Source organism: Monodelphis domestica, chromosome 1 (assembly GCF_027887165.1).
Source record: "Monodelphis domestica isolate mMonDom1 chromosome 1, mMonDom1.pri, whole genome shotgun sequence".
Lineage (NCBI taxonomy): Eukaryota > Metazoa > Chordata > Mammalia > Didelphimorphia > Didelphidae > Monodelphis > Monodelphis domestica.
This window is the reverse complement of record NC_077227.1, coordinates 169,928,712-170,200,052: the sequence shown is the minus strand read 5'-3', so window position 1 is coordinate 170,200,052 and position 271,341 is coordinate 169,928,712. Positions and strand designations below refer to the sequence as shown.

At 36.4% G+C, this 271,341-nt stretch overlaps 2 protein-coding genes and 1 long non-coding RNA gene across 4 annotated transcripts; 1 reads left to right on the top strand and 2 right to left on the bottom strand.

The window, feature by feature from the left end:
• Nucleotides 1-23,890: 23,890 nt before the first annotated feature.
• LOC103100605 (uncharacterized) lies at nucleotides 23,891-26,001 on the bottom strand. The gene is made up of 2 exons (XR_460695.2): nucleotides 25,726-26,001; nucleotides 23,891-24,061 (listed from the first exon to the last, which is right to left on the bottom strand). It is a non-coding gene; the product is annotated as an uncharacterized LOC103100605 (long non-coding RNA).
• Nucleotides 26,002-68,301: 42,300 nt separating this feature from the next.
• On the top strand, nucleotides 68,302-76,931 carry LOC107649413 (endogenous retrovirus group K member 6 Env polyprotein-like). Its single transcript, XM_056809815.1, has 2 exons — nucleotides 68,302-68,404; nucleotides 73,225-76,931. The coding sequence occupies exon 2, from the start codon at nucleotides 73,228-73,230 to the stop codon at nucleotides 75,223-75,225; it is 1,998 nt and encodes a 665-aa protein (XP_056665793.1). The 5' UTR covers nucleotides 68,302-68,404; nucleotides 73,225-73,227; the 3' UTR covers nucleotides 75,226-76,931.
• A 638-nt stretch (nucleotides 76,932-77,569) lies between these two features.
• On the bottom strand, nucleotides 77,570-257,409 carry RFX7 (regulatory factor X7). 2 transcript variants are annotated; one of them, XM_001368308.4, is made up of 9 exons: nucleotides 257,076-257,409; nucleotides 175,519-175,552; nucleotides 110,696-110,778; nucleotides 104,836-104,958; nucleotides 96,192-96,308; nucleotides 94,547-94,631; nucleotides 93,850-94,057; nucleotides 89,285-89,580; nucleotides 77,570-83,641 (listed from the first exon to the last, which is right to left on the bottom strand). In XM_001368308.4, the coding sequence occupies exons 1-9, from the start codon at nucleotides 257,234-257,236 to the stop codon at nucleotides 80,381-80,383; spliced, it is 4,368 nt and encodes a 1,455-aa protein (XP_001368345.1). In that variant the 5' UTR covers nucleotides 257,237-257,409; the 3' UTR covers nucleotides 77,570-80,380. The 2 variants fall into 2 exon arrangements, with proteins under 2 accessions (XP_001368345.1, XP_056665786.1); XM_056809808.1 differs by lacking the exons at nucleotides 93,850-94,057; nucleotides 94,547-94,631; nucleotides 96,192-96,308 and having other exon boundaries at nucleotides 257,076-257,180.
• Between the last annotated feature and the right edge of the window lie 13,932 nt (nucleotides 257,410-271,341).

Here is a 271,341-nt window from a genome sequence, read left to right as displayed (position 1 = left end):
AATCCCCAAAGTGTAAGCATGGTACTTAAAGTTGAGTATGGAGATCTGCCCATTTTGGATTTAATCAAAAAAGTAGGAAGATCCATTTCACACACTGAGTGGGAGGTCTGTGACCCACATGTGAAAGAGAAGGTAACGAATCAGAATTGACTGACTGCCTTCTGGGCAGTCCTAGAGAAGAGCGATGGCTGTGACTGGTAGAAATAAATATTAAGGATAGTGATGCAAGAAAAACACATCTTTAAAAGAAAATGACAAGGCCTAAAGGCACTCCATTCTTCCGGAAGTTCAACTTGGATTTCCACTTCTTCCGGAGTTCTACTGGCAGTTCTACTGGAGTGGTGAATAATTCTTCATTCAGAAGAGTGCTGACTGGATCTGTTTTCCTGGTGACCCTGATCCTTTTTTAAAAAATGTATTTATTTAGTCAATTTAGAACATTATTCCTGGGTTACAAGAATCATATTCCTTCCCTCCCTTCCCTCCACCCACCCTTCCTGTAGCTGATGTGCAATTCCACTGGGTATTACATGTGTCCTTGATCAAAACCTATTTCCATGTTGTTGATGTTTGCACAGGATGTTCATTTAGAGTCTACATCCCCAATCATATCCCCTCGACCCATGTAGTCAAGCAGTTGTTTTCCTTCAGTGATTCTACTCCCACAGTTTTTCCTCTGCATGTGGTTAGTGTTCTTTCTCGTAGATCCCTCCAGGTTGTTCAGGATCACAGCATTGCCACTAATGGAGAAGTCCATTGCATTCGATTGTACCACAGTATATCAGTCTCTGTGTACAATGTTTTCCTGGTTCTGCTCCTTTCACTCTGAATCAATTCCTGGAGGTCATTCCAGTTCCCATGGAATTCCTCCACTTTATTATTCCTTTTAGCACAATAGTATTCCATCACCAACATATGTAAACCTTGAAATTTCTCAGACTTGTGAATGTTAAAAATTTCCACATTGAGGAATCCTCCATTGGAACAAATTCCCTACTGGGAAACATTCCCCATTTTGATGTGAGAACTCGCCAGGATCAGAAATGGGAGGACCTCTACTCCACCCATACTTAAGACTGCTTTAGGGGAGAAAACTCCTTGCTAAACAATGAAAGTACTTGGACCCATGCTTATAATAAGGCAAGGAGTTCTTTGAGCCATGCCTGTTTTTTAGAATTGATACAATGAGATGCTAAGTACCTAAAAGAGTCGGGCAAGTTTTCTCTTAATGAGATTAGTTGACTCAGCTGTGTTTTCACTGGTTCAGACATACTGAGGAGATTAGTCGACTTAGCAGGAATTCAGATGGGCAGTCCTTTGGAAAACGTCTACAGTGATTGGTAGATGTAAGGACTTAGGGGAGGTGACATAGGAGAAAAACCCCTATATAAGAAAAAGCAGAATCTCTTGGAAAAAAATCCTTTTGGAGGATCTCGAGGAGGATCGCTTGGGAAGAATCTCTTGAGAGAGGCTCTGGAGAAGGGAAGCTCTTGGAGGACAATCTCTAAGGAGGTCTCACTGGAGCTCCTCTGAGGGGACTCTGTCCCTCTGGAGGCTCTGGAGAAAGGCCCTTTGGAACAGTCTCTGGCTGGAAGACTCTTTAAGGAGGACTCTGGCTGGAACTCTCTCTGGTGAAGTCAGCTGAGATGGAGCTGGCCTGGTGTCACTAGAATCCTTGCTTAGACAGACCTTGTGGTGAGAGTTAAAAGACTGACTGACTGATCTCTCTCTCTTAAGACTCAGGTCTAGGCCATGTTGGCTTAAGGCCCTTCATACTTATTTCCTTTTTCTCTCTTTCTCTCTTTTCTTTAATTCCACATTTGTATTAATTAAAATCTCTATAAAACCCAGTTGATTTGTGTATTTGAATAATTGGGAATATTTCCCTGGCGACCACCTTATATTTGATTTAAAAACCAAGACACTGTAGTAGTGAAACATATTTTCTGTGGTCAAATTTACTCACCCTCTCTTATATCTATCACAATTTATATCTTCCACCATTTTAACTCACTACAGTTTACAACATCACTCTTTTAACTTTTACAGTTTAAGGCCTTCAACCATTTAAAATCTAACACATATACCCCAATTTCTTCAGCCATTCCCCAACTGAAGGGCATCCCCTCATTTTCCAATTTGTTGTCACCATAAAGAGCGAAGCTTTTGGGGTACAAATACAGCAGTGCTATGGCTGGATCAAACTGCAGGAAGTCATTTAGTGCCTTTTGGACATAGTTCCAAATGGCCTTCCAGAATGGTTAGATCAATTCACAACTCCACCAGCAATGCATTAATGTCCCTACTTTGCCACATCCCCTCCAACATTTATTATTCTCCTTTGCTGTCATGTTAGCCAATCTGCTAGGTGTGAGGTGATACCTTAGAGTTATTTTGATTTGCATCTCTCTGATTATTAGAAATTTAGGACACTTTTTCATGTGCATATTAATAGTTTTGATTTCTTTATCTGAAAATTGCCTATTCATGTCCCTTGCCCATTTATAAAATGGAGAATGGCTTGATTTTTTTGTACAATTGATTTATCTCTTTATAAATTTGAATAATTAGACCTTTGCCAGAGATTTTTTGTTATGAAGATTGTTTCCCAATTTGTTGCTTCCCTTCTAATTTTGGTTGCATTGGTTTTGTTTGCACAAAAACTTTTTAATTTGATGTAATCAAAATTTTTTATTTTACATTTTGTGATTTTTTTCTAGCTCTTGCTTGGTTTTAAAGTCGTTCCTTTACCAAAAATCTGACATGTACACTATTCTGTGCTCACCTAATTTACTTATAGTTTCCTTCTTTATATTCAAGCCATTCACCCATTGGTGTAGGGTGTGAGATGTTGATCCAAACCTAATCTCTCCCATACGGTCTTCCAACTTTCCTAGAAGTTTTTATCAAATAGTAAATTTTGTTCCAAAAAGCTGGGATCTTTGGGCTTATATTAGACTGTCTTACTGAGGTCACTTATCCCAAGTCTATACCACTGATCCTCCTTTCTGTCTCTTAGTACCATATTGTTTTGATAACCACTGCTTTATAGTATACTTTGAGTTCTGGGGCTGTAAGGTCATCTATTTTCGCATTTTTTTTCATGATTTCCCTGGATATCCTTGATCTTTTGTTCTTCTAAATAAACTTTGTTATGGTTTTTGCTAATTAAGTAAAAAAAGGTTTTTGGAAGTTCGATGGGTATGGCACTAAATAAGTAAATTAATTTGGGTACAATTGTCATTTTTATTATGTTAGCTTGTCCCACCCATGAGCAATCAACGTTTTTCTAATTGTTTAGATCTAGTTTTAATTGTGTGGAGAGTGTTTTGTAGTTGTGTTCACATAGTTCTTGTGTTTGTCTTGACAGATAGATTCCTAAGTATTTTATATTGTCTAGGGTGATTTTAAATGGAATTTCTCTTTCTAATTCTTGCTGCAGAAATGGGTTGGAAATATATAGAAATGCTGATGACTTATGCGGGTTTATTTTGTATCCTGAAACTTTGCTAAAGTTGTTGATTATTTATACTAGCTTTTTGGTTGATTCTCTAGGATTCATTAAGTAGACCATCATACCATCTACAAAGAGTGATAGCTTGGTCTCCTCATTGCCTATTTTAATGCCTTCACTTTAATACACTTCACTAATGTTTCTAGTACAATGTTAAATAATAAAGGTGATAATGGGCATCCTTGTTTCACACCTGATCTTACAGGGAAGGCTTCTACTTTATTCCCATTGCAGATGAAGTTTCCTGATGGTTTTAGATATATACAGCTTATTATTTTTACTTATTATTATTATTTAATTATCATTAATTATTTATTATTTTAATTATTTATTAGTTGATTATTATTATTTAATATTATTATTTTTAGAAAAGGCTATTCTATTCCTGTGCTTTCTAATGTTTTCAATAGGAATGAGTGTTGTATTTTGTCAAAGGTTTTTCTGCATTTATTGAGATAATCATGTGGTTTTTGTCAGTTTGCTAGTTGATATGGCCAATTATGTGGATGGTTTTCCTAATATTGATCCATCCTTGCATTCCTGGTATAAATCCCACCTGGTCACAATGAGTAACTCTCGTGATCATTTGTTGGAGTCTTTTTGCTAGCATCCTATTTAATATTTTTGCATCTATATTCATTAAGGAGATTGGTCTATAGTTTTCTTTCTCTGTTTTTGACCTGCCTGGCTTTGGGATCAGTGCCATATTTGTGTCATGAAAGGAATTTGGCAGAATTCCTTCTTTGCTTATTCTTTCAAATAGTTTGTATAATATTGGAATTAGTTGTTCCTTGAATGTTTGATTGAATTTATTTGGAATTCATCTGGTCCTGGGGATTTTTTCTTAGGGAGTTCTTTGATGGTTTATTCGATTTCTTTTTCTGATATGGGGCTGTTTAGTTAGTCTACTTCATCCTCTGTTAGTCTAGGCAATTTATATTTTTGTAGGTATTCATCCATATCACCTAGATTGCCATATTTATTGCCATATAATTGGGCATAATAGTTTTTAATGATTGCCTTAATTTCCTCTTCATTAGAGGTGAGGCCTCCCTTTTCATCTTGGATACTGTCAATTTGGTTTTATTCTTTCCTTTTTTTAATTAGACTTACCAGTACTCTGTCTATTTTATTTGTTTTGTCAAAGTACCAGCTTCTAGTCTTATTAAATCAATAGGTTTTTTACTTTCAATTTTATTAATTTCTCCTTTGATTTTAGGATCTCTAACTTACTCTTCATCTGAGGATTTTTAATTTGTTAACTTTCTAGTTTTTTTTTTATTTGCATGCCCAATTCATTGACGTCTGCCCTACCTAATTTGTTAATATATGAACTCAAGAATATAAATTTCCCCCTGAGTACATGCTTTGGCTGCATCCCATAGATTTTGAAAGGATGTCTCATCATTGTTATTTTCATCGATGAAATTATTGTTTCTATGATATTTTCTCTAACTGATTTTGGAGAATCATATTGTTTAATTTCCAATTGATTTTTTATTTACCTCTCCATGTGTCCTCACTAATTATTATTTTTATTGCATTGTGATCTGAGAAGCTTGCATTTATTATTTCTGCTCTTTTGCACTTGTTTGCAATGTTTTTCTGCCCTAATACATGGTCAACTTTTGGGAATGTACCATGTGCTCCTGAAAAGAAGGTATATTTATTTTTGTCCCTATTTATTTTTCTCCACATGTCTACTAACTCTAATTTTTCTAAGATTTCACTTACTTCTCTTACCTCTTTCTTATTTATTTTTTGGTTTGATTTATCTAGTTTGGATAGAGGAAGGTTCAGGTCTCCCACTAGTATAGTTTTTCTATATTTTTCATCCTTGAGCTCCACTAGTTTCTCCTTTAGACATTTGGATGCTATGCCATTTTGTGTGTACATGTTGAGTACTGATATTTCCTCATTGTCTATACTGCCTTTTATCAGGATGTAATTACCATCCCTATCTCTTTTGACTAGAACTATTTTTACTTTGGCTTTGTCAAATATCATGATTTAGACTCTTCCTTCTTTTTATCAGTTGATGCCCAATTGATTTGGCTCTATCCTCTTACTTTTGCCCTATGTGTGTCTACCTTTCTCCTGTGTGTTTCTTGTAGACAGAAAATGATAGGGTTGTGCTTTCTAATCCACTCTGCTATTCACTTGCATTTTATGGGTGAGTTCATTCCATTCACATTCAGAGTTATGATTACCAGCTGTGTATTTCCTAGCATTTTGATTTCTACTCCTAGTCCTGCTTTTTCTTTTTTCACTATTTCTTTCTATACCAATATTTTGTTTTTAATAGTCCCCCTAATTTCCACCCTTATTTTACTTCCCTTTCTAACCCCCTCCCTTCTTATTCCCCTCTAATATTCTTTAAAGTCTTTTTAAACTACCCCCTCCCTCTTCCTCCCTCGTATTGCTTCCCTCTCCACCAGTCTGTTTGTTACCCTTTCTTTTTCCCTTTAGGGTGTAAATCAATTCTCTGCCTCTATGTATTTGATTGTTCTTCCCTCTTTGAGTCAATTTCAATGCACATAAGAATTGAGTATTCCCTATCTCCAACCTCTTTACCCTTCCAGTGTATTGATGTTCTCCCCACACACACACCATGTGCTTCTCTGTGACATATAAATTGACTCCATTTTGTTTCTTTTCCTATTTCTCTTAGTATTAACCTCTTTTTTAGCTCTAGTTATAGTACATATACATATTTATGTTGACATTTCATCCTATACAGTTTGTCACTGTTCCCTCTAAATAGAATTCTTCTAGCTATCCAGATGAAAATAACAATTTTTAAGAGTTACCAAAGACCTCTTTTCTTATAGGGATACATATCATTTAAACTTATTGGGTCTCTTAAAAAAGTTGTTTTTGTTTTGTTTTTCATTTTTTCCCTCCTTTCTTAATTACCTTTTGATGATTCTCTTGAGTTCTGTGTTTGGGCATCAAATTTTCTATTCAGGTCTGGTCTTTTCATTATAAATGCTTGGAATTCTTCTATTTTGTTAAATGACTATACTTTCCCCTGAAAGAATATAGTCAGTTTTGGTGGGTAGTTGATTCTTGGTTGTAGACCTAGTTCCCTTGCTTTCCTGGAATATCATATTCCATGCCTTTCGGTCCTTCAGTGTAGATGCAGCCAGATCCTGTGTTATCCTCACTTTTCCCTCTTGTTCTAGAATGCTGGGGCAGTTTTCTTGGATAATTTCCTGTAGTATGATGTCCAGGCTATTCCTTTTGTCATGGTGTTCTGGTAGATCAATGATTCTTAAGTTGTCTCTCCTGGAAAGATATTTCTAAATCTTCGGTTTTGTGAATATGATGCTTTATATTTATCTCAATTTTTTCATTCTTTTGAGTTTGTTTTATAGTTTCCTGCTGCCTTGTGAAGTCGTTTGCTTCTAATTGTTGTATTCTGAATTTTAAAGACTGGATTTCATCCCTGGCTATTTGGTCATCCTTCTCCTTCTGGTGTGATTTTCTTTGGAGGTCATCTTTTATTCTCTTTGCCTCATCTTTAATTTTCTTTTCCTCATCTTTCATTTCCTTTGTCTCATTTTCATGTTGATTAATTTTGGCTTTCAAGACAGTATTTTTTTGTTTTAGTTTAAGTGCCTCTGTTTCCAGATGACTTATCTTGCTTTTTAAGTTCTTTTTCCCATTTGTCTTCAGCCTCTCTTAATTGTGTTTTGAATTGTATTTTGAGTTCTTCCAAAGCCTGTGTCCAATTCGCTGGAGTTTCTGTGTTTTTGCTTGGTGTTCATTCATCTTTCTTTGTTACATTTGCTCTTTGTTCATTGCCTGGATAGAAGTTGTCAACTGTAATTTTTTTTTCTTTTTCTGTTGTTTGCTCATATTTGCCCCCATTCTCCTCCCCTCCCCGTAGTTTCCTGCACTCTTGCTCCTCTCATTATGTGTTGGATCTGTGGTTTGGGGCTTTTCTGTCAGTCTTCCCCCTTGGAGCTTAGTCAGCAAATCTGGTGTTGGAGTTTGAGCTTCCCTGCCCTCCGAATGCTTTGATGAGATTAAGCTCAGCTGAGTTGAACTTGCAGAGCTGGATGTGCCCTGAGGCCTTGGGAAAAGTTGAGGGGGGAACAATATGGAATGTTTCCATTGTGACTAGGCTGCCTGCTCTGCAGTTCTTCTCCTACTGCTTCCCCACCATCTGTGTTTGATGCTCTGAGCCTGGCACAGCTTCACCTGCAAGGTACTGCCTCCAGACCAGCACCCTTGCCAGTCCAGAGGTTCCAGCTACCGCTAGATCCTCAGAGCTCTAGGTGGGGGAAGGGGCCTGGGGCCTTCCTTCTTCCTTCCCTTTAAACCCAAGTGTTCTCAAATTCAGGCTTTTGGGGGGCGTACCTTTTAAATTGAGTCCAGCAAGAAGGTTCCCTGGCTCTGTCCTGTTGTTAGGTTTGGTTTTCAGTCCCCTAGGAGCATTTAGTTTGTAATCCGTAAGGAAGGGTTTACAGAGGTCTAAACTTTAGCTGCCTCTGGGTCACCATCTTAAATCCCATGACCCTTTCCCTTGTCCTTTCTGGACGCACCAGCCTCTGGAGAGGCCCATCACTGTAAGACTCCTTTCCCTTAGCTGGGGCCTCTGAACTCCTGCCTGACTTGGAGGAGGCCAGAGCAGCTATCTCTCTCTTTTTTCTTCTCTTTCTCTCTTCCTTAATATCTTCCCTCTTTATTGTAAAATAAACTACCATAAATTCTATTCAGACTTTTTTATTCATTTGGGATTTAGTAATTAAATCCCTGGTACCCAACTAAAATATTATTCAGTCTAACCATACATTTAACACTTTATAATCCCTTATCATAACTGATCAATTAAAATACACATTTTATTCATAAAGAGAGGCAGCACAAAATAGTGTGTTGAGAGCCAGGCTCAAAATCATGAAGATTTGGTTTCAATTCAACCTCAGACATAAAGGCTATGTAAACATAAGCAAGCAAGTCATTTACTCTCTGTGTTGTAGATTAATAACTGTCTAAAACTAAAAATTGTAGAGAAGGTGCCGAACTGCTCTAGTAAATAAAGTTTCCTTACCATGCCATTCCTTATACTAGTAAGATTACAGACTTCAGTCACCATCTCTCTCCCAAAAGCAAACAACAACAAAAAGGCCACTGAACAGAATTAGACAAGCAAGGATATGTTCAATTATATAAAAAACAACCAGTTACCACGTTTGAACCCAAATAGAATAAATTTCTATAGAATGAAATCAGATTTGTCTCTTATATTAGTATTATTTACCAGAGACACCTAAATTTCATCTTCTTGCCTTTCCCAAAATCTCCTTTCCACTGGCCCCACTAACCCCTTTTGTTCATTGGACTCTAACTCATTTCCTTAGTTTCTCTTTTCCTCCCCTCTCTCTTCTCAGCCCAGATAGAATTTTTATCATCAAAGATAACAAAAAAAAAGCAGAAATCACAGAAGTAAAGTTAAATTACAATTAACATCTTACCAAAAAGGAGGTGGCGGGGGGCACCAATATTCGTAAAGGCATTCTAACATTACAAATAGGTTTTAAGTGAGCACATGTTTTAGTTTGGTATTTAGGATATATACAAGTTATATCAATTAATTACAAATCCAATGTGATTATTGCCTTTGTTCATTCAAAATCATAGTTCTCCAGATTTTCAGAATATTCTGTTTTTGGTAGATGGCTAAACTATTTTCCAGACCTTTGTTGTTTTAAGGTTTGTTTTTTTTTCATTTGTTTGTGGGGCTGGCTGGGACCTAGAAAAAAATTAATATTCATTACCTCTATTCAACTGCTTCCATAGCTGTTTCTTCAAATCCAGCCCCTCTTACAAACCTGTTTTCTTTCCACTTTTTTCAACTGGGCTATACTGATATGAAAAGATTTCTGGTAACAGCCAAAGACAAGATAAGGGCACAAAACCACTTCTAAATCTTATAAGAATGTTTCTTGGTCCTTCAAGACAAAAGACACTTAAAACACCAATCTAAAATTTAAAAAGATATCAAAGGACTAAGCTGGATGGCACAGTAGAAATAGAGTGCACCGCATGGAATCAGGAAGACTTAAATTCAAATCTGGCCTCAGACACTAGTCATTTACCTCTGCTTCCCTCAGTTTCCTCATCTGTAAAATAAGATAGAGAAGGAAATGGCCAACCACTCTATTATTTTTGCCAAGAAAACACCAAATATGAGTCAGATTTGTTGGAAAAAGAATACTACCAGAACCACTATTTTATATATTTTAGGGTCCGAGAAATTCCCCCATGAATGGAGACACAGAAACAATGCAAGTAGGCAAAGGAACAACTTTATTACTAGCGTGCTAGGGCTGCTCCAAAAGAGGAACTGTGCCTAGCTCAGCTAGGGGGTCACTTTATATAGCATAGGGGTTAGCATGAAATGTTGAATAACAGGATTTCATGGGTTGATATCACAGTTTGGCAGTTAAAGCAGGCTGAGAGTTTCACAATGCAAGGTGTGCCTGACTAGTGGTCATACTGACTTGGGCAAGAGGTTTGCCCCTGGCCCTCCAGTGGGAGGCCATCTTGACTTCCTTCACTCCTTCATTCCCCACTTCTTTTTATGAAACATGAGGACTCGTGCTCCTGGAGATGGCCTCATCATAAGGGGTTGGGCAAGCTGCGAGGGGTTGGTAACGCTGCCTGAGGACCAAGAGCTGGACTGAGTTAATGTGACTTTTCACAACCTGTACAAGCTGGTTTATAATGCAAGGGCCCAGGGTTAGGAGTAGCAGGAGAATGAGGAGTGGGCTGACCAAGGTGGAGATCAAGGTGGTGAGCCAGGGCGAGGGGCTAAATATCTGCTGGTACCAAGGTTCCCCTTTTTCTAAGACCTTTTGCCTCTCATCAAGGCTTTAACACCTTAACAACTCTGGTGTGGTCAGCATAAAAGCAACATTCCTCCTTTAGGGCTACACAGAGGCCCCCTTTTCGAAGGTAGAGGAGGTCTGGGCCCCTCCTGTAAGACTACCTCTGAGAGGGGGGTACATGATTTTTCCAAGGCCTCCAAGGACCTCTCTATCCTTCGGAGATCATTATTGACCTCCAGGTGTAATTCATCAAGTCTAGCTTGGAACGTGACGAAAGAGGTGATCCCAATTCCCAGTCCAGCTAACCCGAAAATAGTTGCCATGGTTATAGCTAAGATGGCCCCTCTTTCAAAGCGGGATCGTGGGGTTGGGGTAAAGGAAGCAAGGAATGGCTCATATTGGTAGTATAGGACTTAGGGAAACACAAAGACCAGCTGGCAGTATTCCCTGTTTTGTTGGAGGGTTGTTGCAGAGACTATGGCGTGAATCCGGTCAGGGAGAAAGCCCACTGGGCTCCCTGGGGGGGAAGTAGGTATGTGGCGTTGGTGTCATAAGTAGTGGGAATGCAGGTCAAGGGAGGAATTCCCAACACAAGTACCTATACCCAGGACATTTTGGAGGGTTAGGCCCACCCTACAGTCTCCCCAATCACAGGCAGGTGGTGCTTCCGCCCAAGAGATATTAAAGGAAGAATTGAGGGCCACAGCATCAAAATAAGGGGGATAGGGACTTAAGCAGAGCCAACAGTGAGGGATTCGGTTCGGGAATGAAGCATTTAGAAAGTGGTATGAAACCTGTGTCAGGACCCAAAGGGGGTCCCCCTCCGAGGTAGGAGGTGGCAAGGGCTCCAGGTGGGGGGCTGTGGTATGGGGCACTGGGGCAGGACTACTAACAGAAGAGTGATGGGAATGACTAGAGGGTTTTGCAGGTTCTGGGGGAACAGGTTTTGGGAGAGGTTTGCAGAGGTTAGGCCAAGTCTTGCAAACCGGGTCTGTCCAGGGGAAAGCACCATTGGGGCCTATATGTGAAGGACGGGGGCCTGGGATAAACACCTTCCTGATCATAAACCAGTTACCTGGATCAGGGCCAGAGACGTACTGTCTGACTCCCCAAGTCAATCCAGTTAACCATCCCAGGTCTGTGTGCAGTTGGACACTGAGCTCAAGAGGATCATTGTCATGGGGCCAGTGGACAAGGATAAGGAAGGTGTCCTCCAGGGTCGTCCACCCAGCATTAGTGATGGTCTCGCATCCCCAATGTGGGCAATAAAAGTCATCTGGGTCCAGACAACCGGCCCAGCCCTGAGGTGGTGGCCAGGCAAAAATAAAGGGGCGAGTCCACTGTCTCAAAGAGATGGATCCAGCAATAGTACTGGGGCGGGGGCGGGTCTCCCACCTGAAAAAGAGGGAGAGAGGCCACCATTCGGCAAGGGGTGTGGGAAGACCCAAAAAAGTCACAAACACATAGGCGAAAGCTAGGGACGCCGGTAGTGGTGTTAGTGGCAACTGCTCTGTCCTCCCATCTCAATATGGTCCATAACCAGGGTTGGTGCAGGTTTCGGAGCATTTCCCTGTGAAGTTGGTAGAAAAGGCTGGTCTGAAGCACGCTCCACAGGACAGCTAGGGTGCATAGCAGCATTATTCGAGGCAGGGCGGGAAGCCAGAAGATTATTGGCGTTTATGCAGGCGAAGCTTCCTAGGATTGGAAGGATATTTGTGTACCGCCCAAGTCGCTGCTTGCTCGGACTCGGGAGGTGGTGCCACTCGGAAGTGGGTGTGGTGGATTCACAGACCTATCCCAACCACCCTGAGTGCTGAGGGGGTGACAAAGAGAGTTACAAAAGGCCCTTTCTCCCTGGGTTGCAAGGACCCCTTCTGGTGTCTTTTAACATAAACCCAATCCCCAGGTTTAAAAGCATGGGGTTCATGAGGCAGAGGTTGAAACCTTGCCTGCAGCTGGGACCAGAGGTCCCTTTGGAATTTGGATAAGGCTATGACCATGGTGTGTAGATCACTGGGGGCTGAGGAAGATGGAAAAGGGGTGGTTGAAGACGGGAGGATTGGGGAAACAGAACCATACAGGACTTCATAGGGGAACAAGGCTAGTGGCCCCAGAGTATTGTGGGCTCTAAAAAGGGCCAGAGGAAGGAGGGTCACCCAGACCCCACCAGACTCAAAGGCTAATTTAGACAAGGTCTCTTTTAAGGTCCAATTCATATGCTCTACCTGCCCCGAACTCTGAGGGTTATATTCACAAGGTAACTTCCAAGTGACTCCTAAGATGGAGGCCAGCCCCTACACGACTTTGCTAACAAAGGCCGGCCCATTATCAGACCCGAGAGATAGGGGTACCCCAAAGCAGGGTATGATTTCTTCCAACAATTTCTTTGCCACTGTGAGGGCAGTCTCTGATTCAGTGGGAAAAGCCCCAGGCCAACCCATGAAGGTGTCGACAAAGACCAGGAGATATCTGTAACCATACCTGCCAGGCTTGATTTCGGTGAAATCGACCTCCCAGTTTTCGCAGGGCCGGGCCCCTCGTGGTCTAACCCCGGAATGGAGGGGGGTTTTGCCTGTGTGCATAAGTTGACAGTTCCGGCAAGCTGAAACCAAATTGTGGAGAAACTTTGTTCAGCCCTTAAAACGAACCCTACCTTTGTCAAGGAGCTGGCCAAGTTTCTTTTCCCCCAGATGGGAGAAGGGGTGTAGTTGGTTAGTGAGCAGTTGCCCCAGAGTTCACGGAACCAAAAGGTTCTCTGCCTAGTCTGAACCAGCCCCCCTCCTGACTGTGGTTCTGCCTCTGTATCCCTTTGAGATCTTCAGGGGAATACTGGGAGTCTTCCTCAGGAGGTGGCAGCAGGATATCGAGCGATGATTCTCCCGATGGGATTCCTTATTGGGCTTCCATTACTAGTGTAAGGCAGGGGGCAGTCAGGGACGCTTCCCTGATCACGGCATCCACAGCCTAGTTCCCAACTGCTTCCAGTGAAGAACCACTCTGATGCCCCGGGGTGTGTACCACTGCCACTGCTTTGGGATCCCACACAGCAGCAAGGAGGTCTCGGATTTCATGAAGATGAGAAACAGGTTTTCCCACGGACGTAAGGAAACCTCACTCACGATAGATTAGAGCGTGGACATGCAGCATAGCGAAGGCATATCTACTATCCGTGAAGGCAGCCAAGCCCTTGCCCTTAGCTACCCAGAGAGCCCGGGTGAGCGCAATCAGTTCAGACTTTTGCGCAGAGACTCCTTCCATGAGGGAGGCATGCCATACGAGATGTCCTTGGGCATCCACTACTGCCGCTCCTGCTTTCCATCCTTCTGGAATAAAGACGCTGCTACCATCTGTGAACCAGATGAAGTCGCCGTTGGGAAGAGGAATGACCCTAAAGTCAGGGCGGGCCGTAATCACCTCGGTCAAAATCTTCTGACAGTCATGGTAGGGAATAGTCTCCTCAGGGGTAGGAAGGAGGATGGCTGGGTTAAGGGCAGCCGTGACGCAGAAGGTTACCCAGGGTCCATTCAAGAGTAGTCTGGTCATGTGTGAGGCGGGCATGTGAGAGCCACCGGGTCAGAAGCTGCTGGAGGACACTCTCAATAGCATGAGAAGTAGTGACAACAATGCTTTGGCATAAGTAATTTTATCAGTGTCCTTAACAAGAGTGGCAACCGCTGCAATAATGAGCAAGCAAGCAGGCCATCTTGCATCTACTGGGTCAAGGCGCTTAGAAAGGTAGGCCACCAGCCGATCCCATGGTCCCAGTTTTTGTGTTAAAACCCCCTTGGCTATACCTCAGTCCTCATTAACGAAGAGCTGGAAAGTCTTGTCAGGGTCCAGGAGAGCTAATGCCGGAGCCCGGAGCATTGCGTCTTTTAGGGCTTGAAAGGCCGAGTTCATCTCTGTGGTCCATGTCCAGTTTGGGTCTTTCCATGAGGCTGCATATAGTGGCTGGGCCATGGCAGCAAACCCAGGGATCCACAGGTGGCAATACCCTACAGACCCCAAGAACTCTCAGACTTGGTGAGGGGTCCTCAGGGTGGGAATGTGAAGGATGTTATCTTTATAGCAGAAGTAAGCCAGCGCAATTCCTCTCTGAGGCAGTACCCTAGGAAGGTAACCTCAGTATGGGCTAATTGGGCCTTTTTAGTACTCACCTTGTATCCCACTGCCTGTAGGTGTTCTAGCAGTGCATGGGTAGCTGCTTTGCAGTCTTCATCCGAAGTGGGGGCTAGGAGGAGGTCATCCACATATTACAGGAGGGTGACATCTGGAAACCCAAGCCTGTGTGGTCTGAGATCAGAGGCCAGTGCTTCGCTGAAGAGGGAGGGGCTATTTTTGAACCATTGGGGTAGTTCAGTCCACATCAGTTTACCAATGGCCTGAGTTTCTTCTGAGAACCATTCAAAGGCAAAGATGGGATGACTGACCAGGGCCAGAGGAAAGGTGAAGAACGCATCTTTTAAGTCCAAACTAGTGTACCAAATGAGACCAGGGTTGAGATTACTCAGCAAGGTGTATGGGTTAGGGATAGTAGGGTGTAGGTCTTCAGTGGGAGTTGACCTCCCTCAGATCTTGGACCTGCCGAAAGTCCACACCCCTGGATTTTTTACTAGAAATAGGGCGTGTTTCAGGCTGAGTGACAAGGGACCAGAATCCCAGCCCAGAGGAGGCAATCAATGTGTGGTGTAATATCCCGCCAGGCTTCCAGGCATATGGGGTATTGCTTAACCCTGATTGACAAGACGCCGGGCTTAAGGCAGACAATAACAGGGGGTTGATTGATAGCCAGGTTGACTCTGGAATTCTCCACCCAAACTGTAGGGATGAGGTCTAACCAGGGACGTAAGTGAGCGGGGATGTCGGGGGGTAGGAGGTTCACAAAAAAGTGGTGATCGTCATGAAGGGCCACAGTCAGTACGTGAAGCAGAGCCCCCTGGTCATCAGTAACAGATATCCAATTGTCTAGAAAATGGATTTGGGCCCCCACCTTATGCAACAGGTATCATCCCAGAAGTGAGGCTGGACTATCGGGAATGACAAGGAAAGAGTGGGTAACTTGCCAGGTACCAAGGTTAATGGTGTGGCAGTTCGTCCAAGAATACCAGTTGGTGCCAGCCACCCCTTGCACCCAGGATGTCTTAGTGGAGGGTTTCCCCAGTGGTTCCTTCAGGACTGAAAATTCTGCTCTGTTATCGACCAGCATTTTGACCAGTTTCCCCTCTACTTTAGCCATTATCCAGGACCCGGGGAGGGGACACGAGTCCCGTTCCCATCAGTTGTCATTGTGAAAGTGGGCAAGAGCTCGAGAAGGGGAATTGCAGGAAAGGTCTTGCCTACGGGGAAACCCCGAGTAGCCAGGGTGGCCAGGGCCATGAGCATTCATGGCGCATGGGCCGTGGAGGTGGGGGCAGTCCTACCTCCAGTGTCCCTCTTCTTTACAATAGAAACAATGCAAGGGGGGTCGTGGCTGAAGGGTCAAAGGGGGTAGGATAGGTGGGTTTCTGGATAGGCTAGCAGCCATAATATGGGCAACATCCTGTTGGCATTTTCGGTCCTGTTTTCGGTCCTGAGTCTATCTCTCAAGGTCCTCTCTATGGAAGTGTTCCGCCCTTTCTTCCAGAGACTCTCTAGAGTTAAACACTTTCTCGGCCACCTTTAGGAGGTCTGAAAGGGGCATGCCAGTGAAGTTATCTAACCTCTGTAGCTTGCGCTTAATGTCAGGGGCAGCCTGATTGACAAAAGCCAAAAGGATGGCAGATGTGCTGGTGTCCTCAAGGGGATCCAGAGGAGTATACAATCAGAAGGCCTCCTGGAGGCGTTCCAGAAAGGCTGCTGGACTTTCATCCGGCCCCTGCCTGACAGTCTCAACTTTGGCCAAACTAGTGGGCTTGCGAGCAGCAGCCCTGAGACCTGTCAAGATAGTCTGGCGGTATACTCAGAGACGCTCCCTATCTTCTTGCTGTGCGAAGTCCCAATCCGGTCATGTGGAGAGAAACACCTTTGCTATCAGGTGAGGCTGGGTGGTGGAGCAGCCATCCTCCCTGGGGACCTGTTTGTGTCCTTCTGGGAGAATGTGTTCCCGCTCCTCCATGGTGAAAAGAATACAAAGGAGTTGCTGACAATCATTGCAAGTAGGGGTATGAGTGAGAAGGACAGACTCAACAAGATCAATGAGTTTCTGGGGGTCATCCGAAAAGGATGGGCTTTGATTTTTTTTTCAATTATAGAGATCACTTGAAGAAAAGGGCCAATATTGGTGAACTAGGGGTCCTACCTGGGACCATCGGCCCGACCGTTCGGATGGGGAGGGCCATCGTGGAAGAAGGGGGCCAGGCTCAGGGTTTGGGGAAGAGGACCGGCCTCGTCCTCTAGTCCGATGCGCAGGAGTGTGGGGGGGGGGATATTGCGGAGGCAGAGGTGGAGGTGCCTCAGGCTGCACTGCTTCAGCTTCCTTGGCATCTGGAAGAAGAGGAGGGGGAAACCTGAGGACATAAGGGGGTGGGGGTAATGGAGGGTCCGAGGGCAGTGATCCCGAGGTGGGGGCATGGGGAAGGGATGGGGTTGGTATCTTGGTCACCAGGATGTTAGAGGGGTTGGCGGCCAACACCAGAGGACTGACCCAAGGAGGGGGGTCTAAGACCAAGTCCTGCCATGTCAAGATATAGGGCATTTGATCAGGGTGACCGTCTGGGCCCGGAGTCAGGACTCAGGCGCAGACAGCACTCACAATCTCCTTATTCCAGGTCCCTCCCCGGGGCCAACCGACACCGAAGGAAGGCCACTCTGACACAAAAGGTTTGAAGTTTATCCCTTTTGACGTCTACAGAGAGATTAAGGGCCCTGACTTTAGTCAGGCCAATGAGTTAAAGTTAGGAACAGGGGAGTAGAGGGAGTCTGGCCCATGTTCAGGACAACAGAGACACAAGGAAAATAAGACAGACAAAGAGACAAATAAATTCCCTGAAGGGACAATAAAAGAACAAATATGATGGCTTTTTTTTTTTCCTGATACCAATTGTATTGGTCTGACCAAAAAGACCCAGTTTGGCAGTTTGGACCAAAGGGTCCAGTACACATACATTCGCGAACCTTACAGATGGGCTCCACGCCTCAGGGGACTCTAACCCCTGTTACCGAGGTCCAACCTTGGTTCCCTAATTCCAAATTAGGCAAGGGGACTCTAACCCCCTGTTACTGAACAAAAATTCCTGGCGGTATTACAAACACAACATTCAGCACCAAATCACTTCCCAGCCTTTCCAGCCTGGCCCCTCACGGGACACAGGAACTGAGTACTAAGCTGGTCCACACTCACACACAGGTGAAACCGGATCACTTAGCAGGATTGAACTTGACAATAGGCCCTCTTCGTATAAACCCTGAAGCCGGTGGGACTAGCCAGGCCACTTAGTCATATGTCCTAATCCCGTAATCGGTTCCCCATTAATCACAAGCACACAACACTACCGCCCACAGTCACACTAACCTGGTGTTCCAGGGGTCCATTTGTGGTGGAATCCCAGACAAGCCCCCAAATGTAGGGTCTGAGAAATCCCCCCAAGAATGGAGACACGGAGACAATGCAAATAGGCAAAGGAACACCTTTATTACTTGTGTGCTAGGGCTGTTCCAAAAGAGGAACCGCGCCTAGCTCGGCTAGGGGGTCACTTTATATAGCATAGGGGTTAGCATGAAATGTTGAATAACAGGATGTCATGGATTGGTATGGAGGTTTGGCAGTTAAAGCAGGCTGAGAGTTTCACAATGCAGGGTATGCCTGACTAGCGGTCATGCTGACTTGGGCAAGAGGTTTACCCCTGGCCCTCCCCTTTCTGTTTTTGTCTATTTCACTAATTCTGACTATAGACACTTATCACCCCCCTACAAAGAGAGCTTAAAGATTTGCATTCTAAAATAAGCATCATCAATAATAGCTCATTTTTTTTTGCATAATTCTTCAGTTCTACTGGTCCATATTTTAAGAGTGAAAACTGGAGATTGACAAAAGGGAGCTAACATTAGTTAATACACTATATAAAATTATGGTATTAAATTTAGTTTCATATTGTCTTCTTTTATATTAGTATTTGCTATTTTGGTGTGCATGTGATTTCAAGATAGTGGCTATTCAAAAGAGATAAAAAGGAAAAAGACTTGTACAAAACTAAATATAGCCTCACTCTTTGTGATAGCAAAAAATTGGAAAATGAGAGGATGCCCTTCAATTATGGTATATGTTCATGATGGAATACTATTTTACTATAAGGAATAATGAATTGGAGGAATTCCAGGTGAACTGGAACGACCTCCAGGAATTGATGCAGAGTGAAAGGAGAAGAATCAGGAGAACCTTATCAGAGACAGATACACTGTGGCACAATTGAATGTAATAAACTTCTCTACTAGCAGCAATGCAATAATCCAGCACAATTCTGAGGGATGTATGAGAAAGAATGCTATCCATATTCAGAGAAAAAACCCTGGAAGTAGAAACACAGAAGAAAAACAACTGCCTGAACCTAGGGCCTCCCATCTCTGGGCCTGGCTCTCAGTTCACTGAGCCACCTAACTGTCCCCTACTGTACCTTTTCAAATGCATTATGGGATTAATTTGATAGGTTAGCCATCAAAGTGTCTTTCATAAATTAGGTATTATTAATAACTTAAAGATCTGGTTTTTTCTATGCAAAATGCCAAGCTGATTTCTATGAAACCATCTATCTCACTAAAGGGGTACTGTAATGGTCCATAGATAAATATTATCACAAAATGTCATCTTTAAATAGGACTATGTAGAGAACTTCACCATGATCAAGAAATTCCTTTCTAATTCTCCTTCTTTGTTGTTTCTTGGTTTTGAATTTTTTTGCTTCCTTAGTTTCTGATCCAGTGTTTTTCATAAGAAAGACAGTCATTTATGCCACACATGCACATTTTACTAAATTAATGCAATTTTTCTATTGCACAATTTATTTGATCTATTTGCTTGATTAAAGTGATTATCATCTGTATTGATTTAGAATCTTGAACCTTAGAGACTACATTTCCCACAATGTGTGTTTTCCACCCTGCTCTCTCTGGATCCATGTAGAGGAGGGAGGAGCGGCTCTTGGTTTTTTGCTAGCCTTACTTCCTTATACTTCAAGATAAAAAATTAATAAATATTATTAAATATAATACTTGAAATATTAATCTTAATTTTTATATTTTCTATTCCATTTTTTTCCAGATATATCTATTAACAATCTAACTTTTCTAATATTTCATTCACTTCCTTTAATTCTTTCTTATTTATTTTTTGGTTAGATTTATCTAGTTCTGATAGGGGAAAGTTGAGATCCCCCACTAGTAAAATCTTACTGTCTATTTCCTGTTTAAGGGTTAAATTGATTATAATGATGTCTTGTGAACAAATCAAGCAATTTATTTTTCATCAATCCCTTCCCACAGTAATCTCCTGTATCTTAGCACAAACATACTTGGTTGTTTAGTGATATTTTTTCTTTTTTTCTATAAGACAATACCATGGCATACATAAGTAGTCAACACTGCTCTCATAAACTAATTCTGAAATTTGAGTAATTTTGACCATTTGGAAGGTAAACAGTCAAAATTTTTTGATAGAATTTCATAGCATAAGCATTTCAATTAAAGTAATTCTATCACTATAGTAATAGGTATTCCATGCATATAATCTGTATTATCTTAAATTGCCTAATACTAGGAAAATTTGTCTTAGCCATTGCTTTATATTACACTTGGATATTTACTTGAAAGTTCTGAAAACTATATTTTAGTCAAAATATTTTCATGAAAATTCTAAATAATACAGAAGAATAACCCAAAACAATGATCAGGGAAAACTGATAATTCTTAAAGAAGAGATAGAAAACAGGAAATTTGCAAGCTATATCCTCCATGTGAAAATGTTCAGTAGCAACCTCTTGTGAAATTAAATTTTTATTTTGTAAAATTTAGACAACTGCTTTCTAAATTCCTTTGTTCTTCTCTCCATAGGTTACCTGTTTTTACTCAGAAAATAGAACTACTTACCCAAAAGAGGTTTAAATCTTCCTTCAGGAGGTCTTTTTTCCCTTATGACATTCTATTACTCCATTAACCTCCAAGGATTTGAGATAATACTCAAAAAATATGTTAAGTATAGGGAATAATCTGCTCAATAACTTTTTTTTACTATTCTACTCCTTTTCCCTCTATATGTATTTCTAGATTATTCTAATCCCAAACAATTCTCTTTTCCCTCTGTACAAAAAAAAATGCACTAAAAGAAACTAGAATTAATAGCATTTATCCCATATTCAGGCACGTCTTTAAGCATTATAGTCATGGACACAAATATACAGCTGAGAAATAAAATTAATCATCTCTTTTATGTAAAATGTGTTATTTTTATCCCTACTGAGCACTGGTACTTATTGTGAAGTAATTTTTTAATTGTTCAAAATCATCTAGAAATTATGAGAGCACCACAAAACGAGGTCCCTAAAAAATTAGTCTATTAGCTTGGAGTGATCTATTTATAAAACTTCTAAATGAATATACAGTTTTCAAGCCTATGTAATTAGAAATCAGACCTATGTCTAATATTGTTACTAGATCTTAAAATTGTTCTACTCTTTAAAGTCTTTAAAATAGTTTCAAAAGTATTTTTCATTTTTCTACCATGCTACTTCATTTTTCTACAATGAATACACAGCTTCTTCCAGATGAACCTAAAGAAACCCTAAATGCATTTCTAGACTGGAGGGAGTCACCTACAGTCTTCCTTGTCCTATTACTGATCAGTAATCCCTTCTACCCCATTACTCCCTAAAGTCCAACTGGTTAATTCTTATAGCAACTTAAGTACAACCTCATAATCAGTATTTTAAACTACAAAGTGATAAGTATTGAGCATTTCAGTTCATTTTAAAAAGAAGTTAATTTTTAAAAATTATTTTTATTTTAGTAACAAATTTCCGCATAAGCTTTCATAAGTTATATGATCCAACTTGTCTATCTCCTTTCTTCCCTCCTCCCTTCTGGAGCCGGCAAGCTATTCAGTCTGGGTTATACATTTGCATGTAAAACATTTCCAAATTATTCATTTTTGTAAGTGAATAATTTTCTTTTAAACCCTTACCTGCCATCTTGGAATCAAAACTGCGTATTGGTTCCAAGGCAGAAGAGTAGTAAGAGCTAAGCAATGGTATTTATGTTAATTGCTGAGGGTTACACAGCTAAGAAATATCTGAGGTCAAATTTGAACCCAGACAAGGAAATCACTTTAAAAGACTGATATATATTAATTTAAGGTCGCCAAGGAATTCAGCTATGTAATTCCTAAATGAAATCTCAAGTCAGCCGTCAACCTTTTATAGAGTTTAATTACAAACAGGAGGAAGAAAGGAATTAGAGAGAGAGAGAGAGAGAGAGAGAGAGAGAGAGAGAGAGAGAGAGAGAGAAAGGGGAGAGAAGGGAATAGGGCTTAAATACCCCTTCTGTTTAGGCTGGGCCAAAAGGCCCAAGCCCTTAGATAGCTGGGCAAAGAAAGGAGATCAGTCCCTATTACTCACGTGACCAAAATGGAGAAACAGTCTCAAGGGCCTCCACCTACAGCTTCCTTCAGAGCAAGCTTCTCAGAGCACCTCTCCAACCACTCAGAGCCAAAACTCTCCAACCATCCCCCCTCAGTCCTCAGACCCCTCTATCTTTAAGGAAACCATCCAAGTTCCCTCCTCTCAGTTCTCACATCTACCAATCACTGTCCATCATTTTCCCTGTGCCAATGGTGGCTCTAGCTTAACCCAGGACCGCCCAGAGGTCTGTGGCTGTGCACATGTCTGTTGAAGGTCATATTCTCAAATAATTAAATCTTGATCTTTTGCTACAGCCCTTCCTAAATCCTGTTACCCTGAGTAGGGAAGAGATTGGAATAATTAAATTTTGATCTATGCTGCAGCCCTTCCTAAATCCTGTTAGGACTGAGTAGGGTGGAGATTGCAATTTCCAAGACCTGGTTCTGTCATTCCAAGTATCTCCATTGTATCAATTCTAAAATCAATCATGACTCAAAGAAATTCCTGTTCTATGCTTAAGCATAGGTCAAAGCCCTTTCCATTGTTCAGCAAAAGGTTTCTGTCCTAAAGTAATCTTAAGAAGGGAGGAGGAGGAACCTCCCATGCCAATGGGGTTCACATTCCAATAGAGTTCCCACTCTCAATAGGAAATTTTTCAAGTATGAAATTTCCCAATGGTGAAATTTCCAACATTTATAAGTCTAAGAATTTTTAAGGTTTACACATCTCTAGGCCTGGCTCTCAACTGAGCCACCCAGTTGCCCCCATAAGTGAATAATTTTGTAAAACCAAAACCCCAAAACATATTACCCCCCCAAAAAAGTGATAAATCATATGCGTTCATCTGCATGCTTACTCCAAAATTTCTTTCTCTGGAGATGGATAGCATTAAAAAGAAATTAATTTTTACAAAGAAGAAAAGAAAAACAAACTACAAAGCCATTTTAAGATAATCACACAAGAGGAAGCCAAAGTGCTGGTGGTAAAGCAAAGAACCACCATGATATGCTGTAGCTATCTATAACACTGGAGAAAAGAAGTTCCTCATATGTGTTCTGATAGTGCAATAGTACTGATAGAAAAGCAAGTAGCTCCCTTCCCAACCTCTTACTCTTATCCTCAATCTGACAAAACTCTCTCTGTATGATATATAAAGGAAATAGAGGCATTTGGAAATTTGGCAGGTAAAAGCCAGACTTCAACCTTCCTAATCAGGGTGATCCCTATATGTAGGTGGATGTCTATTTCATAAAATTTACTGTTTTGACATGTTGTGGAATCTGGAAATCTTTAAATTCAAGAACTGAGACTTATGATCTTGGCTGCCCACTGCCTGTGACAATAGGTTACTCTATCCAACTGTATTACAGAGGTGTCAAGAGGCATGGGAGCAAACCAAATTAGCCTTGGCTAACCCACTAAGGCAGGCAGTAGTAGGCAACTAGAGCATAAGGCCAGATATTCCAAATTTGGGGGGTTTTAATTGTTCTGAGGAAGAAGCAACTAACCTGAAAAGCACAGATATCACTAATGAAGAGTCGGCAGAAAAGGAGAGGAGCTTTGGAAAAAGGACCTTTTTAAACATTTAAACATTGACAATCTGAACATCTAAAATTTGGTTTTGAACAACAAATCTCTGGCTCTCAGAGAGTTCTAGGCCTACCAACATGCAATGCATGTCTACCTCAGAATTACCCAAGATCCATCCTCTAAAGCTAGCAGGACAATTGTTCTCATGATCTTCTGAGTCACACACATACACACAATGGGCTATTTACAGTATCTTATTGTACATTTTGGGTTAAGTGTGCATTCTGAGTTTCTAAATTTTTTGTGTCTTGTCTGCTGGTACAATGTTCAAAAAATTCCCATTTTACTTCTCATGATGACCTGTGATATATCAAAATTGAAACTGCAATGAGAAAGTCAACATATAGAAATGATTACTCTACAACTATGAGAAGAAATCAAATTTTATTATTAATTCATGTCCAACTCTTTGTGACTCCATTGACCTTCTGTCTTCCGCTATCTACCAAAGTCTGTCCAAGCTCATGTCAGCTGCTTCCATAACATTACCCATCTCTTATCCTGTTGTGTCCTTCTCCTTTTTCCTTCAATCTTTCCTGTGGAAAGGAAACAAGACTGACAGTTGGTGGGGGAAGGCTCTCCCCTCGACTCCTCCATATCCTACTATAAACCTCCCTTTATCCCCCATTTTTCCAATCCTCCATTTCCTTTCCCATTAAATATTACATTCCCAAGGAATAATCCACCTTTAATCAAATTATATTTAGAAAGAATTAAAGGCATTGTTCTCTGTTATCAAGACACTGCAAACTAAAATTGTTAGAGATAAAGACTGAACCTGAGATTTTATTGGCAGAGGGAATTTCCAATTACAAAACTCCTGCCAACACAGGCCTTCACCATCTCTCCAATTTAGTCTTAAAGAGTTTTGGGGGGAACTTTGAGTTTAAGTGATTTGTCCAGGGTCACACAACTAGAAAGTGTCAGAAAAATGATTTTAAATGAGTTCTTCCTGGTTCCAAGGCTTACCTTGTAGACATTATGCTAATAAATGTTTATTTATTTTTATTACAATCATTATTTTTTTATTAAACATTACAAAGGACTTACATAGAAGATAGGAGAAACAGCAAACTGAGACAAGAAGGAATGTCTCTTTCTACAAAATATGTCCTCTCAAAAAATTATTGAAAGATATAAAATCTTCACAACTTGTTCCAATCTATGTTGCTAGCATTAACACAGCCAAATAACTATTTGTCTAAATCTGAATCTAAATGGTAGTAAGTGAAAAGTTTCAGGCTATCATTCTTAGCAGTTACACATTATATTTCTAAGATTTAATGCAGAATAAGTCATACTTCACATAACATTTTACAACTTTTTCCCACCAGCTATTTGAAGGAAAGTAAAACCTAACTGACCTTAATCATAAACTAAGAGGTAGCAAGAATATAGAACATCAGCACCCGGGTCAGGTTCAGAATGGACAAAACCTAATTTTCTTTTTAAACACATATAGATGTAGAAAACATAAAGATCTTCTTAACAACATTCTGATTAAAGGGTTTCAGTGAGTTTAAATTTCCGTGAAATCGAAAAAATAAAGGACAAAAACTGTTTTCCACATTAACACTGGTTATTCAATCATCTAAATAGATAATCACTACCATCCTGAAACCAAAACAAGAGGAAAATAAACAGTTCAGATAAAGAAGGAAAAAAACTTGAAGTCGTCTTGAGATAGTAACTCAAAAGTCTTGTTCAGCTTTAAAGTCCAACTCTAACTTGGACGAGAGCCAAGCTCATAAAAATTAATGTCTGCCCGGCCGCAGGCAGCGCCTGGCTATGGACTGGGATGCTCGAAATGATCTGAAATGCACTATAATTCCCGAGTTCATCTTCCGCTTCCCACCCACCCCCCTATCCAACTCCGCCCCAGGCCACATAGGAGAACTTCCCAGGCCCAACAGGGGGCGCGCTCGCTGGCATCCCGCACTCTCCCGGGCCCCTCCTTCCCTGCCCCATCCCCTACCCCAGGTCTCCCATTTGGGGTTAGAAGGGGGTGGGGGGGATTGGGGTTGGAGGAGCAGGGTGCAGAGGCTCAGGGCTAAGCACTTTAACGCTCAAGAACCAGCCCTCCACGGGCCCCGCCCCCCTAACTCCCATTCTCCCCAGAGAAGCAAGAAGTGAGCGATCCACAACCAAGGACCTCAACTTCCCCGGGGGGCAGAGGGTGGGGGCAAAGGGGACCCCTCACCTCATCCTCCGGAAGTTCAAACACCTCCACCGGGGATGGTGCCATGTCCCGGCGGGGCCGAATCGCTTCTAGACTCGTTCAATAACCTCACACCCGGGTTAGGAACCGTAGCGGGAAAGAGAGAGAAGGCGGGAAGGGGGAGGAGGGGTGGAGCCAGAGGAGGAAGAGAGGGAGGGAAGAGGTGGACAAGCCGCAGCAACGCCACCTACCACTAGAGAGAAGAGGAAGAAGGGGCTGGACTGTGGCGAGCACGCGCAAGCTCGTGCTCCTGGGCTTCTCCCTGGCTCCCAGTGCGTGCGCTGGGATGGACCAGAACACAGGCGCTCGCTGGGAGCAGGACTGACTCTGGGTTTGAGGACCAACTGGAAGGGTTTAAAGCTCGGGTAGGGAGTGAAGACCTCGGAGGTTCCTTCTCCCGGACTGACATAAAATTTAATTCTCTTTGAGGCCAGTGACATATTTATATAGTTTAGAGTTCATGCAGAAGCAGTGCCTGGAAAGATGATATAAGAAAAAAAAGGCGATTGGCTTGGTGATGAGAGATTCAAGTCCGCACTCTGTCACTTCCTAACCATGTGACTTTAGGCTAATCTCTTCCTTTTGTCAATCTGAATTTTATCATCTATAAAATGAGAAGGTTGGACTAAATTGTTGCTAATCCTCCATTTTAAATGCCAGGATTCTATTATAGATATTAGAACTAAAAATGCAAATATGAATAGGGAACTAGAGCATAAGAGGCACAGATTTGATTTAAATCATAACTTTCAGAGTGAACCATGGGATATTCCTGGTCACAAAAGCATAAAAATTTAGCAAACAATTATCTTTATTTCTACTCTTAGAGGCCACCTATAAAAAATTTAATTGTACTGACTTTATCCACTGGCTTTGAGAATTACTTTGGGTGATTCATGGAATAGAGGAGAGACATTGGCATTTATTGAGCTAAGTGCTTACAGTATACAGAGTACAAAGAAAGGAATACATATCTGCTTAGAATCACTTACTTGGATGTTAACTATAATAAAAGACCTAGAAGTCTACCAGATAAACCAAAAATAAATGCAATCTGCTCAATTATCCAGTTTAGATCTAATCTAATTGTAGACAAACTCTTTTTTCCCTAGCAGAATTTCTCTCAACCTCGTTTCTGAATGGAGATGTCTCTCCTTTCTTTTGGTTGTTATGTACAGACACACAAGACATGTCTAGTTTCCTAATCAAAACCCAATTAGGATACATATTTTAGCTGCACAATGCATAACCAGTTCTATAAGACACTGAAGTAACTAATATATATCTCAAGAACCCACTCCCTCCCTGTTTTCTACCATTGTCCTTCCATCAGGTCCCAGGGCTCTCATCATCTCTTTTTTCTCCCCATTATCCAAATGGTTTGTATGTGACTGATAGGGAAACACTTAAAATAGATCTGATTTTATTTATTTAGATGCTGCCGCTCTCTGCCTCCAACAGTGTACAATCAATGTACTCTAACAGTAACCCATCCTAAAGTACCATCCCTTTTCCAAGGAGATTGTGAGGTATCAACATCAAGAAACATAAAAGGATGATAAGACATATACACAACTATCACACCAAAACAGGACAGAGCACATGCAGGAGAGAATGACTAACAAATTGTATATTCTGAATATTTATAGAAAGAGATCACTTCTGCCAATGGGTATTTGAGGAGGGCTTCTTGGAAGAAATGATGACCCTTCAGAAGGTCCATCCAGTGTTCTAAGAACATTCCATCCGCATATCTTAACATTGCATGTTTTTCTGGTTTCCTGAAATTATGCCTCTGTCATGTGATGATGCAGTTACACCCTCTTTCACACAATGGCACATGTCATTCCTGTTATGGGCATGTGATCACATGCTATGACATGCTTCCACCATGTGGAAGAACACATCAACCACTCCCATCATGTGATAACACATTTCCATCATGTGACAACAAGAAACAACATTTCTCTGCCTTGGCATGAGGATAATGGACAGTGCTCTCGTGTTTTCCTAGTCATCAGTGGAGTGAAGTGAGGTTGTTTCTTGCTCCCGTGATTCTTAGTATGACGTTTTCAGAGATTTGTCAGATTCCTTCAATGAGGATGAAAATGGCATCAAGGCCAACTATTGCACTGATGGCTACAAACCAAGACTAAAGTGGAGGGGCAGTTGGTGTATGACATTTTGTTCTCAGATTATTGTACATTCAATGCAGCCTCTGAGACTGATATGCAACATAGCATGGAGTGATTCTCTGTTGCTGGTGCTAATGTTGGTCTGATAATTAGCATGAAGAAAACAGAGTTTCTCTACCAGCCAACACTGCACCATCCATATGTGGAACCATTGGCTACAGCAAATGGAAAAATTTTGAATGCTGCAGATGAATTCTTTTACCTTGGCCTTATCCTTTCCAGGAACGTACTTATAGATGATGAGGTTGATGCATTCATTGCCAGAGCTAGCTCAGTGTTTGGAAAGTTTTGAAGGAAGTGTGGAAGAAGAAAGGTATTAGGCTGCCTACCACACTGAAGGTCTGTAGAGCCATTGTGCTAACCTTCTTGATGTATGCCTATGAAATCTTCATAGTATCCCAGCACCACACCAGGAAACTGAATCATCTCCATTTGGATTTTCTTAAGAAGCTTCTGAAAATTATGTAGCAAAATAAGATACTGGACAATGAAGTCCTTTCTCAAGCAGAACTGACAAGCATTCTGTCTTTAAATGCCAGAGAGCACAACTCCCATGGGCTGGCCATTTTGTTCAAATGACAAAATGCCAAATGCATATTTGCCCAAATAACTATTTTATGAAGAACTCACACAAGGCAAGCCTTCACAAAGAGGTCAGAAGAAGCAATACAAGGACTCTCTCAAGGTCAATCTAAAGAACCATGGGACACACTGGTACAAGACCATCAAGCATGGCATACCTGCATTAAAGAAGGCTTTTTTTTCTTTTCATTTTTTCCCTCTATATGCAAAGTAGAGTTGCAGTTGCCCAAAAGAAATACAAGATATACAAATTGAGAGACATCTCCATCTTAAACTTCACACAAGCTATTTGTGTCCAACCTGTGGTAGAGTTTTCTTAGCTCATATTGGTCTGATCAGCCACAGTTGGACACACTTTTCATCAATCCCAACATAGTGATGCCATTTTAATCCACTTCGAGTTCTATATAGAAGGTCATGTTTCAGCTGGATCTTGAAGGAAAAAAAAAGAGATTCTTTGAAGCTGAGGAGAAGAGCCTATACATTTCAGGCAGGAAGGGCCATCCAGGATGAAGGCACAAGCAGAAAATGAAGTGTCTTGTATGAGGAACTGGAAGGCTAATTTGACTGAATTACATACATAATGAGGATGGAAATTTAAGTTGGGTGCTGATTGTAAAGGATTTTAAGAGCCAAAGAAAGGAGTTTATGTTTTATCCTAGAGTTTTACCCTAGGAGTCACAGGAATTTATTGAGCAGAATAGTGATCTAGTCCTATCTGTGCTTAAGGAATATCACTTTGGCAGCAGCGTGGAGGATGGACTGGAGTGGAGAAGGATTTCAGGCAGGAGGTGAACTAGGAGGCCATTACAATAACTAAGGATAGTTATTGAATTAAGATGGTAGTTGTAGGGAAAAAAGAGAAGGGATCCAATGAGAGAGACATCATAGAGGTAGACACAGCAAAATTTCACCATTTTTTTCAACATGGGAAGAGGGACAGTGAAGCATCAATTAAAGAAGCAAGCTCCTGGTAGGGTCAGGATCAAAGGCTGGCTTTATTTGAAAGGACACAATAATACAGACTGTATCAACATATACATTGAAATATGAGGACAGAGGTTGAGGTAGAAGAGAAGACTAAGACCTTACATATTATATGAAGACTATGTAGTAAACTCCATGACAAAGGAGGAAAAATGACCAGGAGACCTATAGAAACTGCCATAAGGATGGCCAAATAGTGGGATAAGAGTCTGTTGATATTGACAAATGGAGTGAACTTCCAAAGAGAGATTGCTGACAACAGGGGAGACTCATCTCCCTGAGTTCAAATCTGAGTTCAGATAATTCCTAACTTTGTTACCCTGGACAAGTCACATAACCCTAAGTTTGCCTCAGTTTCCTCATCTGTAAAATGAGCTGGAAAAAGGAAATGGCAAAATACTCCAAAGTATCTTTGCCAAGAAAACCCCAAATGAGGTCATGAAGAGTCAGATACAACTGAACAAGAAGTACAAAGCTGGGAATATTCCTATTTCTTCCTCCCTGGTCCAGTGTCTATATGTGTGGAGTTGGGGAGCTTCTAATTCTAGAGAAGGTGCATCCATCATTAGAGGAAGAGAGGGACAAATGATCATTTGGGAGTAGGAAAATAGCTTTCTGTGAGAACAAGAAGCAAGAAGTGTGATAGGAAGAGATCCAAGATAAAGGGAAGCTTGTTAAAGACAACAGGTATTATAGAGGATGTAATGGATGGGTCAGGCATAAACCTCATGACTTCGGCAAATCAATCCTTAGACTTCAGTTGCTTCATTGTATATGGAGGACATTGAAATAGTTGACCTCTGGGAATCCTTCCATTTCTTTACCCAAAAGTCTATGACTTAATGGGACATAATAGCTGCTTTCAAATATTTGAAGGGCTATTCTGTGGAAAAGGTATTAGCTTTGATCTATTTGGCATTCAATGGGAGAACTAAAATTAATAAGAGGAACTTTACATGGAAATTTAACCCTATTTACCAAAGAAAAGAATTTACTGTGAAAGCAGATTTAAGAGATGTACACTCTCCATCTAGTGGCAAAACAAAATAATTACGTCAATTTAGTTTTCCATATAGCTTATGCTTTAAAAATTACAAAAATTGAGGGAATTAAAAAAAGACAAGCAATATTTAGAAATAATTATTTGCATTCATATTTTCATATTTGTGCAACTCTTTCTGTACAATAATTCTGTGAGGTAGAAAATGTCAGTCATCTTCTTTGTGGCTAGAGCAGGGGTTGCCTTGGAGCAGAAAGATCTGGGCTCAGATTTTACCTTAGCCACTTAAACGCTACATGATAACATTGTGGTCATCTAATTTCTCTGATCCTCAATTTCTTCCTATTCAGGATACAGATAATAAATAGCACATCTTTTTATCATATTATTGTGGAGAACAAACAAGACAAAATACAAAAATTACTTTGCATATAGTATACAGTCTATATAAATATGATATCCTTATATTTCCATTCATGTCTTTTTATATCCCCAAACTTCCTTTAGTCACCTGAAATCTATAAAATAAATGAGTCTAGAGAGATCACTGATAAAATTTCTTACAGGTTTAAATCTATAATAAGAGATGATGAGGCACAGAGGTCCAATGACTTGCTCAGAGTCAAACACCTAGCACATCGTGAAAGCAGGACTTGAATTCATGTCAAATCTAATGAATTATTAGGCAGTTCCCAATCTGTGGTTTTATGTCAGTAGGAAGCTCTCCAATGAGAAAACTTTTTCCTAAAGCATATCTCCAGCTTCTCTGCAACAATTGGAGTTGCCAGGGGTAGGGGCAGGGGGAAGACACCAAAAGGTTGATTCCAAATGAATGTGGCTAAAATGGATTTGAAAGCTACATGTTTCTATTTCATTTAGTAAATGAACCCTAAATGATATGAGTGAATAGTCATTTTAGGTCACAGGGGAAATTGGGAAAGATGACGATTCTGAGGGAAAGGAGCAAACACAAGCCAAGAAAATTGATAATTTTGTTAGTATTAATTGATACCATGGACTGTATAGTAACCTTGGTGGAGGTACTTAGAGTGATAACATGCATGCTGTGTTGGTAGGTAGCAAATTGCTTAAAAATGAGACCTAAATAGGCAATTCAGCCTTGAATTGTCACCTAGTAGTATGCACAGATATTAATTACCCCGTGAATAATTTCCAGCCACTGTCCCTTGGGATCTCTATAAAGTAAGTGCAACTGTGAACAAGGCATATATTTGCACCTTTTATGGCAATCCTTTTCCAGACCATACACATGGCAGTGGTCATAGGCTGACACCACCGGTCCCTTAATCTGGCTTACCCAATATTTGTGCCAGACTAGAGGTCTTTCCCTACACAATCTCAAATACTCAAATGGATCTGCCATCTTGTCAGTGTGAGATCTCTCTCCAGCCACGAAGCCTGTAAGCCACCCATGGCTGTCCACCCTGTGTCACTCACTGACTTTGGTCTGTGTTCCTCACAGACAAAATGTTATTGCAGGCATTTACCCAATGTGTTAAGAGACTTTTCTTGCTTCATCATCACAAGGTTCCCAATGAAACACTTGATTTCCAACCATCATCTCCTACTCGAGGTATGAAACCAACTCCAGTTTACTTTCTGTCTAACAATTTCTTGATGCTGCCCTTTATTCCAGTCCTTCTTTTCTTGTTAAGTTTTGCAGCTGACAGTCACTATCTGTTTTCCCATTACCCTTTCTGTAATTATTGTTAGTCCTTCAAAAGCAATAGTGTTTCAGATCCTGTTACGTAACCTGAATTTAAGTCCTGCCCCAGATACTACCTTAATTGTGTAATCAGGGGCAAGTCACTTTACTTTTCTCCACCTCAATTTCCTCATTTATAAAATGAGAAAAATAATAATACCCTTCTCACAGGGTTGTTATAAACATTAAATGAGATAACATGTAAAGTGGTTTACAAAACATAAAGTACTATATAAGTGCTTGTTATTATTACAATATCATCTGTAAACATAAGCTTCTAAAGGGACTTCACCATCCACATGGACTTGCTCATAACCTTGGATCTCCTCCTTTACCTTTTGTCTAGCATATGACCTTATGAACTAAGAAATGTATGCCAGAAATTTTTGTGGTTAATTTTAATTAGTATTTACTAAGAACAGTTCCTAGGGAAAATTAAAAAAAAAACCTCTCTATACAATTTAATCCTAAAAATATGTACGTTTTAGGACAGAAGTCAAAGACAGATTGGAATTTCACCTTTCATCTTGAAACTTTATCTAGTATAGAATTCAGTTGGAGGCTACCATCACTCCCTTCCCTGGAGAAGTGAGATAAAATTTAAATGTGGACTAATTGAGATCTAAAAAACATAAGACTATGAATGAAAATAGAGATGTTTTAAGTCTCATTTACAATGACTTATTTAAGTAGGTAATCCAGAGCTTATTCAGATTTTATGTTTTATCTGTAAATAGATCTTTGGGGTGCAGGTCCATTTCTGGAACTTTGCCTACAACACAGTTTTTTTCTAAAGCAAATCATCTTCTCGATGACTTCTATTATAATTTTGGAGGCATATTTCTACATCTCCTGCTGTTCTCCCTTCTGTTGATTACTGTTTAAAGCATGGAGATGGGAAAAGCAGTAGTGCTGATAAGCATTGCCAACTTTTCTTGATCTGGGACTCAAGTCAGGTATCAGAAGCAATAAGAACCTGTTCTTTGATGAAACTGAGTAAAAAGCAAACAGAACAGGAGTTTGCCACAATGGATGCCTATCTCATGCTGACAGTTTCTCTTATCTCCTGCCATTCCAATCTGGCTCAAATGACAATTCTTCAAAGTTGTTCTTCTGCTGACAGATTCTGATAAATATCTGCTTTTCCATTTCTTCTGTGACATACATTTCAAGTAAATGGATCACTATAAGTTAAGGCATACATATATTCTAAATATTATGTGTCTTAATGAGCTATGCATATTCAAGTCACCATGAACCATGCTAGAAAAGAATGAAAAACAACAACAAAACTAGTGCCAGTTGCTATTCTTTTCAACAGAGTGTTTACTGCAGATGGAGAACTTAAGGAATGCTAAGAAAAAGTATGATATATTTCTTGCCATCAAGAAACTCCATGGATAAGTAAAAGAGGCATTATGAAAAACTTTGGCAGATGCCCTAAAAAGAAGAAATGGTAGTATTTGTGTGTTTGATATATGTAGTGTAATATATATTGTTAAAGATAAGATTTTGTGAAACTTCATTTTGTTTTGGATTATTTATTAAAAGAAGTTTCATATTAGGGTCAAATAATTGCACTGTTTTCCATTTTGTATTTATTTTCTTGACATATTGTAAGGGCTTTTGAATCTTAAAAAAAATAGTTCAAACTATAACTCAAATCCATTTGTGTTTTCTTTTTCCTTTCTTCATCATAAAGGGTAGAAGGGTGATACTCCCATTTTGGGAATGGTATGCTTAAAATAGAAAGAGAGCAAGAGGAAGATCTCTAGCAATTAATAATCTCACTGGAGAGATGGATCTGGCACACTTGAAACAATTTATTCAAGAACAAACAACATAAGACAATATATGGATATTACCTTGGCAAGGCATGATCATGTCACCCCATTATGCAACAAACTTTAGTGGTCCCTATTACTTCAAGGATCAAATATAAAATTCTTCATTTAGTATTTAAAGCCCTTTACAGCCTGGCCTCTACGTTCTGGCCATGCTCCCTTCCAGATACACTCCCACCCAGCTACACAGACTGTTCAAGACAATCTTTTTCTCAATTGCATTTGCAATGACAAAGTCTAGAAGGTTTTTTCTTCCTCATCTCTGACTATCAGTTTCCCTGGATTTCTTCATACTTGTTAGGATTTAAATTATCTTGGAAGAATGATTTGGGGGAAGAATGTGTTATTGATTATATCAGATTTATTGGTTAGGTAGCATCATAATTGATAAAGTTATATAAGTCTTCACATGTTTCCTTTTTGGTAGTGTTGTCTTCTTTTGAGTTTATATTTTGGTACTCCCTGTCAGTAAAGCAACTTTCTAAGTTCAGGGTTGTTGTGTTTTTCTTTTGCTCATTTTTTCCAGTTATTCATGCCCCCCCCCCATTAGCTTATCTAATTGTTGAGGTTCTTCTCTGTTGTTCCTGGGGTAGAACTACTGCTCCAAGCCTACAGAGTATTCTTTTCTGGTAATTTGGGTAGGTCTGGCTGTCTCTGTTTCCCACTGTGGGTCTGAGGAGGGGGTGGTCCTGCTGACTTGATCTGAGGAGATTTAACTTTTCTGTAGCAGATTCAACACTCCTTGTTACCAATTCCCCTATTGTTTCATGGGCTGGGCTGGTACCTGCTCTGCTGCTTCTCTGCCCCTACCAAATGGCTTGGGCTGGGCAGATCCTCTGCTCTTGGCCTGGCTGCCTGAGGCACTCTGATGCCATATGCCATAGTTTTCCTGCTATATCTGTTTTTACTATCCCTGTGGAGTACCTTAAACTGTGCTGGTCTGCCTCAGGTGCTCTGTTGACATGTGGAGTGTATAGGTTCTTGCCTTCTGCCTTTACTGTTCCTGTCAAGTGACTTAGGCTGGGCCAAACCCCACTTTTGTTGCTTTGCTACTCTGGGCTCTGCTGCCATGTGGGAGTGTTTAGGTTCCATCAGTTTGTCATTCCCCATACTCTATTCCCTTGCTGCCTCAGGTGATCTGTTATCATCTGAGTTTGTAGGTTTCCTGCCCTCTCTGACTTTTCTGCCCATGTTGAGTGGCTTAAGCTAGACCAGTTCCCTACTTTGTCTTTTCCTCCTATGTTGAGTAGATTGGGCTGGACTTATTCCTATTCTGAAGCATTATTACATCTAGTGGAATCACAGCATGCTGGGCTAGTCTGAGTTCTGTCCTTCCATTTAACTGCAACTTCTTTATATCTTCTGATTCCATTTGTAGTAATGTCAATATGAATGTGGTTCAATTAGTCTAATAGTTTTATCAGCTTATTGACAATTAGAAAACTTGGCATATTAATATGATTACAGTTAAAATAATGCTTAATAGGTAGTCTAAGAGCTGTGTGATCTTAGTAACTCTTTCCACATACTACTTCACTATCATCGCATAAGGAAAATGGCACAGTGTTGAGGGCAATTTCTCATATTCCATGGTGTAACACAGTCAAAATAATTCATCATTTGGTGATCAACCTTCTGTGACTTCATACATAAGCTGTCTGATCACAAGTAGCAAACATTCCATCTGTGGGCTCATATTTGGTATCTTCTCAGAGTGGTTGAACTTGCCAACTTGCACTGACCATGAAATTTTCAAAAATTAAGATCAATTTCTCACCAATGTAAGAGTTATTAAGTGTATGAATTCTGTAGAGGATCTCTTCACAGCCTGAAATTTCATTAGTTAGATTCATTAGTTAGATTTGGTTAATAAGCAGTTATTCTCTTCTCCTCACTCCTAGTCAAGGGGTAACTATAGTTGTGGTTATCATCATTCTCATCTGAGCATGAATTTGTTTATGTCTATATATACATAAACAAATGTTTGTTTATTTGTTACATAGCTGTATTATATATTATGTATAACAAAGTGAAGGGCACTTTAAGGGATGGGAAACTTGAAGACTTTTTGAAGATAAGAAAAAAGTACAAGAACACTGAGATCCTGGGATATAGGGGAGAGGGAGAGGGTTGCAATGCTTGTTGAACTGAATTGAAATGGTGTTCATTTAGTCAATCAATCAAAGAACAAGTATTTGTTAAGTGCCTGCTATGTTTCAGGAACAAACATGGCATCTACTCCTCACCACCAAGTGCTACCTGGGATAGTAAAGGAAGTTGGAGAACACTATAATTTTTTTAGGATACTGTATTGGGAGAGGGAGCCAAGATGACAGAGTAGAGGCATGAAAGCCCCGTATCTCTCTAAAAATCCTCTCCAACCAATCTTAAAGTAAAGCTTCAAAATGGATATTAGAGTGGCATAACCAAACAAAGAGACAGTAATGCAATTTTCCTGCAGAAGACTTACACTGGTAAGAGAGGACAGTGTAGTCCATAGAAAGAACTAGACCTGCATAGTGTATTAGGGAATTAACTTGACGGTTAGGTTGATGGAAAGAGCAGATCAGCCAACCTCCTCTCCCTCCTTCCCCTTTCTCTTTCCTTCCTCCCTCCTCCCTTCCCCCATCAGTTGGTTCTTCAGTTGGTATCACTGGAAATCAGCTCTGTGTATATCTTGATATATCAGACAGATGACTCACTCTTTGATAAGTTTAAATAAGGGGTTTTATTTAGGAGAAGGAGAAAGGTAAGGAAATGAGGGTTTGGGTTCCTCTAATCCTACAATACTCCTAAGTTGAAGGATAGTGGAATAGAGTCTTTTTATTGGGAAGATGACTAACAAGTTTGAGAATTTTAGTTTGAGTTGTGAAGGGAGAAATCAGTGAGAGCAGGATCTTTTCAGTCCTTACTCCTTCTTGTCCCCAGAGCAAGAGACAAACTCTCTGTTTTGCTGTTCCTTGCTTCAATCATCTTTCCCAGTCCCCATTCCATTCAGAACTCTTTCCTTGTTGACAGTTCTACAGACCTTGTTCCTTTAGCTCTGCTGCAGGATTTTTTTCCAATTTTTCTCATCCACAATAGGTCAAAAGCAACTTCCCCTCCCCTGTTCCATTGGTAGAGGTTCTGAATCAGGGCCCAGACCAGCAGTGAGACCGAGACCCTGCTTAAACCAACAGCAGAGCCCACATCTATGGCCATCCCTCAAAGTCCCAAGCTGCAACACAAATCCCCCCAGTTAGGGCCTGAGCTCCAGCACAAGGCAGACCTCAGTGTCCCTGGCAGGTATATGCCTTTGGTGAGGCCTGGTGCATCTGCACAATTCTGTGATAAGCCCCCATTGCTGATGTTAGCCTGCAGTGTGTCCCTGAGCCCTGATGGCGTATCTGGTCGTGTAAGCCAACAGTAGGCCCTAAGGGAAACTGAATCAGCAATGAGAGGTGGTTTTCAGAGTTCTCAGTCCACAACCCATCATGATACCTGGGCATAACTGAACTAGATTTGAGGGTACCAGCAAGAAAATACTGAAGTTTAAGAGAGTGCCCAATCTATCCTGGGAAAAGAGCCCACATTTAAGATAAAAATAAAAGTCAAGAAAAAGACTAAGAAAATGAGCAAATATTTAAAAAAATCTAACCATAGGTATAGACCAATATCTCACACACTATCTAAGATAAGGTCAAAATGGATATATGATTTTGACATAAAGAGTAATGCCATAAGTAAATTAGGAAAAAATACAATAGTTTACCTATCAGAACTATGGAAAAGGGAAGAATTTATGGCCAAACAAGAAATAGAAAACTTTACAAGATATAAAATGAATAATTTTGAACATATTAAATTAAAAAGGGCTTGTACAAACTAAATCTAATTCTAAAGAATGGGTAGTTCAAGGAATAAATTATAGAAACATCAATAATTTCATTGAAGAGAATATAAAAAATGAGACAATATATCAAAATTTATAGAATGTAGCCAAAGCAATACTAAAGGAGAAATTTATATCTCTAAATGCTTTCATCAAAAAGACAGAGAAAAAGCAGATAAATAAATTAGGTATGCAAATTAAAAACCAGATGAAGAATGAATTTTAAAAAACTCAATTAAAGACCAAATTAGAAATCCTGAAAGTCAAAAGCGACAAATTTTAAAACTGAAAGAAAATCATTGAACTAATAGGACTAAGAGATGATTTTATGAACAAATGAATATAGACATCAATTAATTTGAATTTTAAAAAGAAAAAAAAATCAAATTACTAGTATCCACCATGAGAGAGTGAATTTGCCATCAATGAATAAGAAATTAAGTCAATAATTAGGAGCTATTTTGCTCAATTATATGCTAATAAATCTGACAAAGGGAAATGAATGAATATTTACAAAAACAAAAATTACCCAGATTAACAGAAGAGGAAATAGAACTCTTAAATATTCCCATTTCAGAAAGTCAAATTGAACAAGCCATCAATGAACTCCCTAAGAAATAATCCTCAGGAATAAATGTATTCATTTGTGATTCTACCAAACATTTAAAGAGCAATGAATCCCAATACCAAATAAAGTATTTGGGAAAATAGACAAAATAGGATTCTAACAAATTCCTTTTGTGACACAAATAAGGTGCCAAGAGCAGAAACACAGAACAATGACAGACAAATTTCCTTAATTAACATGGATGCAAAATTTTTAAATAAAACATTAGCAAGGAGACTACGGCAATATATCCCAAGAATCATTTGCTATAACCAGGTAGGATTTATAACAGGAATTCTAGGCTGTTTCAATAACAGGAAAACTATCAGTATAATAGACCATAAATAACAATATGCAGAAATAATAAATGTATTCAATAACAAATACTAAAAGAAATCACATGATTATCTCAATAGATCCTGGAAAGGCTTTAGACAAAATACAACATTCATTACTATTAAAAATACTAATGAGCATAAGAATAAATGGAGCTTTCCATAAAATGATAAGGAGTATCTATCTAAAATCCCCAGCAAGTATTATCTCTAATGGGAACAAACTAGAAGTCTTCCCAATAAAATCAGAGGTGAAGCAAGGATGCCTATTATACCCACTATTATTCAATATTGTACTAGTAATGTTAGCTATAGAAATAAGTTAAGAAAAAAAGTAAAATAAATGAAAGTAGGCAATGAGGAAACTAAACAATCACTTTTTTGCATGTAATAAGATGATATACTTGGAGAATATAAGATTTTTTTAAATTTTATTTAGTCAATTTAGAACATTATTTCTTGGTTACAAGAATCATATTCTTTCCCTACCTCTCCTACGCCCACCCTTCCTGTAGCTGATGCGGAACTCCACTGGGTATTACATATGTCCTTAATCAGAACCTATTTCCATGTTGTTGATGTTTGCACTGGGTTGTTCATTTAGAGTCTATATCCCCAATCATATCCCCTCAACCCATGTAGTCAAGCAGTTGTTTTTCTTCAGTGATTCTACTCCCACAGTTTTTCCTCTGGATGTAGATAGTGTTCTTTCTCGTAGATCCCTCCAGGCTGTTCAGGATCACTGCATTGCCACTAAGGGAGAAGTCCATTACATTCGATTGTACCACAGTGTATCAGTCTCTGTGTACAATATTCTCCTGGCTCTGCTCCTTTTGCTCTGCATCACTTCCTGGAGGTCGTTCCAGTTCCCATGGAATTCTTCCACTTTATTATTCCTTTTGGCACAATAGTATTCCATCACCAACATACACCACAATTTGTTCAGCCATTCCCCAATTGAAGGGCATCCCCTCATTTTCCAATTTTTTTTTGCCACCACAAAGAGCTCAGCTATGAATATTCTTGTACATGTATTTATCCATATTATTTCTTTGGGATACAAACCCAACAGTGCTGGATCAAAGGGCAGACAGTCTTTTAGTACCTTTTGGGCATAGTTCCAAATTGCCTTCCAGAATAGTTGGATCAATTCACAACTGCACCAGAATAGTTGGATCAATTCACAACTCCACAATGAATTAATGTTCCAAGTTTGCCACATCCCCTCCAGCATTCATTACTTTCCTTTGCTGTCATGTTAGCCAATCTGCTAGGTGTGAGGTGATACCTCAGAGTTGTTTTGATTTGCATCTCTCTGATCATAAGAGATTTAGAACAATTTTTCATGTGTTTATTAATAGTTTTGATTTTGTTAACTGAAAATTGCCTATTCATGTCCCTTGCCCATTTGTCAATTGGAGAACGGATTGATTTTTTTGTACAATTGATTTCGCTCTTTGTAAATTTCAGTAATTAGACCTTTGTCAGAGGTTTTTGTTATGAAGATTATTTCCCAATTTGTTGCTTTCCTTCTAATTTTGGTTGCTTTGCTTTTGTTTGTACAAAAACTTTTTAATTTGATGTAATCAAAATTATTTTACATTTTGTGACTTTTTCCAAGCTTTGCTTGGTTTTAAAATCTTTCCTTTTCCAAAGGTCTAACATGTATACTATTCTGTGTTAACATAATTTACTTATAGTTTCCTTCTTTATGTTCAAGTCATTCACACATTCTGAGTTTATCTTGCTGTAGGGTGTGAGGTGTTGATCGAAACCAAATCTTTCCCACACTGTTTCAGCAGTTTTTATCAAATAGTAGATTTTGGTCCCCAAAGCTCGGATCTTTGGTCTTGTCATAGACTGTCTTGCTGAGGTTACTGATAACAAGTCTATTCCACTGATCCTCCTTTCTGTCTCTTAGCCAGTACAATATTGTTTTGATGACAACTGCTCTATAGTAGAGTTTGAGATCTGGTAATGCAAGGCCACCTTTCTTCACATTTTTTTTTCATTGCTTCCCTCTATATCCTTGATCTTTTGTTCTACTAAATGAACTTTATTATGTTTTTTTCTAATTCAGTAAAAAAGATTTTTGGTAGTTTGACTGGTATGGCACTAAATAAGTCAATTAATTTGGGTAGGATTGTCATTTTTATTATGTTAGCTCATCCCACCCATGAGCAATCAATGTTTTTCTGATTGTTTAGATCGAATTTTAATTGTATGGAGAGTGTTTTGTAGTTGTGTTCATATAGTTCCTGTGTTTGTCTTGACAGATAGATTCCTAGGTATTTTAAATTGTCTAGGGTGATTTTAAATGGACTTTCTCTTTCTAATTCTTGCTGCTGAAATGGGTTAGAGATATATAGAAATGCTGATGACTTATGCAGGTTTATTTTGTATCCTGCAACTTTGCTAAAGTTGTTGATTATTTTGACTAGCTTTTTGGTTGATTCTCTAGGATTCTTTAAGTAGACCATCATATCATCTGCAAAGAGTGATAGCTTGGTCTCCTCATTGCCAATTTTAATACCTTCAATTTCTTTTTCTTCTCTAATTGCTACTGCTAGTGTTTCTAATACAATATTAAATAATAGAGGTGATAATGGGCATCCTTGTTTCATTCCTGATTTTATTGGGAAGGCTTCTAGTTTATCCCATCATTGCAGATGATTTTTGCTGATGATTTTAGATATATACTGTTTATTATTTTTAGGAAAGACCCTTCTATTCCTATACTTTCTAGTGTTTTCAATAGGAATGGGTGTTGTATTTTATCAAAGGTTTTTCTGCATCTATTGAGATAATCAATATGATTTTTGTCAGTTTGCTTGTTAATATGGTCAATTATGTGGATGGTTTTCCTAGTATTGAACCATCCTTGCATTCCTGGTATGAATTCTACCTGGTCATAGTGAATAACCCTTGTGATGACTTGCTGGAGTCTTTTTGCTAGTATCCTATTTAAGATTTTTGCATCTATATTCATTAAGGAGATTGGTCTATAGTTTTTTTCCTCTGTTTTTGACATGCCTGGCTTTGGGATCAGTATCATATTTGTGTCGTAAAATGAATTTGGTAGAACTCCTTCTTGGCTTATTCTGTCAAATAGTTGTATAATATTGGAAACAGTTGTTCTTTGAATGTTTGAAAGAATTCATTTGTGAATCCATCAGGACTTGGGGATTTTTTCTTAGGGGGTTCTTTGATGGCTTGTTCAATTTCTTTTTCTGATATGGGGTTGCTTAGGTAATTTATTTCTTCCTCTTTTAGTCTAGGCAATTTACATTTTTGTAGGTATTCATCCATATCACCTAGATTTCCATATTTGTTGCCATATAATTGGGCATAATAGTTTTTAATGATTGCCTTAATTTCCTCTTCATTAGAGGTGAGGCCTCCCTTTTCATCTTGGATACTGTCAATTTGGTTTTCTTCTTTCCTTTTTTAAATTAGACTTACCAGTAACTCTGTCTATTTTATTTGTTTTTTCAAAGTACCAGCTTCTAATCTTATATATTAAATCAATAGTTCTTTGACATTCAATTTTATTAATTTCTCCTTTGATTTTAGGATCTCTAACTTACTCTTCATCTGAGGATTTTTAATTTGTTAACTTTCTAGTTTTTTTTTTATTTGCATGCCCAATTCATTGACGTCTGCCCTACCTAATTTGTTAATATATGAACTCAAGAATATAAATTTCCCCCTGAGTACTGCTTTGGCTGCATCCCATAGGTTTTGAAAGGATGTCTTACCATTGTCATTTTCTTCAATGAAGTCATTGTTTCTATGATTTGTTCTTTAACCAGTTTTCGAGAATCATATTGTTAAATTTCCAATTAATTTTTGATTTACCTCTCCATGTGTCCTCGCTAATTATTATTTTTATTGCATTGTGATCTGAGAAGTTTGCATTTATTATTTCTGCTCTTTTGCACTTGTTTGCAATGTTTTTCTGCCCTAATACATGGTCAATTTTTGTGAATGTACCATGTGCTACTGAAAAGAAGGTATATTTATTTTTGTCCCTATTTATTTTTCTCCACATGTCTACTAACTCTAATTTTTCTAAGATTTCATTTACTTCTCTTACCTCTTTCTTATTTATTTTTTGGTTTGATTTATCTAGTTTGGATAGAGGAAGGTTCAGGTCTCCCACTAGTATAGTTTTTCTATATTTTTCATCCTTGAGCTCCACTAGTTTCTCCTTTAGAAATTTGGATTCTATGCCATTTGGTGCATATATTTGAGTGCTGATATTTCCTCATTGTCTATACTGCCTTTTATCAGGATATAATTACCTTCCCTATCTCTTTTAACTAGACTTATTTTTACTTTGGATTTGTCAGATATCATGATTACGACTCCTGCCTTCTTTTTATCAGTTGCTGCCCAATAGATTTGGATCTATCCTCTTACTTTCACCCTATGTGTATCTACCTTCCTCATGTGTGTTTCCTGCAGACAGCATATGGTAGGGTTTGGGATTCTAATCCACTCTGCTAATCACTTGCTTTTTGTGGGTGAGTTCATTCCATTCACATTCAGAGTTATGATTACTAGCTGTGTATTTCCCAGCATTTTGATTTCCTCTCCTAGTCCTGCCTTTTCTTCTTTCACTATTTGCTTCTAATCCAATGGTTTTTTTGGTCAATCCCCCTAATTTCCACCCTTATTTTACTTCCCTTTCTACCCTCCTCCCTTCTTATTTCTCACCTTATTTGCCTTGCAGTCTTTCTAAAACTACCCACCACCCTCTCCCTCCCTTGTACTGCTTCCCTCCCCACCAGTCCATTTGTTACCCTTCTACTCCCCTATAAGGCGTAAATCTATTCTCTGTGCCCAGTGGATTGGATTGTTCTTCCCTCTTTTGGTCAATTTCAATGTATGTAAGAGTTGAATATTTCCCATCTCCAACCTCTTTACCCTTCCAGTGTATTGATGTTCTCACCCCTCCCGCCATGAGCTTCTTTGTGACATACAAATTTTCCCCCCTTTTGTTTCTTTTCCCATTTCTTTTAGTATTAACCTCCTTTTTTAGCTCTAGTTGTGTATATATATATGTATGTATATGTAATATACACACACGTATATGTATTTATGCATATATATATCTATTTATATCATGTCATTTCATTCTATACAGTTTGTTACTGTTCCCTCCAAGTGTAATTCTTCTAGTTGCCCAGTGGAAACTAACAATTTTTAAGGGTTACTAATGACATCTTTTCTTATAGAGATATATATCATTTTAATTTATTGAGTCTTTTTTAAAAAGTGTTGTGTTTTTTTTTGTTTTGTTTTGTTTTTCTCCCACTCCCTCTTCTTTTTATTATCTTTTGATGATTCTCTTGAGTTCTGTGCTTGGGCATCACATTTTCTATTCAGGTCTGGTCTTTTCTTCACACATTCTTGGAATTCTTCTATTTTGTTGAATGACCATACTTTCCCCTGAAAGAATATAGTCAGTTTTGGTGGGTAGTTGATTCTTGGTTGTTGACCTAGTTCCCTTGCTTTCTGGAATATTATATTCCATGCCTTTCAGTCCTTCAGTATGGATGCAGCCAGATCCTGCGTTATCCTCACTGTAGTTCTGTGGTATCTGAATAACTTCTTCTTGACAGCTTGCAATATCTTTTCTTTGGTCTGATAGCTCTTGAATTTGGTTATAACATTCCTGGGTGTTGTCAGTTGGGGATTAAGTACAGGAGGCGATCTGTGGATTCTTTCAATCTCCACTTTTCCCTCTTGTTCTAGACTATCGGGGCAGTTTTCTTGAATAATTTCCTGCAGTATTATGTCCAGGCTTCTTCTTTTGTCATGATATTCTGGTAGACCAATGATTCTTAAATTGTCTCTCCTCAAACAATTTTCTAAATCCTCTTTTTTGTGAATGAGATGCTTCATATTTTCCTCAATTTTTTTCATTCTTTTAGTTTTGTTTTATAGTGTCCTGCTGCCTTGTGAGGTCACTTAATTCTAGTTGTATTCTGGTTCTTATAGACTGGATTTCATCCCTGGCTATTTGGTCATCATTCTCCTTCTAGTTTGATTTTTCTTTGGAGGTCATCTTTCATACTCTTTACCTCATCTCTCATTTCCTTTGCCTCATCTTTAATCTCTTTTGCCTCATTTTCAAGCTGATTGATTTTGATCTGTTTCCAGATGACTTATCTTGCTGTTAAAGTTGTCTTCAGCCTCTCTTCATTGTGTTTTGAATTGCATTTTTAGTTTTTCCAAAGCCTGTATCTAGTTCTCTGTGATTTCTGTTTTATTACTTGCCTCTTCCTGTGTATTGTTTGTTCTTGGTTCATTGCCTGTGCAGAAGCTGTCAATTATAATTTCTTTCTTCTTTTTCTGTTGTTTGCTCATATTTACCTTTTCTTTGCTCCCCGTATTTGTCTGTGCTCTTGCTCCTCCCTTTTTTTTGGTTTTAGGTCTTTCTGTCAATCTCCCCTCTTGGAGCTTTGTCAGATCTCTCAGTTCAGTCTCTGGGGGGCGGGGGGGAGGAGTGTTGGAGTTTGAGCTTCTCTGTCCTCTGGAGGCTTTTGATTAAATTAAATTCCAGCAGTCAGTGACGGAGTGGTGTTGAAACTTGGGATTCCCTGAGCTCTGAAGACTTGATGGGATTAAGTTCAGCTGGTTTGGCCTGGATGTGCCCTGAGGCCAAAACCTCTTGGAAGGCTGGAGTAATCTGGAGGGTGTCAGCTATTCTGACCAGGCTTCCAGCTCTTTGCTTTCTCTCCAGATGCTTCCCTGCCACCTGTGTTTGTCATTCAGAACCTGGCATAGCACTTCCCACAAGATACACCCTCCAGACCAGCGCCTTTGCCTGCCCAGAGGTTCTCGCTGCCACCAGAGGCTTAGCACTCTAGGGGTGGGGGAGGAGGGATCCTGGGAACTTCTCCCTGCCTTCCCCCTAAGCCTGAGTGTTCTTGGATTCTGGCTTTTGGGGGGCATACCTTTTGACTTGAGTCAAGCAGGAAGGTTCTCTGGCTCTGTCATGTTGTTAGGTTTGATTTTCAGTCCCCTAGGAGCATTTAGTTTGGTAAGGAAGGATTTTCAGAGGTCTGAACTATTGCTTCTCCTAAGCTGCCATCTTGACTCCACCTCCTTTCCCCATATATTAATATAAATAATTAGATCTTATTGAACCCCTTAAAGAAGAATGTTTGAATAAAAAACATTTTTCACCTTTCCCTCTCTTTCTTATTTAGCTTTTCATGTTTCTCTTGATCTTTGTATTTGGATATCAAACTTTCCACTTAGTTCTGGTATTTTCTTTACAAATACTAGGAAATCTTCTATTTTGTTGAATGCCCATACTTTCCCCTGGGAGTATAGAGTTAGTTTTGATGGATAGGTGATCCTTGGTTGAAGACCTGATTCTCTTGCCTTTCTGAATATCATATTCCAAACCTTGTGGTCCTTTAGTGTGGAAGCTGTCAGATCTAGTGTTATCCTGATTGGTGCTCCTTGATATCTGAATTGTCTCTTTTTGGCTTCTTGTAAAATTTTCTTCTTAGCTTGGAAGCTCTTGAATTTGGCAATTACATTGCTGGGAGTTGTCTTTGGAGGATTTAGTGTAGAGGGTGTTCTATGAACTCTTTCAATGTATATTTCCCCCCTTTGTTCAAGAACATCAGGGCAGTTTTCTTGGATAATTTCTCATAGTATGATGTCAATATTTCTGTTTATTTCTTGGTTTTTCAGGTAGACCAATGATTCTCAAATTGTCTCTTTGTGCTCTGTTTTCCTGATCTGTCATCTTTTCAGTGAGATATTTTATGTTTTCTTCTATTTTTTCAGTCTTTTGACTTTGCTTTATTAATTCTTGCTGTTTTGCAAGATCATTGGCTTCCAGTTGCCTAATTCTGATCTTTAAGGACTGGTTTTCCTTTTTGGTTTGGTCTTTCCTGCCTTTTGTTGCTTCCAGCTGTTTCTCCAATTGGGAGTTCTTGTCCTTTAAACTGTGATTTTTCTTTTTGAATATTTCCCACTTTTCTTGCTAGACGGCTTCCATCTTTTGAATAAGCAGAAATTTAAATTCTTTAAGAGCTTTTGGGCAATTTCCATTTTGAGGGGGAGGGTTTTGGTGCATTTATTTGGATTGCCTCTTTTATTTCCTCTGTAGCCTGGGTTTTTCCTCCATAAAAATTATCCAGGGTCAATCTCTCCTTCTTGTTTTTCTTCGTGTTGGGAAGTTGTTGTTCCTGGGCATTGTTTACCATTACTGTGGTGGTTTTTCCTTTCCTTTCCAGTTAGAAATCTGTGTGAGATGGGCAGGCTCTCTGTGTATGGAGCTAAAGAGCAAGGATTTAGACTGAGGCCAGCTCTTGAGTGTTTGCAGTTTCTGCTATTTGCTGCCCCCACTCTGTGCTATCTCCCTCCTGGTGCCCACGGTCTGCAGTCCTCAGCTTTCTGGGGCCTCAGGTCTAGCTGTTCTCAGGGGTAGGTCCTTGGTGGTCTCAGTCAGCTGCCCCTCACTTGCTCCAGAGGTGCCCCTCGCTCACTCACTGTGTCTAGTGCATGCTGGCTCTAAATCTGGCTCTGTAGGTGGGGTGGGGGAGGGTGGAATAGCTTGCTTTTAATGGAAACTTTTTCACACCTTTATGATGTGGAAATGCCCAAATCCCACGTACCTTCAATGCTGCACCTTACTGTAGAGTCCCTTCATTCATATGATTTTGTTTTTTATTTATTTTCTTTTTTGAGGTACTCTGTATCAGTAGGTGGTGAGGAGAGGACAAGTCCTCATTTAGACTTCCACCATGTTTATCCAGAAGTTGGACTGTATCATTTAATCCTTAACCTTCGGTATCTTGAAGATTCACAGAAGAATGATGATCACAGGAGAGTTTTAGGGGACTTCAAGAGAAATCTCATCTTTCTTTCATCTGATATGGATACATTGTATGATTACAGTGCAGATGGAGAGCACTTTTCCATTTTCCAAGCAGTCAAATGATGTGAACAGATAATCATTTCATGAACTCCCTGCTTTGGCCACTATAAGCTGATACAGGATTCATGGAAAGAGTCTCCTCCTCCAGTCCAGCTTACCAATGCAGAGAGAATGCTTTGAGAATACTAGAGGATCAACTAAAAAACTAGTTGAAATAATGAATAACTTTTATAAAGTTGCAGGATACAAAATAAACCCATATATATCACCAGCATTTTCATATCTTACCAACAAAGTCCAGTAATGAGATAGAAAGAAAAATTTCATTTGAAATAACTCTAGTCAATATAAAATACTTGGGAGTCTGCTTGCCAAGACATACCCAGGAACTGTATGAATATAATTACAAAACACTTCACACAAAGAAAGTGTTAACTTTTGCTTAATAATTTGAAAAATATCAATTGCTCAAGTAGGCTGAGTTAATATAATAAAAATGGCATTTCTATTTAAATTAATTTCCTTATTCAGGGCCATACCAAACTATCAAAAATGTTTTATAGAACTAGGGAAAATAATAACAAAATTCACCTGGAAAACAAAAGGTCAAGAATATCAAGGGAATTAATGTAAAAAATGTGAAGGAATGTGGTCTAGCCTTAGCAGATCTCAAACTGTACTATAAAATAATAAATATCAAAACAATGTAGTATTGGTCAAGAAACAGAATTATGTATCAATGGAATAGATTAGATATACAATATATACAGTTGTAAATGACCATAACATATTTATGTTTGTTAAATTCAAATATCCTAGCTTTTAGGACAAGGACTCACTATTTTCACAAAACCTGCTGTGAAAACTGGAAAACAGTGTGGCAGGCACTAGGTATATAGGTCATTATCTCCCGTTGTAAACCTAATATAAGGTCAAAATGGATATATGGTTTTGAAACAAAGGGTGATACCATAAGCAAATTAGGGGGGCATGGAATAACCTGTCAGATCTATGGATAAGGTAAGAAGTTATGACCAAACAAAAGGTAGAGAATATTATGAGATGTAAATGAACAATTTTGATTATAATAAATTTAAATGGTATTGTAAAACTTTTTTTTAGAATTAGAAAAAATTATGACAAAGTTCATCTGGAAGAACAAAAGATCCAGAATATTAAGAGAATTAATGAAAAAAAAAGTAAAGGATGGGTGCCTAACAGTACCAGATCTTAAACTATAATATAAAGCAGTGATCATCAAAACAATATGGTACTGACTAAGAGATAGAAGGGTAGATCAATGGAATAGACTTGGTGTAAATGATCTCAGCATGGTAGTGCTTGATAAACCCAAAGATCCCAGCTTTTGGGACAAGAACTCACTATTTGACAAAAACTGCTGAGAAAATTAGAAAACAGTATGGGAAAAATTAGGTTTAGATGGGTAAATGATTGAAATATAAAGGGGGAATTTATAAGTAAATTAGGTGAACATAGAATAGTATATCTGTCAGATCTATGGGAAAGGAAAGAATTTAAGATGAAGCAAGAGATAGAGAAACATTACAAAATGAAAAATGAATAATTTTGATTATATTAAATTAAAAAGGGTTTGTACAAATAAAACCAATGCAACCAAAATTAGAAGGGAAGCAACAAATTGGGGAAAACTTTTTATAACAAAAATCTCTGACAAAGGTCTAATTTCTCAAATTTATAAGGAACTGAGTCAATTGTACAAGAAATCAAGCCAATCCCTGATTGACAAATGGTCAAAGTACATGAATAGACAGTTTTCAGATGAAGAAATCAAAACTATCAATAATCATATGAAAACATATTTTAAATTCCTCCTGATTAGAGAAATGCAAATCAAAAGAACTCTGAGATACCAACTCACACCTAGCAGGTTGGCCAATATGACAGTAAAAGAAAATAACAAATGTTGGAGGGGATGGGGCAAAATTGGGACATTAATACATTGCTGGTGGAGTTGTGAATTGATCCAACTATTCTGAAAGGCAATTTGGAATTATGCCCAAAGGGCTTTAAAAGAATGCATGCCCTTTGATCCAGCTATGCCACTACTAGTTTTGTACCTCAAAGAGATAATAAAAAAGGGTTGTACAAAAATATTCATAGTTGTGCTTTTTGTGCTGGCAAAAATTTGGAAAATGGGGAGGGAGGTCTCTCAATTGGGGAGTGGATGAACAAATTGTGGTATATGATGGTGATAGAATACTACTGTGCTGTAAGGAATGATGAAATTGAGAATTTCTATATGAACTGGAAAGACCTCCATGAACTGATGCAAAGCAAAATGAGGAGAACCAGGAGAACACTGTAAACAGAAAGTGATCCATGCAACACTGAGGGACTTATGAGAAAGAATGCTATCCACATTTAGGGAAAGAATTGTGGAAATAGAAATGCTGAAGAAAAGCATATGATTTACCACTTGTTTATATGGATATATGATTTGAGGTCTGAGTTTTAAAAGACTACTCCATTACAAAATTGAATAGTAGGGAAATAGGTATCAAATAATAACGCATGTATAACCCAGTGCAATTGTTTGTCAGCTCTGGGAGGGGGGAGGGAAGAGGGTGAGAGACAACATGAATAACGTAACCATGGAAATTTAAAAAAAAATATTGTACAAACAAAACAAATGCAACCAAGATTAGAAGGGAAAAAATAAACTTGGGAAAAACTTACAGTAAATTTCTCTGATAAATGCCTCATTTCTCAAATTTATAGAGAACAAAATCAAATTTATAAGAATACAAATCATTCCCCAATTGACAAATGGCTCGAGGATCTGAACAGGCAGTTTTCAGATGAAGAGCTAATTGTAGTTATATGAAAAAATGTTCTAAATCACTGGTAGTTTAATTTAAAATGTAAATTAAAACACATCATAACTATCAGATTAGCTAACAAAACAGTAAAATGATCAATGTTGGAGGAGATGTGGCATAATTTAGACACTGATGCATTGTTAGTGGAGTTATGATCTAATCTTACCATTCTGGAAGGCAATTTGGAACTATGCTCAAAGGACTATAAAACTCTGCATAACCAGTTATAACATTACTATGTCTTTATCCCAAAGAGATTTTTTAAAAAGGAAAAAGGCCCTATTTGTATAAAAATATTTATTACTTCTCTTTTTGTGGTGGCAAAGAATTGGAAATTGGTTATTATCAATTGAAGAAGTAAAAAAACTTGTGGGGCATTGAAAGAAAGAACTATGGGAGTAGCAATTCAAAAGCAAAACGTATGATATCACTTATCACATGTATATATGGGTGTGTGATTTGGGATTTAGATTGTAAAAGATCACTCTATAATAAAAATGAATAATATGGAAATAGGTATCAAGTGATAGCGTTTGTACAACCCATTGGAATCAAGTATGGGAGGAGGGAGGAAAGAGGGAAGGGAAAGAAAATGAATCATGTAAACATGGAAAAATATTAAAACATTTAAAAATAGATAAAATTTTTAAAAAGAGATAACCAAAAAAGTTGTGGGATATGATTGTGATAGAATACAATTGTACTATAAGAAATGATGAGCAGGAGGATTTCATAGAAACTTGGAAAGACGTACATGAACTGATGCAGACTGAAAGAAGAACCAGGAGAAAACTGTACAAAGTAACTGCAATATAGTAGAATGATCAAGTGTGAAAGAATTATTCTCAGTTTAATATGATCTAAGACAATTCTGAAGCCATTTATGACAAAGAATACTACCTACTTCTAGAGAATGAACTGATGGAGTTTGAATATAGATCAAAGTATATGATTTTTCACTTTCTTTTATTTGTGTTTTGATTTTATATGAATATTCTCTTACAACATGACTGATGGAAATGTTTTGCATGCTCAGACATGTCTAATCCAGATCAAATTAATTACTATCTCAAGGAGTTAGGGAGGAAAAGGAGAGAAGGATACAATTTAGATCTAATAATTTTAGAAAACATATTAAAATGGTTATTACATGTAATTGGGAAAATAAAATATAAAAACGTTAGCAAATTATTTGAAGTGGTTTGATAAAAATTTAAACTAGTATTTGAATAGACATATTAGGTAAAATGAAAGGAGTATTTACTTTTATAATATTTAAAATGTTCTTAAAGGGGTTGCATAATCAAACAGTAACAAGTGACAGAAATGGGTAACTATATATTTTAGCATCACATAGTTTGTCTAACGTTAGGGGGAGGAATGAACCTATATTTTATTGGCATAGGTAATTCATAATGAGGGAAACAACTACAAACATGAGTCAAAAACTCTTCTAAAATATATACTTAGAGGGGTTTCTGAGCATACTCAGAGGTTACAAAACTGGCCCACGAAATACAATTCTTCAAATTGAATTCCATTAAAAAACTGATGCAAAGCCTTGCTAAAATAAATTTTATTCCTACCATGTGCCAAGCCCATTATGAGGATGTGGGAATATAGAGTAAGGCAAAAATGAAGCAAAGTCCCATGAATTGTTATTACTTTGACTATTTATGAGATGAGTGAATTTATTGAAATGCAAACAGTGTATTAGGTGCTATCATGGATATTACTATCCTTCAGGAGAGTTTGAAAAAAATACTATTCTTGCACAAAAGGATCTAAAATAATTCACTTTCATTTCAACCTGTCTTGGAGGTAGTAATGTCCAGTATTGTACTTAAACTAATATTCAAATTTAATTAAGAGATTTGTTGATTCAACTCATAAGAAGTCATTTGGACAACAACAATAATTTATTTAAGATTCTTGTAAAAAACTGTCCCTGCCCCGTGCAATGTAGTTAGTCTAAACCATGTCAGAAAGACTGCTACACTGGTGTCAAGTAGTCTGAATATAAAAGCTATTAAATTTATATATTATTTGGATTATGAAGACTATTTCCTCTAGCAGACTGACAAAAGTTTAGTTCAATGCAAATATTTGGCTTTCCACCAAAATGACCATAAGGCTACTGTCAAATCAGTTAAATTTCTGTTCCCAGCAGTAAGGATTGGCCATCTGCTATGGCTGGCAAAGAGATTTACATATTTCAAGATGTTAACAAACTGTAGGGTCATGCTATAAAACTGGTTAAGAAATTTCTAATATAGATTTTCTAGATGTAAAGCAATGATTTGTATCAAGTAGAGTGTGATTTAGGGCTTCTGTTTAGAAATTTGGCTCAGCTAATACCTAGAGCCACAAAAAGGCAATGGCTATTAGCAAATTTGTTAATTAGGTTTTAACAATATTTTTTTATCAAAAAGGATAATAATTTTCAGTGTAAACAAGACCCTGCACCATATGTGAAACCCTCATTTTTATGTAAATAATATATTTGCTTGAGGATGCATCCCAACTAGAGAACAAAATATGTTCAATTAACACCTCTGTTGTAATTCCAAAAGATGAACTTTTTATTTATTTTTTATTTTTTTTTTAATATATTTTATTTGATCATTTCCAAGCATTATTCGTTAAAGACATAGATCATTTTCTTTTCCTCCCCCCCACCCCCCATAGCCGACGCGTAAGTCCACTGGGCATTAGATGTTTTCTTGATTTGAACCCATTGCTTTGTTGATAGTATTTGCATTAGAGTGTTCATTTAAAGTCTATCCTCTGTCATGTCCCCTCAACCTCTGTATTCAGGCAGTTGCTTTTTCTCGGTGTTTCCACTCCCATAGTTTATCCTTCGCTTATGAATGGTGTTTTTTTTCTCCTGGATCCCTGAAAGTTGTTCAGGGACATTACACCGCCCCTAATGGAGAAGTCCATTACGTTCGATTATACCACAGTGTATTAGTCTCTGTGTACAATGTTCTCCTGGTTCTGCTCCTCTCGCTCTGCATCACTTCCTGGAGGTTGTTCCAGTCTCCATGGAACTTCTCCACTTTATTATTCCTTTGAGCACAATAGTATTCCATCACCAACATATACCACAGTTTGTTCAGCCATTCCCCAATTGATGGGCATCCCCTCGTTTTCCAGTTTTGGGCCACCACAAAGAGCGCAGCTATGAATATTTTTGTACAAGTCTTTGTGTCCATTATCTCTTTGGGATACAGACCCAGCAGTGCTATGGCTGGGTCAAAGGGTAGATATTCTTTTGTCGCCCTTTGGGCATAGTTCCAAATTGCCCTCCAGAATGGTTGGATCAGTTCACAACTCCACCAGCAATGAATTAATGTCCCTACTTTGCCACATCCCCTCCAGCATTCATTACTTTCCTCTGCTGTTATGTTAGCCAATCTGCTAGGTGTGAGGTGATACCTCAGAGTTGTTTTGATTTGCATCTCTCTGATTATAAGAGATGTAGAACACTTCTTCATGTGCTTGTTAATAGTTTTGATTTCTTTATCTGAGAACTGCCTATCCATTTCCCTTGCCCATTTATCAATTGGAGAATGGCTTGATTTTTTGTACAATTGATTTAGCTCATTATAAATATGAGTAATTAAACCTTTGTCAGAGGTTTCTATGAAGATTTTTTCCCAATTTGTTGTTTCCCTTCTGATTTTAGTTACATTGGTTTTGTTTGTACAAAAGCTTTTAAGTTTGATGTAGTCAAAATTATTTATTTTACATTTTGTGATTCTTTCTATATCTTGCTTGGTTTTAAAGCCTTTCCCCTCCCAAAGGTCTGACATGTATACTATTCTGTGTTTACCCAATTTACTTATGGTTTCCTTCTTTATGTTTAAGTCACTCACCCATTTTGAATTTATCTTGGTGTAGGGTGTGAGGTGTTGATCTATTCCTAGTCTCTCCCACACTGTCTTCCAATTTTCCCAGCAGTTTTTATCGAATAGTGGATTTTTGTCCCAAAAGCTGGGATCTTTGGGTTTATCGTATACTGTCTTGCTGAGGTCGTTTTCCCCCAGTCTATTCCACTGATCTTCCTTTCTGTTTCTTAGCCAGTACCAAATTGTTTTGATGACTGCTGCTTTGTAATATAGTTTGAGGTCTGGGACTGCAAGGCCCCCATCATATGTGTTTTTTTTCATTATTTCCCTGGATATCCTTGATCTTTTGTTCTTCCAAATGAACTTTGTTATGGTTTTTTCTAAATCAGTGAAGAAGTATTTTGGTAGTTCAATGGGTATGGCACTAAATAGATAAATAAGTTTGGGTAGGATGGTCATTTTTATTATATTGGCTCGTCCTATCCATGAGCAGTTAATGTTTTTCCAATTGTTCAAGTCTAGTTTTAGTTGTGTGGCGAGTGTTTTGTAGTTGTGTTCATATAGTTCCTGTGTTTGTCTTGGGAGATAGATTCCTAGGTATTTTATTTTGTCTAAGGTGATTTTGAATGGGATTTCTCTTTCTAGTTCTTGCTGCTGAGCTGTGTTGGAGATATATAGAAAAGCTGATGATTTATGTGGGTTTATTTTGTATCCTGCAACTTTGCTAAAGTTGTTGATTATTTCACTTAGCTTTTTGGTTGAATCTCTAGGATTCTTTAAGTAGACCATCATGTCATCCGCAAAGAGTGATAACTTGGTCTCCTCCTTGCCTATTCTGATGCCTTCAATTTCTTTATCTTCTCTAATTGCTACTGCTAGTGTTTCTAGTACAATGTCAAATAGTAGAGGTGATAATGGGCATCCTTGTTTCACTCCTGATCTTATTGGGAATGCATCTAGTTTATACCCATTGCAGATGATATTAGCTGTTGGTTTTAGATATATACTGTTTATTATTTTTAGGAATGACCCTTCTATTCCTATGCTTTCTAGTGTTTTTAATAGGAATGGGTGTTGTATTTTATCAAAGGCTTTTTCTGCATCTATTGAGATAATCATGTGGTTCTTGCTAGTTTGCTTGTTGATGTGGTCAATTATGTGGATGGTTTTCCTAATGTTGAACCAGCCCTGCATCCCTGGTATGAATCCTACTTGATCATGGTGAATGATCCTTCTGATCACTTGCTGGAGTCTTTTTGCTAGTATCCTATTTAAAATTTTTGCATCTATATTCATTAGGGAGATTGGTCTATAGTTTTCTTTCTCTGTTTTTGACCTGCCTGGTTTTGGAATCAGTACCATGTTTGTGTCGTAAAAGGAGTTTGGTAGAACTCCCTCTTTGCTTATTATGTCAAATAGTTTGTATAGTATTGGGGTTAATTGTTCTCTGAATGTTTGATAGAATTCACAGGTGAATCCATCAGGCCCTGGGGATTTTTTCTTAGGAAGTTCTTTGATGGCTTGATGGATTTCAATTTCTGATATGGGATTATTTAAGAATTCTATTTCCTCTTCTGTTAGTCTAGGCAGTTTGTATTTTTGTATATATTCATCCATTTCTCCTAAATTGGTGTATTTATTGCCATATAATTGGGCAAAGTAATTTCTAATGATTGCCTTAATTTCCTCCTCATTGGAGGTGCTGTCCCCCTTTTCATCTTTAATGCTGTGAATTTGCTTTTCTTCCTTCCTTTTTTTAATTAGATTGACCAGTACTTTGTCTATTTTGTTTGTTTTTTCAAAGTACCAGCTTCTTGTCTTATTTATTAAATCAATAGTTCTATCACTTTCGATTTTATTAATTTCTCCCTTAATTTTTAGGATTTCTAATTTGGTTTTCTGCTGGGGGTTTTTAATTTGATCGCTTTCGAGTTTTTTCAATTGCATTTCCAATTGATTGATCTCTGCTCTCCCTTGTTTGTTAATATGAGCTTTCAGGGATATGAATTTGCCTCTGATTACCGCTTTGGCTGCATCCCAAAAGGTTTGAAAGGATGTTTCGCCATTGTCATTTTCCTTGATGAAATTATTAATTGTTTCTATGATTTCTTCTTTAGCTAAACGGTTTTGGAGTATCATATTGTTTAATTTCCAATTGGTTTTAGATTTGGTTTTCCATGTACCATTACTAATCATTATTTTTATTGCCTTGTGATCTGAGAAGGCTGCATTCATTATTTCTGCTTTTTTGCATTTGTGTGCTATGTTTCTGTGACCTAATGTATGGTCAATTTTTGTGAATGTGCCATGTGGTGCTGAGAAGAAGGTGTATTCCTTTTTATCCCTATTTATTTTTCTCCATATGTCTATTAATTCTAATTTTTCTAAGATTTCATTCACTTCTTTTACCTCTTTCTTATTTATTTTTTGATTTGATTTATCTAAATTTGATAATGGTTGGTTTAAGTCTCCCACTAGTATGGTTTTATTGTCTATTTCTTCCTTCAATTCTCCTAGTTTCTCCATTAGAAATTTGGGTGCTATATTATTTGGTGCATACATGTTGATTAATGATATTTCCTCATTGTCTAGAGTCCCTTTTAACAAAATATAATTACCTTCCCTATCCCTTTTGATCAGGTCTATTTTTGCATTGGCTTTATCAGATATCATGATTACCACTCCTGCCTTCTTTCTATCAGTTGAGGCCCAGAAGGTCTTACTCCATCCTTTAATTCTGACCTTGTGGGTGTCAACCCGCCTCATGTGTGTTTCTTGAAGACAACATATGGTAGGGTTTTGGATTCTAATCCATTCAGCTATTCGTCTACGTTTTATGGGTGAGTTCATCCCATTCACGTTCAAAGTTATGATTGTCATTTGTGGACTCCCTGGCATTTTGATTGCCTTCCCTAATTCTAACCTTTTCTTCTTCGGCTCTACCTTTTAGTCCAGTGATTTACTTTGAATCAGTCCCCCTTGTCCCCTCCCTTGATGTTTCCCTTTTTAGTCCCTCCCTTTTTGTTCCCTCCCCCTCCCCCCTCTCTTTCCCTCCCTTTTTGTTCTCCCTCTCCCCCTCCCCCCCTTGGTTTTCCCTTCTCCTTACCCTTGTTGGGTAAGATAGAATTCAAGATCCCAATGGATCTGGATGTTTTTCCCTCTCAGAGTTGATTTCCCTGAGATTGAGGTTTAAGTAACCCCCCCCCCCCTCTCTTCCTCTCCTTCTTATAGGAGTTTTCTTCCCCTCCCCTTCCCCTGTGAATCTTTGTGTGAGAACCATTATTCTATTTGGTCTTTCTTTACCCCCTATTTATACATTACATTTTCCCCACATATTAGTATACATAGGTTGATATAAATGTAGTCCTTATAGAAGAGAGTTTGAGTAAAAGAAGATAACATTTTTCCCCTTTCCTTAATATTTACCTTTTCAGGTATTCCTTGCTCTTTGATTTTCGGTATCAAACTTTCCACAGAGCTCTGGTCTTTTCTTTGCAAAAAGTTGGAAGTCTTCTATTTTGTTGAATGCCCATACTCTCCCTTGGAAGTATATAGTCAGTTTTGCTGGGTAGCTGATTCTTGGTTGGAGACCCAGCTCTCTTGCCTTTCTGAAGATCATGTTCCATGCCTTACGATCATTCAGCGTAGAACTTGCAAGGTCTTGTGTGATCCTGATTGGCATTCCTTTATATCTAAATTGTCTTTTTCTGGCTTCCTGTAGGATTTTTTCTTTTGTTTGATAGCTTTGGAATTTGGCAATTACATTCCTGGGAGTTGTCTTTTGGGGGTTTAGTGTAGAAGGTGTTCTGTGAGCTCTGTCAGTGGATGTATTGCCCCCTTGTTCTAGAATCTCTGGGCAATTTTCTTTGATTATATCTTGTATCACCATGTCCAGTTTGGTGTTTATTTCTGGCTTTTCTGGGAGTCCAATTATTCTTAAATTTTCTCTTCTCCCCCTGTTTTCCAGATCTATCACCTTGTCGGTGAGATATTTTATGTTCTCTTCTAATTTCTTGGTGTTTTGGCTTTGCTTTATTAGTTCTTGCTTTAAAGCCTGGTTTTCTTTTACAGTTTGGTCAAACTGGTTTTGTAGATGCGTGAATTTCTTTTGCATCATTTCCCACTTTTCCTCCCAGAGGGCTTCCATCTTTTTGGTCCTTTCTGATTCAAATTCTTCATGGGTTTGTGGGGAGTTTCTATTTCCTTTGGAAGATTTTGGAGAATTTTCTTGTATATCTTCTTCTATCTGCTCTGTATTTTGTATTTTGGCTCCATAGAATGTGTCCAGAGTCGCCCCTTTCTTCTTATTTTTCTTGGTATTTTGGGGCTTCTGTGCTTCTGTGGAATTTGTCATCTCTGAACATGGAGGATTGGCTTTTCTTGTCTTTGTCTGGTGATCAGTGGCTTTAGTCCTGGGCAGATGTTGGTTCTATGAGCGTTCCCTGGGTTAAACTGAATATGCCTCACTGGAACTGGAATGGAAGGGTCGGACCACGAGGCCACACTCTCCCCCTGGCTCGATTTCCGGAAGTTGCCTTCAGAATCCCTGGCCGTGAGGCTGTTTCGTCGGCCTGCGGGGGGATGGGCTGCCGCTTCCCCAAGCTCCGAGAGCACCGACTTTCACTGAGACCTGGATAGCAGGATCCAGCCCGTGAGGCTGTCTTGCCCGCCCTGAGGGTTGCTGTTGTTTTGACCAGCTCTCTGCAGCGGAGGCCCGAGGCAGTAACTTTCACCCGGACCGACCGGCTCTTTGACCAACCGGCTCTTTGCAGCGGAAGCCCCAGGCAGTAACTTTCACCCGGACTGGGACTTGGGTAGAAGACCCTGAGGGTTGTTGTTCCTCAGACCCTGCTCTCTGAGCCCGGCGCGGCTGCCGCTTCCGGGAGCCTTGGACTCTGCGCTCCTACCCCTGAGGTCCGAGGGATCTCGGGTTCTGGCTTTTAAGGGGAGCCGTACCTTTTGAACCGGGTCCAGGTCCAGGAGGAGGGTTCCCAGGGTCTGTGCTGTTGATCGTTTTGAATTTCGGCGCCTTAGGAGCTTCTAGTTTGAGATCGGTCGGGAAGGGTTTTCCGGAGATCTGAACTTCAGCTTTCTCTAAGCCGCCATCTTAACCGGAAGTCCAAGATGAACTTTTTATAAAGAGGCAAAGACTGCAGTAAATTAGAGGACCTTAATTTAAACAGTGAGAGGAGCAGCTGAGGAAACCATAAAGTTCACCTCTATCACATCATTAAACAATCCAGCTATTAAACAATTCATCTCTTAGACAAAAAAGTAAATATGATCCAGGCCTCCTTGGGGGTTTAGGTAACATTTCAGACTTCAATGGAAATAAATCTTCTTTCTAGAGGAAAGTGAAAAAGAAAGTGAAAGACTAAAAGCCTTAACACTATCAGCAGTAGAATATTCAATGAGGGACTTACTTGAAACTGATAGATTTCAGTGCTAAGGAAAAACAAAAACAAAATAACTCAGTATGAAAAAAAGGAAGATTCAGCTCAGGATAACAACTGATTTTTTTTAAAAAATCCACAACTTCTTCCCTAAAGTTAAAAAAAAAAATTCAAAACAAAAGCTATACACTAAAAAAAAAACCCCATCCCCCACTCAGTTTGAAGAAAAAAATACCTCAGCTAAATCTGTCAGTTGATTTGTAAATAAAAATGTTGGAGAAGAGAAGGACCTTTTCCTCAAGGAAAAGAATATCACAGGAGAAGAGAACATCCTTGGATTTAGTTTAGGATTATAAAAAAAAAGTCTCTCCATCTTCTCTCTCCTTATCTAAAGGAAAATGTTTCAATTACAATTAATCAAAGAAGTATTCATGAAGGACAAGGCCTAAAGAAGGCCTCTGACCAGGGTAAAGGAAATGTTCTCAATCTGACTTGGTTCCCAAAGTAGGGAAGACTACTCTTGGGGCCTGGGGGGGTGGGGTGGGAGAATGAACAACAAGGACAAAATTTTTAAGGACTTTTATGATGCCAAAGATGGCCAAGAGATAGAAATGACTAGGAAAGAATGATATAAAAAACCCTATATTAAAACCTCAAAGTAAAATAAGGTTTACCACAGGAATAATACGAATTCTTCAAAGAAATGATGCAAAGGTTCAAAAAAGGTATTATAAAAGAAACGAGATCTATGGGAAAGTGGGAAAAGAGATCAATAGCTGAACAAAAGCAATAAAAAGCCATAACTTAGTAACAACTTCCTAAAAATCAGAATGGAACAAATAGAAATTAATATATACAGGAGACAACAAAGAGAGAGAGAGAGAGAGAGAGAGAGAGAGAGAGAGAGAGAGAGAGAGAGAGAGAGAGAGAGAGAGAGAGAGAGAGAGAGAGAGAGAGAGAGAGAGAGAGAGGAAAATACAAATAAAAATGACAAGTTAAAGAGAACTTGAGAATTCTAGGATTACTTGAGATGTATAATAAAAAGAACCTTGTTATAATATTTCAATAAATTATTAGAGAATACTGCCCAGTCATTACAAATGAGCAATGTAAAAATAGAATATACTGCTCCTAAAAGAAATCCCAAAATGAAAATTTCCAGGCATATCACTGACAAGACTAATTTGTGAAAACTGCTGAAAAATTGGAGTCATATGGAAATGATTACATTTATAACAACACTTCACATCTTAGTCAAAGATAAGCTCCAAATGGGTATGTGCTTCCTTTGATTCAGGGGCCTAATGATATCATGGGGTGGTCTTGACTTTTGCATGAATTGGATATAAATGAGGCAGTTACACCAAGTTTGCTTTACTCTTCCAGAGTCATCAAAGTCAATGGCAAGACAAAAGTCAGGATAACTGCTGATGGCCTGGGATGCAGTGGATGACCATGGCATCTTCCTTCCATGTTTGCCCAAGCTCTAGGTGCTCTATAGCACCTCCTGCCACTTTCAGGGCTGTTGGAACAAATTGTTCACATTTTCCCATTCCATAGGGGAAAGGTCTTTACATCTGCAGGACAGACATCCCTCCAATTCAGTGAAAGACTTGATGCCTGTTGGTTACCCTTAACCACATAGCCTCTCTGCAAATATGGTTTTGACTGAGGTTTGGCTGCTATGAATGCTACAGCTTCTTGGAGCCACAGGTAAGAGTTGAGTGACAGGTAGACACCAAAGGTGGATGAGCAGCCCTGAAAAGGGCTCAGTAAGTCCTAACACCAGAGTGTTACATCATAAACAAATTAGAGAAATATGGCATAATTACCTACCAGATCTATGGCTAGAAGAAAAGTTCAAGACCAAACAAGGAATAGAGTTAAAATCAGTTATTTTGATTATATAAAATTAACAAAATTTGCACAAATCTAATAAAGTTAAGATTTAAAGGAAATAAATCAGGAAAAATCTTTGCAGCAAGTTTTTCTGATAAGTCTCATTTCTAAGATATAATTTATTCACATTAAAAAAAGGATTTAAAAAAATAAAGAAAAGAAAAAGAATTATTTCCCAATTTTTAAGTATATGAAAAAGTCATCAAGGGAAGAAATCCAGGTTATCTATAGAAAGAAAAAAATAAGTATTTATTTAAGTACCTACTAAGTGTCAAGCACTGTACCAAGAACTTTACAAATATTATTTCATTTGAACCTCACAGCAATCCTGGGATTTGGGTGTAGTCATATTAGAAAATGTTCCAAAAAGAAAAGGGCAATGCTCTCAAATTGCTACTAATAAGAGAAATTAAAATAAAAGCAGTTCTGAAATTCTATCTCATACTTATTAGAATGGCAAATGGAATGAAAAAGGAAAATGATAAATATTTGAGGGGTTGTAGAAAAAAGGGGCACATTGATACACTACTGGTATATCTCCAAACGGGAACAAACATTCTAAAAGCAATTTGAAATTAGACCTCAAAAGCCAATAAAGTGTGTGCTCTTTGACCCATTTATACCACTCCTAGGTTTATGCCAAAAATAGATCAAAGAAAGAGGAAAATGTTCTTTATGTACAAAAAATACTTGTAGCAGTTCTTTGTGAGGTGGCAAAATCCTTGAAACTAAAAGCATGTCCATCATGGCCGCAAGGCACTTCCTAGCTGTGTGACCTGGGCAAATCACTTAACTTCAACTGCCTACCCCCTATCACGCTTCTGCCTAGGAACTGATAACTAGTATTGATTCCAATATCCAAGGTAAGGGTTTAAAAAAAAGAGTAAGTTCATCAGTTATGGAATATCTGAATGGGTTGTTTTTTTATGAATGAAGTGGAATAATATATTTTATGTGTTGAATGAAACATATTTTTGTGTACAATCATGGAAGGAATTTGTTTTGCATAACTATGAAAATTTATGTTAATTTTCCTTTTTTCCCCCCTTCAGTGAGTGGGGGAGGTGGAAAAGAAAATAGATCTATTGTATTTTTTTAAAATAGAGGTGAGGAAGTGCATGAGGATATGAAACCTTGCATGCATTTTCTGATCGTTGGGGAATCAAACTATTTTTTACATTTTCAATTAACAAGAATTGATTTTCTCTCCTCTCCTTTAACAAAAAACAAATAAAACCACTTTGAAATAAATATGCAAGGTCAAGCAAAAACAAATTCCCACTTTAACATGTCCAAAAATATGTGTCTCATCTTCACCTTTGATTCCATTCCCTACATTAGGAGTTAGGTAGATTGGAGATTGGAAGTAATCTCATTGCACTGATCAAAGTTGTTCAGTTTCAAAGTTCTTTGTTTTTATACTGAAGTTAAGTGTATAAATTGTTTAGGTTCTGTTCACTGCACCATTTCACACTATTCTTTTTGGAATGGGGAGGGCATCTGAAGACTTACCTTATTTAAATTCTGGTAAGAGTTCTTTTATTATAGTTTGCCTAGGAGATAGGGTTTCAAGACTTGATTACTACCTTATTACCTTAAGCTCTAACTTCCCTGACTTTCACATCTGTAAAATGAAGGGGATTGGTCTTTCTAACTTCAACATTCTTGTTCATTCACTTATCAATACTTGTTTTTCTTTTTTGGTTTTCATATCTCCTTCTTTAATAGAAAAATTGAAAGTGAAGGCCAATAAAGATGTTAAAAAAATAAATTATATCGATTTTTGTAATTTCTTTCTCTTTCTAAGCAACGGTGGGGCCATTTGAAGAATATTACTTGTAAGAGTCTGCTTGTCCTAATTTTTCTTGGGGAAATTATGCTAGGATATAAAGTTGTTAAAGTAAACGTATCTTGGCTTAAAGTCCTTACAGGACTTTTGCATTCATATTATGTGGCACATGAGGGGTTTTGGAGTTTCCTGAAAATTGTTAAAATTTATTGGTTGGTTTGACTGAATATTAAAATTGGTGGTTGCCAGGGATTTAATTTCTAAATCCCAAAATAAATTACTAAAGTAAAATGGAATTTATGGTAGTTTAATTTTACAATAGAGGGAAGATATTAAGGAACGAGAGAGAGAGAGAGAGAGAGAGAGAGAGAGAGAGAGAGAGAGAGAGAGAGAGAGAGAGAGAGAGAGAGAGAGATTAAACTCTGGCTTCCTCTGAGCCAAGAAGAAATTCTAAGGCCCTAATCAGGGAAAATGAGTCTCAAGACTATGGGCTTGTCTTGTAGGTTCATATCTCCAGAAAGGCAAGGAAACTAAGTCAACCTTTCACTCACTATAGTGACTGTCTAAAAGAAAAGAAATCTGAGGTCTCCTACATGAGCTCCTCCAGGGGTCCAGTTTCATAGTCAAATGTCTTCACTACAAGTCTGAGTGTGTCTTCCAATCTCTCCTCAAGTATCTGACTTCCAGTCTCTCCTCCGAGTGACTCTTCTACATTCCAAGCTGAAGTCACTGATCTCCAGTCCAGCTCCTAGTGACTGATCCTTCCATCTATCCTCCGTGTGACTGAATCCTTGATTTATCGATCTCTTAATTGATCCCGTGTCTCTGTTTCCAGTATTTAAAGATCTTTTTCTCTTGTGTCACCTCCCCTAAATTTTACATCTACCAATCACAGCAGACACTCCTCTCCAAGACTGCCCATTCTTTCACATGTGAGTCCCAGACCTCCCACTCAATGTATGAAATGGGTGTTCACACCTTTTTGTAGTTAGTTAACACCTTTTTGTGGTTAGTTAACGCCTTTGTAGTTAGTTAACACCTTTTTGTAGTTAAAATGGGCAGATATACTTCAAATACTGAGTTAACACTTTGGGAATTAAAATCTAAAAATAGATAGGGGATTAAAATTTTATCTTCACTGTCAAGGAAGAGCTAAGTACCTTCATTGTTACAATAAGGAGATAGCTAAATCCAATCTTCACAATCCTCCCAATGATCATTGGGAGACTAGTCTCCCTATTGATCATTTAACAGAATCATCTTGTAGTCCTAAAAACCTTCTAACTACAGATGTATAGAATATTTCAGTTTCTAAGAGGAGATTACAATAGAGAGAAATAGAAAAGAGAGAAAGAAAAACCAATGTTTTGCTAGACACATTGACAAAAAGCCAAATTAGGGGGCAGTCCCCTTTGGCATAAAAGTGTACATTTACAATAAATGTTCAATCCCCTTCTGTTCAATCGATTGCACCCAAAAGTTCATTCTAGATCTTCATGATGCAGTGTAGGTTTCTGCAAGCATCTTTCTTTGAAGAGTTCATTCTCTGGAAAGGAGTTAGCAAACTTCTTTTCCTGAAATTCTTCTCAAACAAAATTTTAAATCTTGGATTTCTTTTTTGTAAAAATACAATACAATCCCCCCGGAAGAGGGTATTTATCAACACCCAGATCACCTCAAAGTGGTTGAGTTATGGGTGTATGTCAATTTATCAAAAGAAAAAATTTTTTTAAAAATAGAGGAAAAAATTAAGCTTTTGGAGAAATAAAAAGTCAAAATTAGCATCAATCAGAATATTCAAAACTATGTATATAAAATTTCTGAATTAAAAAAGAACAAATTCATAACAGGCCCTTGTTATGGTCCAATTAAAGTAAAATTTATCCCACAAGTCTGTAGGGGAAAAATGCAGTAATATTTTATTTACCCATAATAAGCTAGGGCTATAGGAAGTTGCCATAATATAAGAAGGAAAAAAGGACTAGATTTTTTTGTGTAAAAGGGAAGTGTCATTCCCTAGTCTGATCTTTTGTCATTTCTCAGTGATAGGGGATCCAGACCAGCACATACTTTTCATAGAAAGTATTTTACAAGGAGTGTGGTTCAAGGAGTCCTGCATCTTAACATATGTCAAGCACCACATCCTCGAGTCTCAAACTAGGTTCAAGCCTTTCATACTGGCATAGAAGTTCATCAATCCTACATGGATTTGTTTTCTTTTTGACCTGTGTGGTCTATTGGCACTTTTCAGATTAAATCTGTGCTTCTATGGCACTATGTAGATAAAATCTGTGCTCCTTTTTTGATTCCTAGAATCAGACACAATCATTAATCATAGTTCCATAACATTTATCAATAAATGGCAGGTTTCCATAGTCTAAAGCTTTTGGGTATGCATTTATATGCTAAGCAAATGGATATCTTTGCTTATTCGCAAAAATAAAAAATAATTAAAAGAAAATCTTTTCAGTACAATGACATATGCTTCAAATGCAAAAAAATGAGAGAAAGGAAAAAAGAAAAAAAATACTAAATTAACACTTTGGGGATTAAAATCTAAAAATAGATAGGGGATTACAATTTTAGCTTCACTGTCAAGGACGAACTAAGTAAAATCATTGTTATAATCAGGAGATAGTTAAATCCAATCTTCACAAAATCTTTACATAATATAAGTATTACTTTTGTTTCATTATGTAAAGAAGGCACCCAAGAAATATAAATAAAAACCATGCTTCTTTGCTCCTTTAAGAAAGATTTGCTCAATCAAACTGATGGAGTTACAAGGTAATTTGCCATTGGCTTGGCTGGAAGGATAAGCCATGATGGTGGTTACCTTCAAAAAGAAAGCTTGTTAGCTCTGGACTCGGTGAAGATAGGAGCTCTTGGCAGTTAAAAAAACCCATCTAGGGAGAAAAACCCTTCTCCTAAGTGGGTATTTGATTTTTTTCCTTCCAGAGTCTTTTTTCTTTCAGAGTCCAAGAGATAGGTGAGGGACTCTTCCTTACTCCAAAATTAGTAATGAAACATTTTTTCATTTAGTCATTTGCCAGTCATGTCTGACTCTTTGTGAATCCATCTGGGGTTTTCTTGGCAAAGAATACTGCAGTGGTTTGCCATTTCCTTCTCCAGTTCATTTTACAGATGAGGAGACTGAGGCAAACAAAATTAAGTGCACAGAGTCATACACTGCCCAAGGGCACACAGCAAGTGTCTGAGGCCACATTTGAACTGAGGAAGATGAGTCATCTTGACTCCAGGCCTGACATTCTATCCACAGTGCCACCTAGCTATCCCAATAACAAGCAATTCTAGTTAAATATAGTAATCACTGTACAATAGCAGTACTTGTAACTTTCTTAGTACCATGCTTGCCAGAGAACAGACCCACAGAGTGTAGAAGAGAGTTGAGTTGCAGGGCAAAGAACCAGAGTATAGAGAAACTGGGCCAGAGGATGCGGAACCCAGAGGAATCTGCATGAGGACTCCCATGAGAAAAGATTTTAGGATTCTGCTATGCTAGAGCTATGCCTTCCATCTAATGTATTCTACATATGTGATCACTCTTCTTTATTTGTGGCACAGTTTACCCAAGAACTATGAGAAAAATATTTTATAGCTACTATTCTTAATACAGAATTTCAGCAAATGCCTTTTGCTTTGAGTTCAGTTGCACTGAAATGGGCTCAATAACTATATTTTTAGTTCAACCACATAAAAAGTTATCCTGAACCTGAGGTTGTCATACCCAAAGATGCAACTACAAATCTGAGTAGTTGGGGAAGGCTAGCCCAAGAGGGAAAGCTACAATTAAATATGGAATCTTCTTTCTTTAAAAACCTAGGAATCATATACTTAATTAGTAAATAAGACCTGATATTGTTTCTGTGGGGAAATGTGTAGCAGCCCAGCCCTAGACGTTGTGGGGAAGCAAGGAATGTGAGTGAGCACATGGCCATTATGTGCATGGCAATGAACTTTATTGCCAGCATGGCTGAAGTTTAGGCGCGAAACCTTGCTTTCCTGTGTCCCACTCACCTGAGGAGTAAAACCCCACCTTCACCTTGTCATAGGTTGTATTATCCAATAGGGGTACCCCAGATAACTCATCCATATGTATTGAGGTATCATATAACTGTTCAATATGTATTGAGCTGGCATGACTATAAATAAACCAGCTCCTCTAAGCTCCGCCCACTGGTTCAGGATTCCCGGGTCTGGCAAGTAGCAACTTCTCCCCTGTCCCTCTTCTCTATCTTTCTTACTAAGGCCTGGTCCTTAGACCAGGCCTGCCTTACTAAGGCCTGGTCATTAGTCCAGGCCTGCCTTACTTCCTCTCTTTCTCCTAATGCTATCTAGCATTATCTACCTCTTGTAGTTCCTAGTCTCCTTTCCATCTGCACTAGCTTTATCCTCTGACCGGTACGGTGTTAAAAGAGGATCATTGGGTGGTTTCAGCCTGAATATTCACACCCAGTGGTCGGAGCTTAGCTGTGGCTCATACAAATAATATTCGTCTACTGACTCGGTTACTCACATCTCTAAAGTCGGCTCGTTCACGCCCTTCGCGGGTAAAAATCTCTTCTCTATCTCTATCCTCTCAAATTCTTCCCCCCTTCGCAGCCTCTTGCAGGCCGGGAGGTTGCATTCTGGCGCCCAAACGTGCTTAAGGCCCACTCCTAGCACTCTCGTGGCATTCTACCTTTATTTCTCACAGCGGTTTGGGAGGGCGCGCCCCAACACGTGAAGGAATTCTTCAGGCTCGCGTGAACGAAGCCAAAAGACGATTCCCTTCAGGTCTGGAAAAAGGAAGGTGAGTTGGTCTCAGAGATGGGTTTGACTATCTCCTCCCACGCGGGCTATATACGACTCCTCATGTCGTTAGTGGAACAGGGAGGTAGGAAGGTCTCCAAAGCGCAGATCAAAGCCTTGCTACAGGTGATTCAAAAGGCTTTCCCAGCCTTCCCAGCCAAGGGGACGCTAGAAGTTGCGCAATGGGACCTAATCGGACAGTCTTTAAAGGACTATCAAAAGGAAGGTAACAGAGTCAGGAAGACGGTATTTAACACCTGGTCAATTATCAGAACCATCCTAGAGGATTTAGCTACTAGTACCTATACTGCAGGGGAGAAGGAATTTCCACAGACTCAGGAATTAAAAAAGCAGGATTTCAAAGGCACTGCTCCTGAGGAGACTGATGGGGGAAGGGAAGGAGAGTGTTCAGAGTGGTCTAGGGATCCGCCAGAGGCCCCAGGCTATAGCTGGAAGAGGAGTAAAACAAAAGAGTCATTTGCAACTCCAAAGCTGTATCCTTCCTTAGACACTCTGACCCCTCCCCCTCCCACTCCTCCACCAGACTACGGGTTGGCTTCACGAGCCTCTCTCGTGGCCACCCCACCCCCACCTTGCTCACCTGAAGTTTCTAAGCCTTATTCACCCAGGAATGAGCCGATCACGCCTACTCAAAAAGACAAGGAGGGCATTTCTGCTTTCCCAGTCAGGTATATAGAGGACCCTGAGGATGCCAACAGACGCATTGCCCAGCATAAGCCCATAGACTGTAAGGTCTTGAAAATGCTCAGAAGCAGCGTAGTGAAAAACGGGGCAATCGCGCCATTCACACTAGCGCTCCTCAGTAACCTGGCTCAACAGACACTCACGCCGGCTGACTGGTACCTGGCAGCCAAGTCCGCCCTCAGCGGAGGTGACTATTTGACCTGGAAACTGAAATTCCATGATCTATGTTCCCTGCAGGCCTCCGAGAACAGGCAGGCAGGAATCAACGTGCCCTTTGAACAATTGGTAGGGCAAGGAGAATTCGAACCAATTGCTAGGCAAATCGCAGCCACAGAGCAGGTTTTTAACCAGATAGCCAGCGCGGCCACTAGGGCATGGAGAGCCCTACCCGGGAAGGATTCAGAGAGCTTGTATACAGAGATTATCCAAAAGCAGAACGAATCTTTTGCTGACTTTGTGGATAGGCTCAGTACAGAAGTCCGCAGACATATCCCTCACGAAGATGCAGCCAAGGTTCTCATTCGGGACCTTGCTTTTTTAAATGCTAATGAACAGGCCAGGAGAGCTTTAGCTCCCATTAAAGCTACAGGGACCCTGACAGATTTTTTAAGAGCTTGCCAAGACATAGGCATGGGTGAGACACGAACTGTTTTAACAGTGAGTGAGCAGCAGGGAATGCTCACAGGGCATTGCCATGCATGCGGCAGGAAAGGTCACTATCGTAAAGCATGTCCAAATAGAAGACCAGGAAAGACTCCAGGTATCTGCCCCAAATGCAGAAAGGGCAGGCACTGGGCTTCCACGTGCAGAGCTAGCAATAAGCGAAGTCTTCCCAACACAGGATCTAACACCCAGTTAAACTAGACTTCGGGCCAGCCTTGAGCCCAGGAGCAAATCAGGGCAGGACCATGAGGTATTCTTTTCGTTTCCCTATAATTGCAGCCGAAAGCATAGTATTGAAAGAGAACTCAGAACCTACTTGGATTCCAGCTAGCTTTCGTTTCCCAGTACCTCAAGGTGCTAAAGGGTTAATACTAGGCGACCCTGACCTCATTGCAAAGGGTTTAGAAATCTTTCCCACATTGTTTCAGGATAAGGAGACCAATGGGCTCCACATCCTGGCTGCTGCAAAGCCAGCATTTTGCATTTCAAAGGACAAGAATCTAGCCTATCTGACCATATTCCCTGAGGCTGATTTCTCTCTAAAGAGCAAGCTTCAAAAAAGCAGCCTTGACTCCACAGCCCATGGATTGTTTTGGTCTCAAAAAGTGACTCAGGATAGGATGGTAATGTCTTTGTTTGTAGAAGACAGGGTTATCTCTGGCATCCTGGACTCTGGAGCAGACATCTCGGTGATCTCTGCTACGGATTGGCCAGAGTCATGGGAAGTCATTGAACCTCACCAGAAGTTAGTAGGCATAGGCACTCCTGAGCACATTCTCCAATCAGCGAATTCTTTATCGTGGTCTGATAGTGAAGGACATAGAGGTACATTTAAACCTTATGTACTAGATATTGCCCAATCTCTGTGGGGCAGAGAGGTGATGTCCGCAATGAACATAACATTGACTACATCGGACAGACTGCACACGGAATTTGTGGGTGCGGCTAGCGTCGCCCCACTATTTGCTGACCCTATCACATGGTTAAGTTCCAAACCCATTTGGATTAACCAATGGCCTATATCTAAGGAGAAATTAGTACATTTAGAGGCCATAATACAGGAACAATTGAGATTAGGTCACATACGAGAATCAAACAGTCCCTGGAACACCCCGATTTTTCTGGTGCCAAAGAAGGCAGGGAAGTGGAGGCTAGTCCATGATCTTAGGAAGATCAATGAACAGCTAATGGACATGGGGACAAGGCAACCGGGATTACCTTCCCCGGGTCCGATTCCCATAAACTGGAAGCTGATAGTTATAGATTTGAAGGATTGTTTTTTCAATATCCGCCTGTCCCCACAAGATTGTCACAGATTTGCATTTTCTGTACCCTCAATAAATTATGGTACTCCTTTCAAAAGATTCGAATGGCTGTGCCTTCCACAAGGCATGCGTGTAAGCAGCTGTTTATGTCAGAAATATGTAGCTAATGCACTGGAACAGGTTAGACAGAAACACGGGAAATGTCACATAATTCAATATGTAGATGATATTCTGTTAGCAGCGCCATCTAGTGGCGAGGTGGAGATATTGCTCGCAGACGCCACCAGAGCTTTAACGGCGGCGAATCTGGTGATCTCTAAGGAAAAGATTCAAACCACGCCCCCTTACAAGTACCTAGGAACACTAGTGTATGATCAAGAGATCCGTCCACAGAAAATTGAGATTCGTAGAGATTCCCTGAATACGTTGAATGATTTCCAGAAGTTATTAGGTGATATTAATTGGCTCAGACCTTTTCTAAAAATCTCTACAGGACAGTTAGAACACCTGTATGCCACCTTAAAGGGAGATGCTGCTTTAACATCCCCTAGAACACTGTCTCCCAAAGCGGAGGAGGAGTTAAAGGTAGTGGAAGAAGCGGTATCAAAAGCCAGAGTGTATAGAATTGATCCATCATTACCTTTAATAGCGTCTGTTCTACAGACCAGGTATACTCCCACAGGTGCTTTACATCAGGATCAACACATCATAGAATGGATTCACTTAGCCAATCAACAAACTAAATCCCTCACTAGCTATCTAGAACTTATCATTTTGCTGATAACTCAGATCAGAAAAAGGGCAAGACAATTAACTGGCATAGATCCTAGTACAATTCATGTGCCTATAACAAGAGAGCAAGTTCAGAATTTATTTGCACAGTCTTTGCCATGGCAAATTGCTTTTGCAGATTATACAGGACAGATAGATAATCACATTCCTGCTAATAAGATACTACAGTTTGTAAAATTGACTCCTATTATTTTTCCAAGAATGACATCCATGCATCCTCTTGTAGATGCTGTGAACGTTTTTACGGACGCATCAAAACATGGGAGAGCAGGAGCTGTAGTCCAGGATAGTACAATGTTATTAGACACTACTTATGGCTCTCCACAAAAAGCTGAATTAGCTGCAGTTCGCAGGGTGCTAAGGGATGTAGTACAACCTTGTAATATAATCTGTGATTCATTATATGTGGTTAATTTGGTTAATTCGCTGGAAACAGCAAAGATTAAACCTGTACCTGATGAGGAGTTATATCTCTTGTTCCGTACCACCCAGATGGTGATATGGCAGAGGCAGAACAAATTTTTTATAACACATATTCGTTCACATACTAACCTCCCTGGTCCTCTCTCGGAGGGAAACGCTAAGGTGGATACCTTAGTGGCATCTGCTTTTCAAGATGCAGTTAGATCACATTCTTTATTGCACCAAAATGCAAAATCTCTCAAATGCCAATTTGACATTACTAAAAGACAGGCACAGGAGATAATCCAGCAATGCAGCTCGTGTGCCCAGTTCTCCTCTACACCTCTTCCCCCAGGAGCTAATCCACGAGGACTCAAAGCTAACCAGCTTTGGCAGATGGATGTGACTCAATATGCTCCTTTTGGAAGGTGGAAGTATGTGCATGTGATAATTGACACATACTCAAGGGTCATATGGGCCACGGCACAAACGGGAGAAAAAGTTTCTCATGTCATTGCACACTTGCTGGAAGCATTTGCACATTTGGGGATTCCAAGTCAGATAAAAACTGACAATGGTACTGCATATACCAGCAAAAGGTTTGCAGAATTTTGCAAACTGTGGAATATAAACCACAAAACTGGAATTCCAGGTAACTCCACTGGTCAAGCAATAGTGGAGAGAGCTAACAGGACTCTCAAGAACCAGATACAAAAACAAAAAGGAGAGTACCTGACAATTTATGAAGGTGATATCTCTAAACCCAAACCTATTATCCCTAACAAACTGTTAAGGATAGTACTTTTAACTCTCAATCATTTCTCCATCCCAGAAGGGCTGAATGCTACACCTATGCAGACACATTTTGAGTGTCATGATACAATGGACACGGTGCAGCAGCCCTGGGTTTTTTGGAGATTGCCAGGAGACAAGGATTACAGAGGTCCGAACAGGCTAATAACGATGGGTCGAGGATATGCTTGTGTTTCCACAGATAATGGAGAGATCTGGACTCCCAGTAAGCATCTCAAACCGTGGAAGGGACCGCTTCCAGATGCAAGGGGAGCAGAGGAACAGGCTCACCAGTCTAGCACCGCACCGGCTGCCCGAGACCAGGACGAGAAGCAGACGAGCATCGCTGCTGTCTCCAGTCAGCTACCTGATGGTCAAGCGCAGGGCACCGGGATCGAAGGCAACACTGGTGAATGCACGCACTCTGAACACTGACATTACATTTACTCTGATGACATTCACTATTTTGACTTTGCTGAACATCTGTCATGCTGAAGTCTACTGGTCCATCGTGCCCAAACCTCCTATTTTGAGAATGTTAACTTGGATGGACAAGCCCCCTCTGGTATATGTTAACAACACGGACTGGCTACCACACCCTATTCTAGCCAAACGTGTTCCTCTAGAGTCTGAAGGGGCTCTGTACAATTATTCAGGATCTACTGTGTATCCTCCATTTTGTATGTCTTTTAGAAATTCGTTTATTGGTAATTCTTTCTGTGTACCACGCAGACAGCAAGCGTGGATTGTCAAAAATGCCACTGACAACAGTTATGTAGGGGTTGGCATGGGTGTGATAGGAATGGGAGATGAGTTAGCACGTAAGACGTTCCAACCTAAACACCCTGCTAACAAGTACCTATGTCCAAATCAGATAGGTACGGTACAAAAGGAGTTGCCATGGACAGATTGTTCTGTCCGAGTTCCCAGAAAGGTTAAGATGCCGGCAACCACAGACTTTAACATCTACAATTGGGCACCCAGGTTACGTTGTGGTCGCTCTGAACAACTGACACGGTTAGACAAATACACTGACTATGAGAAATGGCACATGCCATGTCAGAATTTTCAGAAAATTGAGGACTTAATAGAAGTAGACATGGCTGGTTCTAGACTTGCTATTGAAGCAGGTCCAATACAGAACACGCAGTGGAAGATAGTGGCTGCCACGCAGCCGATATACAAGTTTAAGGTCAAGGTGAAGAACTCAGGACTTGATCTTGAGTATGACAGTCACATCAATGTCACAGCATGTGTTTTTGCTCCTTATGTAATGCTAGTAGGTAACAACCTTCGAATTTTTAAAAATGACAAAGGTCTATATGAGATCAACTGCACAAAATGCCGACTACATCAATGCCTTAGTCCTAAACACCAAGATTCATATGTTGCTATCATGTATCATCCACCTTTAATGTGGGTACCTGTCAACTTGACAGAGACGTGGGCATCTACGCCTACGGTGCACATTGTTCAAAAGGCATTTAACATGGTTATACATAGGTCCAAGAGAATGGTCTTGGAGATTATAGGAGCCGTAGTCTCAGTAATTGCCATGATCACATCACTAACCACGGCAACATTGGCATTAACTTCCTCTATCCAGAACCATGAGTTCATACAGGAAGTGGTGTCTAACTCTTCCAAATTATGGCACACTCAGCAGAGTATTGACTTAGCTTACAGAGATGAGCTGGACAGTTTAAAAGATGCTGTGTTTTGGTTAGGTAAAGAGGTTGAAGCTTTACACACAAGAATTACTTATCCCTGTCATTACAATCAAACGGGTTATTGTATTACTCCGTTGCCCTATGATAATGTGTCATATGAATGGCAACTGGTCGTTCAGCACATCAAGGGTGCTTGGGGAAGTCATAACAGCACCTTGGACATTATTAAGTTGCAACAGCAGATCAACAAATTAGACCAAATTGTATATGAGAATGAAGCTGCAAATATAGCTGCAAATTGGGAAGCAACTTTATCTTCCCTAGATCCCCAAAATTGGTTTGGTAGAGCTAATTTAACCAGCATTGGTACTATCATTTTATTCATATTATTGGCTATTGGTTTGATTATACTTTGCAGCAGAAGCTGTAAAGACAGAGCCTACATTCGAGGCATACTGCCAGAATTGGCACGGTCTTATCACACTAGGCAATTGGTGCCTGAAAATGTTGAATTGAACACAACCGTTTTATGAAAGACCAGAGTATCATGATACTTTACATTCCAATCTTTGATATATACTGAGAAGGTGAAGGCATGTTTGCTATGTCACACGTCTGTCCCTCCTGAATTGTTCAGAGAGGATGTTTTTTCTTTAAAGGAATCTCTCCCGCCACACAATCAAAAAGAAAAGGGAGAGGAATCTCATAGAGATCAGTATTTCTAAGAAATCTTACAGAGATCAGTATTTTGCTCTAAGATCAGTATTTATATTTTAGAGGAAACTTTTTAAAGTCACTCTTGATTGATCAACCTTGATTTTTTCTTTTGCACTATTAAGGCCAGAACTTTAAGCATAAAGAAGGTACTGTTAATGCTCTGATCCAGAATTATGAAGGTGCCAAGATTTCTAGAATTTCAGTCACCTTACGGTCAGTAAGCATGAGAACATGACAGAAATTGTTAATTTTCAGTTGACCATTCTGGAGAGTGATGTCTGATTGCATGCAACGGGAATCATGATGAATCTTTCATTATGGACCAGACAGCCTAAGCCACGGTGATGCATTTTCCATGTGAAATGGATGCTTGAGGTTGGGGAATGCAGAGACATAGTGCACTGACGCCCTCAGTCACTGGAGGTCCTGGCATCGTCCTTCCAACCAGTTTCTTAGGTGGCAGGCATCTGGCAGTGAGAGCGAATAGATCCCAAAGATGCAGAATCAGTTCGAGAGAAGGAAAGCATTTATCCTTCGGGTCCAGAGGAGGTCAGTTTTGCTAATCATGATGAGATCTGACAACTTCTCATGGTTCTGACTGGTGAAGAGTGACGTAGTTAACTGAAGCACCTATCTTGTCAGACAGAGAACTTCTACCTCATGAAACCAGGATCAGTGTTATGGAAATTATTTTTCTCTTTGACATTCTATATTTTATATAATTATTTTGTTAAGCACATAGATAGAAAAAAGGTTCACACTTGATTTTTATATTTGAGTTTTATAATCGGGTTTGATTTTCTCACTGTGAATTGTTATGATTGTGCACCAGTGTGTTTATATTTAGCGTGTGTTGAGTTACATTTTGATATCACTCTATTCATTTGTGTGTCAAACAAAAAGGGGGAGATGTAGCAGCCCAGCCCTAGACGTTGTGGGGAAGCAAGGAATGTGAGTGAGCACATGGCCATTATGTGCATGGCAATGAACTTTATTGCCAGCATGGCTGAAGTTTAGGCGCGAAACCTTGCTTTCCTGTGTCCCACTCACCTGAGGAGTAAAACCCCACCTTCACCTTGTCATAGGTTGTATTATCCAATAGGGGTACCCCAGATAACTCATCCATATGTATTGAGGTATCATATAACTGTTCAATATGTATTGAGCTGGCATGACTATAAATAAACCAGCTCCTCTAAGCTCCGCCCACTGGTTCAGGATTCCCGGGTCTGGCAAGTAGCAACTTCTCCCCTGTCCCTCTTCTCTATCTTTCTTACTAAGGCCTGGTCCTTAGACCAGGCCTGCCTTACTAAGGCCTGGTCATTAGTCCAGGCCTGCCTTACTTCCTCTCTTTCTCCTAATGCTATCTAGCATTATCTACCTCTTGTAGTTCCTAGTCTCCTTTCCATCTGCACTAGCTTTATCCTCTGACCGGTACGGTGTTAAAAGAGGATCATTGGGTGGTTTCAGCCTGAATATTCACACCCAGTGGTCGGAGCTTAGCTGTGGCTCATACAAATAATATTCGTCTACTGACTCGGTTACTCACATCTCTAAAGTCGGCTCGTTCACGCCCTTCGCGGGTAAAAATCTCTTCTCTATCTCTATCCTCTCAAATTCTTCCCCCCTTCGCAGCCTCTTGCAGGCCGGGAGGTTGCAAAATGATTTGACATAAAGTGTTTTTCCTAGGATTCTGACTTGTACAAAGACAAATATCTATATAGAATTTCATAGTATTAATTAAATTTCTATAGTGGCAACCAATTTGAGGCATAAGGAACATATATCAGTGTTCAACAAAGTTTGAGGGATACAAATATTTCAATGATTGCAAAAAGGAATAGTTGGTCTACGGTTAATACACAATAAAGAAACTATATGTCAGAGGATCATAGATGTGGAACTTGAAGTGACCTCAGAGGTCCTCCAGTCTGATCTTCTTACCTTAGAAACAAGGAAACTGAATTGCAAAGAAGGCATGTGTTTTGGATTAAGTTAAACGTTCACTAAATAGCAAACTTGTGGTTTTACCCCATGTGTTCAACGAGTAAGTTTTTATGCTCTTGTTGAAGAGAAATGTTAAATGCTAGAATGAAAAAAAAAAGATTTACAATCTATACTAATTGACAGCCTTTAAATAATTTTAAAAATCCAGTCATCTTAGTATAAAATGTTTTTATTGTTTTTGAAAACATTTAAAAAACAATTCTTGAGCACTTTCAATAAAAAAAGAGAACTGAAATGCTACTGCAATAATCAACTACTGTAATTTCAGCAGGTACAACAGACAACAAAACACTGGGGGAAATCTGACTTTTTGCACTAAATGAAAATGTGGAACAGGGATTTTTTTTTCCTTATGGTGCAGTAAAGCACAGTATAGTACAAGACTATTATATGAACCTCAGATGCACTGCACAAAAAACACTTTCCTTCTTTTCAGTTCAAAAGTCAGTGCTTATTGCAATTATATGCAAAATTATTTACTTCATGAAGTATTATCATGATAAAATGATGCAAAAATGTTTTAAACACGAGAACAATGAAAATAATCTGATAAAAGAACATATTTAACAGTAACTAAGCAGAATTAGTCAACATAAAAGAGGAAATAACTTGTGAATAACTATGCCTCCCTGGTTAACACTGAACCAGTTTCAATACAGCCAAAAAAAAAAGTGGTTACAGGAATATACCTAGTACTGTACAAGATAAGTCAATAACACTCATGCACGCTTTGTGATCATGTATTAACATGGTGAAGCAAACTAAACTTAATTTTTTTCCTGCTGTAAATTCTCATGTAAGAGAATAAGAAATAGAAATATCTCATTGAGATCAATGCACATTGCTACATAAGACAATTTTATCTGTCACTTTGATGACATTTGTCTTTTCATAATGAAACACATTTAAAAAGTTATCTGTGGACTGTATTGGTTGCATTTATCCTAAGAGATGTGCCTACCACAGGTTCAACAGAAATTTAGTGCAATATATGAACCCCAGAAAAGTTTGCTGGACTAATCAACCAAATTTAAAGTGTTTGCTGCAATACTGTACAGGGGGTAAAAATTCACTAGTCTTAATATTTTATCAAAAAAAGTTTTTCATTATTTTTTTTTGTTAGTAGGAAGCTAATAATGTAAACAAGGGATCAGAATGGCCTCAAATTCTCCTTTTCCGAGTTTCTCACATAGAAAGGCTCCCATCATTTGTTAGAGAAATCACATAGTTTTCCTTTGGGTATCGCATACTTTGGTGTGCAGTAGTGCTGTGTCTCAATGTACAGTAAAGAAATAACTAGCATTAAGAACAGGTATCTAACCAATTTTTAAATCATAACAGCAAACACACACAAATGCCAATAACTAGTACAATATACAAGCTATGAGCCAACCCTAGCACCATTTATTGAAATGTATTGATCCCCCTACTTTGCAGTTTTACTGAACAATGAACTCTTATTAAATTAAACCCTTCATTAAATTTGTTAAATATTCATTGATTGTAATATTCTGACTGGCTTGCTAATTGAGTTAAAGGAAAGCTTAGTTAAATATAGCATTTGCATTTAAAATGGTTTTTAATGTCACTTTAAAAACAATAGTAATGTCTTAATCAATTTTGAAATAAACTCAAAAAGTTCACTTAAAAAACTGAACTCTCAAATGGACAGCAGATTGCATGTGCTGATGTGCAACTTATAAATGTTCATTAAAAGGAAATAGGAAGCATGCAGAAAAAGAAACTTTAAAATAAATCCTGAGTGTTTCTCTTGCAGTTGTGGTTGTTATAATAAATAAGCAAGCAAGTAATAAAAAGTTTCTTTTTTTGTTAAATATTTCATATAGCAATACATTTTTACAAGAGAATTAAGGATTTGTGTAAGTCAGGTTTTGGATGGTAACCATTTTCAGTTCAGTTTTTTTATATTTCTCCTACCTGCTTGTGTTTGTTTTCAAAAGATACTCATGATCAAACTGCATTCTTGTATTTAAGAGGATCAAAAAGTATTGGCTGACTAAATTGGGAGGAGGGAAAAAATTCCTTCCTGATTACCAGAACAATATGGTAAGGGTTTAAAAATAATTCTCAAATAACAATATTTTAATATTTGCATGTAGCCATTCTATTTTAAAAACAAATATTTTTATCTCCACTTCCCTACCCTAAATTATCAATAAAACATGAAACATGTATAACGTGCTTACAAGTTTCAGTGCCCAGAATGGTTTCATGTTTAAAAAAAAAATCAGTATTTTAAAATGATGCTTAAAAGACTAAACATGAGGTCACAAATAAATGGCTAACACTAGGTTTATTTCTTAAATAAAAAATTTAGTGCAGCTTTCTTTCTTCTTAAAGTAGTAGTAAAATTTTCATTATTTTCTCCTATTTAAGCCCTTCATTTTAGGTGTAAATGTTACTGAAGCAAGAGAAAGCTCAACAGAGATTTCTCACTATACCAAAGCTCTATGCTTCAAGACTACACACTTGTTATTACCTGAATGCAATCCTTAGTTCAAGAACAGTCTAGTTCATCATAGCTGTGATTTCTTATCTAAAAGTGCCCCCAAAACCCAACCCTATGTCTAATAGAAACCAATAGGATTCTGTGTAGATCAACTAATGGAATAAAACGGATTTTAAAAATAATGATCTGGACCACTGTTGCGAAAGCTGGTTAACTGCTGACTAGTAAAAAAAAAAATGTGATTAAATGGGGATCATAAAATTTAAATCCTAATACTGGTTTGTGGACAGACCCATTGTCTTCAGAAAATTATTTAGAACAGAAGCAAGTCTTATCTATTCCCTAGTGAAGGATGAACCACTTAAATGCAGCAAACCCTTTTAAAATGTCACAATTAATAGCAAGTGTTTCTGCTGCGGGAGGCACTTCCATTAAGACAAATACAATACATCTGTCATTAGATACAGTGTGCTACATATTATATAAAACACAATTTAACCCAACATTTCAACAGTGGGATGGTCCTTGCTTTCCATCCACTCAAAACCTGATGAAGTTATAGGGTTCATGGATTCATTGCAGATTTGCTGAAATAATGGGTCATTCTTTAATTCCTCCAGTGTAGCATCATCATCTTGTCCCTGCTGGCGACCTGGATCAAACAGTAGATTTGTGTCTAAAGTGTTCAAATCATTGATGCTGCCTGAGAGTTCGGAAGACAACCTAATATCGCTCGAGAAATCAGATGCCACATTACTGAGATCTGATGCTACCTGACCCACCAGTTGCTGGTTGGCTTGCAGGTTGTCCCCACCCAACAGGTCTTTAACAGTGCTACTGAAATCTAATTGCTGCTCTCCAATTTCTGATTGTGCTTGGTTATCTCCAGGTGAAAAATTAATCTGATCCGTGCTGTTGTTTTTTGTGAGGTAAGTTGGTGTTTGGAATTCATAAACTGAAGTGCTGGAATTGATCATATTCTGTGGGTTGGCACTAGGAAAAGCAGTGGAAGTTTCTAATATCTGAGTGAGATTCATCCTTGCTGTGTAATTGGAGGGCAGGTTGTTTATTCCCAAACCTCTTACTGCATCATCATTGTCAGAATCGAGTTTACTCAACAACACGTTGGTTATTTTTTTACTGTTTGCTTGTTTCTGAAGAGTGGGGAAGGCTGTCTGCATCATAACAGTCAATGGGACTGACTGACTTCTTTGAGCTATATTGTTGGCACTGGTGTCTGTGTGTACATTTGTGAAAACATTATGGACTTCTGGAGTTACTGGGCTTCCAAAAGGGGTCAAATTAGATCGTGGTAGATTAGAAACTGGATAGAGGGTGCTTCCACTAAGGTTACGTTGACGATGGACTGCAGGACTCACACTCCGGCATCGCAAGCTGCTGTTGAGGGAAGAATTATTCCCTTTGTTATCAAGAGGAGCAGGAACTGCAAAGCCTTCTTGCTTGTTGGTATTATTTACAGTGGTAACTTGATGTTGCACGGGTGAGACAGGAGTCAATCGACCAAAATGAGTATCATGATGCCTGGATTGAGATTGATATGACTGGCCAGGCACAGCAAAAGCATGAGGTTTCCTGAAACGATCTTCTACTAGTTCCTGATAGCTTGGGAGAATGCCGTGACTTGAAACTGTTGAATTACTGACCCCACTATACCCATTATTCATCCATTCAAGTTTGGTTTTGTCAGGGTGAGTAGCCATAGGTCTCTGCATTGGTTTCACAGGGCTACTTGAGATAATGCTTGCATCATGGTACGCCATGCTGGAGCTTATTGGGGTAAATGCAAACGGATTCCTGCATTCAACAGGACTAGGAGGGACACTGCTACTGCAGTTAGAGTGAGGAGTACCGATCGGTGTATGTCTGCTACTTCCTAAAGCACTATCAACTGGTGTTGTCTGGGCTAGCCTAGAGCAGGGGCTCTCTCTCGATAAACTCTGAGAGCCGGTGATCATCTCAGAGGTTGGAGTTGGTGTTGGAGTAGGTGTTGGGGTGGGGGTTGGAGTTGGTGTAGGTGTATGAATTGGAGTGCCATTGCTATGGATTGAATGGTAGAAGTGTGTATTGTTGGGGTGAGATGACAATGGAGTTCCTGCAGTTACTGCTTGACTCTGAAGTGTCATTCCTAAACAGCTACCATATGAATGTGAATTGTTCATTGACATTTGTTGTTCCATGAGCACTAGCTCTTCCACAATACTATCCTGTGTAAGTTCGTCATCAAATGGAAAATAGTTTTCATTTGTCTGAGAAACAGTGGGCTCAAATTCCTTCAGGTCAGACTGCAGAGGTAACTGATTTGAAGACTGTGCTTGCATTTGACTCAGAGAAGATTCTTGTATCTGGTTGTGTAGCTGCATTCCATCTAAGTGCAATGGCTCCCAAACAGACTTCTCCAAGTCATTAATGTCAGAGTGACCAGTAATATTCATAACACTGACACCTTGCTGTGGTTCGCAGCTGGCAGATGAAAATTCAGAATCCTGAGTGATCTGCTGCTGCCAGTCACTGGAATTAAAGCTGCTATCTGCTTTTGAGTCATTTTCTAAGAGAAACAAATTTCCTTCTAATTTCACTTTAATATCTGGAGATGACGATGTCATTGGCTGTTCTAAAGGCGAATCACTGGCATTTACAACATTAGAACTTAAGGACTGGTTTGCCACAACATGTGAATTTACATTTATCATTGTCTTGCTAGGAATCTGAGCACCTGTTGCTAAGCTCTCTGCTTTTGTTGCAGGGAGAACTTTCTGGTCTTTTTTAGCACTGCTACTTCCTTTCTGAGCTTCAATGTTACCTGCAGAGAGCTGTTCCACCAGGGGTTTCTTTACAGGAGGCACCTGGGAATCTTGCAATGCAGAGGGTCGCTTTCTCGGACTTTTAGTGCCTAACTTTGTGTCTTTATTAGCAGGGTCACCATTAGATGGTGAATTGGTGCTGGTGAAGGGTAAGTTCTGAGCGCCAACTGAGAGAGTGACAGTACTGTGATTATTGCCTGAAGTGACTGGTGGCATTTCATTGTAACGATTTTTACATTTGGTCCTCTGGTCACAGGGCTTAGTTGTTTTTGTTTCAGTTATACCTTCACTTGAGGGTTTCAATCCTGTACCCTCTGAATTACTTCTCTGCCCCAAAGGTGCACGAGGGGTCACTTTAGCAGCTTTAGATACATCAGAGTTCTCTTGGCACTGTACAGAATTTTCATCTAATAAATTCTCTGGTTCCATTTTTACTTCCACAGAAGAAGTTCCCACAGAACTATTTGTCTTAGATCCAGGAGACTGAAGTGAAACGACAGAACCATTTTTGATAGGAGGAACAGCCCTTGATTCTTCTATTCCAGTTGCACTGTTCACAGAGGGAGAATGTTTAAGAGGGGCACTACTGTTGCTGGGGGTGAGTGATATTGCTGTCATTTTTACCACATTTAGAGAACTCATATGTGGAGCTGGCACAACAGTTTTGATGGGGCTGCTTGTAAAGAGGACAGTAGTTGGAGAGCGTATGGTGAGCGCACTGGTGTTGGCTGGCTTGGGTAAGATCTGAGGATACCGGTGCCTAGCAGAACGATCACCACCTGGACTGGCTGGAACATTCTGAGGAGTCTTTGGTGCCTGTTTCACAGACTGCATGTGCTGGGTGACCACTTGTACATTGAGAGGAAGGACCTTGCCATCTGAAGAACCCATTGGACTTGGGGAAGTCACCAACTGCCTGGTGGTTCTTGGTACCTATTGGAAGGAGATAAAACAAATCAGCTTTAAAGTAGTTAGAACAGAAAGAGTAATTCACAAACACAGAGAGATATATGACAATGTTCAGGGATTTACTGTTTCATGTAATTAATAGAACACTGTTCTTGCCAATTAAGAACATTCAGATAAGTTCTAAAATTTTGTGAATTATGAAAATTAAATTTTAGTTATGATTCTCAGTTATTGCCTTGAAGTTCCACTCTCATGCCACATCATGTTGTAAAGATGATGCGCTGGCAGGTTTGACTAAACAGGAATTGTCTCAAAATTACAGGTTCCATAAAGATGGATTCTATAGATCAAAGCCTCTTCATTGGAGGGCTAGCTATAATATCACAAACTCTTTTGGCCAAACCAACATAAAACCATTTACTAAGACATGGAAGGGTTGCATTTTGCTTTTTTTATATGCTGAAATCACAGTCTTTTGAAATACAGAAGAAAGTATATCAGGTAAATGTCATCTGCTCAAGACAGGTTAATGAATCACATGCTACTGTTTCTGCTTAACTAATATAGCATTATTTAGGTGATTTGCAGATCATAGGCATGATCTGTTTTACATTTAACCTGATTTCTGGCTTTTAATCATTTGAAACTGGGGGTTGACTTGGTAACCATATTTTTGCAAGTATTCTATTCTCATTTTGTATAGAACACTATCTTAGCCACTTGGTTGGAGGTGAGAAGATGGAGGAGCTTTATAAAAGAACTATATAATAAGAGTTCTGCATACATAAAGCAAATGTTTGTTAATGATTTGAAGAAGAATTAAAAAAAGAGAAGAGATTATTATATAGGTTCCCAATCAAAATGTGGGTTCAAAAGAAATTGAATTTCTACTTCCATCAGGTTCTTGGGGGAAAGGGGAGTAACTGGCAGGAAACTACAAGTTAAGATGAGCTTGCCTTGCAACCAAGTCATTCTGAAACACACTTATGCTCAGTGCTAATAAAGCACTTTAGTTTTCAAAGTGCATTTATAAAAAATATTTTAAAGTAGGCTTTCATATCATCACTTTCAGAAATAAGAACATTGAAACTCAGAAAGATTAAGAGATTTGTCCAAAATCATATGACTAGAAGTGGCAGAACTAGGACTAGAACCTATGCATTGAGTTTAACTATGTTTTGACAAATAATTCAGTTTGAATACTAAATAAATTATATCTGTGCTAGAATGGAATATCTTCCAGAAACCTCTTGGCTAATATGTATTAGTTGGTGCTACTTCCAACCCACAAAAATCTTAAGTAAGAAACTTAACTTCTCTGAGCCCATCTCATCTATAAAATAAGGGAGTTGAAATAGTTGATCTCTACAATCCCTTCCCATTCTAACCCTTGTAATCTTAAGGTCATCTTACATGTTAATATATTTCTATTGTTTCTGTTCTCTATATAGATACTTATTTGTCTTCTATCCTATTATAAACTTGTAGGATAAGGCCTATATTCTCTGTATTTTTTGGAAGACTACAAAGTATCCTTCTAATAGGGAACATTAGTTTATAGTTGAAAAGTTGAGAAAAGGAATGAAATGTTAAGCCTAGCAAGGATGATACTGGGACAACTGGAATGGGAATGATAACTGTCCAAGTGTATGAAGGGTTGTCATATGGAAGAGGGATTATACTTGTGTTACTTTGCTCTAGATGGTAGAGCTGAGAGCAAAGGCTGGAAGCTATAAAAAAGAGACTAAGACTTTATATAAGGGAAAACAACAATTATAGCTATTGAAAAGTAGAATAGTCTGCCTTGGAAGGTAGTGAAGTTTTCAAGTATAAGTTGAATAGTCTTTTCTAGGGAAGGATGTCTGGAGTTTTTGATCAACTATGCTGAAACTGATACAATACTGTATAATAAACATGGTAAATGTTCAAATGGTTGCTTATTTTAAATGGGTACATATGAAGTCCCTCAAATGTAGATTTTTTTAATAAGCCCTTACCTTCCATCTTAGAATCAATACTTAGAATCAAATAGGGCATTGTTTGTAATGGGCTGCAGCCACAAATTAATATATTCGTGGGTGGACACCTGAGAAGGAGATAGAAACCAAGGGAAAATGGGTGAAGGGGATGGGGGGGGATATAAAAAAAGGAAGAAAGACTCAGAGACAAAGAGTTGAATAACATGGGTTCTAGCGTGCGTGCTCCTCTGATGTTGGAAAGAGAGGGAGCTACAAGTATCCCCAATCTTTTATTGGAGGATCAAGGAATGGGAAATGGGAGGTAGCTAATGATCATGTGGCATGGCATAAGACTTAACACTGGCTCAATTGACAACTACAAAATCGAAGAGGAAGAGTTTAATTAAGCATGTGACCTGGTATGGAATCTGATCTGACAAGGTAAGAACTAGGACCCTGTGGCAGCCAGTGTCCTACCCAGAAATTCTCCTGACCTTTGGACTGTAGGTTTGGAGAGTGGTCAGAATTAATAGAGTATCAATTAAATAAAATGATCAAGAAATATATGACCACACGTCTGGTACATGAGCATATAGGTTACAATATTAATAAATCAATAATACTTTCAAGATTAGAATAGACCTGGGATGCCACAGTTTTAGATTATAAATATAAATTTATCTGCTGTTGTTCTAAATGTGAGATCTTTTTCCAATGACCAAAAAATTAGACATACTAGAGGTATAATGCTTGCCAATATTTAGAGCTAAATGGAAAGCTGACTTATAAATATCCTTTGGAGAGGCAAATAAATAAGGTTAAAAAGACAGTTTTAATAAGTTCAAAGTTCAAAAATATCATTTCATGGGTCATCTGGTCAACCTTTATTTTTCATGATGAGTAACTGCAAAAAGTCCACTGTGAAACTGATATATATAGCTTATGCACCAACATCTGTTGCATAAGATGAGAAGGTAAAGAATTCTAAAAAGTACTCAAAAAGATCTTCCAAATGAAATCAACATATATATTTTGTTAGTCAGAGACCTTACTGCCAAAGTACAAGGAAACCAGGACTTTAAAAATGTGTTGGAAAATGTTAGTTCAAGATTAAGAAATGAGAAAAAGACTTATGCACTACATAGATATCACATGCCTATCAAATACTTTCATTAAGAAATGAATTTGGGAAGGGGTAGATATGGTGGAACACTAAATAACATCTCTGAATTAGAAATTTATTATTTAATTGGTGACCAATGATTCATTATTCACATGATATTTATTCCATAGTTACACAGGTGAACATATGAAATATATATAAGATCTAGCATTTGGACTCTATCATCACAGTCCTAGATGTTTCTAAAGGGTTCTAAAATGGCATTTAGGAAAATAAAGATGAGGAAAGCATATGAACAAGACCAAGCACATTCAAAGAAATCTCTCAAGGTTATCTCAAAATAGAGCAAGAGACCAAAGAATGGAAAAAAAAACCCTTGAACTTTGTTACCCCCCCCAAAAGCAACAAAGTATCAGCAATTAGTAGAGCTCCTGCCTACTTTCCCAACCATACAAAAACACATAAGAATAATCTACACACACACACACTTCAAGGGTATTCTAGATAAGGGGCCTAGGAGAGAATAGGCAGGTTCATGTTCAATATTCCACATGAGATAGTAAATATCTTTACCATTATAAAAATGACCAAAACCCAGAGGAAATAAAAAATCCTACAGAGCTTATGTTTGTGGATGATTAAAGAACATTTGATTCATAAAAGCAAAACACTGCCAAGGCATCTTTTATCTAAATCAAAATTGTACAAAATTTTGGTAGAGATATAACAACAAAGATAACCTTATTTGATTATGATCATTAATATCAAGAGAAATAAAAGAGGGAGAACACAAGCTTGTTAAAAGAGTTTTCCACTGTGATGGAGAAGATTCTGCATATAGTCTAAGCTGAAGAGAGATTCTTTAAGAGATATGGTGAAGTCCACCACATGGTCCTTTACATATTCAACATAGAATTGATGGCATCAAACCATATAATACTGGACTCTCCTAGATAACACCCATTATCACTTAAAAGAGGCTGTCCCAACTATACACAAAGGAAATACCAAGAGTATTCAGAATAATGATCTAACAGCATATTATACTCCAGACAGTAAGAAAATTTAGGGTGTGACCTATCAATGTATATAATTTTGACAGATATTGCCAATGGACAATGAGTCAGGTCCAGAATTGATTAAAAAAATTCAATTGAATGCATATGTTCAAATACCCTGACATTTCTTTTATATCAGAAGATGGTGTTAGTTTTCACTATCAGAAGGACAAGAACTTTGATGAATGGTAATGAATTAATCACAATCACAATAATACAAATAATAATAATTGACATTTGTATAGTATTTTAAGGTATATACAATTTAAATAATTATCCTATTGGATTCTCACAATAAGCCTATTGTACTGTCAAAGTAACCACATTTTACAGATAAAAGATCTGAGATTCAGAGAGATTAAGTGACTTGACTGTGGTCACATCATTTAATAAACATCAATAGCAGAATTTGAATCTAGCTTTTTCTAATTGTAACTCCAGTTCTGTGTCCTCTATAGTGGTGTTGGCAAAGTATTGGCATGTGTGCTGCCCCTTGCATGGGGGAACAGAGAAGTGTCTGAGGACATTTTTTGCATGTCCTGCCCCTCTATCCAGCTGGCCAAAGCATGCACTTCCTTCACTCTCTCCAGTAATACCCGGGCTGACAGACAGCTTGAAGGTGCCCTCTGGGCATGGGAAACCTCTCAAAAATCTTCATCTACTCTGCTCTATACCATATTATATATTGAGATAGTGACATCGTCTCACCTGGCTTCCTTCAAAACTAATAATATACTTTTATTTCTCCTTATAAATAAACATATTCAAGAAATTAAAAGCATAGTCAAGCAAAAAAAATGCACACATTTCAATAATATGCATTTTAAGGGATGGTTTTAACTACGAAAAGGACTTTTTTTTTGTAGTGAAGAATTTTCACCTTCATGATTATCAAAGCGTTGACCTTAGCCACACTAATGAGAAATAACCAATCCAGAAACACTGTTCAAATAATTTACAAGTATAATATGCTAAATGCAACAACTATTTAGTAGAATATCTCCTGGATTAACATTTTTTCTCTTAGAAATCATCTCTTACTTTTATACAAAAGAAGTTGATGATTTTGCATCATATAATGTGGCAAGCATGGCAACAAGAAGCAGCCAGTCAGAGTGAACAGAAAGCAGATCATAGGGTCAGAAAAATTTGAGTTTACACCTGACCTCACACCTACTGACAATGTGATGATGGACAAGTAACTCAGCATAAAGGGTGATGAACTGTAATGGGATAGGAAATTCTTCACAGGGAGGATCCTACACTGAAATCCCATATTTAGTTAAAAAAACAAAACAAAACAGAGGGGATCAAAGATTAATTTTATTACATGGTATTACAATGTATTATTGACAAAATTATTAAAATATCAAATAATTAAAATGAGAAAACTACTTAAGATAATATTATTTATATGATGTGTTAAATTGTCAGTTATAGGAAGAATGATTCTGTATCATTAATTTAGAATTTATAATTTCCTGAAACACTTTACTGAAAGGGTTGAAAAATGGCTTGATAGCATTACCGGAATAGGACTGGGAACAGCTGCCACCACAATACCAATTGGCTGTGGAGAAAGGATTGGAGGATTTCCATTAGAAATACTAGTTACTCCATTGGTAGTAGCTCCTTCTGGTTTCTTTCCTGGAGATTCTCCTGGTAAGGGAGATTGTAGCTTCTGTTCTTGTTGTTTCTTTTGGATTTTCCGTTGTAACTGCTGCTTAGCATCAACAGGAGAGGGCAGGGTCTTCACTTGAGGCTGAAAGGAATTGCTTTCAGCAGTGGGTATAAAAGCAGAGGGCTGGGAGATCCCTTTAATTCCTGAAAATAAAATAAAACAAACAAAAAAAAACACAAAAATTAAATGAAACCTCCTTTACTCCAAATCACACCTACAGCTGGATAAATCTGTAATCGACAACTCTAAATAAAGTAAATAAGGCAATTCAACAAATAAAGTGCCTAATGTGTGCAGAGAATTGTTACTATACAATCAAAGCATCACATCTAGAAATTGTTCCCTTCAGCAACTTTTATACTTTCAACTTAAAGTGCATGTAGGATTTAAAGGTTAATATTGAAATAAAATATTATTTTCCAGTTAAGTGAAACTTTCTCTGAAATGAACAGCAGTTTTTCAAGGAAGAACAATTACATTTAGAATTGTCAGTAGCAGAGAGGAACAAACTCCACCATACATGTTTTACAAACTCATCAGCAGATAATAGTCAATGATCTTTAATAATCATAGTGATAGTTGATCTTTCTATGAGGCTTTAGATTTTTCAAAACAATCAAGTATAGGAAGTGATAAAAAAGCATCTTATAGGAAAGAAAAATAAATCCATTCCTCTAATAGACATAAATTCTAATATAAGAAAATATAAAACAAATTATACTTCACAAAAAAGCTTGCTAAAAATCCTCTAAAAATAAATCAATTTTATGTAAATGTATCTTTGACTCTATGGTGCATATCCTGTCATATGTCTATTAAAAGTATTCTAGGCCTACTACTGCTACTGCTGCAGAGTCTAGAGTCCATACATAAATGGAGAACATCAAAACAAGAGGTGAGGCAGAGGCAGAGAATCTCCACACAATAGATCAGGGATCATCAGGTGCTAAAAGGGGGTTGGAAAAGTGTCAATGGATGAGCAAAGGTCTTTTTTTTCCCCATTCAGCAATAAGAAAAATGCTAGAAAGAAGATAGAATGAGAACACAAGAAAGAAAAGCAATTCATAATAAAATTATATTAATTAAAAAATTTAAAAATATTGTGAAAGTATTAATTTTAAATTTGGAATGTGGCTATGGTACCAGCAAAAAAAAAATTAAAATCACTTGATTTCAAGAAAAAGTAAAGATCTGGGTTGATAGAGTAAAAGGAATAATAAGTAATTTGAATTCAACTAGCATTTTTCGTAGGAAATTTGACTTAATTAAAAAATTTAATTTGAGGAATGAGTTAAAAAGATTATATGTAACTTGGACATATCTGTATACATTTCAACACAAAAAGGAAATTCTTTGATTAAAACAGCACATACAAAAGATACTGACAAGTAGGACTGAGATAGACTAAGAGAAATATGCTTTAGAAACATAAAGCATGACCACAGAACCTCAATGAATTTCTTCTAGAGATATTATACATTTAACAATGATCAAAAAATGTTTGAGACGATCCCTTTGGAAGTGGCTTGAGAACCACATGAGAACCAGTTTCATCTCATATTACTCCACATTTTGAACTAAAATATTATTATTACCATATTCAACAGAAATTAAGGTGACTTTTAGTTAAAGGTTCCTAATTTAGGTATGTCTAAATTATCTAAGTTCTTTACATATACAGGTAGTTTCAGGAATATCCCTTCCACAAACTGTTGTTCATTCTACTTTGTTCCCAGGCCCTAATTCTAATAAGCATTACTCACCATAACCTCTTGAAAGACAACTGGTCTACCTAAAGAAGAAAAGAAAGAAGGAAGCTCCTTTTCTGCTATGTCTCTTGCCCTGCCAGCCCACCCCTTTTATCTCCATTCCTTACTCCTCATATACCCAATCTTTATTTCCTCTCCCTTCTGAGATTCCATTTAACTCCTCATCCTTTTAAAATTTTAAACCTAAAATTAGATTCTATTCTCATTATTTCCTACTTACTTGACATTCCTACCCTGGACTACAGAAAACACCAATAGAGGCCTGCAATTTGGTAAAGCCCTACTCAAAATGACTAGCAGGTGGTAAGGGGATAAGAAGAAAGAAGTAGAAATATAACTCTGGTTTCACAAACGATATCTCTAAATTCATTTTCTCATAAAAACATTGTTACAAATGATGGTTAAGTTTATATCACCATTAACTAGTATCTTATTTCAGATAAAAAAATTAAATAGGCTTTTGTGAGAAGATAGGAGAACTTTGAAAGGGGGAAATGGTGCTTTAAGTTCTAAATGACCAATATAGATTCATATCCTGTAAGAACTAAATGAAGTTTTGCAGATCATCTTGTCAGTTTAAAAATAAGGAAACTGACCTATGGTTTAAGCCAATTGCCCAAGGCAAAGAGAAGGCAGTGAAAATTTCTCCAAATCAAATCCAAACTCAAAAGACTGCTGAGAATATTTATAGGCTCTGAAGACAATAGGTATCAATTATAATCTTCCTGTTTTGTGTATGGGCTACTGGTTGGGGAGGTCTTCTAAAGACACATAGCAACATCTCTGTTCTTACAGTTTAAGAAACACCTAAGGAGATGAGGAAATGAAAGCATTTGCCCTGAGTCCCATGGCCAAGAGGTGTCAGAATGAGATCCAAACTCACATCTTCCTGACTGAAGCTAGCAAGTTTTCTCTCCACTCAATCACACTGTCTCTAAATTATGTTTGTTAGGGAGAAAAAAAAACCCACCCAACAATTATTATTACTGTATTATCACATTTCCTGTGTGTATAAATATGTGTGCATACACACACTCTCTCACACACACACACATATATTTAAGTCTGTGTATATGTATATATGTATATATCTCTCATATACAAATAGTTACTTGACCCCATAAAGACAAAAGACAATTCTAAAAACCAAGTAGCCCAAAATGTTTTCAGTGACTACAACATACAAGTCTCTAAAGTGGAGTCCTTTAAAAGACATGTTTGTTTGTGTGTGTGTGTGTGTGTGTGTGTGTGTGTGTGCGCGCGCGCGCGCGCTTATATATAAGTGAGAATTCAAATTCAGTTTATGCAGTTCAAATTCAAAGAAAGGAGTCAAATTATGAACTCAGGATATCTTGCTAAAATATAGATCCTAACATAACCTTAAAATAAGAGCAATAAACAAAATATAGACATTTAAAATTTTTGGTAGATGTATTTTGACAGAGAAAGTGATTCAGACTTCATAAGAGACTAGCTGAGTATTAAAAATTTATGAGCATTTCTTAAGATGATGTTTCCATTTTAGATATAACTTCACAATAATATTCTATAGCTCAAGGATGGATTTAGGTGGTATGTTGGTTTAAAAACTTTTCATGTAAATAGCATTTCTGTATTTTTTTATTTTCAATAACAAATTGACCAAAAGTTGACCTGCTTTCCATAAGGATGCAAAATATAAACTATAAAGTAATTATGTAAAGTAAAACCCACACATCAGAATTTAGATATGTAAATGGATGTTGTTCCTTTCAAAATAATGATACTTGGAAGCTATATAATCATTCCAATAATGATGTCATTGCTCATGAGCTAGCTAAGAAACTTCCTTTATGCTTAGTACACATTAGTATATATTCTTCTGATTATTCGCAAAAGTGGTAACTCTTCCTCTGTTAAAGCTGCATTTTTAAATGCCTAAAAGGCATTCAGATACAAATCTCATAAAGTCAATGATCAAACTGGCTAATATAGTTCTTGGATACAAAGAAAGTGTGAATATAAAGTTATTGGGCTATTTTTATCATATGGTTTGCAAAATGCTCTGAAGGCAATTCCAAAAGAACTCCAAAAACATTTTGTATTTTTATATTAGTGTATAGCCTCCCAAATGTACTCCTTTAATGGGGAAAAACTAAATTCATAAGTTCTGGTAATAGGGAGTCTAAAAATCAGTCTCAGAATACCTATTAGATCACATATATTTTGAAACTAGAAGACCCTTTTCTCAAGGAAAGTGAAAGCCATCATTACATACAATCCTTTCCTAGGGAGAAATTTATTAAAAAACCCAAACATTCTTTAAAACTTGAGATAGCAGTGCTAGTAAGAATTAATAAATTCTACCAAGTTAATCTTAATTTTCTTTCATAAAGCAGCACAGCAGCACATGTACACAGAGATTGCTTTGTATACTGAGAACTACATTATATCCTATTATCCATTTTTGAGGCTCACCAAACTTCTTGAATACATTGGTTAATCAGGACAAGAGAGCTCTCATTGAATTATCTTACCACTAAGGAGAATGAGCCAGCCCCTTCTGGCTATAATCTTTATAACAACTCTAAACATAATAGCTCTTTTTGAGTAGTCAAGACCCTTGAATTAGTTTTAGCTTTCTAACAGTAGTTAATTTAGTACCTGCTGGTGCTGCTGCCATTACAGTTAGAGCTGCCATCGATTTGGTGCCTATGTAGTGACTTTTTACAAGGAAGCGAGCTAATTCCAAGACTGAATCAAATGGTTGGCTTAATACTTTCTGGGCCCACTCACACACAAGGCGGCAGGCAGCAGAGATAACTTCCTCATCAACAGTTTGGAGTTGCCCGGAAGGTTCGGCTCCTTCCAACTAATCAAAGAAAAAGGAAAAGTTAACTTTCAGAAAGTTCAAGGAAAAATTCTATTCAAGTACATTTAGAGAACATGCATTCTCCATATACAAGCCATAAATTAAAATCTAAGATCACTGTATAAAAAGAATGAAATTAGCTGATTACAATAGCCATGAAAATGCTAAGTGTATGCCCATAGGCACCAGAAATACTACCACTATAGTTATAAACTATGAAAAGGGGTTTGTAAAAACATTTACATACTGTATGCTAACATCTTCTAAAACCATTAAAATTATTATGCTCTATTTCATTTTTTAATTACATATATTTTGTCATAGGCTATAGTACATTGTATCTTTGTGGAGTGTTTAGTTTCTTAAAAGGCACAGTTTTTGGTGCTGGCTTTTGGTTAAATTTGACTAGCCTACATGCTACACTACATGAGTTTCAATGCTGATGTCCATCTAATAAAAAAGAAAAAGAAAACAAAACAGATGTCTTACCCCATCTCCACTTTTATGAAAGTCAAGGTTGGGCAGTGTTGGCATATGAACAAAAGCTTTTTTCCTTAGTCCACTGTAGCAATATGTAATAAAAGAGTTAAGTGCTAAAATACTCTTCAATAAAAATGGATTACTTTCAATATTTTCCAGGTAACCATGTAGAAACCAAAACATTATAAATACAAAGTAATGTCTACCTTAGTAAAATCCTTAATATAAAAATTTCAGGATAATGTGAATCCTCTTAAGTTGAAAGGGGCATGGTAAAATTTTACTCATCTGAAATGAAACTAAACAACTGTCACTAGCTATAAATTAATGGATAAACTGCCCTGTTAAGTTGTGCTAATTCACAGTAACTGGTCAGTAAGGGAGAAATAGCCTAATGGAAACCTGGCACAAAGAAGGGAAAATTTTTGCTGGGGCAGTTGGCCAAAAAATCTCTCAAGAGTGTCACAAGGCCTCTAACATTTCTCTCCCCTAATGCTTCTACTAGAACACATAAAATTCTCCCATTTAAGATGATAAAGACACATGTGGACACACCTGATTATTTTAGGAACTCAGGAGGCAAAATCCTTAATTAGGTCCAGAAAACAGTAAATGGTTAAAAAACAGGACAAGTTTTTTAAAATAGCACATAAGCACTCTCTCTTTTTCCTTTCTTCCCATTCGTCCCATAATAGCAATTATTTGTTATGTCAAAAACTCAGATGTTATTTCTCAACTGATTCAAGATCTCCCTTTTTTGCACTGTCCTTCAAAAGCCTTAGCATATATTTTAGTATTTCCATTTTGTAAATAAAATGTATTTCCCCCCAAACGTATACATTTTTTTAACATTGTTCTTTTTAAATGTCTAGTTCCAATTTTTTTCTCTCCTTCCTTTCCTCCTTTTCCCCTTTCCCTGAGATGGTAGACAATCTGATAAAGATTTTATAAGTGCAATCATGTAGAACATTTTTCCATAATAGTCATTTTGTGAACAAGATCTTAAACAAAAAAAAAAGTGAAATAAAGTATGTTTTGGTCGGCATTCAGATGCTATCATTTTTTCTCTGGCTTTATTTGTTTTTCCTTGTTTCTACATCTTGTTTGCCATTACAAAGTAAGGTTTCCTTTTGTCTAACTTACTTTCTATCAGAACATGTCTGAACTGCCAATCTTTCAATCTTACAATCCCAATCTTTCAGTTTGTACATTTTATAAGTCACATTTTATAATATTTATGTTTTTGTAATGAGGTGCTTTAAGTATCTAATGTTATGAAGGAACAAGAGGATAAGATTATAAAGCAGTATTTCTCTTTAATTTTATTAATATGTAAGATTGTTTATTAAAGTATGAAGTATCTCAAATATTTTTATTTCTAACAATATGAGATCAAACCACTAAGTAACATAAACACAATGTTAAGTAACATAAAGACTATCTTACTATTCTGATACATAGACAAACTAGACTCTTCAAAGCTGTTCTTAAAGTCTGAAGATAGCTAGAAAACAAAATTTACTACTTTTTTAGTTATCTGCATTTGTTGATTTAATTTTATTTCTAAATTTGGTTAGTAGTTGAACTATAACAACAGATGTTCTATAAGTAAGTGTTGAAAAAGATTACTGAAAACTGTTCTAGTAAAGGATATTTTGATTTGCCTCTTGTGCCCAGGCGACGTGCCTTCATGTTTGGAAAGACGTTTTTCATGATCTTTCCAAAGTCAGCAGCACTTAATGGATGGTAACCAAGATTGTCGCAATAGCTTCTGCAAAAGAGGGAGGGGTGGTTTAGATTACACCATCACTTAGTACTACTATATAGCATGGAGTTGCCTTCAATACCATTCCTATCCATTTTTTAAAAGCACTAAACTGATTAGCAAAAGTCAATTATTCCCACTTTTAATTGACTTGGATTTTGTTACTTCTATCTAAAGTAGTGAGTGATCTCAAAGTAAACAGCTGATTATCTCCACAGGGTTCAAAAATGGCACCAAATTTTAAAAAATTGCACCAAACCTAAAGTTTGGTGAAAAATAATGTTCTACAGAACTTCCCATTCTCATTCCAAATGTCTCTTCTTCGATAAATTTGCAGAAAATATAACTGTACAATTGAACACTGTTCATTCAGTGTCCTGACCAAAGCAAATTGTATCAAATCTCTACAAATTCAGTTGCCAATGTCATTGATCTCCTTTATGGTTTAAACAAACCAGAAAGAAAATCTGGATGAATTATCCAAAAAAGGAAAAAGGAATTTAGTGTATAAGGACCATGCCAAAGAAATTCAGAACCAAATGTAAATAAAACTATAAACTAGACTTTAAAGAAACAAATAGATGATAAAAGTTATCTGAGTTGAAGAAAAGAAAACAAGAACAACAAAATAGGGCTTCAAGGAAATCAAGGCAAAAGAAACAATTATCCCAATGAGAAGTTTAATATATAGCTGCTCTCTTTTTATTCTCTATATTTGGTCAGACTCTGTGATAGCACATCAATTATAATTTTCTATAGGCAATACACTTCTAGTTTCTTAGGATAGTTATATGGCAAGTAAAAGGAGGAAAGGTAGATGTGAGTAATGCAAATTTGCTAGTCAGGCATAATTTATGAAATCTGTTGATTTTAGAAACAACTATAGCTGGACATGGTGGCAGATGCCTATAATTCTAGCTACTGGAGGGGCTACTAAATCTCTTGAGCTTACAAGTTAGGAGTTGCAGTGGGTTAATTTGATCAGATATCCGTAAGAGATTTGGCATTAATATGATGAGTCACCAGGAGCAGGAGGTCACTAGATTGCCTGAGGGGATAAATAGTGTTAGGCAGAAAGAGAGCAGGCAAAGTTCTCATGTTGATCAGAAAGAGATGATGCCCAGGAATAGCCCTTGCACTTCCAGTTTATGAAATACAGAGATCCAGTCTCAAAAAAAAAAAAAATTAAAGGCAGGACAGAATTCCATTTTCTACTTTGGCTCCCACTAGAAAATGAAGTCATAAAGCAACAAAATGCACCTTTTGATAAAGATAATATTTCTACATTTTGAAAGCATCTTCTAGGAAGGAGATATTATACAACTTTGTAAGTATTTAAACAGACATTAAATAACTGAAGCTAGGCCAAATAGGAGCAGCTAGGTGGCAAATACATGCCAGGCCTGGAATCAAGGAGAGTCATTTTGCTAACTTCAAATTTGGCCTCAGACACTTACTAGCTGTGTATTCCCCTGGCCAAGTCACTTAACCCTGTTTGGCTCAGATCCTCATCTACAAAATGAGCTGGTGAAAGAAATGGCCAACCACTCAAGTATTTTTGCCAAGAAAATTCCAAATGGGATCACAGAGAGACATGACTGAAAAAAAATGACTGAATAACAAGGTCAAGTAGCAAGCAATGTCAAGAAGAAAACAATAATTGTGACTTAAAATTGTATACTAATACATAAAGTATACATAATTATATATACACATATACAGTATAAACAAACTGAATAAAGAGATAACAGAGTTTTGATTAAAATAAAAGTCACAAAGATTTTCATTGTTTGTGACATTCTCATGACTTTTAAAGAATCTTAAAGAATTGAAAATAGCCTTCAAGATTCACTTAGTTCCCATCCAATAAAAGAAAACTTTATGTAAATCCCACTAAAGTCCCAGGCATCAAGATATTTGAATTCTAATTCTAGTTGTACTACTAGTTAGGTATATAACCACAGGTTAGTATGTTAACATCCATGGATCTTTGTTCATTTGTAAAATGAAGAGTTTGACAGACATGATTGGTGAGTTCCTTTCAGCTCTAACATTCTCTGATTTTATGAGTATGTGAGTTCTGAGGTCTCTTTCAGCTTCAAAACTCTTTGAGTATATGGGATGGTCATTAAGCCTTTGCCTGAATAACTGTGATGACATGGAATATACTGCTTCTTCAGGTCACCAATTTAAGGGACATTCTTCTTTATTACTGAGCTAAAATTTCTTGCCCTGAAACTTTTACTGCTGAAACCTCACTTTGTATTTTGGAACAACTAATCCTAATTCAATTTGATCACTGACTATCATTTTTAAAACAATGCTATAAAGCACAAGGTCAATTTCAGGGTACATGGGGATCTTTTGTTTTCATGCTTTACAATTTAAGATTGCATGTGGACTGAACAAGAAATAGTGTCACCACACCTAACTCAGAGCTAACTTATATTTATGCAGCATATTAGAAGAGTGAGGAACAATATGTTCACAGTGTAACATACTGTTATTCTTAAAATTAGATCATTTGCTTTTTTAAAGGATATTTTTTATGATCTATTTTTTAAAATAAGGCTAAAAATTTCTTAACTTGACTCACTTAACCCTATTAAAAGTAATTCCATTGGGGGCAGCTGGGTGGCTCAGTGGATTGAGAGCCAGGCCTAGAGACGGGAGGTCCTAGGTTCAAAATCTGACCTCAGCCACTTCCTAGCTGTGTGACCCTGGGCAAGTCACTTGACCCCCATTGCCTTACCATTCTTCTGCCTTGGAGCCAATACACAGTATTGACTCCAAGATGGAAGGTAAGGGTTTAAAAAAAAAAAAGTAATTCCATTTCTAAAGCCCATTACATTTATATATAATGCATGTATTTGTAAAAGTTTGAGTAAACAACTTTATTTTACTTTACTTTAAAAATTATTTAAGGCAAAAAAGAAGTGATAAGAAGGAGAAAGGACAGTTTGAAAGTGGGTCCTAATTAGAATGCTTAATAATTATGTTCAAAATATGTTTACATTAAATATTTGTGTTTAACATATATGTTTAACAACTATTCATGACATAACTGATAAAGAAGACTGGTTCCAAAGAGAAAGCATTAAGTCTAACATCTCAGGGTTACTATGATCCCAAGTGATCAACAAGACCAATGTTGCAATGCTGCTCTGGAATAAGTATTAAATTCAGTGAAATGGAGAAGGAACTAGAAGGAGAGGACTGTAAGGTCAATGAGTGGAATGAATCAGCAACAGGGATTTATCAGGGTGTTGGTGGTGGTGGTGAAAAAAAATTAAAAGACAGATGCTAAATTTATCCAAGAACATGTTCCTAGTTGGTATGTTTTTGATGATATAGAAATAGTGGTAAAGTTGGAGATATAAGAGACACATTTACCTTATCTGTGGGTATTTCAGAGGAATGAGCATGGTGCCTAACTAAAACATGGTTCCCTGAGGGACCTTAGAAATATGGTAAGAATGGAAATGGAACTGCACTGGATCAAGGAATATGTGGTAAAGAAGTAAATGCACAATAATCACTAAAGGTTTGACTACGAAAAGTCTAAAGGTAGAATGACATTTGGCAGGGAAGATATGTTATACATGGACATATTTGTGAGTTATATCTTAGGGCAAAATGAAAAAAAAATACTGGTCAAGGAATTTAAAAAATCTGGGTTCTTTTTCCAACTGACTGAGGCCTTGTTTATTAAAGTCACTGGGCCAGTTTCCTCATCTATAAAAGGAAGAGGGGGATTGAACTATATTATAAACTCTAAGGACCCTTCAGTTCTCAATTCCATGAATCTACTCTTTCTTTGCCTCTAAGACAATCAGAAGATGGATACAGGAAGAATAAGTGTAAAGAAAGGAGCCAAAGGAATTATCCTTTCTAGCTCAGACTGCATCTACTATGGGATATGCTGTAGACAATGTTATTATAGTAATTTCTGGAGAGTTACCAGAGTCAAAGTCTTTACATAAAAGAGCTATAAGGAAGTAGATTCACCTTTCTAGTCAAAATTATTTAATCATGTATTTGGCGGGAAAAATAAAGTTACTATAAGAGGAAATTACTTGTACTTTATGGGTAAGGAGAAAACCAGGAGTCATAGACCATCAAGAGAATGTGACTAAAATGTTTCACTAGAGAATTATATCCTAATACACAGGGTAAAATACCACCGAACCTTTTAGCTTTTGAGCAAAAAGGGTGAAAAGAAATACATTATACATCAACACCTAGCATGAAATGCAATATGGGACTAGGCAAAGAATGGTGGCTTTGGAGTCAAAGGACAAGGACTTAAATTCCTGTTCTACCTCTCACTTCCTCTGTGAGGAAGCCTTTTAATCTCTGGGAACTTTATTTTCCTTATCTGAAAATGAAGATTAGACAAGATGATCTCTAGTCCCTTCCCACTCTAAATCTATGATCCTATGGATCTCTCCCATAATGCTGTTAAGAGAATGTACAGCAGTTTTTAGGTAACAAAGCAAAGAATATATTTTTATCATATTATTGTTAATATAAGTGTAAATGTCATATTAAAAGAAAATTTTCAGAGATGCTGGAATTACATTGAAAAAACACATCACACTTGTATTTACCTACTGTTTAGGAATAAAAATTAATTTATTTGTACTGATTATAATGTATATTTCAAATTTTTAAAAGTTAATTATTAAAATTGAGGCAGAATTATGAAAGCATTCTATTTCTAGATATAACAGTTATTGGAATAGATACTACACATCATTTAGATGTTTATACTGTTCAAAGTAATATCTATTAATCACTCATTATAAATTTGATATCTTAATCCTTCTAAGTAAAGAAGAGTATATTAATAGGATTCATTTTTTAATTTTTTAAACTTTAAACTTCTCAGGATTTATTTTACCTTCATTTATATAGATACCTGACTTGGGTAGTAAGTGAGGATAAGGATGTTAATGAAAGTTATACATACACATGAAAAGACTCAGAACTCTTTATAGCTTCAAACAATTAAGAAATTATCAACAAATAAAATGATTACAGAAAAAAGGAGTGTATGAGTGAATGAGTGCCATGTAGTCAAAGTAGAGTTCAACTTCCAATAAGGAAATAGAGCAGTTTTCCACTGAGTAGTTGTAATTTAATGGACTAGCAGTTAAATTTATTTTTTTGGTTGCTAAATCAAGAAATATATTATTTAACAAGAAATTAATTTACCAATCATTTTTACACTTCTTTATGTGTAATTAGAGAAATAAGAGCTGGGGTGTTTGTTTTTTTTTTGGCTGAGCATGTACATACATTAGAGATTTAAGATTGGTTCATTCTACCAGCTTTCCTATTGGCTATATCTGAATATGACACATTTTCTTTAGTTAACTTTAGAAATATAATCACAGATGTTTAAAAATGATTAGATTACAATTTAGCAAGCATTTATTTAGTACTTACTACAATGCAAGGCACTGATGATAGGTAAGACACAAAATTAGAAAAAAGTCTCTACCCTTAAATAGTTTACATTATATTTGAGAAAAACAAGCAACCAAATAAATAAGTACCAGATTATTTGAGGAGGAAAAAGAATAGACAACAAATATAATGACTAGAGAGAGAGTGGTTGGAGGACAGAAGTTTTTTGCAATTAATGTATATAGTTCAGATTTTGAGATCCACAAAATTTAAAACCAAGCATTTTAAATACATATGACATCTAGTGAAATGAGTATACTGATTACAAATAAAATAGTCAAAAACAATATCAAAGGGTTAGCCAAAACAAAAAGTTAGAGAAGGGAAGTTGTTTTGGTTACATTATTTTTCAAAAGGAGATCAGCAATAGCTACTATTTCTTTTGTTTTAGTTCTAAGCTGACAAAATAATTTGAATGCTCTTATCAATCAATCTCCATTAATTAAGTGACTATTAAGTGCCAGGAACCATACCAGGTGATGGGAGATACAAATACAAATAATAAAATAATTTCTACTCTCCAGGTTTGATATTCTAACAATGGGAATAGCTGAAATGAGTAGAAAACGATACTAACATCAAGATTGCTTCTACTCAGTGCCTTGTAGGAATACTGAATTTGAGTTTCAGAAGATTTCATCTTATAATTTTAATAAGAGAATGTCTAGTAAAATTTTAGTTAAAATTTGTATTAATTTAAATGAACAAACTTCAACTTTAAAAATTAATTTTAAAAGTCATTTTATATAAAAACTCAACCATCGTGAAAAAACCTTATTGTAAAGTTTTTCGTATATTTACCTTAACTCCTTCTTGCTGCAATCAAACCTCCTGATATTTTCTAATTGGAGTCTGAAAACTTTGTTGCCATACTATCACACTTATATGCATGAAAACCTTTTATTCATCAGGCAGTTTCTTCAGTCTATTTTCTAACTCCTGAAATTATGTCTTGCTATCTATCCATCTTAATCTTCCAAAACCTTCACATTTGTGAAGTTATATAGGTCCCAAATAGACAGAATATCCATATATCACTTCAATATATCACAAAACTACAATTTCACTAGCATAAGAATTCCTTTCACTTATGCAGATTGCAACTGTGCCTTGGTAGAGTGCTTCCATGAGTTGTGGTGGTGGTAGAAATGCCTTATTTGTAGCAAACCTTGGAGTTGCATACTTCTAAAAGTGCTACGCTGATGAGATATTAAATTGCTCAGAGAAATCAACAGAACTTGAACCCCTCTGACACAGTCTTTAAGAAACTAGGGTGATCTCTGAAATATAATTAAGCTCTGGAGCAGGACTTTCCTGGAGATTATCATGCCACATTCCTATGTCAACAACTCAACATACTTCTCAGCAATAACCATTTAACAAATGTCCTATGACTTACATATTTTAATAACTCATAAGTCATGAGCTATACTGAAGTATTTTTATACTAAATGACTTATTCTTCACCAGTGCATGCTGGACTTCATTTCTAACCATTCCTCTATTTTCTTAGGTTATTACTATGCTATTCAAATTTGATGTCAATCACTTTTAACAAGGATCTATTTTCATTTAATTTACTGATAAAAATATTTATTTTTATAACTACCTTCAAAATGAAGACTTCTTTGTAGAAGTCTTTGAAATCTCTTCCTAGGTAATTTAGGATAAAGTATTTGGTGGTAAATAAGGAATCTAGGTTCTAATTCTATCTCTACCATAGTGATGATGAACAAGCCAATTATTCTCTTTAGGCCTCAGTTTCTTTTTCTCCAATAAGAACAGGTTAAATGAGTTTATCTTTAAAATTTCTTCCAGTCACAAAATTCTATGATTCTGTTACAACCCACACCATTGTGTTCAATAAGTTCTCTTAGGCTCTTTGTTCCTTTAAATGAGGTTAGGAAATCTAGGATATATAGGTTGTATAACTGGGGGAATTTGGCAAGGTTAAAATCATATATATAGCAGCTATTTGTATTAACTAAAGCAACTTGGACACAGCAGGCATTGCAATTAAATTTTTATGACTAATTGTTTATATGGAGCTATAACTATTCTCTTCAAACCATGTCAATATTACTGGTATTAAGGGCAGTGAGATGGCTCAGTGGATAGAGAGTGAAGCTTTGAAATGGGAGTTGCTGGGTTCAAATTTGATCTCAGATACTTCCTAGCTGTATGACCCTAGGCAAGTCACTTAAAGCTAATTGCCTAGCCCTTTCTACTTTCCTCCTTTAGAACCAATATTTTGCATCATTCTAAGACAGAAAATAAGGGTTTAAAAGAAAAAAAAAATACTTGCACTGGCTTCCTCCTTTCCTAGTTCCCCTCATATGCTGCCCATCTCATTTGATATTGTCACAGGTTTCCTTTCCTGATTTGCTTTTTTCTAGAACTCTATCTCTATTTCCTTTCCTATGATCATCTTTGTTAACTTCCTGTTTGTTAATCTTTCCTGCTTTTTTATAAGGTTTATGAAGATTTGTGGGAATCCTAAATAAGTTTGTGAACTTAAAAATCCCAAGTGTCATTACCTTTAGTGCTGATTATAAGGCTGTGTACAAGGAAGAAATTCATACTGAAGTGTTATGATAGGTCAGGTTCAATAGCACAAATGGATGAGATGTAAGGCAGAGTTGTTCCTCTGTGATATTAACTTCAGAACAATAGGGATGTACTTCTTCCCCCCCACCAGAACGTAAAAACAACCCAAAACCCAACCTAGTTTCCCTTCATAATCCATTATAAATCTGTCATTTATTACTTTATCCAAACCTTTTTTTGAAGATTTTTTTTGCCAGTAACTAGGTTCCTCAAGTTTACTACCTGCTGTGTACTTCCATTTATTTGTCCCAAATTTCTCTCTTTAAAGCTTCAAAGGGTGCCCTCAAATTCTGGGAATTGCTGAATAAGTCCATGTTCATCCATACCATTCATGATTTTAAAGACTTCAGCTTGGTATTCACTGATAATGAAGCAAATAACAGTATGTGAGAACTGTATAATACTCAAATCCCTTTATGCATCAGTAGATCTGACACCTCCACAAAGTACTTACTTATATTCATCATAGACTTCCTGCTTAGGTAGTGAAGTCTCAGGATGTTCCTCCAATGTATTTCGGATCCAGGAAAAGGCATGCATTTGCTGGGCACGGCTAGATGACATGGAACTCTGATCACTGGTCACAAAAAAAAAAAATTATATTTTAGTTGAAACATCATATCATTTTGTGACTTTTTTGGACAGACCTAAACTTCTTTATTACAAAACAGCCTGAAAATAAGAAAACTAGTCAATTCCTGAAAACAAATAGCAAGGAAGAGTTTTTCAGTTTCAGTAATAGTTCACTATTTCTACCTCTTTTCTATCTCTAGTTGGCTAGACCTGGCTAAACTTTCTGAAAAGATTATTTTTTCCAATTAACAATTCATACAAGTACCTCCCTAACTAGTCAAGAAATGCAGAATAAATAGTAGTGATATATGATTTAGTAAAAATCATCAAATGGAAGTTTTAGTGACAATTTGCTTTGCCTGAATTTGGTAGACCATTAAATTTTTCATAAAATGACACTAAAAAAAGCCAATTAGTTTTTAGTTTCCTGGTACTTAGGAAAATATTAGAACATAGAATTTAGCTAAACATTAAGTAGATTTATATTAGCTGCATCTCTGCATTATATAATAATTTTATTCAAAAATATTATGAAATGCACAATAGAAATATAAATTTTGTAAGCATTTACTTGATTTGATTCAGGTTCTGACATGATAGCTCATTGAGTTCTTATTACTTATAGAGTTCTACATACAGAAAACTTATTAAATGAATTTTTAAAAGCATCCACCAACTAAACCATAACATCAAATCTTAAATTAATTTTAATTTCATTTTCTTTCTTATATATCCTAAAATAAACTGGCATATTACCAACACTGAAAACTTGGCAAATAAAATGAATTTTGAAGAAATATTAAAAAAAGAAAAAGTAGATTGCTAAAGAATAGGAATGTGAATCAATTAGAGTATGAAGACAGACAAAAAGAGATATGACAGTGAGAAAGAAAATACAAAGAACACATGATTAATGATGGCTACTAGTATTAGTTTTGAAATTTAAGGGTTGTTTAATATTATAGTTGGAAGGGACTTCAGAAATGATTCAGTCCAATTCTATACTGGAAAAATGAATACTCTCTACAACAATCCTAGCAAATTGTCATTTGAGGGATGAGGATTATGTCATCTCTTTTGCATGAAGACTTGCAGAGAGGATGAGCTCACCGCTTTTTTGAGACAGTAGGCAGCTTCTAATTGTCAATTTTGCTCAGAAATTTGCCTTTATTATTTCTACCAATATATAATATTCTGACAAAGTCAGTTTAATCTTTCTTTTATATAACCTTAAAATACTTGAAAATAGTCATCATGTCACATCCCCTTTCAGTCTTTGTTTTTCCAGATTAAAGTCTTTTACTACCATCCACTTCCTCCTCCTCCTCCTTCTCCTCCTCCTCCTCCTCCCCTGTACTCCCCTATATAAATTTCCAACTAATCAATGTTTTAGGACTTCATAATCCTAGTTGAGTCTGTTTAGCCTAAACAATATTAGCTGAGAAAACCATAATGCCTGAAATTAACATTAACAATGTTCTGAAATTTGAGCAGATAACAAAATTAACTATTCAAATATATTACTTCACAAAACAACCTGCTTTACTGCTAGGCAGTTATAACTGTCATAATATATTCTTTATATTAAATTAAAACCTATTTATAATGTTTAATCACTGGTATCAGTTAAACTCTCTGAAATGATATATAACAATTTTTTAATTACAAGAAAGTTACTTAAATATCTGAAAGCAGCTATCATATCTCCTCTGTCTATTCTTTTATAGGCTAAATATTTCTAGTTCTTTAATTTTTTACCCATCTGACATAGTTTTCAGCCTCCACATTTGAATTCTCACACTCTGGACACTCTCTGGGTTGTAGATCTTCTTAAAATGTAGTGTTTGAAATAGAAATCATTATTTCTAACAAGTAGAGTCCCATAATGAAGACATTACTATGCTTTCTATTAATTCAGTTCAAGGTTTTGTTACTTTTAAAAATGGACACATTAAATAACTGATTCACAGAATCCATGTTTTTTTACAAATCAACTTCACAAGGCCAAACAAAACTGGAGAGAGGTGGATGTACAGCAGTTTGTATGGAAAAAAAATCTGAGATCTTTGGTGAACTACAACATATGATATGAAAGCCAGAATCCAGTGAAATAACTCCTATGAAGAAGAAACCTAGAAAATGTTTCTAAGGGCTCTAAAGTCCTTTCTTCCTCTTCAGCACTCAGAAAATAAAGTTCTCAAAACTAATTTACTTGGTGCTATCAAACTGTTCAACATCATAAACTGATATGATCTTATCAGTAGAAAGAACATTAAAGGAAATTAATTACTTGATGCTTTCCTACTGTATCCCACAGATTATAAGACCTTTACATCTGATTTACATGTGCTGTATCCCTCATGAGAATGTGAGCTCGCTGTGAGCCCAGGATTGTTGTACATTTCTACTTGTATTATAAGCACTTAGCACAAAGCTTTGCACAAAGTAAGCAATTAGCAAATGCTTATTCATTCAGGCAAATTTATTTGATACTAGTCTGTACTGAAAGAAACATAGTTCCTAGGAATAAGCACATGACAGTCTTGCTGTTCTCAGCGTTTCTGAGATAATATCAATAGCAATGTGTTCTCTGTTTTGGACACTACATTTTAGAAAGGACATTGATAAATTGGAATGCCCACGGAAAGGTAACCAGAATGATAAAAGGCCTCAAATTTATTCTACATGATGATTGGAGGCAGAAAGCAAGGATGCTTAGCCCGTAAAAGGTTTAGGGGATATGACAGGTATCTTCAAACTTATTTGAAAATCTGTCTTCTAGAAGGAAGATTAGGAGTTTTCTGGTAAACTCCCAATGGGTAGACAGGTTTGATATAAAGAGAAATTCCCTAATAACCAGCACTGTTCAAAAATAGAAGTGCTGCCTAAGAAGTGGAGTGTGGGGTCCTCCTCATTAGAGAGGTTTTCCCACAAGTGTGAGATGTCCACTTATCAGGTATGGTGATTAGGGGTTTCTTCTTCAAGTAAAGCCTGGACTAGATGATCACATTCCAGAGATGGAAGATTCCTTATCAACTCTGAAATTCTGAAATTTTGTAATAAGTGGCAGAAGCCAGAAGGGCAATATATTTAAGGAATATAGGCAGCAAGTCCAGCACCACAACAGAGATTCTGTTTTATTAAGTCAGAAGTAATTTTAAGCAGAGAGAAAAGTCCAAGAATGTTACTTTACTGTGCGCTGAAAGAAAAGCCATGAGGTCATAAAGTTTCTTCATTCTTGACAAGCTTTCTGTTCCTTTTCATCTGACAATTACTGTTGTAAATTGTGCTATGCTGTTTCTTTTATACATGCTGGTCTTCATATTTACATTTATTGTTTTATCTGTGTTTTTCTCCCCACCTCATTCCTCCAAAATTAAGTTTAAAGCCCTATTGCTCTGGCTGGCAAATTTACCAAATGCATCTTTCCCAAGCTACTTTTTAGAATCCTGTGGTTGTGGGATCATAAGACTATAATAGCTCAGGAAATGAAATCTTTCTCTTTGATACCATCGACTTTTTAAATCTTCTCTTTCAAAATAGAAAGAAGATATGATTCTAATTCCTTCAGCATTTTACCCAGAAGTTTCTACAGATGCATTACAGGTATCTTCTAACTATATAACTGGTACCCATAGAATTAAGCATAAATGGATAGTAATTGTTGAATTTATGACTCTCAGAAGGCTCTCTGTCATAAATATATGTTCCTAGAAGATAGCACACCTCCCAATTTACCACAAGTTTGACATACAGCCACCACCTCTATTCCTGTGAAGTAGTCATCATAGAAACTAACGATATCTATGAAATCCTCTAATGATCTATGGAGCATGAAATGATGTTGCTTCTTCAGAATTATTCTTCAAAAGAAAAAGTTTGTATGTTTTATATGCCTCCATTGGTACAGAGGAAGGTTGTTTATTTTCTTTGATTCTAAGTTTTCTCACCAAAGATTCCACTTTGTTGTAAGAATTATCTGGGCAAAGGTTTTTTGAGTACTGAAAGAAGCTAGGGCAGGGCCATGAAGGGGTAAGAGGATGCCAAAAATAAGAATGAAGGCAGTAACAACACTTTATTATGATGAGCCAATAATCAAGGCTGGTGAAAATAATGCAGGAACACGATTTTTCAAAATAAGTAAGACCATAACAAACAAGGGGATTTCAAAAAAGAGGACAGATCTAGAAGTGCTAGTTTTCTATTCTGAATAATATTACGTGATACTTGTATGTATAGAATCATGTTTTTTAATGTATTTTCTTGTTATCATCTTATTTAGTTTCTATAGTCCTTTGATATTGTTTGAGCACATATCAATATTCCTATTTCACAGATGAGGAAATTGAGGAACAGATATTGAAATAAGTCACTTGTCTGAAGTCACATCTGGCACAGGAACCCAGATTTTCCTACTTCTAGTCTTACAACCTCTCCTCTAGATGCCACTTCCTCTAGAATTTTAAATGTGATATAATGTGAATGCTCGAGTCTAGAAGAGTAAAATATGTATCCCTTGAGGAATGTCATAAACCAACTTCCTTTCTTCATTAGGAGTTAGATTTGCAGTGGGATATCATTTTAGAACATTCCTTTACGCCTTAGGATATTTCAATTTAAGATCTGGTTGCCTTCATTTCTCGAGAACTACACATATTACTAAGTCTCTTCACTTATAGTGCATATGATGGTTAGGCATTTTGTTGACATTGTAGAAATTTCAAATTGGAGGAAGCCTTACAATTCTGGAAGCCTTTAATCACAGTTGCTTTATTCTAGAATCACAAGTTGAAGGAAGATTAAGAAAAGGTTAAACATGATCTATAGTTCTGTTGCTGTGGGTATTCCCTTTACCAATACATAAGGAACTTATGACTTCGTGGATAGTTTTAAAAATGTGGCAGCAGCAGAAAACATCCTCTGTCCAAACTACAACTGAGCAATTAGCCTATGACTTGAATTTAATAAATCAAGTCTTTAATTAGATTTGTTATAAAAAACTTTCTTAATCTAAATGTTAGGAGCAGATTGGCTATGGCTGCAATCAAGATTCCTGAGCCCAAACAAAAGGGGTAGAAACAGCTTTTTATTCTGATTTTTAAACATAATTTTTTGGCAAACTATGTAACCACAGCAGTTGCTAACACACTCCTTCCAAAATATTCTGGCCAAACCTTTGAAAGATAAATTAAGACAATAAATTAATATGTTAGGTTGGTAGAGAATGAACAAGAGTTACCCAGCATTTTGAAGACATAGAAGATCTAGCTGGCTGAAGGATGTACTTGCATCAGCAAGACCATAAAACTGGTAAAGTGTGTATCTGGAGTAGGTCCCAAACAGCAAATCAGAAAAGAATTTTGAATTTATCACAAACCTAAGGCAGTATTTGTAATCTGCAACTTCTCATTTCAATAAACAACTTAAAAAAACACTTCCTAATGTTTTATTTCTTATCATGATAATCTGTTTATTTGTGGTTTCTAATTTTCAAAAACTGGTCAAATGTGCAGCATCCTGTTGCTAAAATAAAGCCAAAGTAGGCATTCAGTTTAACCTATTTAAAAACACTGATGGAGAAGACTACAGATTTTTACTTAGGTAAAAACTGTACAAGTACTAAAAATGACTTCTTTTTTCTCCAAGTATTTTCTGAAAGTTTTCAGAAATATAACAAAAACAGAGGATTGTCCATATGGTTTTTCACCAATATCAGAAACTGAGAAAACATATAGATATACCTTTTCTCTCCATTGCTGAGACCAGAAGGCAGCTGAAGGTAGAGGTAGAGTTTCTCTAGGTCTGTAAACTTCTCAACTTCTTGCTAGTTACAAAGGATTAAAGAGGAAAATATTTTTTAAAAAACAATATATTTCTAAACAAACTAACAACTCTCTAAAACAATTAACAAATAAAATTACTCCCAAAAAATGACTTGGAATTTTTAAGTAGAAACTGTTATTATTGCTCATGTTACCAGAATAGATACTATGGTAGATCAAAGGTTTAGACAATACTCTTTCCTACAATTTAGCTTTCAATGATTTAAAAAGAGGTTATGTAGATGGTATAGTAGAAAAAAGCACTAGATTGGGAATTAGGAGTTTTATGTTGTCCTGATTTGCCTACTAAGTGGTTTGTGAAACTGGATATATTTCACAGGTAAAATAAGAGGTATGGGAAGAGGTAAAGTAATTGTTTTATAATAAAGTCCCTTCAAATTTCATGTCATGATTTCTTGTTTGTACAATTGTATAAATTCTGTGATAGCTAAAAAGATGGATGGGAGACCAAGAATTCTTTTGACTCTATGAACATTTAAAGATTGTTCTTCAATTCCTAGCTGTAACTACTATTTATAGGGCCTGCCTGAGACTTGCAGTTGGCTACAGAGCTAGTCTATGAATGGCAATCTGAAAGGTTATTTGCTATTGCTTCTCAACAGTTCAGTCATATTATGTTGCCTGAAAATTAATTTAATAACATTCTTCTTTAATACACTTCTTTTGCCCACATTAATAGGGCTTTTCGAAGTTCATAATATTATCAAACAACATTAACTACATTTCAAATTTAGTTGATAAATGCCAATATAATAAAAATAATCACATATTAAAAATATGGTAATGCAATTCTAGCAATATTACAAAATTTTGTACAATTAATGAATTTGCAAAATTTATCACATCTCATGGTTATTTGATTTTTGTTGTTTTCATTAGTGTGGGAACTTCTAGAGAGAAAACTCTTTTCAATGATGCATATCAGCCACATCTCTGGAGCTTACAGTTTCCTGACTTCTATAGTTATTGTAGCTTAGAAGTCCAAGCTCCTTATTTTACACACAAGGAAACATGCACTGATAAGTAAAACAATTTGTTTATGATTATATAGTATGTCAGAAGTAGAATTTGAACTCAGGTTTTCCTGACAATGGTGAGTCTACCAAAAAACTAGATCATACTACTTCTAACACTTCCATAAAAGAAAGCAACCTAATAATGAGATATTCGTGATAGAAGAACATGTCAAAAACTGAAATAATCCTCTTACAGAATATGTCAACTTAAGTTTTAAACTATTGCTGCTTTTGATTCCCATAACATTTCTGTTTGTTGACCACTCATCTTTTACCAACAGGGCATTAGAAGGAACCATATAGATTTCTTGGTCTTTCCACGTTACATATTTCTCCATTCAACATTCCTGTCAGAAGATCATCTAGCTTCTGCTCAAACACACTGAATGACAGATTAGCCACCTCAGTCTATTCTAGTTTAGATTTGCTTTGAGTATACAAAATAATCATCTATTTTATTTCTTGGTCAAATTCTCTTTCCATCTAACTTTTATCTACTGTCTTGGTTTAGACATATGAGATTAGTCAAAATTTTTTCCACACGAAGCCCTAAAATAAAGATAGCTATATTGTGTTCCCCCTAAATCTCTTCTACAGGCCAAATATTTCTAACTCAATAATTTTTCATGATATAGTTAAAATAAATCCTCTTACAATCCTGATTATCCTCTTCTGGGAATGCTCTGATTTACAAATATTCATCTAAAAATATGGTACATAGAATTGATCTTAATATTCTAGATGTGATCTCATCAGTACATAGGACTACTACTTCCTAGTTCTAGATACTTTAATGTCTTAATTCAATCTAAATTAATTTTGCTTTGGCATTTGCCCCTTATTACTAACTCACATTAAGTTTGTAGTCAACTAGCTCTCCATCCCATATAAAATGCCATTATAACATCAAATATTTGTTTGATAATACTGTAAAAATGGAGATTTAAATCCTAAACTTCCATCCCCTGAAGTCCTTGGTATTTCCCAGAATTCCCTATAATCTCACCTGAGTCTCCACCTGGGTGAGATCACAATTAGGAGTTAAACTGGCAGTAACTGGGGCAGCTGGGTGGCTCAGTGGATTGAGAGTCATGCCTACAGACCGGGGGGGGGGGGGTCCTGGGTTCAAATCTGGCCTCAGACACTTTCTAGCTGTGTGACCCTGGGCAAATCACTTGACCCCCATTGCCTAGCCCTTACCAATCTTCTGCCTTGGAGCCAATACACAGTATTGACTCCAAGACGGAAGGTAAGGGTTAAAAAAATAAAATAAAATAAAATAAAATAAACTGGCAGTAATACCTACTTCTCTGTCTTCTATTCTCTGCTCTCCCATTGCAATGACGTAGTAAGTGTGGACCATAAAAAATTCTCAGACCCTACTTCATAAGGTTAGGATTGTGAACCTTTAAAATTTCCCAGACCCTACTTCATAAGGTTGGGTTAAGACCATTCCCCATTGGGACCATTCTCCATTTGGGCAGTGAAGGTACTTGATCAGGAATGTGAGAACTCTACTTCACCATACTTAAGCATGCCTTAGGGGAAGATAAAGTTGCAAACTCTTTGCTGAACAACGAAAAGTACTTAAACCCATACTTATAGTAAGACAAAAAGTTCTTTAAGCCATGCCTATTTTAGGACTAATACAAAAGGGTGCTAAGTACCTATAAAGGTCAGGCAACTTGTGAACTTAGAAGGAGCAAAGAGGTGAAAACTTACTCAGAGATTCTAGTCTACTCAGGAGTGAATTACTCAAAAGATTGGTCTACTCAGGTGTGAACTAAGAATGGTCTGTCCTTTGAAAAACATCTACTGTGATTGGTAGATGTAAGAATTTAGGGGAGGTGACATAGGAGAAATAAAGTGGAGCTCAGATAGGAGCTCAAGAGCATTCTGATTCATTCAGATTTGGACACAGCTCTGGAGGATAGTCTCTTGAAGACAGTCTGAGGGAGGCTGAGCTGGCTGGAGCTCCCTCTGAGGAGAATCTGTCCCTCTGGGGTCTCTCTCTTGAGTCAGTGAGAGGAATCTCTCCCTGGAGAAGGATGGCTGGCTGAACTGGTGTCTATATTCTTGCTTGGACAGATCTTGTGGTGAGTGATTAAGGACTGACTGATCTCTCTCTTAAACTCAGGTCTAGGCCATGTTGGCTAAGGCCCTTCATACTTATTCCTTTCTTATTCTTTCTCTCTTTTTTAATTCCTCATTTGTATTAATTAATTAAAATTTCTATAAAACCCAGTTGACTTGGGTATATTTAATAATTGGGAATTTTCCCCTGGCGACCACCATATATATTGATTTAAAAACAAGACACTGTAGTGAAAACATATTTTCTGCAGTCACAATTTACTCTCCAACTCTTTTATCTACTACAATTTAAGTCTTCCACTATTTTAATCACTACAGTTTATGGCTCCAACTATTTTAACTATTACATATGGAAGCTAAGTGTGGGTATTCTGAATTGGCGAATCAGCCATGGGTATGTGGTTTCTTATATTTTGTATTTTCTTTATTCCTTGAATTCTAATAATCCTAAATAAACCTCAAAATATAATAATTTTATTACTAGAGACTAATTTAATTTTTTACAGTTAATGATGATCACAAGATTGGATGAGAACTCAATTTTTTAAAAAGATAGCCTAGATAATTATTTTTTTAAGCCACGTTTCTCCAAGGCTTTTCAGAAAAGCCTCTTGATTAAGTTCACTCCTGTTGCCTGCTTCTGTGCTCCATCCACACTTGCTTCCAGCCATCCGATCCTGACCTACTTGATCTAGATCGCTCTCCCGGTCCCAGCACCGGCTCAGCTCTAGCTGATCTCCAGCCTCCGAGCCAGATTTCCCCAGCCCAGGACCCAGGCTGCTGGTAGCTGCCCCTTCTGTCTTCAGAATCAAAAACCACTGGTAAAAACGGGGGTGATTTTTTCTTAGGCGACAATTAGCTTCCATGTGGCAGGGGACCAGGGGGTGGGTAGGTGAGGCAAGGAGAAGGAAGAGACTTTTCCAAACAGGAAGTTACAAATGTGGCAGATTCTATGAGAGAGCAGTGCATTTCCTATTCCAAAGGATGTTTTTTCATGAGTACACTGATTCTTTTATTTATCTCACCTGAGATTCAGGAGATGAATTCATCTCCCTGCAACTCCTTGCCATGTGGACCGACCCAATTTGAAATTAAAACCCACCCTCACTGTGGGAGGGCAGCTGGGTGGCTCAGTGGATTGAGAGCCAGGCCTAGAGATGGGAGGTCCTGGGTTAAAATCTGGCCTCAGACACTTCCTAGCTGTGTGACCCTGGGCAACTCACTTGACCCCCATTGCCTACCCCTTGCCAATCTTCTGCCTTGGAACCAATTCCATAGTTCTGAAAAATGGCAACTCAATGTATAAAAAAAAGAAAATCCAATGAACTTTAAAGAGACTGGAGGTTATATTTTTAAGGCTTTTCAGACTCCAATGTTTTATAAAAATCTGTGTATTTTATTGCATTTTGCTGCTTGTTTTGTTTAAGATTTAATTTTGTTAGTTTTAAGTTCATATATTAATGTATTCAATACTATTCTGTTACACTGAATCATTTTAATGTACTGGGTTTTAACGACTGTTATATTCTGTTACTTTTCCCCTGTAACTATACTGAACAAATATTATTGAACAAGCCCATATATAAAAACAGCTTTTTCTATTTTGGCTTTGTAAATTGTCTCATAGAGGATGGATTGACTTCAAAAAAACTGGTTATAATTGTATAACAACCTTTGAAAAATTTAATGAGCTAAATATCTCAAATTGATTTTAAGGGGTTTTTAGACATGATTTTTTAGACCTTATTCCCGACAACTTTGATCATTTTGGCTGCCTCTAACAGGAGATAAGGTCCATTTTAGTAGCTGAAGTGAAATACAATTATGATCCCCATCTCCCACATTTATAAAAATGTGAATGGATGGGACATCACAGTCTCATACAAAAGGAGCAGGGAAGTTAATCCCAGGGCACTATACCCCTGGATGACTCCCAAAACAGGAGCATCTCTCATTTATAACTCTTCAGTTTACTTTATTTCCACCAGAATGATCTCTAGATTTCTTGATGATGACCTAGACCCAAATAAGTTTTACTTTGTTTAAAATGTATTTGCCACAGTTGAAAGATTTGCTATGTCTTTAAAAACTGTGACAAATATCCATCAATTCATAGGGTTTTTAATGTCATACAATAACTTATGTGAAATATGATAGTGGGTTTGTTTGCTATTGTAATTAATTGGGCTATTGTGAATTTGGGGGATATTGATACCATTATGAATGTGCATTACATGTGGTACTACTGTTCCTTATTAAAAAAATTTGTTACCTTGTGAAAGTCATTTGCTTGTATTCACAGTGGATCATGGCCAGAGATGAAGAGGAAATAGATCTCATTTTTGGTGAGAAGTCTTATACTCTACATTTCCTTAGAGGACACAGTGTGTCAATGATTTTAAATTATATATTTTTTTATTTTTAAAATTCTTTTATTATTGTTTTTGCTTGCATGTGCAATATACTATTTCAGTTTTTATTTTTTCTCCTTTTGTATTTGAAAAACATGTCACCAGTATTAAGATTTTCTTTAACTTTTTTTGATTTTGCAGTAATATAAGTTAAAATGACATTTGCTATAATGTCAATGCATGCCCCAAAAGCTAGAGACTATAAAAATGATGCCATTAATTGATTAAAAAGAAAATTTATGGAACGTTGCTTAATGATTCTATCTGATTACAGGACAAGAAAATACAAAAAAGGGGCACAGACTTAACCTGAATAGTGCCAAAAGAGCACACAGGTAAAAAAAAAAAGAAACCAATCAAGGAAGGATTGATGCACTTTTACGCCAACACAAAGGACTTGAACCTAGTGTGAGACTCGAGGTTGTGACACTTGACATAAGGAAGATGTAGGCCTTCCTTGTATCTACACTCTTTGTGAAAATACTTACAGATTTTATTAATTTCTCCCTTAATTTTCAGGATCTCTAGTTTGATTTTTTTCTGGAGGTTTTTAATTTGTTGGCTTTCAACTTTTTTTATTTGCATTTCCAATTCATTGATCTCTGCCCTCTCTAATTTATTAATATATACACTTAGGGATATGAGTTTTCCTCTGAGTACTGCTTTGGCTGAATCCCATAAGATTTGAAAGGATGTCTCACCCTTGTCATTTTCCTCAATGAAGTTATTAATAAAATCGAAAGTGATAGAACTATTGAACTAATAAATAAGACTAGAAGCTGGTACTCTGAAAAAACAAATAAAATAAACAAAGTACTTGTCAATTTAATTAAGAAAAGGAAAGAAGAAAAGCAAATTAACAGTATCAAGGATGAAAAGGGGGATCCCACTTCCAATGAAGAGGAAATTAAGGCAATCATAAAAAACTACTTTGCCTAACCATATGGCAATAAATATACCAATCTAGGCGATATGGATGAATATTTACAAAAATATAAATTGCCTAGACTAACAGAAGAAGAAATAGATTTCTTAAACAATCCCATATCAGAAAAAGAAATCCAACAGAACATCAAAGAACTGCCTCTGGACTTCCGGGTAAACATGACTGCAATCTAGACACAAATCTCTTCCTCTTCCTGGCACCGAACGAAATAGACTACCTCAAAAGAGCATAAAAATCATCTTTGGAAGAACAGAGGGAACCTCCAGTACCCCACAGAAATGAAGGTACGTGGTGTTTGAATATTGCCACACTATAAGAAGAAGGAAAACCTTGCACAAAAACATGAACTGAGCCACACTCCCCTCCACCTACCCCACTGAACCAGAGTAGGGGATCAGAGTGCTCACCGGGACAGCGAGTGAGTGAGGAACGTCTCTGTCAGGGGAGGGGACACCCCAGGGTCCTTGGGATCTAAAGACTGCTAGGAAATGACCTCTCAGGGCATTTTCATGGGAGAACCCTGCGCACTGCAGAACGTGCAGATTGCAGGGCCCCTGCAAACGGCAAACAGTGAGGAGTCTCGAGAGTGTAAAAACTGCCTAAGGCCAAAGCATTGCCCCTCACTGTAGTGGGAGGTGGGCAAGCCAGGCTCCCTGGAAACTGACAGGGAATACCAGAGATCCACCCCTCATAGCGGTTTTACAGGAGATTCCTGCGCACCAGTGAAAAGAGATCACAGAACATGGGGGCTCGCTGAGCACGGGGGCGGGCACACACACACAAAAAACAACAGGCTGGGAATAACTAATCTCAGGCAACCTAAATCCACAGAAAACCCGCCCATATCACCAAGACCTCAGATCAAAAAGGAAAGGGGAAAATAACCACCAAAGGGATGGTTCACATGGCCCAAAATCAAGCCTCCAAGAAGAAAGGGAAAAAAGTGACTATTGAAAACTTTTATGGCGGGAGTACCCAAGGAAAAGAAGAGAATGAGGATGAAATCCAAACAAAATCAAAACATGCCCCCCAAAATGGAAATAATCCACAAGCTCTGGAAGAACTCAAATTGGAGCTTATCCAAAAGATGGAAACCTTCTGGAAAGAAAAATGGGAAAAAACTCAGAAAGAGGTCAGCAGTCTGATAGAAAAGACTTCACAATTGCAGAAAGAGCTGGAAGTCTCTAACAAAAGGGTAGAACAAGCTGAAAAACAAATCCAGTCCCTAAAGACCAGAAATAAGCAACTGGAAGACAGTAAGCATTAATAAAGCAAAGTCAAAAAATTAATGAATTAGAAGAAAACATAAAATATCTCACTGACAAGGTGCCAGAACAGGAAAACAGAGGAAGGAGAGACAACCTGAGAATCATTGGTCTGACAGAAAAACCAGAGATAAACAAAAACATCGATGCTATACTACAGGAGATTCTAGAAGAACATTGCCAACATGTTCTGGAGCAAGGGGGCAAAATAGAAATAGAAAGGGTTCATAGAACACCCTCTATACTAAATCCCCAAAAGACAACCCCCAGGAATTTAATCATCAAATTCAAGAGCTTCAAAGCTAAGGAGAAAATCCTACAAGAAGCCAAGAAGAAGAGCTTCAGATATAGAGGGGCCCCGATAAGGATCACACATGACTTAGCAGCTAACACGCTAAGACACCACAAAGCATAGAACACAATATTTAGAAAGGCAAGAGAGCTGGGTCTCCAACTAAGAATAAACTACCCAGCAAAACTGGCCAGATTTTAACCCAGGGAACACAAAAGGGAGGGAAGGGAACAAAAATGGAGGGGCTAGAATGGGAAACATATCAAGGGAGGGGACTAGGGGGACTAATCTAAAGTAAATCACTGGTTTAAAAGGTTTTAGCTAAAGAAGAAAGGTCAGAATTTGGGGAGGATATCAAAATGCCAGGGAATCCATAAGTGACAATCATAACTTTGAACGTGAATGGGATGAACTCAACCATAAAACGTAGACAAATAGCAGATTGGATTAGAACCCAAACCCCTACCATATGTTGTCTTCAAGAAACACATATGAGACGGGTTGATACTCACAAGGCTAGAATTAAAGGATGGAGTAAGACGTTTTGGGCATCAACTGATAGAAAGAAGGCAGGAGTTGCAATCATGATATCTGAGAAAGCTAAAGCAAAAATAAACCTGATCAAAAGGGATAGGGAAGGTAAATATATTCTGTTAAAAGGGAGTATAGACAGTGAGGAATTATCACTAATCAACATGTATGCACCAAATGGTATAGCATCCAAATTTCTAATGGAGAAACTAGGAGAACTGAAGGAGGAAATAGACAGTAAAACCATATTAGTGGTAGACTTGAACCAACCACTATCAAATTTAGATGAATAAGAAAGAGGTAAACGAAGTGAATGAAATCTCAGAAAAATTAGAGTTAATAGACATATGGAGAAAAATAAACAGGGACAAAAAGGAATATACCTTCTTCTCAGCACCACATGGTACATTCACAAAAATAGAACAACTTGGTGATATGGATGAATATTTACAAAAATATAAATAAATTGCCTACACTAACAGAAGAAGAAATAGATTTCTTAAATAATCCCATATCAGAAAAAGAAATCCAACAGGCCATCAAAGAAATTCCTAAGAAAAAAATCCCCAAAACCTGATGGATTCACACGTGAATTCTATCAAACATTCAAAGAACAGCTAATCTCAATACTATACAAACTATTTGACATAATAAGCTAAGAGGGAATGCTACCAAATTCCTTTTATGACACAAACATGGTACTGATTCCAAAGCCAGGCAGGCCAAAAACAGAGAAAGAAAATTATAGACCAATCTCCCTAAAGAATATAGATGCAAAAATCTTAAATAGGATACTAGCAAAAAGACTCCAGCAAGTGATCAGAAGAGTCAATCACCATGATCAAGTAGGATTTATATCAGGGATGCAGGGCTGGTTCAATATTAGGAAAACCATCCACATGATTGACCATATCAACAAGCAAACCAACAAAAAATCACATGATTATCTCAATAGATGCAGAAAAAGCCTTTGATAAAGTACAAAACCCATTCCCATTAAAAACACTAGAAAGCAAAGGAATAGAAGGGCCTTTACGAAAAATAATAAACAGTATATATCTAAAACCATCAGCAAACATCATCTGCAATGGGGATAAACTAGATGCATTCCCAATAAGATCAGGAGTGAAACAAAGGTGCCCATTATCACCTCTATTATTTAACATAGTACTAGAAATACTAGCAGTAGCAATTAGAGAAGAAAAAGAAATTGAAGGCATTAAAATAGGCAAGGAGGAGACCAAGTTATTGCTCTTTGTGGATGACATGGCAGTCTACTTAAAGAATCCTAGAGAATCAACCAAAAAGTTAGTCGAAATAATCAACAAGTTTAGCAAAGTTCCAGGGTACAAAATAAACCTGCATAAGTAATCAGCATTTCTATATATTTCCAACATAGCTCAGCAGCAAGAATTAGAAAAAGAAATCCCATTCAAAATCACCTTAGACAAAATAAAAAACTTGGGAATCTATCTCACAAAACAAACACAGGAATTATATGAACACAACTACAGATCACTCTCCACACAACTAAAACTAGACTTGAGCAATTGGAAAAACATTAACTGCTCATGGGTAGGACGAGCCAATATAATAAAAATGACCATCCTACCCAAACTTATTTATCTATTTAGTGCTATACCCATGGAACTTCCAAATTTTTTTTACTGATTCAGAAAAAATCATAACAAAGTTCATTTGGAAGAACAAAGGATCAAGGATATCCCGGGAAATAATGAAAAAAAAAATACAAAGGAAGGTGGCCTTGCAGTCCCAGATCTCAAACTCTATTATAAAGCAGTGGTCATCAAAACAATCTGGTACTGGCTAAGAGACAGAAAAGAGTATCAGTGGAATAGACTTGAGGTAAATGACCTTAGCAAACTAGTGTTCAAAGAACCCAAAGACTCCAGCTTTTGGGACAAGTACTCACTATTTGACAAAAACTATTGGGAAAACTGGAAAACAGTGTAGGGAAAAATAGGCTTAAATCAACATCTTACACCCTATACCAATATAAATTCAAAATGGGTATATGATTTAAATATAAAGTATAAAATTATAGCCTTGGGGTAAGTAACCTCAGTAAGACAGCCTATGACAAACCCAAAGACCCCAGCTTTGGGGACAAAAACCCACTATTTTACAAAAACTGCTGGAAAAAGTGGAAGACAGTATGGGAAAGATTAGGTTTAGATCAATATCTCACACCCTACACCAAGATAAACTCAGAATGAGTGAATGACTTGAACATAAAGAAGGAAACTATAAGTAAATTAGGTGAACATAGAATAGTATACATGTCAGACCTGTGGGAACGGAAAATCTTTAAAGTCAAGCTAGACATAGAATGAGTCACAAAATGTAAAATTTTGATTACATCAAGTTAAAAAGTTTTTTTACAAACAAAACCAATGTAACAAAAATCAGAAGGGAAGCAATAAACTGGGAAACAATCTTCATAACAAAAACCTCTGACAAAGTTCTAATTACTCAAATTTATAAAGAGCTAAATCAATTGTACAAAAAATCAAGCCATTCTCCAATTGATAAATGAGCAAGGGGCACGAACAGGCAGTTTTCAGCCAAAGAAATCAAAACTATTAATAAGCACATGAAAACGTGCTCTAAATCTCTGATAATTAGAGAGATGCAAATCAAAGCAACTGTGAGGTACTACCTCACACCTAGCAGATTGGATAACATGACAGAAAAGGAAAGTAATAAATGCTGGAGGGGATGTGTCAAAGTAGGGACACTAATCCACTGCTGGTGGGGTTGTGAATTGATCCAACCATTCTGGAGGGCAATCTGGAACTATGCCCAAAGGGTGATAAAAGTCTGCGCTTTGATCCTGCCATAGCACTGCTGAGTTTTTACCCCAAAGAGACAATATGTAAAAAGACATGTAAAAGAATATTCATAGCTGCGCTCTTTGTAGTGGCCAAAAATTGGAAAATATGGGGATGCCCTTCATTTGGGAAATGGCTGAAAAAATTGTGGTATATGTTGGTGATTGAATAATATTGTGCTAAAAGGAATAATAAAGTGGAGGAATTCCATGGAGAGTGGAACAACCTCCAGGACGTGATGCAGAGCAAAGGAAGTAGAACCAGGAAAACATTGTACACAGAGATTGATATACTGTGGAGAATCTAATGTAATGGACTTCTCCATTAGTGTCAATGCAATGTCCCTAAACATTCTGCAGGGATCTAGGAGAAAAAGCACTATCCACAAACAGAGGACAAACTGTGGGAGGAAAAACAAGGAGGAAAAGCAATTGCTTGACTACAGGAGTTGAGGGGACATGATTGAGGAGAGACTCTAAATGAAAACCCTGATGCAAATACCAAAAACAAGGAAATGTGTTTGAATCAAGGATACATGTGATACCCAGTGGAATCCGCATCAGCTAGGGGAGGGTTGGTGGGAGGGTTGGAGGAAAAGAAAATGATCTTTGTTTCCAGTGAATAATGTTTGGAAATGACCAAATAAAATTGAAAAAGAAAAGAAAAGAAAATACTTACAGAGGGTAAAGCTGGGTAGCTAAGTGGATTGAGAGCCAGGCTTAGAGATGGAAGGTCCTAGGTTCAAATATGGCCTCAGACACTTCCTAGCTGTGTGACCCTGGGCAAGTCATTTGACCCCCATTGCCTAGCCCTTACCACTCTTCTGCCTTTGAGCCAATACACAGTATTGACTCCAAGACAGAAGGTAAGGGTTTAAAAAAAATACTTACAGACAAGTATTTCAAATTTGACTCCTACCTGGCTCCTATAATCTAGTCCCTTTTCTGTCTTTCATAATGTGGCAACTTTCTGTAGTCCTGGCTACTGACTAGGTAAATGCTTAATTGCTTATGTCATTTTAATTGATCTCTGATTCAAGGACCTGTTATAGATTTATCCTTTTTTTATTTGGATTTTTTTATCCTTTTTCTTTATCTTGCTAATTGATTCATATACCTACCTCATAACTGTGTTTTTCAATTACCCTCTTCAGGGGGGTATGTAAAAATGTAAAAATTATTATTATTTTAAATTGCAAAGTTTAAATTCCTTTTGAGAGTAATTTAGGTTAAGAAACATGCTACCTCTTTGAATCCAGAAAGTGAACTGTTTGGAGAAGACACCATGAAGATACCTCCACAGACAACACCCTGCACCAGAAGATCCAAAGTGAACTTTGGGATGTGGTGATTTGAATTGTGTGGGGTTTGAATGCATTTGTTTTGTATGTATAATCTCATGCCAAAGGAGACTGCCCTCTAACTAGCTTTTTGTCAATGTGCCTAGTAATCATTGGTTTTGGTTTTTTTTCCCCTCTTATCCTCAAATTATTGTAATCTTTAAGTTGATTATGTTTCCATGATCCTTTTGGGGAAACTGGTTTCCCAATACGATCACAGGGGGGTATATAAAAATGAAGATTTGAACCCTAGACTTCAATCCCCAGAAGTCCTTGGTATTTCCCAGAATTCCCTATAATCTCACCCTAGTCTCCACCTGGGTGAGATCATGTAATACATACTTCTCTCTCTTCTATGCTCTCTTCTCCCATTGCAATGATGTAGTAAGGAAGCTAAGCACGGGTATTCTGAATTGGCTAATCAGCCATAGGCACATGATTTCTTATATTTTGTATTTTCTTTATTCTTTGAATTCTAATAATCCTTAATAAACCTCAAAATATAATAATTTTATTACTAGAAACTAATTTAATTTTTACAATACCTGAGTTTAACTTTAAATCTATCCTTATAAATGCTATCATCTTAGCACTGTTCCATTGTTCCATTGTATGGAAACCTTTGGGCATCTCAATTCTGTCAGGATAATTTCTGGTGTTGTGTCATATGCACATCTTATTAAAAATGACTTCTGGAAGGGTCATTCCTCAAAATAATGAACAGTATATATTTAAAACCATCAGTAAGTATCATCTGCAATGGGAACAAGTTAGAAGCCTTCCCATCAGGAGTGAAGCAAGGATGCCCATTATCACTTCTATGATTTAATATTGTATTAGAAGCACCAGCAGTAGCAATTAGAGGGGAAAAAATTGAAGGGATCAAAGTAAGCAATGAGGAAACTATACTATCACTCTGCAAATGATATGATGGTCTACTTAAAGAACCCCAGAAAATAAACTAAAAGACTAGTATAAATAATTAACAACTTCAGCAAATAAGCAGGGTACAAGACAAACCCACCTAAATCATTAGCATTTCTATATATTTCCAAACACATCTCAGCAATAGGAGTTAGAAAGAGAAACCCCATTTAAGATCAGTCTAGACAATATAAAATATTTAGGAATCTATCTGCCAAGAAAAACACAGGAATTATATGAACACAACTACAAAACACTTTTCACACAATTAAAACTAGATCTAAACAACTGGTAAAACATTAATTGCTCTTGGATAGGATGAGCTAATATAATAAAAATGACAATCCTACCCAAATTAATTTGCTTATTTAGTGCCATACCTATCAAATTATCAAAAATCTTTTTTATAGAATTAGAAGATATTATAACAGTTCATCTGGAGGAACAAAAGATTAAGAATATCCAGGGAAATAATGAAAAAAAGTGTGAAGTATGGGAGCCTAGCAGTACCAGATCTTGAACTGTACCATAAAGCAGTGGTCATCAAAACAATCTGGTACTGGCTAAGAGACAGAAGGGTGGATCAGTGGAATAGACTAGGGGTAAATGACCTTTGCAAACTAGTGTTCAAAGAACCCAAAGCCCCCAGCTTTTGGGACAAGAACTTACTATTTGACAAAAACTACTGGGAAAACTGAAAAACAGTATGGGAAAAAATAGGTTTAAATCAACACCGTACACCCTATACCAAGATAAATTCAAAATGGGTATGTAATTTAAATATAAAGAATAAAATCATAAATAAATTAGGTGAACACAGAATAATATACCTGTCATATCTGTGGGAAATGAAGGAATTTAAGGCCAAGCAGCAGATAGAGAACATTACAAAATTTAAAATGAATGACTTTGATTTTATCAAATTATAAGTTTTTGTACCAAAAAAACCCCCACACACACACACACACACACACACACACACACACACACACACACACACACACACACACACACACAAAACAATGCAACCAAAATTAGAAGGAAAGCAACAAACTGGGAGAAAATTTTTATAACAAAACTCTCTGACAAACATTTAACTTCCCAAATATATACGGAACTAAGTCAAATTTACACAAAATCAAGTCATTTCCCAATTGACATTTGGTCAAGGGTCATGAATAGGCAATTTTCAAATGAGGAAATAAAAACTATCAATAATCACATGAAAAAGTGTTCTAAATCACTCCTGATTAGAGAAATGCAAATAAAAACAACTCGGAGGGTACCACCTTACACCCAGCAGATTGGCCAATATGGCAGCAAAGGAAAGTGATAAATGTTAGAGGGGATGTGGCAAAATTAGGATGCAAATACACTGCTGGTGAGTTGTGAATTAATCCAATCATTCTGGAGGGCAATTTGGAATTATGCCCAAAGCACTTCAAAAAATGCATTGGGGAATGGCTGAATAAATTGTGGTATATGTTAGTGATGGAATATTATTGTGTTGAAAGGAATAATGAACTGAAGGAATTCCATGTGAAATGGAAAGACCTCCAGGTATTGATGCAGAGTGCAGAAGCAGAAGGACATTATACACAGAGATAGATACACAGTGGCACAATCAATTGTAATGGACTTCTCTACTAGCAGCAATGCAATGACCCAGGACAATCCAGAGGAACTTATGAGAAAGAACGCTAACCACATCCAGAGAAAGAACTGTGGAAAAGGAAATGCATTAGAAAAATATATGATCAATCATGTAGTGCAATAGGGATGTGATTAGGATTATGATGTTAAAAGATCTCTCTACTGAAAATATGAATAACATGGAAATCAGTTTTGAACAATGATATATGTATAACCTAGTGGAACTGCTTGTCAGTTTTAAGGGGGAGTGGATAAGGAGGGGGTCATAAATCATGTAACCATGTAAAAATATTCTAAATAAAATTAAACAAAAAGAGTTCCAGAGGCAGCTAGGAGACTCAGTGGATAGAGAGCCAGTCCTGCAGATGAAAGGTTCTGGGTTAAAATCTGAGTTCAGATACTTCTTAGCTGTATGATACTGGGTAAGTCACAACACCCAGTGCCTAGCCCTTACCATTCTTCTGCTTTAGAATCAATATAGAGTACTGATTCTAAAATAGAAGGTAAGAGTTGGTATTTTTAAAATGGCTATTATTTAAACCAATGATAAAGCTGTTGTACAGAATAGTTACAATCCTTTCAGGTTGACAAGGAGCTACCAATCAACAATCTTTAATTATAGGATCATACATTTAGAGCTGGAAGCACTTTTAGAGATCATCTAATTCAACTCCCTTCTCTTCCCTCTGCCATTTTAAAGACAGAGAAAGTAAGAGATGATTTACTAAATAGGTAGTAAGTGATACACAGGATTTGAACCCAAGTCTTCTGATTCCAAATCCAGTACTATTTACACTATACAACATTTTTCTTATTATTCAACAAGACATGAGTTTCCCTAATTATACCCTTATCTACAGCTTATATTTCTGTCATTTCTCTATGTAGAGGAAAGACTGACAAGTAACTTTCTGAAACTTAGATAATTATCATATTTCCTCAATCAATCAAACCTTCAACACCTTCTTGATTAGTTTTTGTTCTATCCTTTCCAGTTTGTAGAATTTTTTCTCTGACAAACTATGGAAATAAGAGTAGTTATGTTCTGAATAAATGAAAAAGTAATGATAAAGCATTTATTACATACTAAACATTAGGAATACACATGTAAAATCAAGTGGACCCATCTCTCAAGAAGTTAACATTTTAATGAAGTGAGGGGGTGGAGAAACACATGAAGAGGAAGGGTGGTTGGGGAGGGTTTTTGTGATCCAGAAAATAACAGAGAAAGTGAGTACAATAAAAGAGGATTCCACTCGCACATCTTTTCTTGCTGCAAGGATAGTATTGATTTCATTATAATTACTATAATAGAGAAAATAGGAAGAAAGCTGTAGGCAGGAGGATTGTGGAGTGATTCCTTATCTACTTGTTCCTCCAGGGTTAAAAAGTCCTTTTAAATTGTCTTCAGTATTTTTCAAAAGCCTCAGTTCTCTTTAATGAGTATACAGTTCAATGACATTTTTTACCTTTGTTCTTATGTGACTTTCCTTCCATATTTTAATCTTTTAAAATCTGACCTCAATGGAAAAAAGCTTGGGTAGATACTCTAATTTTCTGATAATCTATCCGTTTCTTCATCACTTGGATGATCTGTAATTATTATTGTCAAATTTTTCTTTTTTTAGAGTCAATCCACTGTCTTTTCTTTTAGAGTTTCTTTTTTTTTAAACCCTTACCTTCCATCTTGAAATCAATACTGGGTATTGGTTCCAAGGCAGAAGAGAGGTAATGGCTAGGCAATAGGCGTTAAGTGACTTGCCCAAGGTCACACAGCTAGGAAGTGTCTGAGGTCAGATTTGAACCCAGGATCTCTTATCTCTGGGTCTGGCTCTCAATCCACTGAGCCACCTAATTGCCCCCTAGAGTTTCCAGTCAAAGGATATATACCAAGAAGATTAAATTTAACTCTCCCCTGATTGTGAAAATTAAATTAACTCTCCCCAGATTATGAAAATTAAGTTAATTTCCTTGCCCATTGTTAGATTTAATCACTAAAAATGTAAACACCCTACTTAAAGTTGAGTGGGGAGATCTGCCCATTTTTAGATCTAATCCCCAAAAGTGTAAACATCCTACTTAATCATTTAGTGGGAAGATCTGTGACCCATGTGTGCAACAGTGGGTGACAAATCAGAACTGACTGACTACCCCTGGGCAGTCCTAAAGCAAAGCTTAAACTGTGATTGGTACACATAAAATTAGGGGAAGGCACAGAAAGTGACACAAAAGAAAGTGTCTTTAAAAGAGAGTTATAACTTCCTAAGTGCAGTTCTACTTGGAGTTGAACTTCCTGTGAGACACAGTTCTTCATTCATTGGAGTTGAGACTGGAGAAGAATCTGCTGACCTGAGACCCTGTTCCTGGTGAGGCTATTCTTAAATCTCTTCCTTTGGACTGACACATGCATGGTGAGTGAAAAGAGCTGACTCATTTCCCAGATATTTTCTGAAGAAACTAGTCTCAGGAGAGAACTAACTCGAGAGAGAGACTTCCCCAGGTCCTCAGCTACAAGGGCTGAGACTTCTCCAGTTAAGGGACTAAACTCCCCTGCCCAGGTTGAGGTAGGGGTCAGAGTAAAAATACTCAGTGCTTAAGCTAGATAGCTCACCCTATCCTCTCTCTGATTTTCTCAACTTCACTCTTTCTATATTTTGTAAATAAATTGTAAGTAAATCTCTTTGGAGTAAATTAAATTAAATTCCTGGCAACCTTATTTTAAATATAACCCAATCCAACCTTTTAAATAAATAACCTCTTTTCCCCCGTACAATACTTTACTAAAGTCTATATAAGTGTGACTGAGCAATTACTCATTTGACTCTAAGATGTCCATTGGAATGTTATACTAATATCTCAAAGTTAACAAACATGTTGAAACTAAACTTATTATATCCCATTTCAAAAATTAAAAAGCAGTCACCCCATCCCAATTTGGGGGGGCTCTACCACAGTATTTTAAAGTGAGTAAGAAGTGTTATAGATTTTTAACCCCCTCATTTTCCAGATGGAGAAACTGAGGCCTAGAGAGGTGAAGTGACTTGCCCATTTTTTCCAGTCCAAAACCACTTAGAATGTTGGTAAGAAAGGTCTGTCCCACCAGGATGACAGTAGAGTAAAGTCCAGAGCAGGCAATATAGCAGCAAGCCAAAAGCAGGCCTTTGCAGTCAATAAATTGGCAGAAGTGGTTTCAAGAGCTCCAAGTAATTCCAAGTCAGGCAAGATATTTCACCATAGTAGATGTATGTTCAGCTTTTTTCTCAATACCAATTCATGAGGATTCTCAAAAGATCTTTGCTTTTACCTGGGAAAAACAGAATGAACGTGGACGCTTCTTCCACAAGGGTTCATGGACTCACTAAGCCAATTTTCATAAATTTTAAATAGAGATCTTAAAACTATAACATTCAAAGAAAGTAAATTAGTGAATTTTGTGAATGATATTTTCCTTGCATCCCCAAATGCTAAAGTGTGTCTCAGAGAGATAGCAAGATTCTTTTGTTAGAATTATAAGAACATGGGCATAAGGTCTCCAAGGCAAAATTACAGTGGGTTTTGCCCCGAGTGTAATATCTTGGACTTGTGTTATCATAGGGTTCCAGAAGTATCACACAGAAAAGAATAGCAGATATCCATAAACTGAGTGCTGCTAAGACCAAAAAGCAACTCAGAGCTATTCTTGGAACAAGTGGTTTCTGTAGGCAATGGATACCTGGATATAGTGAATTAACAAAATGTTTAACAGATTTAACCAGAAATACATAACCAGAACCTCTGAAACAAAGCTAACATCTGTAAGCCTTAAGTAAACTTAAAGAAGTCATTTTATTTGCTCCAGCTTTGAATATCCCAGACTATACAAAACCATTTCAACTGTTTATAAATGAAACTAAAGGTATTGCTTCTGGGGTACTGACACAGACTTCAGGACAAAGTTATAGTCCAATTGGATACTATAGTTGTCAGCTTGATCCAATACCTGCTTGTACAGTTCCTTGTCTAAGGGGTATAGCAGCTGCAGCTGTGTTAGTCTATAAGTCAGCAGACTTAGTTTTGGGATGTCCATATTCATATCAAATAGAAGCACTAATGAGAAAATTTCATACTCAAGCTTATTCAAATCAAAGAATTTGTAAGCATGAAATTATTCTCCTAGGTAGTTAGAACATCCAGTTGAGGAAGTGTAGTGTATTAAATCCAGCTACACATCTTCCTTATTTGCCAAAGAGCGTTGAACCATCATATGAATGTGTACAAGTAGTAGATCTAGTAGGTATGCCTAGGATGGATTTGAAAGACACTCCTATTGAAAATCCAGACTTGGTGTTATTCACTGATGGATCTTCATATTTGTGTAATAAAATTAGATGTACAGGGGCTGCAGTAGGCACAGATTTTGAGACACTGTGGTATGGCTCATTACCTAGTAACCTTAGTGCTCAAGGGGCAGAGTTGGTTGCTTTGATGCAAGGATGTCTTCTAGTTGACGGTAAAAGGGCAAATATTTATACAGACTCTTGTTATACATTTTCTGTATGTCATGCTATAGGAAAGATTTGGAAACAACAATGTTTTATTACTGCATCAGGAAAACCAAATGCTCATGCAGAAATAATAACTGAGTTGTTGTATGCTATCCAAAAACCTAAACAACTAGTGGTGATCCATTGTAGAAATCATACTAGTGGTGGAGATTAAGTCTCTAAAGGAAATCATAGAGCTGATATCACTGCAAAATTTACTGCCAGGAATGCTCCAATGTATGTAATGAATCTGTTAACTATTGAATCTGATGATCTAGAAAAAGCTTGTGTAGACTCAGAAATTCAGAAGTGTAAGGAGAAATTTGGAGCAAGGAAAGAACATGGAATATGGGTTGAAGACACTGGAAACCCACTGTTACCCAAAGATTCACATACCTATTTGTGTCAATCCATCAACACAAAAGGTCATTTTGGTATTCAAGCTGTAGTAGCCTCTATAAAAAGGCAATGGGTAGCTCCGGGAATAAGTACAGTAGCAAATAAGATCTATATGAGTTGTTCTGTTTGCAAAAAATTCAATCAACGTGCATTTAGAAAAAAAGGTTTGGGTGTTAGACCTTTAGCATATTGTCCATTTGAAAGTCTGCAAATTGATTACATCAGCATGCCATAAGCTGGAAGATACAAGTTTTGTCTGGTAACTGTGGACAGGTTAAGAAAAAGGTCTTCAGTTTTTCCATCAAATACAAATACAGCTAGCTTTGTGGTGAAAGTGTGGATTAAGGAAATTATTCCTAGATTTTGTGTACCACTTACCATAGACTCTAACAGAGGATCTCATTTCACCCAAGAAATTCTGAAAAGAGTCTATGAGAATCTAGGAATAACACCTAAATATTATGTTCCTTACCACCCACAAAGTTCAGGTCAAGTGGATCATGTAAATAGGGAATTCAAGACTATCGTGAGGAAAATCTGTGCTGAAACTCATCTAAAATGGCCACATATTCTTCCCATAGCTTTGTTTTACCTACGTACAAGACCAAGAACAGATTTACATATATCATCTTATGAAATGCTCTTTGGACATGCTCCATTACATGCAAAAACTTGTAAGACAGTCTATACATCTCTTTTAGGAAGAGATTGTCAACTTGCTTCATACTTAAGTGCTTTATAACAACAGCTTAGAGAACTACATGATATAGGAGTATTGATCCAATCTAGTCCATTGGATTATTCTCTCCATAATTCCCAACTAGGAGATATGGTATATGTGAAAAATTTTGCTAAAACATCAGCAACACAAGAGAGTTGGGTAGGCCCTAATACAATTGTGTTAGTTTTTCCATATTCAGTAAAAGTATTAGGTAGAGAGCTTCTGGTCAAGATGGTGGCTTAGAGAAAGCTAAAGTTCAGATTTCCTGAAAACCTTCCTTACCGATCTCAAACCGAATGCTCCTAGGACACCGAAATTCAAAATGATCAACAGCATAGACCCCGGGAGTCCTCCTCCTGGACCTGGACCTGGATCAAAAGGTACAACCCCCCCCCCCAAAAGCCAGAACCCGAGACCACTCGGACCTCAGGGGCAGGCAGAAGGAAGGTCCTAGGACCCACCCACCCCCAACCCAGAGCACCGAGTCTGTGGCAGCAGAGGCAACCTCAGAGCCCCACGGCCTACTATTCTGAAGGCCACATCCTGAAAACAACCTAACCCAGTCGAGGGGGTACCCAGACAGCAGGGAAACAGAGAGGGACAGGGGAGCTCATAACCCCCTGGGAGGAGCCTTCGGAGCTCCGGGAAGCTGTGGCCCCTCCCCCTCAGAGAGCAGGGTCGTCTGGAACAACAGCAACCCTCAGGGCTGGCAAAAGGGCCTCGGGAGCCAGCTATTCTGAAGGCCACATCCTAAAAACAACCTGACCCAGTCAAGGGGGCACCCAGACAGCAGGGAAACAGAGAGACGGGGGAGCTCATAACCCCCTGGCTGGATCCTTCCATCAGAATCTCAGTTCAACCCAGGGAAAGCTAATCTTCTTATCAGGAGCCCTTGCCCTGAGCTCAGGGAAGCCGCGGCCCCTCCCCCTCAGAGAGCAGGGTCTTCGGAAACAACAGTAACCCTCAGGGTTCGCAAAAGGACCCCAGGGCCGGCTGTTCAGAAGGCCGCTTCCTGAAAACAACTTGACCCAGTAAAGGGGGCACCCAGATAGCAGGGAAACAGAGAGACGGGGGGAGCTTATAACCCCCTGGCTGGATCCCTCCATCCCAGTCTCAGGTCCCTGCCTCAGGGCACACTCAATTCAACCCAGGGACACACCAGCAATTCCTGGCTTCCCCAGGAAGACAGAACAACAACTTCATAGAAAGGACAATCTACCTGGGGCTAAAACCTCTGAACACCAGACAGAGATAAGAAAAGCTAATCCTCCCCACTCAGATAGAGATGGCAAACTACACCGAAGCACAAAAGCCCCCAAATTCCAAAAGAAGGGGGCAAGTGATGCAGAGCGAAAGGAGCAGAACCAGGAGAACATTGTACACAGAGACTAATACACTGTGGTATAATCGAATGTAATGGACTTCTCCATTAGGGGCGGTGTAATGTCCCTGAACAATCTGCAGGGATCTAGGAGAAAAAACACTATTCATAAGCAGAGGATAAACTGTGAGAGTAGAGAAACACCGAGCGCGGTTGAGGGGATATGACAGAGGAGAGACTCTAAATGAACACTCTAATGCAAATACTAACAACATGGCAATGGGTTCGAATCAAGACATATGTGATACCCAGTGGAATCACGCATCGGCTACTGGGGGTGGGGGTGGGGAAAAGAAAATGATCTTTGTCTTTAATGAATAATGCTTGGAAACGATCAAATAAAATATTATAAAATTTTAAAAAAAGTATTGGGTAGAGATTCCATCATTGCTCACATATAAAATTAGTTCATGGAATTAATAATGAAAATGTACAAATTACTGAGGAAGAAAATGAAGAAGAATAAATCATGGAAAGCGAGAATCATCAGTCAAATTGAATCTGCAGTCAAAAAGATCAGTAAGGAGAGGGCCATTCCAGTGAAAGACAACATTTGGATGGAAGAGGACAATGCAGATGAAGAGGAGAATTCAGGAAATTAATGGACATTGTAAAAAGACTTAAAGAACTTACAAAGACAAAGACTTCAAAGGAAATTTGCAATGAAGAGGATCAAATAATTGATGAACTAATGGATTAAAAATTTGGATAATGTATTATAACACAAAACAACATAACACATATTCACACAAGCGTTCATAAATACATTTACTACCATGGATTTGGAGAAGAAGAATTCTTCAATCAAGATGAGATAAGAAGAGAAGGAAAATCTGAAGGAGTGGTAAGTATATTAAATGCAACAGTAACACAACACTAGTAGTGGTAGTCTCTTGGTGACCGAGAATGACAATTGTCTTTGTGCATTATCATCTATTGATGTACCCTCATGTGTATTTGCAGTCCAAAGACTGAGGAGCAAAGTTTGTGGCATATGGGGCATGGGACGCCAGTTGTTACAGGAGGTGTGGTTGTGGCCTGGTGTCAACGTTCACACGCAGCGGAAAGACGTTGACGTCGTTCATCTTCAAAGGTAGTGGCGGCATGGTGAATGTGGGTTTGCTAGCTGCTTCTGTCAGAGGCAGCAAGTTCTAGTTGCTTTGGTGTAATGCTAGCCCACTTCAAGTTTGACTTTAGCTGATCCTTGAATCTTTTCTTTGGTCGACCTCATTTCCTGAGCCCAGCTGACAGTTCACCATAGAATACCTGCCTTGTTATTCGCTGTGGGTCCATGTGGATGACATGTCCAGACCATCATAGCTGGGTTTTGAGGACCATGACTTCGATGCTGGTGGAGTTCGCTCTGTCGAGGACTTTTCCTGGTTGGTGATTCGGTTCTGCCATTGGATCCTCATGATTGACCGGAGAGAGCATTGGTGGAATTGCTCCAGCTGTTTCATGTGCTTCCGGTACAGTGTCCATATCTCACAACCATACAGAAGCGAGCTAAGGGCCACTGCGTTATACACTTTGAGCTTCGTTGCAGTGCTTACACCTCTGTGTTGGAGGACTTTGGAGCGCAGCCACCACTAACATAACAGTAACACTGATATAACACTAACAGAACAGCAGAATATAAAAATAACAACATAAAAACATAAACATGGCTAGGTTACATTGAATCACTAGTTGAATGAGTGATACAATGTATAGCTAGGGTACTAACAATGTTATAATTAGTTATAAAGTAGTTATTAACAAAAAATAGGTAGCAACTTAGTTCAAGAATACAGGTAGGTGAGATTTAGAAAACTTTATGAAGATAGGGATTTAGTGAGATAAGATAAGAATTTAAAATAGATAAAATAAGGTAAAATACTGAATTAACTACAAAATGCATTAAAACATAAATAACATACATTACATAGCACACATAACACATAACATCACATACCACAAAATTGTAAATACATATGTAAATATATGTAAATAGTGTGAATTATACTTAGGATTGTAAAATTAATTTTATTATAGTGTATGTATTAATGGTAGTCTCTCGGTGACCGAGAATGACAATTGTCTTTGTGAATTATCATCTATTGATGTACTCTCGTGTGGCTTTGAAGTCCAAAAACTGAGGTGCAAAGTTTGTGGCACATGGGGCATGGGACACCAGTTGTTATGGGAGGTGCGGTTGTGGCCTGGTGTCGGCGTTCACACGCAGCGGCAAGACATCGACGTCGTTCATCTTCAAAGGTGGTGGCGGCATGGTTAATGTGGGTTTGCCAGCTGCTTCGTCAGAGGCAGGAAGTTCTAGTTGCTTTGGTGTAATGCCAGCCCACTTCAGGTTTGACTTTAGCTGATCCTTGAATCTTTTCTTTGGTCGGCCTTGTTTCCTGAGTCCAGCTGACCAAGAGAGATCGTTGGTGGAACTGCTCCAGCTGTTTCATGTGCTTCTGGTACAGTGTCCATGTCTCGCAACTGTACAGGAGCGAGCTGAGGACCACTGCTTTATACACTTTGAGCTTCGTTGCAGTGCTTACACCTCTGTGTTGGAGGACTTTGGAGCGCAGCCGCCCAAGTGCCTGGCTGGCCTTTTGGATCCTGGCATTAATCTCGTGGTCTAGGGACCCGTCGTTGGCGATGGTGCTGCCCAGGTACTTGAAAGTGTTGATGTTAGAAAGCTGAATGCTGTCAATTGTAATACACAGGCTGGTTAGTTGGCCTCCCTGGGGCAGGTTGGAACAGCACCTCTTTTTTGCTGAGGCTGATAGTCAGGCCAAACAGTTTTGTTGCTGTAGAGAATCTGTCCACAATGGTTTGGAGATGATTTCCTTGGTGGGCCATGAGAGCACAGTCATCTGCGAAGAGAGCTTCCAGGATGAGTCTTTCTGTTGTCTTTGTTTCTGCAGTCAGGCGGCGCAGGTCGAATAGTGAGCCATCCAGTCAGTATCTGATGTAGACGCCCAGGTCTAGATCCATCACAGCATGTCGTAATACTTGGGTGAAGTATAGGTCGAATAGTACCGGAGCGAGGACATAGCCTTGTTTCACTCAACTGAAGATGTTGAAGCGATCGGAAGTCTCTCCAACAGATAGTGTATGTATATGTATGTACATGTAACATGTATAAATATGAAGTATATATTTATGTATCTATAGCATACATGTATATATTGTATGTATGTGTATATATGTAAAATTCATGTAAATAGAATACTTATGTTTAATTTTATCTATTATTAAATGTATTTTGCAGAAGTGAGTTTGATGTTTGGGTTTCATTTCTTAATAAAACTCATGAAATATTGTGTTTATTGTATTTTTCAAAAATTTTCTCTAAGTTTATTGTTAATCCATTACAATAGTAGAATGTTCTGTATTTGTTGATAAGAGTAGTATTTTGAGTTTAATGTTTGCATGAAAGTTGTGTTTATATTTTGATTTTGATGTTATTTGCTTGTTGTGCTTTTGTATATGCTTGATCTGTATTTTGAAATTTGTAATGGTTTATTTAATTCCTTTTTTCCTTTCCTTAATTAAATCCCAAGAATAAGATATTATTAGATGTTATTTTGGGTAGATATTTTAGTTTAAGTAATATATAAGTAAGTTAGTGCACAAATGCCAAAATCATGTTTTCAACACAATTTTGGCTTTGTGCAAAGGGAGGACTATATAGCAAGGGAAGTTGCAAAGACTGATTGACAACCCTCAAGCCTAGATTCTTAAAACCTAACTGGGTGAAGATTCTAAGTTGTTAGTTAGCTTTTCAACTGTCTGACTCTGAAGCTAGATTCAACACAGAAGCTGTGAATCTGAGAGGCTCCCTGAATTAACCATCTCTTAAACTGCCTGCCTTGTATTATCATCAAGAAAAGGTTTAGGGTTACTTCCCCATTCATTCTGGTGAATAGAGTGATTTGAGTGAGGATTCCTCTACTTCCTGGATCTTTTAAGGACCTTCAACTGGATTCTTCAGTCTGACCCACCAAGGACTCTGGAGAGTGTGAGAATCTGGGCTCCCTGTTTGGACTTTATCCTTAGTTTAGATTAAGATTAGTGTAGAAACTTTATTGGGTTAAGAATCTGGGTGGGAAATAGTCAGATGGTCCATCCTTCCTTACCATTCCCTTCCCTTTGTTAATAAAATTATTTATTTACTTGTGTGTGTTCCCTTTCCTAAACCTTTCCCCTTTCCCTTAAAATCCCCATATAATAGCCCACACATAGTAAAGGGGTCAGACAAATGTTCAAAAGGTGAGTAGAAGGGAATTTTTACTGGATCTAGCTACAGGACTCTTATCCATGTGAAGATCTAAGTCCCAGTCCCAGGGTGGAGAGATGCAATAACACAGCAGAACTCAGGAACACAAGGGAGTAGGGACATCAGGCCAGTTTCAGGCTGGAAAAGAATGATTATGGTACCTCACAGATCAGAGCACAATCCAGGAAAGTAGTGTAAACAGCTTTCTTTAGGTCATACCACCTTGAAAGAAATGAAAACTTATGGACCCCCCGAATTAGCTCTAAAAACAGCAGCACAAAATACCTGAAGCATGGGACAGTGCTCTATCTCATCTTATCTGCTTCTGGGGGCTTGGGATTGTCAGTTGAGTTGGTGATTAGTTGGGGGAGGGGAGGGGAGGGGAGGGGAGGAGAGAGAGAGAGAGAGAGAGAGAGAGAGAGAGAGAGAGAGAGAGAGAGAGAGAGAGAGAGAGAGAGAGAGAGAGAGAGAGAGAGAGAGAGAGAGAGAGATACAGAAAGACATATTCTGCTTAGTAAGCTGAGCTGAAGGGTGATCAGCTGCTTGCTCTAACAGCAGTTATAGGTAGATATAGACAGTTTTAGGTAATAATTATAACTAGTTATAGAATAACTTGCATAGAGACTAAGAAATATTCTTTCTCTACCAATTTCCTATATTTCTCTCTTTTACTATATTCATTTTATTATATTCTTTAAACTATCTCTATTTTAAGCAAATTGTTAATTGTTAAAAACTGCTCAAGTTTTCTTTTCTCTGGCTTAAAGGGATATTAATTTACAATTCTACTATATTCTCATTAAAACAAATTATTAAAAGCTGCTCTCTTATTTTGTCAAACCCTCTATTTTAACCCCCTATTTTAACTCTTGACAACCACAAAGGGAAAAAGCTTTGGGACTTTCAGAGGTGCCTCCGATATACACCTACTACATTTAGAGAGCCAATAAAACTACACTCTGAATCTGGTTTACTCATCAACACTGTACCTAAGAGGCAATCATAAGTGTCCCCAATTTTCAAGTTTACATGAGGTTCATTATTATGTTGGGGAGAATGGACTGGGATAACTGGTGTTAAGATATTAGTGTCGTGGAAAAAAAAAAGGTTTCATTCTCTAATTCCAGAGACCTTTCTCCTCTCTCCACCCTTCATAAAGGTCACTGGCCATTTCTCTGATGTTCCTCTTATTTACAGGGATTTCCACCCTGAGTATTGTGTGGACGAGCTCCATTTTGGATATACTGGTGTAAATTATCATTTGCCTCATTTGGATTAGTACTTCTAAATGCATTTCTATTGTTGTTATTATTTCTATAATTGTAATTATTTCTAAGGTTGTTATTCCTAGAGTTCCCATTATTCCTAAAACTTATGTTACTGAGTACCTACTTCCAGTTTCTACAGTTTAATTTTAAATAACCCCTTTTTCCACAGAAGTAACACACTGATGTTTGATTTGTGTATTCCTGCAAGGAGGCTATGGCCACTGCTCAATTTGCTTTTTCTCTTTTAATTTCCTCCTTTAAACTTTTCATTTCCCTCCTTCATATATCTATTAAGTCATTGTTCTTCTCATCTTTCTTTTCATGGCTGTTAAATACATAAACTGCTAATCTTCTCAATTCTTCAAAGTCCATATTAACCCAATTTGGATAATTGGTCATAAAATTATCTCTGACCACTTTATGATAATTTTTTACAAACTGCCTACTTTTTGGTCTGACATTCCTTTCTGCAAGACCATGGTCTATATATCTATCTCCCAGCTCAATATATCTATCTATAAATTGAGATGGATTTTCACTGGGGGCTTTGCTTAAGATTTTCAAATTTTGTCCGTGCACCAGACCTATCAGAGCAAGCTCTCATTATGGTTAATAATGCCTCTCTAGCCTGGCATGGTCCTGTGTAATCTTACTCACTGTTGGAGTTTCATTTTAGGTCTCATGGAGGCCAATTAACTGCTCTTCTTCTGTGAGTCTGACTGACAAGAGAGATGATTTTATTTTTCTCCCTTTCTGCCAAAAAAGCTTGAAGGAAATTTTCAATATCAATCCATCTGGGATATGTGTGAAAAATGCTCTCTAGCTTTTTAAGAATGAAAATTGGTTCATCCTCAAAAGAAGGGATATTTTGCTTGAATCTCTCAACATCTCGGGAGGCAAATGGTGTATGATGCCTTAGCGAAATTACATCTCCACTCTTATTAAAAGTGGGTACTTCTTTTGAGGGGAATAGGAATTTAACTGAATTATTTTTGGTTTCTGCCTCTTGTTTTTTATTTCAATTGCCATAGAACAGGTAATGGATGTAGGTGGGGAAATAGGTCAAGTGGGAGTAGTTTGGGTAGATTTAGAGATAGAACAGGACGAGGAGTCAAGGTGGTTTTAGTATGAGCAGAATTGCATGGAACATGACTGGATAGACACTGAGTCAGCTCTAATGATGAGGAAGTGTTGAGAGAGAAATCATTCTCCTTATTCTGGGGATTTCTCAATGATTTTTCTATAAGTCTTGAGATCCCCTAAACTCTCCTCTAGCTTCTTAAGGTGACTCAAGTGATTTTCTAGTTTATCTTCAAGGAGAGCTTTTAGTTCAGCAAAACTATTATTCTGTTTCTTCCTGAGAAGGAATAGGCAAGATGCTAAGCCTCCTATCACTATAAGTATGGCTAGGAATCATGCTATATAAAGGCACTGTGTAATATTCTTCTGGGTAATAAGCCATTTTAGATAGACATGAAATAGTTTCACAATTAGAAAGAGACTATTCAGAATCATAGTTAATCTAATTGTTAATTTTGTTTGCAATTCTACTTTATGTCAGTAGATGGTGGTTTTTAACATAAGAATCAACAGCTGTAATGGAATTAACTGCTAGGAACTTGACTTAGGGATAGTTTCAGTAATAAGTAAGGAAAATTATCAGAAGATTGTGGGTTTGAGTCCCTTCGTGGTCACCAATTAAATTTAAGTGTTAAAATAGGGATTTTGACAAAATAAGAGAGCAGCTATTAATAATTTAAGTTTTAATGGGAATATAGAAGAGCTGTGAATTAATATTATCCCTTTAAGCCAGAGAAAAGAAAACTTCTAGCCACTTCTAACAATAAACAATTTACTTTACTTAAAATAGATAGTAAAATAATATAGTAAAATGAATATAGTAAAGAAGAGAAATAAAGGAAAGAGGTAGGGAAAGAAAATTTCTTAATGTCTATACGAGTTATCCTATAACTACCTATAATTACTACCCAAAACTGCCCTTTAACTGATAACTACCACCGCTAAAAACAACCACCCCAAAAAGTTCCAAACCAATCCTGCCCAATCAAAATCAACCCAATCAGTGTTTAATTGGACCCCAATCAGGTCAGTCAACAAGGACCAGCTACCTTCCAAAAAGTTCAAGAAAGAAAGAAAAAAAAACCCTAACAGCCCAAACCAAAAGACAAAACCTCAAAATCCAAAAAGCCCTCTCCATAACCTGAGGTCCTCCTTTATATTCTAGCAACTAAATGCCAAACACCAACTAATCACCAACCCACCTCACAAGCAATTAATCTCCAACCACTAACTAATTCTGGCCCCCATTTATACCCTTTCTTCTACCTCACTTCCTGTCTCTAAGATTTCTACTTCCTGTCACTGTGGGCTGGTCAATCCCTACACATCTCTATGGAAGGAGGACCTCCAGGTCCCCCATTAAATTAAAAAAAGGAATAAAGAATTCCTTTTTTACAGGATCTTGGCCAGGTCCCTGGGAACCTGGAAGCAGTGATATAAATTACAGTTGGCAAAAAGCCTACTTTGAGGTCAATAAAAATTCCCTTCTGGAAAGTAGAGTTTTGAGTTCACCCATAGAGGGGATGTCCTGCCTGGGACTACTTTCCTGAATGGAACCCAGGATGGCTGCAACCTGGACTTCCACAGCTAAGAATATTCAGGTGTTGGGAGTTACCCCATTCAGTGATGTATCTTTCTTTTCTCTCTCTCTTTCTCTCTTTCTCTCTTTCTCTCTTTCTTTCTTTCTTTCTTTCTTTCTTTCTTTCTTTCTTTCTTTCTTTCTTTCTTTCTTTCTTTCTTTCTCTATATTTATGCTTTCTATTATAAGTTAAATTGCTGGAACTTTGCATAATATCTATTTCTTTTTACTTAAAAAATGCTGTAGAGAAACATATCTTAGTGTAGGAGTAAATCTCGAACCACAAATAGTTAAGCAGTTGCATATATAACCCCTTAATGCTACAGCTGTCTCTTGTATTTTTTTTACTCTATTTCATTCTGATAACAAATATACACCTAAGTTTTCCAAAGTTACATGATTCATGTTGCCTCTCTCTCTCTCTCTCTATTCCCAGAGTTGACAAGCAATTCCTCTGGGTTATATATACATATATTATCACTCAAAACATATTTCCATATAATTCATTTTTATATAAGAATAATTTTATAAAATCAAAACCTGAAATCATATACTCAAACAAGTGATAAATCATCTACTTTATTTTGCATTTCTATTCCAACAATTCTTTCTCTAGAGGTGAATAGCATTGCTTTTCATAAGTCCCTCAGAATTGTCGTGGATCATTGTATTGCTTTTAGTAGCAGTCTTTTCACATTTGATCGTTACCACAGTATTTCAATTACTTTGTATAATGTTCTCCTGGTTTTGCATATTTTACTCTGCATCACTTCATGTAGGTCTTTCAAGTTCATTCTCAAATCATCCTGGTCTTTATTCCTTACAACACAATAGTATCCCATGAACACTATATACCACAGTTTGTTCATCCATTACCCAATTAAGGGACATCCCTTTACTTTCCAATTCTTTGCCACCACAAAAAGAGAAGCTATAAATATTTTTGTACAAACAGGTCTTTTCCCATTAAAAAAAAATCTCTTTGGGATACAGACTTAAAAGTGGTATTGCTGGATCAAAAGGCATGCATTCTTTTAAGGCTCTTTGGGCATAATTCCAAATTGCCTTCCAGAATAGTTAGATCAATTCACAACTCCACCAGAAATGCATTAGTGTCCCAATTTTGCCACATCTCCTTCAATATTTATCTTTTTCATTTACTGTTATATTGGCCAATCTGCTAGGTATAAGGTGGTACTCCAAAATTGTTTTGATTTTAATTTCTATAATCAAGAGGATTTTATAAAAGTGTATTTATTTAATTAATTAGTTTAGAATATTTTTCTATGGTTACAAGATCTGTATTCTTCACCTCCTCTCCACATAGCCCCTGCCAATGAGCAATTCCACTGGGTTTTACATGTATCATTGATCAAGACCTATTTCCATACTATTACTATTTGCAATAGAGGGATCATTTAGAGTCTACATCCCCAATCATATCCCCATTGACTCATGTGATCAAGCAGTTAATTTTCTTCTGTGTCTCTAATCCTACAGTTCTTCCTCTGAGTATGGATAGCGCTCTTTCTCAGGAGTCCCTCAGAATTGTCCTGTAATCATTGCACTGCCACTAATGGAGAAGTCCATTACATTCAATTGTACCACAGTGTATCAGTCTCTGTGTACAAGGTTCTCCTGGTTCTGCTCCTTTCATTCTGCATCAATTCTTAGAGGTCATTTCAGTTCACATGGAATTCCTCCAGTTTATTATTCCTTTTAGCACAATAATATTCCATTCTCAACATATACCACAACTTGCTCACCCATTCCATAATCAATGAATACCCCCCCTCATTTTCCAATTTCTTACTACCAAAAAGCGCAGCTATAAATATTTTTGTATACATATTTCCCACTATTATCTCTTTGGGGTACAAACCTAGCAGTGATATGGCTGGATAAAAGGACAAGCAGTCTTTTAAAGCCGTTCAGTTCAAAACTGCCTTCCAGAATGGTTGGATAAATTCACAACTCCACCAGCAATGCATTGTGTCCAAATTCTGCCACATCTCCTCCAACATTTATTATTTTTCTTTGCTGTCATATTAGCCAATCTGCTACCTGTGAGGTGGTACAACAGAGTTGTTTTTATTTGTATTTCTCTAATTATGAGATTTAGAATACATTTTCATGCACTTATTTATAGTTTTGATTTCTTTATCTGAAAATCACCTATTCATGTCCTTTGACCATTCATCAGTTGCAGGATGGATTTATTTTTTGTACAATTTATTTAGCTCCTTGTAAATTTGAGTAATTAGACCTTTGTTAGAGAGTTGTTATAAATATTTTTTCTAATTTGCTGCTTCCCTTCTAATTTTGGTTGTACTGGTTTTATTTGTGCAAAACTTTTTAATTTAATATAATCAAAATTATTCATTTTACATTTTGCAATATTCTCTATCTCTAATTTGTTCTTAAAAGCTTTCCTTTCCCATTGTGAAGATGAGATTAACTCTCCCCTCACTTACTTTTAAATTTAATCACCAGAATTTACACCCTACTTAATGCCTAAGTGGGGGAAGTCTGCAACCCTCTAAAGTGGGTGAAAACTCAGAATCGACTGATTACCCCCTTTGCAGTAATAAGCAAAGTTATAGACAGAAATTTGTCCCCATAAAGTGGAGGAAGGGACAGGAAGTGATGTGGAAAAAGAACTATAAAAACCCTGAACTTCGTCTCCAAACTCACTTTCTTCTTGAACTTGGCCTTGGAGGAGCTCCGTTTTGGGACCTTGGACTGTTTCTGATAAGACTACTTTTGGATCTTCCCTTTGGATTGCCTAAATATATATATATTTATATTTCATCCTATACAGCTGGTCATTTCTCCCTATAAAGTATATTTCTTCTAGCCACCCTGATGATGATAATTTTAAAGTTACCGATATCTTTTCCTATAGGAATATAAATCATTTGAACTTATTGGGTCCCTTAAAAAGTTTTCATTTTTCCCTTTCTTAATTACCTTTTGGTGATTTTCTTGAGTTCTGTGTTTGGGCATGAAATTTTCTGTTCAAAATCAGTCTTTTCTTTGTGAATGCTTGAAAGTCTTCTGTTTTATTAAATGACCATACTTTCCACTGTAAGAATAGAGTCAGTTTTGCTGGGTAGTTGATTCTTGGTTGTAGACCCAGTTCCCTTGCTTTCCAGAATATCATATTCCATGCCTTCTGGTCCTTCTGTATGCAGCCAGGTCTTGTGTTATCCAACTGTGGTTCCATGACTTCATCTCAGCAGTTTGTAATATTTTTTCCTTGGTCTGGTAGTTCTTGAATTTGGCTATAACATTCCTAGCTGTTGTGAATTGTGAATTAAATGCAAGAGGTGATCTGTGAATTCTTTTAATCTCCATTATTCTTTCTTGTTTGAGAATATTGGGGCAGTTTTCTTGGATAATTTCCTGTAGGATGATGTCCAGGCTTTTTCTTTAGTCATGATCTTCCGGCAGTCCAAAAATAATTCTTAAATTGTCTCTCCTGGATCTATTTTCCCAGTCTACAGTTTTGTCAATTAGATGTTTCCTATTTTCCTCAATTTTTTTCATTCTTTTGATTTTGTTTAATAGACTCTTGCTGCCTTGGGAAGTAATTTGCTTCAGTTGTTGGATTCTAATTTTTAAAGACTGAATTTCATCCCTGGATTTTTGGTCATTCTTCTATTTGTGGTCTGATTTTCTTTGTAGATCATCTTTCATCTTCTTTGACTCATTTTCAACCCGGTCAATTCTGGCTTTCAAGACACTATTTTCATGTTTTAGTTCATGTGCCTCTGTTTCCAGATCACTTATTTTGCTTTTTAAGTTTTTTTCCCCAATTTTCTTCAGGTTCTCTTAATTGTTTTTTGAATTTTGTTTTGAGTTATTACAAAGCCTCTGTCCAATTCGCTGGAATTTGTGTTTTTGCTTGGTGTTCCTTGATCCTCCTCTGTTCCATTTGCTCTTTGTTCGTTACCTGGATAGAAGCTGTCAATTGTAATTTCTTTTTCTGTCCTATACTTGTATTTTTCCTCAACCCCCCCCCCCCGTTAATTATAATCTTGCTCCTCTGTTTATTTGCTGGATCTGTGGGTTTGGGCTCTTCTATCCTGATTGGGTTTCTTCCTTGCTCTGCTGATTGACTAGATTAGGCAGATGAAGTATTAGTGAGCCCTGAGGTCAGATCTTCCCCAGCTAAGAGCTCCTTTTATTTTTTATTAGTTTAATAGTTCTATTACTTTCAATTTTATTAATTTCTCCTTTGAATTTTTGGATTTCCAAATTAAGTCTTTCACTGGGGATTTTAAATTTGTTGTTCTTCTAGTTTGTTTCTTTGTTTATTTTTAGTCAAATGTCCAATTCATTGATCTGCTTTTTCTCCATTTTGTTGATATAAGCACTCAAGTATATATATATTTCCAAATATCCCATGAATTTTGATGTGCTGTCTCCTTGTCATTCTCTTGATTGAAACCAGTGATTGTTTCTATGATTTGTTCCTTGACCCACCAATTTTGAAGAATTAGACTATTTGGTTTCCAATAAATTTTTACTTTGCCACTCAATGAACTACTATTGATTATAATTTTATTGCATTATAATATGAAAAAGTTTCATTTATTATTTCTGCTTGTCTGCATTTGGTTGTGATATTTTTATGCCCATCGTCAATTTTGTATATATATCAGGTGCTGCTTGTGAAAATGAATTCTTTACTCTATTGTCCATCCTGAGTTAACACTAAATTAAGTACCTCACTAGATTGTGAAGATAGGATCAACTCTCCTTTGTCTACTTTTTAAATTAAACCAATAAAGATTGAATACCCTACTCAGTGCTAGGTAAGAAGCCAGCAAGATACTATAACAGTTCCATCCTTTCTTTAATTCAATCAGACAGAAACTTGTTAATTCTTTTGTAAGTTCACACAAGAGTTCACACTCTCAGAAACTGTTCAATCAGGAAACTGTGAACCTTTTTGATGAGAAATTGACCTTCAGAAGGTGAGAAGTTGATCCAACAGAAACTGTTCTCTGGGCAGGGCCAGACAGTTTGGAAACTGTGATTGGCCCCTGTAAAGAGGGGAGGAGACAAGAAGTCACCATAAAAACAAGCCTGAACTCTTTCAGAGGATCATAGTCTTTGAGAAGACAGTCTGAAGAGAGATTGTCTTCTAGAAATAGTCTTCTAAATAGGAAGAGTCTTCGAGGGAGCTCTGCTGGAGACTTCGGCTTGGATCGTGGGCTTGCAGCTCAGCTTCAGGAGTCTCTGACTCCTAGACTACTTTGTTGGGTGAGTGAAAGCCTGACTACTTTCCCCTTCACATTTCTTTTTATTGTTTCCTCTCTATTTATAAATACTTGTACATAAATTTCTGACTTGAGAAAAAATAAATATTAGTGACCACATAATTTCATAAAATTATTGTCCAACCATTAATTTTCACCTTTGCATGCTGAACAGAATATGTTCCTTTTTTATTCCAATTCAATTTTTAGATATCGATTAACTCTAATTTTTCCAAGATTTCATTCACTTCCCTTCTTTCTTTATTTTTTTGGTTAGCTTTATCTAATTCTGATAGGGGAGGGTTGAGGTCCCCAACTAGAATAGTTATTACTATTATCTCCTTAAGCTCCTTTAGTTTCTTTTAAAAATCTGGATGCTATACCATTTGGTGCATATATGTTGAGTACTGATATTTCTTCATTATCTATACACTGCCTTTTACCAAGATGTAAATATACGTTCTTCATCTCTTTTAATCAGATCTAGTTTTCCTTCTTTGTCTCAGTTAAGTCCAATCAATTATGTTCCAGCCTCCTAACTTTGCCCTGTGTGTCTGCCTGCCTCAAATATGTTTCTTGTAAACAACATATGATAGGATTCTGTTTTTTAATCCACTCTGCTGTCCACTTTCATTTTATGGGTGAGTTCATCCCATTTACATTCACAGTTATGATGACCATCTGTGTATTCACCTCCTTCTTGATTTCCTCTTTTAATCGTGCGCTTTCTCCTTGTACTCTTCCCCTCCCCTCCAGTGTTTTGTTTTTGTTTCTAATCACTTCCTTCCTCCTACCTTATTTTACTCCCCTTACCACCTTCTCCCTTCTTATTCCCCTACTTTTTTATAGGGTCTTTAAATCTCCCTCCCTTACATTACTCCACGCCCTAGGACCCTTTTCCCTTCTACTTCTATATAGGGTAAGATAGAATTCTATACCCCAATGAATCTGACTGTTCTTCCCTCTCTGAGCAATCTAAGAGAGTAAGGTTTAAGTATCACACAGTCACCACTGTCATCTTCCCCTCCATTGTAATAGTATTACACCCCATACACACACTTCTTTATGTGATATAATTAACTCAATTTTTACAACTCTTTTCCCATTTCTTAGTACAATCCTATAATTTACTCCTAGTTTTTTTAAAACATATCATCCTAAACCGCTTAATTCCTCACCCTCTGTCTATGTATACTTTTTCTAAGTACTATGATAATGATAACAATTTTTAAGAGTTACAGATATCAACTTTCCATATAGGAATATAAACAATTTGACCTTATTGAAGCCCTCAAGTTTTTTTGTTCTCTTTCTTATTTACCTTTTTTTATGCTTCTCTTTAATTTTGGATTTGGACATCAAATGTTGTGTTTAAATCTTGTCTTTTATTCAGGAATCCTTGGCAATCTTCAATTTTATTAAATGCCCACACTTTCCACTGAAAGAATACAATCAGTTTTGATTGGTGAATGATTCTTGGTTGTAAAGTCAGTTCCCACTGCCTTCCAGAATATCATATGTCAAGTTTTGTGATTCTTCAGTGTGGAAGCTATCAGATCCTGTGTAATCCTGACTGGGGCTCCAGGAAATCTGAATTGCTTTTTTCTTGCTGCTTAAAGTATTTTCTCATTGGTACGGGATCTCTTTAAACTTGACTATTAACATTCCTGGGAGTTATCATTTGGGGATTTATGGTAGAAGGTGATCTGTGGATACTTTCAATCTCTATTTTGCCCTCTAGTTCAAGAATATCAGGGGCAATATTCTTGGAAAATTTCTTATAATATGATGTCTAGGATTTTTTTTTGAGGGGGGGGGTTCATGAATTTCAGTTAATCTAATAATTTTCAAATTGTCTCTCCTGGATCTAATTGCCAGGTCAGTTGGTTTTTCAATTAGTCATTTCACATTTTCATCTATTTTTTATTCTTTTGATTTTGCTTTATTATTTCTTCATGTGTTGTGAAATCATTAGTTTCAATTTGCCCAATTCTAATTTTTAAAGACTGAATTTTTCCAATGACCTTTTAAAATCTTTTCACATTTTTTCCATTCTACTTTTCATGGCATTCTTTTCTTCACTGCATTTTTTTTGCCTCTTTTTCTAGTAGGTCAATTCTGTTTTCAATGCACTTTTTTCTTCATAGTTTTTTTGTGCTCCTTTTTCCAGTTGACCAATTTTGCTGTTATTTTCTCTTTGCATCATGATCTTTTCTTTTCCCCATTTTTCTTCAACCTGCTTTAGTTGATTTTTGAATTCCTTTTAGAGCTCTTCTAGAGCTTGTTACCAATACCCTTTTATTTATTTATTTTTTTAATTTTGCATGTCTTTGCTTGGATCTCATCATCTCCTATTGGCTCTGTTCTTTGCTCTTTTTCCCCATAGAAATTTTCAAGGGTTAAATGTTTCTTTTGTTGTTTGCTCATCTTCCCAGCCTGTTTTTGCCTCTGGATTAGAAACTCTTAAAGCTGCTTGCTGATTCTTTCTCTTTTGCTGACTTTTGCCCTGGGGGTAAGTCTTCACTGCTCCTGTGGAGGCTTGAAAGCACCCATCACTATGGACATCCAGACCTCACTGAAGGCTGGTGCCAGGGCCCAGGATCTCAAGGGTTGAATCTGAGATGCTCACTTGCTGGTGCTGCCCACATCCTATTAAAAATTATTATATTTTCCCCAACTACATGGAGATACATTTTTTCTTAAAAGCCCTTTTACCTTCTATCCTAGAATCAACACAAATTTTTGTACAAATAAATCCTTTACCCCTATCTTTGATCTCTTTGAAATACAAACCTAGTAGTGATATTGCTGAGTCAAAGCATATTCACAGTTTTATGGACCTTGGCCATGGTTCCGAATTTTTCTCTAGAATGGTGGTATCAGCTCAGAGCTCTACCAGCCATGTGTGTCCCAATTTTTCCACATCCCCTCAAACATTTATTATTTTCCTTTCTTTTTTTTTGTTATATGAGCCAGTCTAACAAGTGCGAGGTGGTGATACCTCAGAGTTGTTTTAATGTACATTTCTCTAATGATTATTTGAAGCATTTTTTTCATATGACTAAAGATAGTTTCAAATTCTTCCTTTGATAATTGCCTATTTATATTTTGATCCTTAACATTTGGGGAATGACTTGCATTCCTATAAATTTGACTCAGTACTCTACATATTTGAGAAATGAGGCTGCTGTCAGAGACTTAAATTTTTTGAGTTTTTTGTTTCCTTTTTCATGTTGGTTGCCCTGGTTTTGTTTGTGTAAAATCTTTTTTTAATTTAATGTAGTCCAAGTTACCTCTTTTATATCTTATAATGTCCTCTGTGTCTTGTTTGACTATAAATTCTTTCCATACATATATATATGATACACTATTTTGTGCTCCCTTAATGTGTTTATGATACCATTTATTTCTAAATCATATATCCATTTTGACTTCATTTTGCTATTCCTTCCACTTCCTACTCCTTGTTTGCATAGATTTCTACCTGAGCACCTTGATTAGGAGATAATTTTTTCTACTTTTGTATAGTCTTCTCTTCCTCTCTTTCCATTAAAGTCCTTAAAATCATCAAGAGGCAACAGAGCCATTCCCAGACCTTGTCAGACTCCTTCTATGCCTTTTGATGACGCGAGGATTCAGAAAGACACGTGTATTATCTTCCCAAAATTGAATGTAAGCCAGTTATCTTTGGTTTGGCCTTTACAGCTGTTCATACATGTTTACCTTTTTGCTCCTCTTAATTCCAGTGTTTGAAGGGCAAAGTTTCCAGATAGCTCTGGTCTTTTTTTTTTTTATCAGCTTTGGAAGTCTTCTATTTCATTAAAAATTTACTTTTTTCTTGTAATAATAGATTCAGTTTTGCTGATTATGGGGTTTTTTTTGGTTGTAAGCCTCTATCCTTTGTCTTCTTGAGTATCAAATTCTAAGCTTTCTGCTTGAAATTAAGAGTGTTGTCTGCTAAATCTTGTGTGATTGTGACTTCGACTCTTCATTACTTGAATTCATTCTGGTTGCTTACGATAATCTTTTCTATTTTGTGGAAGCTATGGAATGTGACTATAATGTTCCTGGGAATGAGCATTTGGGTATTTTTCTAAGTGGTGATTTGTGGGTTCTTTGTATTTTTATTTTACCCTCTAGGGTTCTAAAATATTTGGGCAGTTCTCTTTTAAGCTTTCTTAAAGTGTGATGTTTTGGCTCTTGTTTGAGTCACAGAATCAGTGTAGTGAATTGAGTGTAAAAGTCTTAATTTTTTTTCTCTTGGATCTGTTTTTCAAAGTCAAGTTATTGCTAAGAGATACCTAACATTTTTTCCTATTTTTTCCATTCTTTTGAATTTGCTTCAATACTTGTCATCGTTTCTCAGAGTCATTCCTTTCTTGATGGTTTATTCCCATTTTAAGGAGTTTGTTTGGACAAGGTTTTATATCTCTTGTGCCTTTCTAATTCTAATTTCTCTTCCATTTTTTCCCCTAAAGCTCTCATTTTATTGATAAAAAAAATTTTTTAACTTAATATCTGCCATGAGAGAGAGGGTTGGGAGGAGAGAGAGAGTTGGTGGGGGGTTGAAGAGCTGGATGAGAGAGAGAGAGAGAGAGAGAGAGAGAGAGAGAGAGAGAGAGAGAGAGAGAGAGAGAGAGAGAGAGAGAGAGAGAGAGAGAGACACTGCTGAATTTGTTCTTCTTTTGGGTTTGTGTCTTGAGTATCTATGTCACCATGATGATTTTTCATGGTAAGATTTTTTTAATTTGTTTATTCTTCCAGCTTTCTTCTTGACTTCTGACAATGTTAAGACCATGCTCTGTATAATTCCAGAGGGAAGGCCTGAGCTGGTCCTCTTGCTGTTTTCTTGAGGTACTGAGTATTGTGTTACTCCAGGATCTCAGGGACAGTTCAAGTGGAGAGCCAACAAACCTTAATATCATTCCTCTATCTTAATAACTGACCGTGAATTTTGACAAAAATTTATCCTGTGGTCAATTTGTAGATAAGCATTTTCTTACTAATTCACTAGGGTCCTCAGACTATGGATATATAGTCCCTCTGTTATGGGGTCCATCCTGTATATGTTTATTTCTATAAATATACTTTGATTTACATAATTATATATTCCTATTAATAGTAAAAATTTACTAAGTACTTATTTTGTAACATATAATTCTAGGCATTGAGAATACAAATACAATGACTAAAATGATTTTTATTCAAAAGGAGTTTACAATCAGACTATGAAATTACAGACTACTATTATATTGACTTTATCTTTGTATTTATATTTTAAGTTTATGTTATTATTCAGTTCAAATTGTGATGTCCCTTCCTAAGGGTCCATACCACTCCCTCATACCAGGGGGAAAAATTCTATCTACTCTCTATTCGTTGATGATTTAAAATATGTTTATTTTATGCAGTTAGAAAATAATGCTGCTAGTCACTTTAAGGAAAAAAGTTATGTTTTTCTTTACAGTGAAATCCTGCCACTCCTAGCCAAAATGAACTATATATACATTTTATTTGGAGAATAGATTGTTGATAAATTTTTTTAAAAATTAAACCCTTACCTTCCATCTTAGAATCAATTCTGTGTATTGGTTCTAAAAACAGAAGAGCAGTTAACGGCTAGGCAAGTGAGGTTAAGTGACTTGCCCAGGTTCACAAAGCTAGGAAGTGTCTGAGGACACATTTGAATCCAGGACCTCCCGTCTCTGGGCCTGGCTCTCAATCCATTGAGTCACCCAGCTGCCCTTGTGTTGATAATTTCTTGATGTGATTGGTGATTCCCTTTTGCTTATATCTTTCTATATTTGTCCTATAAAAGGAGAATGAAACTTATCTTTCATTAGGTCATATTAGTGTTAGATTTAACATCATAACAATGACAAGAATAAAAGATTCCCTACACTGTTCTATTCATCAGCAACTAAAATTATTTTCTTTAAATAAACTGTCAGGTTACATATGTCATTTAACAAACTTGGAGTTGGAGAGATGAACAAGTTTCTGTTTTCTTGATTCTTTTTAGTCTATCAGATAACAATTATCCATTATTTTCTTCTCACATTCTATTTTAAACATCCCTTTAACTATATCCAATTCTTCCCTGTCAGTAGAAAAAAATCTCCCTTGGAACTCTAACATTCCCCAAAACAGCCTTAATAAGTAAATGTTCAGACGGGTGAAAAAATAAAAGAGTATATGGAGAAATAGAAACCGCAGTGAGAAATAAGTTGATAACTTCCTCCTTTTCTTACTGGGAAATCCATATGAATGTGCTATATATAAATAGCAAATAAAGTCTTTTCATTTGCTAATTCCCAACAGACATCCTGGGCATAAGTGGTTTCTGAAATTCCATGGGATGTATGCTAGAAATATGATTTCTAAAAATATATTAACTATAAAATTATATTACAATAAAATAATTTAAATGGTCCTGTGATATTTTAAAAATAAGATTTTACATTATAAGCAAACTTCTTTTTAAACTCAGTTTATAATTAAAATATTAAGAATTTATCTGTCTTGCTCAGATACTCAGTTAAGTTTTCAATATCCTCAGTTATACTCTTTTCTTTTTTTGTAAATGAAGATAACATTTAATTCATTATTAGCAAGGCATGCACTTGGAATATTTTTTTCCTAGTAACAGGGATTGATTTTTATATTATTTATACTTAATCTCCTATGCTACCAATAGTAAGCATTTTCAAGATGATTGACCATGACTTACATAGAATTTAAGTAATTCAATTTTAAAACAGATTAAGCAAGGCAACTCTATGCAAGGCTCCTTTGCAAAGGGAAGCAAAACCAACTTGTTTTAAAAAAGCAACTAAACTGATTACCCAGGACTCGTAAGCTAAGGAAACTATTTGTTTTTGACTTCTCCAATAAGTCTATTTCAGTTCCCAATCTATAAAAACAAAATATTTAATAACAAATAGTATAACTTACTCTTATCAACAATCCAGTCCACTAATGAATTAATAAGCCATTATTAAGCATTTACTATGTGTCAGGCATTGTGGAAGTTATTGAAAGAACACAGAAAATAAGAGAACATTTGAAAATTCAGTAGACCTAAGCAATAAAAATCCCTAGAGGATCAAATTCATATATGATACGGCCTTCACATAAATTAGATATTTTATAACCAATAAACAGGAATAATTATTTATATCTGTTCCTTTTTTGTCAAAGCTTTTTTTTTGAAGTAAATTCTATATACACACTTATCTTTATTCTTGAGATTATTTAGCCTTTCTCCATAATTCCACAAAACTGAACTAAAGAAAAAGAAAAAAGTCAGATTTTATAACATCTACATAGTCTATCATTTGTGTGTCTATTCATCACATAAAAGTTATTTCATTCACAGAGTTAGAAAGGTCCTAAGGAGTTCCTTCATATTATACTCTTCTCACAGTGAGTCTTTTTGAAGACACAACTCATCTTAATTGGCTATCTCCTGGGAAAAAAATTAATAAAAACTGAGTTATTAACAGGATGACCCTCTGCCATCACTTGAGATAGTTAAACACTCAGAATGAATAATCTCAGTTCAATTTCTAGAAAGGAAGGATCCTTACTGCAAATCAAACATATAAATACTTCCTTCTCCTTGACTCAACAATTTCTATAACCTAAGAGCTCATCTTAATAGCAATCACAAGGTTACTGAAACACAGGACCTGTAAGAGGGGGAAGGTACCTCAGAGGACACCTCAGAGTACATAATGTCCAATCCCCATGTGACTAAGAACACTTTTTACAAGGTTCTTAACAAGTTGTTTCCAACATTCCCTTGCCACCTCTAGAGAAAAAAACTCACTACTTTCTGAAACACTTTTGGAACCCAATCTGCTTTTGGACAGTTTTTACTGTAAGGAAGTTTTCTTCTTATGTTAGTTATAAATCTGGCTCACTGTACCATCCACTAAGTGCCCCATGGCCTATGTTTTACATGTGGTAGCCCTTTAAATACTTAAAGGCTACTATTACATTTCCTGGTAAATCCATCTTCAGTTCCTTCAATTAACATGGTCTGCTTTCTAGTGCTTTATCACCTTTTTTTTTTAAGCCCTTACCTTCCGTCTTGGAGATTGGCTCCAAGGCAGAAGAGTCAAAGGGCTAGGCAATGGGGGTTAAATGACTTGCCCAGGGTCACACAGCTGGGAAGTGTCTGAGGCCAGATTTGAACCTAGGACCTCCTATCTCTAGGCCTGGCTCTCAATCCACTGAGATACCCAGCTGTCCCATCTTTACCACCTTCTTTTGGCTGCTATGACTCATTTTTGTTGCTCAAATTTTATCACTAGCTTTTGAAGTCAAACAAAAGTCATGTGCTAGACTAAGAAATTTACAACAAAGTTCAAAAAATAAGAAGTATGGCTAGACCTATAATTTCACTGAGAGTGGGAAGCTTCCTTTACCTATGCAATTTATAATCTTAAAGAGATGTCTAGAACACTAAGTGGTTAAGTGATTTGTCCTCAAGCATATTTATGTACTGCTGCCTCTCACTGGTGTTGATCTAACATAAATGATGTATCTACCAGTTAATTCCATATGGCCTAATTTATTGTTATTGCTAAAATTTACTAACAAGATCTACAAACAAAGCTCATTTTTCTAAGAACAAAATTTTCCTCTGTTAAAAAACATAAATTACTCTCTGCTAATAAAAGACTTTATCATATCGCTTATCCTAAGCTAAGAATTTTCCATCTTGGTTTCAGAGGTGATTCCGTAAGAAAAAACATTATATATAACATCAAAGACTATTGTTAATAGAGTAGCTAATGGACACGTTTCTGATTAGCCTCTCTAAATTTTATATTATAACAAAGAATAATAATAAAGTTGGGGGTGGGTAATATATCCATCCTGATTAAAACGGTAGCTTTTCAATGTCTCCGGGAAGATATGCTAGTATTCGTTATTGTATTAGCATTGAATCCATATGCCACTGAATTGCCATGGTTGTATTTTTAAAGAGACCTCAAACTAAATGGGATCCAAACATTTAATCTTCTTCCACTTACTTACCTAAGATCAGTTCTTGAATAGAATAAAACAGCATGAAGCTTTCTAGTCAATAAGCTAATTTTAGCAAAAAAGAAAACAAACACACAAACATACCCCAAAACACAACTATTAGAATATTGTCATAATTAGATATAGTCCCACAATTTCTAAGCCCCTACTATTATACTATAGAATTCTAGGTCTTGAGTAAGATGCAAAAATAGTATATAGTCCCTATCTTCATGGAATTTAATCAGTAGAGTGCATGTCACATTTTTAGAAGTATTTCCACCTGATCCACAAAATCCTATGAAACAGCAAAGGCATTTTGACCTCCATTTAACAGATGAAGAAACTTAAATTCAGAAAGATTAAGTGATGTGGCCACAGCTGCAGAACCAGAAAGAATTCCATATCCTGTCATTTCACTATGCTGCCTCTCTCAAATTAAACAGTGAAGGTCACATTGCTCAGCCACTTCTTCAGTTAAAAAATCCTGTAAACATCAGCCATTCTCAATAGTTCACTGTATAATTATCTAAAGGACAGGAGCCAGAGTTGTATGAAAGGTGGGAAAAGGATAAAAAGTGACGTAAAATAAGGAGTCCTTACAAATAGAAAACCCTTCTCCAACACACACACACACACACACACACACACACACACACACACACACACACCCTACCTCTCTACACCTCCCCAACCCCTCCCCCCAGCAGATCAGTATAATCTCTTACAAAAACTTTTTCCCCCTCCCACAGGCAACATACCTTATTTTTCTCCCACCTAGGCTGGAAATACAAGGGCTTCTCTTGAGCCTGATTCCATTGATCATTAGTACAAGAACTTTGACCTGGGCACATTCAAACCACTTCCTGCCTCCACTTAGGCCACCTGGGGCCCCTGCTTCTGGGATATCTCCTAACTGATTGCTGAACTTGGTGCTGACACTCAATCCACTGAGCACCCTACAGCTCAGAATTTCCTACCTCAAGAGATCAGGCAGCCTCTTTGGTAGCTGATTTTATAAGTGTGTACCACCACATTCAACAACATATTAATTGCTAAAAGAAAGTAATATATATAAAATTATACATGTAATATATATATATATAAGGTTATTATAGAATATATTATCATTCTAACCTATCTCCAAGGGATAGTATCTCATTTGCATCCTTTATGATAGGGTTCAGAAATGATGTGAAGACAAATTGCTATTTTTATTATTCTTATATATATATTATACGTATATAATATATATAAATATATAATGTATATTATTCTTGCACATTAAATATTCTACCGAATATTATACAGCTGCCTAAAATTGGCTATTTTTAGTAATTGGATAAGAACACTAAAACTGCAGTTACAATGAAAATGTCCTCAGGACAACTCTAACACTATATGGGATGATAGTGGTAACATGTAACTTGTTCTCCTCCCACATGGTTTTAATTGCTTCTCCTAGATTTCTGATTTTGAAAGCTTTTCTTCTAGTAGGTCTCTATATTTTAAAATCTTGATGTTGTTTGGAGGAGTATTTGGTATGGAAATATCTATTTAAAATCCATTAGAAATTTTTATGAATTTCACAAAATGTATGTATTGGTTCCATTGATAGTTCAATCTATGTTAAGCCCTGAAGATAAAAATAAAAGGCAAAAAAAAAAGATAGCCCCAGCCTTCAAGGAGCTCAAGATCTAATGAAGGAGAGACAACAAATACTTACAAACAAGCTATACATAAGATAAATAGGAAATTAACAGAGGGAAGGCACTATAATTAGATGTTGGGAAGGGCTTCCTGGGTAAGATGAGATTTCCACTGAAACTGAGAGGAAGCAAAGAAAATCAGTAGGCAGAGATGAGGAGGACTAGCATTCCAGGAACTGGGGACAGTCGTGGGGAAAGGCCTAGAGCTAAGAGAGAGTGTTTCTTCTTGTCCCATAGAACAGCAAAGAAATGTTCAGAGTATGTGGCAGAGAACAATCTGTAAGAAGTCTTCTCTTGGGGGAATGAAGTCAAAAAGGCATGAGGACTTTTGTGACTCTGAATTTTGCATTTGATCCTGGAGGGAGTTGGGCATCATTGGAATTCAAAGAGTAGATGGGAGGGGAGTGATATGATCAGATTTGAGCTTTAGAAATTTTACTTTGTGGCTAAATGGAGGATGAATTGGAGGAGAGAGATTTGAAGCAGGCAAACCTACCAGCAATCTGATAAGGGTCTGCACCAGAGTGGTGGCACTGTCAGAGGAGAGAAGAAGGTGTTTAAAGAAGATGTTACAAAGGTAAAATTGACAGGACCTGGCAACAGATTAAATAAGTGAGTGATAAATTGAAAATATTGTCTTGGTTGTAAATTTAAGGAATTAGGAAGAAGGTGTGGCCCTAGACCAGCTGTTGGCAAAACTTTTAGAGATTATGTGTCCAAATTGCAATTTCAAGCTGCCTGTGAGCTCCCTGTCTTAACCCAGACAGTGGAAGGAGAAAGAGCTTGCATTGGGCTGCTGGACAGAGGAGCAGGACATTTGTACATTGTCCTCAGGCATGGTGGGGAGGGGGAATGAACAGCTCCTCCTGGCAGGTGGAAGACTTGTCACATCTTTGTCGACATGGCCCTAAACAGTAATAGAAAGGAGTGGAAGAGATCTGGGGAAAAGATAACTAGTTCCCTTTATGACATGTTGAATTTTAAGATGTCTACTGGACATCCAATTCAAGGTTCTAGGATGGCAGTTTAAAATGTGAGATTAGAGGTTAGCAGAGAAGTTGGGTCAGGATAGGCAACTTAAGAATTCTCAAGACTTGTTTGTTGTTCTGTTTCAATTGTGTCTGATTGTGATCCCAAGTAGAAATATGGTAATTAAATCCATTGTTATGTCCAAGAAGTTAAGGGCAATAGTTCTTTATGATTATTGTTAAATTGTTCTCATCATTTATTTATGTATTTATTTTTAAAAGCCCTTATCTTTTGCATTAGAATCAATACTATGTATTGGTACAAAGGCAGAAGAGTGGTATGGACTAGGCAATGTGTGTTAAGTGACTTGCTCAGGGTCACAAAGCTAGGAAGTGTCTGAGATCAAATTTGAACCCAGGACCTCTCCTTTGGGACTGGCTCTTAATCTACTGGGCTACCCAACTGCTCCCTATTCTGTTTTCATCTTTTTAGAAGGTGATTAGAGATGGTCCTGAAACTAGCCATCATCCTACTATGAAGTACTAGCACAGGTATAAAACTGCTTTTTGTAGCTGAATAAAAAGTATTAGAATTAGAATAAGGTTGTTCTCCATAGCTACACTGAAAACATCTTTTAATAGCAGAAAGGACAATCAAGATAACATATACCTTATCCCAGTCCCGAATGATTTTGAACTCCTCAGTTAGCATTCTATACTTTGAAAGTTTTTTTCATTCCATGGAGCTTAAAGATTGTAAGGGCTTTGGATGGGGACATCTATAAAAAATGTTTTAAATAATCTGTGAATTAATATTATTGCTAGGTGGTTATGGGCAAAAGTTTGGTTTGTGATTAATGCTCTAATTCCAGTAGAGTTCATTGTTTGAGTTCTCTAGGATATTTCAAAATCCATTACATATAAGATAGGAATGTCATTTGTTAGTCCAGAAGACAATTTCTGATGTAAATTTTAGCTACTGTATCATATCTTGCTATCTACTTATTAGGTGCTAATGTTCTTAACAGTCCTCAGTAACTGACATTTGCATCACAAAGCCAACGATATCAATAAACTACAAATAGGCAGAAGAGATGAGAAAGTAGAACTAACCAAAAAGGGAAACAGAAAAGGAAGCAGATATTAGATTATGGTAGAATGCCATAACTAGAAAGTAATGAAACTTTTCTTCCCTGGCTACCAAACTACTACCAATGATAACAATTCCAAAAAAGGAATTCTCATTATTCTAGAGTAAAAAGTAGAGGCACTACTAAAATAAAGATAAAAACATAAGAATAAGTATATACCATTCGTATGGAGACTTTTAAAAGGGACAATATTCATTTTTTGTTTGTCATTGATAGAAATTTTGGTATGTATGTTAAATTTACATGTGTTAATAAAAGATAGAAAGTATTTTGGTTAGATTTTAATCCAATACAATAAGAAAAAATACAGCTCTACTGGCTAAAAATGAAAAAAATGATGTCCAACAAGCTAGAAGTCTATGTTTGCTACTTTTTGCTTGGGTAATCTAGGACAAGTCAATTAAACTCCAAGTCTCAGTTTCTTCAACTTTAAAATGAGAGGGATGGACTAGATGACTTCTTGGGTATTTTCCATCTCTAAATCTATGATCTTATGAATCATACTCTATACATTGACTCTGACCCAAGCCAAAACCTTGAGGCTTTTTTTTTACATGGTGAAGTAGTGAAGGGGCTAAGAGATCAAAGGTTAAAACATTTAGTGCAAACATATGTTTGTGTATTTTAAAGGTAGATAAGTTTATATAACTTTAGAGTATAGGGTAAGGGGAAAGGGAAACAACTAGATCTTTAATATTTATTCTTGCTACAGGAAAATACACAATTTAATTCAATTCAACAAATATTTATTAAGAACTTGATGTGTGTACTGCAATGAACTGAATGCTAAGTATATAAAGAGAAAAACAAAACAGTACCTGCTCTCAAAGAGCTTACATTCTACCAGCAAGATAATAACAAATTCAAATAGAAGCAATGCAAAATCATTTCACAAGGTCCCAATTGGGGTTATCAAGAAATCTCCTGTATTTGGGACCTATGCCATGCCTGAGGTAAAAAAAGCAGCAAAACAAATATGTCTAGATAAGTCTTTTCAAAAGTCTTCTCAAAACATTACTTGAAAATTTCCCTAATGAATGTTTTATGAATTTCATGACTGATGAAGATATTCCTTTTTCAGGATTTTTTTTTGTTTTAAATGAAAAGTAAGCAACAACTACAAAGAATTCAATTCAGCAGACATTAATAAAGAACCTATTGTGCATATGTAAAACAGTTTGGAAGTAGAGCTACTTCAAGGGCCTGTAACTTTAATGATGTTAATATTTCTTCTTCCAAAGGAACAGATAGCAACCCCTACATAATTTAGTATCAGTTAGTATGCAAGAGTTGCTGACTTTAAAAAATTAGCCACTCTCTGGTCAATCTGAAGGAGAATATCAAAATTAGGTGTATTGGTCTTCAGACAACAAATATGCAATCTTTCACTAGATCCATAATTTTCAACTTGGTGTATATAGGCTGTGTTCAAGGAAGGCTAACACTTCTGGTGTGAGGTCACACCTGGTAAATCATCTCAGCAAGTGGGCTAACAGGGTGAGGGTAACTGAAATGACAGGCTAAATTAGAGGAATATCTCTCCTCCAGGCATATGAAGGCTTCCCTCAGTAAAAGGAACAGGAGAGGATTTTTTGTTCCAATGATCATGAAGAGTGGAAGTGGGTACTGTGGAGCACTTAGAGCTTGGTTAGACATCAAAGAAGCCACGGTCATAAACTGCATCCTGAGTCATCACCAGTCATCTTGACTTTTGTCTTGCTACTGTATTTCAATGGCTGGAAGAAAGAGTAAGAACTATGACTAAACAACTCCATCTCACTTAAATCCAGTTTGTGCACAATTCAAAAGACATCATCCAGTGATGTTATTTTGGTCCTCATTGAGTACAAACAACAACCAACCTTCCCACATGGTAGAACCTTTTTCCTACTTTGAGTACCCTGGTATCTTTGAAATTGACTTTAGAGGGCAGCTGGGTAGCTCAATGGATTGAGTGCCAGGCCTAGAGACAGGAGGTCCTGGGTTCAAATTTGACCTCAGATACTTCCTAACTATATGACCCTGGGCAAGTCACTTAACCCCCATTGCCTAGCCCTTACTGCTCTTCTGCCTTAGAACCAACACATAGTATTGATTCTAATGGGTGAAGATAAGTTTTTTTGTTTGCTTTTTTTTTTTTAAGGAAGAAAAAGAAAAAGAAAATTGACTTTAGCTTCCATGTCAGAATAAGGCACTAAAGTAAGACTTTAGTAGAGATGTTAGGGATGCAAAGTTGAAAAGCAAAATCATTTCTGACCTCAAAGAGCCTATACACTATTAGAAGGAATATCACACATATATAGTTAAGTAAAATAAGGCTTTGATACCATACACTATGATATTGTTGTCATATTACATGATACAATAATAAAATAATTTTATGTCTCTACTGTTTTTTCCTTGCTTAATCTAAACTTATATATGTGTTAGGCATTGAGAATATAGAGACAGAAACAAAATATATCGTGCCCTTGAGGAGCTTATATTCTAAAGTTAACGTTCCTTAGACCCTACAATTCCTTGAAACTGTCATACTAAATCTCTCATTCTCAGCCAAATTCCTAGAAAAGCTGGATATATATAACTTACTTTCACTTTTTCTATTCTTAGTCATTTCTCTTTCTTTTATAATATAACTTCTGAAATAATAACTCAACAGAAATCATTTTTGACCAAGATAGTAATGACCCTTTAACTGCCAGACCTAAGTGCTTTTTCTCAGTCATCATTTTTCTTGATTTCTGCAGCATATAACACCCACCTACAAACTCTCTTCTCTGGATTTTCATGACACTTTTCTTTGTCCTTACTCTCTTCTTACTTATCTGACCACTCCTCAGTCTCCTTTGCTGGCTTTTCATCCATATTATACCTGCTAACTGTGTGCCTCAGGGCTTAGTCTTAATCAGCTGAAGGTAGTATTTTCTAGTTGAGTATATATGTAGTCATTACATAAAACCATGTCAAATTTAGGAAACAGAATGAACTAACATATCAAAGTCATGAGGAAAGACTTCAATATCAATCCCTTTTCTTCCTCTATCTCTATCACCTAGCAAAGTACTTTGGTTAATAAATGCTTGTTAAGTTGATTATTCATATTTTTGTAGAGCCAACCTACCAAAAACATACATTTTGATTTCTATAACAATGGCCTATGCCAAGACTTCATGGAAGTGGCATTGTCTCATGATGAGTATGATATGTCTCTGGATCATCATATTCCCATCAATCATCAAACTTGTAACCACACACTTCCTCTAAAAATATTTTTTCAAGATTTTCTGAATCATTTTTGCATGTACAATGGCTATGTGGGATTCTCTCTATGAAAACATCATCCCTTTGTTTGCCAGAATAATGATTATGGTCACTAGATCATTCAGTAGCTTTAATTCACAGAAACTGCTTAAACATCTGGAAACATAAACATTTAAATTTTCTCTCTTGTTAGGTCACCAAATAAATAACACTTAAACAAAACATGTTTCAATTGTAAACAATTTATATTCATTATCTCAACCTTCACAATAATTCTGTAAAGTACACGTATTATGATTCCTATTTTAAAGATAAGAAATTTGAAACTCAGAGAGGTTAAACTATTTGTCCATGACCATAAAGTTAGCAAAGTCATATTTAAACCTCTATCTTTCAGATTTCAAATATAGCATTCTATCCATGATGCCATGCTACCACCAAGAAATAAAACTGCAACTTGGAAAAAATGGATCTTTAGTAACAGTGTGTTAAATGACACAAACTAAAAGAAAGATGTTAATTTTCAAAGTTGATAAACCTAGTCTTCAAAATGAGATATAACATTCCCAGCCTTCCAGGGCAAGATGTTAGTTGGGTTTTTTTAGGTGAATATTGAAAAGAGAGAATTTTTTACAATTTCAGAAAGGGAAATAAATGAATTTTTGATTATCTATAAACTTTCTGAATATTTATAAGATTCAACTTTAGAATCCTTTTATAACTGGAAACAGCATGGTTAAAGACTTGCAAAGTGATATAATACCCTATCAATATTCATAGGAATAGTAAGCTACTTTCCTATCCAATAATAATTGTTCTCAATAGGAGCGGGTACTGCTGCTATTCTTACAATCAATCTCTACTGTCCTATATTCTTGCTTTACTGGACAAGCTAAAAGGGATTCTTATCCCAAAAAGATATAAAACGGATCACTTCTAGAGTCCTTTTCGATTCTGAGTGTAGCATGCCAGGCATGTTAGCATCTTGGAAGTATGACTGATGTATTGATATTGTATTTTATGTGTTCATATGCCAGACTCATGGCCACGTTACGTATTGATTATTGCATTTCTAAATCTTCAGTCCAAAGGACAAGAGAGTTCCTAAGCAGGGAGTTACCAGCCACAGGGTCCTGGCTAGTGCCTTGTCGGACCACATTCCTTTCCAAAGTGCATGTTGGATTAATCTCCTCCTCTTTGATTTCGTGATTGTCAATTCAACCAATGTCAAAACCTATATCATATCACGTATTCATTAATTGCCTCCCACTTCACATTCCTAAAATCTCCAATAAAAGTTGGGGAACATGTGCAAGATTCCCTCTTGCCTTGCTCCTCTTGCTCTTGCCTCTTGCACCTCTTGTTCTTACATCTCTTGGTCTTGCCTATATTGCTCCTCATGTCTGCTTGATTCTTGCAACGCTGTTGCACCACATGCTCCCCATTAATCTTTTGGCTCACAGGCCAATGGGAAGAATTACGGAGCTCCCAGCTCCCCACCTATTCTCTTGTTTCTCATACTTCTAATTACTCCTCTTATTATCTTGCTCAAGAGAGCTATTAATGGAGCTCGAGACTCCCCACGTGTTTTAACTTGTCTCTGAGTCTTTATTCCTGCGTCTCTCCCTCTATCACCATTATCTATTCATCCATTTTCCTCTAGTCTCCATTCTCCTTCTCAGGTGAACCACCCACAAGCAGATTATATAGGAACTGCAGGTGGTCCCTATACTGAAATTCTTCTTTTCTGTCTTTCTGTTGGTCTAAGAGAACACAAATGCCCCATAATGTCAGTGTTGAAAACCTTTGTTCTTGATATTCAGATGGCAAAGCAGGAATCTTAGCTAGATAGCAATCCAATTATTAACTAGTATAAAACCTTGCTAGGACAAAGGGTGACTTCATTTTTTAAAAATTCTGTATTTAAACACAAAAAAATGAGGCATTCATATGTATATAACATAGCAGAACATAAAAAGAGTATTATGCATTAAACCATTATTTTCATTTTGTACTGTTTGTTTTATATGTACAAAATCTTTTAAATTTAATGTAATCCATAATTATTCATTTATATCTCACAATGTTCTATATCTCTTGTATATTCAAAAATTCCTCTCCTATCCATAAATCTGATAGATAGTATGCTTTCTGTTCTTTTCATCTACTCATATCTCCCTTTATGTCTAGGTCATATATCTACTCTGATCTTATTTTGGTATGTGGCGTAAAATATTGGTCTTTACTTAGTTTCTGCAAAACTGCCTTCCAGTTTTCCCAATACTTTTTAATAAACAGAAAATTCTTATCCCCAAAACTATGATCTTTTACTACTGTTTGTTGTATGTCTGTTCTGTAATCCTGATCTACTTTTCTGTTTCTTAACCAATACCAGATAGTTTTGATCATTAATGCTTAACAAAAGTGTAAAGTCTGATACTACTAGATATTTTTATATATTTTCATTAATTCTTTTTATTTTCTTGACCTTTTGCTCTTCCAAATGAACTTTGTTATCATTTCCTAGCTCAATAAAATAATTTTTTGACATTTATTTGGGATGGCATCAAATAAGTAGATCAGTTTAGGTAAGATTGTCACTTTAACTATATTGGCCTTGCCTACTCATGAGCAATTAATATTTCTCCAATTATTTTAATTTGACTATGTAAAAAGTGATTTATAATTATGTTCACCTAGTTTCTGGATTTGTTTGGCAAGTATACTCCTAGGCATCTTATTATATCTATGATAATTTTAAATATGATACTTCTTTCTATCTCTTCTTGCAGGGTTTTGCTAGTGATATAAAGAAATGCTGATGATTGTATGGATTTATTTTATGTCTTGCTACTTTGTTAAAATTATGGGTAATTTCAACTAACTAGTTGAATCTCTAGGATTTTCCACATATACCAAAACATCTGCAAAAAAGAGATATTTTTATTACATCTTTGCCTTTTGTTTTTGCTGTTATTAGCATTTCTAATACAATATTAAATAACACTGGTGATAATGGGCATCCTTATTTCACCCTTGATCTTACTGGGAAGGCTTCTAGTTTATCCCTATTACAGATAATACTTGCTGGTGGTTTTATGTAGATATTTATAATTTTAACAAAAAATCCATTTAAACCTATGCTCCCAAGTATTTTTAATAGGAATGAATTTTGAAGCATCTATTGATATAATCATATGGTTTTTGTTATTTGCAATTGATATAATCAATTATATCATTTCCTTTATATTAAACCATCTATGTATTCCTGGTATAAATCCTATTTGGTCACAGTATATAATCTTTGTGAAATATTGTTGTAATCTCCTAACTAGTACTTTATTTAGTATATTTGCATCCATATTTATTCATGAAATTTGTCTATAATCTTCTTTCTCTGTTTCTACTCTTCGTGGTTTTGGTATTAGCACCATAAATGTTTCATAAAAGGAGTTTTGTAGGATTCTTTCTTTATATTTCAAATAAATTATTTAATGTTGTAATTAGTTGATTTTTAAATGTTAGGTAGAATTAACTTGTACTCGTATCCCTTCTATATTTGGGGGGTTAGGGATCCAGACTCTTACAATCTGGGAAATCCATTTAAAATTTTTTGTCTTTCCTTATACTAGAGAAGAAGTTTGAATTTTTTCCTCTTTTTTTAATGTATTTACAATACCTTACATGCATCTATGAATTACTAAACTTTTAATGATATCTCTCTATTTCTAGCCTTTGTATGTAAACTGTCAGCTTTTGCATTCTTTTCAGAAACCTTAACTTTTAAAAACAAATTGTGTATGTTTGTGGTATTAAAAGATAAAATTGGGGATGGGGGGCAGCTAGGTGGCTCAGTGGATTGAGAACCAGGCCTAGAGAGTGTGAACCTTAAAAATTCTCAAACCCTTCTTCATAAGGTTAGGATTGTAAACCTTAAAAAATTTCCAGACCCTACTTCATAAGGTTGGGTTAAGACCATTCCCCGTTGGGACCATTCCCCATTTGGGTAGTGAAGGTACTTAGATCAGGAATGTGAGAACTCTACTTCACCATACTTAAGCATGCCTTAGGGGAAGAAAAAGTTGTAAACTTTTCTGAACAATGAAAAGTACTTAAACCCATACTTATAGTAGGACAAAAATTCTTAAGCTATGCCTATTTTAGGACTAATACAAAGGGGTGCTAAGTACCTATAAAGTTCAGGCAACTTGTGAACTTACAAGGAGCAAAGAGGTGGAAACTTACTCAGAGATTCTAGTCCACTCGGGGGTGAATTACTCAAAAGATTAGTCTACTCAGGTGTGAACTAAGAATGGTCTGTCCTTTGAAAACCGTCTACTGTGATTGGTAGATGTAAGAATTTAGGGGAGGTGACATAGGAGAAAATTCCCTTTAAATAGGAGCTCAGATAGAGCTGAAAGGGGATTCAGATTGAGATTCAGATTCAGGCATTGAGATGGTGGAGTCAGCCGAGATGAAGCTGGCCTGGTGTCTATATTCTTGCTTGGACAGATCTTGTGGTAAGTGATTAAAGAGTGACTGATCTCTCTCTTAAGACTCCAGTCTAGACCTTTCGGCTAAGGCCCTTCATACTTATTCCTCTCTTATTCTCTCTCACTTTCATTAATTTCTTAACTTGCATTAATTAATTAAAATCTCTATAAAACCCAGCTGACTTGGGTATATTGAATAATTGGGAATTTTTCCCTGGCGACCACCTTATATATTGATTTAAAAACAAGACACTGTAGTGAAAACATATTTTCTACAGTCACAATTTACTCATCCACTCTTTTATCTACAACAATTTAAGTCTTCCACTATTTTAACTCTTACAGTTTATGACCTAGCAACTACTTTAATTATTACAAGAGGGGAGGTCCTAGGTTCAAATCTGGCCTCGGATACTTCCTAGTTGTGTGAACCTGAGCAAGTCACTTAATCCCCCTTGCCTAGCCCTTACCCCTCTTCTGCCTTGGAACCACTACACAGTGTTGATTCCAAGATGGAAGGTACGGGTTTTTATTTTTTTTTAATCATATTAACCAGAAGTTTGTCTATTTTATTGATTTTTTAAAATAAAACTAACTCCTAGTTTTAGTTACTAATTCAATGGTTTTCTTGCACTGAATTTTATTAATATTGCCTCTAATTTTTAAGATTTCAAATTTGGTGTTTAGTTGGAGATTTTTAATTTGCTTTTTAGTTTTTTCATTGTATTCCCAATTCACTGACATGTTCTTTTTCTACTGATGTACGTATTTAGAGACATAAATGTTTCTCTAGTTATTGCTTCTATTGTATCCATAGGTTTTGGTATGTTGTTTCATTATCATTCTCTTTAATTAAATTATTTATTGTATCTATGGCTCGTTCTCCACTCATTCTTTAAGATTGTTATTTAATCTCCAGTTAATTCTTATTCTGTTTCCAGTACTGCTTGTTTTAAATATATGTATATATTCATGTAATATATATGTATGTATATATATATATCATATATTTATTCCATATTAGTTTCAAAAGTTTCCTGCTTCTTGTCTGTACTTCCTTCTTAACTTTACCTTTATGCAGTTTAAAGGCCCTCTGTTATCTGGCAACATTTGCTAAGCCTTGGCTGCAAAATCCATTCTCTCAATTAAAACCCAAGGGATAGGGGGAACCAAATCTTGTAATAATTAATAATAGTCAGGCAAAATGAATCCACATAGTGGCTATATTTCAAAAATTTGCTTCTTTCTGCACCTCGAGTCTATCACTATATCAGGAGATGGGTAATATACTTCATAGGTCCTCTACTAATATACTTGTCCTTTGCTTACTTTGAGCAGAACTCTTAAGTCTTTCAAAGTTGTTTTTTTCTTTACAATGTTGTTCTTACATAAATTGAGTTCTTAATTCTAGTTGCTTTACTCTGCATCATTTCATTATATTCAGAATTATCTGAATTCATTTCTTCAGTATTTTTACATGCAAAAATATTCCATTATTAAAAAAAAAGAAGGAAAGAAAATCACAAAAAAAATATTCCATTACATGCACATTTTTGTTTGTTTGTGCATTCTCCATTTGAGGAGGCACTCTTTAGAGTCTGGTTCTTTTCTTTTCCTTTTCCTTTTCCCTTTCCCCTTCAGAAATAGGAAGGCTACTTTGTGTGTGACTTTTCCTTCCCTGGCATTCTTTCCTTTAACCCCTTCTTCTCTAAACCTTGCTTATCTGTTTAATGAGTCTGATTATTTCTACACCAAACTAAGTGTTATGTACATGTATTTTCAACTCTCCTTTGTTTGCTTCAGATAAAAGTGAGGCTCATCTGATGCTCACTCTCCAAATTCCTTCTCCATGTTTGTTGTATATTCTGATTAATTTCAATTATGAAAAATAGAAAGTTCCATTCCCATCTTCCTCTTTTCTACAATAGGGTATTCCTTTCCCCTTCTCTTGTCTTTCTCCTATTCAAAATCTCAGACAAGAAAGAAATTTCTTTCCCACCCCTTTTCTGATCCCTAGTTTACTGTTTTTCTTATTTAGCTCTACCTTTTATCTTTGAAGACATTAAGGTTCTGAAAGAATTCATTTTTTCCCCCAGTTGGAATATTAGCATAAATAGCACCATGCAACTTTTCTGAGCCCAACTGCTCAAATAAAGTTACTTTCCCAGGCTTTTTGAGACTATTACATTTATATTTCAAAATTTCTTATCATTCATCATTGGAAATGCTTGAGAATAATCTTTTCCACTAAACTGCCCGTTTTTTTCCTCCTGTAGGCTTACATTTAGATTTGTAGGGCAAGTTATTTTTGGTTGTAAGCCCATTCTTTTTTTTTTTTTTTGCCTTTTGGAATACTGTATTATACGATTTTCTCTCCTTTATAGCTAAAGTCAGCAAATCTTGTGTGATTCTAATTGTGGTTCCTGATATTTGACCTTCTTGTTTTTGAGGTGTGTACATGGAATATTTTTATTTTGTCGTGGGATCTTTGGATTTTGGCTTTGACATTTTTAGAACTTTCCCTTTCGAAAAGTGATCAGTTATGTTAAAAGATCACTCTATCACAAATATGAATAACATGGAAATAGGCTTTGAACAATGATACATGTATAAAACTCTTGTTATATAACTGCTTGTCAGCTCAAGGGGGGGGGAGGAAAGAAGGGAGAATCATGAATCATGGAACCATAGAAAAATATTCTAAAGAAAAAAAAAGAAACTACAAAAAAAGAAAAAAGAAAAGTGATCAGTGACTTTTTTATCTTCCCTTTTCCTTCTGCTTTTAATATATTGGAAATTTTCATTAATGGTTTTTTGAAACAAGGTGCTCAATTTTGTTTTTAAATCACAATATTTAGGGAGTACAATGATTCTTAAATTATTTCTCTTTGATATATTTTCTAAATCAGCTGTCTTTGTTAGCAGATATCTTACATTTTGGATTTCGTTGTTAATTTTTTTTTGTCTCATACTTACCAATATACTCTAATTTTTAGGTATTTAATTTCTCAGGTAAGAGAAATTTTTATATCCAAGCTGTTCTTACAATTATTTTCTCTAAACTTTTTATTTCATTTTCTAACCTGTTGTTTCATTTCTATTTAGGTATTTCTAGTGGAAAATCTATTTCCCCCAACTGAGTCATTTCTGGCACTAATTATTCGGGGGGATTTTAGGTATACAATAATTTTCTGTTACTAGCTGATATCTTCTTTGTTTTAACTAGAGTCTTATGTCACTGTACCTGATCTCACTTTTGTTTTGGGTAGCTGGTTCTGCTTATTCTTGTCTTTGGTTGCCCTCCATCCCCAGAGGTTAGTCCTCCCTTCCCCTTCTGAATCTTTGATCAGAGATCAGAGAGCTAAAGGACCCAGAGCTCTTGACTTTGTTTTTTGTTTTTTTTTTTTCAGATCTGAGCACTGCAGCATTGCACAAGTCACTGACAATCCTAGAGCTTCTAAGGATGTCATCCTTGAGTTTTCTGACCACCACTGGACTTTCCCCAAGTAGCTTTCTGTTCTTTTTGTTTCACACATGGCCTTGAAGGATATATATGTTGTCCCTTAAGAACAAAATGGGCATGTATGCCCTGCTGGTACTGGTTTTCCTGGTTAACCCCTTTCTTACTGCCTGTGACTGTAAGGCTAGAAACAAAAAGGCAATAAGAAATTTAAAGTAAAATGTGAAGTTTTAGGGAGAATTCATTTACTGTCATTTCTTGATCATTATTCAATGTGGTATGAATTTGTTAGAGTCAGTCTGTGGAATTGGAAGGTATGCATCCTGTTCATTTACAAAGAATTAATAAAAGTATTACTAAAATTGAAATTTTCCTCTTAAATAAGACCATTACAAAACATAAAATAGTAAGCTGAGAAAACCAAAAGAGACATTTTAAAAATCAGTGCATCTGATTTTTCAAAAGTGTTATTAAAAAGAAGAGTTAGTCAAGAGTAAAAAAATTATTTCTTCCTTTTAAAAACACAAAATGTAAGTAATTTTAAAACCAGGTACTCTGGAAAGATATATGTATGCATGTACAAGGCTTCCCAAAAGTCTTAGTGCATTTTAAGTTATTAAATCTTTTCAAGGTTTGGGGGATATTCTCTATCTATTTATCTATCAGAGGTAGGGGTATATATCTATTTCTGAGGGTGTATATATATATATATATATATACATATACATATATATGAATGAAATTTGCATCTCCATATAAATTAAGTCTTTGGGGAACAGGGTTTAAGTCTTTCTAATGACTAAACTGACCATTGCAGATTCAGAAAGCAGCAAAAGTAACAATTTAGTCATATTTTTCTTTTTTTCTGTTAAAACTTAGACTCATGTCTGTCAATCATCTATAATCATCTATTATGTGCTAAACACTGGGAGGACAAAGAAAAACAAACAAGCCTCTAGTCTAATGAAAACAATAACATGAAAATAACTATGTACAAACAAAACATATACAGAATAAATTAGAGACAATCTATGGATGGATGGTTCTAGCATTAAGGAGGTATCAGGGAAGCCTTCTTGTAGAAAATGAGGTTTTAAGTGAGATCTGAAGAAAGCCAGGAAAGTTAGGAAGGAGGGAAAACATTCCAGGCACAACTGACAGCCAGTAAAAATACTTAGAATCTGGTGATAGAGGGTCTTCTGTTAGGAACAATAAGGATGTCTAATTGGCAATTGGAGATAAAAGTCTATAGGTTAGGGCAAGGTAAGTAGATCTTGGAATCATTAGCCCAGTGACAATAATTGAATCCATGGGAGTTGATAAAATCACCAAGCTAAATAGCACAGAGAAGACAGCAAAGGGCATGTTGAGATGGATTCTCTTCTTCAGCTCCCCACACTGGTCCTGTCACCTGAGCTGCTCAAGGCCCTAAAAAGAGAGCACCCTGAGGCCAAATCCCTAGAGGTGTTGAATACCAACATAAGCTCATTACTCAGTGATTAACAAACTCTCACTTGGTAATACCCTCTCAATTCCAGTGAATCTGAACCCCTGGCTGTCATTCCAAATCCATTTTTCTATTCTCTGCTTTTCTATCCCTTATTTCCTTTCCCTCATCCCAGTCTTTCTCTTCAAGGTGTCCTCTGGAATATTTCCAAAAGTAATAAACTTGCTTTCATCTTTAATTTTTTCCTTTCCCACTCCTAACATTTTCTGGCTCTCACTGAGGTTGCCTTTCTACTAATGACACAGCCTCCTCAGGTACCCTCCCTTTCCAACACCAGATGCATTTTCATTCATTCTTGCCCTCTATACTCCTTGCTCCTTAAATGCTACTTCTAGGCTCCTTCTCTATCACCCATTATTTAATAACTTCTGCTCCTTGGAGATTCACTCAATCCAAGTCTACCACCCAAATTATGGTAGCTACTATCCACTGACTTCCCAGATATCTTGTTTCACCAATGAGTTTAGTGCTTGGATCACAGTTTTTTAGTCCTCCTCAATTCTGCTCTCATACTAAGGAATTTCGATAGATAGATAGATAGATAGATAGATAGATAGATAGATAGACAGACAGACATTGTCACTCCAACACCCTAACCTCAAAGTTCCTCAATTTACTTATTTCAACTGATCTACTTCTCACCCCATCTCTTAGCTATATATAAAGATGGCCATACCCTTGATTTTGCTAACACCCCAAAAATGTACCATACGCATGTCCCTGAACTCTGAAATTCCTTATTTACAAACTGTTTTCATATCACTTCTCCCTCCAACTTAAACACTGTTCTTAATCCTCATTACAATTTCTAATTTATGGCACAATGGAATAGCATTTCCCCCTTTATTGGTGGGTGACAATGGATTTAAGATGCCTTCTTCCAAATATCCTTTACACATAAACTGTCAATTTGCTATCGCAGTAATTCCCAAAATTGGAGAAAGACAACTAGATTCTTACTGTTAAAACATTTCATAGATCTCCATATAATAGTAATTGTACTTTTAGCATATATTGAAATAATATAAGAAAAAAGCTAATATAAACTTATTATTGTTGTTTTAAAATGAACTTATCTTATTAACCAAACATCTACCTACACTTTAAAATAGTGACAATGAGTCTATAAGAAATTATGTTTGCTCATTGGATAGATAGATAGATAGATAGATAGATAGATAGATAGATAGATAGATAGATAGATACAGTCATGCTAAGGATATATTTCTGCAACTAAACAAAAATGATAATGCTTTATATACATACAAATTTGATGACCACTTGCAATAACTCTTTTTTTCTCCTATCACCAGGGATCTGAGGACTCACAAGCTGGGAAACATTGTACTAATTAATGATCCATTCCCAGTCACAAAATTTAAGTCAAATTAATTTACTACAGGCAAGTCCTTGGGCAAATTTATTTGAAACTTGAGATATTATACAGAAAGAGAACACCTGAAAGCACTGATAGTCAATACATATTGGAAGAGGAAAACCATTGGGAAATGACTCAATTCTAAGGAAATAAAAAACCTGGCTACTGTTTTTTGCAGATGTTACATCATTTGATTTTATTACTCATAATTTCCTGTTATTTCCTATTATTTACACTTCTATTCATACAAAATCATATGACTTAGATTATCTATATTCATCAATATCATATTCATTTTAGAGTTCTCTTCTGTCTCTAATTGCTAGCACACCCTCTTTCTCAAATTACATTGCATTATACTTATGTAAACATGTATACATATCATACTTTCCCAAAAGAATGTAAACCCATTGCAGGATGGAGAAGGTTTCATTTTTGTCTTATTGTCTTCAGAGCCTGATTCCTTACTACAACATATAGTGGGTGTTTATAAAATGTTTGTTGAATGCAACTGAATGCTTTTGACCATAATAAATGTATATTCAACTGCTTCTAAAATAAAATTACAAATAATATCCTTAAGCTATTTTTGTACTGGTTACTGAAAATTTCAATCTTATTATCACATTTTATGCTACATTTTAAATTATAAAATCTTTAGTTGACAGAGACCTAAGATTTCTAGTTCAACTTTGTCCTTATACAGAATAGGAATGAGATTTAGAAAGGTTAAGTGACTTGCCAAAGGTTATAAAGGTAGTAAAGATCAGTGCCAAGATTTGAACTCACATTCTCTAATTCCAAATCCAGTGCTGAGCAGAAACGATGCTTCATGATGTACTAATTTAAAAGTGCAACGAATATATGCTTCTGAATTGGGAGACCATATATTGATATAGCCTGAAAACTTGTGCCTGAAATAGCATAGCTTTGGACTCTAACAAAGATAAAGAATGAGGGTTATATTTACTTCTCTAATTATTAGGACAAATGGAAAAAGTCAAACAATTTGCTTCTATTTAGATATTTGTAATTAGTATGCACATATCATACCTAATAATTACAAAAGGCTCTATCCTTCATTTTCTCAGTAAATATACAAGCTACATAATCAACTAACATCATCAAAAATAGAATAACGTTCCAAAACTATGTTAGGGAATCAATGTTGAAATGCTGCCATTCTATCTCTACTTATTCCATTGTCACCATGTCTTCTGGTCAATAAAATATATTTAAAGCATCAGTAGTTGGATTAATGTCTTTCTATTAGACCTGGTAGAAGAGATGTTGAATCCACACGTTTAAGAGTGAGGGAAAAGGTTGGCTTACTGATACTGCTGGGAAGCTAAGAGTAGGGCCCTTGATTACTCTAGGCAGACCCAGCAGAGATAGATATGCAAGAAGCCAGTATTATTCCAGTAGCAAGAACAGCTGCATGCTCCTTCCCCCACTGAAGCATCATATTCCATTCAACTATATGAGTAGCAAGAGCTAAGAGCTACAAATACAATCTAAAATTAAACCATTAAATTAATTGTATATTTAACTCTTTAAGATCAAGCCCAAATCTGAAAACCATATACAAGCAGAATAAAACAAAACCAGCATCTTAAAATTTTGTTTTAAAGAAACAAAAAAATCTCAATAACTACCCCTCCAAAACAAATTTAAGTAGTTAACAGAAAGAGAAAATGCTTAATTTAATTAGTATATTTAAGTAGTATTTCCAGTAAAAGTAATAACTGCACAATGTCTTCCAGTGGTGGTTTGTTTTAGGTTTTAGAGAAGTAACGTTATAGAAAATATTTGTGGCCCTATACTCCAGGGCTATATTTAAATGCATAAATGTTGTTATTAAAATCAAATTTATTTTAAAGCAATATTTGCTATTATGTAACAGTAAAGTTAGTACAAACAAAAAACCATTTTAACAATGTTTTTACTTACCAAAATGCAGTCCACTTTAGATTGTACAGTTTTACTAAAAATGGAGAGAGAAAAAGTTACATTAATAACTATAATATACTTGCTAATTTTTAACTATAATATTACAAAGCTAATATACTGATATGTCTGTCTTTTGCTTGCTGCTCATGAGAACAAAGACATATAACTTCTTCCCATTAAAAAATCCTAATATAGAAAAATATCAGGAACCTCTTGAATTTTTTCCACACAAAAAAGGAGGGAAAACAATCATCCATTTACATGTTTTCCAGCTTAAAAAAAATATATTACCTCGATCTATCAGAATTAACTCCATTATTTTCTAAGTATGCCATTATCTCCCTCCCCCTAATTCATTCAGCAAATGAATCCACTGCAGAATATTAATATCAAAGGCTGTTCTGAAGTTATTCATATCTTGTTAAAGGGGAAATAAATAAGGATGAAGTACAATACTTAAAACTAAAGGTATAATATATAATACCAAATTATAATTTTTACTACATGCCTAATATTTCAGATGACTCCTTCCTTTGAATTTACAAACAAAATATTTTAATTTTGAATCTGGAAACTTCTTACAAAATAGATTAGAAAAAAAGAATAATTAAAGAAGCTCAGAAAGAAAAAAAGCTTTTAATATTCAGAAGAGTAAAGAGATGATTTATTAAACTTAAAAGGGGAATAAGGCAATTTATAAAGGTTGTATTACACAAATAATACAGGAAATAGGTAAACATGAAAGAGGTCAATTATATATAAAATCCTGCCTGTTCTGTAACTTAAAAAAAAAACACCTATTGGCCCCAAAATTCGTAATTAAATGGACAACCCATAGAACCTGATTATTAGTACATATAGGATCACAGACCTAGAACTGAAAGTGCCTCAGAGGCCATCTGGCATAACCTAATCTTTTTTAGACAAGTAAACTGAGGTCAATAGATGATAAGTACCTTGCCCAAGGTTACACAAAACACTACGCAGCAGAGGGAAGATTTACACCCAGTTCTGCTGCCTTCATAGTCAGTACTCTTTCCACTAGACAATACTGATACCATAAATATACACCGAGTTTAGAAATAGAACAGGCTCAAAATACTACACAATTCTTTCAATTACTCCAAGTTTTGAGACTCATATTTTAATACCAACAGTAGTCCAATGAAATTAAGAAAGCTAAAATGTCTGAATATAAAATTCAACCAAAAGACTTCAATAAATTATGCCCAAGGAGTGGTGAAAAGGATGTCATTGAAGTAATACTCAACCACAAAAAGAGATGAGTTGTTTACCTAAACGAGATAACCAGTGAACAGTCTGACTTCTCCAATGATATCTATACAATGGCAAGAACAGAGGAAGAAAAATATGGATGGATCCCTCTGGTAGATTTTTAGGTCACGAAGTACTATAGGAGAGGCAGAGATGGTTGGTCACAATTTTAATTACTAGAGACAATATATATAAAATCACAGCTCCATTAACGTATTGGACTAATGATTCAACAGTGCCTTAAAGGTTCTCCTACAATAAGATATCTTCTATTCATGTGTCAAAATCATAAAATATTCCTTACAAGATATAACAGAAATAATTTTGTGATGAATTACTACCAAGAGATTAAAAAAAACAGGCATTTAAAATGTGTTTCTCTTTGTTTTCATATCAGCTTCATTTCTTTTCATTATTAAGTATATAATAAACCCCATTACTTTCAAAACTATCTTATCTATTCTTTTGTTCCTTCAGAGTGATTTTTTAAAATTACCTTCTTTTGTTTGGCATCACTTGTTAACTCCCTTTCGAAATCACCACCCCAGTTAAAAATCAAGAGAAAAGTGGAGGAAAACCTTATCCCAAATTAGTATAGTCAAGCAAAAGAAATGTGCAGTGGTCATATCCAAAAATATATGTCCCTGAAGTATGTGTCCACAACCTTTCTGAAAAGAGGAGGGCAACATTTTATCATGGGTCCCCTATAGACATATTTAGTCATTGCTTTCATCAGAGCTCTTAAATCTTTCAAAGTTGGTTTTTTTTCTTTACAATATTGCTGTCTTTATATAAATGTTTTCCTTGTTCCACTCACTTCACTGCCTTAATTCATACTACCTAGGCTTCTCAGAAATCATGTCATAATATTCCATTACATTCATATGCCACAATTTATTAAACTATTTTCCCACTTGTCTAATCATCAATTTAAGGAACCCTTTCAGATTCTAATACTTTTCACCACCTCTCCCAGCCTTTTTTCCCCTAAATTTTTATTTTTAAATATTTTTCTGTGTTTACATGATTAATTTTCTTTCCCTCTCCTCTTCCCTCCCCACTCCTAGAGCCAACAAGCAATTCCACTGGGTTGTACAAATGTTATCACTTGATACTGATATTTCCATATTATTCATTTTTGCTATAGAGCAATCTTTTAAAGCCTAAGCCCCAAATAACATACCCATAAACACATATGATAAGTAATGTTTCATACTTTGCTTTTGCATTTCTACTCCCACAGTTCTTTCTCTCAATGTGGATAGCATTCTTTCCCTTAAGTCCAGTAGGAATGTCCTGGCTTGTTGCATTGCTACTAGAAACAATGTTTTACTTTCTGTGTACAGCTCATTTCTGAAAGAGAACATCTTGGTTCTGCTCATTTCACTGTGCCTTAGTTCATTGAGGTTCTCCCAGTTCATATAGAAATCCTCCAGGTCATCATTCCTTACAGGACAATATATTTCATCACCATCATATACCAAAATTTGTTCAGCCATTCCCCAATTATGGAACAATCCTTCATTTTCCAATTTTTTGCCATCACAAAGAGTGTGGCCTTGAATATTTTTATTCAAGTATTTTTCTTTATTATCTCTTTGGGGTACAAACCTAGTAGTGGCATTGCTGGATCAAAGGACAGGTATTCTTTTGAAGTCCTTTGCACATAATTCTAAACTGTCATCCAGAATGGCTGGATTAATTCACAATTCCACCAGCAATGCATTAGTGTTCTGATTTTGCCACATCACCTCCAAGATTTATTAATTTCCTTTACTGCCATATTGGCCAATCTGCTAGGTGTGAGGTGGTACCTCAGAGTTGTTTTTATTTGCATTTCTCTAATTATGAGAGATTTAGAATGCTTTTTCATGTGCTTATTGATAGTTTTGATTTCATCATGTGAATACTGCCTATTCATGTCCCTTGACCATTTGTTGATTGGGGAATGGCTTGATTTTTTTTTTTTGCACAATTGACTTAGCTCCTTATAAATTTTAGAAATTAGACCTTTGTCAGAGGTTTATGTTATAAAATCTTTTACCAGTTTGTTGCTTCCCTTCTAATTTTGGTTGCATTGGTTTTGTTTGTACAGAAATTTTTTAATTTAATATAATAAAAATTATTTATTTTACATTTTATAGTGTTCTCTATCTTCTGCTTGGTCTTAAATTCCTTCCTTTCCCATAGATCTGACAGGTATACTATTCTTTGTTCACCCAGTTTGCCCATGATTTCCCTCTTTATATTTAAGTTACTTACCCATTCTGAATTAATCTTGGTATAGGGATAAGATGTTGATCTAAACCTAATTTCTCCCATACTGTTTTCCAATTCTCCCAGAAGTTTCTGTCAAATACTGGGTTCTTGTCCCCAAAGTTGGGATCTTTTGGTTTATCAAACACTAGCTTGCTAATGTCATTTACCTCAAGTCTATTCTGTTGATCTTTAAGCCAGTACCATATTGTTTTGATGATCACTGCTTTATAGTATAGTTTTGAGATCTGGTAAAGTTAGGCCTCCATCCTTCACATTTCTTTTCATTAGTTCCCTTGATGGTCTTGACCTTTTGTTCTTCCAGATGAACTTTGTAACAAATTTTTCTAATTCTATAAGAAAGTTTTTTGGTAGTTTGATAGGTATGCCACTGAATAAGAAAATTAATTTTAGGTAGGAGCTCATCCTATCTATGAGCAATTGATGTTTTTCTAATTGTTTACATATAGTTTTATTTGTGTAAAGAGTGTTTTGTAGTTATGTTCATATAATTCCCGAGTTTTTCTTGGCAAGTAGATTCCTAGGTATTTTATATTGTCTAGAGTGATTTTAAATAGAGTTTCTCTTTATAACTCTTACTGCTGGGTTTTGTTGGAAACAAATAGGAATAATGATGATTAGGTGGGTTTGTACCTTGCAACTTTGCTAGCTACTGATCATATCTACTACTTTTTAGTTGATTTTGACTTTCTCTTAATTCTCTAGGTATACCATCAATGTCATCTACAAAGAGTGAGAGTTTAGTTCATTGCCTACTTGGATCTCTTCAATTTCTTTTTCTTTTCTAATTGCTCCTACTGGCATTTCTAGTACAATTATTAAATAGTAGTGGTAATAATGGGCATTGTCCCTGTTTCACTCTTGGTCTTGTTGGGAAGGCTTCTAACTTATCTCTATTGCAGATGATAATTCCTGATATTTTTAAATAAATACTGTTTATTATTTTAATGGGTGTTGTATTTAGTCAAGGCTTTTCCTGCATCTATTGAGATATCATGATTGCTATTAGTTTGTTGTTGATATGGTCAATTATGTGGATGGTTTTCCTAATATTATACCATCCTTGCATTTCTGGTATAAATCCCACCTGGTCATAGTGAATAATCCTTGTGAGAACTTGCTGGAGTCTTTTTGCTAGTATTCTATTTAATATTTTTGCATCTATGGTCATTAAGGAGATTGATCTGTAGTTTTCTTTTTCTGTTTTTGGTCTTCCTGGATTGGGAATCAGTACCATATTTGTATCATAAAAAGAATTTGGTAAGACTCCTTCTTTGCCTATTTTGTCAAATGGCTTGTAGAGCATTGGGATTAATTAATCTTTAAGTGTTTGATAGAATTCACTTGTGAATCCATCTGGCCATGAAGAATTTTTCTTAGGGAGTTCCTTGATGGCTTATTCAATTTCTTTCTGATATGGGATTATTTAAGTATTCTATTTCCTCTTCAGTTAATCTAGGCAATTTATATTTGTGTAAATATTCATCCATTTAATCTACATTGCCATATTTCTTGTCACATAATTGGGCAAAATAGCTCTTAATATTTGCCTTAATTTCCTCTTCATTAGAGGTAAGATCACCCATTTAATTTTTGATACTGGTAGTTTGAGTCTCTTCTTTCTTTTTTAAATAAAATTTAATCAATACTCTTACCTTTATCCCATGTGTGTCTACCTGCCTTGTATGTGTTTCTTGTAGACAACATATGGTAAGATTTTGGTTTTTAATCCACTCTGCTTTCTGCTTTGTTTTATGGGTGAGTTCATCCCATTCACAGTTAGTTATAATTACCCTTTCTTCTTTCACTATTTTCTTCCACACCAGTGTTTTGCTTTTAATGAATCCCTTTCCCCCATATTTATTTTACTTTCCTTCCAACCCCACCCTCCTTTTTCCCCTCCTATTTCTCTTTAGGATCTTTTGCCCCCCCCCATTTTTCCTTACCCTAAAATACTCCCCCTCCCCACACCCTCTCTTCCTTATTCCTTTTCTACTTCTCTGTAGGGTACAATAGAATGCTAAACCCAAACAGTCTGGCTCTTCTCTTTTAGAACCAATTCCATTGAGAGTAAAGTTTAATTATAACATGTCATCACTCTTTTCCTTGCCTTCTTTAATAGTATTCCCCTGCACCCAATGTACCTCTTTATGTGGTATAATTTTCCCTATTTTACCTCTTCCTTTACATTTTTCTTAGTTCCCCTAATTTTTAACATATCTTAAACAGCTTAATACTACTACCTCTGCCTATGAATAATTCTTCTATCTACTATGATAATGAAAACAATTTTAAAGAGTTACCTATAACATTTCCCCCCATAGGAATATAATCAATTTGACCGTATTAAAGTCCTCAATATTTTTTGCCTCTTTCTTGTTTACCTTTTTATGGTTCTATTCAATTTTGTATTTGGACAACAAATTTTCTTTTTAGTTCTGGTCTTTTCTTTAGGAATGCTTAGAACTCTTCCATTTTATTACATGCCCATACTTTCCTCTGAAAGTATATAGATAGTTTTGATGGGTAGGTGATTCTTGGTAAGATCCAATTTTCTTACCTTCCCAAATATCACATTCCAAGACTTGTGGTCCTTTAATGTGGAAGCTCCCAGATCCTGGGTAATCCTGACTGGGGTTCCTTGATATCTGAAATGTTTCTTTATGGCTACTTGCAGTATTTTCTCCTTAGCCTGGAAGATCTTGAATTTGGTTATAACATTCCTGGGATCTGTCTTTTGAGGATTTAATGTAAGGAGTGATCTGTGGATTCATCTATTTTGCTCTCTTGTTCAAGAATCAGGTCAGTTTTTTTTTAAATAATTTCTTGTAATATGATGTCTAGGCTTTTTTGTTATAGTTGTTGTTCCAGGCTTTCAGGTAGTCCAATAATTCTTAAATTGTCTCTCCTGGATTTGTTTTCCAGGCCAGTTTTCTTTTCAAAATTAGGTTATTTCACATTTCCTTTTATCTTTTCATTCTGCTCTATTATTTCTGTGTCTCATTAGATCATTAGCTTCTAATTGCCCATTTCCTATCTTTAAAGTCTGATTTTCAGCTATGATCTTATGATTTCCCTTTTCAGTTTGGTCCATCCTGCTTTTCATGGCTTCCACCAGGTCAGTTCTGGTCTCCAATTTGCTTATTATTTAATTTGATTTCTGTGTCTCTTTTTCCATTTGGGCAATTTTTCTTAAGCTGTTATTTTCTTTTTATATTACTTTCATTTCTTTTTCCCACTTTTCTTCCCATTTTTCTTACTTGGTTCTTGAACTCCTTTCTGAGCTACTCCAAAGCTTGTGAACAATTTCCATGGGGGAGGGAGGGAGTTTGCATGTGTTTGTTTGTTTCTCACTCTCTTCTGCTGCTTCTGTAATTTGCTCTTTTTCGCCATAGAAATTTTCCAGGCTCAAGAGTTTCTTTTGCTGTTGTTTACTCCTTTTCCTGCCGGAGGACTGAGATTCCTGCATGTTGGTGGCCATTGCTACCTTGGTTTCTGTCTCACAGGGCTATGCCATGGGACTTTCTTCCCTTCCTTGTCAGAGGCCTCAATGAGGGCAGGTAGATCTGTGGGTATTTTGCATAGAGTGCTTCAGAGAGTTTTGTCCTGAGGCTATCTTCCTCAGCTCCTGCTGCTATTGCTACTGTCTACTTCTATTGCTATTACAGCTCTGAGCCCCACCTGACTGGTTTTTTCAAGGGTGGGTCTGTAGTAATCTGTGCAACGTTTTGCCCTGAGGTTATCTGCTGCTACTTTGTGGGAACAAGCTTCCTACTATTCTGCAAGTCTCACTTCCCAAATCTGGTACAGCCCTCAAGGGTGAGTTTGTGCTACTGTCAGTCAGCCCTCAAGAATTTGGAGATTTCCCTAGTCTTGGTTCTAACTGGTGGAGAGAGGGGTGGTCAGCCTGAGCTTTTCCTTGTTGAGCTTCACCCCCTTATATCATGGAAGTCCACTTTCACTGCCTACATTTCACATTGTGATCAGTAGAAGAGTCCCTTTACTTGTCCTGTTTTGACCTCTGTCCTTTTGTAATGATTGGTTTGGAAGAAATTTCTGAGTGGCTCCAAGTTTTTCCTGCTACTAAGTCGCCATCTTGGTTCTGCCTCCAATCTCTCCCAACCTCTTAATCACTTCTATAAGATCAAGAATTTTGTTCTCCTTGTCATTATTCCCTCACTAATATTATCTCCCCTTTGAATGACCCCCTTTTCCTCATTCCCACTTGTTTCCCTGTTTGTTTTATATATTTCTATATCAAACTATTTATATCTGAGCTTTCCCTTAACCATTCTGGATAAGTTCAAAGTTAATCTGATGGCCATACCCCCCTACTACTTTTTCCTACATGTTTCTAAATTCTTCTCAAGTACTCCAATTATGATAAATAACAAGCTTCCTCCTCTTGTCTGCGTTAAAGCTCCTTTGACTCTTCCTTCTACTTCCCTTTTTTAAACTGTCAGAATAGGACCAATCCATCCGAGGACTTCTGTTTTTCCTGTTTAATACTTTCAATATCTTTTGAAAATATTACAATTCTAAAGAGACACGTTTCTTCTCTCATTTTAGAATGTTAATACTACACATCATCAAGCTAAAGTTACCTTTCTAGGTTTTTCTGGACTCTTGTGCTTTAATTTCAAAGTCCAAATCTGACAGTCATACATTACTACTGGAAAAACCACAGATTTGACTATATGGACCTTTGTCAGCAAGGTCACATCTCTGTTTTTTAAAATGCTGTCCAGATTTGCTACAGCTTTCCTTGCAAAAAGCAAGTGCCTTTTAATTTTACAACTGCAGTAACCATCTACTGTGATCTTTGAGCTGAAAAACATAAAACCTTCACTCCTTCCATTTCTTTTCCCTCTATTCACTGGAAGTAATGGGACCAGATACCATGATCTTAGTTTTGTTCATGTTAAGTTTCACGTCGGCCTATTCAGCCTCCTCTTTATTCCTCATTAAGAGGAGTCTGCATATCTGAGATTGTTGATATTTCTCCCAGGAACATTAATTTACACTTTTGATTCATCTAGTCAGGCATTTTTCATGACATACTCTGCATGTAAGGTGAATAAAGATGACAATATTATTATACTCCTTTCCCAATCTTGAATAAATCAGTTGTTCCATATTCAATTCTATCTGCTTCTTCTTTATCTGTAAACAGGTTCCTCGAGAGACAAGTAAGATGATCTGGTACTCCCATCTCTTTGAGGACTTTCCATAATTTGTTGTGATCCACACAGCTGAAGACTTTCATGTTCTCAATGAAGCAAATTTACCTTGCTTTCTCCATAATACACCAAACATTGGCAATTTGGTCTCTAGTTCCATTCCCTTTTTGAAAACTAGCCGGCTCTTCTGGTAACTCTCAATTAATATATTGGTGAAGCCTAGCTTGCAGAATCTTAAAAGCATAAACTTGCTGGCATGTGAAAAGAACACAACTGTTCAACAGTTTGAACATCCTTTGGAATTGCCCTTCTTTAGGATTGAGACATAAATTAACCTTTTCCAATCCAGTAGCCACAACTAAAATTTTTCATATTTGCTCTCATATTAGTACAATACTTTATCAACACCATCTTTTAGGATTTTAAATAGTTCAGCTGGAATCCATTGCATCCACTAGCCTTGTTGTTAGCAATTCTTCCTAAGGCCCAGTTGATTTCACTCTAAGATGTATGGCTCTGGGTCAGGAACCACACTCTCATGGTTAAGATCTTTCTTTTATAGTTCTATATGATCTTGCCAACTCTTCTTAATCTTTTCTATTGCTATTAAGTCTCTACCATTTTGTCTTTATATTATGCCCATTTTAGCATGAAGCATTCTCTTATCTCAAATTTTTCCAAAGATATCACTTCTTTCTCATTCTACTGTTTTCATATCTTTTCCCTTTTTTTTGCCTTGTTCTTTTAAGAAAACCTTATCTCTGATATTCTCTGGAATTCTGCATTCATTTGGGAACCTCTTACCCTTTCTCTTTTCTTCTTTCCTCAGCTATTGAAAGCCATTTTCTTTCTTGTTCTTTTTCTTTGGTTTATTTTTTGTTGCTGTCTCCTATACAATATTTCAAACCTTTGTCTACAGTTTCTTTAGGCACTCTACCTACAAGATCTGATCCCTTATATCTTTTTATGACCTCCCCTTCATACTCTAAAGGGATGGTATTTTTAGGTCATATGTATATATTCTGATAGTTTATGCATATTAGGTGTTATAAAACATATAATGATCTACATGAAAACATCACTTTCTATGTATAAATAAAAAATACTTCAGCTAAAATAACATAATCCCTCTGAATCTAATTGTTACACACAAATTTTAGGGGGAAATCAACTACTTACTTGTCTTATTACATTTTCCCAACATTGGCATTATTACTCTAAGAATCACAGTTTTCAGGGCATTTATTAATATTAATTTAACTGCCAGTATTCAATATTGAGTTCTATGACCAGTGACCATGAACAGACACAATACTGCAGAAATGGAATAGTTCCATTGTTCTAAATGAAATCAGAAGACAAAAAAGAAAGTCACCACTAAATAGAAGGGTGTTTCAAAGTTTTCTTTGGGAAGGCAAGTAAAGAATTTAGTAGTTATTTTTATCTTGCATTCGAATGTAGTCAGAAACATCATTTTATGGGAAATCTGGTCATCTCATATTGTAGAGTTCATGATGACCATTTGCAAAAGAACTATTATGAAGATAAACAGTGTAGATGCTAGCATTTGTTACAGAAAATGAGACATAAAAATTCAATAAAGAAATCTTTAGTAATATATCAATTAAAACAATTATATACTTTAATACTTAGCAAATTCAACAGATTGTCATAAGGGAAGAAGAATATAATAATTCAACAAAGATGGTCATAGGGGAAGAATAATGTGGCATAGTGGATAGAGTTGGCTTCAAAAAGACCTGTGTTCAAGTCTTATCTCTGACATAATGGCTATAAGACCCTGAGTAAATAAGACACTTAACATCCCAGTACTCTAGGCAACTCTCTAGCCACTTGTAGAGACAGTAATGGTAGAATTTTCTCATCAAACAATTCCTTGAACCATTGAAATTATAGATTCAGTTCTTATCTAAGAGGGAATGACAATGAAAATTATCTCAGGATTATGTTTATAAGCTACACAAAAGACTAATATGTATATATCTACATACAGCAAGCATGTAATAACAGAATGAAACTGACCATGTTAAGAGACCAGAAATAATCACTGACCAACATGAGAAGAATTGCTGAATGAGCTGAATAAAAGCCAAAAGAACAAAGATCAAAATAATTCCAAAATAAAAGAAAATGTTTAAAAAGTTAATAAAAAAAACAGTTGCAAATAGATCGGTTTTCAACAATTAGTGGCCATAAAGTGGGAAATGGAAAAAAAAAATTAGATATTGACACAGAGTATCACCATTTTCTAAGGAAGTTTAAGTGTATAAATCTGGCACAATAAAACCACTTCTGTCAGAAAATATGTCTTCTCAGGAACAGAGATATGGTAACCACAAGCAATAAAGTCTAGACTAAAAATTCAGTTTAAAAAATCTTATGGGGAGGAATAGAAGATCATGAGAGGAAAGCTTGGTGCAAAATATGTATTGTTTTTAAATATGTGGGCTTTTAAAAATAAAAATAAACATTTAGCAAATGCCTAACATTTTACTAAGTGATTGACTTAGAAAGTTTAGCTAAGATACAATGCCTTCCTAGGTCTCAGTTTCCTCATCTATAAAACGAAGAAGTGGGAATAAATTATCTCCCTTCCAGCTCTAGAACTATTTTTTTAATCCTTATATTCTGGCTTAGAATCAATATCTTGTATTAATTCCAAGGTAGAAGAGTGGAATGGTCTAGGCAATGGGGATTAAGTGACTTGCCCAGGTGCTACTAAGTATTTATGGGGTCCCATCAGAACTCAGGGCCTCCAGTTATCAGTTGCCCCAGAGCTCTAGACCTATTAACCCAGTTATATCAGATTATCATTGAAACATAAAGAAGAAAAAGGAGGGCAACAAATAGAAGAATAATAGAAGAGACCTGTGAAGATTTCTTTTTCTTTTTTTTTTCCCAGATACTACCTAGATGTGTGGCACTGGGTAAGTCACTTGACCCAGATTGACTAAATTGCCACCAAACTTCTACTTAGTCCTACACATTTTTTTTAAACATTATTTTATTGGGTCATTTCCAAACATTATTCATTGGAAACAAAGATCATTTTCTTTTTCTCCACCCCCCCACCTCTCCCATAGCCGATGCATGATTCCACTGGGTATCACATGTGTTCTTGATTCGAACCCATTTCCGTGTTGTTGGTATTTGCATTAGAGTGTTCATTTAGAGTCTCTCCTCAGTCATATCCCCTCCACCCCTGCAGTCAAGCAGTTGCTTTTCCTCGGTGTTTTTACTCCCACAGTTTATCCTCTGCTTGTGGATAGTGTTTTTTAGATCCCTGCAGATTGTCCTGTGAAGATTTCTATAATTAATTTTTTGTATCAATGAAAATGGAGAAAAGACATCTGGATTGTAACATCACAGTTCCTGGTTTGTTATATAGGTACAAATTGTACTAAGGATAATAGAGTAAAGAAGTTAAGACAATCAAGTAGATACAGGGAAAATCTGTGCTTTACAAAAATAATTTTAAGGGCCCTGGGTGATCAATTCTCAAGGTTTATCTGAAAAAGGAGAAGATAAGTGCTTGGATATTATGTGTCATCAATACTGATAACAGTAATTACTGCCACAGAAACCTATCTCCCCATTAAAAAAAATCTCAGTGAGATACAGTTTACATATAAATTAAAATTCTTGGTGAAGGTATGAGGAAAAAAAGAAGCATCATTCATAATGCTATTAGGTAGTAGATTTGAACTCGGGGCCTTCCGTCTTTGGGCCTAGCTGGCAATCCTCCAAGTCACCTAACTGCCCCCTGCAACACTGTTATTGTTTTTAATAATTGGGGGTATACTACTAAATTGATATTTAATCTCAAATTACATTGCCTTTAACATCCCAAGGCAATTAATATAAATAGATTGTGCAGTGCATAGACCATAAGGCTTTGGACTCAGGAAAACTTGTGGTCAAATTTGGCCTCATACACTTACTACCTGGGCAAATCACTTAAAAGCTGGCTATTTTAGTTTTTTCAAATGTAAAATGGGGATAATAATAGCATCTACTCAGAGAATTGTGGTGAGGCTCAATTGGGAATTTTGTAAGGCACTTAGCACTATTCCAGGCACATAAAAAGTGTTTTATAAATGTTTGATCTCTTCCTTTTCCCTCCTCTTTGTTTTATTCCTTCCTAATTGATTCTCTATTGCATTCCTGCCCCACAATCATCTTCTTTTGATCTAATACTGATTCTTTACTTTGCCTACAAACATGCTCCAGTGCTTACAAAAGAATTCCTTTATCATTCACAAGCTATCACCCTGTATCTTCTTTCTCAGCTGAACTACTAAAATGTTTCTTCTCCTTGTCTCCATTATGTCTTGTTTCTCCCTTTTGATGATGTCTGATCTCATAACTCAACTGAAACCATTTTCTCTCCTTCATTCCCGTCTTGGCTATCCTTCTGACCTAGCGCTTAAACATCATACTTCATGAACAGTCTCCCTCTGAAACAGTCTTCTGCTATGATGGCCCCATTTCACCACCGGCGAGCTCCTCCAGGAGCCTCCACTTTGAAGAGCAGCCCAGACTGGCCAACTTTTCATTTTGCTCCTTGCTTATGCCTCTCTCCAAACTATACCAATCTCACTGCTCCCTCCATTTTCACACACCACAACCCACTGGTTCTTAGTCCTTTACTCTTTAGCCCAGTGCCTACACAGAAGCAAGTGCTTAAAAAGGCCTTATCTCTCCTCCTGTTTCCTGACCACTTTTTAGTTTTCATGACACTGCTCTCTTGGTTCTCCTCCTAAATTGTCTGGCCTTTCCTCAGACTTTTTTGCTGTTCTTTAACTACATTATCCCTTCTAACTGTGAGTGTATGTTAGGCTCTACCCTGGGCCCTCCTCTCTAATTTCTCTACACTCTCTGACTTCATTGATTCCGGTGGGTTTAATTTTCATCTCTCTGTACACAACTCCCAGAACTATATATATACAGTTCTAATCTCTTCTGAGCTCCAGTCCTGCATTACCCACTATCTAGACATTTTAAATCAGATGTTCTATAGGCAACAAAAATCTAAAACAGAACTCACTGTCTTTCCCTTCTCCAATCCCCAAAAACATATCCCTCCTCTCAATTTTCCTTTTTTGTCAAGGGCAAACATTACCCTTCCAAATCATCTTCAGTCATATTCAGTTCTTTAAACAGATACTAAACCTTATTGATTTCACTTCCATAACATTTCTTACATTATTCTCTTCTCTTTATAGTTCAGGCCCTCATCACTCAACTGGATTATTGCAAGAGTTCCTAATTTGTCTACTGCCTCAAGTGTCTCCCTTCTCCAATTCTATTCTTTACATAGCTGCCAAAGTGATTTTCCTACAGCACAACTCTGACCAAGACACTACTCTATTTATTAAACTTTAATAGTTCTCAATTGCCTCTAGAATTAAGACCAAACCCCTCTGTTTGGCATATAGAGCCTTTCCCAAATATGTTCCAACCTACCTTTTCTGCTTTATGTTAAATTACTCCCTTCCATGATCTTCTTGGTACAGTGAAACCAATTTTCTTGCTGTTCCTCACACAGAATTCTCCCTGTCCATGCTGCCTTTGAATGGGCTGTCCTTTCTACCTGAAATGCATTTCTTCCTCACCTCCACCTCCAAGAATCCCCAGTTTCCTTCAAAGCTTCACATCAAGTGTCTACATGAGATTTTTGTATTTGCTCAATAGAAAATGCCTCTTCTTAAATTATCTCCTAAATGATTTTCTTAGTATCTTGTATATGTCTAAAGCCGATTCCCTGAAGGCAGGGAAGGATTATTTCATTTCAGTCCTTTTATCTCTAATACATAAACACAGTACCTGGCAAAAAATTGCCACTCAATAAATGCTTATTGATTCACAAAAAGCAGAAATTCTTTTTTTTTACTCCAAACAAAGTTGCAATGGTAACAATGGAGAACCTATAGGCTCAAAGCCAACTAATCAAAGGATACATTAAACACAATTTTGGTTGAATGTAAAAAATAAAGCTGTATGTTGATTCAGATACCAGTTTGGAATATAAATTTGTTTGTACTATCTTTATAAATAAAGATCGTAGAAAATAGCTTATTTAATGTTTTTAGCATTACATAAATTCAGAGTTGGAAGGGACCTCAGTGAATATTCTGTCCAATTTATACCTGAAAAGAATTGTCACTTCAAATCAAGCATTTAGATAGCCTCCATCTGAAGACTTCTAATAAAAGAGAATCTACTATCTTTTGTGGCAGACCATTTCACCTGTGGATAGCTCTAATTATTGAGAAGTTTGGGTTTTCTTATATATCAAACCTAAATTGGCCTCTTTGTAACTTCTAACCAATTCTCCTAGTTTTGCCCTGTGAGAACAAATAGAACCATTCTAATCTCTCTTCCACATGACAGCCTTCCAAAGATAATCCAAATTTTTTTCTTCTTTCAGGCTAAACATCTCCAGTTCCTTCAATCTAGCCTCATATGATGACATGAACTTGAATCCCTTTGAAATCTGGTTGCCCTTTTCTGAATATTCTCTAGTTCATCAATGTTATCCCTAACCTACAACACCAAAAAGTGAAAATAATACTCTGGACATGATGGTCTGAATAAGGCAAAATACAGCAGCATGGCACTATACCTCTTTACTTCCAGTATCTATGCCTCTCTGTATGTAAGCCAAGATCGCATTAACTTTTTGGTTACCACAGCACACAGATTTAAAAAAAATATGTTTAAACTATTCCTCTCCTTTTATTTGTGAGCTTGATTTTTAGAATCCAAATTAATAATTTTATTTATTCAAATTCAATATAATTTCATTAGATTCAGTCTAATGTCCTACACTAACAGGACATTTTTGGATCCTGACTTTGTCACCCAATATATTAGCTATCTCACTTTTTTCCCCTTTTGTTTCTAAGTTTGATAAGCATGGCATCTATGATTTTTCTCTAAGTCATTAATACAAAATTTTCTTTAAAGCATGGCATGGTGACAAACACAGATTGTCAAACCTGGATATCTCCTGCTAAATTGACATTGAATCATTACTGTCTTTTTGGAGTTCCACCATTCAATCAGTTCTGAATCAATATATTTGTACTTTGATCAAGTCCACATTTCTCCTATGAAAGACTTAAATTTTTCTTTTGCTAAAATATAGCTAACTATATCTATAGCATTCTCCATAGATAATAGTGTAATATATTTGTCAAAAATGAAAATCCTTTAAATCTAGTATGACCTATTCTTGCTGAAAACATGTTGGTTCCCTGTGATGATCATTTTCCTTTTTGGATGTTCACTATTCTACATTTTTGTCAGAAATAAAAATTCACAGAGAATATCATTGGCCTATATAGAGTTTGCAGATGTTATTCCCTTCAGTTTTTCGAAAACTGAGAAATGTATCCTCTCATCTAGTGTCTGTGCCATTCTCTACAATCTGATAGTAGTTAAAAAATCACAACCATTTTTTAGCAACTAAGGATTTATTTCATTTGGGTCAGGTGACTTCAATTTATTAAGGATATTTAGGTGCTCTTTAACTCCTTGTCTGTATTATCAATTTATTAGCCATTTCTAATATATGCCCTTCCACTGTCAATTATAAACAATATGACCCAGAGTTTAGAGTAACTTTACAATTCATTTTAAATACCTGAAATTTAAATCAAATATGTGTTCATATATACATATATATGAACAGACACATATCTCTAATTCTATATCTCTTTAAGCTTATAAAAGGAATCAGCTCAATAATTAGTACATTTATTAGCACATTAATTAGCACATATGCTTTGGGGCTACTTTCCTAATACAAAGTAGTAGACTTAAGAAAACTTATTTCCAAGGAATACAATGTGTGCAAAATGTCTCTAATTTGCTCAAAAATGATTGCACTTTTGGTCTCAGTACAAATAATGTTGAGAGCCAATTTGCATTTGGAGACACACAGAAAAGGATTTGGTTAAGAATAAAATAGAACTGTTATTTTATTGTGTTAACAAATTCATAAAACCAAAAATCCTTTCATTATGACAATATTAATGAGTAAGTAAATACTGAGGTACTCACTAAACCAAAGTTATTATTTCCAGGGCAATATATTATAGTGGAAAGAGTGTTTGATTTGGAATCAAAGAGAGTGATTTTGAATCATTGTTCTGCTACTTCAGGTAAGGATTACTTCATTTTTGGTTTTGTATTTCCAGAGTCAAGCACAGGGCCTAGCACAGAATAAGTGATTCAATTAATGATTACTAATTCACTGACTTATTACTGCTTGTGAGAACTTGGGTAAGTCATCTCCTCCTTCTGAACCTCAATTTCCTCATTTGTAAAATGAAAAATTAGCTTACATGACCTCTGAGGTGCCTTCCAGCTCTAAATCAATTATATTATAATACTTTATACTATGTTAAATTGAATATACCTTAACAGATTTATGATTTTAATGTACACTTCCTCTAAAACCACAAATTACAACTCATTCCTGACTTCTAAACCTATGTAATTCTTGTCCATTTCTTCTTAAAACATGTCCTATCTAACATTTTTTAAGAGATTCCTCTAGATCTTTCAACATTCCATAGAAATTGTTGTGGTACCCATTAAATGAGTACAAAAATTGAGGTAATAACAAATTGTTGTTCATAATTCTTTAACTACTCTTATGAAACATTCCAAGACTCTCAAATCAATGTAACAATCATAGCAGTCCAACATGAAATTGTCTCTGAACAACAGAACTCTAATCAGGGCAGTTATCATATCAAATGGTCCTTAATGAGGCACGGGCCTTACGGTCCCTTCCTAACTAGATCATAAGAATTAAGTAACTTGTCCAGGGTTACATAGGTAGTGTAAGACAACATAAGACAAGATTCAGGGAGAGCCCTTCATGTATAAATCTTGAGATCTTAAGAGCTGAGACAGATGCCTCAATAGATAGAGAATCAAGCCTGGATATGGGAATTCCTGGGTTTAGACATTTCCTATTTGTGTGAACCTGAGCAAGTCACTTAACCCCAATTGTCTAATCCTTATTGCTCTTCTGCCCTGGAACTGATACTATTAATTCTAAGTCAAGAGGTAAGGGTTAAAAAAAAAATCTCAGCTATTTATCAGAGAAGAAAACCATAAAATACTAGAGAGATAATTAATCTTCCAGAGGGAAGTATTAATACAACATTAAATGCAAATAATAAGGTGTATTCATTTACCTTTTACTTACAAATTTCCCTCACAGCCTGCTATACCTCCTTCTCTGCCTTAGTCTCAGGTGTTTCTCTCCCTATTGAATTCCCATAACAGAAAACTGAAACTATTGTGTTTGAGTAATCTAGTCAAATTAAATGAATGAATTAAATGTTTATATTTCTCTTTTTAAACCTCTAACAAGTTATGAGGCAGTATTGTATAGGGGGAATAATGCTGTCGTTTAACTCAGAGAACCTGGGTTTGAGCCTGGCTCTTTTTAAACATCTTGGGCCTCATATCCCTCATCTATAATATTTGATATAATATTGGGGTGTTGGGCTAGATGTTCTTGAAGTTTTTTTCTAATTTCTTTCTGTCTCTTCTTGTGTGTAGTCCTCTATTAAACTTTTATCTAGGGGCAAAAATGGCCTGAATATAAGGAAAAAATATCCCATTCCCAAACTTAAATTATGGTATATATTAAAGAGAAATGTCAATTAAAAGTAAACTCCATAATGGCAAATGTGGCTCAGAGGACTCTTTCTTTTAAAAAGAGGAAAACAATGCAGCTATAAAGTGTCATAACCCTTTTTAGAAAAAGAAAAACAATTATAGATGTATAGGCTTCAAAATTCACATAATAATCCAGGACTGTGTAGCCCCCTGCTGTTGATTTTAAGTAAGAAAGAAAGGGTCATAATCTCTATAACAAGGAAACTCTTGCCATTCATAAAACAAAGGAAAGAAAATTAGTAACAGAAATATAAAATACTAAAAGCTATAGATTCATTCACTATCATCATTTATTCCTTTACCCGACTGCCATTGGTTTAACACACAAAAATATATTATGGTCCTGCTCAAAATTTTATAACACATTGTTTCAATTCTGGTTTTATGATTATTTTTCCTTTCATTCTGCTTCCACAGAAGTTTTTCATTATGCAATACCTCAATAGTCAGAAATGTGCCAAAGAATTACAGATCCATAAGAAAATATTATATCATTGGAATTTATTTTAACAGAATTCTAACCTTTGTAGTTACTTTCTGGGGAATAAAGTATTAAATACCTACTACCCTAAAGCTTGTAGGAAAGGGAAAATTAAAAGACAGGAGAAAAGTTAAGGAATAAGTTTTCAGAGATCACAATAAGGTTCATTTATAGAAAATACTATAGCAATATTGCACCTGTAACAAGATGAATACACACTCTGCTGCTTCCTGTAGGCCTGGAAAGGCTAGGCAACTTATCGACTATGGATAGAGCTCTGGGCCTAGAATCAAAAAGACCGGAGCTCAGGATTTTTCAGACAATTACTAGGAGTGTAACTCTGAGCAAGTCAATCTCTTTACCTCAGTTTCCTCAACTATGTCTGCTGCTAATACAAAGGAAATCTAATGTAGGATCAAAGTCAAAGAGAGATTCTCTAGAAATAGTGAAGTTTTCTAGATGCTCCTGATTGCAGGAGACATTGTGCTGATTGCATCAAGTCCTGCAACACTTGAAAAGATTGCTAAATGAGATTCAGAATTACTTTAAAGAATTTAATATAAATCAACAATTGGGAAAAACCACATAGATAAAGTGTATATATGTATGTGGCTGAGACATGGGGAAATGATGTGTTAGATACAATTGAAAAGAATTAGGAAAGGAGGGTTTGTACTCTTTAATAATATGTAAAGTTCTTTAAATAATCCCAAGCTTCTCTCTGAAGCAAAGATCCATATTTTAATACCAAGAGTGTTCTATTCTAGTGGGGCTGAATAGCTGAAGGTCATGCAACAAACACTCTACTCTCTAAATAACTGAAGTTAAAGATCCTCTCAAGGTCAATAGAGAGAGGGATATGGTTGTCTAGGTCAATAGAGAGAAGGATGTGGTGGATCTGTGCACATTACAAATAAGGAATCATGGAGGGAAAATGGTATAAAGAATGTCACACAAAAACAGATGACTAGAAAAAACATAGGTCAGTTATGTAAGGAAGAATATAAAATATTTAAGGAAAAGCCTCCCTATTGGGGTCTAGAGAAAGTCAAGACTATATGAAGGTCTCCAGTGGTGAATTTGAGTGGACATGCAAAATCATTACACAGAATGGACATCCAAGAATGGGTTGCAATTTGAATCCTTGGAGGAAGTGCCCATGCAGATAAGATCCACTGGAGCATGTAATTCACAATTATATAGGGCTTCACAGAACTCTCTGTGTCTCTGTGTCTGTCTTTTCTGTCTGTCGGTCTGTCTGTCTTATTTATATATATATATATATATATATATATATATATATATATATATATATATATATATATACATATACACACACACACATACACACACACACATATATATATATATGACCCTAATTTTGTGCCTTGAGACAAAGTCATCACAGTATAAGATGATAAAAACAAAAACTAATAACTATCCTATTTTGTATTGTCAACATTAATGTAATTATTGCAATTCTAAATGCAAAATTCTTATCCAATAACTAAAGAAATGATTCATTTCTGAAGGAAATGGATTCGAGGTTGAAAAAAAGGAAAAGATTTCACTTAGTTAAAAAATAGAGAAATGAGGGTTGATACAGACAAAAAGTACATATTACATGGTCACTATATTATTAGTTTTACTTAATTATTTTATTCTGTGACAAGATATGAGGGATAATCTCTAAATATTTGTTTTGCAAAACAAAAATGTCAATAATTTTATAAATACTATACCAATACTTTTGACATTCTTAAAAATTAAATCAGAAGACTTAAAAGTTCTAGCTATGCAGGAAAATTAGTCATGATTCATCAAGGAGAGGCAAATAAAGTCATTCTCAATATTTACCCAAATGTCACAAGAATCATTACTGTATCTTTTTTCTGGTAATGTATTTTTTGTGATAAGATCCTTTATACTACTCTTTCTTTGTGATTCATTGTTTGTAATTTGTTTGTGTGTGTGTGTGTGTGTGTGTGTGTGTGTGTGTGTGTGTGTGTGTGTGTGTGTGTGTGAACATAATCAGCTACTTGGTTATGTTATCTTTTTATGTTTTTCTTAACTTATGTTTATACTTGAAAGTTTCTACTCAGTTCTGTTTTTTTTTAAATCAAGAATGTTTAAAAAGTCCTCTATTTCAATAAAGATCCATTTTTCCCTTCTAAAGGATTATTACTCAGTTTTGCCATTTCTCTAGCTTTCTAGAATACTGAATTTCAAGTTCTTCCTCAGTAATAGTTATGACCTCAAAACTGTATGTGATCCTGACTAGCTCTCAATATTTTAGTTCTTTCTTTATGACTACTTTCAATAATATTCCTTTGGCTTGGAAGTTCTGGATTTTTTTTTTTTGGCTAAAATGTACCTGGGAGCATTCAATTTGGAGTTTCTTTAAGGGATGACTATTAGATTCTATTTCTATATTCCTCTCTGCTTCTAAGAGATCTGGCCAATTACTGATTTTTAAAAATATAATGTCTAGCCTATTTTGTTTGATTATAGATTTCAGATAGTCCAATGATTTTTATATTCTCTCTTTTATGTTTTCCAGGTCTAGCATTATGCCTTTGAGATACCTTATATATTCTTCATTTTTTGAGAGTCTTATGGATTTGTTTGAATGTTTCCTTTTATCTCATTAAGTCATTAGCTTCTATTTGGTTCATTTTAATTTTCAGGAAGTTTGTTACTTCCATATGGTTCTGTAGCACTTGTAGCAAGTTACCATATTAGTTCTAGTTTTTTCTGTGATCTATTCTTTTTCCAAGTCAGTACAGTGTTTAAATAGTGTCTTCTTATCTTTGTCCTTTATTCTAATTCTGTGCTAATTTTCGATGATCTTTACCAATGTTAAAGGCAAGTATCCCTGGCAAAATCCAAATTCAAGAGAGATTTGCTACCTATGAAGTTTTTCAAATGCTTCTATTTTGGGATAACATTGTACTAATTGCAACAAGCCTTGTAACATTATGGGGCCCCTTGTATCATTATAGGGTCCCCAAATGAGATCCATAGCCATTCAAGAGACTGACCTACCAATTCATACACACAAAAAACATTCTGGGTAAAAAAAGTATATTATTATGACTTGCAGTGGGAAAGACAACCCATTGAGTTAACCTATAAGTATATTTATATTCAACTATCTCCTTTGAGAACCAATGAACTGAACTTGGAGTTTAATAGATGGCAAGCCAACTGAAATATTTTGGGTAATGTTTAGTTTTTTCAGGGTTTCAAGTTACTCCCCAACACAAATGCTCTTATTTTTAATTGAACATTCAAAGATGACTCAAAGGGCAATGGAACTATGTATGATAAGTGCTAAGTAAGTATTCTACAAACAATGAAGTTAAATGGCATAAAAGTTATCATTAAGAATATGTATGACCTGAAAATTAAGTGAGCTGATTAATAGCGTTTTCAGTTCAGGGCACCAGTTTAGAAGGGTGCCAGAATTGGAATGTGTAGGAGAATGCCAGTTCAATGAGGGGGAGAAAAGACTCTGAAAATTAAGTATATACTGAACAAACATGGAAATGTTTAGCATGGCTAAGACATGATAAGGAAGCAAGATAGTTGTTAAAGTATTTGAAGAGCTCATATACAAGAATGATTATACTTGTTTATTTTGAACCTAGATAACAGAAGTATCAACTTGGTTTAAAAAAATAGTCATAAGCTCAATATAAGGAAAAAATTCCACCAAATTAAGGCTATCCAAAAATTTGAGTTCTCTTAGCAAAGGCTAGATGAGTAACTGCTAATGATATTGCAAAGATGATTCCTGTTCATATATAAATTAGAACAGACTCTTGAGAATATATGATATGTAGAAACAGCAAGATATAACAGACAATAAGGTCTAAAAGTGTTACAAAGGTATCTGTAATAATAAAATGTCTATAGTAGAGGTAATTTAAGGTCTTATTGAAAAGCAAGGATCATACAAACTACAGTATTTATGAGTTGTGATCCACACAAGTAACCCTGCCCATATTGATGAGAATATATTCTTTGAAATATGAATTAATTTTTAAATTTTAGTGTCCACATACTAAGCTAAGTAAAAAACAAAAATATAGAAAAATCTTGACTGCCCGTACTCTCAGGAGACTCAAATTAAAGGAGATGACATATATGCTTAAGGCAAACAGAAAGTCTAGTAGCAGTAAGGATACAGCAAAGTTTCAGGTAGCAAAACCCAAAAGCTATCATGTTATGGGAATAGGTTTAATACATCATGGGATCTGCATGCCTTAGAGGTAGTGCCAATGGTAAGGCTTAGGGGATTTTAGGAGATCTCATTTTTATACTTTACAAACTATATACAATCTCATAATAATGCTGTGAGGTAAGACAAGTATTTGCCAGATGAAAAAACTAAGTCTTTGAACTTTAAAAAATAGGGTCATAATCACATTATTATTATCAAAGTTAAGACTTGAAATCAGGTCTTAAGACTAAGTTCAACGTTCTGTTCTCTTATCACCTCATTTAACATTATTAATACAGAATCAAGAAGGCAAGAACCAAATGACTAGCTCAGTGGAAAAATTCTGGACAACCCAAATTGCCAATAAATACTAGGACCTAGTAAAGTTTCATAGTCCTACAGCTTTACATCTTTTATCATCACCTTAATTAACAATGTATGGAAACATGATTGAAAATTTACATTTATCTTCACATAAAAGAATCATAGCATCTCAGAAAATACAGTCAAACCCATACCTACACAGTTTCCTTTTACAACACATCTCTGCCTGTTAAATAGTCATTAAATCTTTACTTGGAGATATCTAATGAGATGAGATATCTATAGTAAACCATACCTGGACTATTGTGTTAATTTTTAAGTATTACATTTTGGAAAGGAATTTGAATAGCTAGTGAGCGCCCAGAATGGGGTCAAGCAGAAAAGAGAAGGGCCTTGGATCAAGGATGTTTTTATCTGGGGGAGAAATTCCTTGGGGAGATATTAAAGTATTCAAGTTCTTTAGCTGCAAAAAGGAAAATCTAAAATTGTAACTTTCTTAAAATCAGAGATATCCCACAGTTGAATGCACCGCATCTGGAAACAAAAGTCTACCTTTCACTGAAGGTCTTGAAGTCAGAGCTAGATTATTACTGTTGAGATGCATCATAACAGAGAATCTTTTCTAGGTATGATTGCAGGCAGAAGACCACTTAGGTGTCTTCTAACTAAGTTCTATAAGAGGAAACCCTCTAATTCCTGAGGCACATCATACGGTTTGAGGGAAGCTTTTATTATTTTTTTTTTAATTCTTACCTCATAACATCAATTCTGACAGAAGAGAGACGAGCTAGGCAACTGGGGTTAAACGATTTGTCCAGGGTCATACAGGTAGGAAGTGTCTGAGGCCACATTTTAACTCGGGTCTTCCCAACTCCAGGCCTGACACTGTCCACTGTTTTACCTAGCTGCATTGATAGCTTGGATTATTAAGTTGTTTTTCACTCAAGTCTATAGTTTGTCTCTGAAATTTCCCAGCCATTGATACTAGTTCTAACATCTGGGGTCAAGTAGAAAAAAATCTGATTCCTCTTCAGCATGATAGAGAGACCTTCAAAAACCTAGGAATATTCCTAGCAGTCCTACTCAATCATCCATCCATTTTAAGCAGATGCAAACCTGCTTAGCTTCAAGGGTCAAAAAACATCATGAGTTTTTAAGGCCATGTCAATACAATCACCCATAGTTCCTGGTTCTGGCCTCTGGGCAAAACAAGCATATGCACACTAATCATCACCAATGGACAACAAAACCTATTCAGATACTAAAAGGGCCCTGACACTAGAAAAGAGATTAAAGAAGACAGAGAAGGAAAAAAATGACATTCCATTCTGCAGGGCTGCCTTGGAATAGCCATTTACCATGTGCCAGGCATTGTGAACAATCCTGCAGGGTAGGTGCTATTATTATCTCCATTTTTATTATTGAAGAAGCAGAGGCAAACAGAGTTTGAGTGACTTTCCCAAAATTATACAGCTAGTGAGTGTCAGAAGTAAAATTTGACCTCAGGTCACTTCTAGGACCAGTGCTCTTTTCACTAGATCATAATAAAGTTTTATTAATATTTATTATGTGATTATATTTATTAAACTCCTACTACATACAAGAGACTGAATAATATTCTGAGTAGGAAGATTAAAGTGACAGCCCCTTGCCCTTGAAGGGCTTACAATCTAATAGGGAGGAATAGGTACATCAACATATACAACAGAATATGATAAAAGCAAATGAGTGATCCAAAGTGATATTGGAGAATTTGACAAGAAAGAAACAAATTAGTTGATGTTAAGTTCTAGGAAGGCTTCATAGATCAGTTGGCAGATAAGCTAGGTTTTCAAGAAAAGTCAGATTTCAACAGATGGAGAACAGCATGGGGAAAATACACTGTGGGTATGGAGGACCTGGGGAGAAGGGTAGTGGTTTGGATAGATAGATCACCAGTGCAAAAACATAAAAGCAAGAATATATAGGATAAAATTAAGGAATAGGTTTTGTTTGCTTGGCTTCTAGGCTTAGAAAAAAGGCAGTAGGATTAAAACTTAGAAAGTAGGGTAAAGTCATATTGTAGAAAGCCTCAAATGACTATATAGTTTGAATTTATTCCATAAAAGCAATAGAAAACATTCCTAGTAATAGATCTGTACTCCAAGCAAATTAATTTGGCATGTATATGAAGACTAGATGGATAAGAGAAAGAATGGAAGGCAATAAAACATTTAAAAGGCTACTACAATAATTAGGTAAAAGACAGCTACTGACTAAACTAGAGTAATTGGTAGTATGAGCTAAGAGGACAGATGCTCCAAATTTGGGAATAAAAACAATACGATTTGACAACTGATGGGATTATGGTGCAGAAATGAAACTAAAAAATAAAATAAAATAAAATAAAAAGGGGCTCCAGGATTTTAAGCTTAATTGATTGAAAGGATTGTGTTAACAGCAAAAAAAAAAAGATATTATTATTATTATTATTATTATTATTATTATTATTATTATTATAGGTAAAAGAGAGAAAGGGTAGTCAAATTTTGAGGGAAAGATGGTTGGTTCTGTTTTGGATATTTCAAGGCTGAGGTTCCAGTAGGACCTAACAGAGATATCTAGTAGGCCATTGGAAACTAGGGACAGCCCTTCTGGAAAAGACTGAGACTAGATATAGAGATTTGGAACATTTTTGTCCAAAGATAATAAATAAGGAGAGAGGTCAGAGGAGAGGTACATACAGAAGTCAAGAGAGAAGGTGGGCACACAAAAGGGAGAGTAAAATGAGTAAATTAGACCAAAAAAACAATAGTCAACAGGTAGAAGAACAAGAAAAAAACTAAAGAGAACCAGAAGAAAACAGTAGCTGAGGGAAGTCTGAGTTGGTCAACAATACCAATATAGTAAAAATGTCAGGGACAACTAAAAGGGCATTGGATTTGGCAATTAAGCAACCTATGGCAATAGCAATTTCACTACAATGAAGGATGAGGACAGAAGTCAGAAAGGCAAGTAGCTTAAATGACATCATTTGTTATCTGTTTCCTATAATCATCAATAGATGTGGCCTGTTCTACCTCTGTGAATATGGCTCAATAGAAAATTCATATTCAAAGTTCTCTAAAATTCTACTTGTGCTCATAAGATTGGCAAAACTGACAAAAAAAAAGGAAAATGACAAATGTTGGAAGGGTTTCAAGAAAATATTGACATTAATTCATTCTGGATACAGTTGTGAATTCATCCAGCCATTCTGCAAAGCAATTTGGAACTATGCCTAAAATTTGCTAAATTGTACAAACTCTATCATCTAGTGATACTGCCACTAGGCTTATTAGATAAGAGGTCAGGAGCCATGAGTCATAGTCATTAACTTTTCCATTCACTAGCTATGTGAATTTGAGCAGGTCTTCACATCTCTGGGCCTCAGTTCCTGTCCTTTGAGTCCTAATATTCTCTGCACCTATGACTATACCTCTAAGAATCTATAAAGCAATAGATCTATTATTAGGCCACCACCTGTTTATTTGCTCTTATTGTCATGGCCATGGAAGTGAACTTTATAGGTCAAAAAATTTTGGTTTTAGTCAACTAGATCACAATTTTCCATACCTAAGAGAGATGAAGGAATGCAATGTACAAAATTGGGACCAGGTGTGCCTTAAATGAGCCCAGATTGAACTAATGGAATTGGGTGGGAGGGGATATTATATAGATAGAAAGGTCTAGATTCTCCTTCCTATACCAAAGACAACAATTCTTCCTCTTTAATAGTTTTTGTTTTGTAAGCAAGAAAAATGATCCTGTAACAGAGAACTGTGGACTTATAAATGAAAGGAATATTAAAAACCACAGTCCAAATACCTCAATTTACAGATGAGAAAACAAAGGCAAGGAGAGGTTAACTGCAGCAAATGTGTACATGCGGGGGGGGGGGGGGGGGGGGGGCACAGCTGGGTGGCTCAGTGGATTGAGAGCCAGGCTAGAGACAGGAGTTCCTAGGTTCAAGTCTGGCCTCAGATACTTCCCAGATGTATGACCCTGGGCAAATCACTTAACCCCCATTGCCTAGCCCTTACCACTCTTTTGCCTTTGAACCAATACACAGTATTGATTACAAGATAGAAGGTAAAGACTTTAATTTTTAAAAAAATAAAGAAATGGAAAGAAATGAAAGTAATAAGAGGAAAAGCTGGAAAAGAGAGTGCTGGAGGAAAAATGGAAAGCTAATTAACAACCTAGCATAAGAGATAAAAAACCTTACTCAATTAATAAATCCCTTGAATATGAGAAATGGACTAAACAGAACTTAGAGAGTGGAGGGAGAGAAAAAAAAGAAAGGAAGGAAATAAAGAAATTTCAAAAAGGAAAATATCTAGCTCTTTTAAGAGGAGAAGTGAAAATTAAAAGAATCTCTTCCTGAACAGAACTCAAAAAAATCACCTCTTGAAAATCCAAAATTAAAACTCTCAGAAACATTATAGCCAAATCCCAGTTTCCAAGACAATAAAAAAGAACTGCAAACAGGGGGCAGAACCAAGATGGCTGAGAAGGTATACACACCTGCCTGATCACTACCAAATTACCCTTAAAAAAGTCATATAATACCTCAAAACAAACTGTGGAGTAGTATAATTTAGAAAAGGATGGGGTGGAACAATCATTTAGCCCGAAACAACTTAGAAGATTGGCACAAAATATCTAATACACCAGGTTGGAAGTAGAGCACAGACCAGCGTGCCAAGGCGGGCACTACCTCAACAAGCTAGGAAAGGACTTGGGGACAATTGGATCATCACCAAAGGCTTCTGGAGTCCAAAACACAAAACTCAGAAGATATCAAGGGATTATAAAACAGTATATATATATATATATATATATATATATCCTTTGATCCAGCAATACCCATTACTAGATTTGTATCTTAAAGAAATAAAAAAGAAAGGGGGAAAAGACTTATATGAACAATGATATTTAAAGAAGTTCTTTTTGTGGTGGCAATGAATTGGACAGTGAGAGGATAACTGAGGAATGGCTGAGTAAGTTACAGTATATGATTGTAATAAACACTATTGTTCTATAATAATGAGCAGGAGGAGCACAGAAAAATCTGGAAAGACTTACATGAACTGAAGCAGAGTGAAGTAAGCTGAAGGAGGACAACATTGTATGCAGTGACAGCAATATTGTACAATGAACAACTGTGTCTCAGGATCTGAATGTTGGCTTGGGCTCAGGTTCAGAACCTGGAACAGCAGATGTGGGGTGGGGGGGGGGGGTGGCTTGCTCTGGCTTACTCTTCACTCCTTGCAATAGCCACTTCTTTTTTATAGTCTTACCTTCTGTCTTAGAATCAATATTGTATATTGGTACCAAAGCAGATAAATGGTAAGGGCTAGGCAATGGGGGTTAGGTGACTTGCCCAGGGCCACATATCTAGGAAGTGTCTGAGGCCAAATTTGAACCTAGGACCTCCTGTCTCTAGGCCTGACTCTCAATCCACTGAGCTACCCAGTTTCCCCCTAGCTATAGTTATGCTGACTGTGTTCCCTTCTCACAATATTAAAGATCACGTTATTAAAAAATTAGAAGAGAAGCATATTATATAACTTGGATGGCAATAGGTAGGTGTTTTCTTTTTAATCTTTGTTTCCATTTTTTTAAACCCTTACCTTCCGTCTTGGAGTCAATACTCTGTATTGGCTCCAAGGCAGAAGAGTGGTAAGGGCTAGGCAATAGAGGTCAAGTGACTTGCCCAGGGTCACACATCTGGGAAGTGTCTGAGGTCACATTTGAACCCAGGACCTCCCATCTCTAGGCCTGGCTCTCAATCCACTGAGCCACCCAGATGCCCCCCTTTGTCTCCATTTTTAAAGTTTCTTAATTTCTTATTTAACATTCTTTTTAAATTTTGAGTTCCAAATTCTCTCCCTCCTTTCTTCCTCCTCTGAGAAGCCAAGCCAACTCTGATATTAATTATACATGCAAATTACAAAATAAATTCCCTTACTAGACATATTTTTTAGAAAGCAAAATAAAAAATAAGAAAATAAAAAATAATACTTCAAATTGCATTCAGTTCATTAGTTCTCATCCTGGAGATGGATAGCATTTTTTTTTAACAGGAGTCCTTTGAAATTTTCTTGGATAATTATCATCACAACATTATATTATAGGTCAGTTTTTTTAATGAAATAGTTCACATTTTCTTCCACTCTTTTCACCCTTTGACTTTGTTTTGTTGTTTCTTGATGTTTCATGTAATCATTAACTTCCATTTGCCCAATTATAATTTTTAAAGAATTATTTTCTTCAGTGATATTTGGTATCTTTTTTTCATTTGGTCTACTCTTCTTTTTAAGAAGTTCTTTTCTTTTTCAACTTTTACCTTCTGCCTTAAAATCAATACTAACTATCAATCCCAAGGCAGAATTGCAGTAAGGGTTAGGCAACTGGCTTAAGTGAATTGCTCAAAGTTATACAACTAGAAAGTGTCTACGGCCAAAATTGAACCCAGCACCTCCTGTCTCCAGGCCTAGCCGTCTAGGTGCCCCTAAAAAGTTATTTTCTTCAGTGAATTTTTGTATCTCTTACCATTAGACCAATTCTCTTTTTTTATGATATTATTTTCTTCAGCAATTTTGTTGTGCCTCTTTTACCAAGCCATTAATTTTCTTTTATCACTCTCATTTCTTTTCCCGATTTCCCCCTAACACTCATCTCTTTAACTCTTCCAGGAATTCTTGTTGGCCTTAGGTCCAATTAGCATTTTTTTTGAGGCTTTACTTATAGTTGTTTTCACATTGTTGTCTTTTTTCTTAGTTTGTCTGGGTATTTCCTAGCAATGTGGTAGATTTTTATGGTCAAATTCCTTTTTTGTTGTTTCTTCATTTTTCAAATTGACTTTGAACTTTATATTAAAGTTGGGCTCTGTTCATGGAGTGGAAGGAGGGGTGCCTCCCAAGCTTCAGGCTTTTTCAAGCTGCTTTATTTAGAGGTTGTTCAGGGTGAGGAGGTCTGTAAGTTTTGGGTACTTCTGGTGTTGTGATTCAAGGAGAAATATCATCAGTGCTCTCCAAATCTGTGCTATGATCTTTACTCAGGAAAGGCCCTTGTTCCTCTGTAGCTAAAAGCTCTAAAAGTCTTCTTGGCCCTGGAATGTGACCAGGGCCTCTACTTTCTTACAGTCACAAATGCTAGTGCTCCTTTTTGCACTGAAACTGTGACCAGGAACCCTGCTCTCTTGTGATCAATAAATCTTCCTATCCATTCTGGAACTATGAACCATGTTTAGTTGCTTCCCTTCTTATCCTACATATATTGTTTGTGCAGAGGTCTTTCAGTTTCATATAATCAAGGTGATATGTTTTATCTTTTGTAATTGCCTCTGTTCCTTTTTTTGTTTAAGAATATATCACCTTAGGAACTATAAAAAGAAACTTATAGTTTTTTATAGTTAAGAACTTTTATAGTTAAGAAACTATAAAAGAAGAAACTATAAAAAACTTTAGTTTAAAAATTAAAAAAGAATACATCACCTGAGATTAGCTTTCCTTAAAAGGAGAATAAGAGGATCCAATATGGTAGAACAGAGGCAAAACAGGTGAACTCTCTTAACATTCCCTTTCAAGCAACTTTAAACTAACACTCAAATCAAATTTTGGAGTGGAAGAGCCAACAAAAGTTCAGTTGAGAAATTTTCCTGGCCTAAGAAAACTTAGAATGTTGGCAGAAGAATTTTGGCACCCTATTGACTTCTCTTAGTCTTCTTTTAAGGAAAGCTAATTTGATTATATGAAACTGAAAGGCTTCTGCACAAACAAAATTAACATATATTTAAGATAAGAGGGGAAGCACCTGAATATGAAAAAAACCCTTGCATGAAACTTTTTGTCTGGTATTTTTAGACACATGAATTCTCCTCCCTCTCCCCCCCCTCAAAAAAAATCCCCAATAGATAAGAAAGTCGAAGGATATGAACAGTTCTCAAAAGAATTACAAGGTATCAACAGCCATATAAAAGAATTTTCCTAATCACTAATAAAAAGGAAAATGCAAATCAGAACTACCTTAAGGTTTCACCTCACTCAAAAAATAAGTAAAAATAATAGAAGATTAGAATAGTTCAGAGAGGTTATGGGAAGATAGTTACTCTAGTGTATTGTTGGTGGAGCTATGAATCAATAAAACCATTTTGGAAAGCAATCTGAAGAATGCAAAATAAAATTACTAAAATGTCATTTTACTCTGTGGTCCAGAGATTCCATTACTACTCTTATATATGCCCTAGGGAGGTCACTGATGAGAATAAAGTTCCCATCAGAGGTGAAGCAAGGATACCTATTATCACCACTACTATTCAAAACTGTACTAGAAATGCAAGCTCTAGCAATAAGAGAAGAAAAAGGAATTGAAGGTTTAGACTAGACAACGAAGGAACAAAGCTATTACTCTTTGCAGATAATATGATGATATACTTAGAAAGTCCTAGAGAATCAACCAAAAAAAGTTAAGATATAAAATATATAAATTATTTGGTTTTTTACCTGTCAAGAAAAATCCAGGAATTTTATGAACACAATTACAAAACATTTTTCACATAAATCAAGCTAGGTCTAAACAAGTGGAAAAAAACATTAAACTGCTCATGGGTAGGTGAGCCAATACAATAAATGTGACAATTCTACCTAAATTAATTTACCTATTCAATGCCAGAGCAGTCAAATCAACTAAAAATTATTTTATAGAACCAGAAAAAAATAACAAAATTCTTCTAGAAGAAAAGAATATCAAGAGAATTAATGAGAGAAAAAACAGATCCCAGACTAAAAGCAATAATCATCAAAACAATCTCATGTTAGCCAAGAAACAGAGTAATAGATTAATGGAATAGATTAGGTACACAACACAGAGTAGTAAATAACTATAGTAACCTAGGCTTTTGGTTAGGAAGAAGAACTCACCATCTGGCAAAAATAGCTGGAAAAAGAGTATGGCAGAAAGTAGGCACAGACCAGAATCTCACAACATATACCAAGATGAAGTCAAAATGGATACATGACTTAGAAATAAAGGGTGAGACTATAGGCAGATCCAAGGAGCATGGAATAGTTTACCTGTCAGAACTATGGATAAGGGAAGAATTTATGACCAAACAAGACACAGAGAACATCATGAACTATAAAATGAATAATTTTGATTATGTGAAATTAAAACATTTTTGCACAAACAAAACCAATGCAACCAAGATTGGAAGGAAAACAGAAAAATGGGGGAAAACTTTTATAATAAGCAAGTGTCTCTAACAAAGACCTCATTTTAAAAATATATAGAGCTCTGAGTCAAATTTATAAGACTACAATTCATTCTCCAACAGATAAATGATCAAAGGATATAAACAGGCAGTTCTGAGATGAAGAAATCAAAACTATATATAGTCATATGAAAAAATGCTCCAAATCCCTATTGATTAAAGAAATGCTCATGTCTATCAGACTGGCTAATACGACAGAAAAGGAAAATAATAAATGTTGGGAGGGGATGTGGGAAGATTGAAACTAATATGCTATTGGTAGAGTTAAAATCTGATCCAACCTTTCTGGCGAACAATTTGGAAAACATGTCCAAAGGCCAATAAAACTGCTCACACTCTTTGTGAAAGCAATACTACTTCTGCATCTGTATCCCAAAGAGATAAAATATGAGAGGACCAAAAGCATTTGTATAAAAATATTTATAGTAGTTCTTCATGTGATTGCAAAGTACTGAAAACTGAGAGGATGTCCATCAACTGAACAAGTTGTGGTATATGATAGTTAACAGAACACTATTGTGCCATTAGAAATAACGAACAGGAAATTTTAAGAAAAACTTGGAAATATATGAAATGATGCAAAGTAAAGTGAGCAAAGCCAGAACACTGTAAATGGTAACAGTAACAACTGTACAACAATTGTCTATGAATGACTGAGCTATCATCAGCAATACAATGATCCAAGTCAATTCTAAAGGATTCATGATGAAAAATGCTATCCACTGCCATAAAAAGAACTGATGAAGTCTGAATGTAAACTAAAGCATATCATTTTTCATAAGTTTTTTCTTATGTGTGTGATACATCCTCTTTTACATGATGAATGTGAAAATATGTAATGCATGATAGCATATATATAACCTATATCAAATTGCTTATCATTACAGGGAAGGGGAGGGGAAGGAAACAGAGAATTTAGATTGCAAAATATCAGAAACAAATGTTAAAAATAGTTTCTATATATAATTGAGGAAAATATAATAAAATATTGCTGCAGAAAAAAAGTGCCAAAAAAGATTAAGTTTCCATATATACCAAAATATTTATACTTGTACAGTACCTTTCGTGGTAGCCAAGAACTGGATGAAAAATATAAGCCTATCAATTGAGGAATCATTAAATATGGACCATTAAAGAAATGGAATATTACTGTGCTATAAGAAATGATGAATATGAAGGGAGAAGCATAGAAAAGATTCATATGATCTAGTAGTAGTAGTAGTAGTCTCTCGGTAACCGAGAAAGACGATTGTCTTTGTGCGTTTATTGCTTTGTGCGTTTATTGTTAAGGAAATTTAAGTGGAAAAGTCGATGCACAGAGATAGTCCCACTCTCTCGGCATTGGAAGCCTGGGTCCAGTGGCACGAAAAGTCGTTACACCTGGAGACTTCCTCAGCTGCATTGGATGGTCATGTTGTCTTTTGTGCTCCAACACGCCCTGAGCACTCCACAATGCCTTGCTGTATCGCCATCTCAGCCGTTGAACCTTCTTGTTGGTTTCTTCCGCCTGTTCCACCGAAACAGTCTTCACATGCTGGGTGAGCAAAGCCTAAGTTCACAAGGGGTTGATGACCCGATGGCTACCCTCACAAGGTTTAGCCGGCTGTTGCCCAAGGTATGGCTGCTGCCGCATGCTAGCAGCTACTAGGAGCCACAAGTGAGAGCTGGGTGTCAGATGGGGGTCAGAGGCTGGAGAGCTGCCCTAGGAGGGCACGACAAGCCCTCCATACCAGAGATACTACCCCTCCCCGAACACCCCATAAATGAATGTAAACTCCCCTAGTCAATTGTAGATAGGTGGCCCCAGACCAGACTTTGAACTACATATTATCTGGTCATCTTGTCATCTGTTCTATCGTCATACAACATCTCATTCCACAACCCCTGCCTTGAGCACAGTAATACAATCAATATTACTATTCTAAAAGGACTGGCTGCCCTTATGGATCAAGGATCATATGACTCTCCAGCTCCCAAACCCCCTCCCCATCTAAAGGTAAGCTCTTTGAGGCAGTGTCTGTTTCACTTTTATATTTGCATTCCTAGTGTTCAGCACAGTGCCTGACTAAAAATAAATGTTTTTCATTAAAGAAAAACTATATTTCATTGGGCAGCAAGGTGGCACAATGGAGAGAATGCCAGGCCTGGAGTCAGGAAGACCCAAGTACAAATGCAGTTTCAGACACTAACTAGGTGACTCTGGGCAAGACACTTAACCCTGTTTGCCTCAGTTTCCTCATCTATAAAATGAGTCAGAGAAGGAAATGGCAAATCACAGCGGTATTTTTACCAAGAAAAGCCCAAAGGGGGTCAATTAAAAGTCTATTGTTCATTCATTCCATTAATTAATTCAGTCATTCCTAATATTCCATTTAGGGATGACATAGACAATTAAATACAAAATTTATATCAAGAAGAAAATGTTATTTCTAAGAGGTCACTCACAATCATGACAGCTAAGGGACAGAGAAACAGGTATAACTCAGGAAAAACTTCCTCTAAGAAGCAGCTTTGACTGCCAAACAAAACCTTGGCCCAAGCTAGGAATCAGAGTTGAGAAAATAACCTATATAGTGACAACATAAATGGAAAAAAACACAAAATAATAAAAAAAACGAATATTACAAAATTACAAAGAACAAGAATGGTTCCAAAGACAAGATATGAAAAGATTCCAGCACATCACTCCTTTGCATAAGTAGAAGTGCTGCAGATGTAGTACACTATGTAGCTCTTCAGATTTTTTCAATATATTGATCAATTTTACTGAATTTTTTGTCTTTTCTTCTTTTTCTTAACTGTTCTTTAAAAAATATTGACCCTCTGAGAGGGTCACAAGAAGGGACATACGGAGAAAATCTAATGCTATAAAGAAGAAAAATATTAATAAGGGAGCAGCTAGACAAGAGAACAAAATTTAGATCTACAGAAGATCTCACAGGGTTTCCTGGAAAGAAGTGGACACATATGACCAGAGAGTTCCTGGGCAAGCAGAAGCCCTCATACTCACTGAATGGTACCCTAAATTGAAACAGGGAAGGCAATGGCAAAGAAATCCAAGAAACCTAGAGGCAAGTTTCCATTGCTAACTATACTTAGTAAATGCTACCTAATGCTGGGCACTCTTTTCAAGTTTTCATAATAAAAAAACATGAATGATCAGGGGGGATGTGTATTTCTTTCAATTTGGGGTAAGATTATGTGTGCTATGGCAACTTGGTGCTTCAGATTTGTGAACTTCATGGACAGACACCATGTAATAAGTGAACGTCAGGGACAGATTACATATAATTATTTTAACCAAAGTTTATGAAATATTTTTTCAAAGAGTTCAAGTAAAACATTGTCTTTCACCTAAATTATTTTTAGCAGCAATGGAAGTAGAAAGTTACACACCGATTGTCCAAGTTAGAAATAAAGAGAACAAGCAAATGATACTCTGGTTGTCACAGCTTTCCTCTATATCATCCATGTATGTACTACTGTAAGAATAGCACCTACTTAATAAATGTTTATTGAATAACTCTTATATACATCATTCTGGCAGCTTTTGTTTTCTATGGACTCAACTAGCTCATTTTGCTTTCTCATAGGCTTTCAGCAAATTAAATAATTCTGGAGTTAGAGAAAGACCAGAAACAATTCCTTGCTCAACTCTATTCTAGTAGCTATCATTAAGAGCCAAATGATAGGTAGGCATTTAATATTATCCTAGATTAGAGAGCTAGAAAGGACTTCAGAGGACATCTGATTACAAAGGAAGAAACTGAGACTCAAAAAGATGAAATTAATTGCTCAAGATCACATAGGTAATAAATGGCTGAAAAAGTAAACATTTATGAAACACTATGTGAAAGGCTAAGCAGGATAGAAATACAAACAAGTAAGGCAACCTCTGCCCTCAAGAGTCTTACATTTTAATGGGAAAAGTTGAAACACACAAAGTGAAGAGACAAGAAGTGGTTTGAAAGCCTGATCCCTGGGAAGATAAAGTAAAAGTTATCTTATTAGAGCCAGGAGACCTAAAGTTAGAGTCCAAGGTTCCAACAGGAGGGGTATGAGGATGATGGCCAAAGAGCATGCAACATGGTAGGAAGCCAAGATTCTAAATTAGGTCCTATGACTCAAAGTTAAGCCCTCTTTCCACTGTATCCTGAAAACAGCTTTCATAACTGCACTGATTAAATAAAATCTCATCAATTTTGACTGCTAATTTGAATAAGATCTAAGTAAAATTAATTTTTATAACCATGAAATGTGATTTGCTAAACAAATAGTATAAAACAAAAATATAAAATCTACTTATTTAAGTGAAATCATAAAGAATAAAGCTACAATGTAATAGTTGATATTTATTTAATACGTTAAGGTTTATCAAATAGTTTTTGATCCCATCTCAGATACTTACTAAATGTGTGACCATAGGCAAATCATTAGTTACCTTTTTCAATAACAAGGATCTATGATTTTGTCATTGTGGGTAGCACTCCACTAACTCAGATGACAATCCCACTCCAATGTAGATAATCTTTAAGAATGCCGGGCCTTTTTTTGCTACAACACCATCTTAAAGCTGATGTAGTAATAATCCTCTTCAAATTTACAAAGGCCATACTCAGAATCATCCTTAAAGACAGAAACTGCCATTTTCATCTATACATCCCTAGCATTAGAAAATTAATAAATATTGAATACTTTTCAGAGCTTACATATCAGTGGTAAAACTTTCTAAAAACCAGGGTTTTTTCCATCCTACATTATATTAGTACTTATTTTGTTTTAACTTTGAAAAAATAATTTCACATTTATCAACAGCATCTATTGCACTCTGCTCATTCCATTGACAAATATTAAAGACATCTTTTTAATGATATTTTTGATGATACCTGACTTTTTATTCTTAGAAAAGTCAGACTGCAACTTAGTAGGGATTCTGAAAATGAAACACAACTATTCTTATTTAAAGGAAGCTTTGAGAGAATGTATTTTTGCTTTAATATAGCACTTTGCACCAGTCTGAGAGATATGGCAATCTATGGAACAATTCAATTTAATAAATATAATTTTAAAATAATTAAAATAGCCAGGTACTGTGCTAAGCTTTAGGGTTGGAAATAAAAAAGGGAAGAGAATCTCTATCCATTAGGAACCTACTATCCAATGGGGGAAGATAACACACAAAAGCAAATTGAAAAATGAGGAACAGGGGGAACAGGGGGCACAAGAGAGTATGATATTCTGCACACAAACCAGGTAGAGATGATGACATTTCTGGGCCCCTTATAAAAAAGGAGGCTTTGGGAATAAGACGCAACTGTTAAGGGAGTTATGAAGAATTTGAGTTTCAAAAACTGAGTCAATCAGCCTGGTAATGAGATTTCTGATAATCAACTTATATTGGGGGGAGGGGAAATATTCTCTTTGAAGTCAGAAACCAAGTGCATATGTCCAGGGAAAATGGAGAATAAACTAGTAATAGGAATTGAGGAGCGCTAAGAAGAGTAGAACAGGATAACTTCCTTGGCCTAAGTGTCAGCTTTTTCAATATACTGCTTCATTATTTTGTTGTAAGTAAATTTTCAAAAATGTACAATATACCTGCATTCAAAAAACACATTTTAAATATGTAACATTTTATCTAATAACCATAAGCCTTGCAAAGAAGAAACAAATTCAAGGAACTCAATGACCCAGGAAGACGTTTAATCTGATGCAGAATAATAAATAAGTTTTGGGAAAACAATATACATGACTAAAATAATGTAAAAAGAAAGAACTATAAAAAATGAAACTAAGTATTATAGAATTATAATACACCAAGCTTAACCAGAAAAAAATTTAAAATGTATAACCCTTCTTTTGTTGATGAGACAAAGAACTATGGTTATGAAATATTGCATATACCATCAGGCATGATCTCTGTAGTTGACTGGTTTTACTGGACTATTTGAGTTTTTACAAAAATCTTTGTTACAAGTATAAATTACTGTCCTTTTCTCATATGGACATTTTATTTACTGCAATCTGCGGGGGGCGGGGGGGGGGGCATTTGTATGAGTAACAGAGACAGCTTGAGGAGAAACAAAGACAGCTTTGAGAAGACCTAAGAGAAAGCAGTCTCTCAGAGAAGGGGTACTATATAGTCATTCAATATTGACTATTTCTTTCATATATGTGGATTTGGGATTTCTCAAACTAAAATAAAGCTGCATCAGGACACACAAGGAGGTTCTGATGAGAAGCCAGACTAGAAGCTACAAAATAAGCCAAAATAGGTCAATTTTACAATCATCAGATTGATAAAGATGACAAAAAAAGGGGGATAACAATCATTTGAAGAGCAAAGTGCAAAATAGGGGCATTGATGTACGATTGATAGAGTTGTGAATGAACTGACATCAATCTTTTAGAAAGCAATTTAGAACTATATCCCAAGTCTTTAAGTTGTTCAGCAATTTCTGTAAAAGTAAAGAACTAGAAACTAAAGAGAAAACAATCAACTGGGTAATGACTGAACGTGTTATGGTATATGAATAAGAAATGGAAAAAGAGATGATTTTAGGAGAAACCCTGGGAGAAGTATAAGAAGTAATGCAGAGTTAAGTGAGGAGATCCAGGAAAAATCTTTACATAATAACATTTTTAAAGACAAATAACTTTCAAAGGCAATAACGTTGATAATTTCAACAATCAACCATGATTCAATAGAACTTCTCACTTTAAGTTTTTTCATTCAATTTTATTTTATTTTCAGTTCCAGATTCTTTCCCTCCACTACTCCTTCACTATCCATTGGGAAGGCAAAGAAAAAATGCTTCAATCTGCATATGACTTTTATTAATTCTCTACCAAGTGGTAGATAGTATTTTTCATTATGAGTCCTTTGAAACTGTAGAGTATCACTATGCTGATAAGTTACTAAATCTTTCATAGTTGATTATCTTTACAATATTGATTTTAGGGTGTAAATTTTTCTCCTGGTTCTACACACTTCACTTTGTATTGGTTCATGTAAGTCTTTCCAATTTTTTGAAACCAGCACAATAGTATTCCATTACCAGAAAGAAAAAAGTTCTATAGTTGATGTTTTGGAATTTGTTTGATTTGCGGTGCCATTTGAAAAAGCTGACTAAAAGAAAAACTTCTCTGCACTTTGGTTAGGCTTATCTGTCATTAAAGATAGTACAACCTATACCTACATCTTGAGAGAGGGGTAAACCTTTTAGAAGTTGGCCTGCAAAGCTCTTGTATGGAACACTGTCAATATCCAAAAAGCAGATCTGAATAACTGCAGATCCCATACTTGAGGGAAACTGCTTAAATAGCAGAAGTCAGTTACAACAGCAGGAAGAGAGAGAGAAATTCCATTAAAGTAACTCCAAACAATATAAAATACTTGAGTCTACCTGCCAACCCAGGAACTCTATAAACACAATTACAAAAACACTTTTCACACACAAATAAAGACACATCTAAATAACTGGAGAAATATTTGTTCATGGATGGGGACACCAAGCCAATAAAATGAATTCAACCTTAATTTACTTATTCAGGGTCATATCAACAAACTACCATGGAAATATTTTGTAGACCAGTTAATACAAGCTTTTTTAGTAACATGCCTAATATGGAAATAAGTTTTACATAACTTCACATATGTAACTGATGTCATGCTTGCCTTCTCAAGAGATAACCGAAAGTAGAACTCAAAAAAATTTTAATGCTAAAATAATGAATTTGAAAGCAATCAATAAACAAAATGAACAGATGTTGATGGGGGTGGGGGGGGAGGAGGAGGAGAGAGAAAGTCAGTCAGTCATCTAGCCAAAGAAGCAAGCCTGACAAACTATAGATTTCACAATTAAGATTATCCTTGCTAAAAGAGCTTAAAACAGGTTCATTTATTCAAGAAATAGCAGTGAAGAGAATTCATTCAACAGGAAATCCCAGAAGTGGAGTGGTCCTGACCAGTACATGATATATGGAAAAAGATAAGGATATCAAGGCCTACTTGCAGAATTGTAATTGCCTTAGGTGCATGGGTTTCTCTTATTCATGGACCTTCATTAGTAAGTTTCTTAAAGTTTATTATATTCACTTTCCCCCTTGGATGTTGCTTGCATTTGTGAAGACTAACCCAAGTTATAGGTGGATTATTGTGCTATGTTTATTACTGCTTGTCCTCTGTAAATAAATGTTTCATGTTTTAGAAGTGACAAGTGTTATTTTCACTGATTTATTTAAATAGGAAGAACACCAATGAGGACTGAGGAGCTAGAACTGTTGAGTAATAGGCTAACTCTACAGTTATACAGTCAAAACATAGCAGTATTAGCTCTGGGACCCTAAGAGCACATTATAGCAGTAGGGCCTATTCTGGGGAATTATATCAGGAGTGAATGATAGAAAGCCCCCAATCCAGGAAGAAAGAGATTAGAAATAACACATCCTGAATGCTACACAAGTGAAGACTCACTGAATAAAGAAGGACAAGCTATAGTTGGAAATGAATGAAATAAAAAAAAAGACAATGAAAAAACCTTTGAGAAAAAAAATACTAAAAATATTAAGTATAAATATAATTTCATATTCTACTTATAGCTTCTAAATGATCAGATGATAAATATGATCAGTCTACCTTAATATAAATGAGGTATCAAGAAAAGGGATCAAAGAAGAAACAAGCAAAAAAATGATGGTGATTTTGAGGGATTTGAATTTTTTAAATGTTAGAGATTAAGTCTGGAAGGGGAGAATATGAAGATCAAATGACAGAATACAAGTGCCTAATCTGAAGAAAAGAATGGAAGAATTAGGATCTGATAAGAAAAGCTAAAAGAGAAAATAATTAGCAAGGAAAAGTAGTAAATTTGGTAAATCAATAAGAGATTATAAAAAAGAAAGAAATGTATGGGGTGTGGTTGTCAATTTAAGAGATGAACAGCTTAGGCTGTTTAAAAAAAAGGCTTAAACTCTCAAAGTGGAAATGAAAGTTTTAAAAAATGTTATCTATTTTATTTTATTCTATTCCCAAATACATGTAAAAAAGTCCAACATTTTAAAAAAGAATTTTGAGTCCCTAATTCTTCCCTCTCTTCCTCCCCTCCCCTCAGCCCTCCTGAAATGGTAAATAATCTCATATAGAATTTAAATGTGTAATGATGTAAAACATTTTTCTATATTAATCCTTTTATGGGAAAAAAAACTCTAACAAAAAAACCTTAAGAAAGAAAGTGAAAAAAGTTTGCTTGATCTGGATTCAGACTCAATTAGTTCTTTCTTTGGAACCAGATGGCATTTTTTAACATGAGTCCTTTGGGACTGTTTTGTATCACTGTACTAGGAATAGTTAAGTTATTCACAGCTGCTCGGATTATATAGTATTGCTATCACTGTGCACAATATTCTTCTGGTTCTGCTTACTTCATTCTGCTTCAATTCATCTAAGTCTTTCCAGGTTTTTCTTTCCAAGATGAGCTCTTACTGCTCATTATTTCTTTTAAATCCTTACATTCCATCTTAGAACCAACAGAAGAGCAGAAAGAAAAAAGTTCTGTAGTTGATGTTTTGGAATTTGTTTGATTTGTGTTGCACGGCTATAGATAGCTTTAATTGCTTTGAGAATTGACTACTCATATCTTTTGACTATTTATCAAGTGGGAAATGACTTGTATTCTTACATATTTGACTCATTTCTCTATGTATTTAAGAAATGAGGACTTTATTAGAGAGACTTGAAAAAAATATTATACCACCATGATTCCTGTGTATTACTCTCCATTCTATTTCTCCCTATTTAGTTTCTGACCCCAATTTGTTCCCTTTTCTATTAACCCTATCACCCTTTTCTTATCCCCTTTCTATCCTACTTTTCCTATAAGGCAAAATACATTTATATACCCAACTGTGTGTGTTCTTCCCTCATCAAGCCAATTCTAGTCAGACTAAGATTCAAGAACTTACCTATCCCAACTTTCCCTCCACTGTAAAAGCTCTTTCATGCCTCTTTTATGAGACAATTTACCCATTCTCTTTCTCCTTTCCCCTCCTTCCAATGCATTCCTCTTTATCATAACTTAATGTCATTTTTTAGTTATTCAACTTATGCCTTTGCCCTCTGTCTATGAACACTCCCCTTCTAACTGTCCTAATAATGAGAAAGGTTTTAGGTGTCATAGGAATCATCTTCCCATGTAGGAATGTTAACAGTTTAACATTATTTAATTTCTTTTGATTTCTCTTTTCTGTTAACATTTTTATGCTTCTCTTGAATCTTGTATTTGAGTCAATTTTCCATTCATCTCTAGTCTTTTCATCAGGAATGTCTGAAAGTCCTCTACTTCACTGTATAACTATTATTTCTTCCAAAGGATTATGCTCAGTTTTCCTAGATAAGTAATAAAGTTCTAGCTCCTTTGCCCTCTGGGATATCATATTCCAGGTCCTCTGATTCCTTAGTATCCTTTCTGACCATAGCTCCATGATATTTGAATTGTTTTGGAGTTTTTTAGACTGCTTGCAATATTTTCTTCCTTGACCTGGGAGTTCTAGAATTTGGTAATGAAGTTCCTGGGAATTATCCTTTTGGGATCAATTTCCAGAGGTGATTGATGGATTCTTTCAGTTTCTATTTTATCTTCTGATTCCAGAACATCAGAGCAGTTTTCCTTGATAATTTCTTGAATATAACATGTAAATTCTTTTTTTTTTAATTCTGGTGATTCTCTTAGATTTATTTTCCAGGTCAGTTATTTTTCTAATGATTTTGTTTCTTGATGTCTCATAGAGTTATTAGCTCCCACTTGCCCAATTCTAATTTTTAAGGTTTAATTTTGTCTATGAACTGTTGTACCTCCTTTTCCATTTGACCAATTCTACACTGTAAAGAGTTCTTTTTCTCAGTGAATTTCCGTACCTCTTTTTCCATGTGGTTAATTCTGGCTTTCAAGAAATTCTCTCTTCAATGCATTTTTGTTTCTGTTTTTCCATTTGGACAATTCTTTTTACAGATGACTTCTCTTCATTGGATTGTTGTGCCTCTTTTACCAATTGACTATTTTGTTTTTTCAGATAAGAATTTCTTTAGTGCTTTTTTTTGTGCCTTCTCTACCAACCTGTTGACTCTTTTTTCCATGATTTTCCTGTATCACTCTCATTTCTTTTCCCAATTTTTCTGCTATCTCTCTTATTGATTTTTAAAAATCTTTTTTGAGCTCCTCCATTATTTCTTTTTGGGCTTGAAACCAATTCATACTTTTCTTGGAGGCTTTGGATATAACAGTACTGACTTTGTTGTCTTCTTTATTTGTGTTTTGGTCTTCCCTGTTACCAACAAAACTTTCTCTATTGAGTTTCTTCTTTTGCTATTTGTTTATTTTCCAGCTTTTTTCTTGTCTTTTAATTTAAAAAATTCTTAAAAGTTGGTCTCTATTCTTGTGCTGATGTAATAACTCTTCCAAGCTTCAGGTCCTTTGGGTAGTTGCCTTCAGAGCTGGCTCCAGAGGTTTATCTGTTTTTAGTACTTCCAAGGTGGTATGATGTAAGGACAGGTGTGTTTAAAACTCTCCTGGTCTGTACTATGGTCTGTGAGTAACCATAAGCACTGTTTTCCAACTTAGAACACTGAACTGGGTCCCCTGTTCCCCTACCCTGTAGCCACAAGCTCTTGTGTGCGCTAGTGCTCCTCCTCATCCTGAGACCAAGACCCAGGACTGCTACTTGAATCTCAGTATGGACAATGAGACAGTCTTATAGCCATAACCAGCAAAGGGACTCCTGTAATCTCCTTCTTAGCAGTTGCCCAATGCTCCTTACCATCTGTGACTAAGAGCTCTGAAAGCCTTTGCTGCTGATTCAACTGCCCCCAAATCCTACTGTTTCAGTGGGGCCTGTCCTGGCATGCTGCTTTGTGCTCTGACTCCAAACAGATCTTTTGTGCTGGCCTTCTAAGTTGTTTTGGGCTGAAAAATTATTTCACTCCATATTTTTTGTGGGTTATGCTACTCCAAAATTTGTTTGGGGGCTTTATATCATCATTTTTTGGAGATCAGGTAGGTCTGTGTACATTCTCCATTATCTTAATTCTGCCCCTCCTCCTCCAAACACAAAGTTTTTGCAATCATTTGCACTAAATTTACAAAGTTGGTGTTCCTGTTACAGTCATGTGATTGCTATCTATGTTCCAAACAGAGGCTACCATCTAGAATAAAAATTTAAAGAACTGGAGGAATAATGCTCCACATTCCAAGTTATCAAAGGTAATAAAAAGTTCCTCTAAAAAATTTTTTAAAAGAATGTCAATAATGGAAAAAGAGCAGAAGTGGGAAGCTTTTGACCTTTGTCAAGAGGATGGGGGCTGAGAAAATATTTTAAAACTTGAAATAAAAGGCCTACTATACCCATTGAGCTAAAGAACAAATTTGAGGCTCCTCTGAAAGAAAAAAGAGGCTAGATGATCAATAGAGGAAGCAACTGCTTGCTTTCAAAGGAATGATAAACCAAAAACACAAAAACTATTGGAAAATGTGAGCTTACTCAGAAAGAATCAGAGGAAGAAAAGAATAATGTGGTTGATGACACCCTGCTGAGATGTACTGAGATTTGTCAACCTGGACCTGATAACCACAATAGAGGTCTGTTATCTTCCCTAGGTAGATATCTAAGACATAACAGAGAACTTCCCAAGACTTGTCAAAACATGACCACTACTAACTTAATGTGATTTTTGTAGGATACAAAATAATGCCAAAATAACATAGAAAGTATTGCAAACAATTATGAAATCTTAATCAAGAAAATGAACTCCATAAGGGCAGAGTTTTCTTCATTGGTGCCCACTTAAAGGAAGGAATAATGCAAAAGGGAAAAAACTGACTTAAGAAGGGAACAGTTGACTAATAAGCTAGTGGCTGAAAAAAAGATTTGGATTTCCTGACCAGAACTTCAAATATAGAAATGACAGGTTCCTAGGACTTAATGTAATAATGGTGGCAATTTTCCTAAGGAAGGGGCTTATAAGCTATTGTGTAAACTCCATGAAGTAACAGAGATTGAGGGAGAGGGTAATATCATCTTTGAATTAAAAGTAAGCTAACTATGAGAAGGTGTATTTGAATAAATCTCCAGTGGATGGGGCTGGGAGCAGCCAGGCAAGACCTAGGCAGAAGCTAACTGCATAAAATTCTTCCCTACACAGAAATTCTCATGAGCACTTTACTTATATAAAGGTATAGGCAGAATGATCATCAAATTTCATATGACTCAATGGTCCTGACTCAAAAAGGTCACAGATTAGAGCACTGAACTATATTAAGTAAAATATTAAATTTAATATGGTTAAATATAAAGTCCCTCACATAGGTTCAAAGAATCAGCTTCATAAGTATAACAAAGTTAGACAATCTGGAAAAGAATTGGAGAAATGGTGGACTTCAGGGTCAATATGTGTCAGCAAAGTAATGTGGCAAGCAAAAAAAAAATAATGCAATCTTGGGCAGTTTTAAAACATATATTTCCCACAAATAAAGAGTTATGGTCCTGCTAGGTTTTATCTGGCAAGCCCATATATAGAATACTACATGTGATTCTTCATGCCACAGTTTAGAAAAGACATTAATGGGTTAGTGTGAATCTTAAAAACTGCTCAGGCCGTACCTTAGAAGATTTGGTTAAGCTATTCCCCTATCGTAACAATGGAGGTGCTTGATGAGGAATGTATTGAGAACTTTTAAAATTACTCCATCCTACTCATACAGTGCCTTAGGGGAAGATAAAGTTGCAAACTCCTGATTGAACAATGAAAAATCCCTAACTCATACTTATAGTAAAGCTAGAACCTTAAAGAAGGTCTATTTTTAGATCTAATACAAAAGGGTGCTAAGTACCTATAAAGGTTAAATTAATCACTAAAAGATCAAGCAACTTACAAAAGGCAAATTTAACAAAAGAGGTGTGAAATACTCAATAGATTTAATCTAACCAGAGAACAAAAGATGAGAACTAAAAATAGGCAGTCCTGAGAAAAAGCATCTACTGTGATTGGTAGACATGAAAATTTTAGAGGAGGTGACATAAGAGAAAATTTCTTTAAAAGGAAGGAACTTATTGAGTTGGGGTTAGTTTTTGGATTTAGTTGGAGTTGGAGTTCAGAGGTTTGGAGCTTGCTTGAAGAGGATCTTGTGATGAGTGATAAAGACTGACTCGCTCTCCCTTAGGCTCAGGCCTAGGCCCTTTCTACTATTCTCTCTCTCTCTCTCTCTCTCTCTCTCTCTCTCTCTCTCTCTCTCTCTCTCTCTCTCTCTCTCTCTCTCTCTCTCTCTCTCTCTCTCTCTCTCTCTCTCCTTCCCTTAATTCCTTCATTCATATTAATTAAAATCTCCATAAAACCCAGCTGACTTGGATATTTTCATATTTGGGAATTTTCCCATGACGACCACTTAATTTTAGATTTTAAATCAAGACACTAAAAATTATCTTTACAGTTTGGCCGAAACCGTTACAGTTTTGGCAATTCACAGTCTTGGCAAACCACATTTTCACGGTTACATTAGACAGTGCCTGGTGAAAATTAACTAAGATGGTAAAGGGCCTTTATGACATATGAGGATTGGTTGAAGAAAATGGGCATAATTATCCTGAACATGATAGCTGATTTCAAGTACATGAAGAGTTGTCTCAAGGGATAGGTCATATTAGACTTTCTGTCTGGCTTTCTTACTATAGAAGGCAACATTATCCTCCCAGTTCTTCAGACTTCCAACCTAGGTGTCATCCTCAACTACTCACTATGTATGACTCCCCATATTCAATCTGCTGCCAAGGCCTATTGATTCACCTTAATGATATCTCTCAAATACATCTGTGTCTTTCCTCTAATACTAAGACCTTCCTGATATAGGCCCTATGCTTCATACCTGGACTACTTCAATAGCCTACTACAACCTGTTTCAAGTCATTCTAATTCATGCTCTACTCATCCACCAAGTTATTTCCCTAAAGCATAGTACTGATCAAGTCACACCCTTCCTCCTAACTCTATTGGGTGGCTCCCTATCACCTTCATAATGAAACATAAAATCCTCTATATGTCATTTAAAACATTTCATAACTTTACTCCTTGGTATGTATTCTTTAATTCAGTAACACCAGCTTCCTTGCTATTTCACAAACAAGATACTCCATCTCTCAGCTTTAGGAAATAATTTCTAACATTAATTTTCTAAAATTCTGAGTTCCAAATTCTCTACTTTCCTTCTTCCCTTTCCCTCCTCCTGAGATAGTAAGCATTTTTACTATTTTTCCTGTTTAAAGTTTGCTTGTTAAAGCTCATTAAATATAGGGACTGTCTTTTGCCTCTTTTTGTAGCCCTAGTAAAGCACAGTGCCTGGCACATAGTAGGCACTTAATAAATGTTTAATGATTGATTGACCCCCTTCCCTGCCAAAAGTAAAACTGGGAGCAATGGTATCAAATTGTACAGAGGCAATTTTTTACATATCAAAAAAATTACTAATTAAGAAGGCCTAAAAAAGTGCAATGTGCTGCCTCATGACATAGTCCTCTGTAGAGTTTCAAGTAGAGAATTAATGATCAGTTGATGTGCTAGAATAAGGATTTCTTTCAGGTATAAGTCATACTAGATGGCCTCAAAAGTCATCTTGTACATCTTTTAAGTCAAATTACATGATTTTATGGAAAATTATGCAGACAAATAATACCTACAAAACATAATTTGGTGAATTGCCAAGTATTTTTAATTATCCCAATCTTCTCCACGAAATAGAGATGTCTTTAATACCAAGTGCAATTGTATAACTGTGAGTCGTAGAATATTACAGTCTCAAAAGAAGAGTTATAGGGGCCAGGCAACTGGGGTTAAGTGACTTGATCGGGGTCACACAGCTAAGAAGTGTCTGAAATAGTAGCTTTTTCAAACCTTTTTATCACTCTTCAAATCTCTCATGACTCACCATTTCTCAACCCTTTTATCTGAGAATTTTGCCTCATTTCACTAAAAAAAATTAGGTCATTTCTGAGGGTTCCCTCTTTGCCCCTCACCATCTCACATCAAAGATATTTTTTGCTATTATTTATCTCCTCATTCACCCTTGTTTCACATAAAGAGTGAGCCTTCTCAATCCTGAGGCAAACTTCCCCAACTACATTCACAAGTGAATCCATTCCATTCCCTCCAGTAGATTGTCTCTATATAATTCACACTTCTTTAAATAGATCCATATCTCCTCCTATCCTCAAAATGTCCCTTGACATGTCCATACTACTACCATCTTCTAGGTTTCCTCCCTTTTATAGCTAAACTCCTGAGAAAACGGTCTACAATCATTCCCTACATTTCCCCTGCTCTCCCTCTCTTCTTAACAGTGTAGTTTGACTTCAGATTTCATCTTTATATTAAAACTGCTTTCTCCAAAATAGAAATGCTATATGTCAATCATCCTCTTCTCCTTGATATTCTCTTCTCTCTAGATTTTATGATACTGCTCTCTCATAGTTCTAATACCCATCTTCTTAAATATATTTTTCCAATTACATGTAATAATAATTTTTAACATTAATTTGCTAAAATTTTGAGTTTCAAATTCTCCCCCTTCCTCTCTCCCTTTCCCCTTTCCTGGAATAGTATGCAATTCAATCTTGGTTGTGCATATACAATCACACAAAACATTTCCAAGTTGGTTATGTTATAGAAGAAGGCATAAAACAAAACAAAAAATAAAATGCTTTGATTTGCATTCAGAATCCCATCAGTTCTTTCTCTGGAGATGGAAAGCATTTTTCATCATAAGTCCTTTGGAACTTGGATCATTGTATTGCTAAGAATAGCTAAGCTATCCATAGTTGATCATCATATAATACTGCAGTTACTATGTACAATTCTGCTCACTTTGCATCAGTTCACTCAGATCTTTACAGGTTTTTCTGAAATTTCCCTACTTATCTTTTCCACATATCCACCACTTTATTTCTTAGCCAGTAGTACATTGTTTTGATAATTGCTGTTTTATAGTACAACTTTAGATCTAGTATAGCTAAACCACCTTCCTTCAAACTTTTTTCCATTAATTCCCTAGATATGGACCTGTTTTTCTTCCAGATGAATTTTATTTTTTCTAGCTCTATAAAACAACTTTTGATAGTTTGACAAGTATGGTGCTGAATAAGTAAATTAATTTGGGTTGAACTATCGGCCTACCCGTGAGCAATTAACATTTTTCCAGTCATTTAAATGAATATTTCTTTGTGTGAAGTGTTTTGTAATTGTGTTCATATTTTAAATGTAATTTCCAATACCTGTCTTTAACTGTTCCTTTTTAGTTTCCTTTGCCAGATATTCCTGCAAGTTGTGCCCGTTAACCTTCAACATCTCCTGAGGCTCTGTCCAGAGCCCTCTCCTCTTTCTTTTCTTCCTCTATACTTGTCTGTTAATCACATCAACTCCTATATATACAATCTATGCTGGTGATTCTCAAATTTGCTTATACAGTCATAATTTCCAGTCTTGCATTTCCAACAGCCTATCAGATATCTTGAATTGCAATATCCCATAGATAGCTTAAACTCAACATGTCCAAAAATAAACATAATTTCCCAAAAAAAACCTCCCCTTTTCTTTACTTCATTACAGTCAAGAGCACCACCACCCACCTAGTCTCTGCAACTCACTACCTAAAGTATCATCCTTAGCTCTTTACTCTTGATCATCCTTCCTATCTAATCAGTAGTCAAGAGCTATCAATCCTAACTTCACAACATCTCTAGTATACATCTCTCCTCTGACATTGCTGTTGTCCAGGTGCAAGCCTTATTATCATCTTATGCCTGAACTGTGCAATAGCCTTCTGGCTGGTAATTATTGTTTCAGTTCAAAGCTTCACCAACAGTGTATTCATGTCCCCATTTTCCCATATCCTCTCCAATATGTCATTTTGCTCTTTAATCATAGCTTTGATTTTGTCTGTTCATCTCTTTTCTTACATATTTAATGAGTTCTCTAGATATTTTAGATGAGACCTTTGAGAAACTGTCTATATTTTTTCCCAAATTACTGCTTTTCTTCTAATCTTGGCTATGTTAGTGTTATGTGTACAAAACTTTAAAATTTTAATACATTCAAAATAATCCAACTTACATCTCACAATGATTTCTTTCTCTTGCTTATTCCTAATTTTTTTTTTCCTATCCACAAATCTTATAGGAAATGTTAACTGTTTTTCTAATTTGCTCATGATAACTCCCTTAGTAAGTGATATAGGATATTTGTCTAGATCTAGTTTCTGCTAAACTGCTTTCCAGTTTTCCTAACAATTTTTACCAAATAGTGAATTCTTATTCCAAAAACATTTATAAAACACAAATTACAATTATCTTTTACAATGGTTTGTTGTATATATCTGTTTTGGTTCTACTGTTTTGGTACTACTGAAAAGTTATAGCCTTAAGATTGTATTTATTTTCTTATGCCACAATTTTAAGCTCATTTTATTACCCATACTCTGGGCATTAATACATTTGAGGGGATAGCATAAGGAATGAAACATTCAATTCCCAAGTAGTTTATATTTCAATGTGGGAGACAACTAGTAGGAGGTATCTCAAAAGTTTTAGTGAGTTTTCAATCAGCTTTACAAGATATAAAAATATATATGACATAAAATTCATAATACAGATATCCATTTTGATCTTAGTAAGTGGTATATTTGTCCAGATCTAGTTTCTGTGAAACTGCTTTCCAGTTTTCCCAACAATTTTTACCAAATAGTGAATTCTTATTCCAAAAACATTTATCAAACACAAATTACTATTATTTTTTACAACAATCTGTTGTATATATCTGTTTTGGTTCCACTGATCTACTTTTCCATTTTTTAGTCAGCACAAGACAATTTTGATTATTACTGGTTTATAATATAGTTCAATCTAAACTTCTTTCCTTTACATTTTTTAATTACTTCTTTTTATATTCTTGAATATTTGTTTTTCCAAATGAATTTTGTTAAATTTTTTGGTAAATTAACTGAGATTAAATAAATTGATTCAGGCAGGATTGTCATTTTAATTATGTTAGCTCTGCCCACTCATGAACAATGAATATTTCTCCAATTATTTCTAACTTTATTTGTATAGAATGTGTTTTATAATTATGTTAATATAGTTTCCTGGTTTGTTTCAGCAGACATACTCCTAGGTATTTTATTCTACTTCTGGTTAGGTTAAATGGGTTTTCTCTTACTGTTTCCTATTATAGGATACTGTTGGTGATATATAGAAATGCTGATGATTTATGTAGTTTTATTATATATCCTGCTACTTTGCTAAAATTACTTACAGTTTCAACTAATTTTTAGCTGAATCTTTAGGATTTTCCATATATATCATCATATCATCTGCAAAGAGGGTTTTATTACCTCTTTGCTGATTCCAATTTCTTAAATTTTTTTTCTTATTGCTATTGCTATCATTTCTAAAAGTATTATTGATGGCAATGGGCATCTTTGTTTCACTCCTTAACTTTTATGCTTTTAAAGCCACATTCTACACATTATCTAAAGATAGCAACTTCACCTTCTATTTTTTAAGTCAGGGCCCAGAACTGTAGCTCTAGTTTTACATGGATCAGGTTCAATCTCTTGCCTATTTAAAAATATCAGGATGTTCTGTAGTATTTAGGTTTACAGGCAGTTAGTTATATGATATGACCTTTCAAATATTACTGACAATGGCTCACCAATTAAAATTGCTAGTGCTTTTAATACCTAAGGATGTAGTTTGTTTGAGTCAAGTAACAAGTTAATTAAGGGAAAAAGAACCTTATTGCCTTATTTATCTTGGGTATCAACTCCTCATTAGCTATTTTTTATCCTGTCTTTTCCAATCCTTAGAAAATTCTCCTTAGCAGAGAAAGTATAAGTAAAATAAAAGTTGATTGGATCTCTTCCTTATTATGTCATTAATTATTACTTTCTCATCTTTAATCTTATTTCCTATCCCTTCTTTGATTTAAATTTTTTACCAACCTAGTTTTGTTATTCTTAGCTTTCTTCACAAATCTCAACTCATCCCAAGCTTTAATGTAGCCTAACACTTTCCTTACAGGGCTACATACTACAATTCATTTTGTCATTCCTCAATGAATGTACATTCCTGTTTCTAGCTCTTTACTGTTACAAAAAGTGCTGCTTTATTGGCATACATATGTAACCTTTCTTTCTAACTTTGACCTCCTTACAGTATATGCCTAAGAGAAGGAACTCTGAGTTAAAGAGAAGGGATGTTTTTGTTATTTTCTTAGCATAATTCCAAGTTAATTTCTAAATTACAGTACCAATTTATAGCTACCTAAGTTTCTCACTGTACCTGTCTTTGCACTTCCTCTCCAACAATGACTATTCCATCTTTTGTCATCTTGGCTAACTTGCTAAGAGTTGAAGCTTCAGAGATGTTTTGATTTTATATTTCCCAACTTATTAGTGATTAATGGCAGTCTTTCATATGGTAGTCAAACATTTACATTTATTCTTTTGAGAAATTATTTATACTTTGACTATTATCCATTGGAGATTCTCTCTCAGTGTTAATAATTTTAGTTTCTTTTCGCCTGGACAATAATAAACCCTTATCAGAGGTGTCTGATGCAATGATGTTTTCCCAAACCCTTTCTTTTCTTCTTTGCTATCACTTTTATTTTTTCCTTTTATTCCATATATTCTCCATTGAGTGTCTGTCCTTAATTTTGTGAATTTGCAAATTATTGCCTACCTTTCTTAAGTGTACTTCCTCTTCTGTCTTAACAGATTTGTTTCGTTTAAAGAAAACATCCTTTTTAATTGTTCTACCTTGATTATGTGTTCCATACTACTAAGAAATTATAGCCTTGAGATTGTATTTATTTCCTTATGCCACAATTTTAAGCTCATTTTATTACCCATACTCTGTGTATTAATACATTTGAGGGGATAGCAAAAGGAATGAAACATTCTTAATTCCCAAGTAGTTTATATTTCAATGTGTGAAACAAAAAGTTACACTTCAAAAGTTTTGGTGAGTTTTCAATCATAGCTTTACAACATATAAAAATTTATAGAACATAAAATTCATAATACTGATATATACAAAGGAATTAAAGATAAGGGAGGGAATTTATTCCAGGTATATTGGACAAATGTTCAAGTGCAAGAAGCCAATTTGGCTAGATCCCCAAATACAAAGAGTGAGAATTATCCAATAAAGTTAGAAATAAAGGTAGGAAACTAAAGGGATGACCCTCAATTGGGAAATGGATAAACAAATTGTGGTATATGATGATGATGGAATACTATTGTGCTATAAGGAATAATGAACATGATGATTTCGGAAAAAGCTGGAAAAATCTACATGTACTGATGCATACTGAAAAAAGTAAAACCAGAAAAAATATTACACACAGAAACTGTAATACTGTGGAACAATCAAATGTGATAGACTTTGCTACTAACAGCAATACAATGACCAAGGACAATTCTGAGGGACTTATGTAAAAAATGCTATCCACCTCCAAAGAAAGAACTGTTGGAGTAGGAATGCAGATGAAAACATATGATTTATCACTTATTTATTTGAATATATGATTTAGTGTTTTGTTTTTATAAGATTAATTACCTACAAAAATCAATAATATGGAAATGTTTTGCATGACAATATATGTATAACCTGGAAAAAAAAAGTTGGGAGCAGACTCAGGGTTTTAATATTTTATCCTAAAGAAACTAGAAAACCACCGGACTGATGATGTAGTAAAGTCACATGGACAACTGGGGGCTAAAGGAAAATTACTTTAGGAGCAATGTGTAAGCTGGTCTGGAGTGGCAAGAGACAAAGTAAAACCAATTAGAAGGCTGTTGCAATAATCTGGAGAAAATTAACTATCATAGCTGAAAAAGACTGTGAGGCCAAGAGTAAGGGCTAATAGAACTTATTTCCGGAGAGACAATTAATTGTTACAGATAAAGAATCTTAGAGACCAAGAAAACTGAGTTTTAACTCTTATGTAGAAAAGGCATCCTAAGAAAAGACAATGAGAAAACTGATTAACTATTGTACTATGCCCAATGTCTACGAAGGAATCAGTCACTGCAGGCCACAGTTAGAAATCAAGCTACCTCTGACTTTTCTCACAGCTGATACACTGTTGAAATACATATATAATGTGCATTATTTGTTACTGTTAAATTATATAGCTAGTAGCACTGATATATTTCCCTAGGCCTATAAAACTAGGAGATAAAGCTTATGGGGAAAAGAGGTTATGCTGGTTTTTAGAAATAGTATACAGGGGAGGGCAGCTGGTTAGCTCAGTGGATTGAGAGCCAGGCCTAGAGACAGGAGGTCCTAGGTTCAAATCTGGCCTCAGACACTTCCCAGCTGTGTGACCCTAGGCAAGTCACTTGACCCCCACTGCCTAGCCCTTAACGCTTTTCTGCCTTGGAACCAATACACAGTATTGATTCCAAGATGGAAGGTAAGGCTTTAAAAAAAAAAATAGTGTGCAGGATCAGAGCCCATTAAAGAACAAATTTCTGTATTTGTGGCAATTTATGCAGAAATATTAGAACATAACCCTTAATTCTCTTGTAAACCAATGTGAGGTCAGGTCCCATGACCAAAAAAAGACAGAATACTAGACATTATTTCCAAACATTATGACTTCTTAAATCTTTCCAAAATAGTAATTACATACCAAAGATAAAGCCATTTCAGCAGTCTTCAGGATCTAGGATACTAAAAAAAAACTCAAAAAAAAGGTGAAAAACTCAAAGACATAGTAGCAGAGAAAGCCAATAATCCTTAACCCCTAATTCATATTCTCTCTGCCCCATGGCCCTCTATACTCATTGCAGCAGCACTACACAAGCCAACCCATTCCCCTCCTGCAACAGAACTGTACCCTGGACCTCACTTCCCTCCTTTCAGTGCCACTAAGATACAAAAGGCAGAAGTATGCAAAAGCTGTGATAATAGCTTGGTGAAGCTCTCTGCGGCTGGGACAGAAAACTGACAGAAAAAAACAAAAGGAAGAATATATGTGCCTGGAATTGTGTGGCATTGCACTAAGCTCAAGGCAAAGAGCTGAGATGGAGGCTGCTGAACTGTGAACTGCTCAGTGCTAGGAAAGGCTGGAAGGCCCAAGAGAAACCATCATCAAAAGGAAAGGAACCAGTCATTTAGAAAATGAGCAATATGGGAAATTAAGTAAACAAGACTAAAATCACCCAAGACCTCAAGAGGTAGAAAACTCAAAGGCCTTGAACATGAACAAATAAATCAATAGGGAAGATAATTAATAATAGAAAAAAATGGTCTCCTTATAAAAAAGTTCAATGAATAACTCTTGCAAAAGAGAGAGAAATGAACTGATGTCTGATGAGGTAAAGGATCCTGTGGACTCTGAGGAGAGCATAGAACCAACCACTGTAGTAGGTTCCCAAATGGTGGAAAAGAGAAACAAGAATTTTATAAGCAGAAGTTATGGCCTATAAAGCATAAATAATTGGCAGAATAGAAAATTTTTAATTTATGATAGCAAAGCTAACCAAAGAAATAGGAGAGGTTAACTAACTCGTCACTTAACAACACTGAAGTGAAGAACAATCTAAAAGAGAAGCAAAAAGTAGTAACAATGAAAAGACAATATGGTCTTAATACAAACAAGAGGTATAAATGACAAGAAGACAGAAAGTGTAGCAACAATTCAAGGATTATAGGGGTCCCAGAAGAAAAAGTACAAGTAAAAAAACCTGAACATCACAATACAAGCAAGAGAACTAATAATTACTTAGAACTTGTGAAGATAGGAAACAAAGTGCCAATCAAAAGAATCCAAAAATCACACCTAAAAAAAAAAAACACACAGACACACAAAAACCCAAAAGGCTATAAATTCCAAGACACATATTGTTAAATGTAAATTTTCCACTGAGGAACTTCAAATCTGCAAGTAACCAAAAGAAAGATCAGAAGAAAAGCAGAAAATTAGGGGGGGGGGGGGGGAGGGGGGAGGAGGGGGGGGAATAGACAGCCGAGATCTCAATCAAAGGTCTCGTATCTAAAATATACAGAGAACTTTGTGAATTTTATAAGAATAAGAGCCATCCCTCAATTGATAAATGGGCAAATAATATGAACAGACAATTTTAATAAAAAATCAAAGCTATATATAAGTATGTGAAAAAATGCTTTAAACCACTACTGATTAGAGAAATGCAAACCAAAACAATTCTGAGACATCTTATACCCATCAGATTGATTAAAATGACAAAAGGACAAAATGACAAATGTTGGAAGGGATGTGGAAAAATAGGGACACTAATGCATTTTTGGTTGAGCTGTGAACTGATCCAACCATTTTAGAGAGCAATTTCTAATTATACCCCAAAAGTTATAAAACTGTGTTGCTTAGTCTGTTTCTCAAGAAGATCAGGGCAAAAGGAAAAGGACCTATATGCTCCAAAATATTTATAGCATCTCTCTTTGAGGTGGCAAAGAACTGGAAATTGAGGGGATGCCCATCAGTAGGGGAATTAATTTTTTAAAATGTGGTATATGACTGTGATGAATACTACTGTGCCATAAGAAACCGTAAACAGGCTAATTTTTTTTAATCTAGGAATGAACTACCAGGGTAATAAAGAGCAAAATGAGTAGAACCAAGAGAATATTATACAAAGCCACAGATTTAATACTTGAAGAATAACTAGTGAATGTTACTTCTAGAGAATGAACTGAAAATTTCGAACATAACATCATTTTGTGTGTGTATATGTATGTGTCTGGGGGGGGAAGACTTTCACATATAAAGGAAAGGGATCTGAATAACTGGAGGCTTCTGAATCTGTTAGAAATCCTAAGAGGGAATGAAACAATGTGTTCTGATGAAGAATGAAGCTCAGGATGTAACTAGGAGTGACCCATACAGCAAATCTGTCTGCACCTAACGAGAAAAGTATTCCATTAAAAAAGCATCTGAAGGGGGCAGCTGGGTGGCTCAGTGGATTGAGAGCCAGGCCTAGAGACGGGAGGTCCTAGGTTCAAATCTGACCTCAGACACTTCCCAGCTGTGTGGCCCTGGGCAAGTCACTTGACCCCCATTTGCCTAGCCCTTACCACTCTTCTGCCTTGGAGCCAATAGACAGTATTGACTCCAAGATGGAAGGTAAGGGTTTAAAAAAAAAAAAGCATCTGAAACATTCCTAGAAGTAAAAGTAGGGCTAAAGAGAATATTTGTTTCTCAAATAGCCCAAGAAAAACAATAACAAAATTAAAAATAATAACAAGAGATCAATAAGAGATTTCTTTCTAAATATACAGAAGGAGGGTGAAAACAAATCAAACAGGAGAAATAGGCCTTAAAATATCACAGACCAATGCCCAAAGGGCTTTAAAAGACTGTCTGCCCTTTGATCCAGTCATATCACTGCTGGGTTTATACCCCAAAGAGATCATGGGGAAAAAGACTTGTACAAAAATATTTATAGTGCTCTTTGTGGTGGCAAAAAAATTGGAAAATGGGGGGATGCCCTTCAATTGGAGAATGGCTGAACAAATTGTGGTATATGCTGCTGATGGAATACGATTGTGCTAAAATAAAAGGAATAATGAACTGGAGGAATTCCATGTGAACTAGAACGACCTCCAGGAATTGATGCAGAATGAAAGGAGCAGAATTAGGAGAACATTGTACACAGAGACTGATACACTGTGGTACAATCGAATGTAATAGACTTCTCTAATAACAGCAATGCAATGATTCAGGACAGTTCTGAGGTACTTACGAGAAAGAACACTATCCACATTCAGAGGAAGAACTGTGGGAGTAGAAACACAGAAGAAAAACAACTGCTTGATCACATGGGTCGATGGGGATATGATTAGGGATGTAGACTCTAAATGATCACCCCAATGCAAATATTAATAATATGGAAATAGGTGTTGATCAATGACACATGTAAAACCCAGTGGAATTGCACATTGGCTGGGGGGGGGGGGGAAGAACATGAATCATGTAACCATGGGAAAATATTCTAAATTAATTAAATTAAAATTTTCAATTAAAAAAACGATCACAGACCAAACCTCAAGACACCCCACTCACAAGTGAACCAATGTTTTTTGTGGGACTGAATTACAAAAATGGGAAAGAATATAAAAGAGGGAAAGGAGGAAGACAGGAAAATATGTAATGTATTCTAATCAAATCAAAGCTTAATTTTAAAAAGTAGTCTCTCAGGAAGAAGAGAGACTAGTTACAGGAGAATGGGTCAGGAGGCAAAGGAAGGGATGGAAAAAGGGGGAAACCTTGATTTAATGGTGGAAGGGGGTGCTACTTATGAACTCTCCTATGGATAAAGAAAGATAGTCTATAATGGGAAATGATGGTCTTATAATGGGTATAATCTACAGGGATCTGGTGCAATAAAAATTGCAACCAGATGGGCATGGATCCAAGGAAAAGATTTCATGTACCAGTACTATAGTACCAAGAGGAGGGCAATGGTCAAAAAGTGGGACTTAAGAAGATTCCTACTATGGAATTATATCCTCTTTATCATCTCAAGAAATTGGTATGGCTAAGAATGAACCACAACAGGAAAAAAATGGGATAAAGTTCTACAAAACAACAACAGAAACTATTTAAAATTAAGAAAGAACTCAAAATTGGTACCACAAAAATTTTTATTTCATAAGGAATACAGAAAATAAAGGACTAAATATGTATAAGGCCATGAATCAAAGAATAAAAACCTAGAAAAAAAAACAGAAGGAAAGATAAATTATAAAAGTTAATGAGGAAAAGATAAACTTTTTAGAAAAAAAAGGTGAAGAAAATGAAAATTTTTAAACAAAAAAAAAGGTGAATAGTGTTATGGTAGAAATTACAGAAATCTAAATGAATTTAAGTATAGTTAAAAAGTTGTTTTGAAAAGGCTAGCATGATCCCATGCTAGGAACTTTAAGACAGGAGATTCTGGAGTGTGGGAAGAGAGATTTTGAAGGAGCAACTACCAACAGGGCTCTTCCTATCTTGGAGCTGAGAGAAGAAGGAGCTTATTATCTCTGCTGATCCTGTTTCTACCAGCCTGTGAGTGAGAGAAGGGAAATCTTTTTATTTCTTTGAGAGTACCTTTCCTCACCAGAAGAAACCATCATGAAGAAGATGCTGCAGACACTCAGCCCAGACAAAGAACATCATGGTTCAGATGCAGTTGTTGGTATGAGGGCTATCAGAACTGGACCATCTGGGTTGAACTCCAACATCCAGAGTTCACCCTTTTATCCTGAAACCTGTCACATCCTAACAAACCAACCAGGGGGAATTTATAGTGTCAGAAAAAATAGAAAGGGTTTTTTGGGTATTAGCCAGAAGCAGGAAGGGTTTATAGGGAGCCTCAGAAAACAGAAGTGTCCTCCTCACAGAGGACTTACAAGGAATTAGTGAGAGAATTCGTGATTAAGGCATCCTCAATCTTCCCTCCCTATCTCTTATTTACCAATAAACCTGTTTTTACAACTGCTTGGAAGACTTAGTTGCAGTTGGCCCAGTGTAATAAGGTATAGACTGCTTTACTACACTAAAAGGGGACGGAGGTATCATCCACATACATCAATGTATCCCAATATTTCAATCCACTATTTCAAGAGGAGAAAAGGGAGAACTGACTACTTAAGTAAAATAAAAAAGGAAAGGAATTTAATAACTAGATAAAAGCAAGATAGAAAAAAGACTATGCAAAACTCCAAAAACAGATAAAGAGTTAAAAAAATGGGAGGAGAAAGAGTAGAGGGTGAGGGGAAAAGAGTCAGTGGTAAAAGAGCTATCTTAATATAGATTTAACTAAAATAACTGAAGAGACATAGTACTGTGTTTAGAGCAAAAGGGGGGGGGGATCCTAATTTGGGAAAAAATAGCTTCAAAAATGGAGGCAAAAGGAGGAACATATAAACCCAACTCTCATAACTTATGTTAATGTATTAAGCAATCCAACAAAATTTCTAGAAGTGATACTGAATAAAAAAAAACAAACCTGAAATCTGTAGCTTGCTTAGAAAAATTCCTAAAAAACAAGTATGTACAGAGAAAATTTGAAGAGCTTGAAAAAAATGTATAATGCATCAAATGAATCCAAAAAGACAAGATTAGTAATTATACTATCAGACAAAGCAAAACAAATATTCAAAACTGAAGAGGGATAAATCTTAAAACTACATTGCTGAAAGGAACCATAAACAACCAATGAATACTAATATTAGATTTATATGTTCCAAATGCTTTAGCATCTACATTCATAAAGTAAATGTTAACCAAGCTACAAGAAGACATACAGTAATAAAACAGTGGCAGGAGACTTCAATGTTCCTCTCTCACTTTTAAACAAGTCTAACAGAAAGATAAACAAAAGAAAAAAGACAGAACGGGACAAACTGCTGGAGAAACCACAGCAATAAGACTAATGATGTCTTCCAAATAAGACTGCAAAGAATGTACATATTTCACAGTACTACTAGCACAGAGAGGCAGAATGAGTAAATACACCCTTTACAGACTCTTAACACTATAAAAATAGTAATCAAATTATGGACGACAAACAAAAAACAATGAAATACTAAATAATGAGTGGGTCAAAATAAACCATAGAAACAATAATTATGAAACCTATGGGAGAAAATAAATAAGATAATGAGTCATATATTAGGTCAGGCTGGAGTTAGGGGGGAGGAACTAATATGTTTGTCCCCAAGAGCAATTATGAGGTCACAGAAGATCCCTATATCCTTGTTCATGGAATTTATACATGTGTGGTTAACACAAAGCATGAGTACATAAGATCTCATTCAAAATTTTCTCTGTGTCAAATGTCTCTTAAATATCAAACAAACATAAAAAGATATTAACAGAAAGTATTCTGTACTTGCAATAAAAAAACTCAAGTTCAAATACCAGCTTTGACTACTTAATGAGCTATATGACCACCAGTAGAAAATATAATTTTACTGTACTCCAGTTTCCTCATCTGTGAAATGTAAATTATTATATTACCTAATTCATGAGATTTTTGAGAGTCTATCAATTAAAAAATCTTAAATGTCATATGGGAGCTGTTACTATTGCATTTCTCACTTGTATAAAGTATATAAAGACAACCATAGTGTGCTACAAAAAGTAGTGTTTCAAAAATTCTGATTATCGCTTTGTATTTTTTATCCAGGATATCTTAAATTAAAAAGATTTTTATAGCTCTAGAAATGGAAATAGTTGTTATATCTTTCTGTTTTTTTACTTTAAACAATAACATGATCTTTTCCATTCTTTTAGAATCTTCCTTGTAAGATATCAGAAGCTTTGATCTTGGATTGCTTTTTAAATTATGCTATCTTTGGCATGGATATCCTAGAGGTTGCAGATAGATAAAAACCACTGATTCTTCACATCATGTCCCTTTTTCTATTACTGTGGGAACACAAGGAAGGCACAAAGGACTGAGGAGCATTTTGTGTTTTTGTCAACTTCCTGGGCTACCATAACCAAAATATAACACCTGGTGGCCAACCTCCTGGCTTTGAATCAATTAGACCCATTCCCAAAGCCTTTTCAGCTTAGTAAAACATTCCACAGCTTGAACTATGCCATCTTAGGATCAAAAAGAATATGGATCAAAACACTTCAATCAATTTATAAACATTTGTTAAGTGACAACTATGTGCTAAGTGCTAGAAGTACAAAAAGAGACAAAGACAAGCCCTATCTTCAAGGGCATCATAGAAGAAAACATGCAAACAAATATCTACAAATCAGCTATACAAAGGACAAATGGGAAATAATAAAGAGGGAAGACATCAGAATTAAAAAAGGAAAGGCTTCCTGTGGAAGGTGGGATTTTATGTAGGACTTTAAGGAAGGCAGGAGACAGAGATAAAGAGGGAGAACAATACAGTCATGGGGGATAGGCAGAGAAGATGCCTAGGGAAAGACAGACTGTACGTGGAATAGCAAGGAATACAGTGTCACTGAATTAAAGAAAGCACCTGGTAGGGAATAAGGTATAAGAAGAAACTGGAAAGGTAGGAGTCAGCTAAGTCATGATGGGCTTTGAATGCCAAAAAAGGAAATTCTATATTTGATCTTAGGGGTAATAAAGAGTCATTAAAGTCTACTGAGTCGGAGAGTGGCATGGCTGAACCTATACTTTATGAAAATTACTTTGGTGACTGAATGGAAGAGAGAATGGGAAGAAAATTAAAGAAAATGGACACACTAGCAGGCTAAGGCAATAGTCCTGGAATGCAGTGATGAGGGTCTGCACTAGATTGGTGGCAATATCAGAGGATAGAAGAGGGTGTATACAAGAGATGTAACAAAAGGGCTACAGGCTTTGGCAACAGATTGGATAGCGGGGTAAGAGTTAGTAAGCAGCAGAGGATGACATCTAGGTTGTGAGCCTGAGGGACTGGGAGGATGATGTTGTACTCTACGATAATAGGAGATAGGAAGTAGGGAAGGTTTAAGGAGAAAGATAATAAGTTATGGATATGTTAAGTTTAAGATGGCTATTGGACATCTGGTTCAAAATGTCCAAAAAGCAATTAGAGCCGTGGTGTTGGAGGACAGCAGAGAGATTGGGGAAGGAAAGGCAAATTGATAATCAGCAACATAGAGATGATAATTAAATCCATTGGAGTTAATAAAATCACCAAGCTAAGTATTATAGAGAAGAAGTACCAGAAAGAACCCTGAGGACACGTTACAAGACATCATCTGGATATGGACCCAGCAAAGGGGAATGAGAAAGAGCAGTTTAAGGAGTGGAAAGAAAACCAAGAGAGATTAGCATCCTGAAAATCTTAAAAAATATATAATGATAATAATAATAACTATCAATGAGAAGGAAGTGATCAACAGTGTCAAAGACTCCATAGAGGTCAAGGACAATAGGGATTGATAAAGAGGCAATAGATTTGGTAATTAAATGAGGAAATCAATGGTAACTTTAGAGAAGGCAGTGTGGTGGAATGATGAAGTTCTGAGGGCTTTTCTCCTGAGTACTTTAGAGAGCTGCTGTACTGTCTGTGTCAACTGTGACAGGCAGATTCTCCACTGATAGTTTGATTTCATACATTACTTTAAGGAATCCATTATCAGTTTAATATTCATCAATTAGTTAGTTTAAAGACAGTTAGAGAAGTTAATATAAGAATACCCAGGGGGCAGCTGGGTAGCCCAGTGGACTGAGAGACAGGCCTAGAGATGGGAGAGCCTAGGTTCAAATCTGGCCTCAGACACTTCCCAGGTGTGTGACCCTGGACAAGTCACTTGACCCCCATTGCCTAGCCCTTACCACTCTTCTGCCTTGAAGCCAATACACAGTATTGACTCCAACATGTAAGGTAAGGGTTTTTAATTAAGAATAGCCAGAGCAGGCCAGATTTAGGCCTGCTTTGCAAGCAAGAAGAAACTGCAAAGAAAGCAGTCAGATTTTGGGGTTTATTAGATATTTTAGTATAGGGGTTACTTTTAGGCATAGTGATATTAAAGTAAGATCTGTTTTCTCTATTTTTCTACCACCCATTTCCTATCCCTACTTCTCCTGAGAATAAATAGTTTTGGTGGTATACCAAACTGCTTCTGGCCTTCTATCCACCACCTACAAATTAGTATTTACCCATAACAGCTTTATCAACCTCCAATATGATATTTATTAGCTATAACATCTGGCATGGCCTAATTGGTAAAATGAGGGCAGGAATTCAAGAAGAAGACAGTATAAAAATGAATTGGGTTAGGTATATGATCCTGGGCAAGTCACTTAATCTCTGGGCCTCAGTTTCCCTATCAGTAAAAAGAGATTGGATTTGATGGTCTCTAAAATCTCTTTCATTTTCAAATTGAGAATACTGATTCTACTACCCAGAGAGAGTAGATTTATGATCCTAAATAGGACTTTAATGGAGATTTTTCAATTACATCAGAAAAACAGGCAGATCAAAGAAGGGACAGCATACTTCTTGAGAAAAGTGGTAGATGACCAAAAGAATAATTCAATTTTCACCTGGGTCTTTCTTCTTTATTAACTTCTTCAACTTAAGTTAGAAATAATAGAGCAAATATTGACATGAGGGACTTGAAGATCAAGACAGATTAGAAAACAGTAATCTTTTTTAATATTTAATTTTTTCCCAAGTACATGTAAAAACAATTTTAATATTCATTTTCTAGAATTTTGAGTTTCAAAATCTCTCTCCCTCTTTCTCCTCCCCTCTTCCCCTACTCCTTCTCTAAGAGAGAAAGTAATCTGATCTAGGTTACACTGGAGACTATAATCTTTAATGAATCAAACATAAGAGTTTAATGACTGGAAGCAGAAAAATGCCACCCCTATTTTGGAAAAATGAAAATTTTGTTTTTTGAAAGAATACAAAGCATTGCTTTAGTGTCAATGCCATCAAATTTCTAGTACATAATCTTAAACAAATGGTCTTGTGATGATTTTCTCAAAAGTAGGGATGGAAAGGTAGAGATTTATGAGCTTAGAATATTGCTTATATTGTTGGATATGGTGAATGTGTTAGCTAATTTTGCTGAACTGCTTTTCCTCCCTTTTTTCTTTTTAAATCTTCATTACAAATGATGACTCATCTGATAGGGAAGGATACATTCAGAAATAAATTTCATATTTTTGAAGGTATCTAGAAAAACATCATTTTAAAAATATTTAAAGCAGCAATCATTAGCACTATTATAGGTTCACTAATAACAACTTATTGAACTAATTTCATTCCCCTTTGGAAATTTTAGAATACACCCTGAGCTTATGAAGCTTTTGACAAAATCTCTCATGATACACCTGTGGAAAAGATGGAGAATTATGGACTGAATGAAAAGATAGAGAATTATGGGCTGGAAGAAAGTATCAGTAAGTGGATAATCAACAGAACCAAAGACATAAATAGATCTGCATAAATTTGGAGAGAATTTGAGTAGTTTTGCTCCAAGGCTTTATACTTGGCCCTGTCCATTTCAGCATTGTAAAACTAAAAAGTTGAATACATAAAAAGCATAATCAAATTTCCAAATGGTAAAAAGTTGAGAGGGATTGCTTACATAAGCTAAGAATCCAGAACATGAAGCATGTAGCAAAATGGTGAAATATGCTGATAAAAAAAATCTTCCCTAACTCAGTTAAATTATCAAGGTTTTTTTTTTTGTTCTACTTATGGAATTAAAAAAAATAATGCTTACAAAAGGAACTAATTGCAATTTCAATCAAGTCAATTTATTGATTAAATTCAACAACATACTATGTGCCCAGGAATCCTAATGGTAGAACTAAATGTAAAATACTGCCCCATTCTCATAAAACTCAGAATAGTAAAATGGGGGGGAGAAGACACACATGAAAAACTTAGAGAACAATTAAAAACTAAATTATTCACTAGTGATAAGTATAAAATGTTAAATTTAATGTCCAATAACCCCAAGTATCATATCTTATAAGATTTATTAGTAATCACTTTTAGTAGAAGAAAAAGAAAAAGAAGTACAAAGCTTATGTATGGCCACGTGAGTAAACCTTCCTGCCAAGCTCTCCCCCCAGCCTTGGCAGTTGACTTCCAGGAAGAAGAGAGGGGTGGGGTTACATAAAAATATATCCTCCCTATGTATCTATGCATGCAATGTTCACACTCAGCATGAGCACGTAAATGGGATGTTGGGTAAAAGAGTCCTGAGGAGCAAATTCTAATTACACAAAAGGGAATTCATGAAAGAGAGAGATCAATTTGGACTACGTAACTCAAATGAGTTCAGGGAGAAAAGGTTCTTAAGCAGACTTTTGAGAACAGGTAAAATTTGGACAAGTCGAAAAAGAAAGGTATTCCAGAAGTGATTAGTCTAAGATCATGGAAGCAGAAATTTACATGATATATTCCAGGAATGATAAGACAGTCAACCAATAAGCATTTACTAAATACTTATTATGTACCTGGTACTATGCAAAACACTGGGGAACAAAAAGAGGCAAAAGAAGTCCTGCATCATTGGATCAGGGAATTGAATGATAGAGTCAAGAGAAATAAGATTACAGTCAGGATTGGATAAAGTTATATACAGAAGGCTTTGAATTCTAGGTTGAGGAACTTGTATCTAACTTGGTTAACAGGAAATTATTATAGGTTCTTGAGCAAGGGCATAAAAATTGTGAAAAGGGCTAAGTATGTTACTCTGGCAACTATATACAAGTTGAATCAGGGTGAAAAGAACCTAAAGGCAAGAAAAGTTAGGAGGCTGTTCACATTTATATTGTGATTTTTTTACTTCATAAAAACCTTATAGATTAAATACTATATATAGGACCATGTTGGCGAAGGCATGGCATAAGTGCCACAATGTGTTGGAGCAGGCTACTCCCTCCCCTTCGCCACTGCACCTAAGGACAATTTTCACATGCCCCACCCCTTTGTCCAGCAGACTAATGCAAGCACTTCCTCCACTGTCTAGGGTAATGCAGAGAACTCACAGGTGCGGTTTGGGCATATGATTTCAAAAATGTTCACCAATGCTGCTCTAGGGCAAAAATTCGCCTCCTTTTACAAAAGAAGGAACAAGATCAGAAAAATAAAATAGCGTACATGAGCTCACATTGCTATTTTGTGACAATTAAGATTTTAACTTCAGTCTTCTGACTACAAGCCCAGTGATGCCAACAAAAAGTCTTGGCAGCTGGAGAATAGAAACGACAAATCTAAAAGACTTTGTTGTGGAGAAATGGCAGGACTTGATAAGAAGTTGGATACAGGAAGGGAAGGAAAAGGAAGAGAAGACAGTGACTTAAGGTTTCTAGATTGGTCAACTGGAAGAATGTCAGCATACCTAACATAGTTGGGAAAAGCCAGTTCTGATTGAAATATAATGAACTATTTCCACATTCTGAGTTTTCAGAGATACTAGAGCAAGAGTGTTTAGGCTCTTAAGTCAGGGCTGTTTAGAGGAAGACATCAATACAGAGGTGATATCTGAAGTTATAAGAGTGTATATGACTGAGGAAGTGAATGAGAAAAAAAAATGTTAATTGACAACAAAATCTTTAGAGGAGTTGTGTTGAGGAAGAGTGTAGACAGAAAAAGGGGGAAAAGAAAGAAAAGGAATAGTCAGTAGGAGGAGGATAATTAGAAAAGGAAAACATGTTGCAAAGGGGAAGAAAATGAGATACCATTTTGTGAATGGGAGAAAAATCTTATCTAAACATTGATTGAAAAAGTTAAAATCAACAATTCTAATCACATAAAACTGAAAAAGCAGTTTTACAAGCAAAATCAATGCAGCTCAAATTAGAAGGAAAACAGTTAACTAGAGAAAAAATTGGTTATCAAATTTCTCTAGTAGAAGTCTGACATCTCAAGATATGTAAGAAATTAATAAAATAAGAACCATTCCCCAAGAGGAATTGCTCAAAGGATATGAACAGACAGTTTTCAAATGAAGAAATGAAAGCTATGAAACAAGCATAAGAAAAAATTTTTCAAAATTACTACTAGTAAGAGAAAACATAAAATTAAAACAACTACATTAGACTGACAATAATGAGCAAAAAATGAAACTTGGCAATGGAAAACAAATACTAATACACTATTAATGGAGCTTTGAATTAGTCCAACTATTATGGAAAGCAATGTGGAATTATACTCAAAAAGTCACTGAATTATGCACACCTCCACTACCAGATAAATGCAGATGGATCAAAGACAGAGAGGAAAGTACCTCATGTACAAAAATATTCATAGTAGAACTTTATGTTATAGCAAAGAACTAAAAAGAAAGTTGGTGCCCCTTAACTGAGGGATAGCTAAATAAATTGTGGTTCACAAATTTAATGATTACTGTGAACTAAGAAATTACAAATATATGGGGGCAGCTAGTTGGCTCAATGGATTAAGAACCAGGCCCTGAGTCAGAAGGGAGGGAGGGAGGGAGGAAGGGAGGGAAGAAGGAAGAGAGGAAAGGAGGAAGGGAGGAAGGGAGGAAGGGAGGAAGGGAGGAAGGGAGGAAGGGAGGAAGGAAGGAAGGAAGGAAGGAAGGAAGGAAGGAAGGAAGGAAGGAAGGAAGGAAGGAAGGAAGGAAGGAAGGAAGGAAGGAAGGAAGGAAGGAAGGAAGGAAGGAAGAAAGGAAGGAAGGAAGGAAGGAAGGAAGGAAGGAAGGAAGGAAGGAAGGAAGGAAGGAAGGAAGGAAGGAAGGAAGGAAGGAAGGAAGGAAGGAAGGAAGGAAGGAAGGAAGGAAGGAAGGAAGGAAGGAAGGAAGGAAGGAAGGGAAGGAAGAGAAGGAAAAAAAGGAGGGATGGAGAGAGAGAGAAAGGTAGGGGAAGAAAGAGAAAAGAAGAAAAGCCAAATATGACAGATTCAGAGGAACCTGAGATTAGGATGAACTGATAAAAGTGTGAAATAAGTAGAACCAATGAAACAACTTACATGATTGACCACAGTGATGTAAAAGAAAATAATTTATAAGATAACCAAATGCTAAATAATGCTGTGACCAATTATGACTTCAGAAGACATGCTTGACAATTATGATTTCATGAAGTAAGGCATCTATCTCTTGGCAGATAAGTGATGGATTGAAGTTTCAGAATGAGACAATTTTCAGAGATCACCAATTAATTATTCTTTCTTTATACTCATTTGTCTCAAGGGAGGGCTTCTGAAGGTATGATATTAGAAGTTAATTTACAATGATAGTGAAGCAAGAAGAAAAAAGAATGAAAAGGAAAGAGCATTTACAAAATAATTTTTAAATACATAAAAGCAAACTAAAAAAACAAATTACATAAATTCAGTTCATATACAATTATCCTCTTTATTCTTCTTTGTATATTGAAATGTTCAAGTTTTTTAAATTATTAAGTTCACAACAGAAGCCAAAGCAAGAGAATTTCAGGAAGCAGGTGATTAACATCTATATTACAGAAGAGTCGAACAGGATGAGAACTAAAAAAAGTCACTGAATTTGACAAGAATTAAGACACCAGTATTCTGTAAGAAACCTGTTTCAAATACAACATAAATTAAAAGGCCGCTAAATGGAATCCAAACTCTGACAAAGTGATTAAGTCCCAGAGAACATATTTCCCTCATCTCAGCAGAGAAGCAGAGTATAGCAGGGCAAAAATGTATATATTGTCAAACCTAGTCACTATATGGAGTATTTTGCTTAACTATTTAATTACAAAGGAAGCAAGGGGAGAAGAGAGGATTTTTTTTTTTAAAATACATTTACTGAAATTCTTTTTCTTACCTTACTGTCTCCAATGATTCCTACAACCTTCCATAGAATCCTCTAATAACTAGTAAGCACAATAAAGCAAAACAAATCAATGAAGTGACTGTCTGAAAATGTATCCTTTATTCCATACCTATAGTTTACCACCACCTTTTTGTTCAGAAGCAGGAAGCATGTGCCACTCTGGGAGAAGGGAGACAGGAGGAATAAAAAGCTCCAAAAATTATCATGATAAATGAACAAAAGTCATCAATAAGACTTTTTTTAAAAGGTGATCTTTTCAATTAAATTAAAAGGGACAAAACCTAGGCTGCAGGGCTTAATAAAACAAGAAGCAGAGACAGCAAGTACATGTCAGAAACTGCTATCAACATGAAATTAAAAGAGAGGTTAGATGATGGCTAGAGAAGCCAAGAGAATTAAAAACCTAAAGTTTTAGAAGACCAACTAATATGCCTGAAAATAGAACATGGTAATGAGATAGACTAGAATTGTTAGTGAAGTAAAGGATAAATCTGGAAACAAGCCCCCTCAAGAAGTGAAGAATTAGGTCCAAAGGTCAGGAAAAAGGATCAACTTTTAGAGAGGAAGGAAAAAATTATTTTGAGGATGGAGAAAAGGAAAAACAGTTAAATGGAGAGGATACAGCTGTGGTGAACAATGAGGCTATGTAATGGAGCTTACCACATCAGATGTCTTCATAAAATAGCAAAGTCATCTACTGATAATTAAGGACTTTTCTTCCAAGAGAAATGTTTCTACCCATGTGTACATCTTCATTCTTTTTCCTCCGAGTCATTAATACCCTACTTTCTATTCTACTGAATCGAAATCCATCTGTGTCTGCTAATCTGAACAACCTTATACATGCTGTGTAGCTGTTGTTGTTAGATCTTTTGTGTTTACATTTTCCATTATCTAAATAAAGTATTTTCTTTTCAAAGATCCACCCCACTCCCCTCCCCCACAATCTCCCTAACCATTATACATGCTCATCATCAACATTTATTACTGTGACACCAACTTCAACCAGTAGACATCAAAAACCCTTGACTGAAAATGATCCTTTATCTAAGACTCGACAGACTGTGACAAATGTAAAAATGTATAAGTACTATTATTATGCTGTTGGCAGAACTATTTATCTGGCAAAATATACATTAAAAGTTATAAAACTTATCATGCCCTTTGATCTTGCAGTAATGCTGTTAAAACATTACTAAATTAAAAAAAGATATTTCTGTACAAAAATTTTCACAGCAAGTTTATTTGTAATCATGGAAAAACTAGAAATGATATCTATCAACCGGGGAACGGCAGTATAAACTATAATTAATGTAATGAAGTATTATTATACCATGAAATAACAAAAATAAATATGTAAAGATTTATATAAAATGATATAAGAGGAAAGCAATACAATCAGAACAGTGCATAGGAGTAGGCCAAAAAAAAAAAAATCATGTATACACAATGATTAACCCAGAAGGGGGCATAGAACAAATAAAATGTTATCTTTACTACTGAGTGGGGGATTTTCCCTTTTGTCAAAATGTATGTATGTTTTAAATCTCCTTCATTTAATTTTGCCTATCATTTCAAGCAAATCACAAACCACAACTCCAGTGGTCTAATAAATGAAAAATGCTACCTATCTCTTGAAAGAAAAGTGATGAATTCAAGGAGCATAACAAAACATATATTTTCATATAGATTTGTTTTGCTCTACTACATGCATTTGTTTAAGTGGTTTTATTTGTTCTTTTTTCCCCATGACAAGTATTATTTGTTTTTTAAAAAGAAAGAAAAAGAGCATCATTGAAGCATTTTTTAATGTAGAGAAGTGAATGGAAGTTCAAAAGGAAACACAAGGAGGACAACCGAAAGTAACAATGAATTTAGTAAACATTTGAGAGGAAAAACAAACTGAATATTACAGATATTAATGAGTTCATATATGATCCTCATCTGTTCTACTTTAGACATAGAAATGTTGGCTCTTTGGTGGTCACTACAATTTCAAGAATTTTTCATATCTGAATTAATATCAATAAAGCACTGATATCAACTATATACCAGGCATTTTGCTGGGGGAAACACTTGTAGCTGGAGCGGTCAGGAAAGGATTCATATACTAACTGGTGCCACTAGAGTTGAGAGTTATGAAGAAAGCTAGGAATTCTAGGAGGGTTAAAGTAAGGAAATAGGACACCCCAAGTATAGAAACAGCTTGTGCATGGAGTCAGGAGATGGAACGTTGTGTTTGAAGAAAAAGAAGAGGGCTAGCTTAGCTGGACTACAAAGCATATGAACAGAAGTAACATATAATAAGGCTAGAAAGGCAGGTTAGAACCATATTGTGAAGAGTTTTGAATGCTTAAGAGTTAAGGAGTTTATATTTAATTCCAATGGCAACAGAGAACTCTGGAGTTTATGAAGCATGGCAGTCCTGTGGCCAGACCTGTGCTTTAGAAAAATAACTTGGGCAGTGCGCAAAAGTTAGAGTAGAAGGATAGATTTGGCACCCAAAAGTCAGTTAATAGGAAATTATTTCAACAGTCCAAGTGAGAGGTCATTAAGATCTGAACAAGAGTGATGGCCATGTGAGGAAAAGAGGATGGATGGGAAAGATGCTGAAGAAACACAAATGGCAAGATTTAAGGCTAGATTTGATACGGGGCTTTGGGGAAAATGAGGAACCAAGAATGTACCCAATTTTTAGGAAAACCCGGGTGATTGGAAAGTGGTAGTGTTCTTGACAGAAACACAAAAATATAGAGCAAAGGTAAGTTTGGGGCAATGGGGCAGATTGGACATACCATACTGAATCTGAGTTATCCCTGAGATATCCAACTAGCAACATACAAATGGCAGTGATATGGGCCTAGGAAATAGAAGGGGGCTGCATATACAGATCTCAGAATCATATGCACAGATAAGGGAATCCATAGAAGCTTATGATGTCATTAAGTAAGAAAGTAGAGAAGTAAGAGAACCAGGAGAGAAGTTTAGGCAACATGATATGGATAAAAAGCTAACAAAGAAGACTGAGAAGTATCACTTGTAACTTTACAGACAGCAGTTTCAACTGAGTGATGAAGTTAGAAGCCAAAATACAAGGGGGTTTAAGACAGAGGAATAGGAGAGCAAAACAGAAGCAATGAGTGGAGACAGTTTTTTCCTAGAAAATTTGGCTGTGAAAAGGTGAGATAAAAAACTATAGCTTGAGGGGATGGTGAGGTCAAGTAAGGACTGAAATTTATTTTGATTAGTATCAAATAATGTTTTATTTCAAAACAGTGAAAACTCATGTGGTTTAACTTCAAGATTAGACTATTAATGAAAAGACTGAATACAAATACAAAACCTCTTTTAATGAGTAGCATCAGAGAATTAGGCATTTAATTTAAGGGAAGGGAAAAAACCCCATAGTTTAGAGCAGGTAAATAAGAATATTCTTATAATACCAAAACTTTTTCCTTTATTTGAATAATATTGATAGAAACCTTTCAAAAATTATTGCATATATCTGTTTTCTTGCCAATAAATATAATTTATGATAAAGGGTCACCATCATTATTAATAATATTTACTATACTGCTACTATGTAAAGCACTATGCTAGATGTAAGGAAGATTTAAAAAGATAATTGTCTGTTCTCAAGAAATGGATCTGTTTTTCTGAATCTGTTTCCTCATCCATAAAGAGGAGGATAATAATACTTGGACTAACTAAAATACTGTTGTGAGGAAAACACTACAGAGATATGCCTAGTATTTCATAAATGCTTGTTGATTCACTGGTTGAAAGTGAGTTATTATAAATAAGTAATGGTAGAATATTATATACCAGATGAACCTATTCTTTCTAGGGAACTCTTGTGCATCCAAATACAGATATTGTTCTAATTTTAATTTTCTTTTTCTCTCTGTCTCTCCCTCTCCATCCCTCTCTCACCTTCTGTCTTAGAATTTATAATAAATATGAGTAAAGGCTATGCAATTGGGGATAAATTATTTGCCCAGGGTCACACAGCTAGGAAGTATATAAAGCCAGATTTGAACCCATGAACCCATCCTGCCTAGCTACCCCCAACTCTGCTCTTTATATATCTAAGCCTGACCCTTTCCATAATCATCAACTTAAATCTTCTTTCAGGAAGTCTTTTCTCAAAATCAGTGGTTCAACATGGTGAAATGGTTTAATGATAAGAGCACTGGCTAACCTGAATTCAACCTTGCTTCCAACATTTACTATGTCATCAAGAGTAATTCACTTAGCCTCTCTGAACCTTCAAATCTGTTTTAAAGTGAGTCTAACAAATTTAATGCCTACATCATAAGGATGTTTTAAGGAAAACATTTTTTAAATCTAAGGATGTTATGAGTATAAGATATTTATACAAGACAATCAATACTAACAGGAATCCAGAGAAAAGGAATTATTACTAAGGGGCATATAAATTGGGATTTGAAGGAAGGAGGGTCAATAAGCAATATAAAAAAAAAAAGCAGGTAAGGAATTAGGAGCACAAGAACAATATTTACAGCAAAGGTTTTCAAAGGAATGAGAAGTGGTAGCCACAAACTGAGGTCATGTAATTATCTTGTATACAAGATGGGCAGGAGTGAAAGCTCTTCTTAAAAGAGAAATAGCAGCCAATTAGAGACTACTAACATTAAAAGGAGATTACCTTCTAACTTTTCTCTTTGAGCCCTTGGGCCCAGATACTAATCATTTCTGTAGTCTACCCTTTGCTTGGTATGTCTGTTTCAAGACATGAGTGAGAATAGAGTATGATAATGGAAAACTCTCTGCCTTCAATATCACCAATATCACATTCCACTTAACAAGACATTAAGTATTATAAACATTACCTTACCTTCATATTTTCTAAATATGGAAATCAAAATAATGGGTTAGTGTTATAAAAACAAATATAACACTATAAAACTAAAATATGCAAGTTATTATACCAAGAAAAGATACATATTTGAGTTTATTCATGTTCTTAGTATGAAAATCTATAGGCAATTATCTTATAAATGCAATTATTTATTATCTGAATTGTTTTTGTTTTAGTCTTTCCTAAGCAAGAAGACTATCTTTGCATCAATTCAATAGGTCCCAATACTGCAGACTCTTCATTTGACAAATAATTCTATCTCTTTTACATGGAGATTCTCCAGAGGTCAGAAGAGAGTTACTCATAAACTGAAAGGTTTCTTCAAGGGGGAAAAGACGCTGGAGGTGGGGGGGAGGTTTGAGTGGAATTCTGTATAACAAGATTGCTCCCATATTAAAAGTTCATAGTTGAAACTGCTTGAGATTTCTTGCCAGGTTGTCACATAGCCCTCAGGAAGGTTACCACAATAAATAACTTATTATTTGCATTAGGGGAGATAAATCACTTGTGTGATAATCCAAATAATTACATAATCTATAAATTATATATGTATATAATATATTTTAAAAACAAAATTCAAGAAGGTTTAAACTCTCCTAATTTAGTTTGTTCTCTTCTAAATTTTCTATTAAAGTACCTATAACATCTTCTTTAACAATATATTTTCTCCTATTAAAACAATACAGTGCAATAATAAGTATTTAACACCTTAAGAAATTGCTACTAGGTGGATACCTAATGTTACATTAAGATGCCTTAATAATCTACCTCTTGTGAAGGCTCCACTATTTGCCTAGCAAGAGTTAAATCCATTAATGACCACATTGCTCTATATTCACAGTATGCTATATTGTTGTTGCTGATATTAAGGTTTATTTAGTGACAAAAATAAGCAAGTTTGGAGCAAGAAAAGACCTTTGATATCATCTAATCTAACTCCTCATTTTATAGATGAAGGAAGACTTTATTTCTCTCAATTTACATTTTCTTGTATTTGCAACAATTTCCGTCAGTCCCCTGAGAAGATAGGAAAGGGTTTATTAGGGTTTGTTATATTAATATTAAAATGTACTGACATTCTTTGAATATATATCATCTGAGATTACCTTGTACCACCTACTTATTGGTCTTACAAAAAGAGTTCATTTTTACATCAATGGCAGATGCATCATTTTATGATGCTCACTCAATTTATTACAATTATTTGTACTGGAGAAATTCTAGGGTATAGTATTTCTTCCTTGTGTAAAAATTTTTACATGAATTTTCATTCACAAGGAATGACACAGAGTACATACAAATGGTGGAGGGGGATTGCAATTGTCACTATATAAGCATGGAAGTAGTAAGGAAAAAAAAGCTATCCAAATTTCCTCTAACCTAGTGTTATTTCCCAGCTCTTCTCAAAGAACTCCAAAAAACAAAAGTAGGTAACTAAAATTTTATATATAATTTTCCATAATGCTCTAATCAATGGAATCTTACTAAAAGGAGTAGTAGGCTTATTTTTAGATACATGTATTCCTATCCTAACTCTTAAAAAGATCCAGCAAAGGGAGGGATTTAAAAATTAATTAATTGGTCCTCCTTCTGGTTAATGGGGGGTGGGTAGCAGTTTTATTCAAAATAATGAAGATAAGTGCCACCTTCTTCTTATCCATTTTGACTGTATTTTAGCTAAGGAATTAAGTCATTACCAGAAAAGCAAAGTTAAAGGAGAAGAATTTAAGTAACTAATGTCCCAAACTCACCAAGGACAATGACGAATAATGGAAAAAAACAAGATCTGGGTTCAAATCCGACCTCTGACATATGGACCTGTGTGACTGTAAGCAATTTACAATCTCCCTGGACCTCCAGTCTCTCCAGACTCTGAGTCCCTTTCAGCTCTAAATCTATGATCCTATGATCTGTGATCTTAATATTTAACTCTAAGGTTCTATAAGAAGTTGCTCACAATAACTCAGAAATAAGAAAGTCTTCACTTAATACTTGGTCAGCTGGTCAGCTGTCATAATAGAAAAGAAACTAAAACAAAGCTGTCTAATTTTAGTTGAAATTGGAATATAACTGTCATTAATTATTATCAAAATTCAAAATATACAAAAGTTCAAGCAATTTTCTAGCCAAAGAGCTCATGTCTCACCTTTTCTTTTAGTTGGGCAAGCACAGGCCTATCTTTCAGGATTGTTTTAAGCAATATATGACTACCTCAAGATCTAAATTATCACATTAAAATATTACATAAAGATGAAAACTCAATTTATTCATCTGTTGAGTAAATGAAGTCCAATACAAGCCATACTTGCTACTATAAATAGGATATTTTTATAAAATGATCTTTATTAGTTAAAATTCTTTATATATGACAACCTATTTGCAAATATACATTCTTATTCCAAGTAGAAAATTATCTCTGTCCAAGCAGAGATCCTTTTATAACTTAAAGATACCTAATTACAAATGGGCAGAACACAACAAGAAAAGAACACCAGGGTTATAAGACTTAGGTTTGAACCTGGTCTCTGCTACTTACTACATGTGTTGTGACCTTGGTTAAGTCAAATAATTTAGCCTTTACAAAACTCAGAGGTTCTTAATTATTTTTGTGTCTGGTGAAACATCTAAATGCTTTTCTCAGAATGTTTTTATATGCAAAAAATAAAATAAATGGGATTAAAATGGAAAACAGCTATTGAGACTATTAAAAAAAAACACACAAGTTCATGGACTGCAGGTTAAGTACTCCTGGACTGAAAATCATCACTGAGGCCTTTTCACTTCCAATTCAAAATCCAATGACTTTCTCAAATGAAAGCCAGCTTCTCCTACTTCCCTGTTTTTGACCCTAGAATCTTGGAGTCAGAAGAAACCTTAAAAGCCAACCAGCCCAATCTCCCAGTAATATACTTGTTATGGTTGAAGTAGAACTGCTTAGAAAAACAATATAATACACTTACAAAATGTTGGCTTTTGTAAATTTCTTTAAATTACTATCCAAAAAAGTTTTAGTTTTTCCTTTATTAGGAAGAAAGAGGTTGTAATAGATGGCTAAACTTGCTAAGTGCCTAGCAATATGGGGTATAGTAGAAGTTGCAGAAATTTGAAACAGTTCAGAAACGGGAGAATTGAACCCTTATCTGGGTTCCTTCTCCCTAGTCATCCCAATTCTAATTATACTAAAATCCAGATAAACCCACGATTGCAACATTTTTTTTTAATTTTATATAGCATTTTCAGTACAACATTCAATATTAAAACAAATATCTGTGTATGAAGATCTTTCTTGAAGAGGAGGGAGAGCCTTTTGGAGGTATATGGAAAATGAGGAAGGAGCAAAAAGGTCACATTTTAACCTGTGCTTGAATTATGAAGAATTACAAACTGATAATGCAAATATAAGTTTATTTTATTGTGATAAGTTTGTATGTTCAAGAATGACCAAAAACAAAAATAATCTTTGTTGCTGCTCGTTCTATTTTCTAAAGTCACTTACATACTGTATGTTCTTCTTTAAAGCTAGCTAGGTGACACAGTGGATAAAGGACTGAACTTGGACTCAAGAAGACCTGGGTTCAAGTCCACCATTCCTGACTCAGATATTTACCAGATGTGTGAGCCTGGGTAAGTCACTTAATCTTTCCCAGACTCAGATTCCTTATCTTTAAACCGGAGGTGATTATAGTACCTACATAACAGGGTTGGGAAGATCAAATGAGATAACCTGGAGAGTGCTTTGCAAACCTAAAGGCACTCTATAAATGTTAGTTAAATTTTAATCTTTCATTTTCTTTCAGAGATAGGAAAATCACGGGGCGAAACCTCTACAGATCATGTAGCAAGACCCTCATTTTACAGCTAAGGATAAGCAGTGAAGTATTCGACCTAGTGTTTTACAGACAATAAAGTAGTAAAACCTGGATCCTACACTTTCATCTGCAATTATTACAGACCAATTTTTTGATGATAATGAATTCTAATTTAAAAAGACTAAATTATGAGCTGATAATAAATAACTCACTGTACACCAAGAGGCCTACATCATATACTATATTTATATTTGTATAGGACAAGTTCAGACATGTTTATTATCTGATCTAAGAGACTGCTTTGAATTAAAATTTTAAATTCATATTATTAATTAACCAAAATCTAAAAAGCAGTACAAAATAGCTCATCTCTCAAAAGATCAGGTGTTAAAAATCACATTATAAAATGGACTACCAACATCTTTAAATTTTTGAATGAAATTCATAAAAAGTTCCAAGTTGTCTAATCAAAACATATTTTTAGTAAGTTACACATGAGGCCTATATATTGATACTATTTCTTAGTAGAAGCCAAGGATAAGAGACTTCATCTTTTTAAACACAAACATCTTTCTTTTATACAACTACTGAAAACAATCTTTAGGGTAAGAAAAAAACAGGAAATATGAAATATATCCATTACTGCTATTTAGTTTATTGTTACAATATGAAAAATGAAGTAGACTACAACTATACATGTAGTATGAAGAGGAAAATAATTTTGCAAATAAGATCTCCAAGACACAAAATTAAATGTCAATGTGTTAGTATGATTTAAAAATAGGTGTAATTAATTATGCTAAATTTAAGATGTTTCTTTCCGATCTAAGTTTTCAGAACAGGTGCTAAAAACTGACTGATACTGCCTGTAGGTAAGAGAAGTTTCACACATGTTAAAGATGTCAAGAGAGTTAAGTTGTAAAGGTCATATGAATATGAAGCATCAAGAGGGAAAGAATAACTAATAACCTATATAAAAAACCTAACACCACTATCAAATAATGTTCATTGTTCTTAAAAATTATCTATATTAACTATTCTAATGATTATTCATTAATTTTATTCCCTTCCTAATAAGCTGAAAAGTATACTAAATTTGCCTGATGTAATGAAAAACATGGAAGCTTAATTCAATTTAATGATGATTTCAGGGAAACTAATTTATACCACCATGCTGATAGAAAAAGAAACATGAATTTTGCTAAAATCTTAACATTCAAAGTCATAAAGTTAAGCGCCTCCCCTATTTATATATTTTTGAGTCTTACATTCTGAAATTGTTATTAAAAAATCTATTTATCTGACCCATTGCAGGTAGTGATTAAAAAAGAAAAAATTCTGCATTAATTTACACTTCAATTTTTAAAAAATCTATACTGTAAATAAAATGCTCAACTGCCAACTACAGTAAAATGTGAAACTATTAATTGACCTATTTCATATAGCCAAGATAAATTGCAGGAAAATAATGCAAATTTCTAGGTGAAAAATGCCAGTTAAACTTTTCAAAATAAGCAAATTTAATTTCATTACTGCTTCATAGCAAATTTTATGCAAAGACCAGATATTCTTCAAATAGATCTTTTATAAAGTTTCAAAATAAAATTTTAAACCATATATGAGTAATACTCATAGTAAAACCATGGGACTCAAAGGATTTCTATTTTGATCTCAAGAATTTAACAAAAAATATCAGAACTCTATTTTTAAGTTCTTAAAAAAGGTAGTCCATAAACAAAATTCTAAAGAATACTGTGCTTTCCTTAAAAAAAATAGTGCTACACCATAAAATATGAGTTAATATGCAATGCCACATGAAATCATTAAAACCAAGTATAATTTCTCTGAAATAGATATGCCACCAAAAGAGAGGTTTTGTCATTATAGTAAACACTCCTTATTTACACGTAAGAGAATTAGATTACCTAACTGAGCAATCTACTTTATAATAAAAAGACCACCATCACCTAAGAGCTCATCTTAATACTAAATTATTGAATAGTCACTAACTAAAAAATAACTGCAACAGGACATTCTATCTCTTCATTTTCTAACATCCTGAAATATAGTAAAAGAAATAATAGTAAGCCTTTACAGGAAGGCAGGTTTCTATTCTATTAAAAACAAAAGATCATACTACCTTCTATGAGAATATATACTTAAGATAAAATGCCATGTTGTGTAGTATTTTTCTTCGAAGGAAATGCAGAGAATGGACTCCTTCTGGAAGGCTTACAGTCTTGGAATAAACAAGACAAAAACATCTAGAAGGAGTAGCTAAGCCAAAAGAGACAGACATATACACAATCGGGTTTTGCGCTGCATATTAATATTCTTACGCACAATGGTCTGTTTGGCGAAAATTCACAATACACTTCTTCCCCTCTCCCTGTGTGAATGCAAAAAGGAGTAAACACATTTCACATTCCCCACTCCCTGATACATGCTACCATCATGCAATCTAACTTATTCTCTATCCTTCCGCCTCTCACACAAAGTGAAATATCAAATAACTTGTTAATCTGCAGTCACAATCGGGGGGAGTCGTTTAGAGAGGCAGACCTGGTTTACATGTTTAAAGAGCACACGCCTCCGAAGGTCCTATAAATGTGCACCAGACTCAGGAAACCCACATGTAACGAATGCATCAACCATCTCCTCCGTTCCCTCCCTCCCCCCTCCCTCCCCTTTGCAGCAGAAATGTGCCTGGGCTTTTCTACCCCTGCGATGGAGGCTCCTCTTACCAGATGGAGTTCTTGATCTTGTGTTGCAGTGCGCGGGCCTCCGTCCCCGGCAGCCCGGGCACCAGGGCTGGCAGGGCCACCCCCGGGCTGGGAGTGCAGGGGGTGGGCTGCTGATGGGCATCAGACTGCTGTGGTGGTGGTTGTTGTTGTTCCTCTGCCATCGCTGCTGGAGGGGTGGGAGGGAAGATGGGGGGGCGAGGGAAGAGGGAGGGGGAATAGAAGGGGAGGGGAGAGGAGAAGGAGGAGGGAGAGGAGGAGGAGGAGGAGGAGAAGGAGGAGGAAGGAAGGAAGCTGGATAAACTAGGCCTTTACCCCAGGGCTCGAGTGAGTCGCTTTCTCCTGCTGCCTGGGGAACATCACCGGGGAGACCGAGCGGCTCCTCGCGGTGGGGGAGCCTCAGCGGGGCAGGGGCATCCCGGCTGCCTCAGCCCGTCGCCGTCGCCGCCGCCGCCGCCGCCGCCTCCCTTCAGGGGCCGGCCAGGGAAGGGGCGCTCGACGACGACGACGACCACGGGGAGTGGGAGGGCAGATGAGGGTGGGGGCGAAGAAGAGGGCTCCCCCAAGCCCGGGAAGAACGGCTCCGCAGGGACTCGGCCGCCTAGCCTTCCTCTGCCCTCACGTCTCCCGACTGCCGCGCTGCTGCAGCCCCTGGCTCGGCTGGGCGCCGCTCACTGCCTGCCTGCCTGCCTCCCTCCCTCGCTAGCTCCCTGCCCTCCTGCCTCCTGCCTCCTGCCTCCTGCCTCCAGCCTCTTGCCCGCCGTTGCCGCTGCCGCTGCCGCCGCCGCCGCCGCGGCCGCCGCTGCCCTGCCAGCCCCGGAGGCAGCCCGAGTGCGCGCAGCCGCACTGCGGCCCGCCCGGCGCAGACAGCGAAAACACCTACCGCTCAGACGGCGGCAGCGGCGGGAGGGGAGGGAAGGGGAGGGGAGAGGAGAGGGAGTATGTGTGTTTGCGCGTCTGTGTGTATGTGTATGCGCGTGTGCATGGTTGTGCATGGGCATGTGCCCCAGGGGGAGGGCTTGTGCCAGCCCAGTGTGCAGGGAGGAAGAGGAAGAAGAGGGAAGTCGTGGTCAAGGAGAGGAAGGGAGGCGATGAGGGGCGGTGTTGGTGGGCACTAGGAAGGAGGTATCGAAAGGAAGAAAAGCCCAGAGAGATGGGGGAGAAGGACGGAACAGGTGGAGGAGGTGCCAGAGAAAGGAAAAAAAGAGATAGCCAGGAACCAAATTTTATAAAATAATGTGCAATTAAATGAGATTTTTTCTTCTTAGGAGTTTAAAGAAACTAAAAAATAGCCATCTGCCATTCCCCTGTACAACAGGTGAAGATTATTTTGCTCTTTATGTTTAAGTAGCTAGAACAGTGTATAAGAATGAAACTGGGGAGAGTCTAGGCCTTTGACTTTGCAGAGGCTCCCGAAGAGGAGGAGCTACACTGTTACTCCCAGTCTGCTCAGAAAGTTGACCTCACTGTAAACCTCTTAACAAACAAACAAACAAACCAAAAAAAAAAAAAATCGGTTAATCAATCAACAAGCATTTACTAATCAACCACTATGTTGCCAGGTACTGGATCCTGGGGAAACAGATATGAGAGAGAGCCCCTTCCCTCAAAGAACTTATATTTTGCTCTGGGAAGAAAACACGTGCATATAATAAGTAGATGCAGAATATACAAAAATGCCTCTAAAACTGATATAGTAGCAACGCCCTCCATAATCTGGCCTCACTGTGCCTATCCAACTAGGAAACCTTCTCCTTCAAGTAGGTGGGTCTTATTGCTGTACCTAGCATGAACCAGGCTCATCCCCTTTCTGCTACTTGGTTCACACTATTCCCCTGACCTGGAATGCCCTTCTTTCCCCCCCCCCCATCTAAATTCAACTTAAGCAACTAGGACCCCTGCCCAGATCTTTGAGATAAATTATTTTAATAACCACTGATGATAAAGTTACATTTCCCCAAATCCTCCTGCCTTTTCCTACCTCCATATCCTGATTAACTGAGCCCCGTGCCTGAAATATCCCCGTCTGGCACCCATCTCTGTCTTTTGAAAATCTATCCTTTTCTTAAACCTATTCACTAATTTAATATGACAAACATATGTTAAATGCCTATCATGTGTAGAGTTTGCTGGGACAGAGCCCATGGGTACAAAAAAAAATTACATTCCTGCCTTCAGGGAACTTACATTCTAGGGTGGGGCATATAATAGGAATATTTGTTTGATTGGTTTTCAGTCATTTTCAATCATGTCCCACTTTTCATGACCTCATTTGGGTTGAATTTTTTTGTTTTATTTTTTGTTTTTTGGCAAAAATACAGGAAGAGTTTACCATTTCCTTCTCTAGCTCATTTTATAGTTGAGGAAACTGAGTAAAAAGAGGGTTAAGTGTCTTGCTCAGGATCAGTACATATCTGAGACCAGACCTGAATTCAGGAAGATGTCTTCCTAGCTCTCAGCCCAGCATTCTACCCATTGTGCCACCTAGCTGCCTATATGAACATAGATAAATGTGTATATTCACATACATAGATGTATATAATATTCATGTGTTTACTTATGTGTATATTATACATATGCATATATTTACATACAACATAATTTCAAGGAGAAAGGGGAATTTCAAGAGAAAGAACACTTAGCAATTAAAGATCTCTGGAAAGATCTCCTGAAGCAAACTTTCCCTGAGTTGTGCTTTGAAGGAAGCACTTTCCCTGTGTTGGAGATGAAAAAGAAACTCTCCCAAAATAGTCCTTGTCCTTGAAGAGTTCACCTTCTAATGAAGGAAATGATATGAAAACTAACTATGTACCAATGAGACATATAGAGATATTAAACCAGAAAGAATCTCAAAGGAAACTAAAAGTGGGAAAGAGGGTCTAGAAAGTCCTATTAAAGCAATGGGATTTTAGCTGATGTTTTAAGGAAGCCAAGAGACAGAATGAAGATGGAAAACCTTTCCAGACAAGGAGGGCAGTCAATGAAAATGTAGAGTTCTTGGAGATGGACTGCCAGAAGAGCATAGAGGTCAGAGTCACACTGGATTATAGACTATGTAGAGGGGAGGATAGTGTGAGACTGGAAGGATAGGAAGGGGTGAGGCTGTAAAGGGCTTCAAGAGCCAAAGGATTTTATATTTGATCTGGGAACTAATTGGGTGCCAATGGCATTGAGTAGGAGGGTGACCTGGTTAGAGCTGCCCTTTTGGAAGATCTTTTTGGCAGCTGAATGGAAGATAAGTTGCAGTGAGGAGAGACTTGAAGCAGGGAGTCCAAAGAGAAGACAGACATTGCAATAGTACAGGTATGAGGAAATGAAGACCTGAACCAGAATGGCAACAGTGTCAAAAAAGAGAAGAGGTGAATATGAAAGATGTTGTGAAGGTCCAATGGACAGGATTTGGCAACAGGTTGGGTGGGAAGGAGAGGTGTGAAAGAGCTTGGAGAGCCAAAGATGACATCTAGATTGTAAGCCTGTATGCCTGAGAAAAAAATTAGTCTTTAAGTGCAATAAGTTAATTAGTGGGGAAAGGGAGGGTTGGGGAAGAAATCAAATTAATTCCATTTTGGACATATGAAATATAAGATATCCCCAGGATATCCAATTCAAGATATCTAATAGGCAGTTGGAGATGTGGGACTGGAGGTCAGAAGAAAGGTTAGGGCTGTCCAAGTCATAGAAGTGATAACTGAACCTCCAGGAGTTGATGAGATCACCAAGGGAAAAATTATAGAGAAAGAAAAAAAGAAGGCCTAGATCAGAACCAGAACACCTATGGTAGTGGCCACTACCTAGATGAAGATCCAGCCAAGACTGAGAAGAAGCAGTCAGACATATAGGAGGAAAACCAACGGAGAGCAATATTATTTTAAAAAAAAACATAGAAAAAATAAAGTATTTAGGAGAAGCTGTTGACTGAATTTAGTCAGTCAATTATTTATTAAGCATCCGCTATGCAAAAAGAGGCAAAGACAGGCCCTACCCTCAAGGACCTCTCAAGTCTAATGGGTGAGACAACATGCAAAGGATTATCTACAAACAAGCTATATGAAGGACAAATGGGAAATAATTAAAAGAGGGAAGCATTAGCAGTAATACAGGAAAGGTTTCCTTTAGAAGATGGGATTTTATTTAGGACTTAAAAGAAGCCAGGAAAAGCAGCTGATGGTGATAAGGAGAAACATTCTAGACATAAAGAACAACCAGCAAAAATGTCTATTAAAGGCTGAAAAATGGCATGTCTTGTTTGCAGAACAGCCAGAAGGCCAGTGTCCCTGGATCAAAGAGTATATGATGGGGTATAAGGTGTAAGAAGACTAGAACGGTAGGAGGGACTTAAATTAGAAAGAGCTCTGAACACCAAATAGAGAATTCTGTACTTTGTCCTGGAAGTGATAGGGAGCCATAGTGGAGTGGTGCTTTGAGTAGCCAGAGGGAAGACAGTTTAGAGTGTGAGAGATAGACCCACCAGCAGGCTGTTGCAACAATCCAGGCATGAGATGATGAATGCCTGCTCGGAGGTAGTGGCAACACCAATGGAGAGAAAGAGGTGCATGCAAGAGCTGTTGCAAAAGGGAAACATGACAGGATGCCCTGGCAACAAATTGGGCATGGTGGTCAGAAACAGTAAGGAGTTGAGGAGGACATGTAGAGACTGGGAGGAATTCATTGCTCTCAACAGTGATATGTAAGCTAGGAGGGCATAAGACTTTAGGGGAAAGAGAATGAATTTGGTTTGGGGCATGTTGAGTTTAGGATGGATGTTTACCTGACATCCCGTTTAGAGTTATCTGAAAAGAAGTTGGAGATGTGACATTGGAGGATAGCAGAGAGATGGGGGAGGAAAAATAGATGGAAAATCACCAGCTTAAAGATGGTCATTAAATCCATGGGAGCTAATGAGATCTCCTTGCCCGGAGGTAGAGAGGGAGAAAAGAAGAAGACCTAGAAAGATTCCTGTCCTGTGGAAAGGTCAAGAAGGATGAGAAAAGGGAGCAGCTGGGTGGCTCGGTGGATTGAGAGCCAGGCCTAGAGATGGGAGGTCCTGGGTTCAAATTTGTTCTCAGACACTTCCCAGCTGTGTGAGTCACTTGACCCCCATTGCCCAGCCCTTACCACTCTTCTGTCTTGGAACCAATATACAGTATTGAGTCCAAGACAGAAGGGAAGGGTTGTTTAAAAAAAAAAGGATGAGAAAAGAGAAATAAATGTATCAGTATATAGGCCTGGGACTTCCTGACCCTTCCTGGCAGTTCTCTATACACTACAATTCTTGAATCCTACGACACTTTGGATTATGATACTTCCTCTACCAATGGCCTACTCCAACGCCCATCCCTTTAATGAAAGAGACTAGATTCTCAAAGACCACAATGGCACACAAGCTCTAGAAAGGCTTCTAGAACAGTCCTAATGACAGCCAATGATTGTGGTCCAATAATCACTCCAGCTAGGCATGGAGAGGTTCATCACCAGTAGGATAACCAGAAGATGATGGATTCTTTCATCATGGCAACCCATGAAACAAAGAAAAATACAAAATGGCCTTCAGTCTTGTTCAGTTGTTTCAGTGATAATGACAGAATAGCAGAAAAGGGATCAGAGTGTGCTAATCAATTGCCTAATCATCTTTGGTGGAATCAGGAACCACAAAACTGAGATGATACATTCAGTAAAAAATCACAGCACAATACATCTTATCTTTTCTATTAGATGGGGAGGTTCATTGAGATCAGAGACCGTATGTTATTCATCTTTGTAGATCTCAGCATCATTCTTATTACACCACTCTAGGCCTAAATATGTGAATTATAAATTTATTAATAGTTGATGTAATAATTATTATTATAGCTAGGATTTATATAGTTCCTACTATGTGCCAGGCAATGTTGTTAAGTACTTTACAAATATCTCATTTGGATCCTTGCAAACCTGAAAAGTAGATGCTATTTTTATCTCCAATTTACTAAAATTGAAGCAAACAGAGGTTAAATGACTCTCTCAGGGTTGTATAACTAGTAAATGTTTGAGGGCTGGATTTGAATTCATGTCTTCCTGACTCCGGACTCAGCATTCTATCTACTGTACTATATAACTGCCTCTAGTAATGCTGCTGCTATCACCTAGCTGATATTTAAAATTTTATTAAAAGCTGATAGCTTTATTTATGTTCACAAAGTATTTTACATTAATATCTCATTTGAGCACTCTAGGAAATAAAATATTATCTGTTTTACAGATGATCAAACTGAGGCTGGGGGGGGGGGGCAGGGCTAAGTAATTTGCAAAAGGTGACACAACAAGGGATGGAGTCAAAACCTTGAACCAAGGCCTTCTGGCTACCACTGGAGAAGCAAGGGGGTTTAGTGGAGAGAGTGTTGGGCCTGGAGTCAGGAAAATCTGAGGTCAAATCCAGTCTCAGACACTTACTAGCTGTTTGATCCTGGCCAAGTCACTTAACACCTTTGTTTGTTTCCTCCACTATTAAAATGGGGATAATAACAGCCCCCATCCCCCAGGGTTGTTGTGAGGATCAAATGAGATATTTGCAAAGTACTTAGCACATTGCCTGGCACAGAGTAGACTCTTAATATAAACTTATTTCTTCTTTCTCCCTCATTCCACTAGAGAAGACCTTGGGTCTCATTTGAAGCTGCTTCAGGACCCATAATCCATTTTTCAGGGGCTGGGGGTTCCTCTCTGGAAATGAGAAAATCTAATCAAATTCGAGTATAATTCCTTTAAGGCCGTAAGAGTTGACTTTGCAGGACAGGACTGAGCAGGTAGACCTATCATATCTCAACCTAAAATCCAGAAGAAGAAAAAAGGTTACGCAGAACCTTCTCTAGAACAGTGGCTCTGAGAACCCTTTGCCTTTGACTCCTCTCTCTCAGGAGGAGCTCTGATTCTACCCAATCAATTCCCCAGCCATTGCTTCAGATTCCTTAGCCTCTGCCCCCCCACCCCACCCCCCAGTGCCTTTACTTCCTCTCTTTGCTATGAACCCGATGAACCTAGACTACATGATCACACAGCTGCCTGATGTGCTGCCTTTGGCTCGAACCCTAGTGACCAGAACCACTAGCCAGAACCCTCCAGTCCTTCCCAGGACGTGGGAGACTTCACATCCCCTCTTCCTACTGCTTCATCTTGTCCATCTTCGGACATATGAGGGCAGAGCAGCCTGGCATTCCCGCAGATTCGGATAGAATTCTTCCATAAAGTCTTTTCTATGAACTCCAATCCTCAATATTCCCTTTCTCTGAATACTTTTTGCCCAGTCTCATTTGCTCATCTCAAACCAAGACTGTGGTATGCTTCTTGAAGACTGGATTCTTCATTTAGACTTCTTTTATATGATTCCCCCAGAAGGTGTTATAACCAATTGGATCAAAGAAAGGAGAAAAAGACCTTTTCTAAAATATTACTTAATAAAGAATTCCAGTGGGTGTAATGGGTCATTCTGACAGCTTCTAGTGCCTCTCTCTTCAAAATTACCTGTATCTATTTGGAGTATTCATATACATGTATGCATATATATAAGCATATACATATATACAAACACACAGTAGAATATATGCTGCTTAAGAGTAAGGACTATTCATTTTTACCTTATATCATAAGCATAGTGGGTATAGTGGGTATCAAATAGTAAGCACTTAAGAAATGCTTCTTGGGGCATCTAGGTGACTCAGTAGATAGAGTGCCAGGCCTACAGAGAGAAGGTCCTGGGTTCAAATTTGAACTCAGATTCATCCTACTTGTATGATTCAGGGGAAAGAAAGAAAGAAGAAAGAAAGAAAGAAAGAAAGAAAGAAAGAAAGAAAGAAAGAAAGAAAGAAGAAGAAAGAAAGAAAGAAAGAAAGAAAGAAAGAAAGAAAGAAAGAAAGAAAGAAAGAAAGAAAGAAAGAAAAGAAAAGAAAGAAAGAAAGAAAAAGAAAGAAAGAAAGAAAGAAGAGAGAAAGAGAGAGAAAGAAGAAAGAGAGAAAGAGAGAAAGAGAGAAAGAGAGAAACTGAGAGAAAGAGAGAAGAGAGAGAGAGAGAGAGAGAGAGAGAGAGAGAGAGAGAGAGAGAGAGAGAGAGAGAGAGAGAGAGAGAGAGAGGGAGAGAGGAGGGAGGAAGGAAGGAAGGAAGGAAGGAAGGAAGGAAGGAAGGAAGGAAGGAAGAGGAAGGAAGGAAGGAAGGAAGGAAGGAAGGAAGGAAGGAAGGAAGGAAGGAAGGAAGGAAGGAAGAAATACCTACTATGTGCCAGGCACTATTCTAAGAACTCTACAAATATCACAAAATATATCTAAGAAGAGTTAATATCTTAGTATGAATGTGTTTGCCAGGTTTTCTTTCAGCAACATTCATACACCTGGGACAGTAAGTCTATACAAGAAAAATAGTACCAAATGAGCAGATGAAGTGCCAAAGAAAAAAAATCGTCCAACTTCACAGTTTTGCCCTGGGCTGCGGGCCTGGCATGACAATCACACATTGGCAAATCTGTAATAGTTTTTTCATGTGGAAAAACAATGCTCTATGACCCAGAAATGGGAATTATGACAAAGCAAACACATTCCCCGTGTTATTAAAACAAAATTTTAGGTAAGGAAAAAAAGATAGCATAGTTGTCCACATAACTGAGCAAAGCATTGAAATTAATTTTGTTGTCTGATTGTATACAAGTCACTCTTTTGGGGACTCTTAAACAGGAAAAAGTATTTAATATTTTGAGGTATTCAAATAAAAGCAACTCTGAACGTATATTACTTTTCTTTTAGGTAGGAATTTTCAATTATAGTAATATTTCTTTTAGGCCTCCTCCCTCCCCAAAAACTTCTGATATTATCCATCCAATAAATTCTCCATATCCTAGACACACAGGAAAATAGATCTAGAGGTAAAGGAACCTCAGAAGTCATCGAGTCCAACCCTCTCATCTTATATATAAAGAAACTGAGATCAAGGGAAGCCAAGTGCCCTGCCTACAGCTGCATAGGTACTAAGCATCAAAGGCAAGTCTTGAATGTAGGGTCTCTGATTCTAGAGTTATCAATCTTGTCCATGACACTATCTTTCCTCCTCCTGTCTGATACCCGCTTCCTTTCCACCTAGATTCTTTTCAGAGTCTTCTTGTTTCCTAGGGTAGTACCTCACCTCTAATGGCATTCTACAAAGTTTCATTATGTTGATCAGTCAGATTCTGAGAGGTTCTAATGGTACCACAGAGGAACGGTGGCTTCAATAATGATAAATCCCTTTTAGTGCATTGTGCAATATCAATCAACCAGTAGAACTCTGATAGTTTCTAAAAAATAGTATTTAGTGAAAAAAAAAGAGCTAGAATAATGGCTAACAAATATCTCTACTCACCAGCCCCACATTCGTAGGGACTTAATTTCCATGTGCACATCTATTAGATCCCTAGAGAGAGTGAGCTCAAAGTACAATGAGAATGAGAAAAGTGGGACCAAGGGTCACCTCCTGACTTTCTTGGCTTTGTGGAATCTTCATAAGCTTCTCTTTAGGGTAGCTAGCTCCCTGCTTGACTTGGTACATCCACAAGATCCTGTTTTAGAATTCACAAGCAACATTTCTCGACATCATGAGGAGTTACAATTTCTTGCATTTTCCATCTCCCTTTGCAGTTACTTCCTTTGCTGTTGGCTATTACTTCTTTGACTGGCTCTTTTCCTAACTGGCTTCTGATAGACCTCTCTGTTGGCTCTGAGGGACCTTCAGAAAATCACTGGTCACCTAGGCACTCCATTCTTGTAATGCCAATTCATTGAAAGAAAGAAAGAAAGATAGAAACCATCTTTCAGGTGTAAGTTGGAGAAAGCTACCAAGTACCCCCCCATCTCTGCAGCCTAGGAGTGAAAAAGCAATCCTCTTCACTTAAAAGCCTCCAGGAAAGAGAGTGAGTGATCTTCCAACCTTTTGTATGAACACTCTGTCCCAGTTCACCCTCTCCTGAATCATCTCACCTTTTGTTTGAAGTCAGTTTCATCACTGGCTCATGCTAATCCTGAGTCATCAGGTGTAAAACTGACTCCCTGGAGCTCCATGTTTTGGTATGGAACCAGGTAAAGAATATCTGTGAAGGCTTTGTAAAATCCATCAGAAAGGGCAAACCTAGACATGTTCTTTGGACTGGGCCTATTCTCCTATTAAACTAGCTACCTGGAATTTCGCTGCTCTAATCAGAGGAAAAGCAACCAATTGAGTGAGTAGGACCAGAATCCTCCCTATGAAGCCCTTGGTTCCCCTTCAACTTTCCCGGTCTTGACGTTGTCCTTATACAAGGAGTCAAAATGGATCCAAGATGTGTCAAGACTATGGTAGACTTATTCCCTTTTTTGTCTGAAGTGCCATTAAACAAAACTCATTTATCAAGCACTGACAATGTGTCAAGAACTGTGTTAGGTGCTAGGATATGAAGACAAAAAATGAAACCACCTTGTCCTTCGGAGAACTCACTCAACAGCCCAGATTGTATTCTTTTATTTCCCTTCCACATCCTGCTTTGAAGGTCCCTATCCCGTTATGGAAGACTAAAAGTATGCTTTCTGTTGCTCCAGTTTGGGGGAATGAAGGTCATCAATCTTCCCTGCTGGGAAGGTATTAGTCCTGGCTCCAATGTGGTAACTTCATGGAAGGTCCTATTTCTAGGTGAGTTGATGCTTCAGTTTGAGACCTGAATGCTTCCCCAGAACCTTTACATTGTTTCTCCTACTATCTTTACCATTCTCCTTCCAGTGTCTACAGTTAAGCCAATCAACCTTCCCTTAAATTAACTAAATAAAAATACCCACTGTTTTCAGCACTCATCTAATTCTTTTGAAAATTTCTCTTTTCTCCTAGCAATAGGCCTCAACAGTACTGCATTTATCTGTCACTTTTTTATTGTGACCTATGGTTTCCTTCATATTCAAATAGTATTAGAACAATAACAGCTGCTTTTAGTTTATTTTCTTAATTTTAAAATTTTTATGTTTTTACCAATTACATATAATAAATTTCCACATGTTTTCTTAAGTTACATGATCAAACTTATCTCCCTCCCTCCCTTTCCTTTCCTTTCCCAGTACTGGTTTCCTTCCTTCCTTCCTTCCTTCCTTCCTTCCTTCCTTCCTTCCTTCCTTCCTTCCTTCCTTCCTTCCTTCCTTCCTTCCATCCTTCCTTCCTTCCTTTCTTTGCATTCCCAGGTTCATACAGGGCCTGGCTCAATAAGTATTTGCTGCTGTTGCTGCTGAAATTATTCCTTCCTTCAAGATGCTTCCATTCTATCAGGGAACTCATTACGTACACACATGCACATGCGGGTGTGCACAAAAAACATGCAAGGTAAATAGAAGGTAATTTGCAAGGATAGAAGGCGTTGGCCGTTGGGAGACCAGGCAAGTCCCTGGAAGAGAGGCTACTCATGAGCGCCGAAAAAAGCCAGGAATTCTGAGAGGCAGAGAGAGGTGAACCGGGAGTGCACTCCAGGCCTGGAGGAGAGTGAAGACTGAACATTGTGTGTGAAGAATAACAAGCAGCCAGCTTGGCTGGAATGTGGACTGGGTGAAGGTGAGTGATGTGTAAATAAGCTTGGAAACCAGGCGGGTGCCAGATTCTGATGTGGAGAACTCTAAATACCAAACTCAGTGGAGTTTTTATTTTTTTTTCTAGAGGTAATAGGCAATCACTTCTCAACAACAAGCAATTTGTAATGGAAAGAGTGCAGGTCAGGAAGACCTGGATTCAAATCCCACCTTTAGGATCACGAATAAGTCATTTAACTTCTCTAAAAATGTTTCCTGGGGGGCAACTGAGTGGCTCAGTGGATTGAGAGTCAGGCCTAGAGACAGGAGGTCCTGGGTTCAGATGTGACCTCAGATACTTCCCAGCAAGTCACTTAACCCCCATTGCCTAGCCCTTACCACTCTTCTGCCTTGGAACCAATACACAGGATTAAGTCTAAGATAGAAGGTAAGGTTTCCTGATCTGGAAGATGGGAATACTATCTTTTCATTGGATTATTTTGTGGGTCAAATAATATAATATAGATCCTACAGAACAGAAATTACAAGATTGTTGATAATAGACAAACTGCTGATGGTACACAATCAAGCAAATAAGCGTGGGGGGCGGGGTAGATAGAAGGCTGGATTTGGAGTGGAAGATCTGATTTCAAATCTAACCTCAGCTGTTTCCTAGCTAGAGGACTCTGGGCAAATCGCTTCATTCCTCATTATTTCAGTCTTCTAATTCATGAAATGGGGAAAAATAGGATCTACTTCACAGGGCTTTTGTGAGAATCAAATGATATAATACAACTCAAAGTGCAATATAAATCTTAGTTATTATTATTATTATTAATTATTATCTTTAATCATTACTATGTACCAGGCTTGGTGCTGAGTGCTGGGACACAAAGACAAAAGCTCACAACTTCACCCCAAAAAGATACTTGTGCCATCTACCTTCACTGGCCTTACAAATCCTTCCCTGTCTGATCTCACCCCAAAAGGCAAAGCAACATGCGTGGTAGTTTGGAGGACAATAATAAGCATTTATTAAGTGCCCACTAGAGGCCAGGATCTAGAGATGCAAAGACAAATATGAAACAGGGCCTGCCCTTGAGGAGTTGACATTTTAGGGGCAGAAAGATCAGAACAACAATATGTAAACTGATCAATAATTATAAATTATAATGAAAAGTAATTTAAAGGAGGCATAATACATGAGAAAATCAAGAAAATCCCAATGTATGAGATGAAATTTGGGCTAAGGTTTGAAAGGAAAATTCTAAGAGGGAGAAGTGAGAAGGGAAAGCTCAGGGCACTGTTGGCAAAGTCTGGGAGGTGGAAAATAGAATGTATGTGCAGGTATAGAGTAGCCTCATTTGGTTAGGATATAAAGAGAAAATGAGGAAGTAATGCAAAATTAAGCTTGAAAAGACAGATTGAAATGAAGTTGTAAAGGGCTTTAAATGCCAGGGTAGATGGTTTTTGAACCTAGGGAAAATGAGTAGCAACTGAATTTTTTGTTTCTTTTAAAAAAGTTTTTTAATTGTAAATAATTTGTTGTAAATATTCTTTTAAAAAATCACTATAATTACCCCAGCATCATTTTCCCTATCCTTCCTGGAAAGCAGTCTTACAGAACAAATAGTATTTTTTAAAAACAAAAAAGGGTTAAAATACATATGATCAATGCTTCAAAAAAGGTCTGAAAACAAATGGTATCTATTTGTATATCCTCCTTTGAGCCAGGTTTATTTCTCTATAATTATTTTGAAACAACTTGATTTTTTAATAGTTGTTCTTTTAATTTACAATGATGTCATCATTATCTACATTTTCTTGGCTCTATTTACTGCATTCTGCATTAGTTCAAGTAGGTCTTTCCTTGTTTCTCTGTATTTATCACTTTGGTCATTTCTTATAGCACAGTAATATCCTATTACTTACAATACCTACAACATAGTAACATGGGATTCTTATACCACAATTTTTAAAACCATTTTTTCAATCAATGGACATTTATTATAAATACTTGGCCATACATGAAGATTTTCTTCTTATCAATGGCCTCCTTGAAGTATAAGGCTAATAATGGAATCTCTGAGTCAAAGACTAAGAATATTTTCATCACTTTATTTGTAAAATTCCAAATGGCTTTCCAAAAATGGTTTTACTGATTCAGAGCTCCACCAAAAATGCATTAGTGTGCTTATCTTGTCACACCCCATCCGACACTAACTATTCCCATCTTTTGTGCTCTTAGCTAACTTATAGGCTATGAGGTAAAACCTCAGGATTGTTTGGATTTGTGTTACTATTATTATTAGTCATTTGAAGTATTATTTTATATAGTTGTTAATAATTTGCAATTCTTTTAAGAACTCTTTATATCTTTTAACCATTTGTCTACTGGGGAATGACTAACAGAACCTTTTTAAATAGGAATATGATATAGTCAGACCTGTGCTACCAGAATATCACTTTGATAAGTATATAGAAAATAAAATGGAGAAGGAAGATACTATCTAATTAGGAGCTAATTCTAATAATTCAGTCAAAAGTAACTGAACTTTGGGGGGCAGCTGGGTAGCTCAGTGGATGGAGATCCAGGCCTAGAGATGGGAGGTCCTAGGTTCAAATCTGGCCTCAGACACTTCCCAGCTGTGTGACCCTGGACAAGTCATTTAACCCCCATTGCCCAGCCCTTATCATTCTTCTGCCTTGGAACCAATACATAGTATTGATTCCAAGATAGAAGGTAAGGATTAAAAAAA

Excerpts from the sequence above, each read along its gene's own strand:
- RFX7 (XM_001368308.4), bottom strand. The coding sequence starts at position 257,236 with ATGGCAGAGGAACAACAACAACCACCACCACAGCAGTCTGATGCCCAT. Across the intron at positions 89,581-93,849 it reads AATGGCAGCAGCACCAGCAG|GAATTAAAGGGATCTCCCAG; the intron begins GTACTAAATTAA and ends TTTTATTTTCAG. Across the intron at positions 83,642-89,284 it reads CTGTTCCCAGTCCTATTCCG|GTACCAAGAACCACCAGGCA; the intron begins GTAATGCTATCA and ends TCCTTCCAATAG.
- LOC107649413 (XM_056809815.1), top strand. The coding sequence starts at position 73,228 with ATGGAGAGATCTGGACTCCCAGTAAGCATCTCAAACCGTGGAAGGGAC.